The sequence below is a fragment of the Lethenteron reissneri genome, chromosome 42 (assembly GCF_015708825.2).
Source record: "Lethenteron reissneri isolate LAM-NWPU_2019-01 chromosome 42, ASM1570882v1, whole genome shotgun sequence".
NCBI lineage: Eukaryota > Metazoa > Chordata > Hyperoartia > Petromyzontiformes > Petromyzontidae > Lethenteron > Lethenteron reissneri.
In genome coordinates, this window is record NC_083820.1 from 12,575,909 (window position 1) to 12,864,266 (window position 288,358).

Consider the following 288,358-nt stretch of genomic DNA (forward strand, 5'->3'; position numbering starts at 1 on the left):
AGGCTGTCTCTCCCGCCGCTGCATTGTCGGCAGCGCGACGCGTCCTCTGCCGAGCTAGCACCTGTCGAGGGTGGGACCGGTTTCATTGTCACACTCACCTGGCAGGCCCATTGACATCACGAGCTGTGTGTGCGCACCAACGCGGGCACATCGACGGTTCTCGTGGCACTCCTGAAGCAGGAGCTTCCTGAATAAGAGACCTGAGACTCGTTTTGAGGCTTTCTCTGCACGAATCAACGTTGCTGGCATATCTGCTGCAGTGCGTTGTTTTACACTCGAGGCTGAGTACTCCCTCGACACGCTGTGTGTTCCTGGGCACGTGAATGTCTCTGTGACTGTTCCCCAGCTGTCTCGTGACGGTGACGCATCGTCTCAATCACACTTCGCAGCTTACTAAGCGCCCAGTTTGAAATCCCAGTCAAAGAAGGCAGTCCAGACACTTCAAGACTGCTCGCGAAACCCCTGCCTGGGATGTTTGGCAAATGTACTTTTGAGGGGGGCTTTTTTATTCGTGTCTTCTGGGAGGAAGCCAGAGTGCGGTGAGAAAACACATCCATCACAATTCGTCATGATAAATCTACTTCTGGATAGAGATCTCCTTCAAGCCGCTGCCATGTTTCGCCATCCTGCGATGTCACAATTCAACGCGGCACCTGCATGCAGACTAACCCACTCTCTGTGGGGGACGAGCTCGCGAATGCGTCCCGTTCCTTGGCGGCCACTGCATTCGCATTCTTGACCATCGGTCACCAAACCTTCTAGCCACGACTTGTCCTTCCCAGCCCCACGTACTTTACTTAACAGCTTGAACAATGACATAAACATGCGTGTGTCCACTCTCTCTCCGTCTGTCATTACAATTCCACGCCTGCCTCACCACACACTTCGTTGCGCACTTTCCGTGTCTCGGTAAACGCCGTGCTTTTTTGCGAGCTGTGTTTGACGCGTCTGAGAGGAGGGCACCACCGGCAGGCCCCGCGCCAGACTAGCGGAGATTGGTGCCGCGGCGGTAGCTGGCGGGGGTTGAAACGTGGCCCAAGCCCTCGGGAAGCAAATGGCAGCGACGCTCGAGTCTTGAGGGATCAGGTGCGCGCCGCACATTTGCTTACGGGCGCAAAGGTCGCGGTGTCATTTCAACAGCCTTGCATTTATCGTGCTGTGAATGGCAGTGTATGCACGGTGGTTATACGCACGCGAAAACGTATTTTTCTCCGTATTTGGACGTGGCTTTAAGAGATCTCAATACACGTGGCATTTACCGCCCCTGTGATTAATTACAGCGAAAGCTGAATATCACGCGCGTTTCGTGTTTTGTGTGAACGCACAAACACACACCGACATACAACAACAACAACCGCCATTCGCCACTAAGTGGCGGTGACGTCGCCACGGCGCTTGTGCCAGGCCATGTGCACCTTGAGGCCATGTGAAGTGTCGAACGCCCGCTGGCAGGAGGTCACGGGGCAGACCCAGATGCCAAGGGTCGACTGACCGAGATGACCGAGATGACTGGCTGATGCACCACCTGTGCCCTCTACTGTGCCAGAGTCACACACACACACACACCGACATACACAGTCGCACACACACACACCGACATACACAGAGTTGCACACACACACACACCGACATATACAGAGTCGCACACACACCGACATGCACAAAGTCGCACACACACACACCGACATACACAGAGTCGCACACACACCGACATGCACAAAGTCGCACACACACACACCGACATACACAGAGTCGCACACACACACACACCGACATACACAGAGTCGCACACACACCGACATGCACAGAGTCGCACACACACCGACATACACAGAGTCGCACACACACACACACACCGACATACACAGAGACGCACACACACACACACCGACATACACAGAGTCGCACACACACACACACCGACATACACAAAGTCGCACACACACCGACATACACAGAGTTGCACACACACCGACATACACAAAGTCGCTCACACACACACACCGACATACACAGATTCGCACACACACACACACCGACATACACAGATTCGCACACACACACACACCGACATACACAAAGTCGCACACACACCGACATACACAGAGTCGCACACACACCGACATACACAAAGTCGCACACACACACACCGACATACACAGAGTCGCACACACACACACACCGACATACACAGAGTCGCACACACACACACACCGACATACACAAAGTCGCACACACACCGACATACACAGAGTCGCACACACACCGACATACACAGAGTCGCACACACACACACACCGACATACACAAAGTCGCACACACACCGACATACACAGAGTCGCACACACACCGACATACACAGAGTCGCAGACACACACACACCGACATACACAGAGTCGCACACACACACACCGACATACACAAAGTCGCACACACACCGACATACACAGAGTCGCACACACACACACCGACATACACAGAGACGCACACACACCGACATACACAGAGTCGCACACACACCGACATACACAGAGTCGCACACACACACACCGACATACACAAAGTCGCACACACACCGACATACACAGAGTCGCACACACACACACACCGACATACACAGAGACGCACACACACCGACATACACAGAGTCGCACACACATCGACATGCACAAAGTCGCACACACACCGACATAGACAAAGTCGCACACACACCGACATACACAAAGTCGCACACACACACACCGACATACACAAAGTCGCACACACCGACATACACAAAGTCGCACACACACATCGACATGCACAAAGTCGCACACACACCGACATACACAGAGACGCAAACACATACACACGCACCAAAAAGAGTTGAAATCATTTCTCACTCTGATGAGAAAAATAGTCGGTGAATTATTTAAGACGCGCTAATGGTTTGCTTCTGAAATGAAATTATTGAGACGTTCACGTGTTCACATTTCTTGCTGAGAGCGTGGAAAATGCCCCCTCTCTGGGCGTGTAAATGCAAACAACGGCGGCAGCGTGGGCAGGCACAGCGAGACCGCGACACGGCACGCTGCTGGAGTCGGGCCTCCCCACCCGGGCTAAGCGAGCCGCTGGGGCTACGCGAGACACCTGTAGGGGGTACGAGAGGCATCTCTAGAGAAAATCCACGCGTGCGAGGGCGCAACGCTTTATCCCTGCACAGATGGAAACAGATGGTGATTAGTCCAGGTGCCACACTGCCGTCTCCTGGCGAGACAGCGTATAGCAAATTCTCCACGCCCAAGGGGAGGGAGTTTCACGACAATTGTGCGGTAATCCACCAACTGTCGCCTCCAGAATGCTGGTTTTTAAACGTGCATAGCCACAACCACACGTGTAAATGTAAACACGTGTGTACATTATAGTTCGTGTTGTTGTTGTTGATGTGGTTAATGAAACATAACGCGTGTATGCGCTGGTTGGGTTCGCGGACTGGTGCCCGGGCTGGAGGGCTATCCGAGCAGCACGGGCGAGGGGTCCGCTCCATCCCTCCCCGCCACCGCTGCCCCAACTCCTGCCCAGCACTTCTCTCTCTCTCTTCTCTCTCGCGTTGTCTCTCCGTCTCTCTCTCTCTTCTCTCGCTGCCCATGTCACTGCCGGGATCTCGTGGGAGAGCGCTTCTTCTCGCGTCTGTAATTGCTCGACATCAGCGTCGCACCGCGCCTCTAATCTGCCTCGCGGTGTCGCGTCCACGCTCCATCGCCTGGCCACGTGGAGCGCGGCGTGTCGACCGCAGCGAGGAGAGAGCCGACGCCGCCACTGCCACCGCCACGCGCCACCCCCACCGCGTGTCTCGGTGCATCACCCCCAACCCCTCCACAGGGAGCGGCTCTTCACATCGCACGGCTTCGGTGAGCACCGATTTGCTCCTCTCCATTGAAAGAAATCACGAGTCCCTTGAGGGTATTGCGCCGCCTCGTCTGCTCCCTCTCTGCTGTCTCCCTCTCTCTCGTGGACCCTCCCTGGGCCCGTGTCCCACGTCTGCTCCGCTCGGGAGGCCGAGTCCCTGGGTCGCAGGAGTCCTCGCCACGGAGTAGCGACTCGCGGCGCCTGCGCCCCCAGCAGCAGCGCCCACGGACTCGGCGACGCTGGCGCAGGGACGCGCTTGATGACTCAAGTGGCGGCGTGAAATGCAAAGAGAGAGAGAGCGAGAGAGGGAGGGAGAGGCGGAGCTGGTGGGATCCAAAGCTGAAAACTCCAGCCCCGTGTCAGCTCGGGCAGACAGAGGCGGCGCTGGGACGGGACGTGAACAGGGGCGGGTGGCAGATCAGCTCAGCAGCAGCAGCAGGAAGCGCCCCGCCACTCGTTGTGAGTGTTCGCTCGGAGGCTGCCGGAGTCTGCGGGCGAGGAAGCGAGAGCGAGGAGGCGTCAAGGCGACCCAGGCGGCACGGCCACGCAGCCTCACCCCCCTCCCCCCCCCCCGTGGCTCTCGCGCTTCGTGGTCCAGCGAAGTCGCGCGTCTCTCGCCGTGCAGGAGAACCTCGTGCTGAGTTGGCGATCGGAACCGGCTGACGATGAAGAGGCGCTTGCTGCTCCTGGCCGTTGTGTTGGCGCTCACTTCTGCGGGAGGTAAACAGGGCGGAATACATAATGTCATCAGCACCACCATCATCACCATCATCACCATCACCACCATCACCACCATCACCATCATCAGCACCACCATCATCACCATCATCACCATCATCACCATCACCACCATCACCATCATCAAAGTGTACGGACTCGAGGCGCACCTCGAGTCAATGCGTAATGCGCACACGGAAACTTGACGCGATATCGGAGCGTGGTGTTGCAGGCTCCGCAGCGTGACACTGACGCGCTTTTAAAGGGCTCGTGGGGGGGGGGGGGGGCACGAGGCAGTCGATGTTAAACAAACTTTTACTGCTTTACACACAGCCCACACACAGCCTACACACAGTCTACACACAGTCTACACACAGCCTACACACAGTCTACACACAGCCTACACACAGTCTACACACAGTCTACACACAGCCTACACACAGTCTACACACAGTCTACACACACAGCCTACACACAGTCTACACACAGCCTACACACAGCCTACACACAGTCTACACACAGTCTACACACAGCCTACACACAGCCTACACACAGCCCACACACAGCCTACACACAGTCTACACACAGTCTACACACAGCCTACACACAGTCTACACACACAGCCTACACACAGCCTACACACAGCCTACACACAGTCTACACACACAGCCTACACACACAGCCTACACACAGTCTACACACAGCCTACACACAGTCTACATACAGCCTACACACAGCCTACACACAGCCTACACACACAGCCTACACACAGCCTACACACAGCCCACACACAGCCTACACACAGCCTACACACACAGCCTACACAGACAGCCTACACACAGTCTACACACAGCCTACACACACAGCCCACACACAGCCTACACACAGCCCACACACACAGCCTACACACACAGCCTACACACAGCCTACACACACAGCCTACACACAGTCTACACACAGCCTACACACAGCCTACACACAGTCTACACACACAGCCTACACACACAGCCTACACACAGTCTACACACAGCCTACACACAGTCTACATACAGCCTACACACAGCCTACACACAGCCTACACACACAGCCTACACACAGCCTACACACAGCCCACACACAGCCTACACACAGCCTACACACACAGCCTACACACACAGCCTACACACAGTCTACACACAGCCTACACACACAGCCCACACACAGCCTACACACAGCCCACACACACAGCCTACACACACAGCCTACACACAGTCTACACACAGCCTACACACACAGCCTACACATAGTCTACACACAGCCTACACACACAGCCTACACACAGCCTACACACAGTCTACATACAGCTCACACACATCCTACACACACAGTCTACACACAGCCCACACACAGCCCACACACAGCCTACACACAGTCTACACACAGCCTACACACGTTCACCATGGGGAGTTCACGTTCACCATGGGGAGTTCACGTTCACCATGGGGAGTTCACGTTCACCATGGAGAGGTCACGTTCACCATGGGGGGTTCACGTTCACCATGGGGAGTTCACGTTCACCATGGGGGGTTCACGTTCACCATGGGGAGTTCACGTTCACCATGGAGAGGTCACGTTCACCATGGGGGGTTCACGTTCACCATGGGGAGTTCACGTTCACCATGGGGAGTTCACGTTCACCATGGGGAGTTCACGTTCACCATGGGGGGTTCACGTTCACCATGGGGAGTTCACGTTCACTATGGGGAGTTCACGTTCACCATGGGGAGTTCACGTTCACCATGGGGAGTTCACGTTCACCATGGGGAGTTCACGTTCACCAGGGGGAGTTCACGTTCACCAGAGGGAGTTCACGATCACCATGGGGGGTTCACGTTCACCATGGGGGGTTCACGTTCACCATGGGGGGTTCACGTTCACCATGGGGAGTTCACGTTCACTATGGGGAGTTCACGTTCACCATGGGGAGTTCACGATCACCATGGGGGGTTCACGTTCACCATGGGGAGTTCACGTTCACCATGGGGAGTTCACGTTCACCATGGGGAGTTCACGATCACCATGGGGGGTTCACGTTCACCATGGGGGGTTCACGTTCACCATGGGGGAGTTCACGTTCACCATGGGGGAGTTCACGTTCACCATGGAGAGGTCACGTTCACCATGGGGAGTTCACGATCACCATGGGGAGTTCACGTTCACCATGCGGAGTTCACGATCACCATGGGGGGTTCACGTTCACCATGGGGGGTTCACGTTCACCATGGGGGAGTTCACGTTCACCATGGGGGAGTTCACGTTCACCATGGAGAGGTCACGTTCACCATGGGGAGTTCACGATCACCATGGGGAGTTCACGTTCACCATGGGGAGTTCACGATCACCATGGGGGGTTCACGTTCACCATGGGGAGTTCACGATCACCCTCTCGTGTCCATGCGTGGTTTCGCGCACTGTAACAAGTCTTGTGGTGACACACTCAGGGCTTAGTTCATTGATCCGGAGTTTTGTTTCGTTATCCGCACCCGGCACACCGCATCTAGTATACAACTCGCTATTAACTGTGGCTACAGAGTCACGTGCCAGCTGCTATCGTTTAAATCTACCAGTGGAGAAAACAACATCAGCCCCCGGCTCCCATGCGGAGGGCTTTAGCGAAGGGGTGTTCTGGAGTCTCATCGGAGTCACGGTGGTGGTGGCAGCTTGGGAGGGGGTTAGGGTTCGGCCATCATCCAGCAATCGATTGACCATGGCTGATGATCACGATGAGGGTCGGGGGTGGGAATAAATGGGGGGGGGGGGGCGGCGAGGGTCATCCAGCAGCCCAGCCGAGCAGGCGCCGTGAGCACGCCACACGCAGGCGCCGTGAGCACGCCACACGCAGGCGCCGTGAGCACGCCACACGCAGGCGCGCCGCTGCTAATGAGTCGTCGGCTATTGATTGGGGGCGCGGGGGGGGGGGTGATGGACGATCTGCCGGCGAGCGGTCGAGCAGGGCGAGCCGCGGCCCCGCTGAGCGCCACCTCGGCGAGGTGGATGCGACTCGTGAGTTATCGCCGCTGCCACTCGCGATGATGAAGCGCAGGCGCGTGCCGCCGCTGTGCACACAGGACGCCTATTAACGACCGTGACTTGGAGAGTGACCGATGTAAACTGATGATGTTCTCGGAGGGCTCGAGAGCTGAAGTTTTGGCAGTAGAGGGGGGGGGGGGGCAGTGCTGAACTCGAGTCCGACTCTCGCACTTATCATTACTCCCCGGCTTCACCAAGCCGCACTGAGCAGCGTGGCGAGTGGAGTTAAATATCTCCCTGTTACTACCACAGTGTGCTGAGGTTAAATATCTCCCTGTTACTACCACAGTGTGCTGAGGTTAAATATCTCCCTGTTACTACCACAGAGTGTGCTGAGGTTAAATATCTCCCTGTTACTACCACACAGTGTGCTGAGGTTAAATATCTCCCTGTTACTACCACACATTGTGCTGAGGTTAAATATCTCCCTGTTACTACCACACAGTGTGCTGAGGTTAAATATCTCCCTGTTACTACCACACAGTGTGCTGAGGTTAAATATCTCCCTGTTACTACCACACAGTGTGCTGAGGTTAAATATCTCCCTGTTACTACCACACAGTGTGCTGAGGTTAAATATCTCCCTGTTACTACCACACAGTGTGCTGAGGTTAAATATCTCCCTGTTACTACCACACAGTGTGCTGAGGTTAAATATCTCCCTGTTACTACCACACAGTGTGCTGAGGTTAAATATCTCCCTGTTACTACCACACATTGTGCTGAGGTTAAATATCTCCCTGTTACTACCACACAGTGTGCTGAGGTTAATATCTCCCTGTTACTACCACACAGTGTGCTGAGGTTAAATATCTCCCTGTTACTACCACACAGTGTGCTGAGGTTAAATATCTCCCTGTTACTACCACACAGTGTGCTGAGGTTAAATATCTCCCTGTTACTACCACACATTGTGCTGAGGTTAAATATCTCCCTGTTACTACCACACAGTGTGCTGAGGTTAAATATCTCCCTGTTACTACCACACATTGTGCTGAGGTTAAATATCTCCCTGTTACTACCACACAGTGTGCTGAGGTTAAATATCTCCCTGTTACTACCACACATTGTGCTGAGGTTAAATATCTCCCTGTTACTACCACACAGTGTGCTGAGGTTAAATATCTCCCTGTTACTACCACACATTGTGCTGAGGTTAAATATCTCCCTGTTACTACCACATTGTGCTGAGGCCATCGTCCTGCAGTGTAGGTTGACAAAGGGCTGTACATGTGCGTCGCTGACTCGAAGCTTAACACTCGAAACGTCTGACAACAATTGTTTTCACAACCAGTAGAGCGTTCGGTTTCGCTCAGAGCGCAGGGTCGGTTCCCAGGCGCTGTGCATCTCCGACCCAAGTCTCTTGCTGGACCCGTCACGTTGATCACCACCAGCGGTGACCCAGCTCGGTGGCTTCCTGCTGAGTGTGACGCTAATGCCAAGAGAGAGAGAGTTGCTGGCGGAGTCGGCTATTGATCCACACACACACACGCACGTGCCACTACTGTTCTCACATATGTTGAGGATTTGGGCATTTCCAATGTATCCAGCACCCCGCATGTGTGTATGTTTCCAGCCTTAAATATAGGCGGGGAGCGGTGGCGCAGTGGTTACCGCGCTGCATAACAAACCGGGTGACCCGGGTTCGATTCACACTCACGGCCAACACCAGTGACGATCATCTTCATCGCTCCTGGGACTTCCCTAGGCCGACGCAGTCTCAAATGAGTACCTGGCGCGGTGTGTAAACATCGCTACTTGGGATGTAAAGGCGGCCTGGCATATTTCTGGACACCCACCCCCTTGTGTGCTGCGTGCCGGCCTTAATAGGTGCTCGCTAACAGCACTGGCCGCAACAGCCTGGCACAAGCCATACGAGGGATCTTTGTGTTTATTCACAACGCCGAGTGGAGCGCCGGACGGATACAACAGAGCCACGTGTCACTGCGGGGAGCACAGGTGGTGGCGCATCTCCACACCCGTCTTAGCACCTGGGGCTGCCCCGTGATCTCATGCACCCAGCCTGGCACTGCAGATAACCCATTGCACCCGGGTCTGCCTCGTGACCTTCTGTGCCAGCAGCGAGCCTTCCACACTTCAAGTGACGGCCTCAGAGTGCACCGAGCCTGACACAAGCGTCCTGAGCCTCAATGGTGAATGGTGACTGCTGATGTGTAGGAGAGTGTTTCTGTGCGTTACACGTCACTGGAATAGACACAAATCAAACATAAATACAACAGGTGTGTGTGTATGTGTACAGGGCAGTGGTGGCATAATGGAGAGTGTACACTATAGTTTAACGCAACAAACTATATTATGAGTGTACACAATACCTTGTTCTATCTGGGTTCAATGCCACCAGTAGCCATGTGGAATGTGAATCTGGATTTGGCTTCTTTTAGGTTCACTCAGACTGAAATGGGCACCTGCGTATGAAGCACGCACGCAAGCGTCATGCGCAATGATAATAATAATAAAACGTGTTTCATGTTTGGTCTTCACGCGACCATTCTTACAGCGCCAGGCTGCTGTTCCTCGCCGACAGTCTGCGGTCGTTCCACAGGAGGAGGAGGAGGGGCCCTTGTTGCGACTCTGTCATCCCGATTGAGTTCTTTTCGATGCCATCTTCAGAGTTGACTAAATCTGCATTGACATCTCAGTTCGACATCAGCTGCGGGCGCACGCGGCCACAGGGGCCCCATTCATCGCGGGGCGGCACTGAGTCTCCCAAGACGCACACACACAATGGTGTTTACAAGCGGCTCTCCCAAACATTGGCAGGAAATTTGTAGCGGTCCACAAGGTTGGTGTTGGGGGATGGGGGGCTTTTTTTTATTCGGAAGGTCAAATGTTTTGCTTTGTCCGCGAAACATCTAGAGGAGCAATCCGCGTTGCGCTTGTGTTTGTTCTGCTGGTCATGCACATTCTGTACAACAAAACAGCGTCGCGCCCGCCCAGCGTTTGTGCAAACACGGGCTCCCAACACGAAACGGAGCCCTGATGAATACGTTGTCAGACACGGTACACAAACATGGAGTTGACCTGAGCAGACGAGGATAGGTCCCACTGCGTACCCCTGTACGCACAAGCGCGTCGCCCACGTGCGGCCCATTCTTCGGGGGGAGGCGTGCGCGTTGCTAAAAGAAAGGCAGCGCGTTTTAGCCCAAACCCGTGACAGTCCCGGTGCGCTCATTTTTAAATCGTGTTGTTCGCTGATTTTAACCTCTAAACCTATAACCACATATCCAGCCGGGCGGCGCTGTGTTTCGAGCACGTGGTTTGCAATCATCGGATGGATCGGAGTTGAAATCGTGGTTAGCGGTTGGCACCGCCAGCCACCCCGGAATGGTCGTCAATGTAAATATAAAATAAAAGTTCTGCAGTAGTTTGTGGGCGAGCAGCAGCAGCAGCAGAGACTATTTGGTCAAACTGCCATCGAGTCGTGGAATCTCCACCACTGGCTCATTGCCGTAAAGAGGAGCGGAGCCGCGTTTACTCTCGCGAACTCCAATTCAATTACAGAGTGCACCCAATAAGTGGTTTCGTGCGGCACGTGGGCACGCGCGTCCCTGTAGCGAGTCCTGCTTCGCAAGAGAGGACTCGCTCCCCCCACCCTCGCCTCGTCTCGGACCTGGGCCCAGGGGACCGCGGGCGAGGAGGAGGAGACTTCGCGCGCGTCTCGCTCCTGCTCGTGCCACAGCAAAGCCCCGCGGCGCTCGCAGTGAATTGAATATTCCGTGGGCGTTGCGGGATTTGTTTGTTGCTTTTAGTTTGTTTTTGAAACCCTCCGTAAGGGTGCAGGGCGCGACTGTGAAGCTGTGGGCGCGCGTGCGACTCCCCCTACCCCAGCGGGCACTCATCGTGAACTCGGTGCCCGATTTCAGATGCGTCGCCTACAGGGGGAGGGGAGTCACACAAACAGTGACTGCACATCGCTCCCACTTGTGTGAATAGATGCGCTGCGTGCAGACCAAATGTATACTTCGTTTGCGACGCAGAGAGAGAGGGACGCACAGTCGGGTACATTAGAGGGGTAGGGCGAGGTGGTGAGAGGCATGGCTCAGCGAGAAAGGAAAGCAGGGAAGGAGTGATGGAAGGAGGGAGTCAATGAGGGGAGAAGGGAATGAGGCAGAAAGGAGGGAAGGAGTAATGGAGGGAGTAAGAGAATGAGGGAGGGAAGCAGGAAGCAGGGAGGGAGGGAGGGCTTAGTGGGCTCCGCTGCCCGGCCAAGCGATCCGACCTCCCCCTTCCTCGACGCCGCTGGGGGAATTTGTGAAACAGCCCGGGACGCGCTCCCACCCGCGCGCTCACTGGCACGCACGCGCCTCTCGGGAGGAGCGCGGGCGGTGTCCGGGAGATTGCAGCTTGCGATCGTCGTCATCATCATCATCATCATTAAGTTGTTACCTCAATTATTAGAAACAAACGCATCGCTTGAATGTGTGTCTTCTCTTCCTACGGCTCGTAGCCGGCGAGTCTCTGCTCGCGAATGAGCTGTGGGGCCGGTGGGCTGGCGTGGAGACGCGGTATTTCTACGCGCCGCGTTTGTTTTGACTGTTACTAATAAGTGTGAGGATTCTGGCAGCCCGCGGCCCTCACTTAAGAAGGGCGAGGGAGGGCGATGTTCATTATTTAAAATTCGTCGAGCAGCTTCTCCTGGAGGTCGTGTTACAGTTTGGCGCCTTGCCACCTGCACGCAGCCTGCCTACTCGCCGCCCGCCGCAACGAACGTCCCTTGAAAGCCGACGCGTCGCAATCGGCCCGCACCGACACGGGGTCAATTGCCAGTTAGCCGCCTGCCACCCGGCCAGCCGCTGTACACGACAGAGTCATTCCCTTGGCGAGGCGGGGACCTGGGACACGCTGCCACTCCGCGCGATTTCCTCTTACGGAGCGCAGCGCTTGAAACGCAATTAACGCGCTTCCACCCCTCGCACGCGGCCGCCGAGACGTCGCGTCCTCCGGGCGCCGGCGGTAATGAGCCGTCAGCGCGTCCCCGAAGCTGCCGGCCCGCGACCGCCGGGGAACGTGCCCGCGAGTGTCCGTGGAGAGGAGAGCGGGGCGAGCACGCGGGCCGCTCCCCGCGCGGAGCCCCCGGGGAGAGAGAGTGGCGACGAAGTCGCGTCGCTCGCCCTCACTCGGCTACCTTCATTCGCCCACGGAAGTCATGAACCACATACGCGCTTGTATGTATCCACGGTGGACTTCTTTCGCGCCGTACTTAGCCAAGCGTGCTAATCTGAGGTGCGGCTTCTGCCGGGGTTTGAGAGGAAAGTTTCAATTCAACGGCGCTCTCGTGGAGGCGAGGGTGGTAGAGAAGGGGAGGCGGGGGCGAGGGTGTGGGAAGCCCTGGAGTGAGATTTAATCGCTGCGTGTCTGACGGGAACGTTGCCTGACAGCATCCTCTGCAGCGTATCTTAATTAGCGAACCATCACACTGGTGGGGTTAACCCGGGGGTTCTCAAACTCCCTTCCTCGCAAGCAATTATTTTCCTCTTGAATTCATTTTTTTAACCAATTTCACACGCCTGATGATTGGCAAATACAAACGCATGCACCATGGTGGGTTGCGAGAAGGGCAATTTCACTGACATGTTACATCAGTGACAACAAATGGGTAGATCATCATTTTACAATCGTAAATTACGATGATTGTGTAGCCATTGTGGCGGTGAACACAACGCCATTATACCTGGGCTAGCCAGCTCACATCCTGTGTACTCTACCTGGGTAAGCCAGCTCACAACCCGTGTACTATACCTGGGTAAGCCAGCTCACATCCTGTGTACTCTACCTGGGTTAGCCAGCTCACAACCCGTGTACTCTACCTGGGTAAGCCAGCTCACAGCCCGTGTACTCTACCTGGGTTAGCCAGCTCACAGCCCGTGTACTCTACCTGGGTAAGCCAGCTCACAACCCGTGTACTATACCTGGGTAAGCCAGCTCACAGCCCGTGTACTCTACCTGGGTAAGCCAGCTCACAGCCCGTGTACTCTACCTGGGTAAGCCAGCTCACAGCCCGTGTACTCTACCTGGGTAAGCCAGCTCACAACCCGTGTACTAAACCTGGGTAAGCCAGCTCACATCCTGTGTACTCTACCTGGGTAAGCCAGCTCACAACCCGTGTACTCTACCTGGGTAAGCCAGCTCACAGCCCGTGTACTCTACCTGGGTAAGCCAGCTCACAACCCGTGTACTATACCTGGGTAAGCCAGCTCACAGCCCGTGTACTCTACCTGGGTTAGCCAGCTCACAGCCCGTGTACTCTACCTGGATAAGCCAGCTCACACGTCGTGTACTCTACCTGGGTAAGCCAGCTCACAGCCCGTGTACTCTACCAGGGTAAGCCAGCTCACAGCCCGTGTACTCTACCTGGGTAAGCCAGCTCACAGCCCGTGAACTCTACCTGGGTAAGCCAGCTCACAACCCGTGTACTCTACCTGGGTAAGCCACTCACAACCCGTGTACTCTACCTGGGTAAGCCAGCTCACAACCCGTGTACTCTACCTGGGTAAGCCAGCTCACAACCTGTGTACTCTACCTGGGTAAGCCAGCTCACAACCCGTGTACTCTACCTGGGTAAGCCAGCTCACAACCCGTGTACTATACCTGGGTAAGCCAGCTCACAACCTGTGTACTCTACCTGGGTAAGCCAGCTCACAACCCGTGTACTCTACCTGGGTAAGCCAGCTCACAGCCCGTGTACTCTACCTGGGTTAGCCAGCTCACAGCCCGTGTACTATACCTGGGTAAGCCAGCTCACAACCCGTGTACTCTACCTGGGTAAGCCAGCTCACAGCCCGTGTACTCTACCTGGGTTAGCCAGCTCACAGCCCGTGTACTCTACCTGGGTAAGCCAGCTCACAACCCGTGTACTCTACCTGGGTAAGCCAGCTCACAGCCCGTGTACTCTACCTGGGTTAGCCAGCTCACAGCCCGTGTACTCTACCTGGGTAAGCCAGCTCACAACCCGTGTACTATACCTGGGTAAGCCAGCTCACAGCCCGTGTACTCTACCTGGGTAAGCCAGCTCACAGCCCGTGTACTCTACCTGGGTAAGCCAGCTCACAGCCCGTGTACTCTACCTGGGTAAGCCAGCTCACAACCCGTGTACTATACCTGGGTTAGCCAGCTCACATCCTGTGTACTCTACCTGGGTAAGCCAGCTCACAACCCGTGTACTATACCTGGGTTAGCCAGCTCACATCCTGTGTACTCTACCTGGGTAAGCCAGCTCACAACCCGTGTACTCTACCTGGGTAAGCCAGCTCACAGCCCGTGTACTCTACCTGGGTAAGCCAGCTCACAACCCGTGTACTATACCTGGGTAAGCCCACCCGTTGACGACCTGGGTCACAGCCCGTGTACTCTACCTGGGTTAGCCAGCTCACAGCCCGTGTACTCTACCTGGGTAAGCCAGCTCACACGTCGTGTACTCTACCTGGGTAAGCCAGCTCACAGCCCGTGTACTCTACCTGGGTAAGCCAGCTCACAGCCCGTGTACTCTACCTGGGTAAGCCAGCTCACAGCCCGTGAACTCTACCTGGGTAAGCCAGCTCACAACCCGTGTACTCTACCTGGGTAAGCCAGCTCACAACCCGTGAACTCTACCTGGGTAAGCCAGCTCACAGCCCGTGAATTCTACCTGGGTAAGCCAGCTCACAGCCCGTGTACTCTACCTGGGTAAGCCAGCTCACAGCCCGTGTACTCTACCTGGGTAAGCCAGCTCACAACCCGTGTATTATACCTGGGTAAGCCAGCTCACAGCCCGTGTACTCTACCTGGGTTAGCCAGCTCACAGCCCGTGTACTCTACCTGGGTAAGCCAGCTCACACGTCGTGTACTCTACCTGGGTAAGCCAGCTCACAGCCCGTGAACTCTACCTGGGTAAGCCAGCTCACAACCCGTGTACTCTACCTGGGTAAGCCAGCTCACAACCCGTGAACTCTACCTGGGTAAGCCAGCTCACAGCCCGTGAACTCTACCTGGGTAAGCCAGCTAACAACCCGTGTACTCTACGTGGGTAAGCCAGCTCACAGCCCGTGAACTCTACCTGGGTAAGCCAGCTCACAACCCGTGTACTCTACCTGGGTAAGCCAGCTCACAGCCCGTGAACTCTACCTGGGTAAGCCAGCTCACAGCCCGTGTACTCTACCTGGGTAAGCCAGCTCACAGCCCGTGTACTCTACCTGGGTAAGCCAGCTCACAACCCGTGTACTCTACGTGGGTAAGCCAGCTCACAGCCCGTGTACTCTACCTGGGTAAGCAACTCACATCCCGTGAACTCTACCTGGGTAAGCCAGCTCACACGTCGTGTACTCTACCTGGGTAAGCCAGCTCACATCCCGTGTACTCTACCTGGGTAAGCAACTCACATCCCGTGAACTCTACCTGGGTAAGCCAGCTCACACGTCGTGTACTCTACCTGGGTAAGCCAGCTCACAGCCCGTGTACTCTACCTGGGTAAGCCAGCTCACATCCTGTGTACTCTACCTGGGTAAGCCAGCTCGCATCCCGTGTACTCTACCTGGGTAAGCCAGCTCACAGCCCGTGTACTTTACCTGGGTAAGCCAGCTCGCATCCCGTGTACTCTACCTGGGTAAGCCAGCTCACAGCCCGTGTACTTTACCTGGGTAAGCCAGCTCGCATCCCGTGTACTCTACCTGGGTAAGCCAGCTCACAGCCCGCGTACTTTACCTGGGTAAGCCAGCTCGCATCCCGTGTACTCTACCTGCTACCACTGATTGTGGAATTTGTCCAGGAGAGCCGCTGGCGCTTCCCTGCCTTCAGAATCATGGTCCAAGTGCGGCTGGTTAACTCCTCGTGTCGTGCAAAGGGCCCGTGTGGGCGTGATGAGAGGTGCCACCTGTACTAGTTTTCTCAAGATCGTCTTACAACTGCTGTCTTGGAAGATCTCTTTAAGTCTCCCGGGACATAAATAGCTCCGCTTTGTTTTTTTTATCAGTTGCTCGGTTGTGTAATGACGATGATGACGATGATGACGATAAGGCACCCACCGCTCGAGACGGGCTTGCGTCTCCCGCGTGAGCTTCTCACGCAGCGCCTCTGGAGCACAGCGCCCCCGACTTCGGCCGCGTGTGGCCCACACACTTTAGGGTTTACATTATCGCCCTTTCCACGCACGTTAATTTAATGTGAATCGTTTTAAAGAAACGCCAACGCTCCATTTCGGAAGCTAAATTTGCCACGTATAAATCCATGAAATGAGAAACGTACGCTTCTATAAGTGGGTCAATTAGCGCATGACGTGTGGGTCCCTCATCGCCTGCCGTGCGTTGAAGTCCCCAGATCGCAAGCGCCTTCACGCAGCAGTGGGGGGACATGGCGCCGATCTGACCGGGAATGGCTTTGGTCGGCGTTCGGTCGCCACGAGAAAGGCTGCCATCTTCCACCCCAAAAGTGGAATCATCACGGCTGATGGTGATGATGGTGATGATGGCACCCCAGAGGGACGATCAGTGGCGCGGTCCGACCGTGGCTCCACCCGGGCGGATTTGACGCGGGGGGGGGGGGGGGGGGGCGCAATCACGAAGCTAAGCAGGGAGGCAGCGCTGTTGATTGCAGCCTCAGGCAGCGAGACGGCCCATAAACAAGCTTCGTGACTTCGTTTCAGAGAAGCATGCAGGCATTGATTAAATAAATGTCGTTTATTTCAAATTTTTATTTTAATATATGATATAAAAGGAGACAATGCAGTCAGAGTGAAAGTTTCAACAATCGTGACATTTACAGCGTGCTAATTGTGAAGAAGAGTCGTGAAATGACTTAAAATTTCGCGCGGCTCGACGTGGTGTGATGTGGCCTGGGCGTGGTGGTGTGGCGTAGCGTGGCGTATTGCGGTGTGGCGTGGCCTGGTGTGGCGTGGCCTGGCATGACTCAGCTGATGTTGTGTTCTCAGTGTTTATTCCGAGTGCCAGGGATCCTGGGTGCGATGTGCACGCCGTGCCGGCCGAACAGTGCGGTAAACGCTGGCACTGTGGACGTGAGGTTTTACCCAGCGCAACTGTAGAGACAATTTGTACTAAACATTCTAACGCAGATTATTAAAATAATAACAATGACGGACATTATAATTTTGCAGACTCCAGGATCGTTTATGGCTGCATTTGCAAACCCTTAGACAATGCTCTGCGTGTGCAGCCACATCCTGTGACGGAAAAGGAAGCGGTATTGCGTAGGCACGCAGCTCGCGCACACACACACACGTGCTGTGTACGACACGACGAGCAAAGCCATTCAGACCCCAGGGCGAAGTGCTGTTCGCGAGCACCTATTGAGGTGGGCACGGTGCACGAGGCGCTGGTGTTGTCAGCACCGCACCCGGTTGCATTTATACAGTTTTTACACACGACTCCAAGTACACATTTTATGCTGAGTCAACATAGGAGAGGCCCAGAAAAGGTTTGGATGCTACGTGTGCTACTCATGTTATCCCTGGCTGAGAATAGAACTCAGGTGGCATCGCACTCATGTTGACGGTGCGCACACCACTCTGCCGCCGCTCCCCAGAGTGCGAGACACGAGCGAGGCATTGCCCCGCATATCTGCGTTGTGCGCCATGCTACGCGGGGTAAGTTCACGTATCGAGACCTAGACGCTCGCAGAAGCTTACATTTGATGATCTGTCGTGGGAAATACATAATAGACGATCGTCAGCAACGGCCACGGTCAATCCACGGCGAGTTGAAGGCCTCCCCGAGTCAGCGCCACCTTTCACGATCTTGCGATCAAAAATCCCACCCGGCACGAGCGCAACGTGCTGCTGTCATCTCCTCGCTCCGTCTCCTTGGTGGACGTCCCCTGCTCCCTGGCTGCGTCGTGACAGTCCACGCTGCACCCCGCGCGTTGCTCCGCATCGAGCCGCCGCGTCGCGAACGCAGTTTCACTTGGTGGGGGGAAGGGGGGTACGGAACCGTCCACTGCTGCCGTTCGGGCTTTCTCCGCTGTGCTGCTGTGGAGCTCTCCGATCCGAGTGTTCGGGTCGTGCCGCGCGTTGTTCCGCACACGATGTCCCATGTTCTGAGAGCTCCTGGAGCAAAATATTCGGTTCCTAAGAAAGTTCCCAGCACACGGAGTGAACCGTCGGACATCGTGCCGAACAATGCACGGCCCGACCCGTGATGAGTCCGGAGAGGACCCTCCGCTGAGCGTCGCCACTTTCCCGGCGTGCACTGCGCCTCGTCACTCCCCTGCTGGGGCAAAGCCTCCGAATGGTTCTATCATCATAACAACACAACATTTATGCTGCTGCAGTGTTGTTAATGGGAAAGTTTCCCTGAGCCGTGTAACAATTAAAAAATGTTCACGCTTATTTATTTAAGTGTCATGATGCTTCTGGCAGGAATTATCTCAACTTGTGGAGTAACGCGGATCCATGTATAATGAGATAACGTTTATATTGTGTCGTCTATACAAGAGTTACCGTGACGCCCTACAGAGACAGACGGACAGGGCAATCGCATTGACCTCATCAACCCTCTTTGAGAATCGTTAAATAGAATCAGCGTCACGCACGCAACGGCGACCCTGAACTGTGACAATGATTACAACCGCCGCAGACGTGAATCTTTGCATGCACACTATCTACAGAATGGTCCCTGCCGCAGCAACATGGACTTTCCGCTGCCTCGGTACCGCCGGGGTGAATGAGCTCCAGCTGATGGCGCTCTGATCGCTGGGCCGACTGCATCTCGGTGCTGTGACTCTAACCTGGCCCTCCGCGGGGATCGCACGATGTTCACGATGTTGTCACCCGCACGTGCCGCCTTGAACCAGAACCAACCCCAGCCACCGCTGAGGTGCGCCGCGAAACGCAGGGAGGGGGGCGAAGGGGACACGGCCCTGCGGAGGAGGGGGCATAGAAAACACGCGCGTGCAACACACCCGTATATCGCAAAGAAAATAAGCTCCATTTTTTAGCTCGCCGTTTTTACGGCGCTACGATATTCTGATTTATCGCTCGGCGGCCAAGCACCGGCGCGGAGCGCCTCTGGGAGGCTGGTTTGAAATATTACCATTGTTGATGTGCACACTCACCCAGCACTAACCCGCCCTGACCAGCGGGGTGAAGTATGGTCGAACAACTCCCACTACCCACGCGGTGTGGGGAGGCATGCCTGCGTAGCTTCTCGCACGAATACCACTGTTTATATTTCTATTTTTTTTATCATGTTTGCTGAGCTCGGCCTAAATGTTTCAAATGCCAAGCGGCCAGCATCACATAGCGCCCTTGAACATATAATCATGTTTCGTGTTTTTGAGTGAAGTTATTGTGATAAGATATTGGGTGGAAGAGACGACGGGAGAGAGGATTTCAAAGTGGAAGCAGTGCGAGGGAATAAGTGAGGTGACCTGCAGTATGGTGAGTGTGTGAGTTGCTGTGACCTGCAGTGTGGTGAGTGGGTGAGTGTGTTGTTGTGACCTGCAGTGTGGTGAGTGGGTGAGTGTGTTGTTGTGACCTGCAGTATGGTGAGTGGGTGAGTGTTGTTGTGACCTGCAGTGTGGTGAGTGGGTGAGTGTGTTGTTGTGACCTGCAGTGTGGTGAGTGGGTGAGTGTTGTTGTGACCTGCAGTGTGGTGAGTGGGTGAATTGTTGTGACCTGCAGTGTGGTGAGTGGGTGAGTGTGTTGTTGTGACCTGCAGTGTGGTGAGTGGGTGAGTTGTTGTGACCTGCAGTGTGGTGAGTGGGTGAGTGTGTTGTTGTGACCTGCAGTGTGGTGAGTGGGTGAGTTGTTGTGACCTGCAGTGTGGTGAGTGGGTGAGTTGTTGTGACCTGCAGTGTGGTGAGTGGGTGAGTGTGTTGTTGTGACCTGCAGTGTGGTGAGTGGGTGAGTTGTTGTGACCTGCAGTGTGGTGAGTGGGTGAGTTGTTGTGACCTGCAGTGTGGTGAGTGGGTGAGTTGTTGTGACCTGCAGTGTGGTGAGTGGGTGAGTTGTTGTGACCTGCAGTGTGGTGAGTGGGTGAGTGTGTTGTTGTGACCTGCAGTGTGGTGAGTGGGTGAGTTGTTGTGACCTGCAGTGTGGTGAGTGGGTGAGTTGTTGTGACCTGCAGTGTGGATGAAGCTAAACCGCCAATGTCCAGAGTCCTCAACACGGGAGGAGAAGTAAATGAGTGAACATCGTGGGAACATCATCCGTGACAGTAGCGATAGAAGAGTGACAAGGAGGCGACTGTGTGCTGACCGTCTGCGAGCGAGTGGCTGGAGTGAGTCCGTGAGTGCTGGAGCACCACTCGCCCTGGCTGCTGCTTCACGTTGAAATCTGTGAGGCGCAGTGAACCAGGAGCCGGGTGCTGCACCCAGATGTGACAGCAGCAGGAATCCAGCATTGATCAAATTTGTGCCGTGTATATTCATCCTCAACACGCCTGGAGGAATCAGTCTTCGTCGTGAACTCCGTGCCGACTTCATTCCTCCCCCGCCGCGAGTGTGGCCGCGTGCCTCTCACCCCGAGCATCCCCACGCGCGAAACCTTCTCGAGTAAGCACGGAGCACGTGCAGGTGTAGCTGTCACCTTGCAGGTGTAGCTGTCACCTTGCAGGTGTAGCTGTCACCTTGCAGGTGTAGCTGTCACCATGCAGGTGTAACTCTCTGCCACCGTCCGCCGTGGCATCGAACGCGGTCGCTGCTTCTCTCTCCGTGGTAGCTGCTTCTCTCTCCGTGGTAGCGGTGGGGGGCTGCCACAGTTTCGTTTTGCTTGACGACAGTGCAGGGGCGGTGCTCACTCCAACAAGTCCACTGGCTCGCCAGCACCGGCCAGCAGCAACATCACGGTCCTGCTATTTATAGAGATGATTATTCCCATCATTGTGACTTCTACAGCATCAGCCATGATCAGGGCACTGCTGCATGAAGGCCGCCTCGAGCTTGTCTCCATTGTTCACAGTCGTGCGATGTAACAATCCACCTTGCGGCCGCGCGCGAGCCGAGTTCATCACTCAACCGCGACGTCCTCTCGGGCGAGTTCCGTCCCCTGCCTGCCGCTCCGTTGTTCGTCTCGACCACCGTCCCTCCTCGCATCCCACCCACTCCACTCGACAATCAACATGTCACGTGCCCCTCTCTGTGTCTCTTCGTATCATCCCAAGTTTGCATCTCTCCTTACCCGCTTATTGATACATCTGAAATGTTCTGATTATTAATTATATTTCAGAATGGAAAACTCTCATTCAATTTTGGCAAAACTGTAATTGAGAGTTTTTATAAAATTTTCACATCCACAAATTTGCTCTTCGTTAAAACTCCACTCTGTGGGAAAGGGGGGGGGGATTTGGTGAGGGAATGAGTGGGGATGGAGTGGGGATTGGGTGAGTGGGGGATTGGGTGAGTGGGGGATTGGGTGAGTGGGGGATTGGGTGAGTGGGGGATTGGGTGAGTGGGGGATTGGGTGAGTGGGGGATTGAGTGAGGGGGTGAGTGGGGGATTGGGTGAGGGGGCGAGTGGGGGATTGGGGGAGGGGGTGAGTGGGGGATTGGGTGAGTGGGGGATTGAGTGAGGGGGTGAGTGGGGGATTGGGTGAGGGGGCGAGTGGGGGATTGGGGGAGGGGGTGAGTGGGGGATTGGGTGAGTGGGGGATTGGGTGAGGGGGTGAGTGGGGGATTGGGTGAGGGGGTGAGTGGGGGATTGGGTGAGGGGGTGAGTGGGGGATTGGGTGAGGGGGTGAGTGGGGGATTGGGTGAGGGGGTGAGTGGAGGATTGGGTGAGGGGGTGAGTAGGGGATTGGGTGAGGGGGTGAGTGGGGGATTGGGTGAGGGGGTGAGTGGGGGATTGGGTGAGGGGGTGAGTGGGGGATTGGGTGAGGGGGTGAGTGGGGGATTGGGGTGAGTGGGGGATTGGGTGAGTGGGGATTGGGCGAGTGGGGGATTGGGCGAGTGGGGGATTGGGCGAGTGGGGGATTGGGTGAGGGGGTGAGTGGGGGATTGGGTGAGGGGGTGAGTGGAGGGATTGGGTGAGGGGGTGAGTGGGGGATTGGGTGAGGGGGTGAGTGGGGGATTGGGTGAGGGGGTGAGTGGGGGATTGGGTGAGGGGGTGAGTGGGGGATTGGGTGAGGGGGTGAGTGGGGATTGGGTGAGGGGGTGAGTGGGGATTGGGTGAGGGGGTGAGTGGGGGATTGGGTGAGGGGGTGAGTGGGGGATTGGGTGAGGGGGTGAGTGGGGGATTGGGTGAGGGGGTGAGTGGGGGATTGGGTGAGTGGGGGATTGGGTGAGTGGGGGATTGGGCGAGTGGGGGATTGGGCGAGTGGGGGATTGGGCGAGTGGGGGATTGGGTGAGGGGGTGAGTGGGGGATTGGGTGAGGGGGTGAGTGGAGGATTGGGTGAGGGGGTGAGTGGGGAATTGGGTGAGGGGGTGAGTGGGGGATTGGGTGAGGGGGCGAGTGGGGGATTGATAGAGGGAGGGGCGCTCATTATGTGCGGTCACGTGGTGACAGCGCAGGACACTTGCCGGAGCACCGGCAAGTGTCGGTCGAGGTGCAGCCCTACGACGACTTGTTTACGCCGCTGCTGGCGGACAGGTCTCCACCCTGGGGATCTCTAGAGGGCCCCTTCACAGGGTATTTGGCCTACCCTTCCACGCAGGCCAGACGTCTTCGAAGAAGTGGGAGTACCCACACTTGTACCCCACCACACGCGCCTTGCCGATCTACTGACTGAGGTGAACCCATGTATAGTGCTGGGTTGTGTCGCCTTGAGAGATGGAACTGAACCAGTGCCCTCGGGAGTGCAAGTCCAGTGCGCTGCTCACCATGACACCAGGACGACATCCCTGCTCTACGTAATGAGCCCGCACCTGACGAGACGCACAGCCACTTTCACAAGGGGCAGCTGGAAGCGCAGGGTGTGAATTGGATCGTGCGGCGACGGGAGGGACGAGGGGCTGAGTGAACTCCGGATGAGATTTGAACCCAGGTTCTCCGCTGCTCCGCCAAACGAGCCGTGACACCGCGAACCCGTGCCACGCGCTCGACACCATTTTAATTCAATAAGACCCCATTCGATATGTTTACACTGGTAGGGCCAAAGAGAGTTCGCGTCCGTGCAGAGCCACGGCTAACGAGGGAACGCGGTGACCCTTCTGTGTCGCATTCACCTCCCGGCCTCCCCGCAGCGAGACGCGCGATGAGCCGGGCGCGCGATCTCTGAGCGTGGCGCAGAAGCCGACCGCCCGTGTCAGCGTCACCGAGGCGAGGGCTGGGTGCACGGGGAGGGTGCGAGGTTGGTGTGGGAGAGTGGGGGAGGGGAATGTCATGCGGAGTAATGGGTCTTGCATCCTCGGTGCATTTAACAGCTGATTGCTTGGCTGATTGAGAAAGTGCTGTTAGCAAGCACTTGATTGAAGTCATTAAAGGCATCCATATTAACCGCATCTCGACAATGATTTTTTTATTGAAGTATTTTGGGTTCATAAAAATTACGTTTAAAAGTTCAACCTTTTGTCGACTGTGAGTGGCAAGACCGATAAGAACATCCCAAATGAGTCATATTTATGGGATAGCGAACATTCACAAGATAAATTAAATGCAGACTTGGACTACACGTGTACATTTACATTTATATAAGTGTAACGTGGCTGTAATGGTACTGTCCAAAGTGACAGGATCTTCCCAGTTACTGAAGGCTCTGTTGAAATATCGGCGCTCTCTGTATCCTCACCTCTGGACCTTGCCGAGATGGAGGGAATTCTAAATGTTGTTCTTTTCTTCTGCTCACACTGACGGCCGGGCCGCAAGTCAGAAGCACCGTGTTTGTTGCGCAGTGGGCGACATGGGAGGGCAAAGGTGGCTTCCTAAGAAGCTCACGCTCAAGTGGAGAAGTTGAGTAGCCCCACAACACCACAGCCTTCAGTTGCACAACAACAGGTCCATTCTTGGCACTGGCAATTGGGAAAGAGAGGCGGAGAAGTGGATATAGATGTGGAATAGAGACAAACACAGACAGAGAGAGAGAGAAACTCAATTTGGGGTCGATGAACTTTTACAATTATTCCACAATGGACAACTCCCTGATGTGTTTTTGGGTGTACCACGTTTTGTTCGGCATACTGTCTGACGTTTCGCTGAACGTGCTTGGAGCTTCTTCAGGAACTATAATGGCTCCCTAGTACCGTGAAGAAAAACATCGGACATCGTGCCGACCGACACCCAACCCGAAACGACATCAGAGCGCCGAACAGCAGAGCCGTGAACACCACCGCAACAGTCGTGACGAACAGGGCTGACCTGTGAGCGACAGAGATCGATCCCGAGGCGTGAGCGGTGGCACCTCGCGGCGAGGCCCCGCGGCGCTGGCGACGCGCCCTTCCCCACGCCGCAGGCCGCCAGACGCGGCGCGTCCCGGGACCGCCGTGGGGAGCTGTCACTTTGTTTCCCTTGTTGAGCGTCACGTGGCGCGATGCGTATTGAAGCCGAATATTCTGACAAACGGCTGGGCCGCTGTCACAGTGATCAAAACCCGCTGGACCGTGCGGGTAATTTCCCTGGGCTGCGATCAGTGGGACGGCGCGCCCGATTGGTGGCCGTGTTTGCGCGCCCCGCCGATGTTCCGCGTTTGATGGCTCTTTCCCCCGCGGAGCTTTTTTTGTTTTTGCCAAATACATCGCCATTGATTGCGCCCTGATGGCGGCCCTAATGGAGGGAATAATCGACACATTTGCGGGCCGAACGGCCGCGGCAACGTCGGCCACTATTTGAGATATTTTTTTTTGCCGGTGGCTCTCTGCGTTTTCAGCCTCATTATGTAGCGCGCACCTCCCAGGGCTCGCATGTAATGATTGTAATGGCAGGGTAGGGCACACATACATTATCCTGATTTCCGCAGCACTGAACATAAATAGGCAGTCGATGGCACGTCGCTGCGCCGCGCTCGATGCGTTTAATCACCGCTCCTGACAAATGCTCATCCAGCCGTCGGGGCACCTCCCCCCCCCCCGGCAGCTGCGCGTCGGCGGGGAGACGCGGCCCGCCCGCCCGCCCGCCCGCCGCTCCGTTTCACCGCCGGCGGCCGAAGATGACGCGTCCCTTTGTTCAGGTCGCTCCACAAATCGGATTTGTTTGTTGTTGTTGGTTGTTGTTGTTGTTGGCGTCACCGTGGTTTAGAGCAAGGTCATAGTGCGACGCCTGCTGTGAAGGGAACGTCAATGACCCCTTGCTGTTACTTTCAGGAGAACTCGCATGGTGTTAAAGAATGAATGGTTATCAAACAATTGGTCTCTCTCTCTCCGTGTAAATGTTTTTTTTCCTTTGCCCATATGCACCTTCCCGACGAACATATTCACGATTATTTATTTTAAGCAGTCAAGCTCCGAAGCAGGTTAAACGTTGTGGGTCTCATCAGCGTGGTTGGGCCAGTTCAACAAATGCCCCTGGGTTGCCACATGCTACCTGTGCAGCACGATGGGTCGCTTCAACCACTTGGCCCCATCTCGATGCCGTTGGAAATCGACGGGAATCGCCACCTTCGCAAAGTTTCCTACCGCGGTTGAACGCGGCTGAGCGATGCGAGACGATGCCGGAGTGGGGAGCAGCTAATGAGCGGAGATGATGAGTCTCGAACGTTTGGGAATTAATATCGCTCAAGGCCGAATATCATCTAGCTTCACACTTACTGGCCCACAACAGTAAAGGGTTCCTCGGCATCGATTGCGGAGTCTCGGCATCAGCCGTGGGGAAGTGGACGACTTCATCAGGAACTAAATTGTGAGAATGAGGCGCTCGCTGCTGCGCTGCATGTCGGCTCAAGGGCGCAGCGCAGTGGATCGCGCGCGGCGCTTTCTGCGTTGACTCCGGGCGCAGCCTGCGCCACGGACAGTACCAGAGGCAGCTCGCGAGCGAATGACTTGGCGGATGAGCGCAGTGGCTCTCTGTGGAGCGGTGTGTAACGTGCGCGCGTGGTGTAAATGGCGCGTTGGTTCTAATTCGAGAGCGGATATACATTCGTTAGGGAGTCGCGCTCATAAATGTCCACATCGCGAGCTCTAAATCAACATAATAGCTCGCAGAGAGCGCAACATTAGCGTGACAATAAAGCGCCGCTCGTGGCAGCCTCCGCGAACATTCCACCAAAAACAAGGTGATCCCACAATCAGACGACTCAATTTATCGTCTTTTGCGTGATTAAAAAAAAATCCTCTCCACGCGCTACGTTGTAAATAAGCGATTTGTCTCTCTGCTAGGCATGGAGAGATTCTCACGGAGCGTGACTGAGAGTGGGCATTTATTTATTTCCTGTTCGTTGTTTCGCTTTAAATAAGGGCTACACGTTGAACAGCGCCGCGCTTTCCATGTAGACGCCACTGTCGGTGAGTTGTGAGCTATTAACGCGTGGAGTTGTGTGCCGCGTGCGAGGGGGCTCCGCAGGCTCTGTCGCAGATTAACATGCCGCGTGTGTGTGGACTGGGTGCGCGGTGCTGATCAAGACACTTGCCGGCAGCTGCTTGTTAAAATAAATCTCACATTTTCCCGCCGTCGATTGCCGCACTGCGCTTTATCAGCGGCGCGCGAATCGTGCCGCGATTTAGTGACGAGAGGCGGCCGCCGACACCGCCGATTAGCGCGGTCGGGTAGGTACGGTGCGAAAGAGATTCGACATTCATGCACACCGACACCATCTGCAGCGTCGTTAACAACATCGTCGTCGTTGACGCCATCAACGCCATCAACAGCATCATCATCATTTCTACCGTGATCAATAATACTATCAGCAGCAGCAGCACCAGCACGATGAACGATACCAGCACAATCTGTACTATCAACACTGCCAATGCCATCAAGCAAGTCGGTGACACCGTGCACAGCAATAGCGCCACCACGATTAACAACACCATCAACATCACACGTCCATTGACACCAACACCATCAACACCACCAGCAGCTACACAACTATCACCACCGCCAATTACCACTACCCATACCAACATCACTGTTACCACCACCACCGCCAGCGTCACCATCACGGTGAATACCAAAAACAGCAACACTACCACAGCCACCACGACAAACGCCACCACCAGCAGTCACCACAAGCCCACCACCGCCATGGACATTAATAACGATCACGCTTGCACGGCGCCTCGAGCAGCAAGTTGCAGTGTGCGAAACACCACCACGACCAACACCACCGTGATCAATGTACACACAACTCTCTCTACCGCCGCCACCACCACCATCCCCATCAACACCACCGCTGCCATTACCTCCACCACTCCCATCAACACCACCGCCAGTGAAGCTCAGCAGTCACCCAAAATAAGTGTGAACATTTTAAAGAGAGAAATGGTTTTTCTTTTTGTCGTTGCTCCATTGCCCATTTGCAAGTGTTCGCGGCGTGCCGCGTGCGGGACGATTGGCCGCTGAGATTCTCCGCCAGGCGCAACGCCCACGAGCACCGCCGCCGCTGCTTCCCTTCGGGCGCGGCTCCCTCTGTGAATGTCTGCGAAGCGCGCGAGCGGCTCGCGAGCGGAAGGCTGCATGTTCGAATCCTGCATGGGGGTCGGCCTCAGCTCATCTCTCCAGAATCGATCAAATGCATCACCGCTTTGTGGGGAAGTCAACAGCGGCCAGGGCTCGCGTTTCGCCCGCTCTGTCGGGATTCACGAAGCCGACAATATTGGCACGCTTGGAACAGCGACTCCACCATGAGTTTCGCTATCGCCGTGGCCATGAGTAGCCACGTGCCACCCACTCCAGTCGACCAGCAGCACGGAAATATTCAGTGATAAATGAATCCCTGGCCTTTGACCCTCTTCCTCCACCTACAGCCATTGCATGTGAATGGAATACATACTGAAGGGCACGAGCTATATACTTTATTACGCATGTATTCTTGGTTGTCTTAGCTTGAGAAAAATCTAGTTTCATTAATTAACATCGATGTGATTGACAATTACACTCACCACGTAGGCTGGAACAAATGCTACCATGGTCATTGTTGCTTGCTTATGAACAAAGGACGTCGTGTGTGACGGGCGACATTCCAGGCGGTTTCCCAGATTTGAGACGGATCTGCGTCCTGAGACCTGAGTCTATGTACATTTCAGCCTTCATCAATCCACTGCTGGATGAAGGCCTCCTCGAGCTGTCTCCGTCGTTGCTGCTCAATGCGAGTTGGTAAAGGGGGAGGGGTGATTGGTCGGGGGCAGGACCTGTTCCAGTAGCGCTCGCCACTGACGTTAGCCGGGTTCGTGCTGCAGGTCACGAGCCACAGCACAACCGTCTCCCTCTCTCTCCCTCGCCCCATTGGCCAATGCACGCGAGGTGGACACGCGCGCGTTGACCCGTTGTGAAAACGATGGTCACCTCCGTCCGCGGCCATAGACCTCGTCAGTGACAGCGCCGCCGCGGCTGCCTCGCTGCCGCCACCACGGGCGGAGTGGCCGCTGCGGGCTGCGGGAGGAGAGTCCCTGTCGCCTCGCGAGCCCTGCACGCACCGCCGCCCTCCTCTCTTAAAGCGGCGAGGTTTGACCCGTGACCTTACAGCGCGGAGCATGTAACCTCCTTGTGCTGCTGCTGTTGTTATTGCTGTTGTTGTTGCTGCTGTTGTTGCTGCTGTTGTTGTTGTTGCTGCTGCTGCTGTTGCTGTTGCTGCTGCTGTTGTTGTTGCTGCGAGGAAGCGCGTCTGCGCCCCCTCCCCGCTCGCGAGTGACTCACGACTCACGAGGCCGCTCTCGGCAACAACTTCTCTCTCTCTCGGCAACAACTTCTCTCTCTCTCTGTCGCCGCTTCCCGTCGATACCGCGCGGCGGAACGCAGCAGGCCACGCAGCTTCCCGGCCATTGTACCCCCCCCTTCCACCCCCACCCTCGGGCCCCCCCCTTCAACCCCCCCTTCCACCCCTTCCACCCCCACCTCCGGGCCCCCCCCTTCCACCCCCCCGGGCCCCCCCTTCCACCCCCTTCCACCCTCCCCTTCCACCCCCACCCCCGGGCCCCCCCCTTCCACCCCCCCTTCCACCCCCACCTCCGGGCCCCCCCCTTCCACCCCCCCTTCCACCCCCCTTCCACACCCCCATCCACCCCCACTCCCCGGCCCCCGACCCCCACCCCCCTCTGTGTAGATTCTGCTACGGGGGAATCGCGAGGGCGGCCGCCGTGGTTTCTGTTTTACGAGCCACGGCTCAAAGAGTTGGACACCAATTAAAGCGGAGAACTTGCACGCAGCGAGTTATTCTTGGCAGCGGTCGTCCCTGCGTGGAGCCGTGGCCTTGCCGTGCGATCTCTGTGATGGAGCCGGGTTCCCCCCTCCACTGGGTCCGGGACCTCGCCCTCCCAGCAGCAGCAGCAGCTCCACACAGCCAAGTCACCGTCATCTCCCCTGCCGCTCGAGCGAGCCGCATTGAGGCATTGGTCAGCGACTCCTGTTTGCAGGCCTGCAGAGTCGGACATTCCACATTCCGAGGGCACGGGCGAGTCTTTCCGTAGGACAATCGCCGTTTACGTGTCTGTAACGTGGCACCTATTTTATTGACCCCCGAGGGGTGATGGGTTCAGTCATTCCCTCGCCGGTTTTAAGTCGCAACCCTGAGATTACTACGATCCGCGCGATGTACCGCCGCCCCAGACAGAGGAAGTACAATGACGCCACGCTTGGGTACATGGCACGTGAATATACCTGCACCTGATGACTCTGTGCGGAAACAGCGGCCGTGTTTACCATCGAGAGAGGCAGCCAGTCGTCGGTAGAGTTCTTGAGCCGTCACCACACCTCACCGTCGCGTTTACAGGCAGCAGGACAATCGTACGAGTGTGAACCATTGCTAACGGCGGATCACAGAGCCGGGCTCGTGCCGCTGCAGACGCAGCAGAGATCCTCGAGTGTTGAGTCCATTGACGATGTCGCCACTTTCTCCTCGAACGCACCAAGTACTCACATCAGCTGGGGTGGCCGCGAGGGAGGGCAAGAAGGGAGGGTAGGAAACTCAACTATTATTGATCTTACCAGGTCAGGCCCACTGAGCGATACAGCTCTACATTTCAGAAACGACCTGGACACAAATTATAGCTCAACGAAGTGGCTCATCATGTGGGCATACATCGCAACAAAAAATCTAAACACACACACGTTGATTCTAAATGTGGAGGCAAACCGGGAGGGCCCGGAGAAAAATCCACGCGACCACGGGGAGAAAGACGCAAGCTCCAAATATACAGCAGCAGGTGTCAGGGTCGGGATTGGTCCCACGACCTCCTGAATACCAGGCGAGGTAGTTAACATTTCGCTGTATTGGTCCCACGACCTCCTGAATACCAGGCGAGGTAGTTAACATCTCGCTGTGTTAGTCCCACGACCTCCTGAATACCAGGCGAGGTAGTTAACATCTCGCTGTGTTAGTCCCACGACCTCCTGAATACCAGGCGAGGTAGTTAACATCTCGCTGTGTTGGGTCGTGGCTCCAGATTGAGGAAGCAGCAAAGTCCACCTCAGACTTTCCAGTCCCGGGTGACGTGTACAGGTGGAATCATGAATATATTTCCAATTATGTATCTCCCCTTATGAAGGGGTTTGGCCGGTGTGGAAGAGTAGGCCAAATGCCGTCTATCCAGGTGAAACCTCACTGAGTCTCAAGACTCCTTCTCAGAGAAGACTGGTCCACGTGGATGTTTGGCCACGCGAATGAGTGACGTTTGGGAGGAAATCAGCACCTGGAGAAACTCCGTGAACGTGAAGGGATAACGCAGAAATCTTTGCACAGATAGATTCAAGAATGCGTTGCTGCTCTGTCATCTCCTGAACACTTTGATCATTTAAGGCAGAGATGGTGGTGGTGATAATAATTTGCACTTAGAAATTATTATTTAGAAGTCTAAATTATTGAGATGAAGATGGAGCTCCTACGAGGCCAGTGTCCAGTTGCATTTGCCATCTAAAGTTAGTTTGATTGCGGTAACTTGTGCTGCTCTAAGTGGCAAGTGAAGGGATATCACGCTTTACTGTGTCTTACGCAATCGGGCACAGCTCTCCTGGGAAGCTGCGTGGGCCGCATGTGCCGTCTGTCTGGTGTAGGCGGTGCTGATGATGAAGCCACTGCCAGCGAATTGCAATTTCTCAGTGAATATCTCCATCAGTCTTGGGTTCGATGTGAGTCTGTGGGTCACCGTGTGATTCTGTGGGTCTCTATATAAGTCTCTAGGTCACTGTTTGAGTCTGTGAGTATCTGTGTAACTTTTGGGTCTCTGTGTGAGTCTTGGGTATATGTGTGAGTCTGTGGGTCATTGTATGAGCCTGTGGGCTTTTATGTAAATATTGGGTCTCTATGTGAGTCTGTGGGTCTCTATGTGAGTCTGTGGGTCTCTATGTGAGTCTGTGGGTCGCTATGTGAGTCTGTGGGTCTCTATGTGAGTCTGTGGGTCGCTATGTGAGTCTGTTGGTCTCTATGTGAGTCTGTGGGTCGCTATGTGAGTCTGTGGGTCTCTATGTGAGTCTGTGGGTCGCTATGTGAGTCTGTGGGTCTCTATTTAAGTCTGTGGCTCACCGTGTGAGTCTTTGAGTCTCTATGTGAGTCTGTGGGTCTCTATGTGAGTCTGTGGGTACTTTATCAATCCACTGCTGGACGAAGACCTCCCCACGTGGTGTCGGTCATGGAGCTTGCTTGACCATACTTCTCCACGAGTAGGTGAGGGCGAGGCAATGTCACTCGTCACTGATGTTAGCCGGGGCCGGGACGCGAACTCAGAAGCACTCACCGCCGTCTCACCGCTCCAGCCGAGTGAGGCGAATCCCGTCGGCAGTGCGGTGCTGGTTGATGAGGGATATGAATTTGACCGCATCTCAAGTGGGGGAAACGCGCACGTGTGGAGACTGAGAAGAAGGTTTATTGCGACCGTTGGCGAGGGTATAGATCGAGGCATCGAATGCTGTAGGCCAAATGAGGATTTGCGATGACATTCTGTTGGGAGCGTGTGCGTGTGAAGATGGTAGAGAGAGAGAGAAAGACGGAAGCAGATGGGGAAAGTCCTGAGCATTGATTCGACGAGAGGAAGGTTCTCATCAGCGCGGGAGACACCGGTGTGTTGGAGAGTAAACGGAGACCAGGGGGACTCCGTTTACTCTCCAACACACCGGTGTGCTGTACAAGTAACGAATTGCCATGCTTTGTTTTTTCGTGACAACCCTTACTAATTGGCTGTGTCGGATGGTGTCGGGTTTAACGAAACATTTATATTTACGCGATCTAACACCCCAAAACACAGTATTATGGGAACGGAGTTGTCGGTTGTTGGGCCGCAGGGATTATCACGGCTGGCTACGTACGGTGCGAAAGAAGTTCAACGTACAAGGGTGGGGAGGAGGAGGAGGAGGATGGGGGTTGCGGCTTTCCGTCGACTTCAGCGACGGTGCGACGGACAGAGGCCGCGGAGTGCGGCGAGTGACGACGTCTCGGGACTCGTCACCCTGCCGGAGTCCGCGGCTCGCACCGGGCGGGCGGGCGGCACAGGGGGAGCGTGTTATTTATTTATTAACACACATATTTATTTATTAACACACATATTTATTTATTAACACATATATTTATTTCTTATTCCCCTTTTTAACGGCTTCTGGGATCGGCACGTTTTATTGCGGCGCTCGAGCCCGAGACAATTTCATGTTGCTGCAGGGGGAATGCCGCGGGAGCGAGAGTAGTAAAACTGACGGAGAGCGCCGCTCCATTGATTTGGCCATTTTACCATTGACAGAGCACGGGGGACTACAGGAGGAGCCTCCCTGCACGTGCGTGCGTGTGTGCCCTTGGTGATGGTGGTGGTGGGATTGCAGGAGAGCCTCCATGTGTGAGCCCTTGATGATGGTGGTGGTGGGATTGCAGGAGAACCTGCGTGCGTGCCCTTGATGACGATGATGATGGGATTGCAGGAGAGCCTGCGTGCGTGCCCTTGATGATGATGATGGTGGTGGTGGGATTGCCGGAGAGCCTGCGTGCGTGCCCTTGATGATGGTGGTGGTGGTGGGATTGCCGGAGAGCCTCCATGTGCGTGTACCCTTGATGATGGTGGTGATGGTGGTGGTTGGATTGCAGGAGAGCCTGCGTGTGAGCCCTTGATGATGATGATGGGATTGCAGGAGAGCCTCCGTGCGTGTGCCCTTGATGATGATATGATGGGCGGGGCATACTGTCTGTGCATGTATGTGTGTGTGCGTGTGTGTGCACATGATGCACCAAATAGTGATGAGTGGAGTGGCGGCGCAGTAGTTAGCGCACTGCACCATGTAACCCGCTACCTGCGTTCGATTCCCAGCCATTGCCAATATCAGTGATGCATATCTGAAGCGGTCCTGGCCCTCCCCTGGGTCGACTCAGCCTGAGATGGGTACCTGGTGCAGTGTGTAAACATCAGCACTAGAAAGACAAAGGCGTCCAGGCGTGGTGCTCGCCATGCCACCCCCTTCGTGTGCTCTTCCGACCTCAATTGGTGCTTGCCCCACATTATATGCAGAAGCAAGTCAGGGTCTGTCCCTTGACTTCCTGCCAGCGGTGTTGGACACTTCACGTGGCCTTAACGTGCAAGTGGCCTGGCACGGGCACCGTGGCGGCGGTGTGAGATCAGGCCCGGCGGTCTCATTCTTGCCGTTGTACCACACGAGGCCGGGCCCCTGTTGCTCGTCAAGCCGTGAATTAAGACGATGCACACGTTTGTTTTGACTCGGGACCCAAAATATTTGGACGCGGTTTTGTCGATCGGGGTCGGTAAGTAAGTGGACCCTGTAGGCACCGGGCGTGGTTCACTCGGGGTGAGCGAGAAGTCGCTCGCCACAGATAGCAGAGCGGGGGATTCGAGAGAGCAAGAGAGCCGCACTGATGGGCGCGCGGTCTTCAGCGCCAGCGAATCCAACGTGCGCATGCACACGCAGTTGGGATGCGAACACCTGTGCAGGTGCGTGTGTGATGTGCAGAGCGGTGGGGCAGTGGTTAGCGCGAACCCGGCGACCCGAGTTCGATTCACGCTCGCGGCCAACACCAGTGACGAATAGTTGAGCCTTTCCTGAGCCTCACAAAGCCCGACGCAGCCTCAAATAAGTACCTGGTGCGGTCGGTATACGTCAGCACTGGGGATAGACATGGTGCTGTGGATCATAATTGCAATTGGATTCAACTTCTACCGGATCTTTCTCTTTACAGGTAAACTCGCGCTTCGGGGATGTTGTGCAATTGTGACCATGTCACGGTTATCGTGGTGACTCGTGTTTACGTTTTGTTGATTTCTCTCCAGAAGCCCTGAGCTTAATTATAAACTCCCCGGCGTCTCTCATCCACACTTCACAAGACTGCTTCCGACCGCAGCTGCCTGCTAAGCTTCTGCTATGAACAATTCGAATTTTGGCGAAAAATCATGGGCTGCCTAGTTTGTTTACGTTGTACAAACACAGAAGTCGTTGGCAGCGTTGCCAATGGGGTTCACTGACGCCGGCTTGTCCCAAACGGCGGCTCAGACCACCCAACTCGGTCCGCCGATTCACGCTCACTAAACTTCTCCGTTCAAATGCAAATGAGGTCGCTGCACGCGGTGCACATGCCTGCACAAGTGATGTCGGCAGCGCCGATTCAAAAGAACGCGGAGACCCTGTGTGCGTTCGTGTGTGGGTGCGCGTGTGTTGTGCCACGTGACAAAGTGGGGAGCGGTGGCGCAGCGGTTAGCACACCGCGCTACGAACCCAAGAACCAAATGTCGATTGCCGGCCACAAGACATCATCAGTAGTGATGATCTAAACCAGTTCTGTGCCTTTTTATAGGTCAACTCAGCCTTAAACGAGTACTTGGCATGGCGTCATCATCTTCACTAACCTGCTTCCGTTCTTCCCTTAAACCCCATCTCTTCCCCCGAGCCCGTCATCACCCTGCTGCTCCCTGCCTCCGCCCCCAGCTACGACCAGGCCTGCCCCGTCCCCCATCACCACCCCGATCACAACCCCATCCCCCATCATCACCCCAAACCCCTACTCCAACCACTCATTAACGACTCCCACATGTTCCCTTGTCACCATAGCTACACCGCTACTTTAATTAACCCCACTCATTATCGTAACCACTATTATCTTATGTATAGTTTTATAATTGTTGGAAGGCGCCTTCGCTATCTAAATCTAGACAGGATAAGAGAGGTGGCTGAGCGTGGTGCTGGCCACTCCCACAACACTGGTCATGTGTTTTGTTTTTCCTGTTCTTTTTGGCTGTTCAAGGCAGAGGCCTGCCCATGATTGAGAAATGAATACATTTTAAATAGGCCTTCAGATATGCTCGCTGGCAGCACTTTCCCCAACCGCCTGAGTGGGCGACACGGGGGGGGGGGTCTGTGTATTTTTGTCCCGCATGATGTAGATCGTAGACAGCGCCGATTCCAATTTCATAATAAGCAATTATCCCCGTGACGTGGGGCACGTACGGCAATCATCAGGCGCGTGCAGTGCGTAACGACTTGTATTTGAATGGGAGGGGATTGACAAGTGCGGAGCGGCTGCAGTGAGGTGGGGGGAGACACGCCGCGCTGCGCAGTCGGAGCCCTGAGCGGGGGGCTGCACGAGGTGCGAGCGACACGTGCGAGCGACACGTGCGCCTGCAGTTACTGTGACAACGATCTCCTACCACAGCTAATGGTTCATAATGGTGTCAGATTATAGCAGTGCTAATGACACGAGAGCGTGTTTTAATTAACCAAACGGCAGCAATCATCCAGGTGAGATTCCGCGGCTAATAATAGCAGCCACGACTCCCCATAGTCACGTATCCAGGGAAGCCTCGGTGAGGGGTTCCTGTTTTTTTGTCTTTTTGTGTTCGGGAGGAAACTGGGGTTTGTAAAAAAAAGTGTGGCTCCTCCCACCTCTGGCAAGATGTCAGTTTGCCCCGCGTGGAAGAGGAGACCAAAGACTCCAGAGAGGTTCTAGCGGAGGCCCATTGGCTTGAGAGAGAAATCGCTAGGGCTGCACCGTTAACGTGTTTAGCCTCGGCAGATGTTGTTTTGTGAGCGAGCGAGCGAGTCGTCGCGGGAGGCCTGTCTCGCCCTCGTCGTCTCGGGGTGAACGCCCCGCTAGTACCAGCGACAATCCGCGTCCTCTCGCTCGCTCGCTCGCACACACGCGCATTGTACCAGACTCACCCGGGGGCGCGCACGTGTGTGTAATAATAATACTTCGACGTCGTATATAGACGAAGCAGTATGTCTTTTTCCTCCCTTTGGTTTTTTTTAAAATGGTTTATTATCGATTTCCCTCTCCATTGTGTGTAATCCACGCCATACGTGTGCAGGAGAGTGATGGGCAATGCGGTGGTGGCAGGAGAGTCGTTATAAAAGGAAACGCGAGCGCGCACACCCGCGCGGTGGGGTGTCCCTGCGAGTCTCTGGGCGAGTACCGAGCCCCGAGCTGAGGGGCAGAACGTCGATCCAACTCGGCCGAGGTTCTGCATTTGAAGCCAGGTTTCACCCACGCGCGATGACACCGGGTTCTCAAGTCGAGCGAGCTGACGGCCTCGGCCAGGTCGCAGCACGCTACGGTGTTTGTCAGCACGCGTCTTAGAGAATTGTAGACCTTGACAGTGACCGCGACCGTTGTAAAGTATTGGACGTTGTGTTCATATCGTGACAAGCATGGGCCCGACACTATATCTGTCAATTATCAGCAGAGCAGGCATTTTAGAAGATCATTAAAATGTATATCGGCCGCTTGGTGCCCGATGGCCGCGGGGTCATTGGCTGCCACGATTCTCCCTGGGGGTCGTCGTCGTTGTTTGTGCTGCGACTCTGTGGGGCTGGGAGTCTGTGGGACTCTGTGGGGCTGGGAGTCTGTGGGACTCTGTGGGACTCTGTGGGACTCTGTGGGATTGTGGGGCTGGGACTCTGTGGGACTCTGTGGGGCTGGGACTCTGTGGGACTCTGTGGGACTCTATGGGGCTGGGTCTCTGTGGGGCTGGGACTCTGTGGGACTCTGTGGGGCTGGGACTCTGTGAGACTCTGTTGGGCTGGGACTCTGTGGGACTCTGTGGGACTCTGTGAGGCTGGGAGTCTGTGGGACTCTGTGGGGCTGGGACTCTCGTCCCCTCTCTCGAGTTGCCCCCCACGAGCCCCACTCCCCTCCTACCCGAATGCAGTTTTCTCTTTTTTCATTTTTGTAGCGTGCATTGAGATGCTCTGTGAACGGCGGCGGTTGTTATTGCGGTTATTATTGTTGTGGTGCTTGTTATGGTGGTTGTTATTGTTGGTGGTCCTGCAGAACCAGTGGCGGCATTTCCCCATTGCTATGTAGGGCACCCATTATTGACTTCTCCACTCGGTGAAACGTGTCCATCGTCCCGGGAGGAGGCTTCGAGCATCCCTCCCCTTCAACCCCCCCCCCCCCCCCAAGCGAGCCCTCCGCTGTGGCGCGGCTGTTCAAAACCCCGTGGCCCCGTTGGCAAGAGTAAAGCCATCGGTGGTGTGCCAGTGCCATTTTCCGAATACTCCACTTGGATCTTGCAACAAAGTCAACATCGGACAAGGTCAATCCACTGCTGGATGAAAGTAATTTCCTGTGCATACATTGAAATAGAAACTCTAAACAGCCAAATAAAGAGCTCTGTCTACATAATGACACATCATTCGAGTGGTATCATTTAGGAAACATGATCCATCTCAGCTGGTACGTGACAGAAGATAGGCTGATGAACTTTCTAATGAGTTGAGCCCCTTGAGGAGATGTCTCTTTGTCAATGCAAGTGGTCTCTCTGTCTTTGTCAAGGGAGGCCTGGTTCAATGAAGGCCACTGAACTGATGCACGCGAGATTCTAAATCACGGACATCAACCCCGCTTGGAGCTCCTCTCCCTGTAGTGGTGTGGATTTGAACAGTTCCTAAATTTCAACACGATGCGACAAATGAAGATTCAAGTAATTGTGTTTTAGCTGGGTGAGAATTCAAGAGACCAGCGTAGCCTCATTTGCAAGCATGATAAATCTGACGGCGTAGCCCCCACGTTTCATATCGAACCTGTCCCGAAACTTTATTTTTTATTTTGCCCACATGCAGTGCAGCAGTCTACACATTCACGTCATCGTACATGCACGCGAACACAATTAAACACCACGCAGCGGGCACGCAACGCAAACAAAGCAAAGCGGCGATGGCCGGCAGCGTAAGCAGCGTAAGTGAATGTCAGGGAATTAATTCACTTGAAGAGAGCGAGTGTGTCGAGAGAGAGAGAGAGTAGCGCTGGGAGAAAATACCCGCGGCATTAATGCGCCGATGCTCTGCCGCTCGTTACTCAACGCCTCCCCGCTCCGAGAAAATTGGATGCGCGGGGCTCCGCGTTGCGTGGCTCTTGATCTGTCCTCCGTCTCGCCGACTTTTGCGCTTAATCGGCCGGGGAGGCTCGGCCCCCCCCCTCCCGATCGTACCCCCTCCCTCCCTATCGTACCCCCTCCCTCCCTATCGTACCCCCCCCCCCCCAACCACCGCCCTCCCCATCCCTGGCTCCTCGGCTCCCCCGCCAGCGTCTGACATTTCCTGTCGAGTCGTTCCGCTGGGGTGCGGTGCCGGTTCAGGGAGCCGAGCTTGGGGCGGGGGGGGCGTTGCTCATAAATTGGAGCGAGGATGCTGATCCTGGAGATTTCAAAACTGGCATGGCGTGTGCGTGCGTGCGTACGTGCGCGTGTGTGTTCCCTGCCGCGTGCGAGCAGGGGGGGGGTGTGGCAGTAACTTGCCAGTCACATGAGCGCAGGGGCGGACTCGTGCCGTAAATCCAGCGGGATGGTAATTTAGACGTTATTAGGACACGGGCGGTTACCTAACAAGCCGCGTTATGCCATTATCCGCTTGGCTAATTAAATACGCGAGGTAGGATGGACTTAGCGAGCCTCTTGTGCCCCAATGTCCAGCGGTGCCTGAAAGGTTTTGTTCATTTTTAAAGTTGTGCTTTAGTGGTCGGGGTGCGTGCTTCGCCATCTGAATATCCGTCGTGGGTAAAATTGACGGCTACCACTTTGTGAGAAATCCGCAAAATATGTTCTATAGCTAGATTGAGCCCCTGCCATCAGATTGTGGAATATCCATCGCTTACAGGAGTTGATCACTTCCCTGTGCTTTGGTTGTAACATTGTGAATTCAGCCCGATCATGAAATATCGATCAGCTAATTACTATCACCAGATGTATCGACTATCGAGTGTCGGTAACGTGCTATTTTATTGCCTCTCCTCTGGCATAAGGGTCACGTGCTTGGGAGTGTGCGAGTGCTCATTTTGGGCAGTACTATGGTACCTGCACGCGAGAGCGACACTGGCGCCTATGACCATGATTAACGCGTGTTTCAGACACGTTTGTACAACCTTGAAGTGGCTGTTTACCTGGGCGCAATGTCAACCAATTATGGCTTCCGTAAAGCAGAGATATCTCATTTGTTACAATGTATTTGATATGGCAGCAATGCTCATACAATCTCACTGTGGTGTCGGACGTACCGAGACGAGCCGAGTTTTTCATCCACGCTGCGATGGGATGGTGCCTCCCACGTTCGTGCGTGCATGTCCAAACCATTGACGTGTTTCCTATAAGCAATCCATATTTTCTGAAACTCTAGATGAATACCGACTAAGTGACAACCCCAATATGTGTGACGCGGATGGTTGAGAATGTTTCGACTGTGGAGCTGCTTAATTCGTGGAACTGCCCCTCTCCTCTTCAAGAGAGGGGGACGCTGGCGCTGTGAGGCGGCACGGTGACCGGGCGAGTGTGAGAGATTGATGAGTGTGGGGCAGGGGTGCAGGAGGAGGAGAGGAGGAGTTTTAATGAGGAGCGTTGCGGTCGGTAACAGAGTGGTGGGGCTGGGGGGGGATAACGGAGGGGGTGAGGGGGTGTCCTACTTTATTATCGCAAAACTGTGGCCGGCTCATTCCAATTTCACAACGCGCATGCGCGGAGCGGCCGGGAATTTAAATTCTCGCCACAACAAGTTGCGTCGGCCTGGCGGGATCCGAGATGCGTGCGGAGTCGTCGCCGGTTCCATTCGATCTCCCGGTGCGGCAGTTGAAATATAGCTTCGGTCCGCCCAGCGATATCATTGGGGACATCGCGGTGAGTCGACCTACACGGCGTGTGATGTCCGGTCAAGTGCGCGTAGTCGCACCTCGTTTGGCCAGTGTGGAACAGTAGGCCAAATACCCTCGAGAGATGCTCTACAGAACTAACCTCGAAGTGGAAGTCCTTCCACCAACAGTGGCGTGAGCAAGCATTTACAGGGCTGCACTTTTACATTTACAATTAAAATGTGGACTTGTATAATGACTCCGCGTGGCCCCATCTCCAGATGCTGCACTGAAATGCGGGACGTACTGACGAGGCAGCCAGTCATCGGCAGAGGAGAAGAGAGCGTTCTTGAGCTGACAGCACGAGTGACTGGGGGAATAGAGTTCCAGACTGGGAAAAGCAGAGGGAAATGGGCAATCTCCCACTGTTGGTCTTGTGAAACTGTGTGCATAATTTAAGAGCAGGCATATTGAGTAAGTTAAGTCATGATGCACTTTGTGATGTGATTCATCCACAACACTTTGCTCTGGATATTTTCAATCAGGATTCGATAACAAATCGATATAAGTAGCTAAAGCATGTCATCCGCTAAACCAAGGTACAGCCATTTAACACGTCTTGGTATCCGCTTCTGTGCGCCACGTCTCTTACAGAAGGGGCCGAAGCGGCTCTGCGAAAGATTCCAGCAGATAGTCTGTCTCACGACGCGATTCGCATGAACTTGGAGGAAATTACAAAATAATAATAAGTGGTAATAATACATTTTTAATAAATCAGTGCCAGTAATTTAATATGCGCAGCCGTCACACGAAGATACGCGTTCGTCGTGCGCGGTGAATACTAACGCAGTTCCGAACGGCGTAATGCAGAGACGCGATGGAGGTCTCTTTTGAGGTGAGCGCTGTGGCCGAAAATGCTGCCTGCAGGAGATGCTGCCTCGGTTCGCACTAAATTGCCGGCTGCTCTTTTGAGGCTCGGATAGCGTTGGTGGCTCAGAAAAGCGTCCGTGCACCATCAAATCATTGTAATTTCTCCGGGCGAAGCCCACTTCTGTAATGGGTTCTGGTAAACAAGATATCGGTAAGCTGCAGAAATGTGACATTTCAGAAAAACCTCTTATCTGCTTACTGGACCTAATCTGTAATTTAAAACCTGCAATAGCGTGCACTTTTGAAAGTGTTGCTCACAGATAAAAGTGTTGCCTTGTGCGTGAAAGAATATTCTTGGCAGCACAATCTTTCCTTGCGTTGATAATAGTGCTCAAAAGAGTTGATCGTGAGCTAGAACAGTAGCAGCAGGCACGGACGTTTGGGGTTAATGTTATATATACGCGAGTCTGCGTGGTTTTTCCTCGCTCTGGTGCATTGCCTTCACTTTACAGAGAGCGTCCTTTATATTTTGGAACCAAGACCAATCTTGCGCCCGATGCATGCGGTTCGCCCGTCTCGCCGTGGCATTTCCTCAAGGCGAAGGTGCATGACCCGATCTTTACGGAATATTCTAAGGATTGTCGTCTTTTGTTGGACAGCGTGCCACAATAGCGGCCGCGGCGATATTGATGAGGTCTGCTCGGAACACGAGCGCCCCTCGCTCCCGCACCTCTTGGGCGCTCTCGGGAAAGACGGTGACATTTTTGTCTTTGGCAAAAAGCGCACACATATTAACGTGACATCTGGCGTTGAGGAAAAGCTGCTGCTTGGCGTCTCGATGTGTAAAATCAAGTGGCCGCAATGGAACAAGCCCCGCGTCGCTCATTCACTCGCTAGGAGAGCTGATACATCGGGAATAAGAGGGCTCGGAGGATAATACACCGCTCGCTGGCTTATAATTTTAAATTCCGTGTAAATTATTTGAAAAAGGAAAGCAAATCGACGGTCACCGTCCACCCGGTGTTGGAAGCAAGTCATGCGAGAGCGCGCGACAATGTCTAATCAAGTGTTTCTGCCACGCGTCATGTGCTCAGTATCACGAAGGGTGTCTGCTGGCTTACAGAGGTTTTGTTTGTTGAGAGAACAACTCGTGCAGTCCCTCCTCTTTTTAATATTGCATGGCCATTTTAGCGCGGTACATATGAGACATTATTAAATGTGATGGCAATAGCAGAATTAATTTGGCCCTGGAGCGACGAGGAGAGGTTGCACGAGGCACAGTTACATTAGCAGCCTTCATCCAAAGGTTTGGAGAGAGATTTAGAATCGCATCTGCTACGGATTGTGTCGGTGACTCATCATGGGGAGAGAGATCCTGCCATTGCTCGTCTTCACGATGTGCTTGGCAGCCCCATCACAATAGTTGCGAATCCATGTATTTGTCCGTGTGATGTTGAGACGTTTGGACACTGGCGTCACCTCCTGGGCGCGTGAGACACGGAGTGGTGAGCGACAGCACAGAGGGTTCGTGTGAGCAGCCCCGCTGGCTGCTCACCAGATAAAGGCCCCCCGCATAGCCCACGCAGACTATAAGGGCAAGTGCTGTTAATGAGCACCTATGAAAGCCAGTATGGCTCATGAGGGGGTGGTATTGTAGGCTTTATCATGCCCGACCGGCCGTCTTTGTCTTTCTCGTGGTGATGTTTACAAACTTCACCATGGACTCGTTGAAGGCTGAGTTGACTACAGGAAGCCTTGGACCGATTCAGATATTCACCACCGATGTCGGCCACGGGCAAGGATTCACTTTGGCCACCTGCTTTGTGGCGCAGTGCCACAACCACTGCACCACCGCTCCCCACCCAACCCACCATCTCGCGCCGCGAGCGGGCAGTGCAGCTCCCGTGGGGCGGTGACCTCAATCGAGAGCAGAGCCACGCTGACCCCAGCGCACGCGGAGCCGGCTGCACCTCGCCTCCCGTAGCGTTCGCTCGTGGCGAGCGCGGCGAGCACGGGTGAGCACGTCAGCCGAGGTCGATGCGACGACAGCCGTAGCTCGTCGGCTTCTCGGTCGTGCGGAACGCGGTGGCGCGGCAAGCCAGGGCAGCGTTGCCCCGTTTCCCTGTGTGGGCCAGAGCTAAATTATTATCGTTGTTATTATTATTGAGATTATAATAATCATTATTTGGATGTGGCAGGTTCTGTTTGCTCATGGACGTCCGGGTTGTGTCCCACAGGATCGAGTAGGTGCCGTATCACGGAGCCGTTCCCGGCGTGCGGCTTCGTGCAGGACAAGGACGATGACTTTGACTGGGAGCAGCTGAGTGGCGCGGAGGCGTCGCGACCTGGACTGCAGCCTCCTGCAGGTGGCCACACAGCAGCCAGCACAGCGCCACGCTCCGCACACTGCCCACAGCCGCACGCTCCACACAGCGCCACGCTCCGCACACTGCCCACAGCCGCACGCTCCACACAGCGCCACGCTCCGCACACTGCCCACAGCCGCACGCTCCACACAGCTACACACTGAGCACAGCCACCACAGCCACTCACTCAGTCACATCATAACTTATATTAAAACTGAAAATTATTTTGTCAAGTAGGAGAAGAGTAGAGGTCCAATGAACCTTGTGGGACACCGAAGCAAGGGGTTTCTGAGAGGGGAGACGTCTCTCTACCCCTGCTCACTCACTACAATCTCCACTCGCTCACGAGCAGGCTATTCACTGACCATTAGTATACAGGCTCGCTCGTCATCAGTATCTCCACTCGCCCACTACTCAACGTCAGCGTGCCAAGTCGCCACCAGCACATCCACTCACTCACCACCAATGCATGCTCCCGCTAACTGCCAGGAAACTCATCTCACTGTCAGCTCGCACTCCAGATCATCCGTCTCCTCGCCGCACTGCCGGCAAGTCCATTCTCTCCATCAGTAGGATGACCACTCGCCCTGTCGCTCATCTACCACCCAACCTGCCATCTCACCCAGCTTCAAGACCCATTTCTCGGCCTCCTACCTAACTACTTAATCCAGACTTTGGGATAATACTTTTCATATCAACATTTTCTTTTCAATTCATCTCCAGAGTGCCACCTGTTCTTTTTTCTTGCTGTCACATTTTTGGATCACCGTGGCTCTGGCAAACTGCTGCCGGCCACGATTGGGAGCAGACGAACGTGGCTGAAAACGAGAGGCGACGTCCTCGCGGCTCCGTTATGAGAAAGATTGATGGCACCGCCGCTGTGATATTGGCGGCGGCGGACAATTTGCATGCCGGCAGCCGTTGAAGAGACTGCCGGGTGTGGGGCGTGCGGCGTGTGGACGGCGTCGTGGGTGGTGTACGCGACGATCAGTTCACCGGCCGCCGTGTGAAGAATCGTGGTGACCCCAGACCGAGACCTTGCTGGAGTGGGGGGGGGGGGGGTTGGTGGGCGGCACGATGTGGTCAAGGAAAGGTTTCCTCCGGGCTTTCCGGCTTCCTCCCATTGCTAAAAAAAACCCGCACACAATGTAGCTGGGTATTGGTCAAACAACCCAATGCAAAAAAAAAAATACCTGCAAATTACTCCATTGTGATTACACACAGCAGTAACATTGCCTGCGACTGCAAAAACTTCACAGGACCCTCTTAAGTAAGTGTCTTGAGACTCGGTGAGGCCTTCCTGGGCAAACGTGCGTGATGATGATACTAATAACGGTGTTAGACTTTCAATAAATGTTAAACTCTAAACAGAACAAGCAACGGATACGATCATCTATTATCTGTCAAACATTTGGCTCGAGCGCTCACCCCATATGTAGATAACGAAAGGCCGTGACACCCATTGCCTCATCCAGAAGTGGGGCTGAGCCCTCGGCACGCCCGACGCTGCCGGGCTGCCGTGTCGATATCGGAGCGGTGAGATGCCCTTTGCTCTGCGACGTTCGCCGCACGACCTTGCACCCCCACGGATGCTTTACCGGTGCGGTTTCTACATCCGTGCCGTGTGACTGGGATCCCCGCTCTTTGGACTGGCGGTCGCTGCGGCGATGGGGAATGCTGGATCGTCGTCAATCACGAGACGGCGGCCGAGCTGCGGGCGCCGAGAGCGTGCGTTGAGGTTTCAAATTAAAACAAAAAAACACAAAACAAACATGGTGTGCTCTTCCCCGCAGTGCAGCTGTGCTGCCGTAATAATTAAGGGCCCATATGCTTCTCTGAATCTGTCATTGTCAAGAAATTAGCATAAGATATTAATTAGTCTGCTGTATTTTGCTAAGTGATTCATAGAGATGCAAGCTGCCGCTTGTCCACGCGCGATTCCTGTGGCACGTGATGGAGCATTTGTTAATAAATGATAACCCTAAAAATGTAATTTGTGAAAGTAATTGGCCTCATTACATGAAAAAAAACCCTCTTATACCTCATTAAATAGTTGAGCAATAGCATTTGCTTAAAGGATCGCATGCCAGATTATATTCCTACTTCACTACCATCCGAGCCATAAGTTGCTCACGATTCCACTTCTTTCCTTAATTAGGAATGCTGCCACCTTCTCTAATTACAACGAATTGACGTGGCATCGAAGGGACTCGCATCGACGTCGAGTCTACTGCTCCTTGAGAGGGCTCTCTTCTGCCGCAGACCCCTCACGATCTACACCAGAATCTACACCCCACCTCCCTCACGATCTACACCAGAATCTTCACCCCACCTCCCTCACGATCTACACCAGAATCTACACCCCACCTCCCTCGCGATCTACACCAGAATCTACACCCACCTCCCTCACGATCTACACCAGAATCTGCACCCACCTCCCTCACGATCTACACCAGAATCTGCACCCACCTCCCTCACGATCTACACCAGAATCTACACCCACCTCCCTCACGATCTACACCAGAATCTACACCCACCTCCCTCACGATCTACACCAGAATCTACACCCACCTCCCTCACGATCTACACCAGAATCTGCACCCCACCTCCCTCACGATCTACACCAGAATCTGCACCCACCTCCCTCACGATCTACACCAGAATCTGCACCCCACCTCCCTCACGATTTACACCAGAATCTGCACCCACCTCCCTCACGATCTACACCAGAATCTGCACCCACCTCCCTCACGATCTACACCAGAATCTGCACCCCACCTCCCTCACGATCTACACCAGAATCTGCACCCACCTCCCTCACGATCTACACCAGAATCTGCACCCCACCTCCCTCACGATCTACACCAGAATCTGCACCCACCTCCCTCACGATCTACACCAGAATCTACACCCCACCTCCCTCACGATCTACACCAGAATCTACACCCCACCTCCCTCACAATCTACACCAGAATCTACACCCACCTCCCTCACGATCTACACCAGAATCTACACCCCACCTCCCTCACGATCTACACCAGAATCTGCACCCACCTCCCTCACGATCTACACCAGAATCTGCACCCACCTCCCTCACGATCTACACCAGAATCTACACCCACCTCCCTCACGATCTACACCAGAATCTGCACCCACCTCCCTCACGATCTACACCAGAATCTACACCCACCTCCCTCACGATCTACACCAGAATCTACACCCACCTCCCTCACGATCTACACCAGAATCTGCACCCACCTCCCTCACGATCTACACCAGAATCTACACCCCACCTCCCTCGCGATCTACACCAGAATCTGCACCCACCTCCCTCACGATCTACACCAGAATCTGCACCCCACCTCCCTCACGATCTACACCAGAATCTACACCCACCTCCCTCGCGATCTACACCAGAATCTACACCCCACCTCCCTCACGATCTACACCAGAATTCGTAGTTCATCTCCCTGCAGCCCCCCGACTTGCGGGTATCACATCTCGCGACGAGGAGCCGCCGTCCGCCTCTTGTACCCGGGGGCACGTGTGGCACAGCGGCGCCGCGTCTGCACAGAGCGCTGTGTCGTCTGGGTGCTCGACGCTCTTGGGACAGCAAGAGAGGAAGGGCCACGGGTGCGCGGCTTCCTCCCCAGAGTGTTCCTCAAGTCAGACGAATGCCGAGCGCGCCGCTCCGCTAAACCTGGCGCGTTAACGAGTCGTCGCGGCCGGGGGGTGATGGACAATCAGGAGCCGTGGGGCCACGAGCCGCGTGGTCCCACGGGCCCCCTCCCTCAGCCTCCTAATGACGTCCTACCTGGCCCGGTGCTCTCATTAGAATAATTAATAACGGAAGGCGGCGCAACAAAAACAAGAGGCGAGAGTCGCTTGAGTCCGTGTGGGCTCTCGATGCCAACCTTCGCTTTACTCGGCGGCGTCAAGCAGCGACCGTTTGGCGATCTCTCGCGTGCCTCGAGTTCTTGTCATTCTCGTCATTGTCGCTGGGGGTTTTTGTTTTTGGTGGGGGGGGGGGTTGTATTTTTTACGCGGTTGTGATTTATGGCTCGCGTTAAAGCACAAACGCAATCGTCAATCCCGTAGCGCTTTTCCGGCGCAATGTGTTAGCGCTGCGAGATTTCACGGCTGCCACGCGGCTGACTGTGTGACGTGCGCGATTGATGCGGGACCCGGGATCTGGCGGCACTGACGGATGAGCGGCACCGCCGCTCGCGAGCGCGCCAGAGCGAGGCACGCGCATGCACGCGCACGCACGCGCACGCGCATCCGCCGCGACAAATTGAAGTGACCCTTCCCCTTCATTAGAAAAACACGGCGCTGGCTCCGTGCGTCCTTCTCAAACATCTCTTTTAAAAAGTTGAAGTGTGAGTGCCGCATGCGCCCCCTTGTTACAGCAAAACCCATCAGATGGTGGGGCTGGTACGAAATACATACATCGGAAAGCGTCGCTTCCCATTTTAATCGCAGGCCTGGCTGCTGGGCGCATCATGATGTTGCCTCTCATGTGAGTCACAGCCTGCGAATTCCTGCGAGAAGTTTCGGCAAATTATCGTGATATCTTTAACAAGAGAAATGTAACGGTCGTCTTGCATGGAGGTCGACAGATTCAACTTTACTTCAAAGTGAGACTAGGAGTAATAGAGCTGTAGCCGCAATGCTTAGTTTGGAATGAGACCTAAACTTTTTGCCTACTTGCCCATTGCGAATGAAGACCATTAGCTTTGCTCCGGTCTTCAAGATACATGTGGAGTGTTTTCATTTCATGCGGACAACTTCTTTTTCTTCTGTCACTTTCTATTGAACAGAAACTCGTCGCGTTCGACACCCCCGTGACTCCGTCGTGATGTTCCCGCTTGTGCTGCTTCGCTCGCTCTCCCTCTCCTAGCCTCTCCACTGCTAGCCTGTTTTCTCCCTCACTCTCTCAGCCTCTCCACTGCTAGCCTGTTCTCTCTCTCTCACTCTCCTAGCCTCTCCACTGATAGCCTGTTCTCTCTCTCTCTCTCTCCTAGCCTCTCTACTGCTAGCCTGCTCTCTCTCTCTCACTCTGCTAGCCTCTCCACTGCTAGCCTGTTCTCTCGTTCACTCTCCTAGCCTCTCCACTGCTAGCCTGTTCTCTCTCTCTCTCTCCTAGCCTCTCCACTGCTAGCCTGCTCTCTCTCTCACTCTGCTAGCCTCTCCACTGCTAGCCTGCTCTCTCTCTTTCCTAGCCTCTCTGCTGCTAGCCTGTTCTCTCTCTCTCCTAGCCTCTCCACTGCTCGCCTGTTCTCTCTCTCACTCTCCTAGCCTCTCCACTGCTAGCCTGTTCTCTCTCTCACTCTCCTAGCCTCTCCACTGCTAGCCTGCTCTCTCTCTTTCCTAGCCTCTCTGCTGCTAGCCTGTTCTCTCTCTCTCCTAGCCTCTCCACTGCTCGCCTGTTCTCTCTCTCACTCTCCTAGCCTCTCCACTGCTAGCCTGTTCTCTCTCTCACTCTCCTAGCCTCTCCACTGCTAGCCTGTTCTCTCCTCTCTCACTCTCCTAGCCTCTCCACTGCTAGCCTGTCTCTCTCCTCTAGCTCTCATGCTAGCTCTCCTAGCCTCTCCACTGCTAGCCTGCTCTCTCTCACTCTCTCACTCTCCTAGCCTATCCGCTGCTAGCCTGTTCTCTCTCTCTCACTCTCCTAGCCTCTCCACTGCTAGCCTGTTCTCTCTCTCTCTCTCCTAGCCTCTCCACTGCTAGCCTGTTCTCTCTCTCTCACTCTCCTAGCCTCTCCACTGCTAGCCTGCTCTCTCTCTCTCTCCTAGCCTCTCCACTGCTAGCCTATTCTCTCTCTCACTCTCCTAACCTCTCCACTGCTAGCCTGCTCTCTCTCTCACTCTCCTAGCCTCTCCACTGCTAGCCTGTTCTCTCTCACTCACTCTCTCAGCCTCTCCACTGCTAGCCTCCCACTATACACTCTGCTAGCTTCTCTACTGCTAGCCTCTCACTATACCCTCTGCTAGCTTCTCCACTACTGCCTCTCACTATACACTCTGCTAGCTTCTCCACTGCTAGCCTTCCACTATATACTCTGCTAGCTTCTCTACTGCTAGCTTCGCACGCTCACACTTAGGATTCCGCTAGCTTCTCTACCCTCGCCTGGGACTCCTCATGTGCTCCATCGTAGCCCCGGCAACAGTTGTTCAACGAGGAGCGGAAACGAGCAACAGGAAACGACTGAAAAAGTGACGGAAGCTGCATCGGTTATTTAATTCAAGTCGATTGGTTTTAATTTAGTCTTATCTCCACCACTCCACGTCCCTCATCTCAAGACTTCAAATGATCCTAAATGCCACTACGTCACCCCAATGCTCCGGTCTCTCCACTCCGTCCCTCCACTCCACTCAGCTCCTCACGCTCTCTGCTCCAGTCGGAGACCAGCCGGCAGTCGCACAATCTCCCCAGAGGCTGTAACCCCCCCACCCCCCCATCCACTCGCGCTCTCGACTCCCTGCCCGCCATTCGAGTCCACGCTCAATATCTCCCTGCTGCCATCTGCCTGTGACTACCTCTCTTTCTCCGTGACTGAGATGCGCCCGTGACATGTCACGTGGGTTGATATAAAGACGAAAGATAGAGGTGCAGCCCTGCAATTGCCTGCTTCTACCACTGCTGGTGGTCGACCTTGGACTGGAGGGAGCCCTAGAGAGCTGACCAGACATCTTGTTAAAATGTGGGAATTCTCGCCCTTCGCCCCACGGCACGTCAACTGCCTGCCGATCGACGAACTTTGCAATTGCGATGCATCGAGCTGACAACGATGAGGCGAGGTGAGTGCGTGCACCACGGCGACCCGCTCCCCCGTGCGCGGCTCGATCCCTGGGGCCCCGGCGACGTCTCTGCCTTGCGAGACGAGAGCGCCGCTCGCCGCGCACCTCGTCCGCCGCAGCACCGCAGGATGACGCCGCGACTCGCGCGCTCGCCCCCACCCGGAGGAGGCATCTGCCGCTATTCGCCCCCCCCCCCCCCCGCTGTCTTGTTCCCACCTCGAGGCGTGCCGGCAGGTTGGTTAAACACGCGCGTGCGGCAGGGGGCACGAATAAGTGCGCGCCCTAAACGGCGTTCCTTTGGTAGCGCTTGCCGGCGTGTGATGTGCCGTGCAGCATTTGTGTCACGCTGTCTCATTAGGGGGCCTCACTTTGACTTGCCATTTCCAGTCACGCTTGGAAAAAATATAAAAATAAAATAAATATTCCTGCGTGGAGTTATTTTTAATGCATCCCACCGACACCTTTTGTCGTCTCTCAGTGGGATCATTCGTGTTTTTCACTTTGATTTTAGAAGGAGGCTGCATTGACCGATAAACTTGTAGCAGAACGAGATCAGTAATTGGAGAAGGGAAAACAAAACTAAAGTTTAAATAATATCAAATCACAGGAAATGTGCAACGCGCGTACACAGTGCGGCGAAGCTGTGAACGCGGACGGGGTGATGGCTGTTGTTTCTGGAAGCCAGAGTTCGTTGAACAAAAACTGCAAACGATTTCTTTTCATTTCCTCTTCGTTACCAGACGCGGAAGCATAGAACAGTTCTCTTGAAAGAGTCTCAAAGGCCGAGCGAGAAGTTTCCACTTCCATCTCACCCCTGCCCAATGATCCGATAGAAATCCCTCATTTCGATCGGATCATTGGGGTGTATTAGTAATAAATCGGCATTTTGCGACCCCCACTGCCACTGTGTAGCATATTATTACGTGCCAGGGAATCTATGAGATGATAGGACAATAGTCTGAGTCCATAATTGGCGATAAGTAACGGAAAAGCAGTTACAAGTGACTCCGAATTGTGCGCAGTTGTGTATACAGGACACGACTTCCCTGAAGGCATCAACACCTTCAGCGAGCGCGATGCCGATCACACAACGCGGTTCGAATTCGACCCTCGATCGACGGCTGCACCATCGCCGCACACGCGTTGAATAAAAATCAAGGGACAAGTCCTTACTTACTAACAACTCCTCTATCATGTTTCATTGCTGGAGGGTTGCCCCCCCTTCCTGAAAATCCTGGCTCCGCCATTGCACCCGCGCGTGTGCAACAACGCCTCCCACAATGCATCGCTCTTTAGTGACCAACGACGAGTTGTAATCCGTGCACCGCGGAGGGTGGAGGGCAGGCAGCAGGAGGAGCAGCGCAGGACGCCTCTGACGGTGCGGCCCTTGGCTCCCCCGTGCCACCATCTGCCAGGCTGCGGCTCCGGCGTCTCCAGCGCGGGTGTTTAATTGACGCTCGAGGTGGTGAATCGTGACGCTCTGGGAGGCGGCATTGTGACGCTCCGCGCGGTTCTCTGATGTGACTGACGAGAATGCACAAAGCAATGGCAGTGCAGTGGCTCGACCTGCTGCTTCGAGGTAACCCGAATTGAGTGGGAAGCTCTCAAAAGTTAAACGCTAAATATTTCCAAGCGTCTCGCGCAATGCACACGTGTGCTGGCGTGTGTGTGCGAGACACTCGTGGTGTACGCATCTGCTGTGTGAAGGGGTGCTATGTAAGTGTTTGTCTCGGCTGCGATGGCATTGTCATGCGGCCGTCGATCAGCTTGAAGAGCTCCGCGGTACATTTGGAGGAACCGCTCTCGTTGTACGGAATACCTTCAGGAAAATGCCCAGGGCTCTCATTGCGAATTAAGCCAAATGCTCTCCCTTTTTAACCCGGGCGTAACTCCACACTCGCACGAAATGTGAATGCCAAGACTGCTAACAATAAAATGTTAAAGTGCTCCACGTTAATAAATGTGCTCATTTGGACGAGGTGAATATTTAGTGCTTGGGTAAGGGATAAACTGGCCTCCTTTGAACCAGGGCTTGCTTACATTTGCCACCAGCGTTATCCTGCGAAGGCGGGGAGGTTAATTGCCTATTATGCACTACATTACAGACTCTCATCAGATGATCAACACAGTGTAACCACGGAAGGCCAAGGACATTTATAACGATAGCAAGCCAATTTAGGGCAGGCTGACTAATTATCCCTTTCCGTGCGTGTGCATTCATTGTTCGCTAATGACGCTGCCTCAAAACTTCTCGTCCATCAACATCTCCTCTAAGACGCTGAAGCCTCGTGGCCTGACCTGGGGATTAGCCATGGCCCCTCCGTCGGATTTTTGGGGCAAGAGAGCTGGAAGCAATTGCGGGGTCATTTGTGAATCTGCCAAATGTTTCCCTTGCCCTCTCATGTATGGAACAAGGTTGCTTGCGGGGATTTCTGTGTTAGCTCCGTGATAGCCACTTCCACTGGACCGTTCTCCAAATGAGAAAAGTTGCGCTGCTCTGCGAGATTTCCGGACGGGTCCTTCCGCTCGTGACGTGATGCCGATAGCATAGTCGGGATGACGGTTAGGGGAAGCGATATGGATACATATATTTTTTTATATTTTCCAATGTCGCTCGAGTACAATTGGGCATTCACGAAATGCCCCCAGCTAAAGCAGTACGAGGCACACCAGAAACCAAAGTGAGACGGTGTGATGAGGAGGTCACGATTTGTCTCTCATTCACAGTTATTATGCACTGCTTGTGCAGTCTGCGTCATGACATGGGGCACATTTCCAATTTCAAACTATTTCAGTGAGATCCTGTGCCACTCTTTGTTCGAGAATTGTCCCTTAAAGTGCGATATCACAGAACCACTTTTGGTATCCTCTGACACTATGTAGTCTTTGAGAACTGAATATATTAAGTCCCTGAAGAAGCTTCCAGTATGTAAAGAAGAACGTTGGACATCGTGCAAACAACATGCGGTACAAGCTGGAGATGGCACATCATATGTCTGTACAGCACAACTGCGAAAACCCACACGGACTTTTGAAGTCACTTAGAGGCCTTTTTATCCAGGCTCGGGGGCTCTTCGCATGCCAATCAAACTAAACCGTTTAATCCTCAAAGCAGAAATTACCTGAATTAAGCAAAAAAACTACGATTGTTTAATGCATTCTCATGACCATGCCCAGACCATGAACTCCCATCGCATGAGATCCCAGCTTCATCACGAGTGCCTGAAAATCACGATTCGAATGCAGGATCTCGGCAGTGGCGACTGATAATATCATTATCTCTGACACAGCCATTATGAACTCCTACAGTCATCCGGCAAACTCCTTGATCGTATTCTTCCATCTTCTGGCACAGAGAGGGCTGGTCCACGCATTTGTATTCTCGCTGACTGACGGTGGCATGGCCTTGTTGATGGTGGCAGTGACGTGTTGACTGTGGCATGGCCTTTTTGACTGTGGCATTGACGTGTTGACTGTGGCAGTGACGTGTTGACTGTGGCAGTGACGTGTTGACTGTGGCATGGCCTTGTTGACTGTGGCATTGACGTGTTGACTGTGGCAGTGACGTGTTGACTGTGGCAGTGACGTGTTGACTGTGGCATGGCCTTTTTGACTGTGGCATTGACGTGTTGACTGTGGCAGTGACGTGTTGACTGTGGCAGTGACGTGTTGACTGTGGCAGTGACGTGTTGACTGTGGCTTGTTGACGGTGGCAGTGACGTGTTGACTGTGGCAGTGACGTGTTGACTGTGACTTGTTGACGGTGGCATGGCCTTGTTGACTGTGGCAGTGACGTGTTGACTGTGGCAGTGACGTGTTGACTGTGACTTGTTGACGGTGGCAGGGCCTTGTTGACAAGTCCCGAGTAGTAGCAGACTGCTGCAGATTGCGACAGCCAGGGCGCCGACTCGCACCCAACAGCAGTGAGCGCATCTCCTCTCACGTTCTCGCTTCCCTGTGTTGGCTTTATCCTGGTGCCCCCCAGTTGTGGAGCTCTCTGGATGTGGAGATCAAGCTCACAGGCAGTGTTGACTTATTTAAACCCTGTCTAAAAACTGATCTTTGAAAAAAAAGTTTTTCCTAATTAGTTTTATTCCTCTTTGGCTCTTAATATGCAACTCTGTTGTCTTTTTATTCTGAGAATCTGTCTTCTTCGCATGCTCGGCGCCATGAGACACAAGTAGGAACGGTGCCTTATAAGTGCAAATGATGATTCTCCTCGTGGTTTGTGAAGGTGCCGCCGCTTGTGGAGGCTGCGGCTGGGGCCTCTTGCGGTCCCATCGGCCACCGAGGGACTGCGCCAAGCAACAGCCCAGTCGCTCGGAAGCCGACACGGGCAGGGAGCCCGTTGCCTCGCCACAGCGTGGCCGATGGCTTGAGAGTCGGGATGTAAGGCGTGCGCACTTTGCTCTGCAAGGAGAGGAATGCGGTTTTGGCGTGAGGCTGATGGCGTGAGAAGTTAGCAAGCAACCAATCTTCAGTGAGTTTACCGAGCTACTAAATGGCATAGAAATGGTGGGATTCTCATGGACGTAATTCTGATCCGATGGTTCCCTACATTCTCCTGCCTATTTAAAATGTGACTTTTAATTTTTCCTCATGATTTGCCTCCCGCCGAGAGATATTCCGCGAGTGTTTGCCCACGTGGACTCGCGTTTGGGGTGTCCCAGAAACCGCCACCAGTGCCTGAATTCGGCATCAGCAGTCCGTCTCTTTTTCCATGAAGAAAATAAACAGGTTTGGTTCAATCGTTTTGGACAAATCATAACAAAGGCACACCTCATCCTCGAGGGGACATATTTTTTTCTCCTCACCTCATTGCACGGTGGGAAAGTGTTAACGTTAGAATGCTGTCAAATGTGCAATATGTAAGACGCACGTGCTAGATGGCGGAGGGCTTGGAGACAGACATCCGAGTCGTGTCCACGAGTCCGGTGACGACGAGGGGGAGACCTGAGCCCCGATGGTGGAACCCTGTGAGGTCACTTCTTGGACGTCTCTGCGTGTCGTCTGCGGGGGGGTCGGGCAGAGAGGGGGAACGCGGCGGCACCAACGGCTTTGGCTGCTGACATCTTGATCTTGAGGCGCCAAATCCATTTATTTTCTTCCACATCAAGAACCTCGAGAATGGCAGCCAGCGACACCGGGCCTCGAGGGCGAGCGAGTTGCGATCGAGGGCGGCCCGTGCCGTGCCCCGGCCGCGTGCCCCCCGTGCCCCCCGTGCCCTCCGTGCTGCAGTTTCCACAGATGCCGCTCGCGACCATGACCTTCAGCCGAGCGGGCAGAGGGGTGGGTGTAGTCGGCGGGTGCGCGGCCGCAGAGAAGGTTAATTGCATCATAGACATTCTTGTCCACAGGCCTCGCGTGCGAGGTGAAACACTTGTGTAGAGGACGCAGGGCATACACACACACACACACGTGTACACACACACACACGTGTACACACACACACACGTGTACACACGTGCACACACGTGCACACGCGTGCACACGCATGTGTACATACACACGCGTGCGATCGCGGCCGGTGTCGGTTCACTGTTGGCGCTCGCGAGGCGCCTTGGCTGCACGCCAGCGTCATTTGTCGTGCGTCGTGAGCTGGCGCGGTCTAAATGGCAGGTGCCGCTGCGCGCAGAGCAACCGGCGGCAAAGCCCGATTAGCGACGCCGCGCGAAATCCTCGGAAGTGAGCAACCCCCTTGCGAGATCCCCTCCTCGGCGACCACCCCGCTCTACCCGCCGTCAAGAAATGCAGTTGGTGCAGTCGCAGGCAATGCACGCTCGCGTGCGTGTGAGTGTACACTCAGCGTGCTCGCGTGCGAGTGAGTGTACACTCAGCGTGCTCGCGTGCGAGTGAGTGTACACTCAGCGTGCGTGTGAGTGTACACTCAGCGTGCTCGCGAGCGTGTGAGTGTACACTCAGCGTGCTCGCGTGCGTGTGAGTGTACACTCGGCGTGCTCGCGTGCGTGTGAGTGTACACTCAGCGTGCTCGCGTGCGTGTGAGTGTACACTCAGCGTGCTCGCGTGCGTGTGAGTGTACACTCAGCGTGCTCGCGAGCGTGTGAGTGTACACTCAGCGTGCTCGCGTGCGTGTGAGTGTACACTCAGCGTGCTCGCGTGCGTGTGAGTGTACACTCAGCGTGCTCGCGTGCGTGTGAGTGTACACTCACGTGCTCGCGTGCGTGTGAGTGTACACTCAGCGTGCTCGCGAGCGTGTGAGTGTACACTCAGCGTGCTCGCGTGCGAGTGAGTGTACACTCAGCGTGCTCGCGTGCGTGTGAGTGTACACTCAGCGTGCTCGCGTGCGTGTGAGTGTACACTCACGTGCTCGCGTGCGAGTGAGTGTACACTCAGCGTGCTCGCGTGCGTGTGAGTGTACACTCACGTGCTCGCGTGCGTGTGAGTGTACACTCAGCGTGCTCGCGTGCGTGTGAGTGTACACTCAGCGTGCTCGCGTGCGTGTGAGTGTACACTCACGTGCTCGCGTGCGTGTGAGTGTACACTCAGCGTGCTCGCGAGCGTGTGAGTGTACACTCAGCGTGCTCGCGAGCGTGTGAGTGTACACTCAGCGTGCTCGCGTGCGAGTGAGTGTACACTCAGCGTGCTCGCGTGCGTGTGAGTGTACACTCAGCGTGCTCGCGTGCGTGTGAGTGTACACTCACGTGCTCGCGTGCGTGTGAGTGTACACTCAGCGTGCTCGCGAGCGTGTGAGTGTACACTCAGCGTGCTCGCGAGCGTATTTGTGCATCGTAGGGGGGGGGGGGGGGGTCGATGCCACCGGAGTTTGCGCACTGCGCTACAAACTCGACTGCTTGCGTTCAATTCTCGGCCGTGAACCTGTTCAGAGCTTCCTGCAGGTGGACTCGGCCTTGAATAAGTATCTGGTACCACGTGTCTGTTTGTTTTAGCTTTGCGGAAACAAAGACGGCCGGCCACGGTCACACGAGCTGCGCCGCCTTTAATAGGCGCTCGCTAACAGCACTCGTCCCAACCGTGTGCTCAAGGCTTTACAGTGGGATGTTTGAGCTTGTACGTGTGTATAGGTGTACGTATGTGTAACTTTGTATTGTGTTTACGCGTTTCTAAGTGTGCGTGTGTGTGTGCTTCATTTCTGACGAAGCGGGCACCTATTGAGATCACGAGAGACTCTTGCCATGGAGACTTTTCAAATGATAGTACTCGAGCTCTCCTGCGGTGAAATTATTCCAAACAATAATAGCTGTGCCTCTCGTTTGCAAATCTCAACGATAAGTATGAATGGCAGAGGCATAATTGTCCTCGGAGCCGAGACTCAGTACAATAGTCTCGGCCAAATTTCGTTCAAATTTAAGTATTTCAATCACAGCTGGGTTTGTATTTTATTTTTCAGGATTTTTACATAATGTGTACGGATTTATTATTTTAAATACATACATATTAACTTTGCCATTTATCAGTGTTTAATGAGGTCTTTGTAGTTGGCTAAATTTGAAGTCTTTATAGTTCATGTAAATTAAGTTTCCAGTCTAAACGACGTTCTGAGCTGAAGTGGAACGTTGACAAATTCTCTGCTTCTCTCGACAACAGCCCCCCCCCTCCCCTCCCTCCTGCCCCCGTGACGTGCAGCCCGTCCACGCCCTGCGCGTCACGTACCTTGACATGTGGCCACAGGCTGTCTGGAGTCAACGTTATATCGCGTCTGTGTATAACTACGCATATTATAGAGGCAATGCAACACTACATTGTATCTCCATGTATACTTGTGCAGTGGACATGTGCTAGGTGAATTGTTACAACGCAGGATCGAGCAGGCCTTCATCTAGCAGTGGATTGACCATGTCTGATGGTGCTTTTGAAGATTATGATGCAGCCGCGTGGTTTTCAATGCCTTTGTCCTGCACCATTGCACAACAATGGTTGTCCTGTGGTCTGTCATAGCAATGTGGAATTTCCAGCACTGGCTCAGGGTGTGGATGAGCTTGGCTAAGTAATTTCTGTTGCACTGCAGTTTGTCTTACTTCCCAGGGCTCCCTGTTACATTCTTTTCACCTGGCGAAATGCATTGCATATGTTCAGCCATTTTGTCAATCTACTGCTGAATGAGGGCCTCTCCACGGTTTGGTGAAGTTAGAGAGCATAGAACTACGGTACAACCACGATGTTACCACACCGCCCTCTGATGCCCACAATGTAATCTTGTTTCATTGGCTGTGGTGCTTCAGGATTGAAAGTGACAATCGACATTGCACGTGGTCGCTCATCCAAGCACGGTGCAGGCTCGGCCCTGGTGAGCTTACAGATCTGACGATCTGGTGCATTCCTTGTGAAGGTGGGCATCGGCTGTTTAATAATTCACATCAAGAGATGGATTGATCGGTAATATGAAATAAATAAAAATCTCGGCAGCCGCTCGCTTGTCGAGGTCGCGCGCCCGGCGCTTCCGAGGATGTCGGCGAGGCCCCCCCCCCCCCCCCCAGTGGTGCGGAGCGGCCGCCAGCCGTCTCATTAGGCGTCGAGCGGCGGCTCACTCCTGCGTGACGGAAACCGTGCACGAAAAAACCCAGAGCCGACACGCGGTCATAATCAGCCACTTGTTATTAATTCTCAGGGGACACTCGCCAGCCAGCTAGCCAGCATGCTCCCCTGCTCCCCTGCTCGGCTGCTCGCTCGCTCGCTCGCCAAGCCACCCTCCCTCCCTCCGTCCGCGTTGGTCCCACAGTTCGTTTGTTCGTTCGCCTGCCCGCTCTGTCGCTCACCGCCCTCCCCGCTCGCTCGCTCGCTCCCACTCATCCTCCCTGCTGGGAATTGGCCACAACCTCTCCTCTAACGCACCGTGGATTGTGGCGAGGGTTGCGGTGGGTCAGGGCGATATGGAGGTCAGGGTTTTTACGGAGCGTTTTTTTTCCCTGCCCGTGAAAATAAGAATGCTTATGGGGACTCATTGTGGTGTGAAGAGGTCGCAGTCTTGGCATTGTTCCTTAATTCGACGTGGTACATTGTGACGGAGAGCAACAATGACCATCGTGGTCCTATGTAGAATAGCAGGTCCTGGGCAGTGGCGTGGCTATCTGTGGTCCCACAGGCCGCCGGAAGGGTCTATGAGCCCGGCTCTGAAGAGCGGGAAGTGGGAAAAAGGGGCTTGGGGGCAATACTTGTGTAGGACCCATGCCAATGATTCTACGCCATTGGTCCGAATAACTTCTAGAGGCACAGCGCACACACATCTCCACGTATTCTTTGGGTCTTTCGGTAAAGTCACATAAATAGGTACAAATTAATAAAAACTAAATATATTAAATAAACAAAAAACTACGACGTTTCGATCACAACACAAGCGATCGTCATCACCCCCTACCACCCTCCCCTCTTTCCTCCTGATGACGATCGCTTATGTTATGATCGAAACGTCGTAGTTTTTTTGTTTATTTTACATTTATAATTTTTTATTAATTTGACAATACCGAAAGACCCAAAGAATATGAATTCCTGCAGTCTCGAAAGCTTGAAGTCATTCCATCTCCATCTTTTGCTACACATCGGTAAGAATATTGAAAGTGATGAAGCAGACGTTTATTAAAAGGGATTGCGAGAACTTTTCATTGCCTGAACCCCCCCCCCCCAGCACGCCATCTTGTGCGAGGCTCGTCAGCCAACACGGAGTTTCACTTCGTCTAAGCAAGACGCGAAACACAAACCCTCGGCTTGTTCTAATGCCCCGAGTCATATTGTTTTTAGCTGAAGCAGCGGCTGTTTGTTTAGTCGTATATAAAATTAATGTCTTGTTTTATTGTAGCAGACCATTAAGGGAGGTCCATGCTAAAGCTGTGACGAACCCGATGTGGGCACGCATCTTTTGTGGAGAGAACGCAATGGCGCACCACCGCACCCCACCGCGTTCCTGTCTCCCGCGCTCTGCTCCCGGGATTGTGCCACGAAGCGCCACGCTTTGCTGCCGTGACGTTGTTTTCGTTTTCCGAACGCGCCGGGACGCGCCGTCGGAAGGCCACGCTGGGGCAGTCCTCGCTTCACGCCGAGATTCCACGTGAATCTCTCCTCGGAGAGCCTCGCCCGCAAAGCCGATGATGTATGCGGCCACTTAAGAGCTCGTTAGTCCGTAATTAGGCACGAGCCCGAATCCGAAGAAGGGGTCTCGTCACGCGGCGCTCGGACCGATGACCGGAGAGCGGTGGACGGTCTGCGGGCGCCGTCGCGTCTCACGGTGCAATAAATCTCCGCGCAACCACCAAAGAGCTCATCGAGAGAAGTGATTAGGTTTTGATGCGGGGGAGACGGCCAGATTTATTTCCATCACAAAGCGCATCTCCAGACCGTACATTAAGTGGCGGTTTTGGAGAGAGGAGAGAATGGAGTGTCCTGTTAACCACATGAGGCAAAGGCACCGCTTCCTATCTGTCAAGTGCACACACGCCGGAGTAATTACCTCTTGGATGAGCCTTGTCATACTGTTTTTAAAATGCTTTTATTTCGCACATAAAGGGCCCCTTTCTGGCACTTTCATCGCAGTAAAAGAAAAGTAAGTGCGATTGAAGAGCAATGCTGAATTGTAAATCTCTGAAAGAGAATAAAACACACCCATGAAATGTATTTTTAGCGGTCATAACAGTGACTGTTTTCGTTAAGCAAGGGGCGCTTTTAACAAACACAATTTAGAAATGCACAATTATTAACAAAAGCAGTCATCGCTGAGAATATGTGAAATGCGGCGTAATTGCAGTGTCGTACCATTTTGACACTGTTCTTAGCGGTGGCAATTTACCGTTTCTAATTACAGTGTGCCCAGCACGGCGCGTGCCGGGGGCTTGCCGCTGGGCAGGCGGCCGGCCGGGTTCTGTCGGCTCGGCGTTTAATCCACTGCTGTCCAAGCCGGCTTCTTTGCGCAGCACACTTACACCGGTTAATCCCAACCACGAGAGCCAGTTAATGGGTTTACCTGGCGTAATCTGGTGCTTACAAGAGAATGACAATTGATTTTGTTTAAGAAGGTCGTTCCAAGTAATGCCTAAAGTCAGACCGTGGGGTTTCTTTTTTTAGTTTTTGTCATGCGTCCCACTCTTGCAAAGTCAAACACTGCGAAGTGATTCGCACTCGCGGCCAGAGGAGCGCGGCCTCGTCTGTGGCACAATTAGGCGCGGCGAATAGCGAGTAGCTCTGCATGGATGGGGGGGGGGGGATGTAAAGCACAATGGCCTAGTAGTAGCGAGAGGCGGGGGTTGACTCCGTCAGGGTTGCTTTGTAAAATTCCGCCTACCTCTGTGCTGCTCGCGGAGGTCGCCGCGTTCTGCCTTCGCTCTCCTGCAAACTTTCACAAAAGAGATCAGCGATGTAATTTAGGTGCAATATGAACATTGTACTTTCAGCCTTCCACAAAATGAATTGTGTGGCATAACTAATTTGCAGAGGAAATTAGGAAGGTAAATCCCGCAGGATTTTAAACATCATTGCACCTAAATTAAAATTGCAGCATAACCGGTTAAAAAAAGATTTACATGCCCGTGTTAAATAAGCACTTAATGTGAGTATTTCTCGGCGATTGAACTGCCGGCACACCGTCCCTGAGAGCGCACGCTTGAGATTTTGAGCGAGCGTGCGACCTCGCAGCGCGACGTAAGGTCACGGCTTCTCCGTGCACTATCACCACTTTCTCCAGCCCTGCTCCGCTCAGCGTCCCCGCTCAGCGTCGCGCGGCACGGTCAGTGCCGGCTTGTGGGGACCGGGGACCATCCCCTGTCGTCGACCGGTGTGAGATTCGTGGCCGAGCAGCTTCGCCGGCACCCATAGCCAGCGGGCGGGCTCAACCCGATGGGGCTCATCGTGGCCCCCTAAGCACCCTTAGACGCCTTAGACATCATTTTCTGGGATGACCTGGGTTCGATTCCTGCTCGCGACCAACACAGCCTAAATGGTAAAACCTCTTTGAGCTGCGCTCAGCGAGAGAGCGCATGGTGGCAAAGCACGTGAGCGGCTGACATAATCGTGAACGCGTGCCCTGAGTGTGGCAGCCTGCTGCGTGCTCTGCTGGTGGCAACATTGCACGGTCTAATTTCGCAGAAGTCAAGTCGTCTCATGAGAACAATCTCAAGAAAAAGCAATAGATGTGGATCGGACAGATCCTTGGAGGCGTGTGCTCAATGAAGGACGTTCTGGAAGGGCGAGAGACGGGAAATGGGCCAGGAGGCAGGAAACGGGCGATGCCGCTTGAGGGGTGGGCACGCGGTGAAATGGGGAAGCAGAAGGACAGAGCTCGAGAGTGGACAGGATGGAGGCCACATGAGCCAAAGGCCCACCACTGGGTAAGGGACTCGAGGGATTTAACACCATGAGCCGTTTAAAGTCGGTTTTGATGCGGCTGGTACCATGCATGACCTTCCGACATCGTCTCTACGTGGCGTCGCGTCCTGTGCGTGAGGAGCGCGTGTGGGTCTGGGTGGAGAGCCGTAGTGTCGTGGTTTTTGCATTGCGGTACAAACCTGGTGGCCCCGGTTCGATGCCTGCTTACGGCCAACATTGGTGGCGAATATCGTAACTGGTCATGGCCCATTCATTGGATTGACTCTGGTCTGGGTACTTGGGGTGCAGTGTGAACACATCGGCATTGGAGAGAAAGAGGTGGGTGAGTATGGTGGTGCTGGCCACCCGCTCTCATGCGCCACGCCGACCTTCGAAGATGCTCACCAACAGCACTTGACCCACCAGCAGCCTGTGCGTCTATACTAAAGAATCTCTGGGCGTGTGCGTGCGTGTGTGCGTGCGTGTGTGCGTGCGTGTGTGCGTGCGTGTGTGCGTGCGTGTGTACGTGCGTGCACACAGGTTCATACCTCATGCTCGTCGACTCATCCGGCCGCGCCCCCGGAAGCCGTGCACGCCTGGCACTGCCGCCGCTCATGGAGAACGACACGCACTGCATCACATTCAGCTTCCGCATGGGCGGCGGTGACAGGAGAGGTGGGGACTCTGCTTCGTCGCCGTCATCGAGTAAAGACGACGGGGACGGAGCAGCTGGCGAGGCCGGCGAGCCGCCCCAGCTGAGCGCGTACGTGCGCGTCAACAACGAAGGCTTGGGCCACCCCGTGTGGAGTGCCGCCCGGGCCACCGCCGCGGCCAACCGCTGGGTGCGCACGGAACTCGCCGTCAGCGTCTTCTGGCCAAACACCTACCAGGTAGGCCCAAGCCGCCACAACGACACGGCGACCGCCGCCACCGCTCGCCCCCTCGAGCTGCGGCAACGGCGCCGCGACTCTTTTGTGCCGGGTCACGCAGGCGCTCGCCTGACCCCTCTCAGGCAGTCGGTCAGTCGGCTGACCGGCCGGTATGATCGGTGATTGCTGTGATCGGTGATTTCTGTGATTGCTGTTATCGGCTGGACCACGTGGGGGTGGGCAGTTGGGGATGACCTTCCAGGACACAAAGTTGAGAGGGACATGGAAAGTTTATGGGTATGAACAACTTTACGTGTTTTACACAATTTTACGGATGTGTTTATATGACGATAAAATTTCGGGTACTTTTTAAGACCGAAAACAGGAAGACTTCTTCACAACTCCTGAAAATTGCCTGAAGGAGCTGATTGTAAGCTACCAAATGTCATGAGTTTACTCTCCAACACACCGGTGTGCTAAAGTAGTAACTAATTGCCACGTTTTATTTACCTGACGAACCTTACTAATTGGCTGTGTCGGGTGGTGGCGGGTTAACGGCACATTTATATTGACATGATCTAACCCAAAAAAAAACATTATTACGGATAATGTTGGTCATGAAAGCCGACGTGTTTAAGATGACATTACATGGATGATTTCTGAAGTGAAGGCTCAATTGAGACCACGAGTCTGTCACGGAAGACTGAAGCTGGGTCTCGACGTAAAGCCCAATGTCCCCTTGCAGGAGCCGCTCCGGTGATAGTGATGTGACGATGTGTCTGGGAATTTTGTATCCTGTGCGCAACGCCTCACAGTGTCGCGCTGTGCGAGGGGGGTTCACCACACACGCCACTCATCCGATACCTACTGAGGAATGTCAGCACTCCAAGCCGAGTCAGGCCAAATTAAGTGAAAGGTGATTATAGCAGATCCATTTTTGCCGAGATATGACAACCTTTAACTCATCACGCGTGAGAAGCTATTTTGTTTGGATTACTGACCCATCGCATTGACATGGCCATTATGAGTCTCCATTATGAGTCTCAAGCCACGTCCATCGGCACAATTTTTGAAGTTAATTAAGCAAATGGTTGGGTATATGAATTTTCAAAAATGTGACTTTGTAAGCAATAACTGTGGGCGCTGCTTTCAGACGGATCGGATGTAAAATGAGAGCTGTGCAGGGGGCGATGCGGGTCGCTGGGAACGAGGCGTGAGAGCGTAGCGGGGTGAACGACGCTCCGCGGTTATTTTCAGTGTCGGCACCACTTCTGGCTCTGTTGCTCGATGCCCTTTCGTGCCCTCTGAACCGGCTCTGTTCAAATCAAAGCAAAAAATTACAATTTCACTGATGGCGGGGTTGTTGTTTTTTTTGTGCGCAATCAAAATAAGTGACTGCGCTGTGACAACAAAGTGAACCTTAAAATAAAATCTCTGAATTCAATAGAATAAATAAAACACATTTTTCTTCGCAATAATGGCTATAAATCTCGCCGTAATAACAACGAAGCAGAGAGAGTTTGGGAATGATGATGAAATAGAAGGGGGAAAAATGGAGGCTTAATTTGTCCTTGAAGAAAAAAATGTTTTGTGCAAAGCCATAAAATATTGCGGGACACTAAGCAGCATATAAAGGGACAAACCCCCGCCCCACAGCCGCACAGCCCCACAGCCAACCTCTCCACAGGCGGCGGCCGCCACCGCCGCCACCACCGGGAACCGCGCCACACTGATGAGCCTCATGCGAGCGGCGCTGATCCCTCGTCACATAACCACGGCGGGATTAGCCCCAACAATAGACAGCTGTTGCCTGCAGATACGATTTGCTGCCCCCTCTTCTCTCGCCCCTTCCCCGCCCCACCCCCACTCCCACGACCGGCGCGGTTGATGCACGAATACGTAAGGGGGTCGGGAGAAGCGGCGTCCACGTCCGTTGGCGTTGGGGACCGCCGCGCGGCCACACCGCTCATTGTTGTCCCGCTGCTCTCGTGCGGAAACCCAGCGTTTGGAACGTCCTCGTGTTTTCGTCTGTCTGTGCGTCGTCCGTCTTGTGCGTGTGTCTGGGGCATCGCGGCCGTCTCTGTCGCGCTGGCCGGCGGTGCGCGTCCCTCCTACTCCGCGACCACCACGGACAGCTCCTCGCCAGGCCGCGGGGCCGGGGTTCATTTTCCGCTCGCCCACGTCGCTGGCTCGCTGTTCGTTTGCCGAAAAATTCCGAAGCCGGCTCCCCTGCCGCTGCCCTCTAGAGCACGTGCTTTCAATCACTGCTTTATTTTGACGTGAGCAGTTTTTTTGGGGTGTCGTGGGGGTGTGGAGCGGTAGGAGAGAGTTACACGAGAACTTTGCATGGTTGTTTCCCACCCTTACTGGAGCCGAACGTCATTAGCAGAGTTCACATTTTAGTCTAAACTATCACCAATCGTGACTTGGCCCGGTCGCCAATGAAGTTTTCTGGGGATTAGATGTAACGCTCTCCATAGAGGAGCAGAGCTCTTGTGTCTGGGGTCACGAGTTAAAATATGAGCTTGGGCTGACTCAGCCTTTCATAATCATCATCATCATCGTAATCATCCTCATTGTAATCACCATTGTTATCCCTCTGGGGTCAGTAAATGAAGCAGCACCTGCACAGGATGCGTCAGTTGGTCACATGCCAACGGTGACCTGGATGGAGATTGCTTCCCATCGTAGGAACGTAACTATTCACCGCAAGACTACCGATAGAGATGAGAACCCGCCCACTGTCCATTTGAGCATTGGCACAATGGCACTCAAGTCCGAGGGACAAGAGGAAGACGGAGAATGAGACGGATTGATGCAAGAGAGAATGACTTTGAGCAATAGGGGGCAAGTGTGTCTGAAGCTGGAAAGCTGTCCAAGGAGAGACAAAGAAGCAGGCGCTAATTTGGCCCCATCATCACTCGCGAGTTGACATGAGGGAAAATAAGATGACAATCATCATTAGCCATGTTCAGTCCACTGCTGGATGAAGCCCTGCCCCCCAAGCCATCACCACCTCTCATTATCTTCCGATGTAATAATCTACCTAGCACCTGTACATGACCTGATTTCATCGCTCCACATTCTCAGTTGACGGCCTCTCAGACGTGTTCCCTTTGTATCTGCACCAGATGGAAATTACACCGGTACAGCCATGCAATAATTTCGAACTGCGTGGTCAAAGAAGATGTTAAAAAGTGTAGGGGTCAGAGGACATCCCTATCTTCATGACGGTCAATGATTGTGAGCAGAGGGTGAGGGACCCTAAAAGCATAAAGAATAACCCAGAGCCATGGCCTGTTGATGGTGTCATAGGCCTTGACCAGGTCAATAAAGCACGATGTAGGTCCTGTTGAAATTCCTTACACCTCTTCTGTACCAGATGGACAGAGAAAATATGAGGAAAATAGGACCACCCCAATCTGAAACAACCCTGGGGCTCCGCAAGCCTCTCCTTAACATTTCTGGCAAGGCGATGTTGAATAATCCTTGTCGGGACCTTTCCCGGCCTCACACTGAGGAGAAATATGCCCTGGGAGTAAAAAAAAAAGGGAACGACCAGGACTTCCTTCCAATCCTGCAGAATCCATCCTGTGGACCAGACGGATGTAATGATGTCACGAAGGGCATTCTGCAAACAAACGCCACCCTCCCCCAGCAGTTCACTTAAGAAGTAATCTCTGCTTGTTGCGGATACTTTCTCCAATTTTTAAGGCATTGCAGCCCCAGTAATACATACACGCATACACATGTGTAGTGTATTTCACGGAGACACACACTTGAACTTGGAGAAAACTCGTTTATTCGACAAACCCAACAGGGTAACTACATAACGTACAACAACAGTTAACTAGACCCCCAACAGGGTAACTACATAACCGGGTCAGGTCAGTAACATACTGCCTGACCCAAGATGCTGAACGTGACGACCGAAGACCAAAGATCGAGGAGACGTAGCACGGCAGGTTATTTCCAGCAGACAGCAGCGGTCGCTCTCGGGACCTCCGCTTCAAGCTCCCGAGCGTGGCCACGCCCCCTTCTGGATCTCACCAGAAGGTTCTCGACCGAGCACCACGTGTCCCTCAAGCCACCCTTTGTGCCCCCTCGCTACCCTCTGCCGGTCACGTGCCCTCTCGGGGTCACCCAGACTGTCACGTCCTCCGAACCATGCCCTCTGGGGCCCGCTTCCATGCCATAGCTACTCTGGTGCCAGACAGAGGCCCAAGACACACTCTTGTGACGGGAGCTGGCGCTAACGCCATCACGACTCCATTAACGTCACTTACACATGCACGCACGTGCAGTACGTCTGAGTGAATCGTCTGCGTGCTGACTGGGCCTCGTGTCGCGCGATCTTGAAGTCGCGCTGCTGCTGCTGCTGCTGCTGATGAGCAAGCGACGATGACAGGCCTATTTTAAGATAAAGCCAGTGGCTACGAGCGGCCTCTCCGCCCCCACCTCCGCGGCGACGGCTCGTGGATAATTAGCGATGCAGTCATGTGCATTTTCGCCGCGCCAATCGATGACCGTGCATCTCGGCCATTGTCGCTGCGTGGTTCAGCGTCAATGTTCCCCGATTTTATTTTAAACTTTTTTTTGCCTCTATCTCTCGCAGATTACCGTAGCTTATTGCGCGCTCGCGTTGCCTCATATTGATTCTGTTCCGCCCATTGTGATGTTGATCCGCGGCGCGATGTGTAATGAAATGTAGGAGCAATAACCTGGCGTATGTATGTGCGTGTGCGTGTGTCTGTTTGTATGTATGCGTGCTCGTGTACGTGAGTGTGTATTTGTGTGAATTCATGTGTGAGCACTTCATGTGTGTGTGTGTGTACGGATATGCGTGTGTGCACGGTGTTAATATGTGCCCACACTTGTGCGTGTGTGCACGTACGTGCATTCACATGTACACGTGTGTGCATGCACTCGTGTCCTCGTGCGTGTGATTGCGTGCATGCACGGGGCCACGTGCTCCTGCTTTGTGGTGTGAAGGTCGTGTTTGAGGCGGAGATCTCTGAACAGAAGGCGTCGTACGTGGCCATCGGAGAGGTCCACATTCACGAGTACTCGTGCAGTAAGTTCCTGCATCACCCCGCTCACGTTTTCCGGGACTCCGTGTTCTGTACACTGAGCAGTGCTCCTCTCCCCGCGCGGAAGGGCGGCCCCCCCGATCAAGGCCACTGGGCTCCGTGCCCCCCTCCACAGCTCCAAGAACACAACGAAGAAGGTCACGTGTCCACACACCTCTAGTCAACGCGGCAACGTAATGATAACGTTTCCCATTCAAATTATAGATTTCTCCCCACACGGTATCCATGCTGCAGCCTACGCCCCCCCGTGAGTCATGTAAGCCCCCCTCAATGGGGGAGCAGCGCACAGTTTGGGGACCGCTGATTTGAAGTGAAGGTGTAACGTACACCGGTGGGTGGTTCTGCCTCCACCTCGGCCACGCTCGTCCGAGAGGTTCTAAGAAGCAAAGGGGGGTCGCCATTACCTCGCAAGCCGGAGTTTAAACCCAGCGAGGCGGGTGTGCTGCTATACCGAGGTCGTAGTGACGAGGGTTATCTTCCAGACAAAGCTCGAGATTCATTTTCACACGTTCTGTCTCTCCAGCGTGACGTTTTATTACACGGGGGATTTTATTTTATGCTTTAAATTTATTTCGCATCATTAGATTATAGCGCTCTCATCGGCGGCTAGAGCAGAGATTCGTTTAAAATGTAGGACGCAATGGAGTCATAGATTGGGGTATTTGTCATCATCATGACGGTTATGATTTTGGGATGATGGGTTGATGATTACGGGATCATGACGATAATGAAGATGATTACTTTTCCATTCTTGATCGTTCCTCTCATCTGAACTGTTCAGATACCACTCTCTCGCTGCTGATGTTAGCCATGGGCGAGCACGAATCTCAGCGCATTGTGCTAACCGCTGTACCGCTGCTCCCCTACGCAACAGACGTAGCCTAGAATGTTTAATTAAATAACACAACCGCCAATTACATTTGCCATATGCCATTCCGTTGTGAAACATAATATCGGTGCCATGTTATTTTACCTCCCACGCACCACTCTTGCCTGGCACACTCCGGATTGATGGGCGCTTGACTGATATGAGCTGCTTTGTGTGCACGCTGCGCATGCCCCTTAATGTTGAATGCACGTAATTGGCGACCGCTGAACAGTAACTAATAAGATTTTGTCGAGGCTACACTTCAATTATTAATATTCTCCGAGTACCCATTCACAACCTTCTGAAATGCAAATGTAGTAATTAAGTTGATTAGACCCAACAGATTTCCCTATTAGCGCTGCGTTTATTGTTTGTTTGAAGCAGCTGATGCTTTATAAATTATACGTGTTTTTCGTTTAAAAGTGTGTTCGCTCGTGCTATTAAAGCGATGCGCTGTATAAATGGCTGCGTTTAATTGCTCTTTATGTTTAAGCAAAATGTACGGCGTGCGGGGCCTGCTCAGACAAGCGATATGATTACGGGCAAAAGTGTTCGTATCCGCAGCGCCTCTCCTCCCAACTAGACAGCCGTGATGAATAAAGGCAGCATAAAAGGTGTCGGAATAACAGCGGCAGCTGGAAATTAGTCTGCGCTGCTCGGACTCGGCAGGATTTAGGGCGGGAGCACACGCAATTAACTCCGGTGCGGGAGCAGGGCCGGCGGCCCGGGCCAGATAGGAGCAGCCTCGTGGTGCCATCTCGCCGCACCGGTTTATTGTACCGATCCGACACGAGAAGGGTCTCCTCCTGAAGCGTCGGCACCTGGAATTCGGTGCCCGCGCACGGTCGCCGCCGCGCTCGTTCAAGTTGGCGCCCTCGGAGTTGGTGCGAGAGTTTCCGTAGAAGCGGAGAGTGAGGGGGGGGAGAGGGGGGGAAAAAACATTGAAAGACATTTTTCTCTTTTTTAAAGATCAAGCTAACCTTATTCTACATCACTCGCAGGCAGCTCCATTATGCGTGGCATTAATGTAGATCAAAACGGAGCGTGCTCCGGTCCCGTCGGGCAGAGAGGTGCGGCTGAACACCGCCGCTTGAATCGTCTTCCCAAAGTTGCCGCGACTTGCAGCCAGAAGCAGCCGCAGCCCCGGGGAAGACTTCTTAGGGAGCTCGCTGATCAAAAAGCATTAATTAGTGATGCGGTCGTGTTCGCCGGGGCCGGCCGGCGTGATGTTTTATTTGTGGAACACGGAGCCCGGCAGCCAGCGGTGGTGTTCTTTAGCGAAGCTCCGTGCAAATTGGGTCTATGCGCCTGCTCGCTCTGTGGGAAATGAGGCGAGTGCTTCCCGTCTCCGCTGCTGCCTACCGCTGGCTCTTCTGCTCTCTCCGCGTTTTTTTCCCATCCTGATCGCTTCACGTCTCCTTGTCCACGAGTCTCAACTCGCGTCCTTTCATTTGTAATGTCAAGCATCGCTGCTCCCGTTAGCCTCGATTCATGAGCCGACCAGAGCCGCCTCCTCTCATTCCCCTCTCGCCAAGTGACCGGATCCTCCATGCCATTGTGTTGCTCCTGGCTTGGCAGTTTTGATCTGGAGAGAGAATTGTCGTTATTTTCTTCAGCCTCCCCCCCCCATTATTAACGCCTCCTGGCTGACACTCGTCCTTCTTTGTTGTGTATCTTGAGGAGACGCGGCTGTCAAATAGAAATCGGTCAATTGTTCCTGCCTGTCTGTAAGAGCAGACCCTGGAGGTCAGGTGTCGATTGAGCAGCAGATGAGGCAATGCAGAGGGTCGCTGCCATCACCACCATCGGCCATCATGACAAATTGACCTTGATGTGTGTCTGCATGGCTGTGCATGCGTGCGTGTCGTTTTTACATTAACATTTTGTTGTTGATGTTTTTTGCACATGATGCTACAATTACATCATGCTAATTTGTCCTGGACCTCTTCTCGGTTAACTCAGCATAAAATTTGCTCTTTGTGCAATGTGTGATCGCTCTGCTCACGCGGAGGACTTGGTCGACCAGACACTGACTGTTTCACCTCATCGCTTGCACCTTCAACCATGCTCTTTGTTGCTGGCCACTTGGCATTTTGGGTCATTCGTGCTTGAAATAAAATAGTCGCCCGGAATCATCCAATCTCGTCAGATCCCGCGAGCAAAGCAGGCCGGAGCCTACGCGTGGCTTCGATGGGCGGCCTCCGTGTGTCGGCGCAACCCCGTAGAACGACGCGAGACGGCGGATTGATTGTCACCCCTACCCCAGACGAGGTCCCGCACTTCCTGCCGCTCATGAGCATCGTGGAGGTGAACGCCGGACAGAACGCCAGCGTGCAGTGCTCCCTCGCAGGCAAGATGGAGGAGCCCGAGCAGATCTGGCTGCAGGTAACTCTGGCGCGCCGGGTCGTCTGAGGTCACGCACCTGCCCGGTGTGTCCCCGCCTCCGTGTCCCTGTGTGTGTGCGCGCGTGTCCCTTCGTCTCCGCAGTACAAACAGAGTGCGTGTGCCAGTATCCCTGGAAGCATCGTAAACCAACCGTTGCCTTGCTGCACAAACAACCCGTGCTTGCAGTCCCGCCCCAGAGCACAGGGCCCGCAAGCATCTGCTTATGTATAATAAAACGCCCATTAACATGCGGCGCAGGTACCAGTGTTCGTGGCTTTGTGTTTGTTATGAGAGTATATGTGAGTATAACACAGTGCTACGAGTTAGATTCCCACTCGCAGTCAAGGATGACAAATATGCGAACTGTTCCTGGGGCCTTCCCTAGGTCTACTGTGCCATAAATGAGTACCTCAGCAGTGGGGAGACAAAGGCGGCGACAGATGGTGCTGGACACTCACCCTTTCTGTGCTGTGACAGGCTTTGCATACAGCGCAAATAGCTGGTCATTAACAGCACGTGTCCCAGGCTATATGGGGCATTTCGTCTGCGTGTTTGTGGGTGCATAGCTGTTTGTGTACCGCTGATCATCCCACACGCACACAGTGCGGTCGATTTATTTTCATTTTTTTTTCACAAGTAGCGATAGAGCAGCAAAGATCAATATGACTGTGTTGCCACGTGTCTCTCTGATGGGGAACGTCGGATATCGTACCAAACAACGAGTGGCACAACCCTTGAACACGAGAGCAAGGAGCGAGAGACAAGCGCGCCGGGCTCCTGTGTCGCACCCAGCCAGGGTCACGCGGCGGCGGCGGTCGCAGGGTGATCCGCTGGCAGCAGACGCGGCCGAGGGGGGGGCACAAATGGGGGCGGGGGTAGGGGGTGGGGGGACTCCGCATGGCTCGCGTCCATGAGCCGACACCAGATGTCCGTGGCTGACATCGCGGCATTAAACCGGTCCCTGGCTGCGGCGGCGCCGGGCGCGGTGCCGCGCGGCCCTTCCCCTCGGTGGAGCGCCGTCTCTGCGGATTTGTGATTCTTCTAAGAAGGTTAAACGCATCGGCAGGGCTGCGCTCCAACATTGCGGAGCTCTCGGCGCATGCGACTAACCCTCGAGTTGGATGCGCTTCTGCGTCCGGATGTTGTCACACCTCAAATTGCAGCTTTTCCGCATGAGAGAATTTTCAATCTCGAGTGCGAATTTCATGGACAGCGAGCATAGTCTGTCGTTGAATACGGTCATCGTCGTTGTCATCCATTGTCTATCCACTGCTGGATGGAGGCCTTCCCGGGCCATCGCCACCCCCGACGGTGCCGTGCTGCTGCTACAGTCCATCTCACTCTTGCACGCGAACCGATTCGTCGCTCCGCCTCCGTGGTGGTCGTGCTCTTGGGCGCGTTCACTCCTTTGGCTGCCATTCCGTCACCAGTGTCGTCCATCGGTCACCATGATTTAATAACGTTCCTGAAACCTGATCTGTTGGCCGTTGGGGCCTCCATATGTAATGCTTCCCAGTGGCATTTCTGTATGGGGCAAGACCCCCTCACACCAGTACCCACTTATCTCACGTCTTATCAGCAAGGTGTAGTTAAAACAATGTAGTACACATAATTAGATCGCTGCTACATCCACTTCTTTGAAGCGGAGGCTACGGCACCATTCTCTTTGCACCAAATCGAGTATGATCTCGTTTTGTCTTTAAGTATTTGGAAGAAAAAAAACATTGACCAAAATCTAATGAATAATCTCACACATGAAGCTGTGCATAAGCCGGGGCAGCGAGCCTCAAACACGTGTCTGAGGAAATGGGCTTAAAAGTCCTAAAAACCGGTCGATGTTATTTTCTTTTAAAAATCTGAGGAGGCTGTCGCCCATTGACGAAGCACCTCCGGGTTGTGGGCAGCGACCTCGCGCCAACTCGACCCCGATTACTCACCCCCCCCCCCCCATCGATCCGATCCAAATCCATCTTCGCACTATTTTGCCAATGTACCTGTTTAATTTTAATTCAATAATAGTCGTCGTCGTCAGCCACGATCGATCTACTGCTGGACGAAGGCCTCTCCCAGGCGGTAGGCAACTCTCACCGCTGCGTGGTTCCTGAGCGACGTGTCTGTGCGACGTGTCTGTGCGACGTGTCTGCGACGTGTCTGTGCGACGTGTCTGTGCGACGTGTCTGTGCGATGCGCGCACGTCGCCCACGAGGAAGGCGCTCGCACGCCGAGCGGCCCGAGGTCCGCCGTGCTGGGGCGCCCCGGTCCGCCCTCTGGCGTCCAGAAGCGATGAACGTGCCGTGCCGTGTCCTCGAGCCGCGAGTCTCCGGCCTGGGGTGACCCTTTTTAGAGACGCTCCACGGACATAAGAGGGAGAAAGCGGAGAGTAGAAAACGTAGTTTGAATGAAACCCCCACCAGCGTCTCCCGACGACCTCGATACGGCTTGTAACGAGTTCAGCCCTCTCCTGGCACGCAATCATAGCCGTGGCTTCCACAATATCCAATCAACTGTTGAGAAGAAAGTAAAAGGCTTGCGATACATCATTAGGGTATCTATAAATGGGTCAAGCTGTACAATCAGATCAAAGCATTTTTAAAGCTAAGCTCACATATTGCACGGAAGTTACCATTTAATGGCTTTAGGGTTTTTCTACAAGTAAACGTTGGTTTTTGTAGGGTTCTTTAAGCGTTGTATCATCATCATCACCATCAGCCACGAGATATTTCCCCTGATGGATAAAGGCTTTCCCAAGCCATTGACAATCCTTGCACCTCCGACACAGCAGACAACCTCGTCGTGCCACCTCTCGTCTGTCTGCCACTTCATCGATAGTCTCGAGCAGCGGCTGTCGTCCCTGCTCGGAGCGAGGTGGGGGGGGTCCTGCCCCGCTCGACTCCCAATCTCTGACGTGACCGTGTGGTCCCGAATCCGAATGTTGATGTATACAGTAGATATACCTTAGATATACCCACCATCAACCTGATTACATGTTCCCTAAACCGTGTGTTCCTGTCTTGTGTTTATTGTTGGTTTTACAGACACCCCAACCTGCTGTCACTCACCTATTTATTTAATTATTTGTAATCCCGGTCCACCATTGATAATTGCCCAAGGTACACACACTCCGAGTACACACACTCCGAGTACACACACTCCGAGTACACACACTCCGAGTACACACACTCCGAGTACACACACTCCGAGGTACACTCCACTCCGAGGTACACTCCACTCCGAGGTACACTCCACTCCGAGGTACACTCCACTCCGAGGTACACACACTCCGAGGTACACACACTCCGCTGTGTGTTATTGTTGTGTCACTCTGACATATCTCCCATTGTTTCGTGAACTCGTTGTGCATGACCTTTGTTTTTCTCAGGATCCCGACTTTGCACCATCTCTATTAAGCTCTTAAGTCATTTCCTGTAGTTCGCATCCATCGGTTGTTTTCTAGACTGTGTCATCAGCTAAAACATAATTGTTCGGACATTGTGTTGTTTGCTGGACTGGCTGGCTGATTGTGGTCATCATTGTTTTTCCATTGAAGTCACTTGTTAAAGCCTACATTTTATAGATTTTTCCAGGTACTTTTCGCAAAATCAAAAAGTGTTTGGCCATTGACCTACGCTTTTATCCACGGGGATTACTGAGACGACGGGCATTGGGGTCACTGGCGAGGCCACGTCTGACAACGTGGCACCCGTCTCCCGGTAAACAACGTGCGCTGGACAACATTTCCTGCCATTGTGTGCATCTCCCAAACCACGACCCCCGCTGCCGTGAGCTGTATGAGGTTTTTCCACACTGTACCAGCAGCAAGCTGCCAAAAAGTAAAAATGACGAGGTGGATTTATATATTTTTTTCAGACATTTTTTCCCCTTGCCTTAACTTTGAGCTTCAGCTGCCATGAAAAGTCACAAAAATCTCCATGGTTGTGCCCGCTTGCCGGCTAAATATTAGCGAGCCTAAGCGATAGCGATCAAATTAAATGTCTCTACCAGGGGCCTTGTAGATGCGAGGGGTTAATCAGGCCCCGGGCCAACGGGTCCCTCCCGCTGGGCAGCCTCGTTGTTGCACTACAAGCGCTCTAATTCACCAATTTCCCGAGGCCGCTCCCTCGCGGCTTCAACTGCGCCGCTTGTCGCCGCCGCCGCCGCTGCAGGCTGAGGGAGCTGGATTAAACAAAATAAACAACGCCCGGATTGGGGACCTTGCAATGGGATGGCTGAAACACTTCCCCGTTGCCAGGTCAGAGGTTATACTCCTAGCTCTCGCATCGTCAATTATTTTAAAGCTATTTTTGTCCATGAGGTCATAACCTTCAGACTTGACAGGCTTTCCATGCTGTGTTTATTTTATAAAAGTTATTAAACATGCCTTCTCACAACCGCCTCTCAACGGACAATTTGACCTCTCACAGAGGTTGTGACTTCTCCTTGCCGCAAAGCTGTTTTGCAGTGTCCTCTTCGTAGTCTTTAAGGTTCATATAAGGTTAAGAACATCTGCGGGGAGCTGTGTTCAAGTAGCGTGTTTACGTGTTTACAGTTTTGTGCAGGGGACGGCAGCGTGAGCATTTCCAGTGTGGCCTCATGAAGCCCCGTGCACGGAACGACGCACACCACGTCGCCTGCCACTTTACGACGGACAAAATACACGCAGCGTGATAATGGGCTCTTCTCAAAACGTCTAATTCCAGCAAAACGATAATTTTGTGGAAAATTTGCCTTCACATTTTCCGCACGATGGTCTTCTTCTGTTTCTAATTGGCAAGGTTTTGATGGGTTTTTTTACAACCTAGCAACCCCTGTGAGGATGACGCACGCGTAGCGCCAGCTGTGGTCATGTGGCTCTTCCCCGCGCAGTAGAATTTACCCCCTGTCCCTTGCCCCGAATGGCGAATGCGGATGCGGAGTATTCAAACTCCCCCCACCACCACCCCCTCATCTGTCCGCCTACGCCACTCTCATCATTGAACCCTAAATGGTTGATTCGGTTTCTCGTTTACCCGCCCTTTTGTCCCTACATCTTGTTGTGGCCTTGGTTTTTGCCACAGCGAGCGAGGCACGATGGACGTCGTGGGCCCCTGCAGACCATGTCCTGCTTGTGGCATTCCGCAGAAAGTGTCCCCCTCCTGCTCCTCCTCCTTTTCGTGAGTGGGAACTTGATGTTTAATCGAAGAGGAATGTAAACAGATTTAAAACGTAAACACGGTCGAAACCCATGGCACTGACCGTGCCGTTGCCGCCTCTTTGAGAGAGAGAGACATTGACCCAGCACTGCAGCTCACGCCAAATGTTTCATGTTGTTCATTGTGCGCTCGCTGTGCGTTTGTAATGGCTTTCTCCGGAGTTGTTGATGCCAATGTTTCCACTGTTGTTGTGGTCATTGTTAGCTCACCATACTTGATGACGTTGCTGTTACAGCTATTGCTCCACTCGTTTGCAGAGGAAAGGAATCCATGGGAGGTGGCCGGGTGACTCACCACTAAGCCCGAGGTTCAACTCCAGGTCTCAGCTGCCTGTGATTGGCCAGAATCACCAGCCCAATCACCAATGACTGCGTAAAAAAACACACTCTTTAGGCAATTGATGATGCATTACTTCTCATTATTTATTGTTTATTTGTAGTTATTTTCACTCCATTAACACAAACAAAATATGGGCATAGAAATTGCACAAGTCATGAATAATGTATTGTCACGCGCGAGCATCCCGAGCGTGGGATTCGATTTTAATCGACGGATCGTTGCGCCGTAGCACGCGTCCTCGTCGCTGTCGGGCACCGCTGCGTGGCATGTCGGTGGGAGACGTGGTCCAAATGTGATGTTCAGCTTTAACTGAGCGTGGGGTTGTTTGAAAACCAGCGTTCAGCCGGGTCTTGTGAATGCTTTTCGTTTATGTTTGAATAAAATACATTTTGCTCAACTTACAGCATCTTCATCATGGCCAGCCGTTTACACCGTAAACCTTTTTGGCAACAGGGACCGGTTTTGTGGAAGACAATTTTTTCACGGGGGGGGGGGGGGGGTCATCATTGGGTCTTTTCCCTTTTCAAAGAAGCTCTCCAGCGACGTTTGTTTTTTACTCATTTTGGCGAGGGGGTTAGCGTGTGGGCTTAACCAACACTGTGACTGAGACAAGTGCGCAGTGCGGGAAAGAGGCACGGACGGAAGTGGTGAATAATAAAACAATGGGGCGGGCCACGTGCGGACTCACCGCTCCTCTCCTGTTGCTGCAGGCCACGGAGTGGTACCAGGCATCATCGTCACTGCCGATGTGTGCTATTTATTTTGAAACCCCCTCGGTTAGAGTCATCTGTCGCTAATTAAAAATGCATTGGATGCAACCGATAACCAAATGTTTTATTCATCAAAGTGTTGTCACTGCTTTTTGTTGTGCTGCTGCTGCTGTCACTTGTGTGTCTCTTGTGTGATTGTAACCCTTGTGTTTGTTTCTGTCACTGCTGCTCCTGCTGCTTGTACATTGGCCTCTGTCGCTGCTGCCGTTCCTCCTGCTGCTGCTGCCATGGGTTCGATTGCTCCCTCTGCTTGTGCTTCCGCTCGTGCCTCTCGCGCGCAACGGCCATTGCTGCCGCTGTTTCCTGTTCTGCTGCCGCCGGTTCTCAGAGGCAGCACGGCGAGGATGTGCCCGTGCCGGTGAGTGTGGCACGCTCGCGGCGCTTCACGGCGACGTTCGCGCTGCGCACGGCGAGCGGAGACCCCGACGACCGCATCCGCTGCGTCGCCAAGACGCGCGGGGGGTCAAGCGTCTCCAACCTCGTGCCCTTCCGTGTCAAAGGTGCAGCCGCAGAGGTCACGGTGATGATGATCCACTACACATCATCATCACGATCCACTACACACCATCGTCACGATCCACTACACACCATCGTCACGATCCACTACACACCATCATCACGATCCACTACACACCATCATCACGATCCACTACACACCATCGTCACGATCCACTACACACCATCGTCACGATCCACTACGCACCATCATCACGATCCACTACACACCATCGTCACGATCCACTACACACCATCATCACGACCCACTACACACCATCGTCACGATCCACTACGCACCATCATCACGACCCACTACACACCATCGTCACGATCCACTACACACCATCATCACGACCCACTACACACCATCGTCACGATCCACTACGCACCATCATCACGACCCACTACACACCATCGTCACGATCCACTACACACCATCATCACGATCCACTACGCACCATCATCACGATCCACTACACACCATCGTCACGATCCACTACACACCATCATCACGACCCACTACACACCATCGTCACGATCCACTACGCACCATCATCACGATCCACTACACACCATCGTCACGATCCACTACGCACCATCATCACGATCCACTACACACCATCGTCACGATCCACTACGCACCATCGTCACGATCCACTACACACCATCGTCACGATCCACTACACACCATCGTCACGATCCACTACACACCATCGTCACGATCCACTACGCACCATCGTCACGATCTACTACACACCATCATCACGATCCACTACACACCATCGTCACGATCCACTACACACCATCGTCACGATCCACTACGCACCATCATCACGATCCACTACACACCATCGTCACGATCCACTACACACCATCGTCACGATCCACTACGCACCATCATCACGATCCACTACACACCATCGTCACGATCCACTACACACCATCATCACGACCCACTACACACCATCGTCACGATCCACTACGCACCATCATCACGATCCACTACACACCATCGTCACGATCCACTACGCACCATCGTCACGATCCACTACACACCATCGTCACGATCCACTACACACCATCGTCACGATCCACTACACACCATCGTCACGATCCACTACGCACCATCGTCACGATCTACTACACACCATCATCACGATCCACTACACACCATCGTCACGATCCACTACACACCATCGTCACGATCCACTACGCACCATCATCACGATCTACTACACACCATCATCACGATCCACTACACACCATCGTCACGATCCACTACGCACCATCGTCACGATCCACTACACACCATCATCACGATCCACTACACACCATCGTCACGATCCACTACGCACCATCATCACGATCCACTACACACCATCATCACGATCCACTACGCACCATCATCACGATCCACTACGCACCATCGTCACGATCCACTACACACCATCATCACAATCCACTACGCACCATCGTCACGATCCACTACACACCATCATCACGATCCACTACGCACCATCATCACGATCCACTACGCACCATCGTCACGATGTTCGACCTCCTGGCATGGCAGTGGAGACGCTGGGGCACCCAGCAGAGCCAATGGGTTTGCAGCACCTCACCATCGGCAGCTTCTGCTGTTGCGGGGCAAGGCGTGTGTGGACCTCTGACAAGGCATCTAGCCAGAGTGGAAGAGTAGGCCAAATTACCCTCTGGATGGACTCTGGTGAACTCATATTCTTAGGTGTTTTCGGTAAAGTCACGTAGGTAAAACATCAAAATTAAACTCCGGTGAACTCCCTCCTGTGGAGGAGCCTTCCTCTGCAAGCTGAGGAAGCAATTGCAGGGATGCATCTTTACCTTTTACCTGTTTGAAATGTAAATCTCACACCTTCATGTAATTGACCATTTGTGTCTTATTACATTTCCTCCAGTAAATTGTAATTTGCATGCTTTTTGCTCATATCTGGACAATGCACATGGGGCGTGTGTCCATGTGAGTGGGTGGCCAAACGCCACGCACAGCTGCTCATGTCTCCCAGGTGCTGATGTTGACACATCGCACCTGGTGCTCGTATAACGCCGATTCGACCTAGGGGGGAGGCCCAGGATAAGTTCTGATACCACTTGCCACATTTAAGGTTATGTTATTTTGGAACAATGTTCTATTTAAAAAAATGTTAGTGTTTCTCACTCGTGAATGTGATATTTCACAGGAAAGGTTTTGAAAAGGAGATCCTTTGATATTGAGCGTCTGCCCTGTGTCTGAAGAAATCAACCACATGCTCCTCATTGGCTGTGAAACGCTCCTTATCTCACCGCACTTTAATTGTCGGATTATCTCGGTTTTCCCAGCCATGCAAAAGAGTTAATGTCGCCGCAGTAAAACACACACGAGTTACAAATCGGTTTGGGATTTGTTCATTAGCAGCGTGTTAATAAGGCCAGAGCGGGCTGACTGTGACAGATCGATGGCAATGCTGAGCTCGCTCGCTGGGTTAAAATGGTTTAGTCATCATCAGCCATGATTAATCCACTGCTGGATGATAACAAAAATTACAATCATTTATGCATCTTGTTCGCGCACAACGTGCGAGATTTCACTGGGAATCTCTTTAGGAACTGGACTCAGTTCAGCGTCTTCAGTGTGAGAACTCGGCTCCTGAATAGCTTCCAGTGCTATGGAGCAAAACGTCAGACATTGTGCCGAAAAATAGACGGTTCATTCCGACAACACATCGGAGAGCTTCGCGGCAGCGGAAAACCTGCGCAGCAGTAAATGGAATGATTATTATTCACACCGCGCGACAGTTTATTTTGTTTGCCTGCTTAGGGTGGCGGAGGGTTTTACAACAAAATTACGTCCAGATCACGACGCGGCCTAATCCAAATTCTGCTATATCGTTTGCGAAATGCACGCGTTAAACACCGATTCATCGCTCCATCATTTCCATCTCCGTGTCTCTCACCCGGCAGAGCCGCCTAGCCCCGTGGCGCCGCCTCTGCTGGTGCGCGTGGCGCCCACAACGCTGTGGATCAACCTGAACGTGAACTCCATCCGCGGCGAGGGCCCCGTGCTAGCCAAGGAGGTGGTGTGGCGTGCCACCAAGGGCAACTGGACCGAGGTGTACCCCGTGGCGGCACCCGTCTTCAAGCTGTGGCACCTGGACCCGGACACGGAGTACGAGATCCGGCTGCTGCTCACGCGGCCCGGGGAGGGCGGCACGGGGGCGCCGGGGCCGCCGCTCGTCACGCGCACGCGCTGTGCAGGTGAGACCGACGCCCCCACGACAGCGCCGGCGCTCGTGCTGCAACGTCGCGAGCCGTGGGGCCGAGGCTGAGAGGCTGCGGCCGAGGGAAAGGCCAGGGCCCTATCTTGTGGAGGCCGTGGTCAAGGCCGGCCGTGACGTGCAACTTCATTGCCTCGGTCGGCAAGATTTAGCCTTAAAGCGTCGGGTTGAAGCGCTGGGTTTTGGGAAATCCGTTGATCAACGTGGCCGGTTCCCTACAAGGTTCGCCCCTGGGAGCAGCACAGTTTAATACGCAGGTTCTTTGTATAGTGTATCATTCCTGTTCGAGGTCAAGGGTGACAGCTGAGGAAATGTCCTTGAGCCGGCCTTGTGACTGAGGACCCCTCCCTGGGCTCCGTAGCCAGGTGGCCACACGGCCGCAGTGCTCACGGCCAAACTTGGTGCAGAGGTTTAAAAGAGTAGGTGGCGAGCAACGCCTCAAATGAGCATGGTTGGTTGCGTACAGTGCGAAAGAAATGCAACTTACGTACATGCATCAAACTGCACTCTCGAAGTTGTACTAGGCACGCGTTGCCGCGTGTTGTGAATAGAGCAGGAATATTGTTGTAAGGGCTTGAGAAGGGCGACGGTGTGGGAGAACTCCACAGTGGAGCGCTGCGAGGGGAAGACGCAGAAAGGGCAGTGGTTCGACCTGCGGTGCGGTGGTTCGACGCAGAGTGGACGAGGTGGTCCGAGTCCACAACAACACGGGTGTGGAGCCTTTGTGTGCGTGTGTGTGCATATGGATGCTTTCGTCTGTTTGTACTTGTGGGAGTGTAGGGGGCAGGTGTGTGTGTGTGTAATGAGTCTCCCAGCCAGGGTGGCCCGGTGACTCATTGAGTATATTTGCACATGAGCGCACCTGTGCTGTGAGGCGGCCAGCTGTAGTCATTATCCCTTGGAGCTATTGTTGGGACAGCCTCTGCGTGTTTGTTATGTATGCCGGGTGTCGTAGTTTATTGCGTGCTGTTCGCGTTAAGTGCACGCTGTTTTTCAAGCAGACCCTCGGAAGGCTCGCAAATCTGGGTGCTGGGCCACAGCAGCCGTGCTGGCTTCTCCCAGCGTGGCAGGAGGGCGGCCCCATACACATTAAGGCGCCAGCTTCCCCGTCTCCAATTGCGCCACTATCTCCACAATAATCATCGACTCTTGAGGTTACACAACGTTCTGCTGCGTCGTGTCGGCACGTTTTAATGATATTATTTACGGATATCGTGGCAGCAAATCTCTTCTGCCCCTGCTCTCGCCAGCACGGGGCATCTCCGATCCCCCCCAAGTGGTTTGGAGTCACCGCGGATTATCTCTGTCGGTGAGATAAGCGGCAGCGTGGTGGCGTCCAGCCGGTGACGACACCGGGCAGTCACCACCGGGTAGTCACCACCCTGGCTCATGCAGGCCGAGTGGGGTGAGCGGAGGAGTGGACGAGGTAGGGTGAGTTGGTGAGTGGGGTGAGCGGAGGAGTGGGCGAGGTAGGGTGAGTTGGTGAGTGGGGTGAGCGGGTGAGCTGGGAGCTGTATAGTTGTGCAGGTGCCACCTACACACCTGGCAAATGGGGCCGTAGCTCCACAACCTAACAGACTCAGGTTGGAGGGGGCGAGTGAATAGAGGCAAGCCCTCCACCAACAATAGGATAATTTAGGGTGCATCGTGCTGTTAAATATAGTAGATTCTTGCAGTCACGATACATGCATTGAAGCGAGCATGTGAGGTTCAATGTTTTACTGTTTGTCATATTCTAGTGTGCGTGGGGCAGGTGTGGGTAGTGTTGCCACGATGGCCTTAATAGGTGCTCACTAATAACAGACATTTCCCCAACGACCTACGCACATGTATTTGTACACGCGTGTAACAGTGTATAGAGCACGCGGGAGTGTAGTTGTTAAGGAGTGGTGGCACAGTGGGTAGCACGCTGTGCTACGAACTCTAGGTCGACTCAGCCTTAGATGAGTACCTGATGCAATGTATCTAAACAACAGGATTGGGGAGACAAACACAGCCGGGCATGGTTCTGGCCACACCACACTTTTGTGCGCCATTTCTGTCTTAATAGGTGCTCGCTAACAACCCTTGCCCTAACAGTCCGTTAAAGGCTATGCAGGAGGTCTTTGTCTTTGTTGAGCACGCACCACCCCATGCGCAACAGCCCCTTTTGTTCGCAGGAAGTCGCTCGGTGCGACGACGTGAGGCTCACATGCTGGGTGGGAGCAAGCGAGGCGGGTGGGGTGGATGGTGGGGCGGAGTGGTGTGTGCAGTGTGTATTGGTGTGTGCAGAGTGTGTGTGTTTGTGCACGGTGGGGGATGCCGCTCGCATTCTCCCTTGGCTTGCGGATTCTTATCAAAGGAAACAGATGCGGAGTGAGTGGACGGGCGCAGAGCAGCTCGGCTACGACTGTAAATCTCGCCGTGGGAGCAGGCGAGTCAGTTGGGCGCGTACACACGTGTACCGGCGTGTGTGTGTGTGTGCGTGTGTGTGCGTGTGTGTACGCGTGTTTGTGCGTGATGCGTAGCGGTCCTGCCTCTCACCCTTCCCCTGCCAGCTGCGATTTGACGCTTGGGAATAATGAGCGCTGCCGTTTTTTCTCAGAAGTGAAAGCGTGCGAAAAGCAAAATAAGTTGTGTAACGTGCCAAGTAGTTTCCGCAACGAGCTTCACGGTGAATATTTAAGGTGTCAGAATTCGCATTTAGCACCTGGCACTGCTCGTATTCATGGCGTTTTTGTATCGGCGTTGTCTGGAGCACGTGTTTATATTTCTATATTGGTGTTGATAGAAGTTTAAAATGTATTGGCTGTGAGTAACTCGAATGGATTGGCCAGTTTGCCGTGGGGTCTATTTTCTTTGATGGCCGTGGTGTGTGCAGAGTGGCCGTGGGCTCTGCTTGCTCGAGGATCCCTTCGCTACGAGTCGAGGCGATTGCCAGGGGCCGATGCTTTGCATAAACGATCCGGAGCTGCCGGAGCAATGGTGCCAGGACGCGAGTGTTACCTGTAACTCCCTCCTCGTCCCCGGACGGCGTCTCACGGGAGCGGAGTGACCTCCGACCTTTGTCCTTTTGACATCCGAAGCAATCTCGTGGAAGTTATCACGGACGTGGGTCTTCAATGAAAATTTCATTACTGCCGGTCGGACGGCTGGGGAGATAACCGCGTGTTCAGGCACACAGATAAACGGGGGCTTATAAGGTTTTACGAAAAACAGGAAGTCGAGTCTGTACGGGCCTCTGCCGCATGTAGTCACACGAGAGATAGTGAGCCCCTGGACGCACCGCCGTTCAGTTTTTCCTTTAGAAAATCTAAAATTGTGTTTTTGAGTTGGGATATTGTGTGTACAAACAAACAAGGAAATGGGACATGTCATCGCCAGTGCTCGGCTCTCCCAGAAGACTGTGCAGAGAGATATTGGCAGTGTTGACGCGGGCGTCGCATCCCCGTGAATATTGAACCCACGCCGCTGCCGCCGCCGTGGGCGCCCGTTTGTGAGCACGACCGCCGCCACACCGTCTCCGTCCCCACCCATTTGTCAGGCGCTTCAAGATATTGACGTCCTTGACGCGTGTCACCGATGTTGTGAAAATTAGGCGGTGCATTTTAGAATTATCGTGTCTGTAAGGAACGACATGCGGAAAGGAAATCGGTGAAGACTGCATGCCTCGGCTTACTGCGTGGCAGGGATATAACGCATGCCAACACGTGGAGATTTTATACAATTAATCGTGTATGAAGCTCCCTGTCGGTCAACATTTCTGAATATGACTTCATATTGAGCAGGATTCATGCATTGGCTTACCTGCGGTGAAAATCCAATTTCTCTTTGGCATTTTTTTATATTTTAGTGGGAGCTGGAACCTTTCAAAATTATGCAGATATTTACTGAAAATAGTCACTTCCTTTAGTGGTGTGCGCTTGTGTACGTTTGTATGTAAACACACACGTTCACAAGTTCTTACTCGTGCCAAGGAGACAGATGTCTCGTGGTAGCAGGTAGGCTGTTGGGCCGTGTGGTGCTGCCGAGCTCTGGGGAAGGCCGCAGTGCGCCTGAGAGGACGGTGCGGTCATTGTGGTGACCACCACATGCAGGCCGTTCCGTCTCGTCACCCACACGCGGTGTGCAATCACCACGCTGCAGGTCACACCACTTCTCTTTACGCATCTTCTCTCGCGCTGCTCCACTTTGCAATTTCCCTCCCATCGTCTCTTTTTCCAAAGCTCTTAAAATAACATCGCTCAATTCAACAAATGTGTTGATAACTCTCGTGTATTACAACTTCGACAGTTGGTGGCTGCTTGGCGTTTTTGGCCTTTGGGCACCATGCCCAGGAACTGAGTTTCAAATAAACACAAACACGCGCACACAAACACGCGCACACACGCGCACACACGCACACAAACACGCGCACACTAACATGCGCGTGTAGGCGGCGTCAGGGTTTCGAGCACACCCCATGGCCGTGTTCGTAGAAATAAACCCGAAACAACTGGCGGATAATACGCATTGCCCAGGAACAAGCTCATTGTCTGCTACGAGGAAATGGGGGGGGGGGGGGAGCATGAGATGCTGTGTGCCCACAGATAAAGGGGATTACGGGGGGGGAGGGAGGGGGAGAGATAGCGCAGCACGGGGGAGGGAGGGGGTCCTTGTGAGCCCCCCGCTTCTCTCCGCCGCGAACTCCTCCGCGGCGCATTCCGACCCAGCGGCGTTGGTGTGAGGGGGCCAGGTGCCCCGGCGCGTCCAGGACAGGGGCCCGAGCTCCAAGCCTCGCTGGTGTGGAGGCTGCTCACTCCCCCTGCTCGTCGCCCCTCGACTAGTCGGCGCGAGCGCCTTCACGTCGCTCCTCCACCTGAAGCGCCGTGCGCCGGCTCGCCGCCCGTGAACTCTGCCACCGCTTGCTGCCGCCGGGCCGCTTCACGGAGGCCGCGGGCTCCGTGGACCCGGTGGCGGCGGCGGCAGCAGCAGCCGCAGCAGCCCCCACTCTTGACGGTCATCATCGTCACCATGAGAATTTCGAATTCGTGATGCGCACGGTTTTGTCGATCACTCTCAGCTCAGGGAGAAAGAGGGAGAGAGCGATTCGGAGTCGGAAGGCAGCCAGAGCAGACGGAAACTGGAGTACCTGGAAAAACCCCACTCGTGCGGAGGAAATAACACTCAAACCCCGTAACCGGCGCAAGAGATGGGTTGCAGATGGAATGAATCCACTTGCTGCACTGCCATCACACCCTGGAAAGCCAGGAGATGGGGACCCCGACGCGGTCGGCGATGGACGGAGTGTCAGGATTGCGTGTGCTTCACCAACCCTCGCTGCTGCCACCACAGGGCTGCGCTGCAGAGGCCACGTGCAGCATAGCCGCCGGTGCCATTTTCTCGCTGATGTCCCCACACCTTGCTGGGGCCTCCTCCTCGTCGCCTCCATCAGTCCACGCGTTTCCGAGTCGTCATCTAATGCTGCTGCCGCCTTATGCCAGCGTTGCCGTTGAATCTACTGGACCGCGATGTGAATTCAGATTCGCCGCACGTGGATTTGGCCTCGAATCGCTTTCTATTGTCGGGAGCCGGCGCTTGTCGGCACCGCGAGTCTGCCACCTCGTAAGTGGTGCGAGCGCTCAGTCTGCGGTCAGGAGCCTTCAAATGTGGCCTGGGCTGCTAGCAATTGCTGCCACAGCCGCACGCTAAAATGTATTTATTTCCTGGCACTCATTTATGTATTTACATCCCCACTGCTTGTTTTTGTCAGTGGCTGCTGTTGTCAAGGCAATTTGTATGAATGTGCCTGCTCGCAGGAGGGAGGAGTGTGGCATTAGGTGCTCGCTCACAGGGCTTGTGCCCACGCTGGCATCTCCCCTACTCGAGCAGCGCGGTGTTTGTTATCGACTAGGATGGCACAGGCGTCGCGGTCAAGATGGAGACCACCTCCGTGCTGCGCTCCGAGCCACTTGATTTCATTTGTTGAGAGATTGGCCGAGTGCGCTCGTTGGCGAGGATGTCTGCCGCGTTTCCGCGTGGCCCCCTGGACGTACAGAGTATTTTGCATGCCTCACTCACCCGTTTTTCCAATTTTCACGAGACTGCCCCATCACGGCCGTAATTGAGGTGGTTATGAGAGCTGCATGAGCAGCCACGGTGAGCCCGCAATCCCCGCTCTCATGCCCGAGTGGGGGACTCGGCTCGTTAAACCAGCTGCCTGGCTTTTCACGGTTGTGTTGCAAAACAAAAAGATGATTTCCTGCTCCAACAAGCAATTAGACGGTGCTCACCTAAGCCAGTGTGGTGGAAATTCCACATTCCTGTGAGTGGGGTGTCTGTCCATACGACAAACCGCGATTGACTTCCACGTAAAGTGGGAGTTGCTTTATCGATCCCTGAGGAATGATGGGCCGAGTCAACCCCCAGCCAGGATGTGCGAGCCGCTTGCTCCACTGCCAAGTCCCCGCCTGGCTCGACAGCTCTCCCGCTGAGCTCCAGCACGTGAGGCGAACGGACGGACATCATGCCCAACGCCTCGCGGTGCAAGGCGAAATCCATCGGAGAGTTCAACGCAATCGCCTGTCAACGCTTGTCTCAGTTTTGGCGCCTCTTGTGAAGGAGGACGCTGCTCACGAGTGAATGCCAGCAGAAATTACGAAGAACCTTTGTTCATTTTCTCCGAGTTTCATTCTCGTGGCTCTTCTGTTGTTCTCCCACACCAATTTTAATTGCCTCGTGTTTTTCATGATTGCGAAAATCAAAGGCTTGCCGCAAATTAGCGCGCACTTTATCAATATTTTAACATGAAGACCCTCGTGAAGGAGGATCACAGAGGTCCATGACAGGTTTCCACCCGCAGCATAGCGAGAAAAGAAGTGTGCATGATTGGTGTAAAAGCATTGCATTTGAGAGTCGTAATGGTAAACATTACCACTTTAACGACACCATATTTAGATGTTTATTTAATTTATTCTCAAACAAATAAAAAATACCTCCCCCCCCCCCCCCGGAAAGTCAGGACGAGTGACGCCGCCGCTTAGACGTGCAGACAACGGTGCCGGGGCGGTGCCGGGGCGGTGGGGCGCGGCAGTGGACCGGCGACGCGCCCCACCGCCGCCGCGTCTCCCGCCCACCAGATCTCGGTTGCACCGAGTGCGGCTTGCTGGCGTGTCCCACGGCTGGCACTGCCGGCTTCATTGACCGCGGCGGCTGCCAGCAGCGAACTCTGGGGAGCCGGAGTAAAACATGGAGGAAACAAACACGCGCAACGAACGTCCTCGCGCTTGCGCGTCGGTCGACGTGTCGGCGGTGATCGTTTGTCACGGAGGTTCGGGTCGACGCGAGCGTGCGCTGGCCGGGTTTCATTGGCTCCCATTCGCTTCGTCCACCGACACGCCTACGTTGTCAGCAGAGGGCAGAGCAGTAAAGTCCAATGTTGCACCGTACATCTGTGCTCCACGCTCTTCACCCCTTGGCACGTATCTACAATTATCACAGAGATGACTTGAACACATGCAGACATATCATCATCGTCACCAACTATGTTCACTGCTGGATGAAGGCCTTCCCAAGCCTTTGTCCTTTCCCGTGATCCCACGATGTATTAATCCAGCAGTCACGCAAGGACGAGGCTGATTTTCCTTCCACGTTATGGAATCATCGTCCGTGAGAACTTAAGCACTTCCACGTCTGGTATTAAGCCAGACCTTAAAATGTACAAGTTCTTCACTCATAGAGAAGTTTCACTCTAAGTGCGGTGTGTGCAGCTGGGTGACTTTGCATGACATGCATCCTATTGTCTTGCGAAAGTTTGTATGTACATATATATGTTGAACTTCTTTTGCATGGTGCATAGCCAACTGTGCTAATCGGAGGTATGGGGGAAGAACAAAAAACTATACACAAAAAATCAGCTGTAAAGAAATTAGTTTTCAATCTAAAACTAGTTGTCAATCTTTGATCTCTTCCATCAAATTCATCAACCATGATCAATCCACTGCTAGATGAAGGTCTTCCCAAGCCACTGCTCTCAGTCCTGCAGTTCAACAATCCATGCAGCAACCCGCACATGAACTGTTGACGTCTTCTTACTCTTTGACTGCCGCTCCGTTCTTACTCTTGACCATCGGCAATCATCTTTTAGAGCCATGCTGTACTCTGCCCAAGGCCACTCACATTTGCTTAAATGCTTGGATGATGTCATGATTCTGCATGTGTGTCATCTCATCCACGTCTTACACTTTCGGTCTCTCAGTGTAATTTAAACTTTTCAGTTTTTGTTCCATATTTTTTGTAACGACCACGTTGTTTTAGACAAGTTAATTAAACCAGGTGGCATGACCTTGAAAAGAACAAACTCGAATTTTGAGTGGCATCGTATTGCTGGTGGTATGCACAGATTGAAAACTTTCTTTTTTGACACGTTAGTCGTATGAAATCCGGATACAATCGTAGTAACGACGGCCCGCCCGCGTCGCTCCTCCAGATCCGAAGCACGCGCCGCAGGGCGTGCGCGTCGTGGACCTGCGCTCGCGGGAGCTGACGCTGCAGTGGGAGCCCCTGGGCTACAACGTCACGCGCTGCCAGAGCTTCAACATCACCGTGTGCTACCGCAGCTGGACGGGCGCCGCCCCGCCGCCGCCGCCGCCGCAACAACCGCCGCAACAACCGCCGGCGGCCAACGGCGCCTCCGCTTCCGGCGCCGCCGGCGCGGCCAACGAGAGCAGCTTGCCGGAGGTGTGCCGCGACGCCGGCAAGGCGGTGAGCGGCTTCGTGCTGTCGGGACTCCCGCCGCACCACAACCTGAGCCTGCAGGCCGTGCTGTACACGCCCGAGGGCCGCAAGGCAGGCGAGCGCATCTACACGCAGACCGACGAGGACGGTGAGTGGACGTGGCCGCGTGCGTTGTTCAACAACACTCGCAACGACGTGGAACTCGAGAGGCAGCCTGAGGCACGCCAGGCCCTGAACCTTTTCCCGTGAACACCAACTTGTAACCCTGAACCGTAAACCCAAATCTCTAACCACTGAAAAAGAACTATACAGCTCAGTGGGCCTTACCTGGGAAAATAAAATGTTTAAAATATTGTAATAGTTCTAAAACCCTAATCTTAATCCTTAACCTCTAAATCCTAATACCTAAACCCAACTCCTAACCTTATCCCTAAACACCAAACAAAACCCAAACCCTTAACCTTAATCATATCATCCTATTAAGTGATGTCCCTTAATATTTGATCAACTGAAACCAGAAGAAGCATTGTCATTGTATGAGGTAGATATAATAAAAATCAATGGGTACAGTAATCACTTACTAACAACAATGCTCTTTATTTATCCAGGACACCCTCACCGAGTCTCAAGACCTTTGTCAGGAGGGTCTCACATTGGAATGTTAGACCAGTTCCATTGATAGGTGTTTGGCATTTGTGAGGAATTCAGTGGCCGTGTAGTGCATAAGAAGTGACAGCTCTTAAGGTGGCGTACAAATAGATACAATAACGTATTGTTTTACTACCATCATCTAGCCACCTCATAGCCCAAGCGTACGATAAGAACTGACCAGGCTGAACCCTGCTGGGCTGCTGAGACCGGATAGCTTTGGGTGCCCGCGGGGTGTTTCAAGAGTCTTCTGCCTCGATGTCGGCGTTCAGGCGAGAGGTCGACGGGTCGAGGGGTCGGGTGGTCAGGCGGTCAGGCGGTCATCCTCTTTTAACATGCTTATCCCAGAGACTCAAAAGAGGACTGCCAAATAGATGTTAATGAACTTATCCGAATTGCTTGGACATGGCTCATTACCCAGTTTAGCAAAAGGGCATCTGCAGTCTACGGCAGGAGTCTGCAGGAAATGCGTTTTACAGAATGAATAAAGGGTTGAAATGGAGCTGGGGATTATGCCGCACAACTTTAAGAGATGTATTGCTCTGTCGGCTGAATCGCCATGGCACCGAATTTGGAAGGGTCAAATGATGCGTTTTTCCAAATGCGCTTTGGTATTTTACAATTTTTCGCTGTGTGGGATTATGAGGTCGCCCAATGTGCGACTTTGCGGGGAGATTTTGGGTAATCCGCATTAAATGTGGTTGGGCCCCCTCGCCCCCCCCTCCTCCCTCCCACCCCCCCAACACCCCCACGCATGGCAGGACGATCGCCGCGGCCGTGACCGCGTCCCGCGTTTCCATGGAGAAATTGGACTTGGGAATGGGGCTGCGGCTGTAACATGCAAGAGAAATGTTTGGCCGCAGATGGCAAGTGCGATTGCTAAAAGACACGGCGCGTGGAAGCGAGATCCAGAGCGACAGGGAAGCTGACACGGCAGTGCTAATTTCGGCGAAGGAGAGGAATTAACCGCAATGCAGCTGAGAAATAACGTGGGAGCAAAACGTGCGGACCGACGGACCGTGGCGTCCCTTCACGGGAGCCGCGTCGCCGCCGGGAGCTGTCCCCCGAGCAGTGTGAGTGCCCCACGGATGGCAGGGGGAGGGTGGTGGGACACCATGTGGGTGGCACTCACACCTTCCGTGAAGACGTGTTGTGAGGAGACCAAATGCCCACTCGAGGGGTTCTGTAGTGTCCCGCCGGGTGGGGATCCTTCTGCTAGCATGGACACGAACACGCAATTGCAGGGCTGCACTTGTGTGTTTTATATTTATTTATTTGTTTGCACCTCCCCCCCCTTACCCCTCCTCTTCCCCTCCTCCCCACTGCCGCTGCCTCCACCACCCCAGTGCCGGGCCCTATATCTGCGGTGGCCATCAGTGGCGTGGCCACGGAGGAGAGCATCTCGCTGCAGTGGCGAGAGCCGGAGGAGCCGAACGGGGCCATCACGCAGTACGAGGTGCGGCAGAGACGTCCGCGGCACCTGGCTGATACGTTGCATCATCGTCATTGTCGTCACGATCAGCATCATCACCGTCAATGCCTCTCCCTCTGTGATGTGTCCTTTCTCAAAGATGTCGCCAGTCATGGCCTTCCTTCCGTTTAGCTCTGTCTAGGATATTCACACAACAACTTTGCATCAGATTATACTCCCAGATGCATCCAATCATCACACTGCTGCTACTCTTAACGGGCTGTCTTCCCCGGCCTCTTGTCCACCATTGTCCAGTGGTAGAGCGAGCGGTTCACAATGGGAAGGTTCCGAGTTCAATTTCTGGATGGGAGCTCAGCTACTGCCACATATAACACAACGCTCATTAGGCATTCGAGTCGAGGATTGGAGTCAAATGGCTGAGTTTGCCTCTGGGTCGAGGTGAGTGAGGTTTGGGCTTGAGGACGTCAACTTGTGCCGATCGGGGATATGGGTTTGGATTGAGGGTCAGTGGTTGAGCAACGGTTCAGCCGATCTCCGCTTAAGACGCAGCAGGAGTTCAAGGCGAGATTTTCGGAATTCCTGACGCCCCCTCCCCCTCCGGCGAGAGCAAATATGAAGCTGCTTTATTCGTACCCCGCAGTTTTATTTCGTACACATTTTTAGCGACACTAACCTCGTGGGCGGTGGAATAACGGCACACTTCCTGGACGAACATTAATTGCCGTTTTATTGCACGGCCACAGTAATGAAAATTGCAGAAACGAAATGGAAATGTGGAGTGCGGTTGAGTGTGTTGCACTAACACGGTCATGATTATTAATGACGGTAATAACAGCTGCTCTTGTTTATTCATTCGTTGTGGATGTTCTGCTTTAATAATTGAGCATGACGAAGCTGCGGAGTAATCGGAGAGCTGCTGGGCTCGTGGTTTACAATGACTCTGAGGGAGTGACGGTGGGGGGGGGGGTGTCGGGTGACGGGGGGGCGTGGGTGTGGACTGGAGAGACGCGGCTCGCCAACGCGCTACGGGCAGAATCGTTTTAGGCAAAAGCATTTCTATTTTTCAGTTGCTGCTGGAATTGATTGCTGTAGAACTGATTCAGTCTGGCGCAATCTAGAATCGAATTAACGTTCTCCAGGAAGCCGGCTGTGAAGTCGCAAGGATGACCGGATTATCACTCCACCGGTTTGCCCAGGCATCAGGGTTTCATCCCTGCAACCGCTCAGTAGTTTTTTGCGCAGCAGTGTTATGTAAGCTTGCCGTCTGCTGCAAAGTGGTCGTTAAAATCCCTCTGCCATTGTTCTGACATCACTCAGCCCAGTGGGTTAGTGCTGGTGTCACGATCCTCGTGCGTAGATCACTCGGCTCCGCGTTGGAGAGACTCCTGCCCTCGAGGGGTTGATGATGAAAATAACAACTCGAATTTAAACTGTCCCTTGTTTCGTGAATGTGACAAATTTATGTTTTCATGCGTTCATGAGCCTGTTGGTTTAATCTACATGCAATCTATATGTCTCTATAATCGTTCCTACGTCTCTTACCAGGATATGCGAGGATGAAACCGATAACTGAAACGACCCAAGGAAAAACTTAAAACTCACTACCAGTGATGAGCGCGATGTGACGGCACGAGTGAGCAAACTGTTGAATGGTGGCCCCGGCAACAGAGTCAACAGTGACATTACTGAATTCATAATGAGTACATCCAAGCCTCCGTGTACGTGCGCAGTTAGGCGGCTGCGTGGCTCGAACCACGAACCTCTGCAACAAGCGACGAATGCGCGAGCTCTCGGCCGTGCCTCACCATCGGCCCTCATGAGTAGCAGGTGCATTGGGTGCCATCGGCGGCCGCTGACAGACCAGGACGTGGGGATCACTGCGCTAAGTGGGAGAGCGAACACGAGGGGCCAAAATGACGTTTCTTTGTTGGAGCACCCACCCCAGCGCCTCCCGAGCCCCAATCGTGTTGCAGAACATCCTGCGACTGCGATTGTTACCGATGCTGTTGTGATAGCCCTGGGTCTGCGCTTTGTGCTGCCCAATGCGCTGCAGCCCACGTTCCATAATCATTCCTCCTTTTTGTAAAGCTCCATTAAATGTTTATTTATTTATTTGTATATTGTTGTGTGTCCGTCCCCTTTCAAACGTGGCCACGTCTAGAAAATTGATTTCGTTTCCACGGAAAAAGCTATCATGGAGCAGAGCATGTTTTGATGGGTCTTTAAAAGCAGCGTGCCGTGCGGTACACCGACCGTAATAACCGCAGCCATTGTGTTAAAGAGGAATCGTCCGCTACTGCCGTGTGGAGAGGTCGAGGTTAAATAAAATAAAAAAATCTAATTTCCCCGATTTCTCTTTGTGCCATAAAATATGTTCTGAAAGAGAAAATTAGTTTTATATTTGCGGTATTTAATTCCACTCTGAAGTGAGAAACGGCTTTTCCATTAATAGAGAAATAGGTTTTGGTGAGATTACTGTTCATGTGCCCACAAATAAAAATGCACACAACACCGTACGCACGCGTGCGTGACCCGCACAGGCAGCACGCCGCTCCGTTGCCGTGCGGCCGATCGTGGCACAGCCGGTCACGGAGCACCGCCCCGTGCACCGAGATGGCAGCGTCTGGACTCGGGCGGTTCTAGGCACGAATACCGCACTTTTAGCGGACACCTATGAAGGCCATTCTGGCAGACCAGGTGGTGGTGTGGCCAAAAACCACGCTCAACCGCCTTTGTCTCTTCAGTGCCAATGTTGAATCAACCTAGCAGAGGCCCAAGACCTGTTCACTGATGTTCCGAGTACCCATATGTTGTAAGTGATGAGACGGCAACGGGCAGATAGTGTTGCCACACGGACCTCGTCAAAAAGTAACTTTAAGACCTAAGGTGGTCCACAGTGCCATAGTTTAGCCAGTGAATGAAATATAGTCGTCTGATACAGGATCCGTAACACAACACTCCTGGGATCACCTGAAAATCTGCATCCTGTCCTCATCCCAGATAGTTGCTGGATTTGTCGCTTTGCCAAAAAGTTTTTGCTGAAACATCCAACACTGAAAATCTCTGAGTTGGTAACGCTGGGAGAGGTTGACTCGCGCTTGGTGTGTCACTGCGCAGGTGTCGTACAGCGCCTTACACTCGCGCGACCCAGACTACGTGCTGGAGAGTGGGAGCGAGGTCGTGCTCAAGCCGTGGAGCGAGACGCGCCACCTCTTTGGCGGCCTGCGCCCTGGCACCACCTACTCCTTCTCGCTGCGTGCCAGCACCACCAAGGGCTTCGGCCTCGAGACCACCGTGCTGTTTACCACCAAGATCTCCGGTGAGCGCGCGTGCCGGCGTTTGGTCTTCGCCCCACAGATGAACGTTCACCTGCCAACGCTCGGCACTCGACTGTTCATTGACACATTTTTGGGGATGCGTCCTATGGTGTAGATTCAATTCTGTTGCCCACAACAGCAATTGGAATCGTGGTGCAAGGTTCCCACATTCCCCCAAGGCTGTCTACCCAGCAGTATAAATTTACCTTATGGTGGGACCCCGGGGTCCCGAATAAACGTAAGTCAAAATCGTAATTAATACATTTATTTTCCGTCCCACCGCACACATAAACGCCACAATCCACCTGGAATCAATCCTCTCGCTCGTCACTAAGCGCCCGTCGTTGCCGTAGTCTTAAACAAAACTTTTCAACTTTGATTAGCGCATCGTGTAGAGCTCGTCGAGAGGAACAGGTTGCCATATCGTTCGCCTCCAACAGACATACAATGATGTCACAACGCAGTTCACGCAAGAGCCGGGGACTTATGGGACCCCGGGGTCCCGCCATAAGGTTTAAATGGCACCATGCATAACTCAGCAGCTAAATCCTTCACCACCGACAAGTACACTATTCACCATTAATGATTCCCTCGCTCACCGTGAGCCCCCAGTGTTGGCTGCCCCTCGTGAAAACACACACACACACACGTGGGCTGTGTCTATACACTCGCCGCCATTTCAGAGCCGCACGCACGCTATTAAGATGCGCTGATCTATTCACTCCGCACTGCTCGCTGCAGACACCTCTACAGGGCCGTTAGTGCAGGCGATCGAGATCGCTCATTGCTGCCATCCCCAAATGAAACGCTCGCTTTCTGTCACTTCTCATTGACGGGGCCTCAGGTTCGTGGGCAGCGTTGTGAATTTTATGAAAATCTGACATCAAAATGTCTCAACACGGCTCGCGCATGCGTGCCCAAAACGCTGGAGCCGAGCGGCAGCCTCCCCGACAGCGGTGGGAATTACTGCGTGATGAGCAGCGCGCGCGCAGGGCACTGCTTCGTGTTTAATCATGCGATCGTCGCCCAGAACTCGGCGGAACGGCGTGTCGGTTGGCTAAACATTCTAAGTGGCACTCTTTAATATCAAAAATAGTAATTTGTGTTCTTGAATTTAGGAAAGTGCCTGTAATTTTTTTTAAGTAAACAAAACACCCTAAAAGGCACCGGTGGAGAGTTTGATTTCTTTTCCTGAATGCACTGGACACGTCTCACATTGCACATGGTGATGAACACATGACAACCGTTTCCACAATGGACCGTGAGAGATGGTGAGGGTTTTGGGAGGCCGTTATCCAGCCTGTAAATTCTTCATTTCAGCTGCTGATTATCATTGTGGTGATGATAATCATGTAGATTCATGTTCAGTTCTGAAGATAAATGTTTGGTTGGAGCAATATACAACTTGACGCTCGACCAGGAAACCCTTGGGTTGGCAGGCCTCTCCAGCGCTACCTAACCCTTGACCCTGTACCCCACGCCCCTCCGCCTCCTTCCCCGCACACCTCAAGCCCCACGACTTCCGCAGTACGAGAGCGACCCGCTGCTGGAGTACTCTGACACCACGGCCACCGTGATGCTCAAGCCTGCACAAGGCCGGGGCGCACCCATCAGGTGCATTCCCAGCATGCACTTCACCTGCCTAGGAAGGGGAGAGGCCCATTGTGTGTTTAGTGGTTGAGCTCGATTCAGTTGTTGAAGAAGCTCGCAGTGCGTGGAGTGAAACATTGCACGTTGTGCCCAACAAAACGCGGTACGACCTGTAAATAAAATCTAAACACATTCGGGCCGGGTGGCTCAGCGGTAGAGCGAGCAGCTCGCAATCGGAAGTTTACGAGTTCACATCCTGAATAGGGGTTGACTTGTCATCCCTCGCCGCCACCAGAGGAACATCGAATTTTTACTGCTGACTCAGGGCTGTGAACAGGAAATGAGCGCCAACACATCGATGCTGATTTGAGCAGGGGATCATTTTTCCTGTCATTCTAATGAAACACAGCTTACCAGCTTCCCGCACCATCCTCCACCCCTCCGGCTTCCCTCGTCTCTCTCGCTGAACCACCGTGTCCCCCACTGCCCCCCACAGCGTGTACCAGCTGGTGGTGCGTGAAGAGCCCCCCAAGAAGTCTCGCCGAGCGCCCGAGCACCCGGACTGCTTCCTGGAGCCCGTGTCGTTCCGCCAGGCGCGGGCGCGCCGCACCCCCTACTACGTCTCGGCAGAGCTGCTGCCCGAGAACCTGGCGGGCGGGCGGCGCTTCATCATTGGCGACAACCACACCTACCGTGGCTACTGGAACGCGCCCCTCGCCTCCTCGAAGGTCTACGCCATCTACTACCAGGCTCTGGCGCTGGGTGACGAGGTGAGCGAGCGGAGGGAGGACGGCCGGAGTTCGCCATACGTCTGCGTTTGCCTGCGCGCGTTTGTGTGCGGGGAGTGGGGGGGCATCAGTGGGGCAGCGGTTTGTGCACTGTGCCACATATGTGTGTTGAACTTCTTTCGCACCGTACATAGCCAACCGTGCTAATCGGAGGTGCAGGGGAAGGACAACAAACTAAACACAAGAAGGAGTTTTAAACAAATTAGTTTTCAACCTGGTGACCCAAGTTCGATTCCTGTTTGTGGCCAATACCAGTAACGATTATCTAAACTAGCCCAGGGCCACTCCTAGGTCGACTGAAGCTCAAATGAGTACCTGGTAAAATGTGTAAACATTGCCACTCGAGGGACATGTGTGTCGTGCTGGCCTTCGTAGGTGCTACTTTCGAACATCACCCCAACAGAGAAGTGGGTGTTGTTCAAAGCGTGATTCGCGCCTTCAGTTCGTACAATGTGTTGTTCATGGTTTCCACCTCTACTGCCTTTCGCAGGATTGTGCTGTCATGGAAAGTCTTGCCAGCAAGTTAATGCTTCTGGTTTTGGCCAGTTGCCTAATGATAATAATTATGATAGACCACAATGCTTTTAGGAATATCTCACAATACCTTGTAGTACTGTGAGAAATTCTTGTTCCCCATGATATGTCCCAGTTTTGTGTATCTCAGGGGTGGCAACCACACTTTGGCCGGAGAGCGCGAACCGACAGGTTTTTCCATCCCCTTGCCCGTCCCTCTCCCACCCCGACCTCGCTCGCTGTGTTCAGGCAGCTTTAATCTCAGGTTTTAAAATACCTTTTAAACAAATTAATTATTAATCCTGGTGGGGGAAAAGCATCCATTTCACGAAATTAAAAATGTAAACACCACAAGGACATCCGACCTGCAGTGTTGTTGATATAAAACAAAAATTAAACCTCTAGCAGATGGAATAAAAATGCTTCTATATATGAATGAGGCCTCCTTGGGAAAGCTGCTTGCTGTCTTCAGAGCTGTCCACAGGGCAAATCGGGGCGACCACCCAGGGCCCCCCGCCGCTTTAGGGGGCCCCGCGTTTCGACGTCACGGTTTCAGATGTAATTCTTCTGGTTTAGTTTGAAGGCGTCGGGGGGCCCACAGTGAGAATTGCCCAGCCCCTGTGGACGGCTCTGGTTGTCTTGGCTCAGGCTCACACCCAGGAGACCTCCGTGTCGCTCACTCATCGCTCGCGTCGTCGAAGTCAGAGCAGCCACTTCATAATGACCTGACGAGCGTAATTCGCGAGATGGGAATATCGGCGGTTCCATCAGGTTCCGTTGCGAGCGAAATAAAACAACTAAGATGAGAAAAAAAATTTTCCCCGACTGAAATTACATTGGCCCCTCTCACATTATCCTCGCGCCATTTCACAAAGTGACGACTTGAATGCCCATTACGAAAATGATGGCTGCCCCAAAGCTCGTATTGGTGCTGAAACCGTCTCTCTCCCTCGCTGCTATTCATAATAAATAAATAAATAAAGTGCATTTTGTAGCCGTTGGCTTTTTTCATTTCTGTAAAAAAAAAATGTCTTTGAGGGTTTGTGTTTATTGAAAATGTATTTATAGCTTATGAAGTAAATAATGATAATAACGTGAAACTTTCTGCATGTGTTTGCGTGTGTGTGTGCGCGTGTGTGCAGGAGTTGAAAATATCTTGTCTCATGCTGGCAAAGAGAGGTATGGGATACCGGTGTTTGAATATTCCATTATGTGTGATCACAGACAATTTTCTGCACATTTTCTCAAGGCTGTTTCCCGCTGCAGTTCTTGCGATGAAACCGAGATGCGGCCAGAGGCTTTCTCTCACTCTTTTGTTTATCATCACTTTCTTGGAAAATGCTGCATTGCAATTGTGATTGGTGTTCATCCGGTGGACTGTCCATCTGCAAATTTTATTAAGTAAAAAAATGGCTAAGAATCTACCGCTAGATAAACATGTAAAGATACAATCGTTTCACAAATATTTGAGGTGGCTGCAATGGGCGAGCGAACTCTTGAAACTAGGTTTTCTTTCTACCTGATGACGATTGCTTGTGTTGCAATCGAAACGTCGTATCGACACATTGACACATTCCTGCGGAGGGAGCTGGTAGGAACGTTGGGTTGCTCGGTCAATGGCCTGCAGGGTCAACGGCGGCGTGGTGTATTCCGCAAATATGCCCGACTGTGAGGGTGGGCAGAAGCCAGCGTGAGTAGGTTAAACGTTGAGTTTTATAAGGGCACCACGGGGTGACCAGCCCCTCCCCACCCTCTCCACCCAGCCCCACCCCTCCCATTTCTGCTTGTGTGTCTGTCTGTGTCTCCGTGTCTGTGTTTTGTCTCTCTCTTAAATTTAGTTCCACCTGATGACGGTTGCTTGTGTTGCAATCTAAACGTCGTATTATATTATTTAATTTATTTTCTTACTACGTGACTTTACCGAAAGAACCAAAGAGTAATTCCTGCAGTCATGAAAGCTTCAAATCAAGTTTGAACTCTTGAAAATTCACTTTTGCTTTGCCCACGATCAAAGCACCATTAATGCTTCCCAACCTGTTTAATCTCAAAAGCAAAGCGCAGTTGAACCCAGTTAACACTTGGATGGGTGACCACCGGGGCTTGCCAGGTGTTGTAGGTGTGCGGTTGCGAGGTGGCCAGCAGAACGCAGTGGTGAGCGTTAGCCCCACGAATGTGTGAGAAACTGGGTTTCTTTGCTTTCATGAGTGAAATCAGCCAAACATTCCAATGAGAGACACGGCTGATAAAGTCCCGAGACTCGGCACTTGAAAAGACAGATGAGAATGCTGGGAATGTCTCTGGCATTGAGGAGGAATGAAAAAGCTAAGACCCTTAGCAATGGATTACTAATGTTCTGGAGAATCTTAACGGAGGAGATATTTAGATATTTTGGGTTATCATTGAGAAGAGAGGGTAGATAAATTTGAAGGACAAGAGACTAATGGACACACAGAGACAAATAGACTTGCACAGAAACTCATACTCACACATAGATATACAAACATTCACAGAGACCCACAGACTCACACAGAGACCCATAGAGTATAAGGGCTAATAAAATACCACTGGAACAGGGTAGATGGAGCAGAGCGAGATTGAGGGTGAGATGGGAGGATGTGGTGTTTTGAGATAAAGGACAGTGGATGTGACGAGAGCATAGTTACAGAGTAGAAGCTAAAGGGGAGAGAATCATAATTGAGCATCTAACCTCCTCGCGCAGCAATGGAACTCTTGGCTTTGAGAAACAAAGTCCGAGTGAGGCTTTCCTGTACAAACGATTGGTATCATTATTATTTTAAATGTGCTGCATGTGCACCTATTGTTCTCTCTACATGCACCCTGTGATATCCTGACAGGCAATGGAATATACAAATACGGCCGAACACATGCTACGTGCATAAAGCCATAGAGTTGCATTTCATTTTAGACATCTATATCAATATCACAGCCACCATTAAAACTTTATTAAGGTGGCTTTAAACCACTTAAATATTTTATGGGGATAAGTCGAACACAGTGGCACGGTGCCAGTGTGGGTGATGTATCGGCCTGGTCATGACATGATGTTTTAAAGAGCTAATTTAAGTGCGCGTGAATGTTTTGAGAGTACGACTAGTCTGTGCGCATCTTGTACAACAGTAATTTATTTTTGCCATACAAATGGATGTTGATTAGCAGAGACGGCGTGCCCGGGTTGGGATCAAGCCGTCCTTATGCTGGCGAATCGGACAGTCAAATTATTTGCTCAAGGATATTGGATCATTTTGCTAAATCTACCTCCTGCTTGACCCATTTATAATTAATTTCATCAATCTCTCATGGGTTTTTTTTCATTCATATTAAAATGATTTAATCTGTCCAAGTCCAAGCGATGGTATGTCCAAATATGGGTTTTAAAATGGATAGGCTTAGCAGCATTACCAGACAATTAAATGGTCATTAGTGAGTGCGGCACAGCACTGTGACTTTGCGGGTTTATTCCCGATGCGTTTTTTTTTAATAAAGCCATCATTTTTTTTCACCCTCCCTGTTCTCGTTCTGCATGCACTTTTAATTAATCTGCACAAGGTTTAATGAGCAGCATAATCTGCCGTGGGGATCGCGTGGCGCTCGGTCGCGTGGCGCTCGTCAGACAGAAACCCACGCAGGGCCCGGTCCCCACTCCCTCCCCGGGACTCGGCTACGCAGCTCGCCACTCGAGGAGCTACACAAATAACGCGCACCGCGGCTCCCGGGGAGTTCCTCGGCCCAACGGCGCAAGGTGATCGGCCTGCACTTAAAGAAGTCGCAGCTTCATTTAACCATATTGGGGTAAATTGTGCTTAGTCTCTTTTTATGGATGACTCATTCGATTCCAAGTTTTTGAGTGGTTATCAAACGTCGGGTAAGGCGCCCACCGAATTCATACAAATTCTAAGCTACATTTGAAGTGCGTCGAACTCGCTAAATGACGCTGCGAGCTCTTGCGACGCGATGCCGGCGCAACGCTGCAAGCGGCGATGAAACGGTGTCCCAAGGGAGTGGGGGCGGGGGGCACGCGGGCACACAGCCCCTGAACCAGCAGAGCCCGTCACGGGCCTCTGACCACCTTTCTTGGCCTCTCTCCTAATGCCTCGAAGGTTCTCGTAAGGATGCCACTGGGCTAGCGTGAACGCGAGAGGTCCTATACATAGCCACAGCCCTTTCTCCTTTTACATTTCGGCCAACAATGAAAACCAAATGTGCTTCGCGTATACGAGCAGCGGCCACCCACTTTCCGTACGTCCATGTGAACAATAGGTCATGAGGTCCTTATTTTCCATATTTCCATATCAGTTTTAATGCATTCCACATTATCATCCAGTGTTGATTAGGGGATTCATTATTATTTTAGTGAGCACCACTACACCTTCCGTGGTCCAATTTTAAATAAATTATTTCAACACATTTCCTAATAAATCCAGCTGGAACGTTTATTAAAATTGCTGTGTACGGCAACGTTTTGCTCCTGTGCATTATTGTAGTTTACTGCCAAGCGATGTCATCATCGTTTGTAATGAGAGCATATAATGCCTTTGACAAGGGGTGACGACCATTTCCAGTGGTAATTTCCCATAAAGTGTTTGATCTGACAGCTGTGGCGCTCAGGAGGTGGTCCGTCTGTGTTTTTCAGAACCAACAAATGGAATGAACACAAAATGAGATGGTGTGACATTGCATTCACGGAAGGCAAAGCAACAAGGTGGCGGTGGCTCTGAACAATAGACCGTGGACAGTACTTATAGCCATGCCATGTGGCTCAGCGGTAGAGCGAGCGGCTCGCAAAAAGAAGGTTCTGAGTAAACATCCTGGGTGGGGGTTGACTCACCCCAATCAAAATGAGCACCGCTTTGTGGGAAAGTCAACAGAAGTTGTCCTTTGGAGAGACTTGCCCCTGCCATAGGAATGGCCACCACTGGCTCCAGGCTGTGTAAACAGGAGATGTAAACGATGTATCAATACTCATTTGAACAGGAAATCACTTTGACTTGAAAGTCGAGGTGACACAGTGGTTTTGCTGTGAATCTGGTTACCCGAGTTCCATTCCCAGCCATGGCTAACATCAGTGGCAAGAGGATATTCCAGTTGTGGATCCCACTTCTTCGGCAAACTCGCTATGACAAGCATGGAGAAGTATGCTGAGATATACACTGACACTGTGTAGAGGCTTTCATGCAGGAGGCAATTGGCCTAGGACCCTATATTGCTATTATAGTTTAACACGTAGGCTTTCGCGACCAATATTATCCATAAGAGATTTTTTGGGTTAGTTCACGTAAATATAAATGTGTCGCTAAACCTGCAACCACCCGACCACAGCCAACTAGTAAGGTTTGTCAAGTAGACAGAACATGCCAATCCCTTACTAGTACAGCACACCAGTGTGTGTTGGAGAGCAAACCCACAACATTCACAATTCGAGTACGACGTTTCGCCAGTAATTACAACTCGCATCATCAGGTGACAGCCAGATTTGTGGGGAAATCCGCCTGTTTCGTTCTTTATTAGTGGGACAAATGTGATGTCGTCGCCTGTGAGCCAGTTAGGTGCAAAGGCCAGGGCGGGCGCGGGGGCTAATGAATGCATATCAATTACAAAGGCATTACATTACCAGTTGGGTTATTCATTTGGTAATCAACATAAATTATGCATGCACATTGTGCTAGTACATCGTGCTTGTACATCCTGCCGCTTGTTGTGTGCACAAGAATCGCAGTAACTGTTGTGTGCTATCGACCAGGTATGATGACCTGTATTGGAATGCAGTTAAAGTGCGTGACTTGATTCGCTTCCAGGCAGTGCTAAGCCTATAGATATCCGAATGGTTAAAGTTCTTCAGATTTCTCTCTATTTCGATAGATTTTCTAATTAGTCTTGGCCAGTAACTAGTTTTGCACAGATTATCAAAACCACTTGAGTGTCCTTCTTGCCACGCGTATTACGCCATTGCCGACAGTTGTGTTTGGGAATATTTAATATTCATTTGGAGTTCTTTTAGTTGCATGCTGACCATTTGTCCTGTCTGACCAACATAGCATGTGCCACAAGAGCAATTAATCCGGTACACGCCTCCTGTTGATAATAATACATCTGTAGTAACAGATATTAGTTTTAGTATTTTATGTACCATGTCAAATCTGACTCGGATTGTTTTTTTACCAAATATCTGGCTAGTTCATCAGTTACTCCTGCAATGTACGGTATTTTAAGGGTTTACATTTATTGTTCAGTTTTGCTATGATCATTATTATTTTTCTTCTACTAAGAGGTTGTTTGTAGTGGGTAAGGAAGGTGTAATCCATGTGCTCTGTGCTTTGTGGTTTGCTGAATGCACTCGGGCACTCAGACACACAATGCTCTCGCTGAGAGGGTGACCCCCAGTGTGCGTGTGAGTGCGTGTTGCGTGTACGTGTGTGCACATGTGCACGTGTGCGTGTACATGAGTGTTTGTAGGTGCACATGGCCTGGCACAAGCGTCGTGGTGACGTCACCGCCACTTAGTGGCGAATGGCGGTTGTTGTTGTTGTGTACGTGTGTGTACGTGAGGTTGTTTTTTTTGCCGGACACACATGCGTGTACGTGTGTGTCCGGCAAAACAACCTCCTACCTTCTTGCGGTGCCGGACAGGCAACACTGTCGTGGACATTGCTGTGGGGGGAGGGTCAATGCCCATTGGCCTATCCCCTCATGGCGTCTGTGACCACCACAGTGGCTAAACGGGGGATCTGGACGAGTGCGAGGGGCTGGTAACCCCTCCAAGTTCAATGAATTACCACGAGACTACGATATAAACATACAAATGTAACAAATAAACTTGTGCTGGAGGCCCCGGGGGGACAGGCTTCTATGATGTCTCCTGGCCAAACCCCAATTGGCGGAGCCAGGAGATTGAATCTTCACCCTCGGGGCTCCTCCAGAAACAACGAAAAACCACTACGGGTGGCCACGTGGAATGTTCGAACGCTCACTGCGGATGAGAGGCTGCCACTCCTTTGTCGGGAGCTGGACCAGTACCGCCTGGATCTCTGTGGCATTCAGGAGGTCCGGTGGACCGGTTCTGGCTCCTGCCACCATGAAGGGTGGACAGTCCTCCACTCGGGGCAGGAGACTGCCAAACAACAGGGTGTGGCTCTTCTTCTGAACAAAAGAATGAAGGGGGCATGGGAGCGTGGCGGTGAGGTGTGGGAAGCTGTAAGCCCCAGGATACTTTGGGCTCGCCTTCCCATCAACGGGAGGCGAGGAGTCGTGGTCGTGGTTACATATGCCCCCACCGAAGACGAACATCCGTGGAGGGATGCAGGCAAAGCCGATGAGTCAGATGCCTTCTATGACCTCCTGTCACAGGTGCTGGCTAAAGTGGCCACTCGGGACAGTCATCTTGTTGGGTGACTTCAATGCCCGAGCCCATGGACTTGTAATTACCAACACGCTCTTCCGGCATCGGCGCATCCACACAACATCATGGATGCATGCCGGGTCCAAGCAAGAACATCTGCTGGACTACATAGTGACGGACCAGCGGATGCGAGCCCATGTCCTTGACACCAGAACCTACCGTGGAGCTGATCTGCCCTCTGACCATCGACTAGTCATCTGTAAGATGCGCCTGCCATTCTTCCACTCCAGTGGTGGGTGTACACCCAGGACCCCATTCCAACCAAAAGTGGCCTGGTCTCAGCTGATGAAAGTTTCAAGCGAGAATTTCATCATCGCTTGCAGCTGGGGTTGGCATCGTCCCCCACTCCTCCTGATGTCGAGGGTAAATGGGCGAGGTTTAGGACTGACTCGTGCAGCTGCAATGGCTGCTTTGGGTACGCGGTCCAGACCTCCCCAGAAACCCTGGCTGACAGAGGAGGTGTTCAGGTTAGTTGAGAAAAAGCGACAGGCCTACTCTCATCGGCTACAGCATCCCACGTCAGAGAATGAGGAGGTTTACCGCAGCCTTCGCTCAGAGGTTCGGAGACCCGTAAGGCGCTGCAAGGATGAGTGGTGGTCGCGGGTTGCTGAGGAGATGGAGTCTGCCTCAGTGGCCCGCGATCACAAATCACTATTTAACTCCATCAAAAAAGTAACCTGCAGCGCCACACCTATTACCATCATTAGGGGAAAAAACGGTGATCCAATCTCCGACCCCCAGGAACAGGTTTGCAGATTTGCTGAGCATTTCTGTGAGGTCCTGGGGGAGGGGAAATCTCTCAGCCAGGAAAACATCATGGCACAAAGTGGGGATAACCCTGCAGAGGCTGCGGTGCTTCAAATATTGGAAGAGGTCACCCCCTGTGAGTGGCTGGCTGAGGTGCCATCTGTTGAGGAAGTACTGAAGGCGATCCGGAGTCTGAGACCAGGAAAGGCACCGGGCAGAGATGATCTCCGAAGCGAAATGCTGAGGGAGGGTGGCGTTTGTGCACAGACTACCCTATATGACATCATAACAACAGTCTGCACCACTGGATGGGTTCCGCAGGATTGGAAGGATGCCCTGGTGGTCCCCCTCTTTAAGAAAGGGGACCGCACAGACTGTAACAACTACAGGGGCATTTCACTCCTCAGTGTGCCGGGAAAGGTCCTGGCAAGGATTATTCAACATCGCCTTGCTAGGCACGCTGAGGAGAGGCTTGCGGAACCCCAATGCGGTTTTAGGAAAGGGCGGTCCTGCACAGATGCCATATTTTCTGTCTGTCTGCTACAGCAGAGGTGTAGGGAATTCCAACAAGACCTACATCTCTGCTTTATTGACCTGGTCAAGGCCTATGGTACCATCAGTAGGCCTGGGCTCTGGGTTATTCTTCGTGCTTCCGGAGTCCCTGACCCTCTGCTCACGATCATTAAGGACCTTCATGATGGTGAGCGGGCCCAGGTAAAACTACGTGGCCGGGAGTCAGAGCCTTTCCCTGTACACCTTGGGGTGCGACAGGGATGTCCTCTGGCTCCCACATTATTTAACATCTATTTTGACCGCGTAGTTCGTGAAGCCTTCAATAGCTGTACCAGGGGAATTTCCATCTGGTACAGATATAATGGGAGGCTGATTGACGCCCGGGTGCGATCAAGGGATGGCTCCCTATTGGTCTACCACGTTATGTATGCCGATGATTTGGTAATAGCTGCTCATTCAGAAGACGAGTTGGAGACGCTGCTGCTGAGACTGGAGCGTGCCACTAAGAGGTGGGGCCTTACCATCAGCCCCACCAAAACTAAGCACCTGCCTGGGTATTTTGTACCATCGGACACTCCACCCCCATAACTTCCAATCGGTGATGGGGCAGTTGTGGAGAGAGTGGAGAGTTTCCCATACCTGGGCAGTGTGCTTATGACCGGCTCCAGTTTAACCGCAGAGGTCTCACTCCGAATCAGTCGAGCGGCAATATCTTTTCATCGGTTGCGTAACGCTGTGTGGAAGCTACCTGGTCTGTCGCTCCACACGAAGCTTCAGGTCTTCTCGGCCACGGTCATTTTCTCCCTTCTCTACACTTGCGAAACGTGGACCCCCCTAATGGAGCATCTTCGCTGGTTGGAAACATTTAGGCTGGCCTGCCTACGATCCATCCTGGGTTTAACCAGGCTGTATTGTGTGATGAGCTCACAAATCCTTGAAAGATCTGGGCAAAGTCCCATCGGTGAGCTCCTCCGGCAGGCAAAGCTGCGTTGGCTGGGTCATGTAGCCCGCATGCCCAGCCACCGCATGCCTAAACAGCTTTTGTTCGGCCAGATCGAGGGGGCTAAACGGGCGCGGCACAGGCTAAAGAAGAGATGGAGTGATGTGGTACAGGAGGACGTGGAGCTGAGTGGACTTGCCGATGACTGGTACCAGCGGTATTAAGATCGGCCTCTGTGGAGGAGGCTCGTGAAGGACGCTACTGGGCAGTTGGAGGCAGTCGCCCTCCAACAACAACGGAGGGCGGAGGAGCGACGCTCACAACAACGAGCGGAGCACCGGGTGGCTAAAGCACAGCAAGTTGGTACAGTAGGGGGCACAGGTGGTGCATCAGCCAGTCATCTCGGTCATCTCGGTCAGTCGACCCGTGGCAACTGGGTCTAACCCGTGACCTCCTGCCAGCGGGCGTTCGACACTTCACGTGGCCTCAAGGTGCACATGGCCTGGCACAAGTGTCGTGGTGACGTCACCGCCACTTAGTGGCGAATGGCGGTTGTTGTACGTGTGTGTGTACGTGTGTGTGTGTACGTGTGTGTGTGTACGTGTGTGTGTGGAGCACGGCGAGGCTGCTTTGAGGCACCGCGCGTGATGAACGCGGCGCTGGGGTCATGCGAGGCGAGCGGCGCCCGCCGACTGGTGGACACTTTCATTATTTATTTCCCTTTGTAATTAAAATTTAAAACTCTACATCCGCTACGGCAATGTTTCACACGTCCAGATGAACGTTGTTCACGACAGTTTGAGAGCATTGAGCCAGGAACGCTATTTGTTAAGCTTGACGTAATTCTTGCGCGTTTGCTAGGAGTTGGGTATTTAGATGTCGGTAGGTTTGTAGATATATATTGGTATTAAGTAGGCATTCTAACTTTATGTGAATGTTGGTAAGTAGGTGGGTAAGTTGGTTGTCATGTAGCCAGGTAGGGGAGTATGATGGCAAGTCGATGGGTAGCCGGTGTTGAAACGACTGATCGTCCACTGAGACAGTCATGCATGCGAATTCCATAAGTGTTGTGCTGTTACGTGGGTGTGTGTCACGGTGTGAGGGTGTGTGGGTGTGTGTCGCGGTGTGTGGGTGTGTGTCGCGGTGTGTGGGTGTGTGTCGCGGTGTGTGGGTGTGTGTCGCGGTGTGTGGGTGTGTGTCGCGGTGTGTGGGTGTGTGTCACGGTGTGAGGGTGTGTCGCGGTGTGTGGGTGTGTGTCGCGGTGTGTGGGTGTGTGTCGCGGTGTGTGGGTGTGTGTCGCGGTGTGTGGGTGTGTGTCGCGGTGTGTGGGTGTGTGTCGCGGTGTGTGGGTGTGTGTCGCGGTGTGTGGGTGTGTGTCGCGGTGTGTGGGTGTGTGTCGCGGTGTGTGGGTGTGTGTCGCGGTGTGTGGGTGTGTGTCGCGGTGTGTGGGTGTGTGTGGCGGTGTGTGGGTGTGTGTCGTGGTGTGTGGGTGTGTGTCGCGGTGTGAGGGTGTGTGTCGCGGTGTGAGGGTGTGTGTCGCGGTGTGTGGGTGCGTGTCGTGGTGTGTGGGGGTGTGTCGCGGTGTGTGGGTGTGTGTCACAGTGTGTGGGTGTGTGGGGGTGTGTCGCGGTGTCACGGTGTGTGGGTGTGTGTCGCGGTGTGTGGGTGTGTGTCACAGTGTGAAGGTGTGTGGGGGTGTGTCGCGGTGTGTGGGGGGTGTGGGGGGTGTGTTCCACGACAGCGCGCATTACCCATGGCCTGCAGCCGTGAGGCCTCGTCAGCGAAACCAGCCACCCAACCCGGCCACCTCAGCAAGTTTTACTCTGCGATTTGAAGATAATTAAAATGGGTCTGTGAAATTAAACGACACATTGCTTTAGTCACAGCTCCAATCCGCGGGCCCTGAGAAATACGATTTTTTTGTTTTAATTAGTTGCGATGCTGCTAAAGTAATGGAAACATGGGTGAGCTATTGTCCTCCCATATGGTGGCGTCCCCTACCTTGATAGTCATTCACTCACTCTGCTGGAACCTTTACATGTAAATGTTTGCGTGCACGTGAGTGTGCGTGTCTGTGTGTGTGCTATACGGGGGATCTTTGTCTTTGTGTATAAAATAGGTGCTCGCTAACATCTTCCATCTTCCACGCTCGTGTCCCTCTCACGCGGGGTCTGCTGGCCTTGCCAACCGTCTCCATCTCTCCTTTCGCTCCGTGGGCCGCCATGTCCGATCGCACCACATGCCCCCAATACATCTCCCTACGCCTTCCTCTTGATCTCTTTCTTTTCACTTGCATCACTTGCATCTTCTGACCCACATAATTTTCCTGTTGTGTCTCAACATAACGGAACCACACCAGCTTTTTATCTCTCATCTTCTCTGTCATTTCTACCACCTTGAGTCTTCCTCTCACTTCTTAATTTCTGACCCTGTCCTTCCTTGTTAAACCCAACATCCACCGCAACATCCTCATCTCTGTGACTACCATAGCGTGGTCCTCCCTCTTTCTCGTGCCCCAGGACGCGGCCCCATACAACAGCACCGACTTCACCACCGTCTTGTGCACTTTTTCTTTCAACCATCTGCCGGTCATTAAAGTCAGCTAACCCATGACGCCTGGGCCGGTCCTGTGACCAGCCCTTTGGCAATTTGCGTGGCCTCATAGTGCACTTAGCCTGACACGAGCGCTGACTGCTGCTGCCGCTGCCATTCAGGGGTGCACAAGCTGGAGGTGCCGAATGCGGAGGACGTGCCCAACGCAGAGCTGCACAGCGACCACACGATGCGTGTCGCGGGCGTTATCGCCGGCATCCTCGCCGTGCTCATCCTCCTCATGGGCGCCATCCTCTACATCAAGCGCCGGTGCCGAACACATTCCTCGCCCGCACGCTCGCACGCCCGCACGCCCCGCACGCCCGTTTGCTCGCTCACTTGCTTGCTCATTCACTCGCTCACTCACTCATCCTCTAATTTACTCATCTTCTCATCCATTCACTCAGCCACTCACTCATTCAGCCACTAAAGGACCCAATCATTCACTCACTGTCTCTAATTTACAAACACAGCTACTCATTCACTAAAAACGTCTCTCTCGTGCACTCACTCATGCACTCGCTCACCCACACTGACACACATGTTTACCCACACACCCGTGCACTATTTTTGCTCACACTTGTACACACACACGCCCGTGTACACTTGCGTACCACCCCCATGTGCGCTCCCCTCAGAGAGCCCTGCCCCGCATGAGTGCCCCCATGCGCATTACACTGAATCGGAAGGGGCTCTGTTGGCCCCCCTCAGACTCGATCGGGCCCCCCCCCCACCCAGGGTTCATTGATCCCCCCAGGAATCCACTGGGCCGGCTCGGCGTGAAATATCAAGACTGCCTCCCGTGCTACCTGCGTTCAATCGGACCGTGAATAGTCAGTTAATTTTTAATTGGCTGCATAATTGATAACATTATTAATAATCAATCAGCTCTTAATCCAGATCGTTATCGATCAGGCCATTATAAATTAGTTCAATTATCGGCGAATTATATATTTATTTAATTTATATATTCATACATTCCTCCTGCCGTCCCCCAGACAAATCCCGGCATGAGCGCTTGGCCAGCGATTGGTGCAGCCCCCCTTTGGGCACCGTGCTAACCACATGAACCCTGCGGGGTCACGGTGGCCACACGAGCGCCGATGTCGGCCAGTTGTCGCACTCGTGCCACGGCTCTCCGTGTGGTGTTTCGCGCGATCCTGCCGTGTGTTCTTCGGCACTATGCCTGACGTTTCGCTCCAAAATAATTTCCCGAAGGAGCAGAGTTCGGCTGGGTTGGTTGTATGACTGGTATGACCCACTGCCTGAGATTACCAGGTTCCGTAGGCTTGCGGCGCTATGAGATGGCAGAACAGCAAGGGGTCCTCAAATCCAATTATCTGCACATCTCGTGTCCGTGGTGGGTTTTCTCTGGGTATTTTAGCTTCCTCCCACACAAAGACAAACACTCGTTAGTGGAATTGGCCAATTGTCCCATTGCAGGACGCTTCTAAAATAGACAGTTTCTCTTAAAGCTCCCGGTGCATGATGCGAAACGTCGGACATCACATCAACCAACACAAGGCACCACCATTAAGCTCACCGGAGAGAGCCACGCGGCACATTACCGGCAGTGAGTGACCGGCTTGCATGTAGGGGGTGGCAGGGTGGTGCGCAGCAACACTCGTGCCTCACGGCTAGAAGGGCTTTGGTTCACATTATGACTCCAGTGTCTTCCTGTGCGGAGTTTCTATGTTCTTCCTCATGTTCTGCATGGGTTTCCTTCCATAGCTAAAAAAACATACAATGCAACTGGTTTTGGCCAAACATCCGCAGTACCCTCCTGATAAAGGGTCATCTGGGTTCAGTGTGGTTTTCCTGGTTAAATAAACAAGAGTCATAGAATGTACTTATCCCTCGAACAGCGGTTGGGTCTGCGATAGCCGGCCAGTGGGTGGCCCGCTGACGCACTGCTGCTGCACGAGGCCCTGGCGGCTGGCCGGGCCGTGCGGTCACGAGCACAGCTCATCACGTGCTCCGTGCGTGGCTGCCTGCCGGGGGGGCTGGGATGCCCCCCGCACGCTTAACGCGTTTAACGCGCGTCGCCTCCTTAGAGGTCTTACTCTCCATTTGCCCCTCATCTGTGCACTCGCCGGTGCTGCCTTGTCGAAGATAAGACGGTGGATCTTTGTAGATGTCAATGTTATATTTACACGTGTATAAATATCGACATGCTGAGGTTTTTTTTAAAAAAAATGCACTAACAAAATTGTGCAAGTCGAATTTTTCGTCAAGACATGTGGCTTTTATTCAAAATGGACAACATATTAAACAATCGCTCTTCTAGAATGAACTGCATTATGGGACAGTCAAAGCTGTGGTTATGTAAAATAAAACATATTTTTTAATAAGAAGTAAAACAAAATATTAGTTTTTAAACGTTATATGAATTTTTTTTCTCTGGCTGAATTATACATTGTTTTGGCCGCTATATCCTAAAACAAATCTCATTAACATAACAAATCACCTTCTTATGCTTGGCAGGAGGAGCTCCCATTCATACTCCTATTACTTGTAAGTAGCAATAAAGTCACATAACGTATCTGCTTAATTACCACCCGCGACACACGTGACCTCCTCACCCTCATCCATCCCTCCATCCTTCTCTCCGCGGGTCCCTCCATTCCACGCGGCTCCACCGCACGTACGCGACCGCCACTCTCCCTCTCCCGGGGAGCCTCTCCCGCACGGCTTTAACATTCCCTACGCATCTCCCTGTGGGGACGGTGTCGCTCGCTTGGCCCCGGCATTCCCACGCGTCTCAGTGGCTCCGTCTCCACGTCATCGCATTCCCCCGATACAGTCCGCCGCCCGCGTGGGCGTTGGCGAAGGGAATAATTCAAGTCGTAACGCGGCGTTTGTGTTTTTTATCTCGTCGTTGGAGCGGCTTCGTGCCCCGAGGGGCGAGGCCACCGGAGTGCCGCCCCAACGTAGCCGTTTAGCTCCGAGCATTCGTCTCCTTTCACGTTCGTTGCAAGATTTTTCTTACGTCTCATCGGAACTCGCACAGAGCAGCCCCTTCTTAGAGGACGGCCCACAAAAGTAATTTAACACATTACTGCGTCTGAAATTCCATCAAATGGCCTTTTTACCCACACACTACGGGACAGTATATTCCGCAGCAGATAAATGTTCGTCTCATAGTGACCAAACTGATATTTTTAATTTTCAGAGTGGGATTTTATCCAGATTAAACGAGAACGAAATAAGACGCGATGGGATTTGTTGTGCCGTGATTGGTGACTGGGCTGCCACGGCCATTTTGTTTAAAGGACTCCATCCCTCCAAGCGGCTCCGGTGCTGGTGCCAACTCACGCCACAGAGGCCTGTGAGCTCACAAAGCGAAAACAACGTTCTCAAGCATTGGGGAGTGGGGGGGAGATTTACTGTTTGTGTGCCCTAATTGTCATGTTAATGAGCACGACCAGGCAGAAAGGGCTGAGCATTAAAGATTCGGGTAGGCCTTTATTTGGGGCGTGGGGTTTCCGTGCGGCATGCAGCGTCGCCTGTGCCGCTGCGCGTTCGGTAGCGGCATCGTCTCGCACGCTTCCGTGCGTACACATGCACACACGCTCGTACGCACACGGACACGTACGTACGCACACAGACACACGCTCGTGCGCCCCACCGTGCGATCATTCATATGCAATTGTGTAGCGTTTGGTGATGGCTCATGTGGCGCTTGCTCTCACACGTGTAAGCTCACGTGGTGGGGAGGAGTGGTGGCGTAGTGGTTAGCGCGTTGATCTACCAACTCAGCAACCCGAATTCAATACCTGTGATATTTGAACTCGTCCGGGACCCTCTGGTTCACCAACCCACACTAATCAGCATGGTGAAGTGTGGTCAAGCAACCCGTTTAACTTTCACAGCGTGGGAAGACCTTCATCCAGCAGTGGATTCACTGGAAAGAGCCATAAACTGTTATTATTTCATACACATCATACAGTTACCCCACGAAGGCAAAGATCCTCTGTATAGCCAACACAGGCTAACAGGGCAAGTGCTGTTAGCGGGCACCTACGATGTCTGGCACGGTGCGCCATCATTACTCCTTCACACGCACACATTCACACGCGCGCGCACAGCCAGACACAATGACAGAACTGTGCCAGCACACGCGACGCACCGAGCGCACAGGAGACCGCAACCTCCCCCCCTTGTTTCATTTTGCTTTGCTTTGCTTTGGCCGCAGGAAGCTGGCGAAGAAGCGCAAGGAGAACGTGGAGCGCAGCAAGCAGGAGATGACGCAGATGGTGGTGAACACGATGGAGCGGAGCTTCCCCGAGCCGAGCCTCACGCTCATGGACGAGCCGGTCTCCTTCCTGGACACGCACAACGTCACCATGCAATGTGAGCGCAAGCGCCGCGCGTGGACGAGCGAGTGTCGCGCCACGCTGGCGGGCGGGAGAGTGGCCCGCGCCGTCTCGTCACTGCGGTCTCCGGCGGCTCCAGCGAGCATCCACGCGGAGTTCGTCTCCCATTTACGGTCCTGGGCCGGTGGTGGAAATTCCACATTCATATGACGAGTGTGAGTCCATCCATAGAACAACCACTGTTGACTTCCCCACAAAAGTGGTACTCATTTAATCAGCCACAGAGGGATGATGGGCTGAATCGACTGCTCCCCCCCCTCCCCCCCACCCAGGATGTGAACTCGCGACCTTCCAATTACGAGCCACTCACCGCACCACTGTGCCGCCTGGCCAGATCATTAGCAGAATAATAAACACTGCCCATGGTCCTGAGTGGTGTATTATTATTTTTTGTATTATATTTATTTCCCCGGGAAGACTTAGAGATTTCCCAGGAGAGCAGCAGCTGTCTCCAGAAGAGGAAAATACCGGGAAAAACAGGAGCGGGTGTCAAAGTTTAGCGAACCCAACGTGTGTTCTTCTTCCTGCACTGTGTCTGAGAGTAAGCGCGATATCTGGATATGAGACCAGTCACGGCGGGGGGCCGCAAAGGATCCATCGGTGCAGTCGTCAACTTGGCTGCACTAATTGTGTGCTGGAGGGGAATATTGTCACTGTGGCAACAATGTCGTGCTTCTAGTTGTAGCGTCGCGCTCAGTCACGTGGGACACTGCAGGGGGCCTCTTGCAGTGCCAGACGTGGCCGGGGTGCGTTGCCAATGTGTGAGACACCAAAGAATCTCGGAGACATTCTGTCACTCTGTAGAGATGGGTGTGGATGTGTAGTTTTTATGATGCTCTTTGGGAGCTGTGATTGCGTTAGCAGCCTAATTGACAGAATGATGTTGATATAATGAAATTTTTTATCACTTTTTATATACGGAATAATATGATTGTCAACTATGTAAAATTAAGTAATTCAAGTCATGCTTTTACTTGAAAATAACTGATATAACTGAAAGTTAATGAAACAGTGTTCTGTCATGGCATGTATTAGAGCAGCGCTCCCCAAGCTTTTTAGCACCAGGGACCGGTTTTGTGGAAGACAGTTTTTTCACGGACCAGGGGGGGGGGGGGTTCATCATTGGGTCTTTCCCCCCTTCCCTTTTCAAAGAAGCTCTCCAGCGACGTTTGTTTTTTTACTCATTTTGGCTACTAGGGGCTAGAGCTTGTGGGCTTACCAAAACTGTGACTGAGAACAAGTGCGCAGTGCGGGAATGAGTCGCGGATGGAAGTGGTGAATAATACAACAATGGGGGCAGGGGGCCACGCGTGGACTCGCCGCTCGCCTGCTGCTGCTGCTGCAGTGCGGCCCCGTTCCGAACAGGCCACGGAGCGGTCCGCGGCCCGGGCCTTGGGGACCCCCCCGCATTAGAGAAGACACGTCCGTGGGCTTGGGCAGGGCACATCGCCAGACGAGATGATGATGATGATGGCCGATGGGAAAAACTAACAATGAAGTGGCAGCCAAAGGGAGCTCACACACCCGAGAGGGCGTTCCCCCACAGAGATGGAGCATTTAAATCAGCTCTTTTGTAGGTGCTCAGTGGATTGTTACAACATCACAATACTGCGCGAGATCGCGACGGCTTGTGGAGATCTTCATCCAGCAATGGATTGATGATGGCTGATGATGACGAAAAGAGTGGAAGCAAAACACATCTGCGCACTTGAGTTGCCCGACCCTCAATCTAAATCCGGTTCAAGTGACCACTCGGAGAGACGTGGTGATGCTCACCCGGTGACCCATGACCCAAGATCTGGCTTCTACGGCACGGCACGGTCATGTAGCAGACGTCTCAATGATTCAAAGCCGAGCATCATCTCTCACAACTGTGGCTGTCGAGCCCGCCATTCAAAAATATTGTGGCTCATTTTCGGTCGCCTATCGTCTGGGCTGTGGATTCTGCAGTCTCTGGCCCTGGCGCAAGCTTCATCTGAAGTCAATTACCTGTTAATCATTATCCCATTGACTCTGCGTTTTAATTGCTAGTGGCCCTTTCCGCTGAACTGACAATAATTCACGTTTATTACATTCCGCATCACGCGGATTGGATATTGAGAACCGCGTTTCGCACGACGCTGCACTTTAACGACGCAACGCGAGCGAAACATTTACTCGGAGAAGGAGAGATGCGCTTGTCAGTGTGGCTTTGTGGTGCGGCGTGCAGGAGAGATGCTGCGTCTGTTTGAGTGAGGCTCCTCGCTCCGATATACGTTGCCCCCATCCAGCAATGGAGTGACAAAAGGGGGTTTCTATGTTCCCCCTTGGCACACGGCTACAATTAGCACAGAGACAACACGTACACCTGCGGCCATATCATCATCAGCTGTGATCAACCTGCTGCTGGATGGAGGCCTCCCTCAGTCAACGGCACCTGTCACGACCCCACGATATAATAAATGGACGGCGCTCCATGTGATTTGGTGGCGAGCGAGGAGAGGCCGTCTCTCCGCATTGTTATTCACCTTCCGCGGCTCGCGACTCGGTCGCTCACTGCTCAAGGGCTGGACGAGTGTTTGCGTCGAACCCATTCCCTCTGGCGCCCTCACCTCGTGCTGCCCTCCCTCGTGCTGCCCTCACCTCGTGCTGCCCTCACCTCGTGCTGCCCTCGTGTGCACCCTAGCAGATCGATTTCCTGGCCAATTATTATCGGTGCCGGTAAAAAAAAAATATCTTTAACGCGAAAGTCCGAAAGATCGCGCTGTAATTGCACGTGAAAGGTGGATACGGAGCTGGGATTAACCCCAATTCGCCAGCCCGCGCAACTACGTGACTTCATCAGCTCCGTTCCCGGTAACGAACGGCAATTACAATCAAAGTGCATTCGGCTTTGTTACTCCGTAACTTTGCATCAAAAGTTGGAGAGTTAAATTACACTTTATATAACTTTAGATTTTCACATCCAAGTCTCTTATTGGCCCCATCATTGTTCCCTGCGCGACTTCAATTAGGAATGTAATGATGAAAGGATTTCTGGTGGTGCTTAATTTTGAGTGCTTTACCCGGCCTACCTTGCGTTTAATAAACGGCTGCAAACTTAAACATGGACGTGAAGAAAATGGAATGTAAATCTGAATTGGGAAAATGACTCATGAGAATTAATTTGTTGTTATTCTTATTACTGATTTAGTTTTTAGCAAGAGCCAGACTGTTCCAGAGAGGCTCGGCATATTCTGTCCACGGATCTTTATTAAATGCCGTCCTGATATAAATAATCGCTTAATCAGTGCACAGGCGACCGCTCCAGGCTGAATCACGTCTCCCCGTGGCATGACCCGCGTGGTGAGAGCGAACACAGCGTGCCGACGCATGCCAACGAGACGGAGCGATGGAATCGGTTCAGTGCAGGTGCTGGGCAGCCGTTACATCGCAGGATCGTCAGAGGCGGTGGCAGCAGCGGCTCGGCCTTCATCCTGCAGTGGATTGAGCCTGGCCGATGACGACGATGACTCTATCTCTGGCGTGCGTTGCGCATTGCTCATTAGCGCGACTCTAAACTCTCCAGATTTCAGCGAGGGGAGGGATGGACGGATAAATCGTCGCCATATAGGGCAATTACCAACGTGCTAACCTCTGGGGGTTTTTGTAATATGTATGATAAAAAATAATAATTTGCTGTTTTATAATGGTAGCAAAAAAGATAATTTCCATTTGATAATTGTTGTTCTGGTCGAGGGAACAGGGACACGAGATTGGAAAGTTTTGCGCCGGCCCTGATATTTAATTACCGCTCTCGTAATGGGTTTGGCTAATCGAGTGCACGCTGCCGTCCACCAGCGCCCTGTGCAGGGCTCCTCCTCGCTCCCCCGTGAGAAATCCGCGTGCATTCACTCCACTTTACAAACTTTTGGACGTTTTATGACCTAATTTCGTGAAGCAGGCGAGATAAAAAAAATATTTGCTTAACGACGTAAGAATTCAGCAACAGCGCAGACGTTATTATCCGAAACCATTTGGAAACCCTAGCCGGCGTTTGTGAATTAACCTGACCACACCGCACGCATCCTTAGACGCGTATCAATGGGCCGGCAGTGTCTCTTTGGGAGGGGGGGGCGGTTGATTAAGATTCACTGGTGAAGCCTGAGATGGCCGGGCATCAAAGGTGGCTCTGTCATATCCACGAACATGAACTACTCTATAATACCATTCCGAATGGATACTCTGTCTCATGGCATGATGCCTATAGCATAATCAGGATAAAATTGGATAAAAACGACAAAGCAGCTTAATAGACCCCTGCATGATGCCCACGGACGAAAGCATCAAGGAGCAAAACTCAGGCACCGCAATGAGATAGAGGACATGACATTAATGCCGCGAGGCTGAATGCACCTGCATTAGGTTGGGCAGTATCACTTCACAAGCGCGGGGCTTCAGGCAATAATACGAGCGGGAAGTGTCTCAATCAATCCAAGATGTTTAATCGCCATAACGATGGTGAGACAGCTCAAATTTGGCACAGAGGGAGATTAGAAGGCAGCATCTCGCTCCAATGGTGGGCGCGGCGCGCTCGTGCCCGCTGGGTCACCGTGCTCGCTCGCGGCCGTGCCATGGTGACGCTGACCCCGTGCGTGTGTGCGTGTGTGTGTGCGTGCCTGTGTGTGTGCGTGTGTGCGTGCGTGTGTACGTGCGTGTGTGTGTGCGTGTGTGCGTGGTTTCCCTCCTTCCCTCTGTCCGCAGCGTTTTGCCCGTCTCCCACCAACGCGGTGCAGACGCACGGCACTCTGTGCCGCACCGCGCAACCGTACTTCATTCAAGGTTCGCCCTCCGCGCGCAAGCGTGCATAAGTGTGTGTGCGCGTGTGCACACGAATGTCAGCGAGTGCACGTCTGTCCAATGAGCGTATGCGCGAGCCTGCTTATGAACGAGTGCATGAACGCGCGTGCATACAAACGCGTGCGAGCGCGTCTGCGCGTGCAGGCGAGCGTGTGGGCCCACGTGGGTGTCGTGTGCGTGGGAGCGTGCGTACACGCACGCGTCCAGGTGCGCGCGTAGGCGTCTCCGTTTGCGCAGGGATCGATAGACGGCGGCTGTGCCGAGGGCGCCGTTTCGCTTTGTGGCGGGAGGCCCGCGGAGCGAGCAGCGAGAGCCGCATCCGCACCGCGTCCGGGGACCGTTATGAAGTGGTGCATTAGATGCACCACTTCACAATTCATTAAAGTTGCCCCCGTTAGCCAGAATATCATAACATTGGCAAATAATCTAGATTGCTACTGCCAGACTTCTAATCCACACCCATAAACAAGACCAGTTTGCCCTGGTATTCAAATCCCTTCACTGGCTCCCGATTCAATCCCTCATCAACTCTCGTCTATCTCCCTCACTATTCTCAGGAGCCCACCGCTGCCTGCCACTCGAATACTCTCCACGTGCTCTCTGCTCCAGTAACCGAGACCCTCTGCCAAAACTCTAACTCAACCCTTGCTCTGCTGCTGCTGCTGTTCCCAAGGTCTGCCCATCTGAGACCTCCTCCTGCCCTGGATTGAATCCTGGCTCACGCCGTTCCTCTTCTCCCGTGCGCGTGGCTTCCTCTCTCTCTCTGAGCGAAGTGTCTCTACACCTGCCCGTCTTCCCTAATGTTGCTTCAGTGCAACCCCTCGATCCCTACCGTATACAAATCGGTACGGCCAGACTTTCTGGACAGGGATGCCCACCCTATTTATTCGGTGTGGGTCTACTTTGGCAAGGGAGGCACCGTGAGTGTCTAGTGGGCACAGCTCGAAGTTGCAGCCCTGCGATTGATTGCTCGCTCCACTGCTGGCAGAAAGGCCTCCAGTGGAATGAGCTCTCGAGGGGATTCGGTAAACTCTGTGATGTTGATCAGACATGTTGGAAGAGGTAGGAGTACCCACATTTTGCCCCACCACACGTCGTGACCCATTCGTTCTGCTGGCGAGGGGGATTGAGAAACTTGCTCCATTGTTTCAAATGCCGTGAGATCCAATCAGACCAGCGACCGCTGAATTGCAAGTCCGGTGCGCCGATCACTACCAGGTCAAGGAAGATTTGTATTTTGCCCGACAGTAGTGACAAGGCTCACGACTCCAGCTATTAAAGCAACAATTCCACACACGCGTCATGATGCAGCGTCTTTAATCTGTTGTAGACTACAAAGAAATCACGGATGTCATCAGAGTTCGGCAGCGAAGCAAAGTTGAGCCTGGTTAGCACGTGGATGGAACACGATCTTTGTGGTGTTCTCCCCTCATACGTGGAGAAGCTGCCGGCATGTGGAGCGAAACGTCGGACATTGTGGTGCCACTGAGCAACACGCGGAACAAACCAAAAACACATCGGAGAGTGTTTTCGTTATTGTGAAGTCACATCCTGTGGAGTTTAGAGTCTGAATACATTGCTTCGTTGCTTGGGTAGAGGTGAGAGCGGTGCGTGGGAGCCACGTGACGGCTCTGATGTCACCGCTCGTCCTGGCGAGCAGCACGACGCCGCCCCGTCCACGCAACCTCCCTCTCCCGCTGGCTTTTCCTTTCACGGTTTTCTCACATTTTCCGTTGTTTTCTTGATTATTCATTCTTATTCTTCTCCCAACTGATTCTCCTTTTGCTTTCTGCCTCTCCCCCCCAACCCGTGTCCCCCCCACCTCCCTCCCACCCCCCCACTCCCCACCTCCCTTCCCGGACTCGTAACGGTCACTCCTCTGCGGCCTTTTGCACGGCAGTTCACGATGACTTGTTTGCATCCATTGAAGCCTTAGGTGAGAACCGACCGCTACGCGCACTTTGTTCCATGGCCGCGTGCGTGCGTCCACGTGTTTGTGTATGTGCACGTCAGTGTACTTGAGCGTGTGCGCACGCGTGCATGCGTGAGCCAGTGTGTGTGTGTGTGCATGAGTGTGCATGAGCAAGTGCGGAAGAATAGGTGTCGGTTTGTGGCACATTTGCACACTCCTGTGTAGATGTGATTGCGCGTGTGTGTAATAGGGAGCGACGGCGCAGTGGTTAATGCACCGCTCTACAAACTCGGCGATCCGAGTTTGATTTCTGCTCACAGTCGATATCCGTGGCACGTTTCCCCACTCGTGTGTAGATGTGCGCTCGTGTGTGCACATTTGTGAACACTCTGAACTACTGGCAGAGCCAGTGGACGGGGGGGGAGTGGCACGTGCCCCCCCCTATGATCCGATCGAAATCCCTAATTTCGATCGGATCATTGGGGTTTAATAGTAATACATCGCCATTTTGCGACCCCCACTGCCACTGTGTAGCATATTATTACGTGCCAGGGACTCTATGAGATGATAGGACAATAGTTGAGTCCATAATTGGCGATAAGTAACGGCAAAGCAGTTATAAATGACTCAGAATTGTGCGCAGTTGCATATACAGGACACAACTTTCCTGAAGGCATCAACACCTTCAGCGAGCGCGATGCCGATCACACAACGCGGTTCGAAATCGACCCTCGATCGACGGCTGCGCCATCGTCGCACACGCGTCGATTAAAAAGCAAGGGACAAGTCCTTATTTACTAACAACTCCTCTATCATTTTTCATTGCTGGAGGGGTTGCCCCCCCTACCTGAAAATCCTGGCTCTGCCATTGCTCTGAACCTCGCCTACTCCACATATATCGCTGGCCTTATCGCGCGTCGATTTGCGACGACGCACGGCTGCGATGAACGGTCGCTCCGCCATGGCGGCAAAGCACCTGCCATGCCAAGGATCTTCCATTGTCGCAGATTCAAAGCATCGGATACCGGAGAGCAGAGTGGATAGCGTGTTTGTACAACGCAGGGCAGGTGTAGGTCAGAAAGAAAAGATAGCGGAGCTTCAAGGCCAACGAAACAAGCACGGCCCTGTATTTGCACTCGCGTGCATTCGATGTGAACTCTTCGCAGCTCGAGTACGGATTGCACAATCGCGTCTGGGAGCCGCGAGCTCGCCCGCCCCACGTGGGCATTCCGCTCGTGAACTACGGCGAGACAGTCTTATGGATGGAATTATTTTATAGCTTTACAACTCTGACTAGCTTCACACTTGCTCACTGCACCACGATGCAGGCCTACCTGTATGCATATCCTGCGTGCGTACAATATCAGCGACAGATTGGCATCCAAACCTGGAAAGTGGGCATCCCCTGAGTCAACCCGGACTGAAATTAGTAACCTGTAAGGTATGGCCTTGAACATCGAATCTGAGAAGACAAAAGCAGTTTGTATGTGGCACTGGTAACATCACCCAGTCATGCTCCACTCATACAATAATAAACAATCACTAACAGCACGTGTCCCTATGTTCTCTGAGGTTCTACAAAGGAAGCTTTGTTTTTTGTGTCTGCTAGTGTGTGCGGGCTCAGAACTTAGCGCATTGTTCCAGGATGCCAGAAACCTGGCTTTGAGCCGTGGCCATTAAGAATGCCGGTGGCAAATTGTGTCAGAGCCTGTCCTGGATCTGCTGTATATCGGCGCAGCCGTCGAATGAGTGCCTAATGCAGTGTGTGAATATCAGCGCTTGAGTGAAAAATGTGGCAGGGGAATGCGCTGGTACCACCGCTCGCCCCTGCGGTGAAAAAGGCTGAACGAGGGCTCTTTATTTTGTGTCCGTGTGTGAACGCGTGCATACGCATACGCATACGCGCGTGTGCACGAGTTCAGACGAGAACCAGGCCGGCTTCAAGGATTCGGGGATCCTCCTGTCGTCGCCGAGCCAGCCCCGCGGCACCGGCAGCGTTAGCGGCACGCTCTCCCGGAGCCCCGCCGCCCCCCTCCGCCCCCCGCTGAGCGAGATCGAGCCAGGCGGCGGCGGAGGCGGAGGAGGAATCGGCGTCGGCGGCGGCGTCGTCCCGTCGCTGCCCGACCGCACCCTCCCACGGGGGCCGCCTCTGCCGGGGCGCGAGCCCCCGCCCCCGTACCCGTCGCCCACGTACCCCGGCGGCGTGCCGGCACGCCCCGCGATCCGCGTGGCCGACCTGCTGCAGCACATCGGGCAGATGAAGAGCACGGAGGGGTGCGGCTTCAAGGAGGAGTACGAGGTGCGTGCGCCCGCTCCACGACGCTACGCGGCCGTCTCCGCCGTGGGGGCTTGGCGCCATTCTGCCGGTTCGCTGCAGATGGTCTGGTGCTCGCCGCGGCATTCTCTTAGCAATGGGCCGCTGTGTACCTAGAATAACTTGTCTTTACTTTGTGCGTATAGCAAAGGGCAGCTTCCACACGCTTTACAACATTGCGTTCAATTTATCCACAATTATTACGTCATGATTAGGCTTGTTTACCAGGAAAGGCCTCACTCAAAATACTCTTGTCAGGAGGGTCATGCCAAGGTGGGGATGATGTGGCTGTGTGATTTGAATTGAGTAATTTTCAGGTATTTTTTAGCATTGGGATGTTTGGCCAATACCATTACAGCAGTTGCAAACAACTGATGATGCACAAATGGTGTACGACTGTGGTCATGCAGAACAGAACCATGGAATGTACAACGAGTCAATTCCTGATTCACTGATATGAAGGTGGAGGCATCACAGCAATGGCTCAACCACCTTAATAAAAAATTAAGGCGTTCGCTTTACGTCACATCAGCAATACCAAGAATAAAACAGAGCATGGTTGCTCCAGAAAGTCGATGGAGAGTCAATATCGAGAGTCGTTGTAGAGACCCCCATGATCGTCAATATATCGAATGGATAGTGTGCCAACATAGGCGATTGGGTCAATCAGGAGAGTATGTGTCGGGGATTGCTATCGAGTCAATAAAGAGATGCTCTTTATAGAGTCGCTGTAGAGAGTCCAAAGAGAAACGAGTCGATGCAGAGAGTTGACGGACACTTGACGTGTGTGCATCTGGGGAGTCCTGGTGAGGAGGGCTCTGTGCAGATCGACCTAGAGAGTCGGTCGTGTATAATTCCCATGGGAGAGGGTCCCTGGGTCTCCCAGTACATGCCAGCTCTCCGCGGCATCCCTGTGGTTGTTTTGAGCGCGGATTCAGGGGACTTGACCGGCGATTCGGCCGTGAGCCCCTAGCGTTGCAGCTCGGCGGCCGTTCCCGCTCTTCTGTTCGCACTTTTCCTGCGTGGAATTGGTCGTCCCGCAGTCCAGAATGGTTTTTGCGACGATCGAAGTCGCTGTGGACGTTGGCAGGAGAGGCTTTGCCGGTGAATTGTTATCGTGCGCATGACGGTTTCGCCTCCGGGAACATTTCGCGTTTGCGAGGTGAACGCCGGTTCCCAATGACGCATCGCGCCCGACCCGTGCGATCCCCGCTCGCTTGCGGAGTGTCTCCGTGTGACGTTACTCGTGGTTTCACCGTTGACGTGTTGCACTGCTCGCCTGCACGCGAGTGGTGACAGCCGCAGATCTTGGGAGGAGGCCGCGTGGCTCGGAGGTCAGAGACGCTGCTTCAACACAGCTGAGACCCTGGGTTTGAGTCCCAGCACCCGCTGCGATTAAATCGGGTTCCCAAGTGGAGGGAGATTATGGTCTCAGCCCGGTCTCCAATGACTGCTTAAAATAAACTTCACGTTATAATTTGGTGCTGCTATTAATTTTCCAGCTCTGAGAATAAAACTCATCCATTTGACCATCGTGAAACAAACACTGCTCTCACACGGCAAGGCAGATGGGAAAGTGATATTTCCTGTTGTGTGGACCAGGGGACACTCAGAGGTAACCCTGTGATATTCACTTCCGTGGGCCATTCTCCAATACGAAGATATCCAAATAGATAATTTGTGTCATTGCATGCTACCGATAGCACAATCTACATGACATTGGGCTAAAATGACGATTTTATTTAAAGTTTTGTCGGTGGGTTTGTTGATGTGCATGTACTTTTTCGTTCTTTATTTTGTGACTTTCGCGTTCGTCTGTTTGCGCCGCCCGCCGCTCCCTGACGCTGTCGCAGAGTTTCCTGGATGGGCAGTCGGCGCCCTGGCAAGTGGCCAAGAAGGACGAGAACCGCGGCAGGAACCGCTACGGGAACATCATCGCCTGTGCGTGCCACTCGCCGACGCACCGTCACCACCGCATCGGCGGCTTTTCATTAAAACATTTCAGCGAGCCGATCGGCAATCTCTCAAACAATAAATAAGGGGCCATTGCCTGGAACATTAGCTTATTATTAGGAGTGGAACGATGCATTGATTCTTCATTTAATATCGATCCTGAAGCTCATGATACATGCATCCAATCGCGTGTGTGAGAACCAGTGTTTTTCCATTCGTATTTGTCATCGTCGCCATTGTTGTCTATGTAATGGGTACACGTCGTTGTTGTTGTTGTTGTATATGTAATGGGTACACATCATCCACACGACCACAAGAGGTGCCACCATGCACCACCACAAAACAAATGGAATCGATTTTAGAATAGAACTGCACCCCTGAAGTTTTAATCCAGTGTTAGTCATTGTTGCCTGTGGTGAAACACTCTCAGCTTAATTTAATTCGCTGTGCACGTTTCTGTTTGTGCGTCTGTGTGTGTCTGTGTGTCTGTGTGTGTCTGTGTGTCTGTGTGTGAGCTATCAGGAGCGGTAGTGTAGCAGTTAACACGCTGCTTAACAGTCTGTTAAGGCTATATGGGGGATCTTTGTCTTCGTGTGTGAGCTGTAGGGTAGCAGTTAGCGCACTGCGCTACGAATCCGGCGACCCGAGCTTAATTCCCGCTCACGGCCAACACCAGTGACTATTATCTGAACCGGTCCTGCCCATCCCCTCGGCCGACTGGGTCCCACACGAGTAGTACCTAGTGTGGTGTTTAAACATCGCCACCGGGGAGACAAAGGTGGCGGCCGGGCCACCCACACCCCCGTCGTATGCTGTGCCCGCCTTCGTAGGTGCTCGCTAACAGCACCTTCCCCGGCAGCCCATGTGGCTCACGAGGAGGAGCCAGTGGTTGTTGTGTCCTCCCGGATCGAGCGGGCCCAGCCAGCCGCGCGGTGGCGCACAGCGCTGGTGGCCGCCCGCCCTCCGGGTGCTCCGCTAACGGGGGACGTTTGTCTTTGCGCGTGTGGATGCGATGCCAGACGACCACTCCAGGGTCGTGCTCGAGCCTCTGGAGGGGAAACCCGAGTCCGACTACATTAACGGCAACTACGTCGACGTGAGTAGCCCCGGCGGACGATGCGCCACGCGCTGGCCCGACCGTCGCTCATGCAGGACGACGGCCGTGCGTGTAATAAAAATAATAATTTAATAAATGCTATAAAAACGCTGCTCCATGATTTAGCAAAAGTCCATGGCGCTGTCGATTTTATTCTGCGCCCGTCTCGAGCTGCAGCTCGGCACCTCCATCTATAACATCTACAAGTTTCTCTCCCCCCGCGGGGTGATTCTTGTTCTCGTGACTTGACGCTCGCGGGAGCCGAGTCGCCTCCCGTCTGCAGAGCCCCCCCATCCCTTGCCTTCCCCCCCCCCCCATTCTTCCCCCCTATCCCCTCCCTCCCCCCCATCCCCCTCCCTCCCTCCCATCCCCCCCCCATCCCCCTCCCCCCATCACCGCTCCGGTGCAGCCACCACTCGCTCCCAGTCGACTAGTTCGTCCCGCTTGCTGCCCCATCCCATATGTAGCAACAAGGCCCACGCACCTAAAGAACAACTTTTTAATCCGCGATGACTCCTGCCGTGATGTGAGTCACAAATACGAACGCTGACGAATGAGGTAGAACCAAAGCTCTCTCGGGATTCCACTGAGATGCACGGCGAGCAGCAGCATGTGGATTATAGAACATGCGCAGGTCAACCGCAGAATCTTTGATCGTTAAGAAAAGCAAAGGGGGTTGGACAGATGCGTCACTAGAGGGGATGGTGCCCGAAGGGCGATAATAACGACAGAGTGGCAGCCAAGGAGGGAATGCGCCCAATAGTCCATCCTCTGCTGAGATGGAGCGATGATGAGTTGGGCTCCTGTGCAGGTTCAGGTTGGATTGCTACATGGCAGGACTGTGACGGATGGTGGCGACTTAAGAAGGCCTTCATCCAGCAGTCGATTGATCATGGCTGATGATGGATAATGAGAGATCCAGATTGTCCAGTGAGCTGGCATTTGTCAGTCAGTGTCCGCGATTTAACCAGGAGAGGGGATTACCCCACTGAGACCCACGGGCATCATTGCGTCTGTTTCAAGGGCAACCTGCGTTACATCGAACCATTTCAAATATGTAGGCGTTACAATGTTTTTATTTATTTAACTTGATACTAAATAAAACAATAATTAAGATAAACTAAATTATTAAGGATAAACAAAGAAAGTGAATTGCACTTTAAAAATGTAAAAGAAAATCGTGTAGGCAGCCACGGTAGTTCCCGAGATTAACGGCACTTTTATGTTACCACACGCACAAACCCTCACGCACACCACCCACACGGACACGCACACGCACACCACGCACACGTACACCACCCACACGCACAACCACACACACACACACCACCCACACGCACACACACACACGCACACCCACACACACGCCCACCCCACCCACACACACACGCACACCCACGCACACGCACACCCACACCACCTACACGCACACACCACCCGCACGCGCACACCACGCACACCACACGCACACCACCCACGCGCACACCACCCACGCGCACACCACCCACACGCGCACACCACACACACACGCACACCACACACACACGCACACCACCCACACGCACACCACACACACACGCACACCACCCACACGCGCACACCACCCACACCACGCGCACACCACCAACACACGCACACCACCAACACGCACACCACCCACACGCACACCACCCACACGCGCACACCACCCACACGCGCACACCACCCACACCACCCACACGCGCACGCGCCATGTGGGGGGAAGTCATCAAAGCGCCACATGAAAGGGAGGGGCGAGACGAGCGCCGTCACAACGGAGCCGAGAGGAGCAGCTCGGAGAGTCGTGGAGACGAGCGCTGGAGGCTGAGCGCTTGTGAGTGAGTGACAAGGGGGGGGGGGGGGTGATTCTGCACCTGACAGCTGGGCCTCGATTTGAGTGCCGAGTGAAGGGCTGCAGTCTGGCAAACAGCATCTCCGCGACCCTATTATCCTCTTCATGAGCAACGGGAAGTTCAATAATCGCGCCTCTCCTCGTGAAATTGGAGCCCATTGTGAGCGCGAGTTTGTTTGTGAGCGCAGTGGATCGCCAGAGCAGTGGATCGCCAGCGCGGTCCCAGCGACCCGGGCCTCGCTCCCCACCGCAGTGCGCAATGTTAGCGACAGCCGCCTTCTGACTCTGGCCTCGGCCACTTGCATTGAGTAGAGCCATATTCAATGCAAGCGGCCTATTTAATGCAAGTGGCCGAGGCCACGATAACACGTCATGAGTTTGTGTACCACTGCCGCTCGTAGATCAACTCGGCCTCAAATGATAAGATGATGTAATGGTACTATGAAGCAAAAGTGTGCAGGACACAACACCCCACCGCGTGTGCAACGCCACTCTTCATCGGGGCTTGCCTACAGTTCGCGCTTGCCGAGCGTATATGCCGCTAATCGTGACGTTTATGTTGTGCATTGTGTGTGTCTGTGCGTGTGCGTTGTGTGTGTGTTGAATTCCAGGGCTATCAGAAGCAGCGGCAATACATCGCCACGCAAGGTGAGGCACGGTGGTGGCGTGCGATGTGCCTGACCGCCACGCAATATGCACGCTCAGCGAAACGCTCGCGGTGGTTTGTCGACACACAACGCCAACGTTCGCCCCGCGCGTGGCCGCCCACAGGAATTCCAGCGCCACTGCGTTCCCCCAAGTTCCTCACTGCCGCCGTATCTATTGATCCCTCGCCACCGGCAGAGATGGGCAAGCGTCTAGATGGCGTGTAATTCAAACGTGTAATTCATGAGGTTTCTCGGCGGATTATAACATCGCGGGATCGTGAGAGGTGGTGGAGGCTCCGCTATTCAGCAGTGGAATCACTGATTATGATGATGGTGATGTTGATGACGATCTAAATTATCCACCCCAAAGTAGTTGACATATTTTATCTAAATCACACAACTCACAGTTAATCTGTGTCTACGTTACTTTGCTCCAGAAATGTGTAATATTAAAACATTTTGTTCATTTCTGCACCTACAGATAGCCACTGGGACCTAAATCTCGTGTGGCCTTAGTCCCGTGGCACCTAAGTCTCTCTACGTCTCGTGTGACTCAAGTCTCGGATGACCAAATTCCCTCTCCTTGGGCAATGCTGCACTCTGAGCCACTCTCAAGGCAGATTCCCCACACGGACACCGTGTATGGTTGTCTTAGACCTGAAGACTCGGGTTGGATTGCACTTTTATCTGGGTTTTTATTTATTTAATTTTATTCTCACTTTAATGTAATTTCTGGAAAGTCTGTCAATGCTTTTCAATTTTTTCTCATTCTTCAACAAAATTGAGTTCTGCTTCATCTCGGTGCCAGACACAGACGGTGTTGCGTCCGAGACCACGGCTCAAGTTTGTGTCTGGAAATATCTGCCATCCAAAATGACCTTTTTCTTCCCACTATTCGAGGAAAACAGTGTTGTTGTTGTGAAAATAGCTGCTTTGTTTGTGGCATTCTCTGAAAACGGGAGCAAATTATTGTTTTTTCCCACACGAGGCAGCTGTTTTTTTGCTGCAGAATTCGCCGAGATTGACTGTGAATGTGTCTGGGTTAAGTAGACGAAGCTTCATTATCTCATTTTCCATGAGGGTCCTCTCGGAATGTTTTCTGCCGAGGTCCTACGGTGCCTAGGCAAAACAGGAAGAGTGAAGAAGATGATCGGCTAAAGGCCGCCTTCCTGGCATTGTTTGGTCAAACAAAAGCCTTGCCGGCTGACGTCAGAAAACGGCCTTTTCAATCCGGCATGGGGAGCTGCTCCTTCTCCCAAGGCCTCCCGTTTCCGCCCGCGGCCGCTCACATTCATTTGCGAGGCTCTCTTTGTGTACACTTATGGGCAGTTGCACATTTTCATTTTTTGAATTCCACAACCCTTTTATTCCCATCCCTCTCTTTAACGATACTGTATCTCTTTCTCCCTCTAATGCACCGTTTTTTTCACGTTTCGCAAGACGATATTCCACATATTTTGTATTTTGCTTGGGGCGTTTGTGCAAACGCGTGAGAGCGCGCACGGAGACACTCGCCGCATTTTGCTGTCTGAGCCGCGAAATCCGTTTGTGCGAGAGAGCTAGGGGAGGCACGGACGCGCGAGTGTTGTGATTTATGATGCCGAAACAGAGCCGCAACACGTCCCATTTGCGTGGCACAGCGGTGGCCCTGAGCGTCGCCACCCCTCGCCGCTTCCCCGTCCCTCGACTCTTTGTTCAATTCGTGGTTCCGCGAGCGTGGCCGTGAATTGCAATGACGGTGAGGAGAGGTCGCGTGCTGCTCGTGTGGCACTGTTTTTTCTTCATTTGAAGTTTTCCCATAACTCTCGTATGATTGGCAGCTCTGAAAATTGAGCCTGCTACGTGCTTTTGGATTGCGGATTTCATTAATTAAATGAATTCAAAACAAACGAATAAATAATGACCTCGGTGCAAACTGCAATTAATTGGATTTGTTTTTATTAATTATATGACATTTACTTGTTACTTTTGAGACGGGTTAAAGCTGAAAGAAGACCGCCGACGACGGCTCGGGGGCCTGGGACGCGTCGCCCTCCGCTCCGCTGCCAACCGAGACGACGCCTCTTTTGTGCCGTTGACGACTTCTGTTAAATTCGTTCCGATGTCTCCATTATCAGAACCCGCTGATTTTCAAACAGTGTTTTTTTGGCTGATGAAATGTGATGGAAGCTGGCGGGATATATTGATTTATGTTGGGCACATTTTCCCTCCTCTGACGCTCCTCCGGTCAATGGGAGCTTTCATTAGACGCACGATAAAGACGGCCATCGCTCCCGCGCGGCTGATGAAAACCTGCGAAGCGTCAAGTCCATCAACCTTCCCCGCAGCCGATTACCCTTTAAAACGCGCGGCAATCAAACCCATTATGATTAAACACCGCGGCTCACGGCCAAAAATGTCAACTCGTCGCCTCGGCGTAAAACCGCACGGTTCAAAACATGTTTTTTTCCCTCTGTCGGCGCCCCTCGTTACATCTCCTAACCGTGACGGCGTCCGCAGCTCTGGCACACACCTCACCCTTGCCACTGTCGCGTGTGCCCTGCGTGTGCCCTGCGTGAGTCCGCGTGTCTGGGAGTGACTCGAATCTGTGCACCAGAAAAGGAGTGAAATGGCCTTTAAGGAACTGATACCTACAACACGTGAAATAAATAAACGTGCGGGCATGTCTCATGAGCAACACGTAAATAGAATTTCACATCTATCATCCTAAAATCCTTAACAGGTAATATTTTGTGTCCGGGATCCATGACAGTGTCAATATAATTATTCTGTGAAATTAACAGAGATCTCCTACTGCTCAAACGAGCATTGAGCCAGTGGTGGGAATTGCACATTCCCATGGCGAGGGGTGAGTCCACCCATAGAATAATAACTACTTTGAAATCCAGACAAACTGGTACGTATTTTATCGACCTGATAGGACGATTAGCCGTGTCAACTCCCAACCAGGATTTGAACTCACAGCTTTCAGATTGCGAGCCACTCGCTCTACCACTCTGCTATTTTATTTATGCATATTATTAACTGAATTCAATTTGCGACGTATAAATGTGTATTTATGGAAATTGAATGTTTATTGCTTCAGCTGTATGAATCGATATATCACAGGTTAAGTACATATATTTTCGGTTTAAGTGCATTTATTTTCGTAGCCCGTTATTGATATTTATTGACTAAAAGGTTAGGGTGCTTTTTGACTCAGTCAAGTGTGGAGCTCACAGTCTCGATTACCATGGTTACGTTGCGTGAACTTCACGCATTGATTCCTCCAGCCGTGTTGAGGACTCAGTCGACCAGACACTGATGATTTCACGTATGTTTGTATGTACGTGGAACTTCTTTCACACCCTACGTAGCCAACTGTGCTGATCGCTGCAGGTCACAAAACATTTATCTTTGTGCTTGTTCCCCTGCACTACTCCGCTTTGGAATTCTCTCCCGTTGTCTCTTGAGCAAAGCTGTATGGTCACATTGCTAATTTTTTTAAACACGTTAACTTTGATGGAATACAGCTCCAGTAATGCTGGGCCACTTGGCATTTCAGGCATTTGGGCCTGTGCTCGGCAACCGTGATAAAAATAAATAACCTGCAAAAAATCGACGGCCTCCCCACGTGCACATCTGCGACAAAGCACCGCTATAAACGTCGATACGGAGGCCCTGACCGACGTCCGCTGCTCCCCGGTCTGGCGCGACCCTCGCTGGCGTTAACCGGTCTCACTGGGGCCGATTTGCCCGGAATCATGATGGCGTGCGGTGAAAACCGATGGCTTTTTCTGAACCTTCCTGCCCCGTAATCGTCGACTCGTCTCGCCGCCTCCGCTAGGCCCCCTGCAGGAGACGGCGGTGGACTTTTGGAGGATGGTGTGGCAGGAGAAGTCGTCCAGCATCGTCATGGTCACGAATCTCGTGGAGGTCGGCAGGGTGAGCGCTCGCACTGTGCCCGGTTTCACGCTTCTCTCGTCGTCGCCATCAGCCATGATCCGTCCACCGCAAGACGAAGGCCTCTCTAAGCAAGCCCGTCTGCTTCTCTTGCCATCTCGTGATGCACGGATCTGTAGTGTGTGCTGATGTCATCGCTCCACCTCCGTGCCGGACGTCTCCACGGGCAAGTTCTCCAACTCGCTCGCCCCCTATGCCGTGCGTGAGCAGGTGAAGTGTTTCAAGTACTGGCCGGACGACACGCAGCTGCTCGGGGACATCGCCGTGACGCTGCTGCACACGGAGCTGCTCGCGGAGTACGTCATCCGCACGTTCTCCGTCAAGCGGGTGAGATGCTCGCACGCCGCACATGGCAGCGGTGCCGCTGCCATGGCCTTTTGGGATGGCTACATTCCCGCTCCCGATGAGTGAAACGGCACCGTGGCTACACGGCCAGCTCCTTTGAGCTGGTGGCTTTGGCAAGGCTGAGAGAGCATTGAACATGCAATGCGGTGGTCACACGACGTGCATGCAGGGCACGATCGGCGTGGTCACCTCCCTGTTATTTGCGAGCGCGCCCTGGCGCATTGGCAAATCTGATGCAGGCTGCACGCATTCTCCTTCTGCTGGTGTTGTGATGGGGTGCTCATCGTTTAGTGTTGGATCTCGATCTGCCACCTCCCGTGTTCTATCCACTGCTTGATGCATTGTTACAAGTCGGGGGTCACGACTCGTTTTGAATTGATTAAATGTTTCACATTTGTGCCATTTCATTTGTATTCTGTCTTCTATGTTTTTTTCAGTTATTCTGTCTTGTTTGTGCCATTAACCTGAAGGTCACATTTGCATATAATTTACATACATTTTAAGAACAATATATTGACATTTTAGTAAACATGATCATTGATTAATTATAAGTGATTTTAATGAGTATTCCACACTAGGTACATGATTGCCCACGTGTCTGTGTGTGTGTACCTGTGTGTCAGTGGGGAGTGGTAATGTAGAGGTTAGCGCGCTGCAGCCACGAACCCGGTGAGCAGAGTTCGATTCCCGCTCACGGCTAACACCAGTGAGGATTAACTCAAACCGGTCCTGGGCCTCACTTAGGTCGACTCAGTTTCAAATGAGTACCTAGTGCGATGTGTAACTATTTCCACTAGGGATACAAAGGCGGCCGGGCGTGATGCTGGCCACCCACCCCCTCGTGTGCCGTTCCGGCTTTAATAGGTGCTCGAGAACAACACTGGCCCCAACAGTCTGGTAAAGGTTATACGGGGGACATCAGCGTCACTTCGTGACGAACGGCAGCTGTTGCTTCGAGTGTGTTGTGTATGTATGTACATACATATTACACACGTTGCGAGCGCATACGTGTGTCTCTACACTCGCATCAGTGGGTGTTTTTTTCTGTTCTGCCCGCACGCGCTCTCGCTCTCTCGCACAACTGACTTACACAAGGTCTCCCTTGAACAGGAGACGTTTGTTGTCGCAGTGGGCCCTCACCTGGCCATAAACAACGGCCACCACGTCGATGAATCAATACGTCGTTACGTGCGTCGTAATGATGATAACGATAGCCTCCTTCACGCGGCCAGAACAGTCTCGCCGCGCGTTCCGGAGAGACGCGCTCTCGCGGGCGCGACACCCAGACAACCGGCCCCCATCGCCGAGCTAAGTCTAAGAGCCGCGACGTTCATCGTCGGCCCGCGGTCGATCCGCCGCTGTGTGAAGGCTGCCGCCGTTGCCGGTGCCTCTACACAATGGGTGCTGTCCGCATGGCATCAGCCAATGGGGGGGGGGGGGGGGGGGGGCTCCCCACGCGTGGGAATGCGTCGCGAGTCTCAAGGCTAATGAACTCAGAGACCAGTAAACTCACCCTCGCCCAACGTAGGAGCAATGGCGTCGCCACACACTTTCAATATCCGGATATATAATCATATATATAAAAAGTTACATATATATGGAAGAACTATATTTAGAGCAGGTGAGAGCTGATATATAATTAAGCTATTACATCTATAAAATGTGCTGCATTACATTTTGATATATAGCGCAGGTGTAAAATCAATGGAAAAGTGAAAAATGACAGCTTGAATATTTAATGCTCACGTGTGCAGCGCGTGTGTGTATGCGTGTGTACGGGTGTGGGGAGCGGTAGTGTAGTGGTTAGCATGCTGTGCTACGAACCTGGCGACCTGGGCTCCATTCCCGCTCACGGCCACTAACACCAGTGACGATTATTTGAACCGGTCCTGGGCCTCCCCTAGGTCGACTCAGCCTCAAATGAGTACCTGGTGCGGTGTGTAAACATCGTCACTGAGGAGACAAAGGAGGCCAGGCGTGGTGCTGCATTCATAGGTGCTCACGAACAACACTTGCCACAACAGTCTGTTACAGGCGAAACAGGAGATCTTTGTTTTTGTGTGTGTGCGTGCATGTGTGCGTGTTGTGGTGGGCCTGGTCCAGGCCACACTGCCCCTCCCCACCCCCGAGCACCACGCCGGCCTTAATGGGTACTGGCTAACAGCACTCGTCCCAACAGTTTGCCCAGTGCATGTAGAGGATGATCTTAGGTAATTGATTCTGGCATCCCATGCTCTTCATAGTAGCAGTCGTTTGGGATTCACATTCAACGCGCTCCACACGCGACAACCACCGCATAGCACTTGACGCCACCAAACAGTGCAATTTACAGCACGGAGCAACGTGCAATCATCCATCACCTAGAGAGAGGCTTTCTCTTCCAAAGAGAGCCATTCAGTCGCGGGAGAGTGCGAGTCCATGATATGTTTCTCTATGCGAGTCTATGGGTTTGTATATAAGGCTATGGTTACCTATGTGAGTGTGAGTGTCTATGTGAATCTGTGGGTCTCTGTGTGATTCCGTGCATGTCTGGGTGCCGTCTCCGTGTGTGCACAGAAGGGGTACTTCGACGCGCTCGAGGTGCGGCAGTTCCACTTCACGGGTTGGCCTGACCACGGCGTGCCGGCCTTCGCCACGGGCCTGCTGTCCTTTGTGCGACGCGTCAAGGCCTCCAACCCCCCCGAGGCCGGGCCCATCATCACACACTGCAGGTGCGGTGTGCCCCATGGCCAGCCACGGTCCCGCTCTGCCCAGCTCCCTGTGCCGCCCCACGTGTCAGCACAGCCACATTTCATTTGCAGATCGAGAGATTCACGCCTCCCTCTAGTAGTTGAGCGAAATAACTAAAATAAGTTCCAGCCATTCCCAATCCACTGTTGGATAAAGGCCTCCCAAAGCCATGTCGGTCATGTTTTTTTTTACCATTCTTCACCACTCCAGTTAGTGTGGGTTGGTAACTGAGCGTAACAGATTCTCAAAATCGGTACCCTCGCACGTGTCTCGGCGTTGGGTGTCATGTATGTGCGTTGCATGTGCTGTCCCCCCAACCCCTTGCCCTGTGGGGATAGTGCGGGTGCGGGTCGCACAGGCTGCTACGTGGTGATCGACGTCATGCTGGAGATGGCCGGGCGCGAGGGCGTCATCGACGTCTACAACTGCGTCCGCGAGCTGCGGCTACAGCGCGTCAACATGGTGCAGACCGAGGTGACGCGCGCCGCTCCTCCTCGTCGTCATACCAGATCGCCACTCACCCTGCTCCTCCAGATTCTCACTCATCTCAGATCCTCGCTCACACACTCCAATTTTCCCACTCAACCCACATCTCCATGTCTCTACAGCCCTGTGCCCCTTAGATCTCTACTTATCGCCATATCTCCATTCCCACAGAACCTTGCTGTTTTAGAATCCCACTTACCCCACATCTTTACTCTATCAGATTTGGGCTCTTTTGCATCTCAATTTCCCCAGAAAATCTTGCACATTTTGATTCCCACTTGTTCCAAATATCTACTCTGACTTCTTCCCTGAGATTCACACTCACTCTTGGCTCGCTACCCCCCCCCCTCTCCATGCAGGGTCCCACTGGTCCCTGCTCCCGCCAGGCTCCCTGCTTGCCCGGGTTCCCACTCGTGGCAAAGAAACGAGGATGAGCTGATAACAAACACTGTGTAACACTTTTTTTTTGTTCCTGGGTAGTAAGTGTTATTTCCTCATTGCTTATGCCTCAAAAGTACAGAAAATGGCTATTATTACTCACAAACTTTGCTTTTGTGACCACGACAGTGATATTGTGAAATTTACCTATTTTCAATGAGAAAACGGGCGAATTTGTGTGTTTTCGTTCACATAAATTCAGAAAATCCAACATATGAATCAAAATTAACATGTATTTATACTAAAGTAATACAAAAATGACTACAAAAGATTTAGAAGTGAATAGTTTTTCAAGATTTACGATTATACTGTAAATAACTTTAACGAATCAGCCCCCAAATGTAGTCTCCTAATCATGTTCTCGTTATACTGTCCTTGGTAGCGGCGTTCAAAGTCCAGTATATCCTGGTGGAAGCGCTCGCCTTGCTCCTCTGAGTACACCACCATGTTCTCCTTGAATTATTCAAGATGAGCATCAAGGATATGGACTTTGAGGGACATCCTACAGCCCATTGTGCCGTAGTTCTTCACCAGTCTCAACCAGCTCCACATAGTCTTCGACCTTGTGATTGCCCAGGAAGCCACGAACCACTGCGACAAAGCTGTCCCAAGCTGCTTTCTTATTACTAGTGAGCTTCTTGGGGAATTTATTGCACTCCAGAATATTCTTTATCTGTGGTCTGACGAAAACACTGGCTTTTTGACCTTTGCCTCAGACAGCTTGGGTAAGAAGTCTTGAAAGTACTTGAAGGCTACCGTCTCCTTATCTACAGCTCTGACAAATTGTTTCATAAGGCCCAATTTGATGTGCAGTGGTGGCATCCGCACCTTCCAGGGGTCCACCAGTGGCTCCCACTTGACGTTGTTCCTCCCCACAGAGAACTCGGTCCGCTGTGGCCAGTCCCGCCTATTGGTAGTGCGCCTTGGTGTCCCTGCTGTCCCAAAGGCAAAGATAGCAGTGAAACTTTGTAAAACTTTTATTATGTTTTATTTTTATTATTTTATTATTTCCCTTCTACGTGACTTTACCGAAAGAACCAAGAAGTTACTCCAAGTTTACTCAGCACTAAATCTCTCTGGAATGTTCTGTAAAATAGGTAAAATTCTAAATATCACTGTCCTGGTCACAAAAGCAAAATTTGTGGGGAATAATAGCCATTTTCGGTACTTTTGAGGCATAAGCAATGAGGAAATAACACTTACTACCCAGGAACAAAAATTTTTTTTACAGTGTTTGTTATCAGCTCATCCTCGTTTCTTTGCTCATTAATCTCTTCGAGTAACTCACTCGCCCCTCACACTCACACCCCACTCGACCTAACCAAATCTGCCCTGACTCTCGCACGCACACACACGCACGCACACACACGCATACACACGCACACGCACACGCACACACACGCATACACGCACACGCACGCACACACACGCACACACACACACGCACACACACGCATACACACGCACGCACACGCACGCACACGCACACACACGCGCACAAAGACAAAGAGTCTACCTCGGAGAGGCCAGGGCCGGTTCAGATGTTAGTCACTCATGTTGGCCCTGCGCAGGAATTGAGCTCTGCTCGCCGGGTTCGTCGAGCAGTACACTAATTGCTCTGCTGCTGCTCCACACTACATCTACTCATGCATTCACACACAAAGATAAAGATTCCCCGTATAGCCTCATCAGGCTATTGGGGCAAGTGCTGTTAGTGAGCACCTATGAGAAGGTGGGTGAGCAGCACCACGCCCGGCCGCCTTTGTCTCTCGAGTAGCAATGTTTACACACCATGCCAGGTATTCAGTTGAGTACCTGGCGTGGTGTTCTGGGCCCTCCCCTATGTCGACTCAGCCTCAAATTCACACACACTCTCTGTGGGTTGATAGAATTCTCAATTGTGTTTGTTGTCTTATTTTGTACGTTTGCACTGTGAGCCACAAACAGAGCGGCTGGTGCATTCATCATAAACAACTCGGATTTTTTTCGCAACTATTTTCTTAAAAAGAAAGAGGAGAGGATTGCGCTGGCGAGCGAGCAAGCGAGGGGGGTACATTGCAGGAGGTGAGGGCGGAGGGCTGAGGGGGACGCGAGAATGTGGCAGCATTAAAGAGAGAGAGAGGACAGAAGGGAGAGGGAGGTGACACCAGGAGAGGAGACGAGCGTGCGGTGTGGGGAGAGCGAGCGGGGAGGGAGGACGAGTGATGAGGCCGTGCAGGAGGCCGCTGCCTCCCCGCGTCGCGATGCACGAGTCGCGCTTAATTACGACGGCGGCGGCGGCGCAGAGTGTGGATGCTGCCGAACCCACGCGCAGCAGCTGCTGCTGATGGAATTAATTAGTTAATTAAAAGAGCGACATCGTGGCCAAGCGGTGCGTATCGTCCCCGCTCCGGTGCCGCACCCCACAGAGAGCGAGCGGCCCACCCCGCCGTGTGCGTCGGCCGTCCCAGCTGCCAGATCGGCTTCCTGTTTGTGTTGTTGTTGTCGAGAACAAGCCGGCCGTGCGACTCTGTCTCAAGAGGCTCACAGTGGCCAGGTCAGAGACACCGAGGTCGTGAGCTTGAATCTGGGTGGCTACCCGTGCTTCTCACGAGTATGGCGAGTTGGTGGTCGAAGCCAAGTTACAATAACCGCACACAAAGACATTTAATTAGATGTGTTGCTTCATCTGTCCCAACGCAAGTAAACATACACAATTATCATATCGGATGACTGCCATGCGGTTCGCCACTCGTTTTAGAAAGTTAGTTAATCAATACATGAGGTGAGAGCTTTATTTATCAAAGGGGGGTTCACTGGCGTTATGTGAGAACATGTTCTGGGTCTCCGGGATCAATCCCTCCCCGGATACATGGAAGCTCCGCTGGCTGCGGGAATCCCACGGTGACTTCCTAGCTCGCACCGTGCCCCTGCGCCGCTTGCCTCGTCCTCATGTAGCTGGTGGAGAAAATCAAACGAGAAAATTATCATCAGGGGACCTCCTTTGCCAGTACCAAAATATGAGAATAGGGTTTTCCCTTTTTCTGGCAACAAAGCAGATGTTAAGATGTTTAAACACCAAACTGAAACCTTTTTACAAAAAATCATGTCTGCATTAAACACAAAACTTGTGGTCATGATGCAAACACAAACATACTCTGATAATATATGCATTGTCTTTGAAACTGATTGGTCCGCACCAGAGACAGCTTTCTTTTGAGCCTCGTCTCAAAACGGTGGTCGACCAGAAGATAAAATAATCGTTTACCTTTCAGCGCTTGTTTTCGATGCACATGTGCCTTTCAAAAACCGAGGCAGAGCGGTGCTTTTTAGAGTTTTAACAGACCTTTAAATCGGTTTGAGCCTTTGGAGAAATGTTGATGTGGGACATGACAACTTTATCGATAGTTGTTTTACTGATGCTAAAACCGGCAAAGGTAGCAGCCCCGTGGCGTCTCTGAAGAGGTGGCTCCTTCATCTCGCACCGGCCTCAGCCATCCCCACGAAGCCACCCATCTGCTCACTCCGATCCCACGCCTCATTTGCCGCCGCGTAATTGAACAGGAAATGCTAATTGCTCGGGTAATGAATGTCAGACGGCGAGCGCACGGAGGCAGGGAGGACGAGCGAGCGGTGCTTGGGGGCGCGCGCTCGGATCGGGCTTGCATCGCTTCCTGGGAGTAAATGCAATTCAAGTTTTTTCACGTGACAAATTTACTAAAATAATGAGTTTTTAAAAAGTCCCACACTCATTACACGTGACTAACGGCCGTATGCTGCCTGCGGGAATCGGAGGCACTGTGGCGTGACTCCACATATCTTCGCCAAAAAATTGGAGGGGGAAAGAAGGCAGTTAAAATGACACGAGAGCGCTTTGCACACAAAGCGCCCCTTGCACCGTCGCGTGTGGATAAAAGTGGCCGAATAGAAGTGACTTCACAAGACGTTTGCACGATTTGCTCTTGCGAGGGCCGCTATCTGAAATAATCTCATCTTACACCGCTCGCTGTGAATATTCAATCGGAATTTGTATTCGTTGTCTATTTGTTTGACACCTTCAGCACCATAAACTCATAACTTGGAGGTTTCAGGAGTTGTCCACGATGCAGCAGAGCCACTCGTGCCACCGCGTGGGTTTTCGCCGTTGTGCTGCGTAGCTCTCCAACGCATTTGCAATTTGTACCGCATGGCGTTCGGTACGACGTCCGATGTTTCGCTGTACGTCCTTGGAGCTTCTTCAATTCAGTTATATTCCTGAAGAAGCTGGCAGCGAAGCCTCGGGCATCTTGCTGAACAACACTCAGTGAAACACGAAACTCAGCGGAGAAAAGCTTACTTTATTTCTCCGCGATGAAAAAAAAATCACTCGTGACAGCTGCTGCAACCGCGCCGCTGCGATTTGCATTAAAGAAGAGCATTCATCGCTGCATTTGCACGGCTCGTGGAGAGAAACGTCCGCTCCCAAAGCCCCTGTACCAGGTGCGGTAGATGCTGGAGTTAATTGCGAGACGAATGGCGGATTAGCGCGACGGGGGGCGAGGCGCCCACCTCGTGCCGACCGCAGCTGGTGCCCGTCGACCTCGGGGGGACCCCGGGGCAGTTCTCGGCACTCACGACAGCCACCCACGAACTTTTAAATTGACTTCGATCCCCCGAAGAAAAGTAATTCATTAAAGGAATCAAGAACTTCGAGCCTCTTCTGCCGAGTTTGTATTTGTTCCCATGATAAACGCGGCTGTTTGATAAAGAAAACAAAAGCACGAACGATTTGACTCTCCGGGACATTAAATTGGCACGGCTCCTCGGTGACGGCCGCCAGGGTCACTTAGCGCGCTGGCACGCGAGTAGTGAAGATTTTACACTCGGCCACCCAGGGAGCGGCTCCTGGTTTACAAAGCAAAATGAAATCCTGTCTCTCCTATAAGAGGCTGGCCGGATGGCTCAGAGGTCAGAAGTCTGGGGTCAGATCTGGGTTTCAGCCACCTGTGCTAAAGGTGGGCGGATGGCTTCAGGCTGGTCTCCAGTGACCACACACACACACCCCACCTGTCATGTGAAATTACGTCGTTCACTAAATCTGGCTTAATTCCAGCTCTGAGAATTACATTGTATGGTTTTATGGCCACGCCGCGAATATATTTACAGCAGGGCAAGTGGAATAGTGTGACGGCTGTGTAGTGTAGATAAGTGGTTGCGTGAGACCTGCCTCTCGCTGTGGCTGTGGCTACTAGTCCCACGCCAGCTAATCCGGCCTACCGACTACCCCGACAATATTCCGTGATAAATGAAGCCCGGTCGACCGTACGGTCGACCGGTGGTGCTCCTGTATAGGGGGTGGAGGGGCACGTGAGTTGGTGGGTGCGCCACCGTAGGGTGCGTCGTTGTTTGTGCGAGCGTGACGCGTGCTGTGACTGCCGGGCCGGGGAGCAGTGGTCCAGCGGCTTACGTGATACGCTACGATCACAGAAACTCGAAGTAAAATTTTAGGTCATGCTGAAAGCCTGCCCTGAGCCTCTTCTAGATCGAATCTGCTTAAACTGGGGTGGAAGTTCGTGGTTTACTGGAGCCGGAATTGCCACTTATAGTTTGCTCCACAGTCTTTATTTTGCTCTTTATCGCTTCCCAATAGGCACTCTCGAGCAGTGATTCACCGCCCTGGGGATTCGATTATTATGGTACAATTCGTATATTTCTCATTTTCATCGTCTCATTTGTTTTATCCATCACTTATGTGAGTGTCTGAATCGATCTTAATTGATTCATGAATCATTTCGCAGCGAGCTAGCACCGATATCTAACAGCGAGGGTCCTTGCCGCTAAACATCAGACACCGTATGCCGAAACCGGTCCTGCATTTGCCCTTGTTGACCCACAGCTGTGGAAATGACGCGCTCCATAACATGCACACGATGCTTGTGGTGGGAACATAGCTTTGTGCACTCTACTTTCCATCATCCGGTCGTTCCACGGTGAAGCCTCGTGACTTCCGCACGTCACGGCGCGGCCCTTTACGTCTCCGCAAAATCTTGGCCGCGTTGCCAGCGAACGTGAGCGTGGCTCTCTCCGCCTGTCTCCACCTTCCCCGGGTGCTCGGCTAATGAGGCTCAACCCAGTTTCCGCTCGACCATCAATAACCGTGCTCGCTCGCCGCCTCGCGCGTGCCGCTCGTCGGGCTCCTCCGTGGTATTTGCGCTGCCTTAGATTGGCTCCCAGAGCCCGAGGCGTCCGTGCTGAATCCTCAAAGACATTAACCGCAGCTGCCTAATGTTCAGGCTGTGTCCGCAAGCGCTCGGCCGTAAAAACAAAAAAACGCCTCGTGGACAACCGAGCCGCCTCCATTGCGTGGCGAGTTTTTATACGCTCCATTATTAATTCATTTATTATCCCAGTCACAAACATGGATTTGCGCCAGACTTATGATAAACGCAGCGTAGAGTGGCTGCGAGCACTCCACCACTGCACATTTCAAACAAGTTCGAGGCGTCTCATTGACCGTTAAGAGAAGTGAATGGGGCTTGAGTAGGACGCGTCATGGCAAGGAGGGCCATGGTCCGGTGGTCGAGACTAACGATGGAGCAGCAGCCAAAGGAGAGGAGTAATCCACGTGGCATGTGCTCGATGGATTGTGGCATGGCAGGCCCGTTATGAATGGGGATTGCCTGGGGAGGCCTTCATCCAGCAGTGGATCATGGCTGGCGATGACAAGAGTGACTGCAGACCAACATTCTCTCCTCTAACACTTAGATCTCCTTTCTGCAGCTGCATGAGATTATTATTATGATGCAGTTTCGCACACTTGTGATTCAGCGCGTTTTGATGCAAGGGTGGGTGGATCACATGCAGATTTATCAAACTCTCAAGCCAGCCGGACTACGTGGTGGCCGGGAGATGGCAGTTCACCAATGGTCGACTGTGAGCCCATCTGTGTGGACCTTTCAGAGTTATCCTTTCCGATGCTCGAGTTTGCTCTGAGTATACTCTGGCCTCCTCCCACATGCACAACAATCCTGCAGGGACTTCGAATGCAATTGGACGAACGTTGGGCTGAGAGGTGGCCAGTAGATCACAGCAGTGCCACGTATTAGTGACTCTATCTGTGTGGAGTTCTGAGTGCTATTCCCTCTTGAGCACGGGGTTTATCCGGGCATTCTGGTTTCTTCTCGCACGCCAACTTGCCCAACCATGACAATGCAAGGCCCTCCTGCTACAGCTCATTGAGCCTTTCCTCAGTGATTACTATGTATGCAATCTTAACTTGAAGCTGTCGTGACTGCAGGAATCCATATTCTCTGGTTCTTTCGGTAAAGTCACGTAGATAGAAAAAAATAATATAATAACACCACGTTGCAGTCGCAACACAAAGCGTCCGTCATCAGGTGAGAAAGCATGATCTGCTGCTGTGGCTTTATATTGGCACGGGAGGGGGGGAGGGGTTTTGGACGACGTGGTGACAGATGCTTGTGTTGCGACCGAAACAACGTGTTCTTGATAATTTTTTCTATCTACGTGACTTTACCGAAAGAACCAGAGAGTACTGTGTATGCCACTGTTATTAAAGTATGACATTATTATATGACTGCGTATGACATTATTCAATATTAAGGGTTATATGCAAACAAATTATTTTGCACAATGGATAAATCTTCCACGTGCAACACAGTTCTCCGGATCTCAGTCCCACAACACTCGCGTCGTCGAAGCCGAGGGCATTTAATATTCCATGCGATTGATTTATTTTATTCCTTTTGTTTTCATTTCAGTCGGCTTGCTTCCACCGTTGTTTATAGGCCTGGCCGCGAGCGGCATGGCGCTCTCCCCCACTGCGTCCATTACTGTCTTTATGGCCCCGTTTTTGTTTTCATCTTTATGGCCTGGACGCCCTCTGACCTTACCCTGCGCCTCTCAGGTGAGCGCCGATTTATGGGGATTCATGGCCCAGGAGTCCCCTGACCCCAACCTTGTGCTTCCTGTGCCCCCCATAATCAGAGTCGGATTAAGTTTTAGGGGACCCAGGGCTGCTATAGTTTTTTTTGGGGGGGCACTGTTTTTTCAATTTATTTTTGTATTGCTTTTAGTTTGTTGTCCTTCCGCACCTCCAATTAGCACAGTTGGCTACGTATGATGTGAAAGAAGCTCAACATACATACATACTACATATATCCTACATATATCCTATATACTACATATGTACGATGTCTTCCCTTGACTGTTTTACCACCACCCATACCCATTGCCTATCAGTTCTGGTTTTTAAATGTGATGTACGAACTATTAAGCTAAATCTAAGTTAAAATAACCAAAGTTATTAATTCTACATGTGACCGGTAGTAATACACACAGTGATGCTGCTATAGCTTTAGTAATTACTCAGATTTATCATAGTGCTACAGGATTGAGTTTGAACCATTCAAAAGCAGTCTATATATTTTTGGAGGCCATCAATATCCAATGCCCCAGCCTGCAGCCCCATGAATCCAAGCCTGCCCATGGTACAGAGTTCGAGTTTTGCCGATCTTCACATCATTACAGACTCACAATTTCACATCTCCCTCATTACAAATATGAGCAGGAATACCTCCTGAACAAGGAGTAAAATGCATGCATATGGATTTGGTAATGTTTTCCAATTGCGTGTTTGTTCTTGGTAGTATTCAATTAGCGAGATGATGTTTGGTACCATCGGAGCTGCACACCGAGATAATTCAACATGGCGTACTCCGTGTGACGCGTATTTTGTTTGTTGCGGTTGCACCCGACTTAAGAGCCGCATGGCTCACAGGGCTCTACCTAATAAATGAACTTGAACTTGACTCCGTGCGATGACATAATGTCTAATGATGTCGTGGAATGTGACGTCATTGCATTAGCCAACAAGTATTGTCCATTCTCACTCGGGTTTTATGGCCTGGAGTTTGGGAAACCCTTTGATCAAGTTGGCCAGTTTTCTGTCGAGCGAGTCCTTCATAGCGGCACGACTTAAAATTAAACCACCTTAGTTCATATCGGATGATCTTTCTGAGCATTATCATGACCCTCCGCTAGACAGTGAACTGAGGTGAAGCGTTGACACTTTCCACCCGAGTTGCAAATCGTTAAAACAATCCTGAGGCTGTCGCGGCTGTGCCTTTAACGGAACCGACACGTGTGCCGCCCCCCTCCCCACACCCCCACCCCGCCCCGGTACTCGCGCCATCACCACGGCAACAGGAGCAGTACGTCTTCATCCACGACGTGCTGCTCGAGGCCTGCCTGTGCGGCGACACGGCCATCCCCGCCGCCAGCTTCCGCTCGGCCTACCTGGAGCTGACTCGCCTCGACCCGCAGACGCACTCCACCCCGCTCAAGGAGGAGTTCATGGTGGGCGGCGCTCGCTCGCTCGCTCACTCACTCGCTCACTCGCTCGCTCACTCGCTCACTCACTCACTCGCTCGCTTGCCCGGCGCGGCCGCCTCCGTCTCGCGCCGTCATCCTTCTGAGGACCGGCAGTGTGTAGCACCCCTCCCCACCTCTCTCCGGCCTCCCCTGGTCTCACCGCGTTGTTACTCTGCCTTGGATCCGGCTTGGTAGACGCCGCTGTGTGGCTACGGTAGATTTGGCACCATGTGAGTGCGTGCTCCGGTCCTGTGTGTGACACTGTGGAGATCGGCAATCGTGTTGGCCCATTGAGTCCCCTGAGCAGAAACAATTTTTTGGGGCCGCCATTTTAATTAATAACATTCTTGTGAGATGACCAGAGATATAGGATAGAGATGTTGTAAGAGTGAAGATATGTAATCAAGAGATAGAGATGTTGTGATGTGAGCGTACAGAGATCCAGACAAGGGTTAGAAATGAGAGAGATTCATCAGCTTGTGACGTTCATTAGGATTTCGATTGAGCTCAGATTTGATGCACGTAACTTTTTCATGAATCTGGGGCCCCTATGAAGCCGTGAACTTTTGCTAACCCTGACCCCACCTAACCCTGACCCCACCTAACCCTTTCCCCACCTAACCCTGACCCCACCTAACCCTGACCCCACCTAACCCTGACCTTGCTCCACTTCCACCCTGACCCTTCCTGCCCCCCACCCCCGACTCCCCAACGTCGGTGCCTCCCTCTCGCCCTCCCCCAGACGCTGAACACCGTGACGCCGGCGCTGCGAGCCGAGGACTGCAGCATCGCCCTGCTGCCCCGGAACAGCAGCAAGAACCGCGTGAAGGAGGCGCTGCCCCCGGACCGCTGCCTGCCCTTCCTGCTCACGCTCGAGGGCGACAGCAGCAACTACATCAACGCCGCGCTGCTCGACGTGAGCCCTCCGCACCGTCCACCCGCTCGCTCTCTCAGCGGCACTATCATTTGCTCACTCACTCACTTACCTCCTCGCTGACTCACTAATCCATTCACGTACTCGCTTGATAGTTTTCTCATCCTCTCGCTCACTCACCCAATTGCTAACTCACTAACCCACCCACTTGCTCACTCACTAACTCACATACTACATTACATGCTCACTCACTCATCCTCTTACTTGCTCATTAAATAATTCGCTCGCTTGCCCACTCACCTACCTGCTCACTAATTATTCACTAACCCAGTCGCACACACGGTCACTGAGTTGCTCGTTTGCTTAGTCACTTAGTCGCATACCACTTGCTCGCTCGCTCACTCATTTGCTCCCAGACTCAATCAGTCATTCACTAACTTGGGTAGTCACTCGCTCAGATGCTCACCCATATGTATGCCAACGTCGCCAAACTTGTGACGCGTGAACCAAGAACCACTTCTCACAGGCATCATCACCATAAGTGATGTCATCTGCATCTCATTATTACAATATTATTTCTCCACAGCTGCCATGTGGCAGCTGATGAGAGATTCCCTTGATGAGTTGGTACGACCGTGAAGCTAATTCAGCCTCTTCTGATTGCTTATAACTTCTGTGTTTAAACAACCACATCGTCACTTGTTAGTCTCATGCCATATCACCAATTAACACAAAGTGGTACAATACACTGAGGTTGTTAGAACTGTATAATATATGCATGAATAATCTTGATGATGTCTTAAGTGACATCACCAAGCGATTGGGACTGAGGAGAAAATATCCTAAAACGTGCTGTGTAGTAAGCTACAGCATGGGAAGACAAAGGCGGCCGTGCTTGCGATGCGATGGCTACACTGCCCTTTAGTGTGCCGTGTTTAATAGGCGCTGGCTAACAGCAATGACCACAGCGGTGTTTGTCTCTCTCTTGCCACGACTTGTTCAGACCCTGTAGTTAGTGCCAGCCACATGGCGAGCAGCAGAACTTTGACAAAATATCTGCGGAGACAAAGAGCAGTGGGAACGAAGCCCCCGCTGGGGCACCGGGGCCTGGCGCTTCACAGCAGAGCCTGGATTTGCCCCCACTGCCCCCGCTGCCCCCGCTTTGCTGATAGGGTTGGGAGGAGATGGTCGTCTCGCGTGTATTAACGCTTCACCGTGCTAACTCCATTACCGTCGCTGTCTCCTCTGTTCCCTTAATCCCCACCGCTATCTCCATTGCCTCTTCCATTATTCTGTATCGCTCACCGTCATCTCTCTCTGTAAACTCACACCTGCCGTGTTATTCTGCCGCGATAACGAAACGCCGTTGAGCATTTCTTCGTCTCAAGCGACGGCCCCGCGCTACTGCGGGCCTCGTCATGAGTCGGCGTGAAGATCCGCAGCACAGGGTTGGGTTGCCACCTCTGAGCTACAATAAACCAGGACGCATCACACGGGGGAAGAGTATCTCACAATCACGGAAGAGGAGGGCTACAGGGAAGCGCATCGTCTCGAGTGGTGATGCATTGTTTTTACTCAAATGACAAAAACCGGGATAGATTTATGTCCCGGGAAGACTGACATACTTCCCGGTACAGTTTCCTTGAGAAAGTGGACAATCCTGGGAGTACCAGGATGGGTGGCAACCCTCCCGTAGCAGCGTGTAGCAAGAGCTTGCGATGAGAAACGTTCGACATGCGGCCTAACCCAGGACACCGGCCGTGCACGACAGGGAGCCGTTGTCGATTTGCGAGAATGTCGTGTGTGCGGGAGAGGCTGTGCCGCCGCATTTATTTTTTGCTTTATTTTTTAAGTCGCATTTTGTCGGTTCGCTATCTCGCTCGACTATGCATTTCTACGTTTCGCGAAATAATTCTGAGCCGGGTTGAGACGACATTGCAGGCGGTTAGTGAAGTCTCGCTGCTGCAACGCGAGAGCAGAAAGCCATCCTCTGAAGCGGCGTGAAGTAAAATCAAACTCTGCTACACGTCATTTTCGATAAATAAAAAATGTTTAAGTGGCACATTACATTAACGTCTTGGAACTGCTTCTGTTAATATGAGAGGGTGCTCCGGTCTCTCACCTCTGTCAGTCGGGCTCAGTGAAAGCTGTCCAGGTGGAGGTGTCATATTTTAATGGTCTGCTTTGCACTCCAAATCTGTCGCACTTTAACCAAAAAAATATCTTATTTTGGGTTGCGTTTGCTCATCTCCGCGCATGTACGGACCACGCGCGCTGCACTAAAGTTTCCCCTTCGCACTCCTCACACTACTCGTGAGGAGCGGTTGTTCCAAGGAAACCTCTAGAGTCGTGGTTCTGCAACCGCGGATGACCACGCACCAACAACGTATACTAGGAACATTAAAACGACTCCAAAACCATTGTAAAACGTTAATTTAAAAGTCATGAGAATGATTAACGTGCATTTTAATGTATTCATCTGAGTGTGAACCCCACTCGCATGACCAGTCGCCTGTCCAACCTCAATCCCCATTACTTTAAATACCGTTCGCGATCATCTCTATTATTATTTAATTGTAGCCGTGTAATAAAAGTTTGACTGAACTAACGCTGTGGCACACACGCGCACAACGTGGCAGGAGTTTGTATTCTGCGTGTTTGGTGAATGCGAGAGCCTCGCCTCTGGACTGCTGATGCAGAGAGACTCCATGAGGAGTGAAGCGCAGACTGAATATTCAACTTTGTCAACTCTTCTCACCCATCATGGGGGATCAGGCTCACCCACGCTCACCCACGCTCACCCACGCTCACCCGCCCTCACCCACGCTCACCCGCGCCTGATGTAACATTTCTTCAATCCATCGATTGTAATAGAGCTTCACACTTACAATACACGCAGCACAATTGTGCACACACCAATCAATATTCCAGATGCACAGTATAGTTTACACATCACCATGGGTGCCGTAGGTTTTCATGAGTTAATGTGCTGGAGTGAGATAAATGGTAACGGCACTGGACCGTGGGGGGAGGCAATGGCGTGCAGAGGCTTTCATCCAGCAGTGGATAGACAAGGGTTGATGATGATGATGAGGGCTCTAGTCTAGTATCTGTGGATTCCCATCAAAGCCGGTTCTGTAATCTACAACTCGTGAATCGTCGTTTCGTGACCACGAGTCACGAGGTCTCAACTCACATCGCTCGCTCCCAATGACCCCAAGAGGTCACATCTGTCCCACACTCTCCTGCCGCTCCTCTCTCATCGAATCTCTCTCTCTGACTCACAGAGCTACCATCGTCCGTCGGCCTTCATCGTGACCCAGCATCCTCTGCCCAACACCGTCAAGGACTTTTGGAGGCTGGTCTTCGACTACCACTGCACGTCGGTCATCATGCTCAACGAGATGCGACCGTCTGAGGTGCGAGGCCTCCTCTGCTACCCCGAAACCACCTCCGCTACCCTAACCTCACTCCTGCTGCCAATGTTTACAGAGAAATGGGTTGGTCGATCGCACGCAGATTTGTGAAAACTCCCCAGCCCGCTGTGCTGTGAAGTGGGCAAAAGAAGGCAGTGGAGTCGTGAGCCCGTCTGTGGGGTCGTGAACCCGTCTGTGGGGTCGTGAACCCGTCTGTGGGGTCGTGAACCCGTCTGTGGGGTCGTGAACCCGTCTGTGGGGTCGTAAACCCGTCTGTGGGGTCGTGAACCCGTCTGTGGGGTCGTGAATCTGTCTGTGGGGTCGTGAACCCGTCTGTGGGGTCGTGAATCTCTCTGTAGGCTCGTGAACCCCTCTGTGTGGACCTTTTGAGGGTTATGTGAGGGTTTTCTCCCGGCATACCGGTTTCCTGTTCATGAAAAATACTCGTTCAAAAAAGTTCCTTGGTTCTGTATCCCAATGCCGGACCCTTCACAAAAATACCAATGGCGTGTATTTGTTTCTCTCTGTGTTTCTCTCTTTGCCTCCGTCTTTCCCTTCCGTGTCTCTGTGTGAGTCTCTAATTTTATCTGTATTTATCTCCCTTTATGTCTATTTCCGTGCATCTCTCTCTATTTCTAAGGCCCCTCTTCATCCCCTCTACACAGGTGACCCCACTTTGTCTTGCAATGGTTCTCATCACATCGACTGAGTGTGCAGTCGCTCGGAGCGCTTGTCCCAGAGTCTGTAAGTAGTGGCTCTGCGTGTGTACGCGTGTGTCTGTCTCCATGTCCGTGTGCTTCTTTTGCTGCTGCAGACATGTCCACAGTACTGGCCCGAGGAGGGCTCGCTACAGTATGGAGCGGTACACGTGGAGACCCTGTCGTGCTGTCGTGATGGAGACATCATCTCTCGCATCTTCCGCATCCACAACATCTCCCGGGTTAGTTTCATTGCCGTCGAATTTCCCGTTTGGGGCGAGATTATTGGTTTCTTGTGACTTTCCTGATTGCGATGACATTTGGCGCAGGCTACGGAATTGATAGTGTGCAGGAGAAATGTTGCACGGGCAACATCAGCATCGTTTTGAAGTGACACACACAACAATACACAACATGGAAAAAATGCCTCGCTGAAACCGCTTTTACTTAGGCGTGGACACGTGTGGCCCAAGTCACCTGAGGGCACTTACTAGGTCAGAAGCCCTAAAGGGAAGCTAATGATTGGTCAAGGCAAGGTATAAATTGAGGCTCTTGAAATGGTTGATGGTTGTGGAAGAGCTCTAGCCGGTGAAATCGCAGCACCGAGCGGGATTCTGTAACACGGGGAGCTGCTCGTAGACTGTCTCCCTCACTCTGCGGTGGCTGTGGCCGGCTTGCCACAGCCCCTGGGAGCCACCCTAATTGTATAGAATGCATGAGTTGTATTTATAACCAGGCCAGGCCTCACTGCAACAAAAAGCTATTTTCCCGGAGAAAATAAATAATAAATAGGCACCGCGTGGCTTTTGACGGTTGTGCTGCACAGCTCTCCGATGCGTTGAGACACGTGTCGTTAGGCACCATGTCCGATAAATATCTTCGAGCACCATTACTGAAAAATATTTCCCGCTACACATTCCACACAAATCGTTATGGTACAAAGCTCTGCCTCCCTCCCCAGCTCTCAACCCACCCCTAGGGACCCCTGCTCGCCGTACTGCGATAACCTGGCCCCTCGCTGCACCTACTTGCGGGTGTCTCTCACACATGGCAACACTCTCCGTGATGCAAGTCAAATCAATTTATTTTTGGTTGACACTTGGTGCCTTTCTGGCAAGAATCTGCCACCCAAAGCACCATCAACCGCTGGATCGTAGCTCCGTCGTTTGCACGAGGGTCACGATGGTTGACGGAATAATCCATGGAAAGTGAGCGGTGCCCAGCAGACCGCGAGCGTAGCTTGGCACGATGCGGACTTATTCCGTATGCTTGTAATCGCTCCCCCAATGAATTTGTAATTTGACGATAGCTTTGATGGCTGCCGCCTTCATCTCCACATGTTTCCATCGCCCTTAGAACACTTCCATCGAAAGCCTTGCGGCGTGGTATTGTGTAATCCCTTCACTAAACGATAATCACCAGTGCTTTTTAAAATCGTTATTCGCTTTTAAAAAACATAATTTTCAAACGGGATGCGAGCGTTGGAACGGCCAACATTTTTTTTCTCGATTTACAGCGGGGGAAGTTGCCAAGACGGAGTAATTGGCACGGGCTCCTTGTGCTTTACGGCAATGAAAGCGACAGCTGACGTCAATTGATATCAACTTTTGACTGCACACGAGTTGAGCGGAGATTCTCAAGGGGCACCATTGCAAATCTTTAAACCCAGAAGCGAGGTTATTTCAATTTCCTATTCTTAAACAAAACACAAAGCTGGAGGATTTGGGCGAGCTGTGCACACGTGCGGAGTAGGCCACGTGGAGAGAGCAGTGCAGATGCTCGCAGGGGCTCACAGGTCACTACCCCGTGTGAGTCCCTGGGTGCCGGGGAGACCGATAGCTCAGAGGTTTTCACGAGCTGCTCTCCGCTGGTTTGTACCATGAATGGGGAATGAGCACGGGGGAGGCCGGGCAGCGCGGGGTGAGTGGACTTGGTGGGGGGAGGGGGGGGGCTCATCTCTCATCAGAGCGCTGAGCTGCCACTGCAGACAGTGCCCCAGCCTTGAACCACGTCGACGATGGCTTCTCAAGTGCAGTGAGACGATGGTCTCAGCCCAGTTACTGATGATTACACACAAACATTTGGATCTGCGCTTATCTTGGCTACATTCCACCTCTTGAGGATTACAATATCGGCTTGACCATCATGCGTCGAATGTCACTCAGTGGCCGAGCAGGTAGGAGAGTGCTGCCCACAGATGTGTAGACCAGCAATTACTTCAAGGGACCTCAGAGGTAGCTCTATGATATTCACTTCCATGGGCCATGCTCGAATACGAAAGGGTTGCACCGCTCTGGGAGAGGTGGCGAATGGACACACGCACACAGCCACACACATGAGCACGCACACGCGCGTGCACACGCGCGCACGCCACTAACGCGTCTGCCGTGCTCCTCGCCAGCCCCAGGACGGCCACCGGGAAGTGCAGCACCTGCAGTACCTGGGCTGGCCGTCGCACCGCGACGCGCCCGCCTCGCCGCTCTCCTTCCTGCGCGTGGCGGGGCGCGTGCGGCGCTGGCACGCGGAGCTCGCCGAGGAAGAGGGCCGCACGCTCGTGCACTGTCTGTGGGTGCCGCCAGCACATGCCGCCGCACACCGACCATGCGCACTCACGGCCTGCACTCACGCCGAGTCCACTCTCACCGTGCATACTCACCGTGCGTACTCACTGTGTATTCACGCTTACCATGTGTGTGTAGTCACTGTACTTTCATTCTTACCAAGGATACTTTCCGTGTATTCCTTCTTTCCATGTGTACTTACCGGGTGTGTTTACCATGTATTTGTTCTTACCCTGTGTACTTATTGTGTGCACTTAGTATGTACTCAACGTGAATACTTACCACGCGCTCTCACCGTACGTATTTAACAAGTCTATGTAGCAATCACTCCTACGACGTGCACTCACCATGAGTTCTTACCGTTGCCACCGTGGTGCTTGCGTTGCACTCGGAGCAGGGCGGGCGGAAAGTCCTCCCCCCCCCCCCCCCCCCCCCGCGCTGGGTCCGAGAGTCGCGACGAGCAGCGTTGGTGTCTCTCCCCGCAGGAGCGGGGGCGGCCGCAGCGGCACGTACTGCGCCGTGAGCGTGCTCTGTGACATGGTGAAGGGCCAGAGCGTCGTGGACGTGTTCACGGCCGTCAAGACGCTGCGCAACAACAAGCCCGACATGGTGGAGACGCTGGTGAGGCACTCGGCGCTCGGCCCCCAGCACGCTCCCTGGCGACGCCATCCGGAGTTCGTCGTCGCGCCGTTCCCGTGGGCCACCTCGCGCCCCGGCCGGACAGGATAAAAATAAGTCCGCCGCAGGTCTTGCGATCATCGCAACAGTTACGCCAGGCAGGAAGTATGGATAGAATTGCCCCGCCGTAGGAGTGTGGAATTTCCACCACTTGCTGAGGGCTGTAAACTGACAATAGTTTAGACTTTAAGTTGCATTACAGAAAAAGCACGTTTATTGGCTCGTAGAGCTAATGTGTTTAGCGCTTTGATTGTGTTTTATTATTTATTTGGTCTGGAAAAAGATACCTATTTTTGTAAATGGTCGAATTTTTTCTTAAAACCGCGTGAGCACTCGCAGCTCAGCATCTGTGAGAGCTTCTGCTTTATCTGGGTAGCGTCATCAATTACCAAACAATTCATAACATAGGTTTGGATGATATTGGTCACGAAAGCCTCCGCCAAACAACGAACCCGCGAATTCCGGATAAATATGTCGTGCCAATTAAATTCGCACTTGGTGTACAAGGTGTGGCTACACTGCCCACAAGTGCATCTGCTAATTTGCCATAAATGAGTACAGAAAGCAGTGGCGGCTCGTGACCTCTCCACTAGGTGGGGTTATTGTGGGTGACCTCTGAGAATATGTTGTTTTAATTAAGGAAAATGTCGCCATGTTATTCGCCTTCGCGTGAAAGTGATACAACTGTCTAATCTACCAACCGTCGGCATTTATAAACAATACGAAATAAAACAACAAAGCACTCAAATTCCGTCCCCGTGACCCTCAAGTCCACACTACACAACCCCTTTGACATTGCCAAAAACCTCGAGCGTAGCGTTGCGGTCATGAGCTGCTGCTGCACTTGCTGTGACTCAAGGGGAATCTCTCGCTCGGAGGACGCCTTCACAGCCGCCCCGACACCTCCACGAGGCACAAGTTGGACTGTGGAGTTGCAGCGGTTTCTAATGTGAACAACTTAAAATGTTATCCTCATTAGGCAATTCACGTTGAAAGAATCATTAGATTTAAAACTTTTAAACACAACAAAACAACGTATAGAAAAGTTGTTTTTATTATGATAAAAAGCATTTCTCATCTCCAGCTGCTTGGTAGGGCAGCGCCCCAACGCCCCTAGTGGACGAACCGCGCCTGACAGCAAGTGAACTCCATATTAGAGGTCTTTTGGGTTAAATCGCGTAAATTTACGCGTAAATTTACGCAATCTAACCCAAAAGACCTCTATTATGTATGATATTGTCTACAAAAGCCTACGTGTAAAACTACTGAATAATTGGTCATTAACTATCGGAGCTGTTGAGTGACAATATCGCTGCTGTTGCCGTTGCTGTTGCTCCTGCCACAATCGCTGCTGCTGTTGCTGCTGCTGTGTCCAGGATCAGTACAGATTCTGCTACTATGCAGCGGCAGAGTTCCTGGGGCAGTTCCCGTCGTAAAGATCCCCGCGTCACTCGACGTGGGCACGTGGCCCGCGGGACGGCGCCGCACGCACAGTGAACGCGGCGTTCCCACTCGCACAGCGGGCAAGACCAAACTGCGCCGCTACCGGCGTCCGCATCGTGCGTACAGGACAACCATGAAGGACGTCAGTGTTGCGCCGTACGGTCGCGTATGTTGCCCAACGCTAATACTGTGTGCGTGTGTGTTTGTGTGTATGTCGTGTGTGTGTGCGTGTGTCTTCCACGCACCTTCGGGGGAGGGTCATGGGCAGTCACGGGGTGCAGGGTCCACCGTGATGATAGGAGGCCTTGTTCTGCCGATGGCCTGAGCCGAAGCCGATCACTGCTCTGGCCGACAATGATCCGGGAATCAGCTGAGTGCTAGGTCAAGGCTGGGGACATTTAAACGTCGAGGTGACGCAAGTCAACATCGTTGGAAACGGCCTCGGTCAATGTTGCCTGGCTCTAGTGTCCAGACACTCGGGGCGGCGTGGTAAGATTTGGCGTAGAGCACACGGGACCGTTGTTTCCCTTGGCACTTCACGGCTCCGCTTGTGGTTCCGGCTGCGTCCACACCGGGAGTGAATGGCCACGGATGCCCTCGGCCGAGAGCGCTCATCACTCATCATTGCGGGCACGGGAACACAGGGGGCAGTGGGGGTACCTGGCCCCCCACCTCAATCACCCTCATGGCCCCCACCTCCTCCCTGGCTACTCGGCATGGGCCCCACGTGGCTACTTGACACTCACCAGCTGGCTGCCTGGTGGGGAGTGACGTGGCGTAGTGGTACCTTGTCAACAACAACAAGCTGCTTAACATCTTAAAATGGATGTCCGACGCCGCGTGGTGCATGTGTGGTGCGTGCGTGTTAAACTGCAGACGGCCCCTTTTCTCTGCGCTGCCGGTTGAAGTTCCATTGACGGCGACCTGACAGCCCATGCCGGTCTTGTGCCACCGCAATTCATTTCACTTCTACTCGTGGCCCACTCGGTCTTGTATATAAATAGTAAAATATAGCGAGAGAGAGAGAGACGCGGAGAGCTGAGGCTAAAAGTAAAAAAACTATTTTTCATCGCACAAGCAGCTTTTTAAATGAAACGATGAGGCCTGAATGAGATTGAGAAGGAGCCTGATGGATTCGATCAGGTCGTAATGATTATAAATTGTACACACTGCCAGACAATATCTTAGTGGATGCTTCACGTCCGCCATGAATCTCAGCTCTCCCTCCCCCCTCAGCCGCAACCGTCCCCTCCCCGCCCGCACTGCCATCTCCACATCGTGCTCTTTCTCCGTGGGAGTGAGATGGTGACTCGTGGGGTGATTGGGTTTATGGGTAACGCATCTCGTCTGGGATTAAGCCCATCGTGAATTAAGTCTACCATTCCTTGACTGGCCTCTGCCACGGTGACGTAGAATTTTTCACGACCGGACCAAGAAGGTCAACATTGTTGAGCTCCGCCCTCGTGTTATTTGCCGTGCCTGCAGGGCCCCGAGAATCCACGCTTGCGGTTTACCGCACAGCGGAGTCGAGGGTAAACACGACTGGCTTCAGCGAGCGACGCGGCTAAGCGGTGGGTCGATGAGGAAGGCTTGATTGGCGTGAGGGTTGAGGTCACGGTCGGGCTGTCACTTGACAGCTTATACGATGAGCTGTGCTTTAGTTTTGTTGGCCGTGACAGCGAAGGGCAGACCTTCACTAGTTAAGCCAGGCCCTGTGTATAATACATCTGTCATTTGGAACATTAGACCGAGAAGGTTGCGTTGCGTTTTTTAAATGTTCGACCATTTTTTTAAAGCAGGAATCTCGGACCAGTTCCATTTGCGAATGGTGCAGTATTACATTTGTTATGTTCATATATTAAAACGCATAAATTAGAAACGCAAACGAAGGAGTGCGCAACGCGAGGAGGCGTGCCCATCATGGGGCTCAGGAATCTGCGCCACGATCGGTGCCGAGTGGCGCCATCACGCCGGGCCCAGCGCCAGTCGCAAATTGGCGCTCTCTCTTTTAATTAAACGTGCGCCCATCTACATCGGCGCATTGATCGTACGTATGTATGTTGAACTTCTTTCGCACCGTACATAACCTAACCGCGATAATTGGAGATGCATTTAATGGCCGATGTAAATGGTCAATTACTGTCGGCAAAGATCTTCTTCAACAGAATGGCCCGACACGGGAGGTGGCGCTTTGCACAGCGTCGGACGGGAAGGAGTGGCGGGGCTGAGCTGCGTGCAGCCCCGCACAGCACTCGCCGCATGGGCCTAAGCACGGGCCTAAGCACGGGCGTGACGGTGTCTTGGTGTTCGCAGCTCACAGCTGACCACCTCGCACACCGTACAATCCGCTCGTCCATCCCAGGCCGGTCCGCACGGCCTCGGTTGTCTGCGGACGGGACGAGAGTCGCTATTATCGCGCACGCTGTGTTCCGGTTCTGCCGCGAAGATCTCCTACGGGTTTTCAGGTCGTGCCGCGTGTTGTTCGGCACGATATCCGACGTTTCGCTCCACGTGCTGGAAGCTCATTTTATTCAGTTCGGTTCACTTCCTAAATAAGCTCCCAGCACATGCATCTAAACGTCGGACACAATGCCGAACAATACGGGGAACCACTCGAAAACCACATCGGAGAGCTGCGATGCTCAGTCTCCGGCTTGGGAACCAAAAGCGGCCTCGATAGCGAGACCCCGCGTACAGCAGCAGCAGCGGCAGCAGCAGCAGCGGCAGCGGCAGCAGCAGTGCTGTGGCTCCGGCATGGGGAAGGAAGCGATGCGAGACATTGTGGAATCAACGGTATTGTCCGTGATGACCTCTTGACCTGACGTTAGCTCAAAGAGTGTATCCCTCAGACAAAATGTACCCATCAGATCATGAGTTCATGTTGGTGGACGCAACATTCCTTAAGCGCACGGCTATCACGAAGGCGGCGTGTGTCAGACGGACACAGGCTGCAGTCTAATTCCCAAGTGCGAGTCTTGCTGTTGCATTGTGGGGCTTGCTGCACGGTGATGGCGTGGGAGAGTTGTAGCTGTTTACACCTAATTCTCGCATGTGGCTTTAGCCGTCGCTTGGCGCACGGTGATCGGCAGTTGTGAACGCTGCCACGGGTCTTCGGCATCCAGTTTATCGTCAGACGACGCACGTGATTCAGCTGAGAACCGCGCCGCAGTAATTACGGGGAATCGAGCGGTCGAGCCCAAGCGAAGCGGATCATTCTGCCATTCAAACTTGACGGAGGCCCCGGGAGCGCAATTCCCTGCGGGCCTCTACAGCCCGAGGGAAGGAAGCACAGGAGCCGGAGGTGACGAGGAGCAGGGACCAAGGCGGCTCCAGCGGCCACCAGGAACGCGGCAACGGTCGAATTGAAGTGAACGGGGGGACACACAAGAGGGGCACCCCCCAAGACGGGGACGAGGCTGAGAGCAGACCTCGGGGTCACGCGTCGGCCGTGCCCACGAGGCTGTGTCTGGCAGAGAGGAGGAAGCGATGGCGACGTGTGGTGGCGTAGGTGGCGTTGATATCAACGACGACCCCTTTAACTAGAACCTCGGCGACTCCCCAGCAATGCCACGAAGTTACCTCTGAATGGGGGTTCACTGGGGTCCACTGGGGGTCTGCTGTTAATTAGGGTGCACGAGCCCCCCCTCCCCCCCGCCGCAGCTGCCGGGGGTATACGAGGAATGGACCAAAAGTATTCATCAGACTCTCTGATTTTTCGGAATAGCACCCATCCACACATACCGTCCACACACACGCCTCACAGCATACCACCCATCCACTCACACCTCTCGTGTTATTATAATTATCTGTTTACAGTATCCACAACGCAACTGTTATTTTCTGCCACAAATTTAAAACACCATTATACCTTGGCATGTCATCATCATCACCACTGGCTGTGATGTTCTCATCCTGACACCTTCCGATGTTAGTTTTTATTTTCCCCGTGGCTTCGGCTCTCCGATTTTACATTTACAGGTAAAAAAAAAAACACATTTTCACACCAACACAGCCACCTCCACGCGCCGACCTCGACGTGGCAGCGGCTCTGCGATCTTCCATTAACATGCGCATCTCTCACATTAACATGCTCATCTTTCACATTAACATGCTAATCTCTCACATTAACATGCTCATCTCTCACATTAACATGCTAATCTCTCACATTAACATGCTCATCTTTCACATTAACACGCGCATCTCTCACATTAACACGCGCATCTCTCTCCCACTAACATCTCTCACACTAACACGCTCATCTCTCACATTAACACGCTCATCTCTCACATGAACATGCGCATCTCTCCCATTAACACGCTCATCTCTCACACTAACACGCTCATCTCTCACATGAACATGCGCATCTCTCACACTAACACGCTCATCTCTCTCACTAACACGCTCATCTCTCTGACTAACACGCTCATATCTCCCATTAACACGCTCATCTCTCCCATTAACACGCTCATCTCTCACATTAACACGCTCATCTCTCCCACTAACATCGCTAGCCCCGCCTATGCCGTCGATGGCCCTTGGGCTGCACCCATGTTAACCCTTTAACAGTCTCATGCCTTCAGCAGCATCCCCCTCTTGATCTAGTATATAATTACAATCACTCCCCCCTTGAATCTTTGCACCTGATGAGTTAATGATGACGTCATCCTGCTGCTGCTCTATATAAGAACGGGAGACACAGGAGAGCCTCACCATTCTGGCGAATTGCCCGATGATGCTGGTTGTATATACCAGCGAAACGTCGTACTCAAATTGTGAATGTTGTTGCTTCAACACACCGGTGGGTTAAAGCAGTGAACTATTTGTCTTTGTCAACGTGACACATTTTTTACTGATTGGCCGTGTCGGGTGGTGGAGGGTTACGACACATTTATAAATAAACGCGATCTAAACCCAAAAATCGTTGATTATGAATAACATTGGTCGCGAAAGCCTACGTGTTAAACGAAAGCTTTAAGTCAAGATTGAATTTCAGTCACTTTCACCAAGCCGTGTGCAAGTGAACAGATTTGAGTTGAGGGTAACAAACGTGTTGGGCATTTGTCAATTCCACCACCTCGTAGACCCCCTGACCATAATAGGAGTTCGCAAACAACAGTGGTGGCTATTGAGGCTTTAGTTGCACGATGTGAGTGGGCGTGAGTGTGCCTTCAGTCACGTCTCAATCCTGGCTTCATTCCGTTGCACGTGTGACACGAGTCGAGTTCGTGTTGTTATTGCAGTCTTGTTATGATTGCTTTGAGCATATGTTGTGTCGATAACGGTCAGCGATGTTGTTTTGCGCGTAGTGGTTTATCCGACCGCCTTGTACATAGCGGCTTCTGTACAGCAACGCAGCACGCGTAACGCACTCGCGAGACAAAGCACCAACACGCAGTCAACACGCAGTCGTACAACACCGTCATGTACTCTCTCGGAAAATTGTGGGCAATGTAGGGTAAATAAATAATGCTTAACGTCTGCTTCAATCACTTCAAAAATAATGTTCATGTCAATCACGAATAATATTAGGTGGAGTGGCAGCCAAGAAATGGGATGTGTCCTCGAGGACGTCCACGGCAGAGATGGAGCGACGAGATCGGGCCACGTGCACGCGCTGGGGGCATTGTTACACCACGGGGTCGAGGGAGGTGGTGGGGGGCTTCGGGAGGCCTTCATCCAGCAGTGGATTGCCCACGACTGATGATGTAAATACCTACAGCTGGAGAGGCTTTCTGCTCAGCAACTCGTGTCCCACTAACGCACGAAGTGGTAACAGCAAAACAGTAATGGTTGGCTTAATGTGCTTTTAGGAGACACTGAATCCCTGAAATTTGTTGCAAATGTTAAAAAAATTAGAATTCCGCAGCAGTCATACGCGCCCGAGCAGTGTGCCACAATGGATATGGTGCATGACAGTGTTTTACAAGGCAAAGCCTGGAAGAAGTTTTGATTTTCCGAGTGTTATCGACAGGGTGTAGACTGCTTTTCAAACGCTGCTGGGCTGCCTCGTGCTGTAGGCAAGATCTCTCCACGGGCACCATGGAGCCATTCATTGCAGTCCAGCAACAATGTTGATCCAGAAGGACGATATGATCAATATAGTAATATATGATCAATAGCATCAGTGGCGGTCACGATCTCTCCACTGCTGGATGAAGGTCTCCCCAAGCCGCAAACATCTGTCATGGTCTTGCGAAGCAACAATTGATGTTGCGCCTGCACAAGCCAATTTGTTCGCTCCATCTCCACATAAAACGTACTCAGGGGGGAGGGGGAGTGTTTTAATTGCACTGAAGGTTTATGGATTCATATTGTACTTTGGCAGTAGAACAGACTTTGAGTTTGTGTTTTATTTTATCACATTGTGTTAGTTTTGTTCGTTCGCAGCCAGCTTTTGTTTAGGGTTAAGAAGTAGACGGAAAGTGATGGTTGCATCGTTAGGTCCGAAGCTTTTCGTGACTTTTGTATTCGTGGCTGTGAACGAGTTTAAAGGAAAGGAGGCGGAGTTGCGATGCGACACTGTAGAGAAGTGTTTGTTCTTTGGCCACATGGATTCCATTTTGAACCAATCTCCCGGATTTCTTCTTCACTTTTAACCCAAACCCCCATGTCGCCCCCTGACCCCAGCCCAACGCCTCGCCCATAGTCCCAGCTCCAACCCAACCCACGCCTTGGCTCTCGTCTCACCCTGTCCATAACCCGAGCCCAGCACCTCACCGTAGCCCAATCCATAATGGCCACCTTCATCCTAAACCAATCCCTAGCCCTCGCCTTGACAACAACCTTTCTCATGAATCCTATAATCTCATTAACTCAATCGCCTCATTAACCCTATAGGCTTATGCCCCTTACCCTACCCTCTGTGCTCCTACCACAATCCCTAATGCATACTCCTTGACCTAACCCTTAGCCTGAACACTTCATTTTACCCTAAACCCCCTCGTGATGAAGGGTATTGGACTATGAAGCGAGGACCACTTCGTGAAAGGCCAACAGTGGTCATCCTATGTAAAGACATGTCCTGTCATGGGAATGTGGAATCTCCACCATTGGCTCATTAGAACGTCGTATGTTTGACTCACACAGACATGTTTGCGGATATGCAAACATGTCTGGTGTGTGAACACCTCCAGCAAGGTGGTGGGCAGGCCGTGCACAAGTCGTACTACTGCACTGGGCACGGCGGAATCGCGACGTCGCCCTGCTCGCCAGCGTGCTGCCATGGGCTGGCACGGGTCGCAGTAGCAGCAGCAGCAGCGCCGCGCCTCACTTGCCAAAGAGACTTTGCTCGCCGCCCTGCAACTCGATTGTCCACCAAGCTTCCTGCTGTCATCATTCTCCACTGTAGTGCCAAACTGTGTTACCTATTTATTTGTGACATTAAAACCAAACGTACATTTGTTTACATCTGTGTGTGTGTGTGGGCCATCGTTGAGAACGCGGCTCCACGCTCAGCCGTGGCATGCGCCGTACATGGACAGAAATCATTTCAGTTCGGTTCCGAGAGAGAGACGGAGAGAGCTGTGCGCGGGCCCGGCTGGTAAGCACGCAGCACGCCGTTTCACATCCGAAGAGAAACATTTCGTTGTTTGAACAAAAACTTGGCCAGGCCCCTAGGCACCCCGTCGCCTCCCTCGCCCAACGATCCGAATCAAATCATAACGTTGGCTGCGAAACCTACGCGTTGAAAAACGTCGTGTTGTTAGTACGTACAGCACACTTGAACAACACATTGGTCAAATATCCGCATATTATCCTCCGATTAAAGAACGTCATGATGCTAAATGAGACTTTCTCGACGAATACATTACATCAATATTATTTGACTGCGATATCCCGTTCATTATTACAACTTGGTAACATCATCCCAACCCAACAGCTGATATCACCACTGGCAGTGACGCTTGTGCCAGGCTAGGTGCACTTTGAGGCCACATGAACGGTGAAGGCTCGGAGGATAGACCCAGATGTTGTGCGTTAACTGCCCCACGTGTTGCACCACCACCGCCTGGGTTCCCATCTCTAGAAACTCATCAGCACAGATGGCTGCCTCACTGCCACGTGGACACGCCGGCTCGTGCCGCGTGCACTTCATTGATTATTGAGAGACTCGGTGACGCTGCGAGCACAGGACGCGTGAGGCGGCAAAGCCTGACGGGACCCCACCGCACATTGCAGAGTCACACGTGAGCCAACCAACCCCTAGCGGTAGCCGCGAGTCACCCACGAGAAGGAGCTCCACACCTACCCCAGCCCAACTCGTCAGCCCGACCCTTGACCACAGCCGCTGAGTCAACCCAACATGAGTGGAGCTCTGCTCCTCCTCGCCCCGAGCCAACGAGCCAGCATATCCCACTGACCCCAACCCCCACGTCCTCGCCCAGCGCCGTTGAAATGTTTGGTTCAATCTCTAAACGTTCGGTTCAATATCTCAATGTTTGGTGGTTCTCCGCTCCCAGTCCGTGTTCGCTGCCGGGTTCGCCATCCGGCGAGTGGAGTTTGTGTCGTCGGCCGCGCTGCGCGTCAGGCCACGGGTCACGGAGCGCGGAGCCTCCTTTGTGCGCAGCGCCGCGTTCCGGCGCTCGATTTGGATCCGCGTCTCCCTCGCGAAGCCGTCTTCGTCTCCGTCTCCGTCGCCTGCCGCCTGCCGCCTGCCGGCCCCGAGCGCCGCGCTTCCCCCTCGGGCGGCGTCTGTGGCCGCGGCGCTGCCGAGGGCTCCCGGGGCTCGTGGGCCTCCTGCCCGTGGGCCACTTTGGGGAACGACGGCCCCGGCGCAGATGATGATTTTTATTTTGTGAACATTGCCTACGCCAGGCGCTTTCGGGAAACAAGAATTTGCTATTGTGACTGTAAACACTGCGCATGGTTTATATAAAACAAATTTGAGGTGATTCTCGGTGTTCTCGTGAGTTGTGAGTTAAACGCTCCTTGTGCTGCTGCTGCTAATGATGATTTGCTGGTGCCACATCACGACGATGCTGCTGCATGTGTGCCATGAAGATGGAATGATGATGATGATTGGCTGGTGTCGCATCACATTATGGACGGCGACGATAATGATGCTCCAAGATGATTATGATGCATTTATAAACCCTACAAATACAATTAAATATGTATTGGATAAGGATAATGATGATTCACTCGTGCCATATCAAGAGGATGATGATGAAGATACAGTACTGTATTTATTTTGCAGTCATTAGTGACCAAGCTAAGACCTTGAACGCACTGCACCCGAGAACCCAAAGTGATCACGGGTGATTGAAACCTGAATTATGAGACTATACACCCACCCTGCACACACCACACTACACCCAACTCTGTACACCCCACCCTGTACACCCCACCCTGTACGCCACCCTACACACACCACTCCATACACCCCACCCTACACACCACTCTGTCCACCCCACCCTACACACCACACTATACACCCTACACACACCACTCTGTACACCCCACCCTACACACACCACCCTACACACCCCACCCTACACACACCACCCTGTACACACCACTATGTACACCCCACCTTACACACCACTCTGTACACCCCACCCTACACACACCACTCTGTACACCCCACCCTACACACCCCACCCTGTACACCCCACCCTACACACACCACTCTGTACACCATCCATCATTGAATGACGTTGACGTGACCACAGCGCTTGTGCCAGGCTAGACACATTTTTAGATACACGTTCAGGCAGTCACGTGAAGTGTGAAATGTTCGCTGCTGGCAGGAGGTCACGGGATAGACCCCGGTTGCTGTGCGCTCACTGAGCTCACTGAGCTGACTGAGAGCACCCTGCACAGCTCGCTCGCCGCTCCGTCTCACATCGCTGCGCGACCTTCACCGCTGCGCCCGCCACGGATTCTCCCGCTCGCCCCCAAAGGCTCCTTTCCCTCCCCAACTCCACAGCTCCCTTGACCTCGCAGGCTCACCACACTCGTCCCCGTCACCGCGAACTCACACCTCCTACCCACCCACCAGCTCACCGCACGCACTCACCACGAACCAATTAATATTCTCTCGCATCCTTTGCTCGGTGCTGTTCCCACTTCTGCACTCGCCCAATCAACCGACACCCTTCGGCTGAGTCGACCTAGGGGAAGCCCACACCACGTTCGAATGTAAATGTCCACCGGTGTTGTGCATCACGACCTGTCGTGCCACCTCCTGCCAAGGTGCGCAGCGATCACGGAAGACCTCTCAAGGTAAGCAGAGCTGAGCCTCGTTAGCGCTTGGATGGAAGTCTGCCTTGGGAGTTCCAGGTAGCGTAGGCTTGGGCTGCCAGGTGATCAGGAGATGGCAGTCAGAGTAATGGATTCTTGAATCCATCTGTACGAGGTAGGCATGGGGGGTTTCCTAGGACAATGCTATTGCCTCCCGTAGAAATCCACTCCTGAATTTGCTAAACGTCCCCAATGCAACTTGCGTGGATAAATAAACAACATCATAAATAAACAACATGAATAATTATAAGAGTGGTTTTCCTCACGTAGACGTGACTTGAGATGCACACCTACACGGGCACATCAGCCATTAGCACGGTTAGCTACATAAGGTGCGAAATAAGTTCAACACACATTCATACATCGTCATCATTCGTCAGCGTTGTGGGCAATGGGCGCCCATCCAGTTTCGCGTGCCCACTGGCCACGCGAGAAATACAAACCACGTGCCGTTTTATCTTTTAATTATTGCGCTTGTGCCGACGGCATTCGAGAGGTGAAAACCAATCAATGGGTCCCAGAGCACGATCGGGAGAGCGAACGAGAGGGGGAATGGGAGAGAGCGCACATACACACACACTTTCTGAATTCAGAACTAAACTCTGCTGATAATATTTGGACATCCTCTTTAAAAATGTTTGTGGCTCAAAAGTAAGACTCGTCCTTCGCCGATGGAAGCCCCGGCGAGTCTCAAGGCTGGGTTTGCGAGAGGGTCCTGCTTCCGACGTTTGGCCAATTTCCTTTTCTTCTGGACGAATCCCACGCGTATGAGGAGATAATCGCCATGTGTGTGTGTGTGACGCAACGCAGTCATCAGCGTCGTTGGGGGCAACATGAGTAACACAGTAGATAAGCAGACAATACGTTTCTTTCATAAATCCGGCTCTCCGTGTAATGGCAATCTAATCATGTCCACTAGTAACGCGCCGCCGAACAATAGGCAGGTCCTGGGCCTCCACTAAGTCGACTCAGTCTCAAACAAGTACCCGATGCGATGTGTAAACAACGTGGCTAGGGAAACAAAGGGGGCCGGGCATGGTGCTGACCACCCACCCCCTCGTGTGCCGTGCCAGCCTTCATAGGTGCTACTCGCGGACAGCACTTGCCCCAACAGTCTGTTAAGGCTACACGGGGATCTTTGTTTTTGTGATGATGATGATGATGATGACGTAGCTGCTGCTGGTGATTGTGCTGCTCTAGCTGCTGCTGCTGCTGCTGAGGCTGAGGGTGCAGGGAGGTGGTGATGAGGGCCCGGGAGCACTCGCCTCTGGATCGATGGCAATGAGAAAGGAGGGGCGAGAGACGCCGGCACGCGCCCGTCGGCCCACATCGATCGCGCCGCCACCGACGGGAGTCCCTGGCCGCGCCGCATCTCAGCCGGACTCAACTTGGGTCCCGTGGGATCCTTGACTCTCCCTGACCCCCCCCCCGCACCCCCCGCTTCCCCCATTATCCCCACCCCTCTGCCAATCGACAGGCTCTCGCGATAGGGCTGGGATAAGACACCGATGTGTATTATAGATCGGAGCGCACGTGGACGGAGTGTGGGCGAGAAGATTGGTGCACGCGATGAGTTGGGTAGCGATGGGGTCGTGGGGTCTGGGCTGGAGGAATGAGGCGCCTTTCTCAGCCGGATTATTTTAGCCAAATATCAAAATGTATTTGTGGGGGAGCGGTGGCGCAATAGTTGGCGCACTGTGCTATGAACCGGGCAACATGAGTTCGGTTCCCGAGCACGACCAACATCAATGACGAGTTGTATCTGAACCTACCCTGGGCAACCCCCATTCGTCAACCCGCGCTGATCAATGTGGTAGAGCGTGGTCAAGCAATGCTCATGGGGAGACCTTCACCCAGCAGCAAGTTGAACTTCTTTCGCACCGTGCGTAGCCAACCATCAACAAGTAACCAGGCAAGAGCAGAGTTTCACTTTGGGTTCACAGTAAAGACAAAGATCACCAGTGTAGCTTTGACAGGCTGTAGGAACAAGTGCTGTTAACGAGCACTTGTGAAGGCCGACGCGACGTACGAAGGGGTGAGTGGCCAGCACCACGCCCGGCCGCTTTTGTCTCCCCAGTGGCGATGTTTACGCACCGCACCAGGTACTCATTGTAAGCTGAGTCGACCAGAAGCCATGCTGGTATATAGTCGTCACTGGTGTTCGCCGTGAACAGGACTTGAACCTGGACGACCGGGTTCGTAGCGCGCAGCGTCGTGTGGGTTTGCTCCACAAACATGAGGCGGTGCTCATTTGTTGCTCACAGCCCTGAGCCAGTGGTGGGAATTCCATGTTCCTATGGCGGGAACGATCCACCTTACATAAGCAGCAGCTATGGTCAATCTACCGCTGGATGAATGCCTCCCCAAGCTAGCATGAGCTTCTTTCGTCGCTCCATCTCCTTGGGGGACGTTTCGCGGATGCATTCAATTGCTGAGATACAACGCCCTCATTTTAGATAGCCCTGATAAATATAATTGCATTATAATCGTGAATCTTAATCTCTTCTCCTTTGGCATTTGATTATGCATTAACCATTGTGATCTTGTGTTAAATCTAATACAGTAATTATTCTCCCGGGTTCTCTGTATTCTGTTTATATATACACACACACACATTTATATGTATTTTTTATAGTAACTGCTAGAGGACGTTAACCGCTTTCTATGGACTATATTTTTTCACTCTGCAGGAGGCAAGTTACTTGGTTCACCGGTGACAGAAGTCGAAGACCCACGGTGCCAGTGGTTGTCAACGGGCTTGGAGCGGTGTGGAACTCGGGCTGGGTCAGCGCTGCAAGTCCGATCTATCATTTGTGGGGTGCACAAATACATTAAAATATATTTCTTATTATAAGCCTGGACTGTACTGCATATGTGCAAATCTCAGCTTTCTAGGCCTTCTCGAAAACTGCTAGAATTTGGATCACTCAGTCGCAGAGGTTTGTATATATATCAGCTACAGCATTGATCGTCTACTCGTTTGCATTGATGAGTTTCCCAGTGATTACTCGCAGTGTTTTTCGTTTTTATTTCACGCATTGCCCGCGGAGATCCTCACTGAGCTCATTCCGCGAGCAGATACGGCTGTGAACATGCGCTGAATTGTCGACGGTGATGGTGACGAATCACGCGCGGTACATTCACCAATCAAGGTAATTGCCTCGGCAGCCACGTGAAGAGGCGCTCTGGATCGGGGGCACCAGCTGGCTCTGTGAAGCCGAGGGTCTCTCTTGCTGGAGAGACAAAGGCTCGTGATGAGCTGGCGTCTGCTTACTTTGCAAATAGCACGTGTGCAACGGAAGCCACCTGCCTCTTGTACCGGCACCAGGGCCCCACATTGCTGCATGCATGGGCATCTTGAACGCAAGGGAGTTACGATTCCACTCATAAGAATAATCACATTGATGATGATAATGGTCCAGATGTGACGTGGGTCTCAGAACGAGGCGACAACACGAGCAGTCATAGGAGGCGGCGCTGCCATGTAGAGAGAATGAGTCGTGGCCCTGGTTCAGTCGCTGCGGCTCCTCCTGTCCTCCAACTACTCGATCCCTCGTGTCCGTGCGCACACTGCATCGTGATGCTGCGCGCTCCCTTCACTCGCCCGGCCACCGTGCCCAGTGTGAGTGGCGCCTGCGAGCGGCTTGGCGTGAAGAAGCCCCCTTCGACTATACCTCGCCACGCTGCGCAATACAGGTTAGTGAAAGCTGGGTGTATAGACGTCGGAGTATAGTGCAGTATAACAATTGATGTTGCTGCAATGCCCTCTGCTGATAACGTAGCCCCGCAGTAGGCTGTAACGCTCGTGTTGGTATGCGTGGTGGTGGTGGTCGCCCATTCAACACTCCCCAGGCTCAAGCCCGCTTAGCACCCGCGTTGTGACGAGGTGGGGTACACGCCGGGCGGGTGGGATGCTGCGTCTTTGTCTGTTTGTGCAATCGATGGCAATGGCACGAGTGAGTTCTTTTACGCGTAGATGTGCGCTCACAATGCCGCGAGTTGAATTTTTATCCCACCAGTCAATAGTAAGGAAATCCTACAACAATAGCCGTTGTTTGGAACAAATTCTTGTTCCTGTCATAGGAATTGGGAAATCCCAGCACTAGTTACTTTGGGAGCGCGAGACGAGCAGAGCCCCCGTGCCGGCTCTGACGACCGCCCCTTTGGTCTGCACTGTGGACACGCGCATTCTGGTCTGCGTCCTTTACAACACATTCATCTAGCGCCTTGACAATAATAACACGAATGGCATTTCCCAGAAAGGTCGACAACAACAACTTAGGCACGTGAGAGCGAAGACTTCATAACATGCTAGTCGGGGGCTGTGGGGGCTACTATTGATTGCTCTTCATCGGCACGGGGAATCATGCCCGATCCAAATCATCAACATCCATTCATAGATTTCGAGCTCAAGACACCGATACGGACATCGGCCACTTCGCCTCTTACCTTCATCCCTCCTCCCTCCTCTCCCATACACCAAATCCAGGGGAAGAGAGTGGCTGGCGAGAGGGGAGGGAGGGATGGAGGCTGTGGTGCCCTCTGCACCTGGAGCCTGTGCACCTTTGAGGCCGAGAGGCGCTCTGTGGACAATCTTGGCGCAGGCTCGAAACCTCCGCAACGAAGACTCCGCTATGAAACGGGCGGCTCACGTGCTGCTACTGGCTGTGGATTGTCGTGTGGCAGGAGCTCTTCGTGTCGGGGCTTAGCGAAGAGCGCTGCCGCGCGTTCACGACACGGCGACTGGCAACGGTCGACCGTCACGATGGGCGACCCGGGACATGACTTGTTCGACGGCTAACATCAGTGCCGAGTGATCACTGGTTCTGGGCACCTCTCTTCAGACCACACTGACCTGCGTGGTGAAGTATGGTCAAAACAACCAATATGACGGACACGGCATGGGGAAACCTTCGACCAGCAGTGTATCGATCGTGGCTGATCGTAAGAATGATGATGCTCATATTGGAAAGCATGCATGGCAGCAGACTGGTGTGGATGGCTCGCGGGGCAGCTGCCTCTGCACCACTTCTCCCGTGCAGTCCCGTACACGCTAGTACACACACACGCGCATTCACACTTCGATGGATTTGTTGATTTGCTAAGGAAAATTTAACCAATCTCCCCGCGTTGCGTCCCGCTGAGTAATTTGTAAGAAGGCCCGCGAACGCACAACGACTGATTGGCAATTTGTGCGGCGAGCAGCTTACACTGATGTATTGCGTTGGTCTGCGTTGCCACCATAAGTCGCCCCCTGGGTTTGGTACAGTCAGCCGTGCATGGCCTCGCTCTTAAAGTCGCTAGCGCAGCAGTGAATAAAATTGTTGCTGCTTCGACGATTACCCGAAGGTTGATGTTGACTCTGAATATAATATAGGAAGTAAAAGTCGAATTTCTTGCTGGAATGAGCATTGTGATGTGGCTGTGCGCGTGTTCCGTTTACAGGCCTGAGCCAGTGGTGGGAATTCCACGTTTCGATGGCAGGGGGAGAATCTAACCGTAGGACAACCACTGTTGACTTCCCCAAATGTTGTGGAACGTATTTGATCAACCCCGGAGGTATTATGGGGTGAGTCAACCCCCCAATCAGGATTTGAACTCGCGAATTTCCGATTGCGAGCCACTCGCTCCACTGCTGAAACGAGTCCAGTTGTCATCGCAACCCCAATAACACCGCGATATGAACGTGATTGTTTTTTTGCTGCAGCGAAGTCAAATTAACTATCTACTGTATTTGTTGTCGAGCAACTGGCAATTATGAAGGATTAGTGGTGGTGCTGGGCAATTGGGGACCCTAACGAGAGGTTATGGTTTCTGGGAAGCCCCTTTCAAATGATAAACGCTTGCGAGACGAGAGATGTGTAGACGAGAGGTAAGAGTGAGGCCTACGAGAGAAACGTGGACAGAGACGTGTAATGGGATAGGAGAAGAGAGAGCGGCAGATGAGATGAGATGTAGTGAGATGAGATGTAGTGAGATGAGAGAGAGCTGTGGACGAGTGTAAGAGATGTATTTATTATTAATGTTCATTCATTATATTAATTAGGATTTTAATTCGTGCTCATATTGGAGCATCCCTGTATCGTCATGAATCCGGTGCCCCTTGAGTATTTGCTTAATGTGCCCTCACCCAACTGTGTCCAATGTAATTGTCTCCATCAAATACCTGCACTTGTGTATGACCAAGTCCACTCCGCGTGTCGCCCTGGCCGTGGCGATCGCTGGTGAACTGGGAATATCGGATCGGCCTCGTTTTGCACGCAAACAAAATGGACTACCTTAGTACCTTAGTTTGTTGAACTGAACGACGGTGGAATGCTCACGTGATCCGATCAATATCGTCTGAGCAGTTGCTTTTCTAGGAATGCGATCACGAATCAATGTTGAATGAATTTAAATGCTGCAGGAATTACGATTCGATTCACATCGAGGATTTTACTTAAGCATTGCGTGGTACGGAGCGGTGGCACAATGGTTAGGGCGCTGTTCTTTGAACTCGGCTGAGTTTGATTCCCGATCACGGCTGACATCGGTGGCGAATGATCTCAACCGCTCATGTCCTCGCCTGCTTCACCAACCCACACTGACCAGCATGGTGAAGTATGGTTAAACTATCCCCCATAACCACAACGGTGTTGGGAGGCCCGCAGACAATATTCTATTGACCGTGGCTGATGGTGATGAAAGCGGATGTCTGTCAATGTGTTGGCGTGCGTGTGCGTGGTGCCGTGCTTGTGATGAATGCGCGCACACACCACGGTATGCGCATTTGTATTGACGCGCGTGTGTGGGCGCGTGTGTTTGAATGCCTACGACCGATTTGGCCTATGATCTAATCACTCAGCATGTGTCCGATATCGTCAGATCTCGGCAGCTTAGCAGATCTGAGCATGGAGAGTGCTTGGATGGGTGGACCACAATGCGTAACAGGTTGCTATAGGCTGCTGCGGGCCTACGTTGCGGGCAGTGCGGCACAATCGATTGTACCGTACTTGTAGGCCCCCACGTTTATGGACCAGTAGAGGGGTGGCGCAGTGGTTACCGGTGACCTGAACCCTCATTCTCGCTACGACGAACATCGGTGGTGAGCGGCCTGTGGACGGATCCTGGCCGACGCACCCCATCACCAATCTGCACTGACGGCGCCTGCTGCATGTCGCCAGCCTCGCGGCGCGGAGAGCCGGACGGGAGGCGTCATCCAGCAGGAGATTGACACGAGGGGCTGCGCGACTCGTGCCCCCACCCCGTGGGGCCTGCCTGCCGATGCCCCCCACCCCTGCCGTCCATTAACCCGCACGCTCCGCGACCCTAATTGCGTTCGCCTGATAATGGAAACGGCGCAGCGGCCGTTTTGACGCGGGTATCCGTAATCATCGCGTGGTAACTCGGTGCGTTATTACGCGTCCCGTTAGCGAGAGATTAAGATGGATGTCTGTGTCGTCAGCCCCCCCCCCTTCTCCTCCTTCCCCGACCGTCACTGTTGTTACTAGGAGCACCGAGTGTGCGTGTGTCCGCCCTCTTAGCCAGTAATCTCAACCCATAGCCCCTGGGTTTGTCCCGTGACCTCCTGCCAGAGATCCTTCGACATTTCACGTTGCCTCGAAGTGCACCTAGCCTGGCACACGCGCTGTTGTGACGTCACCGCCACTTGTTTTTTAACCTGACCACCCGACATCGATTCCCGGCAACGAAAACATTCCGTTCTGTATGTCTGAAGCGTTCTCGGAGTTCTCACTAGGTTGACTCAGACTGAAATGACCATCTGATGCGGTGCGTAAACATCATAGCAGGCGAGCCATACCACCCCCTCCAAGGTGTCACGTGTCGGCCTTCACAGATGCTGCGACTCGCTCATAGTGTGCACGGTTACACGGAGGAACGCTGTCTCTTGAATTGTGTCCATGTGCAACGCACCTGCAGGGCCAGCAGTCGGTGCATGTACGAGGCAGTACATCAAATAGGTTGGTGACCTGACGTTACTCTAGTACTCCCTCACTTGCAGGATTTGCCTCCGAGTACCTGCTTATTCAAATTGCTGTCTGAATAAGCAATTGGTCTAACGCCTCAAGCGGAATGGTCGTGCAGAGGCAGAGTGGAGGAGACTCGAGGGCGAGCGGGGACCCCGGGGTGATATTGGAGTGGAAGGGGAGCCCGGGCGGTGTGCGCGATGATGAATCGACATCGGCTTCTTCGCGTAATTCGTGCGCACGTCACATCCCGACTGAGCCCGTGATGTAATGAAATCACTCTCAAATTAAGGACGTCCAAGGGCAGACGCAGCGAACCCTGCGTTATTACAAACGCAAGCAACCCGTCCCATCCTGCCCCCCCCCTCGTCTCCCCGCACTGCTCCCCACGTGGATACCGCCCAGCAGCAAATAGGCGGCGGTGGCAATAAGTAAATAAATAAATGGCCCACGTCCCGCTCACCACGAACATTTTTACCCTACCAGGATTTGCAGCGCTCTGATGTGTCCACCATTTCATGAATGAAAGAGGCCTCCATTATTATGTGGATCGGAAACGTCGAATCCATCCGATTGGGCAGGGACCTCCTCGACAAATGTTTTCCAACGGCGTTCATTTTCTTCGCTTCTCCCGCGGCTCATCAGCGATAAGTGTGGCCTTTGCGCGTGGACGTGGAAGAGTGCGTTCCTTTGCCCTCCGCTATGATGGGGGCAGTTCCATAATTCCAGACAGTCCCATGACAGTCACTGTGAATGTGTTGGGTAATCTTTGGTATGGAGATGGCACGGCTCTTTCACCCTCGCGTCGTATGTCTACGGGACGTCTGACAAAACATGGCCAAGCTGCAGCGTGTACAACATTCTTTGGCACTTCAAGATCTCACCATGTTCGTCCGGTGCTCGCTGAGCTGCATTGGCTTCCAGTTGCCGAACGAAAACATTCTAAGGTCGCGCTTGTTACGCACAAAGTGTTTGCCACAAATGAACCACAACACTTTACTGATCTCGTCAAGGAGCAAAAACCATCACACGAACTCCGGTCATCCTCGCAGCGGCTTTTGGCTGTTCATCGAACAAAGACGGTCACTGCATCGCCCGCTTTCAGATGCGCTTCTGCGGCCGTCTGGAACCCTCTTCGTTGCGATACCAGGAAGCCACTGTAGCTATGCACTTTTAAATCAGCTATATGGAAAATCGTTTCGTTAGCACTCCTTTCTGTGTTGAGTGTGTTGTCCTTCCCCCACACCTCTGATTAGATCAACATGCACATATATAGAACCACATAGGACTGTAATTTAGTCACTGAGAGTAACACAACTTGAAACTCGAGTGCCTCGTATTTAGGATCGTCTCGACGAGATTCACCGTGCTGACCTCCCTCGTTGCGGGAGACAGGCGGAAGGAGGTGACGCATCAACGCTTCCCGATCGTGCTTTTGGGAAGCGTCGTGAGAAGAGTTCCGAGCAGAGCGCGGCGCCATCGGCAAACCCCGCGGAGGCGCAGAGCGCCTCGTGGTCTGCACCTGGGAACGACGCCCCCCGTCTCCCTTCCAACATCTCCCTCCTCCTCCCCCTCCACATGCCCTGGAGTGTGGCAGTCAATCTCACACGTCCTGCGCACCCTGTCGGCACAGCCACTACGTTAATTGCAGGCTGTGGGGGTCACAGACGTTGTTCCAATGCAGCCCCCCCCCCCCTGATAAACATCTTTCACGTCATGGACTTGATTCGCGGTCAATGTTTTTAACTTTCTGCCCTTTCCAAGTTGCATGCTAAGCACGCGCGGTGTCTCTCTGTGGTGTCTTAAGACGCGGTCGATTGTTGCTGTCAACATTGCGAGCGTTTGGGAGGAATTCGGAACACGAAGAGAAGCCGCACGCATCAGACGGGAGAACGTTCACAGGTCTTCCCGGATAGGTTCGCCAACCCACTTGCTGTACTGCCATCTCCTCGTCACCTCGCAGCCCAGCGGTGGCTTTGGGAGTACTGTATCACACATCTCTACGTGATCCACCAAGCCCGTCTGCACAGCGTCGGTTCCCTGGCGTGCACCGCCCACACCCGGCTGGTTGCGCAGGCCACTCGTCATCATCAGCCATCATCATTCCACTGCTGGATCAAGGTCTCACTTGCATGCGATTAAAATACAAATATAAAGATCACCCGTACAGCCTCAAGAGAGTTTGTGGGCAAGCGCTGATAGCGAGCACCAATGAGGGCTGCTGCAGTACCTGCCGGAGGAGCACTCTCCCCCCCCCCCCACTGCTCGCCTACTCCGTGCTCGCCGGAACGGCTCCCGTGCCAATTATTTCCAAATGCCAGCTGAGTAAAGGTTGGCAGCAGCGGCGAAGAGCTCACAACTGGCAGCCAAAAGTTGAAGGTGCTCGGAGAGGTGTGTGGGGAGGGGTGATGGTGGGGTGATTGGTGTGTGTTTGTGTGGAGAGGGGTGATGGTGTGTGTGGGGAGGGGTCATGGTGGGGTGATGGTGTGTGTGGGGAAGGGTTATTATGGGGTCATGGTGTGTGTATTTGGTGAGATGCTGGTAGCGGTGTGTGTGAAGAGGGGGTTATGGTTTGTGTTTTTGAGAGGTGATGATGTGCATGGCGGGTGGTATCGTCCACCAACCCTCTCGTGTACAGTGCCGGCCTTAATAGGTCCTCGCTAACAGCACTTGCCCCAACAGTCTGTTCAGGATATATGGGGGATATTTGTCTTTATCTTTGTATCGTGGGTGTTGGTGGTAGTTTATTTGATGGGTGGTGGTGGGGGGTGAGTGGATGTGAATGAACACTCTCACAGTGCACCTGCGCGCGCAGCTTCGTGTTGGTGGATGACACGGGCGAGGAAGCGCAAGCGATGTCCGCCACATTCGCGGCATTCCTTTAACTCGGAAGCCTTGCAGAGCCTCAAGACCCTTCGACAAGAGGGTCCTGCTTTGGTTGGGATGTTGAGCATGCGTGCGGCACGTGTTAAAGGACTGCTTCAGTTTGGGAGGAAAACGGAGTGCCCGAATAAATCCCATTGCGCTTGCGAAGGCAAAACGCGTGAAACGTCCACACAGATGGGTTGATGGACTCGCTTGCTGCTCCACTTCCGATGGCCAGAGAGTTGTCGTTTATTTATCCACTCAGGATTTCCTGCATAAATATATGGCACTAGCAGAAGTACCCGGCGTTGCCCGGGTGAAAAATATATTTCTTAATAACCTTACATATATGCACAGATGGGCTGCTACCCCTGCCCCCCCCCCCCCCAGCCACGATCTCCTCGGCCGCTGTGCAGTAATATGTACGGCCTATAGTGTGGTGGGGTGTCGAGGCCTAGTACCGTGCAGAGCCTCCGGCCTCGCCTAAATTGCCCACCCGGCTGAGGCTGGGTACTGGGGCCGTTACCCCCCGCGTTACAATAATACTGTCTAATCGCTATAATTTTATTATGTACCGACCCTATAATAGTAATTGCACACATTGGGGTGGGGGGGGGGAGTGAAGAGGACGTGAAACTTTGATGAATTTACCTCAGAGTCGCGTGTTAATGCGTGCGCATATTTTTAACGAGAATTAAAAATGGCGTCCACCCCGCAGCGAATGCGTCGCTACCCGTTGCCAGGAGCAACCGCCGTGGTAAACCAAACGGACCAATCGTGTCTCGCAAATCCCTCACATTTCGTCCAATGAAACTGCGTATGGTCCGGCGACACACAGACAGACAGACACACACACACAGACAGACAGACAGATTTGCGATTTTATATATATAGATGACTGTACATTACGAGGTGTTACGTTAAGATTATTGCGCTGTGCCGCAGGGCAGCGCAGTGGTGACACGCTCGCAACAAGACAGCAATTGGGTTCAATTCCTGACTCGGGCGCATTGTGGAGTTTGTGCTCCCAAATTTCTGCAAGGAATTCTTCTGGATCCTCCCACAGCTAAAAATAAACCCACAATGTAACTATTCGATTCGAAGCTTTCGTCACGTATTTGACAAAACTCCGCAATGTAAAAAAGTACCTGCGAATAATGTAATTGTTGCCTATGTACGGTAAAAAAGAAGTTCAACTGACAATTGGGATTACACTCGGCAGCAGCATCGAGTGTGACAGGACCCCTCCTGGATAAAAGTGGAGATTCGGTGAGGCTTTTCTGTGTTAACTTGCGGAATAACGATGGTAACAATAAACGCTTGGCCAGATGCATTTGTTATCAAATGTCGGGTCCATCGCACGTTTCGCGAAAAAGCGGCCGTCTCAATCCCCGAGGATCCAGCAAATCCCTCAGGCGGCGCTTTAAATGATGTTTCTTCAAGATGTGAATCTGGCTTCGTGTACTAATTTAAGGCTGAGTTTACCTAGGGGCATGACCACGACTGCTTCAGCTATCGCTCGCCACCGACCTTATAGCCCATGAGCCACAGAGATTGCTCGGTACCAACTTCGATGGTGAACACCGCTAACATTCACCACGGGGAGGGTCCGACGTGGCAGCAGCGCCGTGTCCACGCGGCGTCGGCGACACACTTCCTACTCCCATCGTTTCTATTCTGTACGCGTTTCACACCACCATTTCCAAGAATAATGTGCTCTCAAACATACTGCAATGCCATTCTCTTCATAGCATTTCCTCACATACAAATACCGCCTTTACGTTGTAACAAGACACATTTGTGATCTGGAGAAAAAAAAGACTCCAATAAAATAATTGGTAGCATTTGCCATCCTCGGTGGTCCCAATTACACAGGAACACGCCAGTGGCTCAAGGACCCTGAGCCGTGACGGGAAACCAAACTCAGGGAGCCGCGTTCGCAGCGCAGTGTACTAACCGCAGCGCCACCATTCAATTCAACCACCACGATACTCCTACCTCCTCCTCCTGCCCCTACCTCCTGCCCCTACCCCCTGCTCCTACCTCCTGCCCCTACCTCCACCCTCCCACGCACGCGCGCTAATTGGAAGGCGTTAAGCGGCGCTCCCCGTGGACTCGCGGCGCTGGGTCGCCCGGCCGCCGCCTCCTTCATCAGCGCTGGCCTCGGGGAGCGAGCGCCGCGCGCGCCACGGCGCTCGTTTTTTATTTATTTAGACCGTACATTCCAGCCATGTTCCCATGCTCTGATATAACACTACACATGGCATCCGGCCACCAGTAGTGCCAACAAGGAATAGTTGCCATAGTTGCCTGCGTTGTGGCATTTCCTAAACAATTGCAAGTAATGAATGCCGTGGGAATACAATTGACAGGGCACGTCCGGATGTGGCACCGATGATGCATCTTCCCACAGCTATAGTTGATGTGTGCCAATAGCACCATGCCAAACGATGAACATTCCATCGAGAACTCTCACTCAGGACAACAATGCCATCAAACTATTTTCGTAGTCCCTTCGGCAGGTCTCAATACAAGCTGCCCCGTGCTCTGACATGGCCGTTGTGAATTCCTGTCAATCGCCTTTGCTACCTCTTGTGCTCGAACAAATCTTACGTTTTTGCGGACACATTTTGGACTTGAAGCTAAACGACTTTAAAGAGCCGAGCTCGAGCACTGAATACATCTCGGGAACAAAAACCAAGCTCTGGGCATCATGGAAAAGCAAACTCATTGGGGCGGCGTTGGTGGCGTCTTCATGTCGCGTAACCACCAGCGCGCAAACGCCAGGTGCCAACTCACTCGGTGAGCGCTCACGTAGTCCATTTCCTTAACCATTCACGAACCCGCAGTCACCTGCGTGGTGAAGTATGGTCAAACAACCCCCATTACTGACACAGCGTGCGGAGGTCTTCACTCAGCAGTGGATTGACTAGAGGCCGTAGATTAAAATGGCTTTCATTTAATTTGACGGCTCTAACCCAGCAGTGGGAACCATGAATGCGACGTTCGTATGGCAGGGAAAAGTAATGTTCTCGGTGCACCGTTGTCTGCCGGTGTTTAATTGGGAAGCCTCGCGTGGCGCGGTGGTTGGAGCGCTGCGCAACCCAACGGCAGAGAATTCCACGCACCACAGATTCTGCATCGAGAGTCAGCTTGAGTTTAATTACTCAGGGCCAGGACAGGTCCCCTGTACGAGACGGTAATTGTGACAGACAGATTACATCTGCAAAGCCAGCGTGGAGTCTCATTGGTACCTGTTTCTATCGTGCGAGGATTATTTTGAACAAATGTTACACCGATGAGAACATCGGCGAAATGGAACCAATTTCACAACGTGCGGTCCGCGCACTTGTGATCCGACGCATTGGAGGCCAGGGTTGATGGATCGCATAGAGATTTGTGAAAATTCCAAACAAACTCGGGTTTGTGGCGATGAGGAGGTGTCAGTACAACAAGTGCAGTGGGTTTCTACACACGTCTGTGCGGACTTTTGAGTGGTATCGATTCCTCAAATGCTTGGCGATTCTCCAGATACTGCAATGAACAATGATTAACGGAACTGGTCCAACAACCCCATGCAGAATCCTCCAGAGAGAGGAGTGAGACGCATTAAGGTTTTCTTGGATAAATACACGTCAATTTAACTTAACAATTAACTTAACATGCCAATTTGACTTAACAATTAACTTGACATGTCAATTTAACTTAACAATCAACTTAACGTGTCAACTTAACTCGGCCCGTCAGTGTGGCATCCAGAGCAACATTTAGCTCTGATGCAGTTTGGTCAGAACGGTACAAATCAGAGGCGGGCGGGTGGCTCGGCATTGCTGAGATTCGGAGTTCAAATTTGGGCTTCAGCTGCCCAACCATAATCAGAGTAGGTCCCCCACGTGATCTCACCACAGGTCTCCCACGTGATCTCACCACAGGTCCCCCACGTGATCACGTCACAGGTCTCCCACGTGATCTCACTACAGGTCCCCCACGTGATCACACCACAGGTCTCCCACGTGATCTCACCACAGGTCCCCCACGTGATCTCACCACAGGTCCCCCACGTGATCTCACCACAGGTCTCCCACGTGATCTCACCACAGGTCCCCCACGTGATCACACCACAGGTCCCCCACGTGATCACACCACAGGTCTCCCACGTGATCTCACCACAGGTCCCCCACGTGATCTCACCACAGGTCTCCCACGTGATCTCACCACAGGTCCCCCACGTGATCTCACCACAGGTCCCCCACGTGATCACGTCACAGGTCTACCACGTGATCTCACCACAGGTCCCCCACGTGATCTCACCACAGGTCGCCCACGTGATCACACTACAGGTCCCCCACGTGATCACACTACAGGTCCCCCACGTGATCACACTACAGGTCCCCCACGTGATCTCACCACAGGTCCCCCACGTGATCACACTACAGGTCCCCCACGTGATCTCACCACAGGCCCCCCACGTGATTACGTCACAGGTCCCCCAGGTGTAGCTATTGTTGCAGAGGTAATTTTTTTATTCATTTGTGACTTAATTTGGCGACAATTCTAACTCTGAATGAGAGAGCTGTGTTTTGTTTCCGTGAGACGCAAGTGTATTACATCGCGTTGCGTAATAATTTACTTCTATCGGCGATCTTAAGCTGTCGGTACAAATCACGAGTCTCCCTCTCGGGTGGCACCAGAAAGTCACTTACTTAGCCTGGACCCGTTCACCAAAATAGTTCCGCGCGGTCATCTTCTAGGGTCGATCTCTGACACAAGATTGTGCACTGCTCGCTGCTCGATCAATTTGACAAAAAAGCAACAAAACGAACCCAGCGTTGCGAGAGCGCTCGGTGACCTCGCGAATTCTGCGCCGTGTGCGTCTGTCCGGCGTGATGCATTGAGCTGTCTGCACTGCGTCTCGCGTATAGATTAGTAAACAAATGGGGCAGACGATAAATGGCCGCTTGTGTTTAAAATGCGCGACTTGGCGAGGAGCGCAGTGGGAGGCGGCGGTGGGGAAGTGGCCGCGATCTTGCCGCGATCTTGCCGCGATCACGCGGTGCCGAGGCAACGCAGAACCAATGCTGAATGTATAGTGCGGAATGCTGTCCCAGGATATGTTTTGGCATGCCACATCCATCTCGAATTATTTTGTCCTCAGTATTATAGTAATATGGGGTACAATGATACTTGATTATCATGGTTAGGCGTAAGTGCCTTACGCCGAGAATCCCGACTACTTTGAGCCAGCCGAGTAACTTCTCGAGAGGGAGGCCAGATGGAAGACGAGCACGCACCACTGTTGAACCTCATCGCTAGCAATGGGACGTGTGTACTGTATGTGTGTTGAATTTCTTTCGTACCGTACGTAGCCAACCGTGCTAATCTGAGGTGCGGTTGCAGGACAACAAACAGATTGTCAAGGCGCAGTGGTGTCGGTGAGATGCGGCTGACCCCTCTCGTGATCTCGGTTCACAAACACATCGTGCGGAGCCGTGGAGCGCTACCAGTAATGCGCGGTAAAGCCGTCTCTGTAAGCAATGATCCACGGCATCGCATGATGTGCTTGTGCAAATAGAAGCGAAACTCCGCCGTCTCTCCACACGAACAGGAATACTTTTAGTTTGTCACCCTATTGGCTTCCCAGACCAATACTGTCAAGCATCATTGACTGGCTTCGATCCTCGAAGTCTCCCCAGCAGAGGCAGGCGTGTGAACAGGGGCAGGCGTGTGAACAGGTGCTGCTGTATGACCGGGTGCCATTGGCAAGAGCACTCCCTCTAAGCCGCGCACGCCGCGATGGGTCGTGCACGATGGGTCGGCGTCGCGCACGCAAACACGGGCGCCATAGGGAAGGTGGCTGCACCTCGTCCAGAGGAAGGACGCCATCGGTAACCCGCATCCTCCTCCGAGCCGTTCACGACTCAGACGGGCCGAGCAGTCGTGCTGCCACACGCCACATGCGCCGTTACAACCCTCTGCACAGCGCTCGCACGCCACTGTGTTCAAAGAGAAATCACCATCAGCCATGGTCAACCCACTGCTGGCTGAAGCCCCCCCCCCATCACCTCTCGCTACCTCCGATGTAATAATCGAGGCCGCACCTCCACGTGAACTGATCACCGCTCTTGTGCACGACCATCGGCCATGAACCCTCCCGCCCACGACGTGTCCTGCCCACACGCGCTTCCCTTAGCAGCGTCACTAACCTGCGATGAACCCGTTCTCTCGATGTAATTCCAAGAATGCATCTTTAAGACGCAACGCTTACGCTAATTGTGACATTAAATAAAGTGCTCCAAGTGTTGTGTGTATTTTAATCCAATTTGCATTTGCTGTGCTGCCAGAAACCGACGTGCTAATTGTAAGTCCGCGGCTAGATAATTGCATCGGCTTTTCAACACCAATCACGTAATTAAAACCCAATTCGTCGCATTATTTTTAATTTGCAACTATTACAGTGTGTGCACGGAGCTGGCGGTATTTTGTGTTGTGAGTTATGTCATTCGTAAGACGAAGTGACTTATAAACGTGTTCGGCGGCGTTCAACAGTTGTAGCAAACTTTTGGACAGAGCCAAGATTTATTTGTAATGTCCGTAATTAGTTTCGTGTCAATTCCCCGTCTGCGTCCCAGCACCAATTAGCGCGAAGCGGTGGCACCAGCGGCACGGCCCTCCCGTTCGATCTGCCCCCGTGCTCGCGACAAACCCGTGTTGGATTCCAGCCCAACTCTCTATCTCTCTCTGTCTGTCTGCTGGAGCGTCTTGTACTGTTTCCTGCTTTGACAGAAACACAAAGGTGGCTCTTGAGGCAAACGATAATTCTCACTTGAGCGCTGCCATATGTAACATTTGTGCTTGGAATTAGCAAACGTAATTAAATACCGACGTCGTTTCTGCATGCCACTGTTGCCTGCTTATGTTTGGTGTATTTTAAGCAGCCTATGTACGGTTGGCTGTGTATGTGAGGACGTGACTGTGTGTGTGTTTATGCTTGTGTGTGTGTGCTTGTATGTGAAAGAGTGTTTGTTCGGTCGACTGAGCACTTGTCCTAGATGTATAAGAGGCTATACGGGGGATCTCTGCGTTTGTGTGCTGTATATGTGTCTGTTCCTATTTTTGTGCGAATGTTTACGTGCCATGCGTTTCTGTGTGCGTTGTGTAGACGTTCTTTGTCTCTTGTATTATTGATGTTTCTGTGTGTCCATGTATTTCTCTGTGTGTGGCGTCTGCTTATGCATTATTGCTGTGTTTGCGTGTGTACGTGTGGGTGTAAATTAATAGGGAGGAGTAGTGAAGCGGTTAGCACGCTGCGCTATGAACCCGGCGACCCGAGTTCGATTTCCGCTCATGGCTACCAACGTCATTGACGATTATCTGAATCGGTCCTGGGCCTCCTCTAGGTCGACTCATCCTCAAATGCGTACCTGGTGCGGTGTGTAAACATCGCCACTCGGGAGATAAAGGCGGCCGGGTGTGGTGCTGGCCACACACCCCCTTATACTCTTAGGTTTGTTCCGGTAAAGACCTTCATAGGTGCTCGCAAACAGCACTTGCCCTAACAGTCTGTTAAGGCTATACGGGGGTTCTTTATCTTTTGTATATGAATGTACGTGCAGGTGGTACATCAGCCAATCATCGAGTTCACTAAATTCATGGCACCTGGGTCTGTCCCGTGATCTGCTGCCGACGAGTCTTCGACACTTCACGTGATAGCCTCAAGGTGCACCTAGCCTGGCACAAGCGCCGTGGTGGCGTGGCCACCACCTAGTGGAGAACGGCGGTAGTAGTTGCCGCCGCGTGTGAGTGCGCTCCAACTGCGCGCAGCGGCATCTCGATGCCTGTGGACGATGCCGCTTCTCTCCACGCACCTGCGGCCACAATGGGTCCCGCGGGGCTCGTCCATGGATTTAATTTAGCGACGGCCCCAGGCACTTGTCTCGACACCGACACCCCTCTATGGGTCTAGAGGGACCACCCAGCCCCCCCCCCCCTTCTCCTCCCCTAAGGCTGAGTGGGCTGATAGGAGATTGAGTGGGGAGGGGGGGGGGCTCGGTGTCGAGGTTCGATGGGAGATGGACATTGGGGGGACGAGAGAGGCTGCGTGCGGAGGGAGATCGTGGGGGAGGGCCGGGGTGGTCGGGTTCCCTGCTGTTCCCGGCGGGGCTCTCCGTGTCGACTGAATTAGTGGCAGTAATTAATGGTGGGGACGTGTTTTATGAGCTAATTAAACGTGGCGAGGAGAGGGGCGCCTGCGATCAGTCTGTCCCGCGACGCGTGGCGTCTGCGAGCAGCGCGCGTGGCACGCGCATTCCGCGTGCCACGGCCGCCACGATGAGCCGCGGTACATCACGTGGTGGGAGCTGCCACATTCTCTCCGTGATCCACCAACTCTTGCCTCCGCAGTGCGGTGGATCGGTAGGCTCGGCTTTGAAGTGGGGGAGTAATTAGGTTCGTACAAACACAGTGAGTCGGCTGCGGCCGGGCTATGCGTGCGGTAATCCTCGTGTCGTCTGTCTTCCCTTGCATGCGTGCGTTGGTTTTGGATTAGCATCGGAGTCTGAGCCTCCTGTGATCAAGCCGGCTGCTCCGAGGTAGTGAGTTGATCTCCAATGGCTGCATTGAATTTCATGTTGCACTTAAGCTGAATCCAGGCTCTGAAATGTGTGAGTATTGGTTTGACTGCCATGCGACAAACACCTCCAGCAGGGCATGCGGATAAGAGGCCATTGGAAGGAATTCAAAAGTAGTTATGTGCTATCATCTTCCAGAGGCCGTTCTCTGACACAGGGTGGTGCGCTGCTTTCTGCGAGAGCGTTTATTTCGCCGTCGTCATCACGTCAGTGGCACAGCTGGGATGCAATTGAGAGCAGAAAGCAATTAACACAAAACAGGAGGGATTTTCGCCGTATGTTTATGGTTTTGTGGCGGTTGTTTGACGCCTGTGGACAACCCCAACCACAGCCACCCTCAGTGTGAGCCGATACTTCTTCAAGACGTTCAGAAGTCGGAACACGATCCCTCACTCTTAATTACGTCGCAGTGGGATCATGGGAGATTTGCTTTGCGGGGAAAATGCAAATAGCAAAAGGAGACGTTTCCACGCGTCAGGTGTGTACAGCATGTCTATCAGAGCCTCCCATTAATGAGACGAGGGCCCTCAGAGATTAATTATCTCTCTCGCAAGGGAGGTGATGTAAAATCTAATCACGGCAACCAACGCAGATCATTGAACACAAACCATTATTCCTGGAACCGTAATTCCACTTGGCTCATGTGGCAAAACCTCACTCCCTCCCCTCCTCCAAAGTTGGGCCTACGATCCAGCGCTTTGGAGGCAAAGGTCGGTGGATCACGTAGAGATGTGAAACCTACAATGCAGCTGGATTTCAAGTAGTGGGAAGATCGCAGTACAGCAAGTGATATAGAGACTCGCCGAGGCTCTCCTGGCAAAGTAAATCAAGGGCAACGCAAGGAAGGGACGGTCGTTGAACTGTAAGAGCTGGAACTTTGCCCTGAGAGTATCCCTGCTCAAACTCGGACCGTACTCGTTTTAATTATTTATCAATGGAGGCAATTCTACATTCCAATGACGGGATCCAGATTTTCCAAAGTGCCGACCCCGGGTGGCTTCCCTCGTGGTGTGATTTACCCCGCAAGGATGATTGGTGGAGGGCCAACTCCGACAAGCGAACTGGAAGTGTAACCCTCGGCTCCCCTGCGTGTAAGTCGAGCGTGACCGCCTGGATCTCGCTTGAACGTCTTCGTACTGACGCAACGCCGCGTGCCAATAGCCATCCCTCGACGAACATCCATCGTGTGCTCGGTCGATGTGCGCGGTCAACCACACGGGGTCCCTTCAGCGGCTGGGTCCCTCCTTGCTCGCTGACTGAACATCAACAGGGACGCATCGCGTCACTCGCGCAGCTTCAGACGGCCCCGCACGCCCGGCCCAGTTGCGCTACCTGCGTGAGAGCTGTTTGCTCTTTGCGAGGCCCCGTCCTTGTGGAGTAATTAACGAGTTGGTCTGCTGCACAGATGATTTGCTTCCACCGCCGAGCCCCCGCGGCTCTGTGTTGACATTTAAGCATTTGACGGCCAATAATGTGCGATGCGAATGCCTCTCAATTATTAACGCGTGCATGTGAATTGATGTACATGATCTCTACGTATGTGTGTGCGCGCATGTGTCAACGTGTGTGTGTGTCTGCGAGTTGCATGGTAATCTGATCTGGTCATCCCTTGGGTTGACTCAAGGGATGACTTAAAATGAGGCGGCTTCCTGGCTCTGCGTGGTCAGATTGCCAAAATGTGACCCGGAATTTGCGCTGCTGCCCTTAACAGGTGCTCGCTGATAGCAATGCCATCCTCCTGTCGAACAAGAAGCGGGGTTTTTTTCTGACGACGACTTGACACCCAAGTCCAAAGACAACACACAGACAGATGAACACACGTGCTACTCCCACAACGATCTCGTGTAGCCTACAGCGCTTTCTGGGGCCGGCGCTGTTGGCGAGCGCCTCGTGAAGGCCAGGAAAGGGCGCGAGCGGCTGGTGTGGCCAGCCGCACAAATGGGCATCTGTGGGGTCGCTGCTCATGTTCGCACACGGCACCGTGCAACTCACTCAAGGCTGAGTCCAAGTCGGCGAGGCCCAAAATAGTTTCATGGAATAGATTTGAAGCTTTCGTGACTGCAATGATTCATACTCTTAGGGTTTTTCGGTAAAGTCACGTGGGTAAAAAATAAAATTAAAATTAATAAAAGTAAAATAAAAATCACGACGTTTCGGAGGCAACACAAGCTTCCGTCTTCAGGTGGAACCGTCACAGCACGATTGCTGTATCTTGATGGAATACATGAAATTGTCATCCTTCACCCGGAATCAAACCCAGGTCACCAGGATCACAACAAGGACAACAACTAATCTGACTGCAACTGAATGATATAAATTCTAGCGAAGTTCTACAAATGTAACTCCAGTGGCTTGGTTCATCATGCAGTGTGCTAACCATTGGGCCACCGTATTAGCCACGTGGTACATACTGGTGATGGGGGGGGGCAGCACACGTCGAGGGATGATGATCGGCGTGCAGGAATAACAACTGCATGGTAGCCCAAGCAGGAAAGCGACTAAGGGGGCATCCGCCGTGGAGATGGAGCGATGAGATCCGTTCATGCGCAAGAGCGAGAAGGATCGCAGCAGCATCTGACCGTGAGAGATGGCGACGGCGTGGGGCAGCCTTCATCCAGCAGCGGATCTGTGTGTACACACACATCCAGCAACGGATGTGTGTGTACACACACACGACACGAGCATGAGAATGCTGTCCCACACTCGGCATCGCTTCTGTCTCGACCCACAGCAAACGCGATGTCGTCGTCAGCAGCAACAGCGTCAGGAGGTGATGGACGGCGCGGGCAATTGGCCTGGCATTGATTTATTCCGCTCCTCTTGTCGCTTGGCAGCGTCGCCCGGACAAATCTGTCGCCCCGGGTCGAGTGACGGAGTGCGACTCGACTCGTGGGGTGGAGTCCGAGCGACTTCTCCCCGAGTCGCAGTCGCCCGCCACGTGGGGTCACGTGGGGTCACGCGAGGCGGTGCAGGCGAGCCGACTGGTCACAGCAGCCACGACCCTGGGCAACCCTGCAGCGTGACCTTTCGTAATGGGGCAAAGGGAAACTTGAAACAACGTTAAACGCGAGACAGATTCAGTAACGATGCGATCTGCGTGCGTCTATCTTTCTCTGTATATTAAATTAGTTGCCTCTCAGAATGTAAAAGGAGGGCTTGAACCTTCAGCAGGGTGGGGGCTTTGGGGGTGGGGGCTTTGGGGGTGGGGGCTCCCCAACCCGACGGCACGGGGCTGGTGGCCTCGGCTGACTCGCCGCCGTCTTCAGTAGACTCAAGGTCACGTGGCGGTGTTGCTGCAGCAGGCGAGGGCTCGAGGTGGAGAATTGGACGAATTTTCTTCGAGGCATCACCACCACCGCTCCCCATCGCAGCTCGAGTGTGACCAGGCATGCCGCAATGCTGCGCAACTCCCGCACAAAGCCCCCACTTGTTTAGCCCCCCCCCCACACCCCAAATTTGTTTTGTATCAGATTCTCTGTCGGTTTGTGCGTGGAATTATTAGTCCGCCTGGTTTTTTTTCTCCATTTTAATCTAATGCTGTCGGTCTCTCCACGTCCGTCTTTGTTTTTAATTTTCCCGTTTTTTCCTCGATACAACCTTCTCCATGTGTCTGTCTCCATTTTGTCACTCATCTCCGTTTCTGGCTTTCTCGTGTCAGTGTCTGCAATTATATGCATCTTTGTATCCAGGTGTAGCAGATAACTGTCAACACCCCACGGCCATAGGTAATGGTTCCCAATCCATACACAGCTCCTTCCTTCATCCACAGCTCTCTCCTTTGCATCCATAGCGCAGTCCTCGCTTCACTGCTGCCAACGGCCCCCTCTCCCATTACCTCCACCTCACTTCATCCTCCTCTCATCTCCAGCCACCAATGCCCTCTCTTCGCACCGACGGGTCACTCCTCGGCAATTCGGTGCAGGGATTGAATCGGCGTGTCGGGGTAGGGAGGACTCGTACATGTCTCTCCCTCCCTCCACATCTGTCTGCATCTGTGTTCATGTCTCTCCGTCTGTGCACATCCCAAATGCCCTTACCGACGGTCATACCTTCAGTGTTGATATTGCTCTGTGTGGGGTTTGGCCCCAGGTATAGAGACTGGGCGTAGACGCATCTCCCAATGGCACTGCAGTGTATTCAGCCGGTTTTACATGGCGAGCCGATAGGAGGGCCGTGAACGGCTCACAGAACGTTTCAAGTAAATAAACCACTTCCAGGTGAACTTTTACCCAAAACATTGAGAAATAAATCTCTTCCACCGCTTTGTCAATGTGCGGTTCCTTCCACTTCACACCCCTCGTGTGAACGCCAGGGCCCAGCTCCTGCGGCCCTTGCCGCATGTCTCGCGCCGCTTGCGTAAACTCATCGCACGCCGCGTACAGCGAAGGAACCGTTTTATTGACAGCAATGACATGACACGAGAAAAACAACGCGAGCAACTAAAGCCACCGTAGTGTGAAAAAAAAGCAACTTGAAAAATTGACAAATTTGCGAGTTTGTTGCCATCAGTAATAAGTTACACCGAAACTTATGTCCAGGAACAAGAATCTGAGAGGTGGGCTGGAGGTGTCTTGTAGAGTGACTGCCCCCATCACAGGAATGTGGAACTTCCTCCACTGGCCGAGGACTGACAACAGATTAGCACGGCGCCCCCCTCGCGACACTGGCTTTGAGGAGTGGGTGATTATGGGACTCGAAGGGTTGAGCGCTGATAAGAGGCATTTAGATGTTGAAGAAATAATATATTACCTGTGCTACCGGTGTCATGGAGATGAATAAATGTCCATTCGGAGCTCTCGCAGAGCAACGTAACGTCGCCCTGTCGGAAGGTGATGCCACAGCAATTTGTGAGGTCCCTTCCATTATCTCTCATCCCTAAGCTCTTTGGTGTCTCATCGCTCACAAGCTGATGGAACCCTCACAGCTGGAGTATTCCACATCAATTTAGAACCACGATTATTATTTTAACACCATCATCCACGACTCCCGAGAACCCAGTTTAATTATGGGCGGCTGAACCCCGATTCGAACGCAGGGTGTCAGCGGTGTCGCCCCAATGCTCCGACACAGCCATTATAAACGCCGAGCCATCTCGCACCCTCCACGAGCGAGGGATGCGAGCATCCGAGCTGCATCGGTTGGCTTGCCAGCAGAGAAGACCCTTTGCGGCCGCTCTCTTCCCAAGAGCGCTTTGATCTCCATGAATGCAGTGCCCAGTAGAGGGGCTTCTCAACAGCTCCCTCAAGCGGAGGCCCTTCCTCTTCTCAACTGGGTTAACAAAATGAACGTGACGTCCGCCAACAGTGCTGTGAACAAGCAATTGCAGGGCTGCACCCTGCCTAACGCAGCACCTTCCACATTCACCCTGGCAGCAGCAACCGGATGTCCTAAACACAACCCGCAGCTCGCCACGTAAACAACACGCAACTCGTCGGGACTGCGCCGCTCACCGCTTCACCACTCTTAACTTTATTCCATGGCTTTCGCAGACATTGGAGCCACCTAAGAAAGCAAAGCTCCAGCAGCATCAATTTTAGGCAAATAGATGCAATTGGAGCATTTTTCACCCAATATTTTCCAGGTTGATAAATCAGGCAGGTGGCATGGGACCGGCAGGCACAGCCACAACCACACCTGGGTGAGGTGCCAGGTGCGGAACTTACCCCATATAATTTGGGCCACAGGGTCTGAACTAGCGGGTTAAAATAATATAGTATTTTGACTCCAGGCATAATGTACTTGTATTGGCCACATAGAAAAATGTACCACTCATGATTTACTTTCTTGCTTAGTATTGACAAGTTCAACATCTGCTTTGGGCCCAAAAAAGACATCTATCCATACCGAGGAGTGACTGGACAAGCAGTCCTGCATTGGATTGGCTACCCGTGGGTACCCGTGGGTGCTCATGGGTACCCACGGGTAGCCAGATACCGCCAGGCGGACCGGAACCGAGTCGGTTTGACGGCATGCCGTCGGGGTGCGGGTCAGGCACAGCGTGGCCCCGTGACCCCGCAGCGTGACCCCGTGACCCCGCAGAGTGACCCCGTGACCCCCCAGCGTGACGACCGTGACCCGCCCCGAGCGACTTGGTCCTGGACGGGACCCAGGACTCCGCTCCATACCAACACAAGATTCGTAACATCGTCCCTGCGTCCGCTCGGACCGTTTGGGGTGCATGGTGGCGTGGGGTTTTTTTTCTCGCGATCGGATAATTGGCTAAACAATCGGCGTGTGCGATTACGATGGACATTGTCAAATAATCGTGGGCTCTGAACACGTCGCGTGGATGCCGCGTTGTACGGACACACGCACTGCGATTTGTAAAACATACAAACGTGCAGCAAAACTGCCTGACAGAAACGGCGATAGACAGTTTTTACAAAATGCATTGCAAAATGTCCCCATTTTTGCTATTTAACAATGTCCCGCTTATAGCTATTTAACAAGTACATGCAGCTCAGAAGAAAAGCATCTCGATTCCTCTGTCCGTGTGTAATGGAATGGCTATCGTACAGACGGAGCACGCATCCCTGTGTGTCGACGGGAAAATTACAAATCCCACTGACAATGACTTTATACAAACAGTAATGGCCATTTCAATATATGGAGATGAATTCATTCCCTTTGTTTCCCCTGAACGAGGCTGGAAAAGCAATAAAGGCGAAGGCATCTCCGTGCAACTGTACAGGGATTTCCTGCAAGCGATGCAGCAAGAAAGTATTTTAATGAAACGTCGAGGCAGCTGTTAAACTTGAGAAACGAAAACAGCTGCCAAATCACGGACGTCACAACGCCGCCGCGACGCAGACCGCCGGCGCCGCGGGAGGAGCGAAGCGCTCGATTGCCGCCAGCCTCGCCGCCCACACGCGTCAGCGCGGTCTGCTCCGACGCACGCGCACGTCGGCCACGTTTGACAATGGCCACAAAAAGTAAAAAAAACGACGAAATTCTAAACTCCACGGCGATAAAGCGACGAGGCAATTCAAAACTAGGGATTCGCCGCTAACGGGGATCGTCGGGAAGGTGCGGCTCCGTCCCCGCGGCGTGCGGAGACTGCCACCTGCTGCTGGATTCTCGCGTGGCGCCTCCAGCCGCAGACACAGCCACCGCCCCCCCCACCCCAAAACCACAATGCAGGTCAGGCAGCAGCAGCAGCGAAACAAGCAGTGCCGTGCTCCCTGACGGTACTTGCTGGTGAAGAGAAGCCGTCTCCCAGAGGATCCCCGGGAGCCCGTCGGTGTTGATGCTCGGCACCGGTTGCCCGGTCGAGGCCGTACCACGGAGTTTCTCTCTCTCCCCCCTCTCCCGTTTCCCTGGCCGGAACCACCACGCCCCCCCTTCAATTCTAACGCAGTTTATTTTCTTCTTCATGTTTGTACAGAGTCTTGAGATGTGACGAGATCCAATTGAATTGTATGGAAAGTGTAAACTGTTGTCGTGGCGCCGCTACGGAGACGAGCGTTGCGGTCGGCTTCCTGGGTCAGGGTGCGTCTGTGGCGAGGGGAAAGGAGGCTCCTGGAGGTGGTGCTGTGCCCTCCGCCCCCTCCCGTGGCAAAGGGGTCCCCGATTCGTGAGGGTCCAGAGGTCGGCGTTACGCGCTCGCCTTGGGCTTGATGACCCAGTCGGCGTGCGGGTTGGCCTCGTACAGGGCCCTCATGTGGGTCTCCGAGTCCAAGCAGCGGTCTCCTGTAGGGCAGGGGGGACACGGGAGATAAGGGATGGGGTACGGGGAGACGCGGCGGGGAGAGGGGTAAGAGAGTTTGGCGCGTGTCTGCGTGCCTCACCGGGGACATACACCATGGTGGAGTCACCGTTTCCCATCATGCCTCTGAAAGGCGGTAATTTACATTTAAATTAAGATTGTTTATTTGAAATGAACACCGTGAAAAATGACATTCCGAGCGCAATAACTCGTGCTTAAAGGGACTGTCGTAAAACACGATGACTTTCAAACACGTCGCCCTCAAGCCCCTCCACATCAACATTTCACTCCCACCACAAAACAGATGGCTCTCATCTTGTAGCTACACAGCTCTGCTACACATCCCTCACCGTCGGCCATGAGTTTAAATCTTCCTTCATGAGAAGAGGACACTTAAAGCGACTCGCAGGAGCACCCCGGTGATGCCACGATGGGGTGACTTCCATCACTTTCAATACAGAAACTGCAATGATATTACTAGAGGGTCAGTGAAAGTCCTTTAAAGGTTCATGGGACCCTTGTTGGTGGTATCAAATTGACAAGTATAGGCTTTACCCTTTCAAGGTGTTATTCAAACACCAAATAGAAACCTTTTGCGAGGCATCAAATCTGCATTAACCGCACGCGCCTGTGGTAAAACATGCAAACAAAGACACCTTGAAAATGTAGGTATTGTCTTTGCAACCGATCGTCCTTCACCAGAGAAAGCCTTCTGCAATTGCTTGGTCGTGACACTGCTACTGGAAGGATGGTCCACTCGAGGGAGCAGGACAGTCCTCGCGACATGGTGTTTGGCCTACTCTTATCACGATATGAGAAAGCTGCCCATTTGTTGGATGGACCGTTTTGGAAGAGGCTCACCGATGTTGCCGCCCATCTCGTGCAGACAATATTCCTGGTGCTCCACGATTTTTCCCCCCTCGCTGTGGGCAAAACACAGTTGGCATCTCTTACATCACCGCACCACGGCACCTCGGCACCACGCCACCACAGCGGAGCCACAAGCGGTGAGGCAGCAGCCAAAGCAGGACTGGCACTCGGCAAGCGAAATTAATGTCCCACGGTCACTCAAGGTCAAAAGTTCATCACTACCTTCCTTCTGCTAGACCCCACAGGTTTTGCACATGCGACATGCAACCTCCAAAGTCCGCTCTCAGGAGGACAAATTGACGAGCCAAGTTGACAGGAACGGGTACCAATATTAGCATCATAATAAAATCGTAGTATAATTTGGGAGAAGACCAAACAGCAACCGAGGCGAGGAGACGCTAACGAACAATGGCACCTCCCTGCACCCCCGACTCCCATGGGCCTCTCCTCCCCTCCCCGCCCCCCATGGGCAGGCGAGGCGGAGGCGTCGCCGCACCTGTCGGCGAAGAAGCGCGCGACGAGGTCCCCGGCTCGCACGCCCTCGTCGAGCTGCACGGCCATGGGCAGCTTGGAGAGGAGTGGCGGCGCCGCCACGCGAATCGTGTACGACAGCGGCTCCACCTGCACGCACACAGACAAAGACCCCCCCCCCCAACCCCGTAGCCTTAGCGCACCGTCGAGGCGAGTGCTGTTAGCGAGCAGCAACTGTGAAGGCCGGCGCGGCAGACGAGGGGGTGGGTGGCCAGCACCACACCCGGCCGCCTTTGTCTCCCAATTGGCGATGTTTATGCCCGAGGGGAGCCCCAGAACCGGTCAGATATTCGTCACCAATGTTGGCCGCGAGCGGGAATCGAACTCGGGTCGCTGGGTTCCTAAGCACAGCGTGCTAACCGGTGTGTGTACCCACATGTACACACACACATCACTGCATGCACATAGCATATAGTGCATGCAGCATGCACGTGAAATTGTGTTTTTTCTCTGATTTACATTTGCTTAATCCTGGTCCCTTTAGTTCCTACCTGGTTCAACAAAATACACTTAGCTTGAACACCGTACTCACACAGCATACACGGTGTGTGTGTATAGCAGCCAGTGTGAACGGACACTCAAAGCATGCGCACAGTATAGCACACACATATAGCATTTATGCATGCACATAGCGCACACACACTCAGCATGCTCACTCTCAGTGTGCAAAGCACACCAAGCGCACACAGTATAATATGCATTGCATGTGCATAGCAGACATAGGAAAATGCGCAAAACACACACATGTACACGTAGCAACACAGTGTAGCACGCCCAGGCTGATGCACATACATCAGTGCAGAGCGAGCGTACACGACACCACAACAACGCACACCCATACACCATCAGAAGCCCACACGCGCTGTGCGATTAGCTGCGGCCCAGAGCCAGCAGGCAGCTGTGCGTGCTGAGGAAGTCCGTTTACTTATTTGGAAACGGGAGTCGCTGTTTTGTCTCAAACCATTGGGAGCAAGACGCATTGGTCAAGGCAATTTTCTAAAAACGCGTTTGGAGAGCAACTCTGCTTTCATGGTCACGTTTCAAAAGTCAGCACACAGTTCCCTCGTCATTTTAAAATACTTTGTACACACGCAACGTTCCACAGCCGGCCTGCTCCACACAAAACAACAACAGTTACCCTGCCATCAAACAGCGCGAATGGGAGGGGGGGCAGATACAACGGGCGGGGGGGGGGGAGGTGCCGGGTGGCGTGCCGCGGGAAGCGATGGGTTCGTTATTTTTAATGGCCTCACCTCGCGCCTCTCCGGCTTCTTGTCCTTGTCGATGCGGGCGATGCGCAGGAATCTCCTCACGCCGCGCTCCTTCTGAGGCTGCCGCTTGTTGGCATCGTTGAGCTCCCGCACTTGCCTCAGCAGGAACGGCGGAATCTGCGAGCGCACGACATAGCTGGTTCGCCGTGCGTGCGGGGACGAGCGAGGCTCGCGCTCATTAAGGGCGGCGCGGCACACGAGCGGGTGGCGACGACTAGGGCTGCCATCTGTCCTCGTTTTCTTCTTACTGACGAACAATATTAATAAGTAGAGTCCCCTTCATGTATCCATGTCGCCTGTAAAAAAATAAACCCCGGCAGCGCACCACCTCGGCAGCATTGTTTCAAGAAAGCAAACTCTGGACTGGTTTTGATATACAGCGTCTCATCAACAGTGTCAGGCTCACTTGTTGAGGAGATAGCTGCTGTCGTTGAAAATCTGCCTTCGAAGAACATTAAAGCTCCCGTGTTTTGCCGGTTGAGCGCCCGTAAAGAGAAGGATTCAATACTACGATGAATCCACACGCAGCTCTCTGCTTTTCTGACAACGTAAGATATTCTCCTTCCCACGACGCGCCGCAATTCGTAGCCCAAAGGTGGCGAATGTTTTAAAAATTGCGGTTCCTTTCCAAGTTCGACTCAACCTTAAATTGGTACGTAGTGCAATGGTTACAAACATCAGCAACGGGGAGGTAAAGGCAGCCGAAAATGCACGAGCGTACCACGCGCCGGTGCGTTAAGGTCCACGCACGCGGCGGCACCGATCCCCGCGGCGAGCGTGTCAACGAGGGTGCTTACGATCCAGAGCTTGCGCTGATCCTTGACGAGCATGCGCACGAGCCCCGCGTACGCCGCTGCGAACTGGCGGTTGAGCGGCTGCAGCAGCGCGCTGCCCGACGACATGAAGAGGTTGGGCGCCATGATGAGAGACACGTTCCACAGGTCCATGCGCGTCGCCGTGCTCGCCTCGGACACCTTCAGCAGCAGCTCCAGGATGGCCTGCAGGACAGGCGGTGGCAGCAGCCTCCCATTAGTTTGATTGCAATCAATTCTCCCGTTTAGGCAGTGATTGGAATTCCACATTCCAATATAAAAGTGTCTCGATAAAACAACCACTGTTGATCGTCCCAAAAAGTGGTATCCATTTTATCGACCCCAGATGGATCATGGGCCGAGTCAAACCCCCCCCCCCCCAATCCAGGATTTGAATCTCGACCTGCCAATTGCGAGCCGCTCACCTCTACCGCTGAGCCACCCTGCCAGATTGTAATCTTGCTTTGCCGATTATCGATTTTGAATACTCAACGAAAAATGTCTCGAATGTTCTCACGTGTGCTGCTGGATGGAAGGTAATGGGCGTCGTTTGGCATAATCAGCTGCGTTATTCTGGGCGTGGCTTGTAGGGGGTTTCCTACCTTCGGGAGGCAGGATATGGGGGCGCCAGCAGAGTCTTAAAGGGCCCGAGTATTCGACCACAAGAAAGTAGTTGATATTCTATGGTTCTTTCGGTAGATAGAAAAAAAAATCTAAAATAAAGTGATCTAAAAATATTACGACGTTTTGACCGCAACACAAGCGGTCGTCATCAGGAATAGGGAGGTTAGCCTCTGAAGGTTTAGAGATGGGCGGGGCAGCTAATGTTAATGTAGGAGAAAGCCCCGACACAGGCAGTAGGTCTACACCAATCAAAGCATTGCACCTCGCTCCACACACCCACACTGCTAACGGTGGATGTTGACAAGAAAACACAAATCAAGTCATGACCCAAAGTGGTTGATGACATCTTTCCAATGATTGCTGAGCTTACAACCATCCTCTCGGTTGAAATTGTGTCTGTGCCTGTAAATTTGGATGGCTTAATGAACAAATCTTTGTTGATAGCCAGTGGGCTTGCAAAGTACCATCGTCTTAGAGAAATGAAATTCGTGTGAGCCAGCCGCATTAAAATAATGATCAGCCACGGCAGAAGTATTGGTCCTACTGTGTTTCCAATCTGCCCACGGACACGGTCCGAGACATGTCGCTTAGTTTCCCCAATGTAACTACTGCCGCAGACACAGCTTAGTTTGGAGACGCCGGGATATTGCATGTCAGGGAAGACATCCTTCACAGATGGGATCAGATCACGAATTTTATGTACTGTGTTAAATTGGACCTGGATCTTGTGTTTGTTCATGATTTTGGAAATATTTTTGGTTACCCCTGCTATGTTATGGCAAGGTGATGGTTTTGATTGGATCCTCAGATGGCTCCCTCCTCACGGTTGGAGTGATGGCTTTGCGGATTGTGTAGTCAGAGTATCCATTCGCCTTGAGAGCTTGGTGTATGTGTTTGAGTTCACTGGTTAGGTCTTCATGGTCGGAGATACATTGAGCTCTATGGTGCAGCGTTTTGATGAGGGAATTCTTCTGGGATGGGTGGTGGTGGGAATCGGGATTTAGGTAGGCATCAGTATGGGTTACTTTCCTGTAGATAGAATGGCTCATTGAACCATCACGTCTCTTTTTGATTAGGACATCCAAGAAAGGTAGCATGCCATCCTTTTCTACCTCCATGGTGAATTTGATGGCTGGGTGTATGTGGTTGAGGAATTGGTTCAGAGTCGGTCGGCCATGTGGCCAGATGACAAACGTGTCATCCACGTGCCTCTTACACAAGGACGGGCGTAGAGTGGATGCCTGGATGGCGTCCATCTCAAATTTTTCCATGAAAATCTTGGCTACATCCGGAGATAAGGGAGAACCCATTGGGGTGCCTTCAGTTTGTTTGTCGAATGTTCCATTCCAGGTGACGTGTGTATTGGTGAGGCAGTGTCTCACCATGGCGAGTACATCAGCATTCAGTCCTTGTTGGAACAAATATTTAATTATTGCAATGGTTTCGGGCACAGGAACTTTGGTGAACAAAGAAACTAAATCGAAACTACGGAGCAAAAATAACCTGGGGACAGTGAGATATCTTTAATTGACGATACCAGGTGAGCTGAGTTAAGTACAGCTGAGGTGGTCTTATCAGTGAATGGCTGCAAGTTCTCAGACAGATATCGGGCCAATTTGTAGCTGGGTGAGCCAATGGTGGAGACGATGGGACGAAGGGGTGTGCCTTCTTCATGGATTGTTGGCAAGCCATATAATCTGGGTGGTCTAGCAGCAGAAGGTTTTAAGGAGAACCGTTTGGTCTGTTCAATTAATGAAGCTGAATCAGTGATGATACTGTTAGTTTTTGTAACGAGGCTGTTGGTGGGATCTCTTTTAATGTTTGTGTAGCTACCATCATTAAGTAGGTCCAGAATTTTGTTATTGTACGTGTTTGTCCATGATGACCGTGGCATTACCCTTGTCGGCTGAGAGGATGACAATATCATCCCTCTTTATTAATTTATATAACTCAAAACGCTCATCCTTACTGATGTTGCCGACTGGTATCTTAGTGCTTTTGAGGGTTTCAGCGATTTCAGATCTGTCGATTCCAATTGTCATGTCGATTTAAAAATCCACTTGCGTCCATTACCCAGATCACTCTTGCAAATTACTGTCTTGGTGTCTCGAGTTCTCACCGGTTAAAAAAAAAAAAAAACTTGACTTGACTAACTTTAAAATGTGCCCTTGAACCATTGTGTTTTAGCAGCAAACTTGACTGGTTTTGACTTCTATGACTGTCCTCAGCAGGTGTGACCAGTCAAACGCTGCTCGGTTGCCGGTGTCATAGGGAGGGGGGCATGCATTGCTCTCAGTGGCACGGCGAATTGGAGAGTGCTGCCCCCCGGCGACTGAACCCGAGATCACTTGAAGGGAACTCGGGGGAGCTCTGCGATATCCGTTCACGAGCGCCATTTCCCAACACGAAGCGTTGCCCCGCTCCGCGAGAGGTGCGACGGATCGTTGGTCGCACGGCACCGGCGGCGCGATCGGTAGCGAAGGCTTCACCCGACCGATCGGGCCCTCGGCCAGGACCGCAATGCAGACCGCGGGAGAGCGGCCGTCGGCCGTGACGGATGGCAAAACGCTCACCTTGAGCACGTCTCGGTTTGCTGCGGGCAGCAGGATGATGAGCAGGTTGAGAGCTCGGATTCTTTGCTTTCGAATTTCAATTTCTGTAAAATGAAGGGGATAAAAAAGTAAGAAGAAAAAAGACCCGCCGCGGTTATTGGACGAGGAGCCGAAGTGCGGCACTGACGATCGGCGCCGCGGTGCGAGGGCATGGCCCTTTCCTGGGCCCCGTTCAACCAAAACCCACACCCCACGTGGAGACTTCCCAAGAGGCCGGCTATAAAAGATGCACATTCCTCAAAAAGAGCTGTCGGTCGAGATGCCGATTTAACTTTTTTATGCAGCAGTTGATTTCCTATCTCGATTTCAATATTTTTATTAATGTCTCTGCTTTAGAGTAAGAGACAATAAACTGTAACACATTGCTGTAATAACAGTAATGTAAGATTACGTGCCAAATCATCTCGCTCGGCGAGTGATGGAGTCAGCCCGCTTGTAGCCTGACGAGACGCGGGGGAAAGAGAACCCCTCCAAAATTACGACTGCCCCACAGCAACGACACACAACGTCTGGAGCACGAACAATGAATGAGAATTTCTCCGTGTGTGTGTGTGTGCATGTGTGCTGATATGCTCAGCATTTCTGTGAGGTCTTGAAAAACATCATGGGGCAAATTGGGGATGACCCTGCTGAGGATGCGGTGCCTCAAATATTATAAGAAGTAGTCACCGCCTGTGAGTGGCTGGCTGAATTGCCATCTGCTGAGGAATTACTGAAGGCGATTCCAGAGTCTGAAACCAGGAAAAGCACCGGGTAGAGATGATCTCCCCAGCTTAATGTTGAGGGAGGGTGGCGTTTGTGCACAGACTGCCCTACATGACATCATAAAAACAGTCTGGACCACTGGACGGGTTCCGCAGGATTGGAAGGATGCTCTGGTGGTCCCCCTTTTTAATAAGGGGGACCGCACAGACTAACAACTACAGGCGCATCTCAACCCTCAGTGTGCCAGGAAAAATCCTGACAAGGATTGTTCAACATCGCCTTGCCAGGAACGCTGAGGAGAGGCTCGCGAAGCCCCAATGCGGTTTCAGGAAAGGGCAGTCCTGCATAAATGCCATATTTTATGTCTGTCTGCTACAGCAGAAGTGTAGGGAATTCTAACAAGACCTACATCTCTGCTTTATTGACCTGGTCAAGGCCTATGATACCATGAGTAGGCCTGAGCTCTGGGTTGTTCTTCGTGCTTTCGGAGTCCCTGACTCTCTATTCAAACATTAAGGACCTTCATGATGGTGAGCGGGTAAAACTACGGGGCCGGGAGTCGAAGCCAATCCCTGTTCACCTTAGGGTGCGACAAGGATGTCCTCTGGCTCCCACATTATTTAACATCTATTTCAACCACGTAGTTCGTGAAGCCCTCGATGGCTGTACCGGAGGAATATCCATCTGGTACAAATACAATGGGAAGCTGATCGATGCCCGGTGCGGTCAAGGGATGGCTCCCCATTGGTCAACCATGTTATGTATTCCGATGATCTGGTGACTGCTGCTCACTCAGAGGAGGAGTTAGAGGCGCTGCTGCTGAACCTGGAGCGTGCCACTAAGAGGTGGGGCCTTACCATCAGCCCCACCAAAATTAAGCACCTTGGGTATGTTGTACCATCAGACACTCCACCTCACAACTCCCAATTGGTGATGGGGCAGTTGCGGAGAGTGGGCAGTTTCCCCCATACTTGGGCAGTGTGCTCATGACCGGCTTCGGTTTAACAGTAGAGGTCTCACTTCGAATAAGTCGAGCGGCATTATCTTTTTATTGGCTGCGTAACGCTGTGTAGAAAGCTATCTGGTCTGTCGCTCCACACTAAACTTCAGGTCTTCTCGGCCACCGTCATGCCCTCCCTTCTCTACGCTTGCGAAATGTGGAACCCCCTAATGGAACATCTTCGCCGGTTAGAAATATTTAGGCTGGCCTGCCTACGATCCATCCTGGGTTTAACCAGGCTGGATTGTGTGAGGAGCTCACAAATCCCTGAAAGATCTGGACAAAGTTCCATCGGTGAGCTCCGGCAGGCAAGGCTGCGGTTGGCTGGGTCATGTAGCCCGCATGCCCAGCCACCGCATGCCTAAACAGATTTTGTTCGGCCGGATAGAGGGGGCTAAACGGGCACGGCATGGGCTAGAGAAGAGATGGAGTGATGTGGTACAAGAGGACGTGGAGCTGAGTGGACTTGCCAATGACTGGGACCAGCGGTGTCAAGATCGGCCTCTGTGCAGGAGGCTCGTGAAAGACGCTGCTGGGCAGTTGGAGGCAGTCGTCGTCCAACAACAACGGAGGGCGGAGGAGCGACGCTCACAACAACGAGCAGAGCGCCTGGCGGCTAAAACACAGCAAGGCGGCACAGTAGGGGGCACAGGTGGTGCATCGGCCAGTCATCTCAGTCAGTCGACCCATGGCACCTGGGTCTGCCCCATGACCTCCTGCTGGCGGGCGTTCGACACTTCACGTGGCCTCAACGTGCACATAGCCTGGCACAATCACTGTGGTGACATCACCGTTACTTAGTGGCGAATGGCGGTTGTTGCATGTTCGTGTGCGAGTTTGTTTGTGCGCCTGTGCACGATTGTACTCCCGTGTGTGCAATCGCGCGAGCGCACTTGTGTCTGTGCGCACAACTGCCCGTCGGTGCGTGCGCGCGTACTCTCCACGCTGGTGAAGGCGGTGAGGTACTCGGCGGTGAGCAGCGGCGCCGGCAGCTCGCGGATGAAGAGCTTGAGGAGGCTGGCTGCGTCGTGTGGCCTCACGTCGTCCCAGGTGACGGCGCCGTCATAGAATCCGGCCTCCAGCTCCTGCCGCAGACTCTGAGCATAGGGAGAGGAACAGGAGCGACCGGCGGCGAGCGAGAAGGTGAGGGAGGAGGTGAGGGGGGAGGTGAGGGGGGAGGCAAGGGAGGAAGGCGAGGCAGCGGACGCAGCTGAACGATCGCCGCGAGGGGCCGTTCACCCGGGCAGCATAGCAACCATCTTGATTTGAAGCTTTCGTAACTGCAGGAATCCATACTCTCTTGTTCTTTCGGTAAAGTCACGTAGATAGAAAAAATAGCAACTCCTCAGTTCGATTGGCTCAGACTTCACTCGACTTTCACTTGACCACGTGGCTCAGGGACTCCAATTAGTCGGTGCTGGGCCGACTTCCACGGCAATCGGCTCTGGCTACGGCCGATCTGCTTCTGGCAGTGCGATCCCCAGTTTCAGACCATCTTCTCTGATGTTATAGAGACATTTTGTTATCCCTGAACACCCTCTGATCGTTGTCCTCTGGACGAGGTCTAAGATGTCCCTTTTTAAACCCATAATTGTTGGAACTTGAACACTCAGATACAATACCGGATTAATGACTACGACGACCATGATGATGGCAATGATAGGAATGGATGATGAATATTACTATCATTATACTACATCGTGGACAGAGATGGCGATGACAATGAATACGATGATCATCATCGTGAAATGACAACAATGACCACTGCAGAATGACAATGCGAAGGACGATGCATCCTGACCGCGAAGCTGCATATGATGTCGCGGTGTTGGATGACGATGATGGTTGACGATGGATCGGGCTCCTCGATGGGGGCGATGCTACGTGCACCACGCCCGTCGCCTGCGGGCCACGCTACCTTAATACGCGACGATGATCCGGGGATCCTGAAGATGCCCTCCGTGTCCAGCCCCGTCTGCTCCAGGTGCGTCAACAGCTGCACGGGGACACACACGAGAGCCGGTGGGGGTGACCGCGGTGAGCCGCATGAGTGTGTGCGTACGTGCGTACGTGCGTGCTCGGTGTAATGAGTCGATGAGAGGCTCCGGAATAAAACCGCTCACAATTTTTCCTCCAAATCTTAATTCAGATCGTCATATCACTGTCGTATCATATGACAAGCCGTTGTTTAGAGAATGGGGGCCACAGAAGTGTACCTGGTAGAACTACTCCTCAAGATGCCTTCAAGTGTTCTCTCGTCCACACAGCAGAGGGCAGCAATTTCACCCGCTCGGCACATGAGAATAACGTACACTGCGCGTAAGATTTGAATCACCGAAATAGAATTGTCAGATTAAATGAATAACACATTTTATTGTGATGGGATTTTCCGGGTGCAGTCATTGGTAACTGGGCTGAGACCACCAACTACTATACTACACTTGAGAACTCTGTTTAATCACAGGCAGCAAAACCTGGATTTGAACCCAGCGGTGCCGGCTCAGCGATCCGACCTCTCCAAGACTCCCAGCCACTTCTGAGAGCCACTCACCTCTTGAAGAAAGAGCGGCACTTTGACACCCGGCGAAATTTTCTGGTCCTGCTCCAGCAGAGTGCTCAAAGGAACCCCAAAGAGCCGCGAATCTGCCACCGGTTGAGAAACGGGAGAGAGGCGATGGGCAGAGTGCGCACCAGGGCAACGGTGTGCCAGCTTTGACGTTCTACGCCACCAAACCCCAGCTCCTTCCGACCTCGTCCGCGGGGTCCAGGCCACGCGGCATCGCAGCGACGGCTCTTTAATAACAACTCGGGCGAGCCTGTAACGTCGCAGCCGAGACATTTCAGGTCGAGAAAGGCAAAATTCCATCATCTCGCCGTGTGTGAAATTGCTTCGTTGAGGGCAGGCGCCAGGATGGTTTGAGAGGTTGGCAGACCGGCGCGGGGGTTGCGGAAGCGGCCCCGACAATGCAGACGCCGTTACCGCAAACGATCGGCACGGGCGCCAAGGGGGACGTTTTGGTTTTATTGCAATCACCAAATACCAGCCCGCAGACGCCGCATGGCAGCGAATGACGCAGAGCGAGGTCAGAAGGCCTCCTCCAGGAAAAGGGACGTTGGGATAAGTTTCACGGTTGCCGAGCGGAGAGATGAACAACAGGAACAAGAGAAATGTCGTGTCCCTGAGGCCTTGCATTTGAAGCCTGGCACGGATAACAGCAGTCAGTCTTGTAGATCGTGTCTCTGGCAAGCATGGGGCTATCAACGGGTGAATGTCAAGAGAAAAACGACCGTGGTTTGAAAGGTAAATTTAAGGCCTAAAATTGAGACCACTGCCGGTGGAACAGCCTCCACTCGAGGGTATCTGGTCTCCTTGGTTGGAAGAGATGGGCATCCTCCACAGTTAACCCCACCACGTGCGACCCGGTGGACTCCCATGGTGCTGTGCCCATGCTCACTGCGAGGTTGGCACAGGTGGCAGGAGCGGAGATTCAAGAAACTTGTGCCGCTGTTTAAAGCCGCAGTGCCGGAAAGTTGCAATTAACCGTCGCCCCTCTACGGCACGTCCGGTATGCCGATTACCACAACACCTCTGCTCGAGCAGCTCACCTCATTTCTCGGGTGAACGTCAACAGTGGTTACTGCTCTGGACATTCCTCAATGTGCGGCGACCAGTATTCTACCGATATATTTCGTGCCGTCACCGGTAACAACTCTCGTGTTCACTGTCACCGCCATATTCGGAGCGTTAAGAGAGTGACAGGGAAGTGAGCGGAGAGGCGTCCGGGCACGGGGGCGTGGGGTGAGCACCTTTGGCGCGCACTTTGACGGGCCTGTTGCGCGTGAAGTCGATGTGCAGCGCATCGAAGAAGGCGGCGAGCTCGATAAGCGCCACGCGGTGCACCTTGCGCATGTCCTCGGGAGACAGGTCTCCGATGCGCGTCACGCCCAGCTGGTGCTGCAGCAGCGTCGCCGCCGTCACCGCCGGCGCCGTCGCCGCCGCCGCCTGCAAGGGGAGATGGCGAGCGGCGTCACGAGGCCCCGGCGAGTGGTCGTGCGCGCCACTGCATCCATCGTAGTAGCTGCTCTCGTCTTGTGGCGACACCTTGGCTGCAGGTCCCACGCTGCCCAGCAGCGTGGCCGCGTCACTTCAGGGATTTTAGTGCGGCTACGTCGCGATGCGAGGCAGTGCGACATCCATGACAACGGTGCTACAACGTGCGGTACATCACGAGAAACCTCAAACCCAGTGGCGACACTTGGGGTCTTCGCACGTGAGGCGCTCACAAGTGACGCCATCACATCTATCCCTGTATTTCAGGAACGAAAAAGGAGGATTTCTCCATAAATCTGGCTGTCACCTGATGCTAGTTGTAATTACTGGTGAAACGTCGTACTCGGATTGTAAATGTTGTGGATTTAAATTTTGACTTCAAGCTTTCGTGACTGCAGGAATTCATATTCTTTGGGTTTTTTGGTAAAGCCACGTAGATAGATAGATACTTGGCTTTACCGAAAGACCCAAAGAATGTTGCGGATTTACTCTCCAACACACCGGTGTGCTGTACTAGTAACGAATTGGCACGTTCTGTTAACGTGACAAACCTTACTAATTGTCTGTGTCGGGTGGTGGCGGGTTTAACGACACATTTATATTCATGCGATCTAACCCAAAAAATGTGTATTATAGACTTGGGGTCTGTTCGGCAATGTTTCAGCGGGAATCAAATTGGCGATCCTTAATTTTAAAATCGTGGGCAGAATGAAAAATGCCACCACCAGACGTCGCCAGCGCTATCTAACTTCTGCTAAATCCGGCAGCTGCTGTACAGTCGACACATGACTTTTAGGATTTAATCTAACATTCTCCCCTTGGTCACGGAACTCAAGGAAACCGCTCCAAAGTCATCAAGCACATGCGCATCGCCACATTTGTGTTGCTCACACCTACAACATGGAACGTTGGACTTCCAAACCCCACACACGGCGGGCACAGGGAAGACTCGTGGTGGACTCACGTTCGGTGTGGTGGCAGCGGCGGCGTCGCCCCGGTGTTTGTGCCGCCCCTGCGATGCCTCCTCCGAGTAGGGCACGTCACAGATGATGTCTGTCTCCGACACCACCGAGTTGCGTGACCGTTCCCTCTGCAGCGCCGCCGCTGCTGCCGCCGAGTCTGGTACGAGACAACCACAATCATCAAACGGCTCCTACACTTTTCTTTTTACCGGCTTGATTTAACATTGCGTACGCATTCACCGATGCTGTATTAAGTTGGACCACGTCGGCCGTTACCTGCAATTTACGAAATTTCTTCAGAAGCGCCACCGACGCCAGCAGTTATAACCGTTATTATAGAGTTCTACTCTCTTACTCCGTAGTTTCTCGAGCTGTCCGTCCTCCTCCTCATGGGTTGGTTAACTTTACACCCAATGCCGACGTGACGGGTTAGCTCCGATCCAAATTATCTCCGTGTGCCCGGGGAAGCTGGCGGGCGGAGCAGAGCGTCGCGGCCGCTTGCCGGCTCGTGCGAACGACGGAGCGAGCACAACGCAGGACGCGCGATCACTCACCGTCGTCCGACAGCTCGTCCTGCGAGCTGGGCTGCATGCAGCTCATTCCCATCCCGTCCGTGTCCTGCCCGACAACAGAGAAAAGACAGCGTCGCCTACGATTCGCGAGAACCCAACTCCACATCGCACCGAGACCCAGGAGCCGCCGAGGGTGACACATTTAAAATCAACACACGCTGAGTATTTGGCTGCTATAAATTTCCACATGATAAACTACTTCATTGAGCTATCCTTTGTAGGCAGGCTGCTTCTGAAGGAGCTATATAGCTCAGTGGGCCTTACCTGGTAAAATAAAAAGTTTAGTTTCTGTTTTATTTTGGGGCAACACTCGTGTCTGTTGGCTCAAGTCTGGGACTGGAGTTCGTTACTGTCGCCACTCGGGGGCGGTGTCATCACGGCGAGTGAGCAAGGAAGGGGAGCAAAGGGAGACGGGGATCTGGGCATCGAAGGGTGTGCAACAGGTCGCTCCCCCAACTACCAACGGCTTCCACGCCCCTGCGTCCCTTGCACTTCTTAAGCTTTCATTTCTACCACTCAAGGGCCCCGAGCCTGCAGTGGAAATTCTGCATTCCTACAGCGAGCGCAAGTGCTTCCACGTGACAATCACAAATTATGTTTTCACAAAGTGGTACTAATTTGATCGACTCCGGGAAAAGATGACGATGCATTGAGTCAACCTTTGAAAACCTTCAGATTGTGGCCCAAGCACACAAGGCTTTTTGATCTTAGTTCTTCGATTTCATATTGGACTTTGTGTAAGCGCACGAGTACCATTGCTGCTGCTGCTGCCTATCGGTGAACAGGAAACGGCCCCTGCCATTGCCAGCGGTCGATTCGAGTTGGAGGCCTATCCAATTTAAAATCCCACTTCAAATTCTTAAAAGCCACTTAATTTATTTTTAATGACGGTGTGTGTGCATTTCAAATATTCCTATCCCGAAACCTTTGGGCAAATATCCCAAAGCAGAATCCTACTTTGTGTGGCTCCTGGTAAAGTTTTTTTTATTTTATGATTTACTTTCATCTGGAAGGGGCCGCGAGATGTTTATTATGCATTTTACATTATTTATTCCTCCCAGTCTTTTTTTTTTTTACGACGGCACCTCGTCTCTCCGGGCTGCGAGCCACGATAATTTACTGCGCCATTAGAGGAAGCGGCGTGCGTGGCTTGAGGAGATAAGCGGTGCCGAGCGAGCGGTGAGAGCGAGCGGGGAGAGCGAGCGGTGAGAGCGAGCGAATGGCAGGCGGCTCGTGTGGCGCGTTCGTCTGGAAGCTCCAAACCAACAAATCACCTCAGGCGATGGGAACCGTTCGTTTGGTGGAGACCAGGCCCAGAAAAAGCCTTGTGGGGTTGTCACATGGACAGGTTGAGAAGCCACGAACCAGAAGTTCCGACGGTTACGAGACCACCAGCACCGATTTGTGCAAAGTCCTAGACCAGGGAAGTACGACGGGCACGTTGGCCGAGTGAACGCGACTATGTCAAGCCCCAAACTTGGATAATGCCCACGTCAACAAGGAACTATAATGTTTAAAGCTCCACGCAAATGGATTCAAGAAGCCATTTCTGTACTGCCATTTCCTGATCGCCGTACAGCCCAAGCCTACAGCCCCTGGAATTCCCAGCCCATCTAATTGCGTTATTAACTTGGCTCAACCTGCAGGTAAGAGGCCATCAACAGGATGAGCTCACGAGTGGCTTGGCAAATCCCCACCACGTGGCGAGCGTTCTCGGCGAGCGTTCCGTCACGCGAGTAGCAAGGCAGCGTCGTGTGCACGAGCCGCACAGAGCACGGCCACTGCGCTGCACCCCGTGACACCATCTCGGTAATCGGCGATCAAGCTCAATCTCGTTACTTTGCCGTTTTCCCAAGTGACAAATCGACAGAATTTGTGAGAGGAGGATGCGATGTCGATTTAGGAGTCGTTCCAGGTGAGTGAAGATTCTTTACGAGTTCCCGAGGGGTAGTGCCAGGTAAACTGTTGAGTGACATCACGCCGGGCCCCAGCTCCTCTCGGATTGGGGGGCCAGCAGAGCTGTGGTGTGGGAGAAGCCACCATCACAGTGATTCACCGCTGAGGAGGAGAGAAAACTTGGAGGACAAAGGGACATTTGTTGATGCAGTGCCCACGCCAGCACTCCCCTAGCACCGGCCCGAATGACGCGATGCCAAGTAGGCATCACGGGTCCTGTGTCCGTTCACCACGTTTAACGCCCGTTCTCGCCGAGCGAAGTATATGGACGGTCTTTCCGACCGCATCGAAATACTTGTTGGGAGTTCGTTTGGCGACACCACACTGTCCGGACATCTGAAGAGCTGGCGAGGGATCGGGCACCACCAGCAAGGTTGCGGTTTGTCCGCGGCGACGCCGCGCTGCTCACCACATTGCTGCCGAAGATGTCGCGCACGTCGCGCACCGTCTGCTTGTTCTTGCGCCGCATCGTCTGCGTGTACGTGTTGATGCGGCGGATGGCGGCGGCTGCCTGGGTGCGCGTGAGCGTCGCGAGCAGCGCCTCGGCGTCCAGCGCCCGCTCCTCTTCCGCGGCGGCGGCAGCGCCGCCATCGTCGGCGCAGCCCCCAGGGCCCTCGGCCACGGCCCCCCCCGCCTGCTGCTGCTGCTGCTGCACGACGAGCGTAGAAAGGCCCGTCTCGTGCAACCAGTCCGCCTGCTGCTCCTCCTCTGTGAGAGACGCGCACACGCGAGGGGCAGGGAGAGAGGGGGGAGGCACACACATTCACGTGAGAAGGTGTGTGGGAGTGGTGGTGCAGCGGTTGGCACGCCGCACGGCTTTGTTACACAAACTCCAGCTGGGAGCACTGGTGGCGCATCTGCCAGTCATCTCAAACTACCTGCGAGCGGTTTACACTTCAAATGGCCTCAAGCTGCACCTAGCCGGCTGTAGTTGTGTTTACAGGTGCATGTTATGTGTTCGCTAACAGAACTTCCCCTTAAAGTGCATGAAGCCTCTATGGTATCTTTGTGTTTGTGACAACACGAAATTGCGCCTCGGCATCTCCGACACGGCCACAGTGGTACCCACGCTGCAGCGGGCCGCCTCACCGTCCGCGGGTTTGATGAGGGCCTCGTCGTTGCCCCGGCTCTCCTTGATGTCGTGGACCTCGGTCCAAAAGTCTCGCTCCGAGAGCTCATCCAGCGAGTCCTGGGAGCTCGAACGGTCGAAGGAGGGACGCACGGGCGACGCGGAGCGCCGGGAGGCCGGAGTCATCGCGTCCCTGGTCACCACCCAGGAGAGGGGTGGCGGACCGGACAAGGTGAGTTGACATTGTTTGTAAACAGTCTCCGATTTCTTCTGTAACGTGGATGTTTTCACTCCGATTTATATTTGCTTAATTGTTGTGCTTAATTTAATGTTTTTTTATATATTTTTGGTAATTTTGGAGACCCAGGCCACTCTTGCAGGGGTACAATCCACGTGAACGAGAGGACTGATGAAAGGAGCAACGCAAAAGGGATTGCCAACCACGCGGTTGGCATCCGGCATGTGGAACAATTCCCCACTTTCCATTCTTATGCTCACAAGCGCGGTGCAAGCTCGCTACCACCTGTCCTCTGGTGTCACTGCAACATGGAACTCCATTGCTGCTTTATTCGCTGCCTGTGAGTGACCGCCTCCCTAAAATTAAACACGTCCACTAATTCTGTGCAGCTTCTCGAGATGCGTTCCAGTTTAGCCACCGTGTGTCTGGCGGCAATGCAAGGACACAATGCGGTCTGCCTTAACACACTGATTGGGCAAGTGCTGTTAACGAGCACCGATGTTAGCGAGCAGTATAAAGACAAAGATCCCCCGTATAGCCTTAACACACTGATGGGGAAAGTGCTGTTAGCGAGCACCTATGAAGGTCGGCACGGCGCTTTCGGGGGTGGGTGGTGGCCAGTACCACCACACGCACAAAGGCGATGTACACGTGTTGACACGTACAACAACAACCGCCATTCGCCACTAAGTGGTGGTGACGTCAGCACGGCGCTTGTGCCAGGTTATGTGCACGTTGAGGCCACATGCATGCACACAGGCGCCGTGCACACTGGCACACATAAACAATGTGTGCAGTACTGTAACTGTTCTAACTTGAACTGAAACCGTTATCAACTGAACATGATTAGATCAACATTTCACACAACTGGCCTCCCTGCCTACTGCTCTCAATGCAATTCTTACCTGAACCGTTAGCTAACTCTATAGGCAATAACATCTGGAACTTCACCAGCATTGGTTCAAGCGACCCTGACTGCGGATCAGACACTGAATATCGAAACCCACCCAGAGTATTGAATTAATGCTGCTGAAATGCACTTCCAAAAAGCCTTGTAGGCGATGGGAGGTGAAAAAAACCGCATCTCTTTTTGCACTGAGGAACACGTGCGAGAAAGAACACGAAGTGTCTGCATATTTGTTCTGGGCTATTGATCACGTCGGAGTGTTTGTCAAGGACAAATAAAGTGTAATGGAGGCGCAAGGACATATTAAGGCTTCCCTGATATTATCCTGACCACACGCAAATGATTACTGGAAATTATTGAGCATTTAGGAGTTATAAAATGCTCACTTATGATGCTCCTTTTAAGTAGGGTGCTGTGGGGGTGAGGGCATGATGAGGATGTTGAAAGTGGATGAGCTCTTGGTTATTTCCGGCCAGCACTTCCCCCCTTACTGTCAGTTTTTAATTATTTTACACGGAACATGCCACGTGAATCGCGTTCATGACCAGACGCGATTCGTCAAGTTATGTCGATGAAGCTAAATAAGCAGACAAGTCGCCTCCTTCCCACGTTTGTCTCTCAACATACATTTGTTTTAAATACCCGCCACCTCCCACCAGCCACCACACAGCCCTGTGGAAGTGGATCTTCTCAGCAGCAGTGGCTTTGGTGAAATTCAACTCGTCGTCACCGGTGTCACAACGTTCAGTGTCTCGGAATAGATCACCGATTAAAACTGCGGCTTTCAAAAGTGTTGATTTTTATCCCCAGGGCATCCCTCGTGCGCGTCTCAAGCCAAGATGGCAAATCATACAACACGAGGAACACGAGGGCCACGGTCCAGGTGTGGTTGTAATGTTTTTGTCCAATTTATGGGCAAAACAGTGCCGATGTCTCCAACAAGAACTCACTGGCCGCCGCTCGTCACCGTCTCTCCCCTGCGCCACTGCCAGGGACGGCTCGAGGCCACTCGCAACCGACGCCTTCACACGACAGCGGAAGAGTTACATCTGACACGGAGTCGTCGAAGCGCGGCCCCCCAAACCCCAGGGCCCGGGGTAGTCACCCCAATTAAAAGGTGGCGCCGCGCCAGCGAGATATTGACGACCTCGCCCGGTGTGCAGGAGGTCGTGGGCTTGACCCCCACGCCTGCTGCTGCTGCTGTAGCTGTATATTTCTGCGTGTTCTCCTCGTGGCCTTCCGGGGTTTCCCTCCACATTTAGAAACACCCGTTTAGAGTATTTGGCTGCTACTCATTTCTACGTTATAAGCCACTTTGTGGAGCTATTATTTGTGACCAGGTATCTTCTGAAAAGCGCTATATAGCTCAGTGGGCCTTACCTTGTAAAAAATTTAGTTAAATTCGCCGTACCCTATGGATGGCTCTGATCAACACAGTTATGACACGAAAACAATGACTCCCAGGGGGTGCGGGAATACACGTGGCTGGTTGTTTCAGCCGTCCCGGTGTGAGACCCGGACCCCAGCCACGTCTCCATTTGAATTACACCGCAAGCGTGTATCGTGTACAACACCTGAAGCCGTAGCTACAGGCTCAAACATTCGCACCCAGCACCATCTGAGTTGGTGCTCACGCTGCGCCGTGACGGGAATATAGTTAGCAGTGAGCGGTGTTATGAGAGGTCGATTTGATTCTCTTCAGCAGTAATGGCCAACGAGCTCCTTGGCTCTTGTCACGGGCGTCTTGCGAATGTATCGATGTTGTACAGTTGAGATCTTCGTGACCGGCAATGGCGAGCACCCCACGGGCTGGTGGCTTCAGCACCAACAACCGCTTGGCAGGCGAGCACATCGGGTTGGCTGGCGAGACGGGTTGGTGAACACGGGGAGCGACAAATGAACGCACAAGCAGAGGAACGATTAACACGTCACCACCTTTGTCAACCTAGTGCTAGGTGAACGCCTCTCCACGCCGTGTGTTGGTGGGGGTCATACTTCACCACGCTGGTCAGTGCGGGTTCGCGATGGCTGGGGAAGCCAGGCCCCAGTCACCGGTTTAAACATCACCAGCCACTGAGATTTAGCCGTGGCCGAGAATCGAATACGGGAGCGCAGTTGCATGGAAAGCCACCGCCCACCACACACGAATATCGCAAATGGACACACCGGTAGAGGACGGGGGCGGGGGAGGCAGGAGGGTACGTGGAGACACAGGAGGGTACGTGGAGACACAGAAGGGGACAGGGAGACACAGGCGGGTACGTGGAGACACAGGGGGGTACGTGGAGACACAGAAGGGGACAGGGAGACACAGAAGGGTACGTGGAGACACAGGCGGGTACGTGGAGACACAGGCGGGTACGTGGAGACACAGGCGGGTACGTGGAGACACAGGCGGGTACGTGGAGACACAGGAGGGTACAGGGAGACACAGAAGGGTACGTGGAGACACAGGGGGGTACGTGGAGACACAGGGGGGTACGTGGAGACACAGGAGGGTACGTGGAGACACAGAAGGGTACGTGGAGACACAGAAGGGTACGTGGAGACACAGGAGGGTACAGGGAGACACAGGAGGGTACGTGGAGACACAGGGGGTACGTGGAGACACAGGAGGGTACGTGGAGACACAGCGGGGTACGTGGAGACACAGGGGGTACGTGGAGACACAGGAGGGTACGTGGAGACACAGGAGGGTACGTGGAGACACAGGCGGGTACGTGGAGACACAGGCGGGTACGTGGAGACACAGGCGGGTACGTGGAGACACAGGAGGGTACAGGGAGACAGGAGGGTACAGGGAGACACAGAAGGGTACGTGGAGACACAGGAGGGTACGTGGAGACAAAGGAGGGTACGTGGAGACACAGGAGGGTACAGGGAGACACAGGAGGGTACGTGGAGACACAGGAGGGTACGTGGAGACACAGGAGGGTACGTGGAGACACAGGAGGGTACGTGGAGACACAGCGGGGTACGTGGAGACACAGGAGGGTACGTGGAGACACAGGAGGGTACGTGGAGACACAGGAGGGTACGTGGAGACACAGGAGGGTACGTGGAGACACAGGAGGGTACGTGGAGACACAGGAGGGTACGTGGAGACACAGGAGGGTACGTGGAGACACAGGCGGGTACGTGGAGACACAGGCGGGTACGTGGAGACACAGGAGGGTACAGGGAGACACAGAAGGGTACGTGGAGACACAGGGGGGTACGTGGAGACACAGGAGGGTACGTGGAGACACAGGAGGGTACGTGGAGACACAGGAGGGTACAGGGAGACACAGGAGGGTACGTGGAGACACAGGAGGGTACGTGGAGACACAGGGGGTACGTGGAGACACAGGAGGGTACGTGGAGACACAGCGGGGTACGTGGAGACACAGGAGGGTACGTGGAGACACAGGGGGTACGTGGAGACACAGGAGGGTACGTGGAGACACAGGAGGGTACGTGGAGACACAGGAGGGTACGTGGAGACACAGGAGGGTACGTGGAGACACAGGAGGGTACGTGGAGACACAGAGGGTACGTGGAGACACAGGGGGGTACGTGGAGACACAGAGGGTACGTGGAGACACAGGAGGGTACGTGGAGACACAGGGGGGTACGTGGAGACACAGAGGGTACGTGGAGACACAGGAGGGTACGTGGAGACACAGGAGGGTACGTGGAGACACAGCGGGGTACCTGGTTTCGGCGGCCGAGTCGGGCGCGTCGCGCACGTGGTAGGATTTGAGCACCACGAGACTCGGGGCTGCGGGGGTCTCCATCCCACGGGTCCCGCGTCTCTCTCCGTCTCTCTGTGCGCTCTCGCGTTGTTGTTGTTGATGTTGTTGATGCTTGTGAGTTGGTCTGTGTGTGTACTTCAGTGCTCGTCACTTCGTGCGTACCGTCGTATTTGTACTCTTGACTCGTGTGTGAGTGTGTGAGTGAGTGTGTGTGTGAGTAAGTGTGTGCGAGTGTGTGTCCCAGGTCGCGTACAGTTGGCGATCGTGACTCTGCGGGTATCTCCACTCTCGTGGTGTCTCTGCCTCGGTGTCTCTTTCTATCTGTCTCTGTCTCTCTCTCTCTCTGTCTGTCTCTCTGTCTGTCTGTCTCGGTGTCTCTCTCTCTCTGTCTGTCTCTCTGTCTGTCTCGATGTCTCTGTCTGCCACTCGCTGTCTGTGCTCCGCGTGTCTCCTCTCGCCCCCTCGACGCTCGACTTTATAGCGGTGACGTGACGATGACGCAGCCCGTCCGAGCTGCCGGTCACGCGGAGACGGCCACGCCGCCTCCCCCACCTCCACCTGGCCCCTCCCCCACCCCCACCTGGCCCCTCCCCCACCTCCACCTGGCCCCTCCCCCACCCCCACCTGACTCCTCCCCCACCTCCACCTGGCTCCTCCCCCACCTCCACCTGGCTCCTCCCCCACCTCCACCTGCCGCCTCCCCCACCTCCACCTGCCGACTCGCACGGGGCCCTGGGGGGGGGGGGGGGGTGAATGAGTCTCGGCTGTGGTCTGGGTCAGGCGTCGTGCGTGGTTATTTGTGTCGCGATGAGAGGGAGAGAGAGGTGCCAGGGTCGGTAACACGGCCAATGCGACACAATAACAACGAGGTTATTATTTTCACGGTTGCTACGCACGGGTACAAACGCCCAAAAAAGCAAGACGGCCAGCAACACCCAGCACTATCAAAGTTATAACACATCGGGCGTGAACGCGTTTCTTGTACAGTATTGAGCAAAGTGATTATAACAACTTTGGGGACCACGATTACAGGCAATTCCAAAGTGGGAGAGTGCGATGAGCAGTGGTGAGTGGGAGAGTGTGTTGTAAACTGCGGTGTGGTGAGTGAGTGAGTGAGTTGCTGTAGCCCGGTTAATGCACGCTCATTGTCCGGGCTATTTGTTCGGGAACGCATTCCTCTCGCTCCAATCCACGACTCTTCGCATGGCTTGCTCACTGTTCTTAATTGTAAGTTGGCAACAGCATCATCATCAACAGCAGCCATCATCCATCCAATGCTGGATGGAGTCCCGCGTGCGATGTGCCAGGCTGAGTTCGGGTGGTACAGACTTGACTATTAAACAACTTTTATTGCCGCCAGCAGCAACAGCACTGGAGGCGATTTCGATTCGAAATACACCGTCACCAGCAAACAAATGAAATATAAACGCTACAAATCCACGCGCTATGGCGCTAAAAGCACCGCGCACAACACAAAATAAAAGCCACGTGGTGGTGGTCATCGCGCATGCCACGGTGACGATCGAGCGCTTCAGAAGGTGAACACGAGGGTGCCGTGCACGCTGCTACAGAGAGGGGCTTTTCCGGCTCCCCAGCGTTCGAAGAAGACGTGCACATCATCGACATGTGTGTGGTATGTGTGCTCCAGCCGGAGCCGCGCCTTAAGCAGGCTTTTGAACACTGGAAGCACAGAGCAGTCATCGGGTGGTACGAGAGAGTGGCAGCAGCAGCAGGCTGCGTGGAACCACGGCGGTGGTGTTGAGAAAGCGACACGAGAGGGAGTCAACAAATACAAAACACCCAACCACATCATCACAGCCTCATGATGACCACCCAAGTACAGGGCACATTCTGTTTAATTGAATGAAACAAATTTAATCTGGCGATAATTTTACTGATTAATATAATAAATGAATCGATGATGCGTTTTTATGTATGTTGTATAATTGCAGTATATCCAATGAATGAAAGAGGTCTGAGAGGACATCCACCGCAGAGATTGAGCGATGAAATTGGCTCGCGTGCGTAGATGTTACATTGTTGAGAGATGGCGAACGCTTGTGGAAGTCTTCATGCAGTAGTAGGTTGAGTATGGCTACTGATGACCGTGATTATAGCCGAGCGATCCAGCAGCTATTGTTTTTGGCAGGTGGATACATCATTTGCTGCTCTGCGTTACACAGCGAGTGTTGGGGTATGTAGCTGTCGGTGATTGCGTGCGTGGCACTGCTAATCGAGTGACTTGTGCGTGGTTGGGTAATGAAGTGAGAGTGTGGATGGTGGTGGCTGTGACTTGCTGTGTGTGTGTCTCTGTGACTTGCTGTGTGTGTGACTTGCTGTGTGTGTCTGTGTGTGTGTCTCTCTAGTTATGGAGGAGCATTATGAGCAGGCTTACGTTGTACTATAGTGGTAGTGCCATACGCCCATAACCCTGCTGCCAAACCAGCATAGCGGCGTTCCACACAGGCGACTCGGAAGACGTCCGGTGAGGAACGAGGCCGTGAGGAGTCCGAACAGTTGGCGGTGTCTCTGCAAGGTGATGGCGGTGGTGACGCGAGGCGAGGCTGCGTTGCACTCACGAGGGTCAAAGTTCCACGTGAAGCTATTTCTGAAGCGGCCAAACAACGGCACGAGACCTCGCCCCGCCAGGTCCTGTGGTTGTACTCAATCACTCGCACACGTACCCACACACTTGTACAAGCGTACACAGTCACACGTACCCACACACTTTCAAAGACAAAGTCCTCCCTATAGCCTTCGACTGCAGGTGCAAGTGCTGTTAGCGAGCACCTCATGAAGGCCGCCACTGTGGCACACGAGGGGGTGGGTCGCCAGCAACACGCCGGCCGCCTGTTTTCCTAATGTTGACACACCGCATCAGGGATTCGGCTGAGACTGAGTCGACCTATCCGTCACGTACACTCACATAGTCTAAACATACACGGGCCCACACACACACTCAACACAAAGGCGCCCCCTGTGAACTTGACAGACTGTCGTGCTAAGTGTTGCTGGCGAACAGCACCGATGAAGGCCGTCACTGTGGCACACTAGGGGTTGAGTGGCCAGCACCACGCACATGCGGTGTTTACTGAACTCGTTCCACGTGAAGCGGAGTGTTCCGATTGGGATGAGGGACGCAAACTCCACCACGCAGGACACACGGGGACTCGCCTCTCTTGGTCTAAATCAGCGCTCTCTATTTCACTGCGCGTCGTGTTTATCAATCATCAGGCATGCGAAGCGTGTAACGACTTAATGAATATTTGAACAGACAGCAATGGGAGACCCAAAGCCTTCGAAATCTCAGGCCTCCTAAATCGAGCCGCTTCTGCACGCATTACCAAACATCTCAACACATCTGTCAACAACACAGTGACCTTAAAAAGGAAAAGTATATAGTTGACGATTCAGAAAATGGCCCTTCGTCACAGCACATAGAGAGGTCATGATGCTTCATCTCTTCTCCTGGGTCTCCCATGATGGATCCCACCTCTCTACCCTTCCACCGGCCTTCAGCTACATAAGATCATATATTTGAGGTGGCTCGGAAATAAGAGGGCTAAGGTGACATCATTGAGATCGTGGGTTTAAAATGAAGTTTCAGCCGCCTGTGATCAAACCGGGTTCTCAAATGGAGTGAGTTTATGGTTTCAGCCCGTCATCGTTATGTAAAATTTGGTTCTGCACTTAATTGCCTATATTCCATCTCGAAGAATAAAAAATGTCAGTTTTACTCAGGAGACGAACATTTCTATCGGTGGCAGAGCGAGTGGGGGCGTGAAGGGATCTCAGAGGTAGCTCTGCAATATCTTCTTCTGTGGGCCTTTATTCTTATAAGGGGGTTGTGCTGCTGAGCGAAATTTAATTATGAATTCATTGGCCCATGACATGCTGCCCACAACATGAGGATCAAATTGGAGAACCGTTTCAACATGTTTTACACGGCATAACATACTCTATACAGTATGTAGGGATACACCCTCTGATCTGGTATCGGAGATGTAATAAACAGCCCTTGTCACAAAGGGTTCCAGCGTGGCCGTGACGTCGCAGCAACTTGGGAGCAGAGGGCGACTGTCCCACTCGAGGGGGTTAAAGGTCGTGGTGCTGCGATTTGAGTGTTTCTGCCGTTAAACTCTTTCCCCTTGCAGCCAGCACATGGTAGTACAGCAGTAGATTACTTTATCTATGACTCAGCTGTAAGTGGTATCATCCCCTCGAATGCGTGTAGGGGTTTTGTCCAGATTTCCTCTACCCCAATCCAACCTCCCATGAATGAAATTGGACAAACCTCCCAATGCAGGAGAATCCTCCCTGAGGTTTCACTTGAAGAATCAATTGGGCTTAGTTGATTTACATCATCAAGCGTTCATTAGGCGATGTGAATGCCAAAAACGAAACCAGCCAGATATTGAGAAGGCGACAGGTAGCAGTGGGCTGAAACAGAGGGCAGTTTGGGGCACGGCAAACTTGTCGACCACATTCAAGCCTCAGGTTTATTCTGTTTCCCGAGGTGAGAACTCACAAAGCAGGATGTGTCTCCTGCGCAAGAGTAACCCGGTCACCAAAATCACGGCAGTGAAATAATGCACAGCAATGCAGCAAAATGACATCAAAACACACCCAGCTGCGATACAATAGAAATCGAAAATATTGTACTGCCATCCATCAATATGATGGTAAATACCTTTCTTGCAACGAAGATTGGCTCTGAAATGGTACGTTTAAACCGTTCATATTACAATTGCGTTACAGAAACATGACATTTACGGTGGTTATTGCACTGCAATCAGACGTGTAATCAGACAAAGATATTTGTTAAAAGCTTTAGTATATAATCGCGGGCCCTACCCATAATCTTCACCAACTCGCCAAGCAGACGCGAGTACCAGCCCGATCCCCAATCTTACACAACATGCTGTGGCATCACGTTTTGAAACGTGGACACTGACAAAATTTAACAAAAGCTGAAAAGTGTGCATGGAAGCATGGAGAGGTACATGCTGGGCATTGCACCGAGTAACTAAAAGTGGAACTCATGGATTAGGCAACATTTACAAATTAAACCCTTCGAGTTGACTGTCATCAAGAGTAACTGAGCTTGAGGAGATGAGAAAGTATCAAACAAGATGCAAACACGCGTAAAAAGCACTCGCAATTTGCGTATTATGTAAAAGCAATCAGCAGCTCCTGAATAACTCAATTGTCGGCCCTCGTGTCTTAGGCCATCGTTCACATTTTAGCAAATGTGAACGCGTGACACGTCTATTTATGTTGTGTTGGGTGTCTCGTGGTGTACAGCTTTGACTGGTGAGCGAGTCAGTCAGTGGACGCACAAGTGCGAGGGTGGATGCGTGGGCGGGCTAATGGGTGAGTGGGCGAGCGAGTGTGTTGCGAGTGCGTGTCCAGATGAGTTATTGAGTAACTTGGTGCGTTTGGGAGTAAGTGTGCAGGTGAGTGAGTGCACAGGTGAGTGTGGGGAGTGGTAGTGTAGCGGTTAGCGCGCTGCGCTATAAACCCGGCGACACGGGTTCGATTTCCGCTTACGGCCAACACCAGTGACGATTATCTGAACCGGTCCCGGGCCTCCCCTAGGTCGACTGAGCCTCAAATGAGTACCTGGTGCGGTGTGTAAACATTGCCACTAGGGAGACAAAGGCGGTCGGGCGTGGTGCTGGCCACCCACCCCTCGTGTACCGTTCCGGCCTTCATAGGTGCTCGCTAACAGCACTTGCCCCTACAGTCTGTTAAGGCTATATGGGGGGTCTTTGTACAGGTGAGTGAGCGAGTGTGCAGGTGAGTGAGCGAGTGTACAGGTGAGTGAGTGAGCGAGTGTACAGGTGAGTGAGCGAGTGTACAGGTGAGTGTACAGGTGAGTGAGTGAGTGTATTTACCGGTGAGCCAGCGACCCAGTGAGTGAGTGAGCGAGTGAGGGAGCGAGTGCAAACTTACGATGTTGACGCCCAATCTCGTGAGCACGGGCTCCAGGTGTCAATAGCTGTCGCTCGCTGCCGGACAATGTCCAGCCGTGTTTGCGCCTCCGATCTCTCGGTCGCTATGGAACCTCCTCGGCTGAGACGATCAACGACAAATGCGAGCTGGGCAGCTTCGGGGGGAGTGGAGGAGGGGGCAGCGGCCCGGGTTCTCTTGAGAAATGAAACGGCGCTCTGAGTGTCGCGTTACGAGTTTGCTGAAAGATGACACTTGCAGCAGCGCGCCGTGACGCCCGCGCGCTCTCCCCGCTCTCACTCAGCCCCCCCACCACTCTCCCTCTTCCACTGCTCTCTCCTAGCTCCCTCACTCTCCCACGCTCTCTCTCCCACTGCTCTCTCTCCTCCCTCACTCTCCCACTGCTCTCTCTGCTCCCTCACTCTCCCTCTCCCACTGCTCTCTCTCCCTAAACTCTGCTCTCTCTCTCTCTCCCTTCGCTCTCTCCTTATCTCCCGTCTCGTGTTCTTATCGTCTTCCCTCACACGCACTCTCCTCTCCCCCCGCTCTCTCTTTTACTCTCCCTTCCTTTCTCCCTCCCCCCGTTCTCTCTCTGTGTGTGTGCACACTGTACACCCGACTTTTAACAACCGCTGCACACAAATCACACAGCAGCAGATGTCTGAACGTCCCTGGACAAGAGGCCTGCCCCCGCTCAGACGGAGCCATGAAATCAATTCCCGTGCAGGTGCTAAGTGGATTAATCCATCGCAGGATCGTGTAATATGGCGGAAACTTTGGGGAGCCCTTCGTCCAGCAGTGAATGGACCATGGCTGATCATTAGACACAACTACGGGGATCTTCCTCCGTAATTTTACGATAATTATTACCGCAAGTTCCCAATGCGGGAAATGAAAACACCCGCACCTCCTGTAAGATTCCTCTGCAAAGTGAGTAGCAGCAAGCGGGCACTGAGACCGCGTAACGCGGGGTGCGGGGTAGAGAGATCTCCTGGTGGAGTACAGAGTGGGCAAGCAGCGTGGGGTCTGCGTGATGGGGAGAGCGCTACAAATCCGGCAAACCGGGTTTGATTCCCACTCACGGCCAACACCAGCGACGATTATCTGAACCAGTCCTGGGCCTCCCCTAGTTCAACTCAGCCTCAAATGAGTACCTAGTGCGGTGTGCAAACATCGCCACTCGGGAGACAAAGGCGGCCGGGCATGGTGTTGGCCACCCAGCCCCTCGTGTGCCGTGCCGGCTTTCAGAGGTCCTTGCTAAAGGCACTTGCCCCTACAGTCTGGTAAGGCTATACGGGGGGTCTTTGTATTTTCTTTTTGCTATATATGTGTGTGGGGAGGTGGAGCGGTGGTTCTCTTACTGCTCTCCTAACCTCGCTATTTGGGTTATATTCTCGGTCACAGCTTATAAGTGGACAGTGGTGGGTGATATCTAAACCAATCCTGTGTCTCATCTAGGTCGACTGAGTCCTAAGTGAGTACCTGGTGCGGCCTGTAAACATGCGCACTGGGGAGGCGGCAACGGGGTGTGGTTCTGGCTGCACCCCCCTCTTCTCGGCATGAATAGGCGCCCCCCCCCCCCACGTCACTCGCCGCCCACCAAACTGGAGACGACTAGGAGGAGGAGGCCTCTGTGTGGGTGGGTGGAGGGAGGATGGAGGCTGAGCCGGTATATCCGGCCCAGTCTGCTCTCAAACCCACGCACAAGGACTCGCCATGGCGACGTGCTGTTGTGGAACAGCTGGCCAGCCGAGTGGCGTCTTCCCCACAATACTTACCGCTCACTCACTCCTCCTGTCAATTCATCATTCAGTCCACTGTATATGTTTAAATGTGTGTTATTTAGAAAGCTAATATTGTAGAACTCCATTCTTTCTCTCCACGTGTGAATATACATTTTATCCGTTTTATTATTCAGTGACGCCACGTTTTCTATGAAGAGGAATTAAACTGCACTACAAATTACACTCAATAACAGAGCAACGCAATACGTACACATGTAACCACAAGTCAATTATAAAAACAATCGGACTCTTATGACCACACGAAGCAATTCCACGAAAGCACACATTAAAAAAAATCTGTTTTCTTGGAAAATGTGCGTAATCATTAACATATGAAAGTAGCCAGATCCACTTTACTAAGAGAAAGGAGAATAACCCTCGCTCTGCCAGTTGGTGATGTCACGGCGGATATGTGTGTTGAACTTCTTTCGCACCTTACCTAGCCAACCATGCTAATCGGAGGTGCAGGGGAAAGACAAACTAAACACACACAGAGACAAGCAGAGTCAGATGAGGTGGTCTCGATCTCCGAGTTCACTTGCTGCTGAAATCTCACGGCAGCTTTGAGCGAAACGTCATCGTGCCTCTTCATAGAATTCTGTCGTGGGAAGCGCGAAGCCGCCAGTGAGGAGGAGGAGCTGTTGTCAGTCAGTATTTGATCGATGCAGTGACATGGTATAAACAGTGATATCATTGTGAACGTGAACATATTGTCGGGCGGTGTAGGGTGAACAAAAAATTGGTATAAACACCACTACGTGGCCTCACCAAAAAACTAATTCAGATCAACATATTATGAACTTTATTCCAGTTCTTCTGAAAAATGTGCCGAGGCGCAATAGTGAGCAGTTATCACACTGCGCGAGGAACCCGGCTCCCTGAGTTCGATTCCCAGCCGCGCCGAACATGGCTCGAAGGGCAGCACGCCCAGCTGGGCACAAGGCTGTGCCCTGTGCCCGTGATGCCGCACGGTCACCTCTCACGCAAGCGGACAGGGCGTGTAGTCAACTTGGATTGCAGCAACTCCGTCAATGCTGCGCCTTGTCTGCCTGTGGCGAGCGGCGGCAAGGTGGCCGCTGCCCCCATTGCCCATTCAGTCGCTGCCGTAGTCTGCAGGAACTACCCAAAGGGAGCTTCTCCCGAAGGCAGCGGCCACCAAGGACGTTGTCCCCCTACAACAGCCGTCCTCTCGAGCGGGTGTTTGCAATGCGCGGCCCCACAAAGGTGTTTGAAATTCATGATCTGCTCTCATTAATGAGAGGGTTCTCTGTGCTACGAGTCAATAGGCGGCAATGGCCGTTTGTGCCGGTGAGGTTGAACCGGAGCCAGGAAATGCGATGTTTTCATAACAGACTGTGCGAGGGAGGGAGGGAGACGGGGCGGGTCGGGGTTTATTAATTCATGGATGAAGGGTGTCATTTGTTTCTGTTCCTTCAACTCATTTCCTCGCGTGCCACGTGCCGAGTTGTGCGGCTTCTTGAACGAACTTCACATGCGTCGTGTCAGTGACTTACCAAGGAAAGTCTCACCGAGTCGCACGACTCTCTTGTAAGGAGAGTCCTGCCACACGTTATGATGTTTGGTCAATTCCTTTGTAAATTCCAGCGTCTTTTCCTTTGTGTGGAAGGAAACCGGGGGGGGGGGGGAGAAACCCCATAGACGGGCACAAGAACCCGCTTGCTGTGCTGTCATCTCCTGGCCACCTCGGTTTGAGAGTTTCATAAAGTTGCAAACATCCCGACGGGATCCACCAAACCCTGCCTCCGCAGTGCTGAATCACACCGTCTTTGTCTTTCTATTGCTGATTTTGACATATACATTCGGTACACATTTTAATCTGAGCCGACCTAGAGGAGGGTCAATACGGCTTTCCCATGCCGTGTGCTGACCATGCTATGCTACATGAGGGGTGGGGAACCTTTTTCTTACCGAGGGCCAAACTCATTTTTAAACATTGAGTGGGCCACACGCTGTTAACACGCGCGCACCACAGACTCGCATGTCACACTGCAGTGGCGAGGCTAAAGTTATAAACACGGTATGGTTGCCGATGCAAGCTTATTCCCCTCTAGCACCCGATTAGTGCGCATAAGACGCTTGCAGTGACGGATAAGAACTGGTCGGGGACCGTGTAGACGCGGCAGGCCTCGTGTGACCACACACGCCCTGCGAGGCGAAGCCGCGAGTTGCTCGTCCGGAATTTCAGGGACAGATTTAGTTTGAAGTGGGGCCCATCGTTATTAATTAAATCCATCCCCTTCAATCTTTTTCCAAAAGCTCCATTATGATTCATCTTTGTTATTCCGGGTTGGGAATATAAATGTGATGTGCGAAATGCAAATATAAATTAAGGTTAAAACAACAACAAAAATGTTACTTCGGCAGATAGCCGGAAGTAAAGAAGTAATATTTAATACAGTGATGCTTTGGCTTTAGTTACCAAGCTGCACTGGGATTAATCACAGTGGCACAGTGTTAAGTTTAAACCAAAATAAATCCTTATATATTCTGTGTAATTTGGAGGGCCCTCAGAATCCGATAATCCGACCATGATGTAGCATTCTAGATTTGAAGCTTTCGTGACTGCAAGGATTCATACTCTTTGGTTTTCTACCAAAGAGCATGATGTAGCACTCAGCACGACAATCAGCCCTGAGTGAACATCCTCGCTATATCCAAGGCTCTCCCGTTAATAACGAGTTAAACAGTTTTTCACGTTAATGTGAAAAATGAGCATGTTCAGGCACTGTAAGTGATGCGAGTGCACGTCCCATTGCTCGTGATGGTCCTGCCCTCCAATGTTCACATCTCCTTGGAGCCTCTGTCCCAGCGGCGGAAGGACCCTTTCCCCCTATAGGTCCCGTGGTCCTTGTCTCGGTGGCTGCTGTGTGTGACCTGCAGGCCCTGCATGTATTGAGAGGAAATCTGCCTCGCGTCTCCGTCTGCTCTCCCTCTGCCACGGCTCCGGGCAAAGGTGCGCAGTGCGGTCGGGGCAAAGGTGAGGGGCGATGACGTCATAGGCATGGCGCGCTCCGACGTGAGTGAGCGCTGCTGCTTTTCATCTTTTAAGAGCCATTCACACCTGCGCGTAGATGTGTACCGGGCAGTATAGAGATGTTAGGCGATTGTGTAAACAGCACTTGCCCCTGCAGTCTGGATGTAGGTTCGTGTGTCAGTTGACACTGAAGACAGCACTTTGTGGTCCATGAGCCAGTCATCCCCCGCACCTCCGATTGGCATGGTTGGTTACGTACGGTGCGAAAGAAGTTCAACATACATGCAGTTAACCCACACACCTGGTTCTGTCCCATGACCACCTGCGAGCGAGCTTTCCACACTTCGCGTAACGGCCTCAAAGTGCACCTCACCTGAATCTCCCCTTGGACGACTCAGCCAAAAATGTGTAAACATCAGCACTGGGAATACGAAGGAGGATGGGCGTGGTGATGGCCACCCACCCCTTCGTGTGCCGTGCAGGCCTTCATGGGCGCTCGCTCACAGTAGTTGCCCCAATAATCTGTCAAAGGAAATACGGGGGCTCTTTATCTTTGTTTTTGTACGTGTGTATTATGATCCAAAGTCTCCTTTGATAAAAGTGACTCTTGTTCTCAATGGGCTCTCGCGTGCTTGTTAAAGATTGAATGTGTACGTGCATGTGTGTGCATGCGACTGTCCATGTGTATGTAGACAGACGGTTCTTTGCGTGTTACGATTTCATTCATCACCGTGATGCACATCTCTCAGAGTCAAAGTGACTTTATGCTCAAATGAGCATTGAGGCAGTGATCATCTCCTCTTTAGAGCCCTGAACCTGTGGTGTAAATTTCACTTTCCTACTGTGCGGGTGAGTCTACTTTGAAGACAACCACTTGCGTTCCCCACAAAGCGGCATTCCCCAAAGCGGCGCATCGAGGCCGTGCTGACGAGGGGCAGAGTCAACCCCCAGCCACGATTTGAATTCGCGACCTTGTGATGACGAACCGCTCGCTCTACCGCTGAGCTACTTGGCCGGACATCACATTTACAGCAGTGACAACTGGTATCTGAACTTGGCCTGAGCCTTTATTGGATGAACACAACTACAATTCAGTGTCACTGGAGTGACAAAGGCGGCCAAGCTACTGTGGTTCTAACCACACCACCAGTTCTCACGAGTGAATTGCTGCCTTTAAAAGACACTCGCCAACTGCGCTCGCTTCACTGCCTGTGTGGTTAAACCGAAGGTCGTGGTCAACGTTTTGTGCTGCCTGCCCCTAACCGCGCGCTTCTGTAACCCTTGCGCACTAAATACCTCAACGTGACACTAAAACAGCGGCCGCGACCTCGATCCGCAATAAAACTCGCACAGAGAGGAGGACAAGGATTTCAAAGTATAAATAACTTTTATTTTAAAATATATCTACAAAAGCACCTTGTATGTACAGGGTATAACGATTTGAAGGAAATTCACTGCAGAACACGCGAGGCTATTAGCACGGTTGTGTGCATTGCGTTAGAGTGCGCCCCAGCGCTGAAGCGGAGGTCTCCAGCCCCCTTGCGTGTGTAGGAGTGTTGGATTGTAATAAAGAAGTTACCTCTACAAGTGTCTCCAGCCCCCTTGCGTCTCTGCTCTTCACGCCACTCGTTTCATATCACCCACGAATGATGCGATTCACAAGGGCAGCAGTCAGCGTTCTGAGAACAGCCTGTGCATTGACGTTCGTGATACATCATAACTTCATATTCTTGGGTCTTTCGGTAAAGTCACGTAGATAGGTTCAAAGAAAATAACAAAAAACCACAACGCAAGCAATCGTCCTGATGACGATTGCTTACATTGCGATCGAAACTTCGTAGTTTTTTGGTTATTTTAAAAATATTTTCTTTGAACCTATCTACGTGACTTTACCGAGAGACCCAAGAATATGAATTCCTGCAGTCACGAAAGCTTTAAGGTGGCCGAGTGCTTCGGAGGTTACAATGATCTGTGGCATCACCGAGACCCAGGGTTCGAATTTGGATTTCAGCCGCGAGTTTAATGGTCTTAGCTCGGTCACTAGGCCACACAAGTACAGTATACTCCATTTGACTTTGCACTTAATTCGGCGTATTTCAGGTGTTATCACTGAATATTTCAGATTGATTTTCAAGCAGCGAACCACAGGTCAAAGAATACTCTTTGCCGGGCCCACGCAGAGGCGTGCCCCGAGTGTCGATGAAAAGGGCCCGATTAAAGTGATGTCAGAAGTAGTTCTGTAACATCATCTTCCGGTTTCGCTCTTTCACACAAGGTGGTGCAGTGCTTTCGGACAAATGTTCTCAGGATGTTTTGACCGCTTATAATAATCGTGCTCACACTGCACCAGGATGTCAACAAACTGAGTTAGATTCCTGACCGTCCACAACATGAGTGACAAGTGATATGTGATCCGGCCCTGGGCCTCCCCTAGGTCTACTCAACCCTAAATAAACAATGCAGTGTGGAAACATCAGCACGGAGATACAAAAGTGGCTGGGCAACCGCGTACTATGGAGCTAACATTGATCAGTCTCTGTAAACACTGTTCAAATGCCTCCATTATTCATGTACGTCCTTATAATAACCCTTTACATATTCCACTCATAATGGTCATGACCTCCGAGTAGTTTTTTAAATGGTTTATTCACGAAAAAGTAATATTTAATAAAATATCTCAAGCATTAAATCCAGACATGTGCTGTATAATTGGAGAGGACCACCACGCGTTAATCCGACCGCGATGTAGCGCTCAGCGCGGCACTGAACACCCTGAGTGGACATCCTCACCATATCCACAGCTCTCCCCTTAATAATGAGTTAAATAGTTTTCCACGTATAGCTATCCGTCACGTTAATATGAAAAATGAGCATGTTCAAACACTGTAAGTAATGCGAGTGCACGTCCCATTGCTCGTGAAGGTCCTTCCCCTCAATGTTCACATCTCCTTGGGGCCTCTATCCCAGCGGCGGCCCGGAATCCCCGAGAAACCCTCTCCCCTGAGTGCCCGCGTCCCTGTGACCCCCCGACTCCGCATCTCAATCTCCCGGTGACTTCATCGCCCTGTGTCCCCTTGGTCCCATTTCCCTCTCTCTGCATTATGTCCGAGTCTCCTTGGCTCCCATCTCGCCATGTTCTCCGTGTCCCCGTTCTCTCCGCCCTCACACCCTGTCCTCGATGATGGGGATGGCGGGCAGCTCTCGGCACACGATCAGCGCCATCAGCTGCCCCGACGTGGCCATGAGCACCAGGCCGCAGCCTATGGCACAACCAGACGCACCTGGGTGAGGGGACACCTGACGGCATCTCAACTCACAAAGAGCAGGAGGCACTCACCACCAGCACCATCAGCTCACACCACCAGCACCATCAGCTCACACCACCAGCACCATCAGCTCACACCACCAGCACCATCATCTCACACCACCAGCATCTCTCCATCAGCACCATCATCTCACCCTACCTGCACCGGCATCTCATGTCACAAACATCACTGACATCTCACCATGAGTATCGGCATCTCACCAGTGAGGATCCGCACAGTGGCAGTCATTATCACAGCAGTGCTCTGAGCACCAGCAGTGGAGAGTGAGCACAGCGTGAAGGAGGGGACTGGGTGAAGCACCGCTCGCTCGTGTCTGGAAACAGAGCCGGCTGGGCCTAGCAACACCACTGCGCATATACAGCACAAACACCTGCGGTGGCTCAGTTTTGTTGAACGAGCCCGACACATGGAGTATACTGAAGGCCCACTCGGACAAGACGCAGGCTTTCCAGATGCAATACTGTTCGGACGTTGTCAGACATACGCCCGTCGGAACGCCACCTCACGCTGCCCCCAGCCTATGTTGCTACCGAACGACGCGACACGACACCTGGCAGTGGCTGCAAACGGCTCCCCTTGTCGACCCAGAACCCAACCAGCTGCTCATGCTGTGGTTAGTCGAAATACACCCTCGAGCCTAGACGTGGATGGAGGGCGCTACGACCGCGTGCTGGCCACGTGTGCCAGCAGTGCACGAGAGAGTGGAGCACGAGAGATGAGTCTCGTGTTAGGAATAGTGCCAGGGATAGGGATGGCGCTCGGGGCTAAATGGGGCACCGCGGTGGCGAGATGTTAACTCTCTCGCCTGGTATGCAGGAGGTCATGGGTTCGATCCTGACCCTGATGCCTCTATATTTGGGGTCTGTATGTTCTCCCGGTGGTCGCGAGGAATTTTATCCGGGTTCTCTAGTTTTCCCTCCATATTTAGATAACATGTGTTTAGAGTCTTTGACTGCTATAAATTCCCACGTGATTAACCACTTTTGATGAGCTATCATTTGTGGTCAGACCGCTTCTGAAAAAGAGCTATGTAGCTCAGTGGGCCTTACCTGGTAAAAATATAAATAGTTGAGGCTAGTCTGTTAGGGCTGAGGATTATCTGGTTGGAGTTTAATTGGCACACGTGCTCCGCCCCCATACCCCACACCCACCAGTACCAAGTATTGCTCCGATTTTTACTTTCGGTCCTCTCATTGTGTTCACGTGACCACAACCACACACTAGTCAGTGACCACAACCACAGCAGGATACTTCAAGTTTATTTTTTTAAACTAGGTGAGTGCTCAGGAGACCAGGAGAGTCTCATTCACAATAGTGGCCTGGGTCACTAAAATAACAAGCAATGAGATAAAAACAAGTAGTGTACAACAATTAAGTAAGGCGAAATCAAAGAGCAAACTACACTTGGGAAGGTGGACATTATTTGGTGATGCTGGGTTGGCATTGGTGCACGATAACATGAATGCACGAATTAATTAAATTCAAATGTTGTGGGGGTCTCGTATCCACATCTGTCATTCAAGTCACAGATATCCACATGGACAGAAGCAGCGGCACGTGGTTCTAGCGCCGTCTGCTGGTGAAGGCTCCTGCACAATTTGATATCGTTGCCCTAACTTCACCACATCACCGTAGTTTCCCCTTGTATGGCCACACAGCATCGTAGACGAGCGTGTGGAGTTTGTCGTGGTTGTGCTTGTGCATCATCACCAACGCAGAATCACTCAAATGTTTACTCCCTCGATAATAACGACACCCGAAGTGCCAATGTAACGGCCGTCAGATTCACAATGACTGAGATACAGGAGTACAAACAATAATAGTTGCAATGCACTCGAGGTTACACGGCGCGTTTACATGTCACCGCATCTCAAGACGCTGGAAGTGATTCCACTGTACTCACCGATCGCTGCCCACCAATGCCAGACCAGCGGGAAACTGAGCGAGACTGCAATGAATGATACATAGAAAGGGAAGGTGTGGGATACATTTATGTTTTATTAGGAACAATAATAGCCACGCTCATCAAAACTTCGTTCAAACTTTTCGGCGGCCAAGGGGGAGACTTAAGGGCAGACGGTAGGAGGCTGTCCGGGCAGTGGGTGGAGGTCTCTGCGTGTCGACTGCGCAGCAGCAGCAGCCACCAGCAGCAGCAGCCAGCAGCAGCCACCAGCAGCCACCAGCAGCAGCAGCAGCAGCAGCCACCACCAGCAGCAGCAGCAGCCACCAGCAGCAGCCACCAGCAGCAGCAGCAGCAGCCACCAGCAGCAGCAGCTGCAGCCACCACCAGCAGCAGCAGCAACCACCAGCAGCCACCACCAGCAGCAGCAGCCACTGGCAGCCACCAGCAGCAGCAGCAGCAGCCACCAGCAGCAGCAGCCACTGGCAGCCACCACCAGCAGCAGCAGCCACCACCAGCAGCAGCTGCAGCCACCACCAGCAGCAGCAGCAGCCACCACCAGCAGCCACCACCAGCAGCAGCAGCCACTGGCAGCCACCAGCAGCAGCAGCAGCCACCAGCAGCAGCTGCAGCCACCAGCAGCAGCAGCCACCACCAGCAGCAGCCACCAGCAGCAACAGCCACTGGCATCCACCAGCAGCAGCAGCAGCCACCAGCAGCAACAGCCACTGGCAGCAACCAGCACCAGCAGCAGCCACCAGCAGCAGCAGCCACTGGCAGCCACCAGCAGCAGCAGCAGCAGCAACCAGCAGCAGCACCAGCAGCAGCTGCAGCCAGCAGCAGCAGCCACCAGCAGCAGCCACCAGCAGCAGCTGCAGCAGCTGCGGTGGCATCAGAATCTGTATTTAGACTGCAGCAGGAGTAACCCGGTGAGCTATGAAGCTCTTTTTCACATACGTCCAGTATGGGCGGCATCAACGGCTTTGGCCACGATCTTGATCTAGAATAATCGATAACGATGCCCTTCATCAAGGGAAGTCTCACCGAGTCTCAAGTCCGACATGAAAATGTGTGGCCAATTCCATGAACGAGTGTGTGGCTAAGTGTGGGAGGAAACCAGATATACATACGAGGGGGTAACTAACACTCAACGCTCTGCACAGGCAGATTTAAGAATTAATTGATGTACTGCCATCTCATGGTCTCCTCGCAGCCAAGGCCTAAAACACGTAGGATTCCCACCTCAGTACTAACCAGGCTCAAACCTGCTTAGCTTCTGAAATGTGACGAGATCGGTGCATTCAGGGAGGTTTGGTCGTTGTTGTCGTGGCGAAGTGAGTGTGCACGGGTACAGCTATGGGACACGCGGAACCATTTCTCACAATACATGGAATATCTGTTGATTGTGCGTGATGTACAGTATGATGTGATATATTGCATTATTCCATACAAATAACATTCACGCACATCTACTAAGTTGTGCGTCCTGAGCTGTCTGGCAAGTTTCAGCTTCATTACTGGGGAAAAAATAAGTCGCAAATGTGGCCATAGCCCTAAACAAAGAAGGGGTAGAAATCCTCTTTTCCTAAACTTGTTGAAGGTTTTTTTTACTTAATGACTTTGAACTCTTTAAAGGTACATCATGGGACCTCCTTTGCCAGTACCAAAATATACTAATAGGGATTTTCCCCTTTTTTCTGGCAACAAAACTGATACCTTTTGCAAGGAATCATGCTTACATTAACCACAATACTTGCAGTCAAATGCAAAAAAAAAACAATACTCTGATAATTTATGCATTGTCTTTGAAACTGATTGGTCTACACCAGAGACAGCTTTCTTTAGAGCCTCGTCTCATATGGTGTTCGACCAGATGACCACCAGCAGCCACCAGCAGCAGCAGCAGCGCCTTTTGGCGTCATCTGGTCGAACACCATATGAGACGAGGCTCTAAAGAAAGCTGTCTCTGGTGTGGACCAATCAGTTTCAAAGACAATGCATAAATTATCAGAGTATTGTTTTTTTGCATTTGACTGCAAGTATTGTGGTTAATGTAAGCATGATTCCTTGCAAAAGGTATCAGTTTTGTTGCCAGAAAAAAGGGGAAAATCCCTATTAGTATGTTTAAAGGTATTTTTTTCTGTGCCAACTTGTGTTGCAGGACAATGCTGTTTCTGTGTGAGAGTTGGTTCACGCTTGTCCGGTGTTTCCGTTTCCCCCGTGACGCGGTCGTCACTTCTCGGATCCCTGTTCTCTCCACTGCTGGATGTCGCTGTTGTCGTCCTACTCTCCTGCTTCTACTAATAACCTTGCATTTACCTTGGAATCTTAAGGAAGCAAGCCTTTGGCGACTGTACACCCACGGTGTATAAAGCAGCAGGGCTGTGCGGTGGGCAGTAGAGGGCAGTGCAGCGCCACCCATTGCTGCAAGCTTCTCGCCCAGACTGCCAAGTGCGTGCTGCCCACCAGCACGAATCCGCAAACACCAGCGTGGTGATGGTCAAATAACCCCCATGACCCACACGGCGTGAGGATTTGGCAAAATGTTCGACTTCGGGATGCGTCTGGTTGTCTCCTTCTGAACGACATCTCCTCGCCCAGTCTCCCCACTGCACTGCGGAACTTCTCCAGATCCCGGTCGCGTCTCCTCCTCTGTGGTGCTCGTAGCGATACCCTCACACACAGAGGTGGTGGTGATGCCGATGTTGGTGGTGATGTAGATCATGTGGATGCTTGTTGGTGGTGGTGATGATGTGGATGATGGTGATGATGTGGATGGTGTTGATGATGTAAATGACGTGGATGATAGTGGTGATGATGTGTATGATGGTGATTATGGTTGTGATTATATGTTTGAGATAGTGATTTGTGGTGGTCGTGATGGTGGCGATGTGGATGTCGGTGATGAGGTGGATGATGGTGGTGGTGCTCCCAGCGCTCCACTCACCGATGCAGGTGGTGATGATGTGGACGACAGTCACGGAGACGGCGTAGTCCCAGAGCCAGCCCCGCACGACGATGGCAAAGAGGAGTCCACTCAGCAGGAAGGTCACCTCCGTGGAGATGAGGATTGCTGACGCAAGCACACATTCGCAAAACGGTGAAGAACTCTCCTAGAGGAACTCAGCCTCACATTAATTAGTGCAGGGTGAACAGCAGAGCCGGGTCGACAAAGATGGCAGAAGGCAGTCCTGGCCACGTTACCCCATCGGCTTTTGAGTCTACCTTATGCATTACTGGCCAACATCGCGTTAACACATTGTGTTAAATGCAATCACTTCCGTCGGATTTCGTCAGGGTTGAGCCTGGTAAGTACTTAGATGAGAGATTACCTGGGGATACCAGGTGTTGTAGGCTTGAATTGCAAGGTGGCCTAGAAATGCTCATACAGCAATGCATTGTTGAATCTATCTGTTTGGAGCTTGGGGTGTCGTCACCCCCTGATATGAATGCGTTTTGTCTGGGTCCTCCAGGTTCCTCCCACATGAAGCCAGCACTCATTCATGGCACTGACCAAACATCCTAATGAAGTAGCGATATGAAACACATTCCTGCGGAGGGAGCTGGTAGAAACGTTGGGTTGTTCGGTCAATGGCCAGGGTCAACGGCGGCGTGGTGTATTCCGCAATTATGCCCGACTGTGAGGGTGGGCACAAGCCGGCTTGAGTAGGCTAAACGTGGAATTTTATAAGGGCACCACGGGGTGACCAGCCCCTCCCCACCCCTCCCACCCCCCACCCATCCCCACCCTCCCCACCCAGCCGCTCCCCACCCTCCCCTCCCCTCTCCACCCAGCCCCACCCTTCCCATTTTTGGATGCACGACGGACGGACACAATAACCACCTGTGGGCTGGTGTAACCTGGAGGTTCCTACCAGTAAAAAGTATTGAGAGTCGGTGTTGTTTTCCTATATACATAAAACACGAGGGGCATTAACCGTGCACACAAACACTCCTCGTCAGTGTGACATCTCAAGCGTCTGAACTGGGAGTCTCACCTATGTAGGAGGGCTTTAGCGAAGGAGGCTCGTTGAAATCGAAGGGCATGAGACCATCAAACTTATCCATCCTGCAGGGTGGACCATCAGGGATACGATAAAAGTGGACACCACATTTGTTTATTAAACTATTTCTCCTGGAAATTCACTCCGAACGGAACATTACACAGTATGCATTTATAAAGTGAATATCACACCCGGTCAAAACCAGTGTACATCAAACCTCGATGGTGGTATCGTGTAAGACACATGAACTAATTCATGAACTATATCCATTATCAGATGACAGCTCATTGACAATAACTGTCTCTTTTACTCATTAATTCGTTCATTCACGTCCTTTATTTATAACGAGGTCACGGCCCGCTGACACTTACCGTCTCTTCTATGGGCTCATTCATTCATGACATTTTCATAACCAGGTGAGAGGACATTAGGAATGAGCATGTGTTTTTCAAGCAACTTAGTAAGCGTGTGATCAAGGATGAAAAACAACAGTTATATTACAACCTTTAGTGAGATTATTTATTCGTAATAACGGTGGAACGTGTGTGTGTGTGTGCGCACGTGTGGGGAGCGGCAGCGCAACTGTTAGCACGCTCACAGCGAACACTGGTGAATCGGTCCTGCGCCTCCCCTGGGTCGACTTAGCCTGAAATTAGTATCTGGTGCGATGTGTACACATCGCCACTCGGGAGACAAAGGCGGCCGGGCGTGGTGCTGGCCACCCACAACCTCGTGTGTCGTTCCAGCCTTCATAGGTGCTCGCTAACAGCACTTGCCCCAACAGTCTATTAAGCCTATACGGGGTGTCTTTGTGCGCGTGTGTGGATGAGAGGATTTACCTGAAGACTCCGAGGCACAGGCTGGACACGGTGTAGAAGGCCGAGTAGAAGATGAAGAGACACGTGACAAGTTTGAGCAAAATGGTCTGCAACACAGCCACAAGCAGCAGCAGCAGCACAACGGGCGGGTGATGATGGCGAATAACTGCTTGGGTAGACGATCAGAATGACAGACGGATTGTGTGCAGGGTTTCATTTCTCAGTCAATATTTCCAGGGGCGCGGGGAGACTGGAAAAGTAGCCACAGCCATAGCGCATCGTCTACTGGATGTGGTGTGCCGGATGCGAACCGGCTGACATGAAGCCATGCTTATTGGAGATGATGATGGTTGTAAAGTTCACAGCCCTCTATCAACCCCCTGGTGGACGAAGGCCTCCCCACGGCCGTGATGGTCGTGGGGGTTGTTTGTCCCTACATCACCGCGATGGTCAGTGGAGCAGCTTCGTGAAGAGGGACGGGGGAGCGAGACCCAGAACCCTTTCAGATATCAATCGCCACTGATGCCAGCCATGGAAAATAGTCAAACTCTGATCGCCTGTTTCATAGCGTAGTGCGCTAACCGTTCTGCCACCTCTCCGTCCGATTATACAATGAATACACGAGCGAGGAATAGAACACAGTCGTGACGATATCGATAACTGCGATGACACGACAACGCATCTAATGCAAGACCGACTGACACGGTACTCGAACACATTCACAACACAGCAACCATCACTGTGGTAGCCTGCTGTCTGTACGACCGCTGGTGCAACTCATCCGTCAGCAGCAGCAGCAGTACCGTGGTGCTGGGAGCAGCGCTGAATCTCACAGCTGCCATGGCTCTTGCCTCGCAAAATCCTCTAACACCTCTTAGGTTGACCCATATACAGTCTAGGGAGGCTGTACGGACGGGCGTATATCCGATTGGAACGGTAGGTCACGTCAGCGGGCAAATTCGGTGCGTTAGCACGCTGATTTATAATAATTCGTCGATAGACTCACTCGATGGCAGTGTCGTAACACGCAAAATTAAATACATGTGTTTTGCGCTGTAGTGTTTGATGTATGCGAATGTTTAGTGTTGTGATGTGGGGAAATTTGCGTTCCAGGAGTTTTATTCGCTCACGTTTACACGCGACTATGATGTAATAACCTCGTTAGCAGCAACGCATTGAGGGCGCTCAAGGGTTGTGAGTGGAAGGGGGGGGGTTACATAGGAGGTCGAACCACGCCTAGCCGCCTTTGTCTCCCAAGTGCTGATTTCTATCGTTAATTCACCTGCTTCTCATTCAAGGTTCAGTTGACCTAGGAGAGGCCCAGACACTACTTACCCACTGATCGGATAAATGTCATCGCCAGGAATAGAACTGCTTTGTATTTGGAAGCGTGTCAATGCGTGAATGAACAAGACGGCGCTACGTCTACACACACAATATACATCCCCGTGGAGCTATATCGACTGCTGTATGTACGTTGAACTTCTATCGCACCGTACGTAGCTAACCGTGATAATCCGAAGTGTGGGGGAAGGACAAGAAACGAAACAAAAAGCAATTGTTTTAGCGAACACCTATTAAGGACAAGGGGGTTATGTTGAATAACCCTGATTTGACTTTGTCACCCCAGTGGTGATGTTTACACACCATACTAGGTTCATATTTAAGGATGAGTGGACTAGGCCCAGGTCGGCTTCAGACTCCCTTTTCCACGGGTGTCGTATGTCATGGTCAGCTATCGAACTCATTAATTAATTGAACGCTGCTCGCCAAGGAGACTAATCGAGCCAATTCAAGGCAATGTCTGCATGCTGAAGATTCGAGCGCGTGGGACATTGACTCAAGGTTCGAGTGCATGGTACATTGACTCAAGATTCGAGTGCGTGGTACATTGACTCAAGATTCGAGTGCGTGGTACATTGACTCAAGGTTCGAGTGCATGGTACATTGACTCAAGATTCGAGTGCGTGGTACATTGACTCAAGGTTCTAGTGCGTGGTACATTGACTCAAATTTCGAGTGCGTGGGACATTACTCAAGGTTTGAATGCGTGGGACATTGACTGAAGGTTTGAATGCGTGCTACATTGACTCAAGGTTCTAGTGCATGGGATATTGACTCAAGGTTCGAGTGCGTGGGACATTGACTCAAATTTCGAGTGCGTGGGACGTTGATTCCCCACGGCTATCGCGGTTGATATCGGCAATTGTCACCGTCATAGTCGGGGCAGTACATTTCTCATCCAGGAAACCCCCACCCTCGGACCCTCCCCCCACGCCATCTAGTCCTGTATCTTTGTGTGTTTGTTTTAACGTTTTACCATCCAAACGCCAATGTGCAATACTTCTACATTGAACCTAAAACCGCATCTTTTTAGGGGGATTGCAGTCTGGAGCAGAAAAAAAGGTTAATTTAAGTTTTTAGTTTTCGCTCTGGAAAAATAGCAGTTAAAACCGGTTCTTCGCTTCGGGTTTCGGTTCAATGCGCCGGAGCTTATTTAGTCCTCGCAGCGAATTCTAAAGAAGACTTAAAACGTTCGTGACTGCAGGAATTCATATTATTGGTTCTTTCGGTAAAGTAACCAAAGAGTATGGATTCTTGCAGTCACGAAAACTTAAAATCTAGAAAGTAACGTGACTTTACCGAAAGAACCAAGAAAATGAATTCTAAAGAATTCGTTGCCATCAAGCAAGACGTTCCGGCTGCTGACCCACATCAACTCAACACCGGTCATGATCTGATGGAAGGCCTCCCCAAGCCGGCGCCATCAAGACGCTGCTGCGACGTAGTTAACACTCCACACCTGCACACGAACTGATTTCATGGCTCCAACTCCTCGGTGGTCCTGTTCTCGAAAGCGTTCCATTCCTCGGATGCCACTCCGACCATCGTCCATCATCCCTTCCAGCGGCGTGGCACTGTATATAAAACGTGAAGTGATCATGCGTTGGCAGTCAACACTTCAAAGGAAAGTATGGCCCAAACTTGATTTGAAGCTTTCGTGACTGCAGGAATTACTCTTTGGTTCTTTCGGTAAAGTCACGTAAAAAAAATTTGTAATAATATAATACGACGTTTAGATTGCAACACAAGCAACCGTCATCAGGTGGAACTAAATTTGAGAGAGAGACACAATTTGAGAGAGAGAGGCACACAACAGACACACAGAGACCCAATGCCTCTGTGTTGAGGCCTTAAATAGAGAGAGGGGGGCAGAGAGAGAGAGAGGTGGGTCTGCTGGAGCAGCTGCTGGAGCAGAGAAATTAGCGTGTCAATGAAAGACCCAACAAGACTGGTACATTTTAGAGAGTTGCGTGGAAATTCACCCCGAAGCGACCGGGAGAGAAAGAGCGAATGGACCTATGCGAGCCTGGTGAATTTTAGAGAGAGAGGAATAGGTAGTTTGAGTTGTCTTTCTCTGCTTGTATGTCTGTCTGTGTGTCTCTGTTGTGTCTCTCTGTGTGTCTCTGTGTTGTCTTTCTCTGCTTGTGTGTCTGTCTGTGTGTCTGTGTTGTGTCTCTCTCTGTGTGTCTCTGCTTGTGTGTCTGTCTGTGTCTCTGTTGTGTGTCTCTCTGTGTGTCTCTGTGTTGTCTCTCTCTGCTTGTGTGTCTGTCTGTGTCTCCGTGTCTGTGTTTTGTCTCTCTCAAATTTAGTTCTACCTGATGACGGTTGCTTGTGTTGCAATCGAAACGTCGTATTCTATTACTTAATTTATTTTGTTTCTACGTGACTTTACCGAAATATCCAAAGAGAAAGTATGGCCCTTACAGGACATTATTATATCTCTTGAGCCAGGCGCTGTGGCGTACGCGTGTGGCCCTGAGCTTTAGGGACAATGGTTGGTGGACCACACAGAGATCCGTGAAACTCACAAATCTGCTTGTATTGCTTCTAGATTTGAAGCTTTCGTGACTGCAATGATTCATATTCTTATGTTTTTTTCGGTAAAGTAACTTACGTGACTTTACCGAAAAAACCTAAGAATATGCTTGTATTGCGTGGTTATAAAATAAAATAGCAAGTGGATTTGGTGAAGCCGTGTGTAGCCGCCGTAGTTGTTGTTAGCCCCTCGTATGTGGTGGGCTTTCTTTGCCTATTCCGGCCTCCCACACAAATTATCCACCGTGACTGCAGAATCCTCCTGAACAGGAGTCTTGGGACTGAGTCTTTCCAGGGACAAATCAATGACATCATTGTTATTTGCTAATCACCTTTTGCACGCACAGCGACATTTTTTCTCTCGATCCACTGCTGGATGAGGGCCTTCCCCAGGCTGCCACGTGCTCTGGCCAAGGCCGGGAGCATAGACGTACATAGAAGTGCGGTACAACCGCGCTGCCCACTGCGAGCGCGGCACGGCAGCTCGCTCCGGCGCGCGTTGCATAACACGCGTGACGTCACATCCTCTACACTTTGTTAAATTATTTCAGGGTAATACAGTTTGTGTTTCGCGTTAGATTTGTAAACAACTTTAGGGAATATTCACGATCCTGCACGGAGAGCGACAGCTTCAGCTGCAGGTGAGTTCCCGTGTCGGCATGAACGCGTGCCGCGCCGGGAGATCGCGCGCCTCACTGCCCCGACTGGTTTCGCGATTTGTGCCGCCCCACGACGCGCGCCCGCCGGAGCTCGGCCAGACGCCAAGCTCCGGTGCTACATTGACAATGACGGCGTGCCGCTGGTCACATCATCATCATCATCAATAATAATAATGATGGTGGTGCTGGTGGTGGTGATGGTATCTGTGCAGCAGTTGTCGCGTGAGCAGCAATACCGGATGCCCGTCGCAGGAATTGAACTGTTGTGAGCAAACCGGTTAGAATTGCGTGGCGGGCTTTGCAGTGCGATAATTGTTGCACAACTCCAGACGGTGAATGAGAGAGAATTAGCGATGTGAGAGTGGTGGCGGTGGGACGCGTCGTGAGGGAACCCGTGCCTGGTGCGCTGCATGTGAAGGTTGCGAGTTTGCTGATGTCTCTCAGGAGGCGACTGAACAACGCTCGCGAGAAGGGGGTGCGCTGGGGGTGTTTTAGTTTAGGGGTGAAGAGGTGGATAGGGGGGCGGTGTAGAGGTGGATAGGGGGGCGGTGTAGAGGTGGATAGGGGGGCGGTGTAGAGGTGAGAGGCGATTGGGAGGCAGCGCGCATTGTGGAGGGAGACCTCCTGAGCGCAGCAGAAACGTGACGAGAGCAGCACGGGGAGGGGGGGGGGTCTGGGGAGCGAAGAAAGGGGACGAGGAGAACGAGGGGGGGGGGCTCAGTGATGAGGAGCAATGGGCGCGGGGGGGGGCAGAGATAAGTAAAGGGGGGGGGGGAGATGAAGAGGTGGGGGGGCTGTGGGGGATGAGTGGCGGGGGGGGTTCTCTGTTCGCGCATGCGCAGAGGCCTCGCGAGGCCCATGCCGCTGCTGCCGGGAGGAGGAACCCGACCGGGTAAGAGACAGAGCGCAGGGAGGAGGTGGAGGTGGTGGACACTGGGGTGTTGGTGGTGGAGGTGTTGGTGGTGGACACTCGGTGGTGAACCCGCGAGATGACCCCGGACAGCAGCCACGGCGACACTCACTCACACAGCAGCAGCAGCACTAACAGCGAATGAAGTAAAGGGAATAGCTGAGCTTGCATGCGGAGTGCGTGCGTCCTGTGTGCGTCTTGTGTGCCGGCCTTAATAGGTGCTCGCTAACACAACCTGCCTTCACCAGCCTGCAGGGCTATACGGGGATCTTTGTCTTTGTGGTGTTGTTGTTCTAGTTTCTGTCTCTCCGCTATTCGCACTCTCGTCGCCTAAGTTGGAGGCGGTGGTCAGGCCCTGTTTGCTTCATTTCACACGCACTTACTTTTGTTTTTCCCTTTATTCAAGGAGGAGGAGAAGGAGGTGTATTTTGATACACACGAACACAAAATCAATATATTGCTGTTGCAATTGACGTAAAATTAGCGGTTGTAATAATTAAGGAAATATTTTAAAAACCATTCCCAGCGACATGGTCGAGGCGCGCTGCGAGCAGCGCCGCCACTTGGGGGGGAGTCGCGCCCCCCAATCTCAGCGGCCCTCTGGGGACGTCTTCATCATCTTCGTGCCCTTGTTAGAGTTGCCTGCTGGCATGTTTGTCTAAGTTAGTTTGTACAATTTAGTTTTGTCCAATTAATTTTTGTCTAATTTAGTTTTGTACAATTTAGTTTTGTCCAATTTTGTGTTTTTCCTTTGAGGCAAAACCCGACAATGCAAAGCCAAATTCCCTCATCCTGTGTTCTTTGGAATTTGGCTTTGCATTGTCGGGTTTTGCCTCAGTCATGGATGCCCCCCACATTTTAACCAATAATGTGTTGTTAATGTTGGACCAAGGTGGAGTTTGTGAAATGGAGATTGCGATTGATTCGAGTTGAGGATTTATAGTGACAATTATAAATATATATCCGTAGAGAAGCAGGGTTAGCATCAGTAACAGGTTACTTTGATGATATTCATATTCTTAGGTTTTTTTCCGTAAAGTCACGTAGGTAAAACATTTAATTTTAATGGTTTACCTACGTGACTTTACCGAAAAAACCTAAGAATATGAATCCTTGCAGTCACGAAAGCTTCAAATCTACTAATACTTTGATGATGTTGGTGGCCTTGCGTGTCCACGTCCAGCCATCAGCATCATCATTCATCAGCCTCATCATCAGCAGCATCAGCCTCATCATCAGCATCATCAGATGTAGCAACAACAAAAACTAAAATAAAAAGCCAGAGGGAAAGGGCAAAGACAAAAAAAGCCCTCAAACACACCGGCTAAACAAAATGTGTCGGAGAGAGCTGGAGAACGGGGGAAGCAGGAGATGGTGGGCAGGTGCGAGACGCGAGAGGCGCTGAGGGAGGTGAGGAGCTGAGGGAGGTGAGGGAGCTGAGGAGCTGAGGAGCTGAGGGAGCTGAGGGAGCTGAGGGAGCTGAGGGAGGTGAGGAGCTGAGGGAGCTGAGGGAGCTGAGGGAGCTGAGGAGCTGAGGGAGCTGAGGGAGGTGAGGAGCTGAGGGAGGTGAGGAGCTGAGGGAGCTGAGGAGCTGAGGGAGCTGAGGGAGCTGAGGAGCTGAGGGAGGTGAGGAGCTGAGGGAGCTGAGGGAAGCGAAGAGCTGAGGGAGCTGAGGGAGGTGAGGAGCTGAGGGAGCTGAGTGAGCTGAGGAGCTGAGGGAGGTGAGGAGCTGAGGGAGCTGAGGAGCTGAGGGAGCTGAGGGAGGTGAGGAGCTGAGGGAGCTGAGGAGCTGAGGAGCTGAGGAGCTGAGGAGCTGAGGAGCTGAGGGAGGTGAGGAGCTGAGGGAGGTGAGGAGCTGAGGGAGGTGAGGAGCTGAGGGAGCTGAGGGAGCTGAGGAGCTGAGGGAGCTGAGGGAGGTGAGGAGCTGAGGGAGCTGAGGAGCTGAGGAGCTGAGGAGCTGAGGGAGCTGAGGAGCTGAGGAGCTGAGGGAGGTGAGGAGCTGAGGGAGCTGAGGAGCTGAGGGAGGTGAGGAGCTGAGGGAGCTGAGGAGCTGAGGGAGGTGAGGAGCTGAGGGAGCTGAGGAGCTGAGGAGCTGAGGGAGCTGAGGAGCTGAGGGAGGTGAGGAGCTGAGGGAGGTGAGGAGCTGAGGGAGCTGAGGGAGGTGAGGAGCTGAGGGAGCTGAGGGAGGTGAGGAGCTGAGGGAGGTGAGGAGCTGAGGGAGCTGAGGAGCTGAGGGAGCTGAGGGAGGTGAGGAGCTGAGGGAGCTGAGGAGCTGAGGAGCTGAGGGAGCTGAGGAGCTGAGGAGCTGAGGGAGCTGAGGGAGGTGAGGAGCTGAGGGAGCTGAGGGAGCTGAGGAGCTGAGGGAGGTGAGGAGCTGAGGGAGGTGAGGAGCTGAGGGAGCTGAGGGAGGTGAGGAGCTGAGGGAGCTGAGGGAGGTGAGGAGCTGAGGGAGCTGAGGAGCTGAGGGAGCTGAGGAGCTGAGGGAGCTGAGGGAGCTGAGGGAGCTGAGGGAGCTGAGGGAGCTGAGGGAGGTGAGGAGCTGAGGGAGCTGAGGGAGCTGAGGGAGGTGAGGAGCTGAGGGGGCTGAGGAGCTGAGGGAGGTGAGGAGCTGAGGGAGCTGAGGAGCTGAGGGAGCTGAGGGAGGTGAGGAGCTGAGGGAGCTGAGGAGCTGAGGAGCTGAGGGAGCTGAGGAGCTGAGGAGCTGAGGGAGCTGAGGGAGGTGAGGAGCTGAGGGAGCTGAGGGAGGTGAGGAGCTGAGGGAGCTGAGGGAGCTGAGTGAGCTGAGGAGCTGAGGGAGGTGAGGAGCTGAGGGAGCTGAGGAGCTGAGGGAGCTGAGGGAGGTGAGGAGCTGAGGGAGCTGAGGAGCTGAGGAGCTGAGGGAGCTGAGGGAGGTGAGGAGCTGAGGGAGCTGAGGAGCTGAGGAGCTGAGGGAGCTGAGGAGCTGAGGGAGCTGAGGAGCTGAGGGAGCTGAGGGAGGTGAGGAGCTGAGGGAGCTGAGGAGCTGAGGAGCTGAGGGAGCTGAGGAGCTGAGGGAGCTGAGGGAGCTGAGGGAGGTGAGGAGCTGAGGGAGGTGAGGAGCTGAGGGAGCTGAGGGAGCTGAGGAGCTGAGGGAGGTGAGGAGCTGAGGGAGGTGAGGAGCTGAGGAGCTGAGGAGCTGAGGGAGCTGAGGGAGGTGAGGAGCTGAGGGAGGTGAGGAGCTGAGGGAGCTGAGGGAGCTGAGGAGCTGAGGGAGGTGAGGAGCTGAGGGAGGTGAGGAGCTGAGGGAGGTGAGGAGCTGAGGGAGCTGAGGGAGGTGAGGAGCTGAGGGAGCTGAGGGAGGTGAGGAGCTGAGGGAGCTGAGGGAGCTGAGGAGCTGAGGGAGGTGAGGAGCTGAGGGAGCTGAGGAGCTGAGGGAGCTGAGGGAGGTGAGGAGCTGAGGGAGCTGAGGGAAGCGAAGAGCTGAGGGAGCTGAGGGAGCTGAGGGAGGTGAGGAGCTGAGTGAGCTGAGGAGCTGAGGGAGCTGAGGGAGGCGAAGAGCAAAACGCGCTCAGGAATCCCTCCACGACTCGCGCAGCGGCGGCGAGCTCCGCCATTTTGTCCTGGAGGCCCCCACCCCCCATCCCCCACTCCCCCCCCCCCGCTGGCGGCGCGCGTCTTAGTGCCGCCCCCATCCCAGCAGCGTGCGCTGTGTGTGCTGTGTGTGTAAGTGTGTGTGCTGTGCGTGTGCTGTGTAAGTGTGTGTGCTGTGCGTGTAAGTGTGTACTGTGTGTAAGTGTGTGTGCTGTGTAAGTGTGTGTGTGTACTGTGTACGTGCGTGTGTGTGTGCTGTGTGTGTGTAAGTGCGTGCTGTGTAAGTGTGTGTGTGCTGTGCAAGTGCGTGTGTGTGTGCTGTGTAAGTGTGTGTGTGCTGTGTAAGTGTGTGTGCTGTGTAAGTGTGCTGTGCAAGTGTGTGTGCTGTGTAAGTGTGTGTGCTGTGTAAGTGTGTGTGCTGTGTAAGTGTGTGTGCTGTGTGTGTAATGTGCGTGTGCTGTGTAAGTGTGTTCTATGTGTGCTGTGTAAGTGTGTGTGCTGTGTGTGCTGTGTAAGTGTATGCAAGTGTGTGTGTGCTGTGTAAGTGTGTGTGTGTAAGTGCGTGCTGTGTAAGTGTGTGTGCTGTGTAAGTGTGTGTGCTGTGTGTGCTGTGTAAGTGTATGCAAGTGTGTGTGTGTGCTGTGTAAGTGTGTGTGTGTGTGTAAGTGCGTGCTGTGTAAGTGTGCGCTGTGTAAGTGTGTGTGTGTAAGTGCGTGTGTGTGTGCTGTGTAAGTGCGCGCTGTGTAAGTGTGTGCGCTGGGTCTGTGTAAGTGTGTGTGGGGAGCGGTAGCGTGTTGCAGTTGTCATCGCACAGCGTTCGGAACCCGGCGACCCGAGTTCGATTCCCGCTCACGGCCATCACAAACATTAGTGACAATGATCTGGAGCGGTGTGTGAACATCGCCACTTGGGAGACAAAGGCGACCGGGAGTGGTGTGGCCACCCGCACTTCGTGTGCCGAGTATGCCTTAATAAATTGCTCACTAGCAGCACTTGCCCAAAGTCTAGACTTTACGGGGGATATTGGTCTTTGCTGGGAAAATCACCAAACGCGTTAAACAAAGACAATAGCAGCAGCCGGCTGCACGCGTTTGATTTGATTTGTGTTCTATTTGATTTGTGTTTTGTCGCACCGAGGTGGTCAGTCGCGGCGGTGCTCTTACAATACTGTCTTGAAAAGTGTTCCACAGGGGGTCCCATTGCCAGTGTGTGTGTGTGGTGACACACACACACACTGCTTGGTGACACACACACACTGCTTGGTGACATACACACACTGCTTGGTGACACACACACTGCTTGACACACACACACTGATTGGTGACACACACACACTGCTTGGTGACATACACACACTGCTTGGTGACACACACTGCTTGACACACACACTACTTGGTGACACACACACACTGCTTGATGACACACACACTGCTTGACACACACACTGGTGACACACACACTGCTTGACACACACACACTACTTGGTGACACACACTGGTGACACACACACACACTGCTTGACACACAAACACTACTTGGTGACACACACACTACTTGGTGACACACACACACACTGGGTGCGCACACGAACACGTGCCGCCGCGTGCGGTTGCATGCGAGGCGCGTCACGGCATTGCGTGAGTGCGTGGGGTTTGAGTTGTGTGGGTCACGATGTGTCTTGAGTCTCTATGGGTCCGTGGGGTTTGAGTTGTGTGGGTCACGATGTCTCTGAGTCCGTGGGGTTTTGAGTTGTGTGGGTGACGATGTGTCTTTAGTCTCTTTGAGTCCGTGGGGTTTTGAGTTGTGTGGGTGACGATGTCTCTTGAGTCTCTATGAGTGCGCGCTTATGTGAGTAGCGGAGTGTACAATCATGTTGGGGAGTGTGCGAGTCTTATGAGTGGGTGTCGGTCCAGTATGTGCCTGAGAGCAAGTGTGAGAGTGTGTATCTATGGGTTTCTGTACACCGTGTAAGTACTCTATCAAGTATCCGTATGTGCATACTGTATACGTGAGTACATAACACGTGTGCCTGTGTGTATACTGTATCACTGCATGTGGCAGTATATGCGTGCCTGTGTGTATATTGTATTTGCGTGTCTGTGTGTTCATATAGCTGTGTGCACGAGTGTGTGTGTGTTGTAATGCTGCTCCAGTCCTCGGCGCGGTTACTGGTGGTGGTGGTGACGGCGCAGAGAGAAAAGGCCCCTGAATATCCGGCTCGAATACTTCTCTTTTCCCTGCGTCTTGTCGCCCCCATTGTTTAAAGCGAAGCAGGCGCTGTAACACATGCGGCACGTACACGTGTGTACACTTAAACACGCAACACTTACACACTTAAACACGCAACACTAAACACACGCGCGCTGTATGCCCCCCCCCCCCTCCGGTCGTCAAGTCGTCGAGCTGTTCGCCGGCATTTACCACAAGGACGTCGTCGTCGTAAGTTGTTTCATTTCGTTATAATTCTGCGTGGGCTTCGAGTCGACAGCCGCGGGTGTGTGGTCATTCGTGTGGCGAGCAAATGTCTCATTGTGTATTTGTTAATGGTTAAACACGCCGGGGTCGCGTTTGTTTAATCCAAATTGATGCTGTAACAAAGTGCGTGGGAATTTAATTTGTCAGACAAAAAAAATAAGCAGCGGCAATTTATTTCATTTTATTACTGTACCTATTGTAGGCTCGTTTTAACGAAGCGCAGGTTAGTGTGTGTGAACATGTATTTTATAATAAATACACGTTTTTTCACGAGACCCTGGCACCGTGCCGAGGGCACGAGGAGGCATGTGGGCAGCTGGGGGGGGGGGTGAGGAGCGTGCGCGTCTGTGCTGGAGGTGCTGCTGCTGGGGCGCCGCCACTAAGATGGGCGCTGCTGGGGTTTTATTCCCATTGCCACCCAATTCGCGTGTCGCTCACGGACCCAGCGTCCTCCCCTCTTTGGCAAAACTATCGCAAAAGTGGATCCATCATCATACCACGGCCAAAATGGCTTCCGCCAGCGCTGGCCGCTGCCGAATGGAGGAGCTCCATGGGAGACCATGGGGGACCCATGGGCAGCAGCAGCAGCAGCTTTGCGAGTCGTCTGTGCTCTGCAGGCGGATGATGTCTCCTCTGCGCCTCTCGCTGCCCACATTCAATACACAACTGCAGCAGCTCCGGGCAACTTTGTGCAGATTCCATAACTTCACACACCGTTGCCCCGTCTCACCAGAACAACAAAAACTCGTTTGCAATCCCCTCGGGTTCCGTTTACATCTTCAGGGCTGATGCGTTTGATGATGTGTTTGGCCCGGTGTGCACTGCTTTAATATTTATTGTAATATTTTAGAAAAGTAATGTTGAGGCACTTGGTTTTTTGTTTTACCTCCAGTTACAATGAGTTGACCATTGTTTTTGTCGCATGTTTTTTTCTTTCATCTTTTTAAATTGCATCAATGCTTGTTTTTCATGGAAAAATATTCATCTTATTTAGAAATTAACACTTATTTAACCGTGATTTTGAGTAAAGCAGAGTGTTTTTTGGTGTTGAGATTTTCCTTGTCACTTTAATATTTTTTTTTCACAGCAATACTCAGCTTAATGTATTTTATACCAGTGACTTGAGTGTCTACCTACCGAGGCAATACAATCGCCTCGTGTGCGGCTGATAGGTGAATTGTTACACCGTACGATCGCAGCAGGTGGCAGCACCTTGGAGAGGCCTCCATGTAGCAGTGGGTTGACCATGGCTGATGGCTATGCTGAACAATTGTCCCTTTCTTTGGCAGGGCGTCGCAGAAGAACGGCTCGCACATCACAATGGAATCGGCCCCGGAGAAACCACATGCAGATGAGATTACACCCACTGGTGAGGGCTCGGAGTGTCCTTTGCACATTCAGCATCAGCAGTCACAGCCACAGGGAGCAGTCGTGATGTGGGCTCTTACACGTTTACGCATTGTTTTTTTTACCTTGGGATTTTCTTTGTCATTTATGCTTTGTGTTTATGTTTGTGTAGCTACATTTACTTGTTTGTGGTCAGGTAGACACTTGAGTCACTAGCTAAGAATTTAACCAGTGTGTGGAACAATATATTATTTAATTTGTCCTCATATATGGGTTAATCTGCCAGCTGGATAACATTTTTCCACAGATAATGGAGATGCAACTTTATTGTATCCTGTGAGTGGCATGCTACAATATATCGATTTATCAATTAAAATAAAAGTGTTACGCTTATGTTGACACGTAGTGTAACACAATGTTGTTGTTTGTGTTGACCTATTTAGCATGGACAGGACACTGAGTCAATTAAGTTATGCAAAACTGTTCACACCACCTTTTAAGTTAATTTTGAGGCACAAGCGAAATGTTTGGCTGGACAAGGTAAAGCATTGTATTTTTAAAGATCATTGACACATTTATTGTTTTCTTTGTTTCATATTCTTTACAATGGCAGTTTTTACTTTAGACTTTGGCCAAACTGCACCTCTCTTAGCTTAGATGCTCTCCTTGTGTTTTACCTTAATGCCTTGTTTTTTAGGCAAGAGGGCAGGACAGGGGTCAGGCGTAGGCCTCTGCTTTATTAATGATGAAAGGCAAGTACCATCAGGGACTACAATGCATCTGTAATATGCAGCTGTTCTGCAAAATATAAGCAACGCTAGTTCCATTGCTTCATATTAAATGTTACGCAATATTTAAAAATTGTAACTCGGTTACGTGCACAAACATACCATTTCACTTCAATTTTATGCTCACGATACTTGCACAAAGCTCTGTGCACAAGAATTGATAACTTATTTGGAAAATTTTAATTGAAGTTTCCGCAGCCTTGATTACAATTCACATGTGACGAGTCACACGTGCAGTTATACTGGAACAAATTTGAAATATGAACTTGTTTTTACAAGTTCAAGCAAGCCTGAATACTGATGAGACATTATGTTGAAATTGGTCTAGAATTTGCTTGTACTAAATCAATGCTACTGAAATTATACACTCCCAGAAGGACATGGGGCCAATGGGTTGTGTAAAGAATAATGTTTTTTTTTTTATGTGGAGAGAGATATTTGAAGGAGACAGCCTTATCTCTTTTGTTTTTACCGTTTTGTTCACTCTATTAGCCTAAATGTAACATTGTAGAATAATTTGCATACAACTTTTATTAATTTTAAGTACATTACTCCATTCTGACACACCCATGATGTGATGCATATCTGTTAACCGACGCATCATTACATGCCCAGTAGCAACAGCGCTGTGTGGTGGTCACATGTGCTGGTTTCATGCCGCAGATGCAGCCTCGTCCAAGGAGGTGCAGGTGAAGCTGGAGGCAGAGGAAGGTGCCCTGCCTGACAGTTCTCTCGGCAGTGATGGGGCAGTGCCAAGCCACCCGGACTTCGACGTGGTGGGAGCCATGGACTGGAGGGACGGTATCGGCACGTTGCCAGGCAGCACGCTCCGCGTGAGTCACCGGCAACCCACTCGCAAGCACGACCGCCGACGGAGTTTGGGTTGGCCGGTCAATCACGCACACTAATTGAAAAAAGCTGCAAATTGGAGGCATTAGAAATTTGTAGATTTGTTAGAATTAATGTATGATTCTTGTCATAATTTGTATGCACTCTTTCAGAGGCAACGATGGACGTTGACATATGAGCATTGTGTTGTTTGTTCTTGCATTTGTGAATTCACACGCACCACCATTGAAGGCAAAAAGTATAATACGTATAATTGATATTGATATAGCTTCCAAATACACACTCATATCAAGACACTGAGCAGAAAAAGTGGACACATGTTTTACATGTATATAGAAAGAGCGTTATAGGCAGATGAAAGAGAAAGGTCTTACAATCGAGTTAAATGGCAGCAGAGAGTTGATCACGGTGTTCTGAGGGAAGAGAGCACCTCCAATTAGCATGTTTGCCTACGTACGATGCGAAAGATGTTCAACATATATACATACATAAAGAAACAAGGCAGAATGAGCAACCTGTCACTGAGCAAAGGTTTTATGGAGTCTTGGATGGAAAGCCTTGGCTGCTGAAGCTGAGTGTGTGTAGACGGGAAGAGTGAGATGATGGTAGAGTTGGGCAGAGGTGAGTCCAAGGAGGATCTTGAATATGCTGAGTGTGATCTTGAAGTTGATCCAGGATTGGACTCAGCTGGTGGAGGCATTGGAGTAATGTGGTCTCGTTGGTTATAAAAGGATGTTCTCTGTGTCCCCTTTCTGTAATATTTGTTCCTCGGACATTGACCTAATTACTTAAAATTTCGAAAAAAATAGATTTTTGGTTTATCAATCTAAACAATGGAAAGCACTCTCCACTTCATGCCTTTCAGCAACTCTTCTTGCCACGTCTGTGTGTGTAAATTAGCTCAAGCCTCTGATAAACCACGTGACTTCTGTGTGGCCACCCCTCGCCTGAATCCCTCCCTGCCGCCCCCTTTAAAAACAGACACCGCTCCATGCAGCAGCGTAGACGCCCTATGTCGCCTCTTCCTATCTTATTTCCTGATGCTTGGCTCTTGATTTTCAATTCCTTTTTAATCCTTTTCCTCTTATTTCTCATGCTTTCTTTCCTCCCTTTTTCTGTTCATTTTAATTTTTGCATTCAAAGGCTATACACCCCTTCCCATGGTGGGCCACAGGTAAAAAGTTGGGAGTGATTTTTTTAATTTAATCTGAAGACTTTATTTTTTTATCTCACATTTAATAAGTTGTATAGTCATAGTTTTAAACATTTGGAGTCTCAAGGACATAACATTGTTTCCCTCATTGTTTATCTTTAATTTCATTAATGTAGTTTTAAAGTGTTTGTACTTATTTTCAAATTGTAAAGCAGTCTGGTAGATCGAGTCCTCAATTTATATGCAGCATTTGTTCAGATTTTCACCTCTTTCTGTAATTACAGTGCTCTTCTAATGTTCCTTAGTGTGGTGGCCTTCACCTTGTGTCCATCGTCTACCCTCTATAACTGGAGGATGTATGCACAGTAATCGTGCTGGTTCAGAGAGTCTGTTTCTCTATCAAGCGTTCTGCGCCTGCATCGCTGTGAACGTAGCAGCGTTCCCTGGTGCGACACGGCTCTGCCAACGTAGTCCCAGAACCGCGTGCAATTGCGCGCGCGTGCCTTTGTACTCGCCAGACATGCTGGGGCACCGCGCTCCGCTTGCCGAGTAAATGACACGTGACCCATTGTGCCTGATGTGTGCCCGGCGGTTGTCGCGACCCACGTGCCATTTATCTCCCATTGCCCAGCATTTTTGTGAAATTGACAGTTTGTAGCCACCACTTGCGCCAGCCGGTTGTCCCAACTCGACGCTGTCACCCTTTGCCCTAAATGTGGCGTTCAAGCTGGCTGACATGTCCATAGCTGTGCTAAAATAAATGGCAGCGTATTTTGGTCATCCCTTTGTACAACTTGGAAACACCTTGCATTGCTGAAGGGACAAAACAGGCTGCCGGATTTATTTATTGATGTTTTTCACTGTCTTGTGCGTGTCAGTTATGTTATTGGTCTACAAAAATGTCAGTGCAACACAAAGTCGAGTTGTGTGCAATATTGGTACATTGCAGAATTAAGGTGGTATTTTATTATATACAGGAGACCTATATTCTTGGTTCTTTCGGTAAAGTCACGTAGAAGGGAAATAATAAAATAATACAAATATATATTTTTTTGTTGTTTTCTATTTTTATTATTTTATTACTTCCCTTCTATGTAACTTTACCGAAAGAACCAAGAATATGAATCCCTGCAGTCACGAAAGCTTTAAATCAAAATACAGGAGACCGTTGAATATCATGGGGGTTACGTTCTTGGAAAGTTCCGCGAAAGTCAAAACCGCAAATATTCAATACTTAGCCTTACATAAGTAAGACACATTATACATTGAAATAACTACTATACTGTATGCCAAAAAAACTGAATATTTTAAATAAAAATGTAAAAACCTAATACAAAAAACATTCCTAGACAATAAATAGTATTCTAAGTACTGTTCTTCCCGGTGATGATGATGATCCAAAGCGGATGTGTTGTGTGGTTTTCCGCGAGTGGAGGAGCGGTATTGCTTCGGTTAGTGTGCTGCACTACGAACCCAGCGACCCGAGTTCGATTCCCACTCATGCCCAACAACAATGACCATTATCTAAATCGGTCCTGGGTCATGCCCTAGGTACCTGGTGTGTTGTTTAAACATTGCCACTGGGGAGACAAAGGCGGCCGGTCTGTTGATAAGTTATGAGTTTTTTTTCTAAGTAGAGTTTCTTTTAGCATTGCAAAGTATCATTTGTTTTTCTGACACTTGAGCACTGCGCTCCCTGCTTGCATAATCCTCACTTACAATATTGATGCTGCAAGAACACCCTGATTCACCATCCTTGGCCTTTAAGTCCTCAAACAAACCTGGTGCCTTTGCCTGGATCACCAGTAAACTGAGAGGAATATGGGGCTGATGTTGATCAATCCACACTGATAACATGCGCTCCATATATCCTGCTGCAAAGCAGCATAACGATTCTAATTTGTATTCTTTGGGTCTTTCGGTAAAACCACGTAGATAGAAATATAATAATAAAAGAATATAAAATATTTTTCCCTGCCTCAGCAGCTCTCCCGCTATATTTTTTCACCTGATGGCGATTGCTTGTGTTGAAACGTCGTGATATTTTTTAATTTTTCTATCTAAGTGGCTTTACCGAAAGACCCAAAGAATATGAATTCCTGCAGTCACGAAAGCTTAGTCAAGATTCTAATTTGGTTTACAAAGTGATCACCTTCCTTCACATCACGGCACTTGAAACAGTAGGATCAGTGATAAATTACCTCTCCATATGAAAACAAAAACAGTCCACAAACTGAGGTGAGGGTGCTCCGCCGCTCACTCTATCATTCCGCTCACCTGTGCAGCCCAAGAAAGCGTGAGAACTCTCGCACTACGTTCTGGCTGCTTAGAGATACACCGGGCCGGTAGGGGGCATTGCCTAGCAACGTACGTGCTGCGCAGCCGCCTCGCTCTCCGCCGTGGAAAGTAGTTACCCACGGCAGCGACGTTGTAGCGACACCACACGACGTTAGATGCATATGTGGGTAGTGATTCATCCGCGACTTTGTAGCTAAATAATGTTAAACCGGCCGACGTTATAAGCGAAGAGTCACTGTATAAGGGACACTTTTTCACTCTTGCAAGATTTCATATTCCTATTATTTCCAAATGTAAAATTTGAGCCACATTTTTCAATGCAGTCTTAAAATAAGTTACAATCCTGTTTTGTTCCAATGCTATCTGTTTTAAATAAGCGCCACTGGCCAAACCTCACCTGGTATTATTCTGTATTCAAATATCAGGCAGCATTTGTGAACGGTAATGACAATGGGAGATTATTTCCAGTTGATGCACAGCAGGCACTTTGCGTTGCCCTTGCGATTGTGTTGAAAAATGCATAATTTGAAAGTTTAAATTATCATTCTGTGTTATTATTCTTCAATTGTGTGCTCGCGCATGTGCTCGTGTCGTCATGTGATTCAGTTCCGTATTAACGAGTTTGGCACGCTGGAGATCGTCTCTCCCGAGGAGTCTGCGGCCATGGAGGGCTCGTGGAACGCAGGCCAAGGCGGTGAGCACTGCAAGCACTCATCTGTTACCGGGGTCTCATTGTCGCCCGATTTCCACACGTAGTTACGTGCGTGGGTGCGTCGTTGTGGGAGGATAATTTTTCTACTAGGTATAAATTTCTGGGTTTATTGACGTTAAATTGAGCCAGGTGGCGCAGGAGTTAGAATACTCGTCTCCCAACTGAGGGTCAACAGTATGATTTATTTACGGTCAATAAAATGAGGACCACTTTGCGAGAAGTTACCGGTGGTTGCTCTATGGATTCACTCGCCTTGCTATAGGAATGTGGAAGTTCCACCACTATCTGAGGGCTGTGAGTGGGAGATTAGCAGTGCAGTTGTGTTCGTTTGACCAGGAAGTCACTTTCACTTTCGTGTCTCACTGGGTTTTACCGTGGCTCCCTGTGCCGGTGCCAGGTCCTCCAGGCGAGGGCGTCGGTCGACCGAAGGAGGAGCCGCCGGGCGGCGCGGACGAGCTGCCAAGTATGGAGGGTATCTGCTGCTGCGAGCAGTGTGGGCACTACGGTACTGCTGAAGAGTTCTTCCAGGAAGGACGCTTCTGTAGCGACAAGTGCGCACGCATCTTCACTACAGAGAAGTACGCGCCCTCGGACCCCCCGCCCTTCTACCTAACCCCGTCACCCGCCTCTTCGGTGTAATAGTTAGCACACTGGACTTTCAAACCAAAATTCGTCAGTTTAATTTGAGCTTCACAGTATTATAGCAAGTAAAATTAAGTTTTAAACAACAAAAAGTATGCACCCGTGGAAATAGAGACCACACTGAACAAAAACAATTATTCGCGACAGGTGTAACGATTCCTCAGCATCATCAAACATGATCTTGTGCTGAATGAAGGCCTTGCCTTTCCATCGCTATCTCTCGCTGTGTTGGGACTTGGTAATGCATCTTGCACCTACCTACAAGTTCATTGCTCCATCGACGGACATCCTCCCGCACGCATTCCACGTCTTAGCTGCCACCGCGTCCTTATTTGTTTCCATGGGTCATCCCTGCTAGAGGCTTAAGAAGGTATTTCATCCAGTAGTGGATTGATTAGGGCCGATGATGAGTTGAATTGACTTGAAGCTGATTTGAAGTTTGGATGAGTGTGGTTGCTGTCGTTCACCAGTAGTGGATCTTTGTTCGTTTGGCAGCTCTAAGAATTCATGCTCTGACTTAATTCTGCAAGTTTTGGTTGCTGCTGTCACTCCACAATCCGATACATTTTCACCACTGGGGGTTACAATTCATGAATTATTGAATGTTTTGGTGCATGTGGAATCTATGGTGTTATCAATCTATAGAATCTATAATTGTATAAACATAAATAAATTAAAAATAATCGATGTTATGCGCAATTTGTTGCATGTTTTATGAGCATAAGAATCAATTTTAATCAATTATTAAATCCTTATAATTTATCCACAAGCATGTAACTTTGGACACGATGACATGCTGATTTTTTTTTTTTTTAATATAAACATCAATCTATGAACACAAAAGCAATTGATACTTGGGCAGATAACCATCTTCTCGCTGAGGGTGTCACAGACACTACATTACACCCTTTCCCTGTTGCATCTTCGTACAGGGAGTCGGGATGACTGGCTAGGTTGTAGTGGGCCGACCCTATGATCTAATATTCGATCCATGATCGTCCACTTTACAAAATATTGTTATGATTTGTTGTGATTATATTTGCTAATGTTATATTTTTTAATATTTAAAAATTTATGACAGTATGTATTATATTTTGCGACAATTAATATCATAAATCAATAACTACTATCCATCTATATGTTTGTCATCGCTGTAGTAAACAAATTATGTTAGTGATGCTTCAAATCAAAATCTCAAAATCTTTATTTAGATGGGAGGAATCTAATGAGCTTATGAAGCTCTTTTTCACCGATGTCCAGTAGAGGCGCGTCAGCAATTTGACACTGGTGCTCGAGGACAAATAACACAAATCTCAACACGTTCGTCAATAAGTCTGTGGTGTAAAAAACATATGTTAATATGCAAAGTTTTTGCCATTGAGCCTTCTTCATAGCACGATAGTATTTCATTTGATTATTTAGATAGGTATTGTATTTGCAGTATGTGCGATTTGGCCACAGTGAGTAGTCTGATTTACACGTGAGGGCGTCAGGTGCGGTGATGGAGCTGTGCCGATGTGCGGTGCCCTCGCGCACCTCCCCTTTTAATCTTCCTGTGCCCCTAATCCTCTTAACTGGCACATGGAGTGGCTCTCAGAGCGGCCCTGTTGCTCAAACCCACGAGGAATGCCAACCGCGAACAAGGGAAACCCCACGTCTTGCGCGGTGGTGATGTTTGTGGTATGGTGCCAACGGGCGATGGCTCACTCATGCTTTAGAGTTGTGTCAGATTGCCTAAGGCAGCATAGATTTGTCTGTCTACAACAGCGATGGGAAATCATTTCCTGACCGAGGGCTGAATATTTCAAATACCTTGGTCTACAAATTAACATGATAACCTTTGCATTATCCAATTCTAATGCAAAAAGTACATGTTGACCTAATATAAAGAGGCCGTTGCAGTTTACAGAAGTGAGTACGTGCAGCGCTAACATTTTAAACATTGTTGCTAAGTCAAAATATTCCCCTCTAGTACCGATTAGTGTGGCAAGGATGCTTGCAGTAATAGATAAATATCGTTTTCGGACCGTTTGCCAGTGGTGGTCCTCGTGTGACCTTATGCGGGGCCGTAGGTTTCCCACCCCTGGTCTAGAATATAAGAGCTCGTTGAGTGTTTGCATTGCGTCTTTAACGTCGCACGTGAGAGAGGGAATGTGATAATATTTCTGGGTGTATTTTGGTCTTGAGAGCAGGGTGTTATGTGCCTTATTTAACATGTGTAGGCCAGGGCAGGTAAGCAGCGTCGACACCAGAGCCTCGGACGCCAAGAAACGCGGGCGGAAGCTGAGCCTGAACACGCGAGCCGACCCCGAGCAGATGTCAAATGGCGACGATCGCCTGGTAAAAATCACACCCGTCTCCATGCCGGGCAACACTTGTACAGGACCCTATTTCTATAGCTCCCACAGTTATCTGCATCTGTCAATGTTTGCTGCTTCCTGTATGTCTGTTTGTCTCAGTGTCTGTCTCTCCATGTCTTTGTGTCATTGTTCGTTCGTTTCTCAATCCGCTTGTCCTTGTTAGGGTTGCGGCGGCAGCATGTTAGTAGACTAGCTCTTCCTGGTGAGTTCCCAGGCCAGCTGAGAGACATAGTCTCGCCAGCGTGTCCTGGGCCGGCCCCGGGGTCTTCGTCCAGTGGGACGTGCCCGGTAGAGTTCCAGGGGGGGCATCCTTACAAGGTGCCCGAACAACCCTCAACTTGCTCCTCTTGATCCAAAGGAGCAGCGGCTCGACTCTGAGCCTCTCCTGGATTACCAAGCGCCTCACCCGATCACGGAAAGTGAGCCCAGAAACCCTGCGGAGAAACCTCATTTCGGCCCCTTGTATCCGCGATCTCATCCTTTCAGTCATTACCAAAAGCTCATGACCATAGGATAGGGTGGGAATGTAGATCGACCTGTAAACCGAGAGCTTTGGTCGAGAGCTCAGCTCCCGCTTCACGACCAAGGAACGGTACAGTGCCCGCAACACTGCAGATGCCACATCGATCCGCCGGCTGATCTCCCGCTCCCACTTACCATCGCTCGCGAAAGAGACTCTGAGGTATTTAAACTTCTCCACTAAGGGCAGCTGTTCCCCCCTCACCTGGAGAAAACATGACCTCAAGATTTGGAGGTGCTGATCCTCATCCCAGCTGCTTCACACTCGGCATCAGAAGGTTCAAGTACACGCTGGAGATCACTGACTGACGAGGCAAAGAGGACAACGTCATCTGCAAAAGCAGCGACGCCACCTCCATGCTCTCCATACCTGGGGCTGCGCCTTGATAGCCTGTCCATGAAAATCACAAACAGGATTAGAGACAAGACTCGCCCTTAGCGGAGTCCAACACCCACAGTGAACGACTTTGATTTAACACCAAGAATATGGACACAGCTCTCACTCTGCGAATAGAGGAACTGGATATCGCACAAAAGCGGCACCGGTACAGCATACTCCCACAGCACCTCCCACAAGACATTGCGGGGAACACGGTTATATGCCTTCTTCAAGTCTACAAAGCAGAGGTAGACTGGAGATGCATACTTTCATGACCCCTCATATATCTGTGAGAGGGAAAAGAGCTGGTCCATTGTTCTAACATCATGATGAAATCCGCAATATTCCTCCTGAATCTGAGGCTCGACTACGGGGCGGAGCCTCCTCTCGAGCACTCCGACATAGGCTTTACCTGGGACGCTGAGGAGTGCGATCCCTCTGTAGTTGGAGCACACCCTCTGGTCCTCTTTTTTAATAATGGGAACCACGACCCCGGTTTGCCAGTCCAGAGGTACTGTACCCACCTTCCATGCAAAATTGAAGAGGCTTATTAACCACGACACTCCTATACTGTCCTGCGCTTTCAACAACTCTGGGCAAATCTCGTCCACCCCAGCAACTTTGCCGCTATGAAGTTCCCTTGACCACCACAGTAACTTCAGCAATCGTGATGGATCTGACCTCCCCAACTGTTTCCAGGGCTGCCTCCTGAAAGAAGGGCATGTCCACAGGGTTGAGGAGCTCCTCAAAGTGTCCCTTCCACCTCTCGACTATCTCCCTAGTTGAGGTCAATGTTTCGCCACCCTTACTGAAAACAGCCTGAGCCACGTTCCGTCAACCCCTCCTAAGGCATTGTATGGTTTGCTGGAACATCTTTGAGGCTGCTCGGTAGTTCCTCTCCATGGCCTCTCCAAACGCCTCTCACGCCCCCGGGGCTTTCGCTTCAGCGACTGCTGCAGCTGCCGCCCTCTTGGCAAACCGGTACCTCTCAATCGAGTCGGGAGACGTTTTTCCGAGTAGAGCTCGGAAAGCCTCCTTCTTCAACTTGACAGCTTCCCTCACCGCTGGTGTCCACCAGCGGGTCCTCGGTTTGCCACCATGACAGACACTGACTGCCTTCAGGCCATGGCTTTTCACAGCTGCATCCACAATCGTGATCGTGAACATCATCCACTTGGATTCAATGTCCACGACCACCCCTGAAGTGCAGGATAAGTTTTTCCAGAGGTGGAAGTTGAAATCTTTTATGCACTGGGTCTTCCGCCAGACGTTCACAGAAAACCCGCACTATTCGTTGGGGCCTTCCACGTCATCTGGTCGGTGCCCCATGCATCGCATCCAACTTACCACCAGGTGGTGATCAGTTGACAGCTCTGCCTCTCTCTTCACCCGAGTGTCGAGAACATACGGCCTTAGGTCCGATGATACAACTGTAATAATGGTCGTGGAAGCGACTTCTGGAATCCGGTCTTTATTTGTCTTTCGTTCACAACACTTCTGTCTTACCCCTTCACGCTGCTAGCAGACAGCGTGAGAGGGAGAGAGAGAGACACGCGCGGCCACGTGGCAGCCTGGACCCCGCTCCAGCGTGGCCTCACCTTCCGTTCGTTCCAGATCTGACCACGTGTTGTCCGTCTCCACCCCTTTTAATACCCGGGTCACGTGGTACCTTTCCACCTATCCTGGTTAACCTCCATGGAATCTTCTAGACTCCATCGTACGATCCCAGGACCGCGCCCCTGACTCGTCCCCCCATTAGCTGTGGCTAAAGCCAGCAGAACCAATCCTCTACTTACAAATGTCACCTTCCCGTTACGTCAGGGCCACGCCCCTAGACTTCCCCCCATTGGCTATGGGCCAGGACCGGTAGAGCCAATCATCGTAACGAGGTGTGATCCATCAACCACCCGGATATATCCTCACATTACACAACTATGAAGTCAATCATTGACCTTCGGCCCAAGGTGCTCTGGCACCAAGTACACTTATAAAGCATCCTTGTGTTTGAACATGGTGTTTGTTATTAACTTGCACAGAATTCCAATAACATCTCACGATTTGGGATCAGATCGGGGGGGGGGGCATTCCTCCCAATCATGCCTCTCCAGGTATCTCCATCGTTTCCCACGTGAGCATTGAAGTCGCCCAGTCAGACTACGGAGGCGGAACTCTGTCAAGCACTGCGCCCACTGTCTCCAAGAAGGCCGAATACTCTAAACTGCTGTTTGGTGCATAAGCACAGACAACAGTCAGAGCTTCCCCTCCTGAGACGCGAAGTCTCATTGAGGCGACCCTCTCATCCACTGGGACAATCTCCAGCTGAACAGCACTCAGTCGGGGGCTTGTGAGTATCCCCACACCCGCCTGGGGCCTCTTACCAGTGGTTACTCCGCAATAGGAGAGAGACCACCCGCGATCGAGAAGTTTTATTCCAGTGACAATGCTGTGCGTGGAGGTGAGACCATCTATATCTAGTCTGTACCTTTTCACCTCCTCCACCAGCTCTGGCTGCTCCCCCCCCCCCCAGTGACATGGCATTCCACATCCCACTAGCGAGTGTCCATCGCCAAGGTCTAATCCGTCTGAGGCTATCCCTCTCCCTGCCATACTGGCATCGCACCCCCACCCCTCCCTCTTCATCCTGTGGATGGTGGGCCCACAGGGTGGTCTTTGTGTCTGTTTCTGTCAAGGCCTCTTGCCATGTGTATATTTTTTTGTTTCTCTGTCTCTTCATGGTTGGCTCATTCTGTGCCTTTTCAGTATGTTTGTGTCTTTAGACAGCTCTCACTAGCAATCTGTAGTGACGTACTGAAAACATATATGTGTCACGACATATATATATAGGACTTTCCCACACCTCCGATTAACACTGTTGGCTACGTACAGTGCAATATATATACTGTACATAGGAACACACAAATGTAAGCACAATCTTCTATTTAAAAGCAGAAAGCTCTGGGTAGACAACATCTCTCAGCTTGGTTGTGTTTGCTGCAGGAGAAGCGGGGAGACCTCAAGATGAAGATCAAAGTCCCCAGCCCTGTGGAGGCACCAATCAAACTGCGCCGTCACTCTGAGGGTAACGACCTAAATCCCGTGCCTCCCTCCAAACCCTGCCCCTCCCCCCCACCATACAGATTTATTTGTGGTACAGTTGTGTGCTCCTACAAATGCCCTTGCATTGTTTAGAGATGTAACTTGTATGGATGACAGAGTTTTAAAATTAAACATGAATATTAAATAGGCCACCATATAAAAAATACTTGTGCCAGAACTGGGCCTTATGGTGGACAGGGCAGCAGATTACCCCTATAATCTTCTTAGGCCCATTTGTGGTCTGGCTGTTGTGAGGTTTGACAGGTGGATTTTGGGTACTTGAAGTTCTGGACGAATTCACTGACCATGCATTTTACATTTTTCTGCCATCACATGATTTATGTAACGTTACATTTTACACGGAAGTGATACAAAATAGGAGCTATTACTTTTAGGGAAAGTATAGTAACATGGGATGAAGTGGTGGCACAGTGGTTCACACACTTTCCTACAAACTCCGTGACATCAGTTTGATTCCTGGCTATAGCTAACACCACTGACAATTTATATCTGTATTGATCTTGGACCCGCATGGCGAAGTATGGTCAGATACCCCCATGACCAATACGTTGTGTCTACAACATTGGGACGTCTCTGTTGCAGCCACTTTCCTTTTAGCCACTTATCCTGTCCAAGTCCGCTTGGTGTTCTTAACACTCAATCGGATGTCAACGACTTGCGCTTGTTCTTTTCGCAATGTTATGCATAACGCTATTGTACAACATTCAATACAGCCTTCACCCAGCAGTGGACGTGTAAGGCAACATCCACGTCTCTGCTGCGCGGGTGGCCTACGGTCATGTGGGCGAGCGACGGCGTTTGCGTGTCCCTGTTGCAGCGGCATCGACCACCAAGAAGCGTGCGTGGACGTGGATGCTGTACCTGGAGGAGGACAAGGGCGTCGCAGCTCCCGTGCGTCTTTTCAGAGAGGTGCGTTCCGGCCACCGATGGAGGGGGGTGTCATTGTTGCCCTGGTCAGTTGTACAAAGCAACACGTAGTGCTTTTTGTATTTAGTTTGTTGTCCTTCCCCTCACCTCTGATGATGGTTGGTTACGCACGGGGCGAAAGAGGTTCAACATACATTCGTATGCACACCAGCTGAAAACAAGGAAAGTTAATCACTGGCGCGTGTGGATTCTGTAACGCTTTGCAACACGCACTTGTTGTCGGAACTATTCAATGAGCGATGATAACATTCCAAGCCGCACAGTGAGATTACGCGACATACAATAGCACACGGCCTAAATGTGTGTCGATAATAAAACTTCTAATTAGTTCTGCTTTTTAGTTATGGCCCCTTGTTTCTCGTTAGTCGATACAGTTTGTACCACTTGTTGGGAAGTCAACAGTGGTTGTCCTGTGGATAAACTCACCCTTGACATACGAATGAGGAATTTCCACCGCTGGCTTTGGGCTCTCAACAAAAGTAAAGCACTTCCCCCCATGGCTGGTTTGAGCAAAAGAGGGCTTTTCACTCAACTCCGGCGCAGTGTTATAACCTGTCTGTGTGTGCGTGTGTCTATGTATGCGACTGCGTGCGTCCGTGTGCATCTGTGTGTGTTTGTCCCGCTCCAGTCTCAGTCGTTCCCCCAGAGCCGGAACGGGTTCAAGGTGGGGATGCGGCTCGAAGGCATCGACCCGAAGCATCCGTCCCTGGTGTGCGTGCTCTCCGTGGCCGAGGTGCGTTGCTGTGTATGCGCATGCGATCGTTCATTGGTACGTGCATCATTGGTTTATCGCGTTAATTGATTTTTGGTTTAATCTACGTCATAATGTGGCCATATGTGTCATAAGACCCTCCACCACCTGACATAGCTAAGCAACTTGCGTTGTTACGTGTGCTTACGTGTGTGCACGTTCATCATGCCAATTAATTATCGCTGTTTTAGCTCGCCGGTAAGTTGAAGAACTATTTTCACAACCAAACTGAGGAATTGAATATGCGAGGTTTAATTTAAAACTGTGTCAAGCATCATCGGAACAAGATCCAGGAAGTTGGAATAAAATCCAGGAAGTCAAATAATGACATGGTCTAACCCAAAACAATATTATGAATTGTAGCATTGGCTGCGACAAACCTACTTGTTCCATAATGCCCTCAGTGGCTCTGACAGAGAGCAGAGCTACATGAGAACATAGCTTTATCTTAACCAGAGCCTCAAGCATTTTCAAAGCACATTTATCTCTCCGAGGCATCGTGTATGTGTGTGTGTGGAAGGTGTGTGGCTACAGAGTAAGACTCCACTTTGACGGATACTCCGAGTGCTATGACTTCTGGGTGAACGCCGACTCGCCCGACATCCACCCCGTGGGCTGGTGCGAGAAGACCAACCACAAACTACAGCCACCCAAAGGTGCTCGCACAAAAAAGACAAAGATCACCTGTGTAGTTTTTTTCTTTTTTTGATAAGAGCCCATTATAAAATTCGAGCGATAGAGGAAAGGGGTACAGTTATTCCACGGACGACAAGCCCGGGCCAGGTGTCCACGTGGTAAGGGGAGGGAAGAGGGGTAACGATTTGGAACGTGGTGTTTTTAGGAGAGAGAAAGGAGAGCGAAGGTGGGGGGGGGGGGAATAATATCCTCTAAACAGAACTGCAAAATAACATACATGCCCTGGGTGAACTTGTCATTATTATGGGACCCTTGGGCAAATCCTTCGCAAGTTTTGTCAACAGACAAAAAAATTTGTTTATAGGTAAGATTGATTAAAATGAAAAAATAAAAATGCTGGCAATTATTCATAAAGCATGTGGCACATACTGCACACTTTTATTAAACTACCAGTGATATGAGCATTCGTTATTTTAACTACTGTTGCGATTTAGAGTTATGTCATGGTGCTTGTACGTATGAATGCTGGAGTGTCTACATGCGTATGTACATACGTGTGTGCGTGCAGTACAACACAATGGAAAGATCTTTGTTTACGCCTCTACTTCAACGAGCTTCTTCTTGCTCTTGCTGCTCGTTCTGCAGAATGATGTCCTCTAGCCGTCCTATGTAGCACCACAGAATTATTCCTGTAAACTGAGGCAAGAGGAAGCCCATGTGCTAAGCACATGTGGAAATGTTCTTGTGGTGATAGTTCTGTTTATTTCTGGCCGCTTGACCTTCTGGGCCTTTGGGCCTGTGATGAACAACTGTGTTTAAAATCCAAAATATTAAACAAATCTGATCAGCTCCCTACCGCATGACAAAGGAAGCCTTGCCTCAGTGGCTGAAGGGGGATTCCATTGCCCCCAACGTGAGCGACAGGTCACAAGGAAGAGGAGTTTGCGTGGCCGGCATACCTGAAGACTGTCAAGGCACAGGCGGCGCCGCGGCAGCTCTTCAAGAATCAGAACACGGTGGGTGCTCCTCTCACCCAGGTGTATAGACTCGCACAGAGACCCTCAGGCTCACAATGTGTCCCGCCGTGTGCCACAGACACATTTGGGTGATTCATGTTGATTTTTGCAATAGGTGAAACGGCTTGGCGTTAGCATGTTAGCCACTTGTTGCAGAGGTTAACGATTCGAATCCAGTGGCCACCCTGAATTATACTGCGGGTGTATTAAATGCAAAAATAAGTGCCATCTGCTTCACAGTGAATGTTAAAAGATCCCGCGCTGGCATCGTTCAAATTAGCAAAGTGAAAAAAAATACCCGCATATTTCTTAATTGGAATTATACGTAGCAATGATCGCCCTTAGTGTGAAATCCTTCCAGCACCTTCCTGAAAAAGAGTCATGAGACTCAGTGAGGCTTTCCTGGGTACACAATCATAAATTACACGATCTGCGGTGTGACTGTTGGGATTCAGCCGTGTTTAATGTGGGGGAGGAACCCTGTGGTGCAGACCGTGACCCCGATGGGGTTCCGCGTGGGCATGAAGCTCGAGGCCGTCGACAAGAAGAATCCGGCGCTCGTGTGCGTCGCCACCATCACCGACGTCGTTGATAGCCGCTTCCTCGTGCACTTCGACACGTGGGATGACTCCTACGACTACTGGTGAGTGCCGTGCCACGCCACTCCTATACAACGTGAAGCGACAACACTCCACTTGAGAGTGTACAGCCACGTGTCTGTGTCCCCGCTTATAACCGTGCCTCTGTCTTTTATTGTGTCTGTGTCCCCGCATTCCATCATATCTTCCTGTCGACTGCATGTGATTATGTCTTTGTGTGGCCATGTCTCCCTGTCTCCACTTGTGGCCATGTCCCCGCGTCTGACCGTGTCCCCTCTTGCGATGCAGGTGCGACTCTAGCAGCCCGTACATCCACCCCGTGGGCTGGTGTCAGGAGCATGGCCGCCCCCTCACCCCCCCACAGAGTCAGTCCCTGCACCACAATACCACATGTCCACCACAATACTTCGCGTCCTTCACTATCACCGCGTGTCCACCAGAAACAGCCCAGGAAAAGTCCTAGGAACAACCTAGGAATCGCTAGATTCCCAGTCTGCCCTCTGTCCCCACACACAGTGGGTGAATACAGTGTGAGGTCACTTTTGGTCACATTTATAAACAACATAAATCTACAATATATTGCATATGAGCAAATTAGTCTCCGAGGGCTTATCTCTTCCGAATCCATCTCAAAGTGTTTTCTTAGTCCTTGGGCATGGGCATGATGGTCCAGATGTTAAATAAAAGTGTATCTGGACAAAGTTTAATGTTGGCATGTGGAGGGTTGGACTTTACACAGGCCAGGTGGCTCAGCGGCAGGACAGGTGGCTCGCAATCAGAAGGTTGCATATTAATTTCCTGATTAGGGGTTGACTCAGCTCATCGTGCCTCCAGGTTCGATACAATTTGTACCACTTCATGGGGCTGTTAATAGTGTTTTTTTATGGAATGTCCACAACTGTCTCAAGGCTGTAAGCATGAGATGTGCAATTGCCTCAATGCTCATTTGAGCTGGAAATCACTTAAGGATTATTTTAGTCAATATATATTCAGTAAAGATGCATATTAATTTTTACATTAGATTGTTACACTTACACTTAGTCGACTGAGTTGTTTCAGTCTGCAAGTGACGTCACACCCTGCGGCTTCATCGGTGACCCCATGTCATCTGGTTCTGGGGTCAGCTTGGCTCTCAGTCGGTAAGGCACTTGGAGGAACGTTATCGTGGCCAGGTTCTGGAACCGATTACGATTATATTCAGCCAGACCAAGTTGCCGTGGAAACACGGGCAGGCCAGCTTGGCCTCGAGCCAGCACGGCTCCAGAATGGTTGTTGGTAGTCATGGAAACACGGCATCATGGCGCATCGTTTGTGAAACAACAAATTCAATGCACGTGTACGCTGCCAGAGCTCCGTACGCTCCCAAGTGCAGCACGCTGCATCGCGATCCATCAGTAATTTATAGCTTCACTTATTGATGTGCGTCTCACTAAAATTGTACTCCTTTACCTTCATTACTCGTTTTCCATTCAACTTTTTATAGTTTTTTTAATTGACAACAAGCAGTGATTAATGTACCTCAGCGCAAAATGAATCAAGGTTAATGGGTGGTCGGTGTCTCTCGAATGTAAGCGTGTGTTATAGCCTGGCGTTCCGCACAATCCTCCACTTTGCGCTCGTTTTGCTCGGCAGAGTGATTTGACACGATGGCCGTCACGCGACGGTGATGTCTGATTTTACAAACGAGCGAAGCAGATTGCGGGGCGGGTTGTCGTGCTGCCCTGTCGCTGTGAAACCCTGATAGAGTGCCATTCAGCAGCATTGTCAATTTTCCTTCCACCGCTAACAAAATAAAATAATACGCCCCTCTGAAAACGTACACAACCACATTAACCTCCGACGCACGCCGCCTGTGCCATGCACAACGGTGACGGCACTGGCTGATGGATGATCTCTTACCATTCCTTCCATCCATTGCAGCTTACAGCGAAGGGAAAAAGTTCTCCTGGGAGAAATACCTGGAGGAGAATGGAGCGCAAGCTGCTCCTGCACGCGCCTTCAAGCAGGTGCGTGCGCCTGGCCGCTCTCCCATCCAGTTCCCATGTGCAGACCACAGGCCCAGCAGGAGGGCCCCTGATAGGTGCCCCTTCATCCATGGGCCCCATACACAGGTACCCCATGCCAGCATCACTGAGCCCGCAGTGGTGGTCTTCAAAGTGAAAGCGTGTCTGCTCAAGCTCGTGTGTGGCAACGCTCAATACCACCGGCGGTGTTATGCCATTGTTGGAAATTCTACATTACTATGGCAGAGGTCAGTCACTTTAACTATGTTGAGGAAGTGCCAATAACAGTTGAATAAAAAGGATAATAACACTCATTCCTCATGTGTGCTTCATGAGTGTTTCGATTTTAGTCTGTGTGCGTGTGCACGCGTGGATGTGATGCTTGTGTGCTTGTGCATGAGTGCATGCACGTATGTGGGCATGTGAATGTGCGCATACGTGTCTTTGAATGGAATGTGTATGCAAACCTGCATGTGTGTCCGTGTATGCTTGCACTGTGCTTACATATGTGTGCACGTGCATGTCTGTCTGTATGTGTGTGTGTGCGTGTCGGTGTGTGTGTCAGTGTGTGTGTGTGCACGTGCCGGTGTGTGTGTGTACGTGTCGGTGTGTGTTTGTGCGCACGTTTCTTTAGCGGCCCATGCACGGCTTCCAGCCAGGGATGCGTCTTGAGGCCGTGGACCGGAGGAACCCAACTCTGGTTTGCGTCGCGACCATCGCCAACTGCGATGACCATCGCATTAAGGTGGGATCAGCAACGCAGACCGTGTCTCTGCCAGCACCGCCACTTACGTCACAGCCATTACCATCAGCAGTAATATAACAGCACCTTATTTGCATACATTTTAAAAATTTTATAGATCCTTACACTTGAAATTGAATGCACATACATCTTGACTTTAAGCTTTCGTGACTGCAGGAATTCATATTCTTTGGGTCTTTCTGTAAAGCCACGCAGATAGAAAAATAAGAAAAATAATAATAATAATAATATCACGACATTCGTGATATTGTTATTATTTTTATAATTTTTTTATAATTTTTTCTATCTTTACCGAAAGACCCAAAGAATATGAATGCACATATTCTGAGCATAAGAGTTGAGTTTAACCCATGAGTCCTTACAGAATAAACGTGGCCGTCACCACCACCGCCATGTTCACTACCACTGCCACCATCACCATGACTACCACCACCACCATCATGCTTCCACCACCTCTCCTTCTCTCCTTGAGTGCTGTGCTTGGATTTCTGTGCAGGAGGCAGGAGACCCCTGCTGGGCGTTTGTGTCAGTATAGTCGCCTTCCACTGCGAGTGCAAATATGTTTCTGGGTGGGTGTAAGCTCACTGCATTTTCAGAAAATTCCATTACATTCTGGGGCTTTTGTTTAAAAACTGTGGGCGTGATGCCGCCGTGTGTGTAATCTGGCAATGCGGATGCGTGGTTGAAAGACCACGAACTTGCTTCAGACACTCACCTGCAGGGTGTGCTGCCTTGCGTGCTTGGAGTGTAATAGGTAAAGGTGCAGCCTTGCAATTGCTGCTGGATGAACGGCCTCTGCTAGGGGAAGCTCTAGAAGGTATTTGGTCTACTCTTACACGCAGACCAGACTTGTAAGAGATGGCGTACCAAAACTTTATCCCACCACACATGACTTGTTGATCGCCTGTGGTGTACCTATTTATGCTACTGGATGGAGAGAGGCGGGGAGTGTTCAAGAAACTGGCGCTGTTGTTTCAACTGCTGCACTGAAAGGTGGAATCTAAATGGCAAGTCCCGTGTGCGAACCATAATACCAGGGCAACTCCATGAATGTTTCAGAAAAAAAACGCTTATATTAAATCAAATGACAACCGCAAATCCTGACAATTAATCGAATCACCTTACAGGCGATTCGTGTGTGACTACCTGCCGACATATGACCACATCCTATTGTGCATATCGTCACTGTTCTGCTGGCAGCCTATGGCCAAATCTCTCCAAATCAGGCAGAATGCGCCCGATCTCGTCAGCCCTTGGAATCAAAGCCGAGTTTAGCCTGGGTGGTACTTGGATGATAACCACGGTGCACAGCCAGTGGTTTATTGACTGCGGCACTACGAGGTGCAAAGTCCATTGTTGTGCAGTGCTCCTGCATCTGTGCTCCCCGCATTCACCGACTCATACTGACCAGCAGAGTGGCATTGGTTGAATAACGAGTGGAGATGGAGCATTGAGATCAGCTTGTGCGCAGGAGTGCAGTGGATCGTGGCATCGAAAGACCACTACAAACGGCGATGGCAGGTTCAGGCCCTCATCCAGCAGTGGATTGACCGAGGGCCATACATGTGTAATGACCGAGGCAACAGACCACTTATCTAAAACAAGCGTACGTGCAAACAGACAGTCAGGAAGTCAACCAAGTCCTCGATTGGTGCAGAGAGGCTTCCAGAGTGATTGGTCGGGAGGCAAGGTTCAAAAGGATTGAAGGAGAGATTTTGAATGTAAAAGGCAGGAAGCGAGGGTGGACGGTAGGGGCGACGGTTGACAACCATTAAGAGGAGGAGGATGAGGATTGGATTATAGAAGTGGGGTGAGCGAAGCTTCCAGAAAGGGGGATCGAGGGGTATAAGAGCGGAGAGTACAAGGGGAGGGGACGAGTTTCAAGCATCAAGAACGAAGCCCGGGCCTATTGTTGGTGCTGTGCTCGAATAAAAGGCTCCGAACAGCAACGTGTGCTGTTGTCACAATAACTAGGTTCACTTTGACGGCTGGAGCCCCGAATACAACTACTGGCTGGACGCAGACTGCCCTGACATCCACCCTGTGGGCTGGTGCGAGAAGACGGGACACCCCCTGCAGCTGCCCGTCAGTGAGTATCCCCCGCTCTCTTTTGTCTGCGCACGTGCCGGCTTGTGTGTCGTGCTGGCCATAGTGAACCGTTTTGTGGTCCGGCAACTCGGAGTTAGATGGGCAAGGTTGGTGGTTCTGTTCTCATCATCCCATCTTGAGTGAGAGATGCCCTGCAAGACTGAGCACAGCGACTATGTTGCTGACATTGTCTGTGCAGATTTCTGAGTGCCGTTGCGTAATTTGTGTGGTTTTCTCCAGGAACTCTCATTTTTATCCAACGTCATAAATTACTCATTCAGGAACTTGATAAATGTTGTAAGCCTACGTGTTAAACAAATGTTGTAAGCTTGACCCTTGATTATGCATTGACATTTGTAATTATATTCATATTCTATGGTTCTTTCGGTAAAGTCACGTGGATAGAAAATAAAATAATAAAAATAAAATATGCAACAAATATATAAAAACTCATGACGTTTCGATCGCAACACAATAGGTCGTCATCAGGCGGAGAGAAAAAAGGGGGGCAAGCCTCTAACTGAAACTGCTTATAAAGGTCTAAAATGGGCGCAAGAGCAGTGGAGCAGCATGAATGGACGAGCTAAAGTTGTGAGTGGGCGGGGCACAAGAGTCGTGGTGCCGTGCTCGTTTGGCGTAGTCCAAGTGTGCCAGCAGCATGGGCGGGGCAGCAAATGTTAATGTAGGAGAAGACAAAGGGGGAGAGAGAAGGGAGAGAGAAGGGGCAGAGGTAGGGGAGAGAGGGGGGGGGGTAGAGATAGGGGAGAGAGAGGGGGGTAGAGATTGGGGGGAAAGAAGGGGGGTAGAGATAGGAGGAGAGAGAGGGGGGGGTGTAGCTATTTCTTTTTTCTATCTACGTGGCTTTACCGACAGAACCATAGAATATGAATTCCTGCAGTCACGAAAGTTTTAAGTCAAAATTTACTTGTAATTATGTCATATTCAGAGTATTACAATACAATTTAAATATATTGCATATCAAAATGCAACATCTCAAGGTGATAAACAGAAGTATGGGGAACAAGTGATGGGGAAATGTGACTGGGAGGGAGAGCAGAGAGGTGAAGAGAGGCCACAATCAGGTTGGCAGAGGAGATATTGAATCAAGCGAGGCAGTTATAGGCCGAGAAATTAGATAGCGGTAGGGAGTTCCATAGCGTAGGGGCAGCAGATGAGAAGGAGCCACCTCCCATTCGCAGAGTTGATCTCGTATGTCCACAGGCGGCCTTTCTGGCTGGGACAGGGAGGAGAGGAGACAAGTATTTTCCTTGCTGCTCTACTGTAAAATATGGATGACAAAGGATTGTACACATCTCCCCCTTCCACGCTCTCCAAATTCCACCTTCCCACGGCTGCCGTACCTTGCCCCTCCTAGGTTCCGTGGAGCTCGTGTCGAGCCCAGGCCCTGGAGGTTGCCCCACGCCGGGCTGCAAAGGCATTGGTCACATTAAGGGAGCGAAGTACACGAGGCACCACAGGTGGGCTCGCTTCTCAAGCCAAATGCCGCACGTCGCTCGTTCGCCGGCAGTCAGTCACCTCCTTATTGCTCTTTTACTGCTACTACCTTGGCTACTTTTACTGTGAACTTCACTCATTGATTTTTTTCATCTGTATTAAATACTCGGACTTTTAGTCTGACTGTTTCATCTCATCCAAGGCTACGTATTTTAATTCAGAACACACGTTTGTTGTGTTTCACCTGCATCCATAGGCACCCAGTTATCTCTATGGTTACAGTCAATGACAATTTCAAAGTTAAGTTCAAATCCTGGCTGGAGTTTGACTCGGCCCTTTACCGCTCCAGTATTGATAAAATGAGTACCACTGTCGGAAATTGTCAGTGGCCTTCATTGTGCCCAAGCACCGCCCAGATCGATTCAGAATCCTTTTCAGTACTGTTGTTTGAAGACGTGATTGAGGTTCTTCCCAGTGCCGTTGTTTTATCTGCGTCGCACTGGGCTTTGCCTGCACCGTGCTTCACGTCCCGTGCTTGCAGCGCTTTTGGCTGTCCCTACTCGGAGCTGAACATCAACAAAGAGACGTCGCTGCAGGATCGGCTGGGGGGCGGTAGTACGAGCAGTGGTGGGGAGCGCTTCCCCGGCCCCGTGGGTCCCCCACGTCCCCGCCGTCTCGACTCCACGGGTTCCAACGGCTCCACCGATGGCACCCGGTACCACCAAGTGGCTCACATGCTCGCTTGTGCACTCGCTCACATGGTTGTTCGCACTCGCAAAGACAAACACACTGCTGTCGCTGTACAAACTGCTGGGACAAGTGCTGTGGTGTGGCCAGAACCATCCCCAGCTGCCGAGAGAGTTATGGGTGATTGAAAGACATGGGTTAGATCAGCTCAATAACAATGGTAGTCGGCTGCCAAACCATGCAGCCCATAGAATTGTAATCACCAATCCACCGAACCACTGCACATACGCTCACGCGCATACACAAAGATTCCCCATATAGCTGACCAGACTGTTTGGGTAAGTTCTGTTTGTGAGTTCCTACAAAGGCCATCAAGGCACATGAGGGCATGGTGTGGCTAGAACCTCACATGGCCGCCTTTGTCTCCCCAATGCTGATGTTTACAAACGACACTAAGTACTCATTAAGGTTGAATCGACTTAGAACCATTTCAGATAATTGTCACTGCTGTTAATTGTGGCTGGAAAAGTCACTGAGGTAGCCTGGTTCATAGCACAGTGCTTACACACAAAGACATGCTCACACGCATGCTTGGATGTTAACAACACAGCGTGCGCAGATGGTAGGATGATGATGATGCGTGAATAGTTAAAAACTTTGGTACAAAATGAAGGTGGCCGAGTAGCCCTTGGGAATTCATCATGTCCATGTCAGAGACCCCGAGTCAACACAGGTGAAATGCTGAGTTGTAATCCGGGTATTTGCCCCCCATGTCGTGAGTTGATGGTCTGAACCCAGTCAGCTATGCCTGCACAATCTCCATCATATTAATTTTAGTTTTTCAGTTAAATTGGCAAATTTCATCTGTGAGGACTAAAAATGTCAGATGGACATTTGACGCAACTCAATGGCACTAACAGGTTCTTCAGGCTCTTATGCTTCTTAAGTAAAATTTGTTTTTTTTCTTCTTGGTTCTTTCGGTAAAGTCACGTAGAAGGGAAGTAATAAAATAATAAAAATAAAACATAATAAAACAATTCTCACGACGTTTCGGCCACAACGCAAGCAGCCGTCCTCAGGTGAAGAATGAGACAATGCCAAGCTAGGAGCTTATATATAAGCTGCGTTGGAGGTGGAAGAAAGAGCGCCTTAACAAAAGAATGTGCATATGAAGAGGAATTTAGCATATACATGGAAAATGCGTAGGAGGTGGGCGGGGGGGTTTCAAAGTCATATTATGCCCATGCATTATGCAGGATCAACAGCACCAAGGGGGGGTGCAGGGATTAGCAGTAACAAAGGAAAGGAATGTTAATGATATGTAGCTGCAGTTACTCAACAACCACGTAGAAAACTAAAGTATAAACTACGTGGTTGTTGAGTAACTGCAGCTACATATCATTAACATTCCTTTCCTTTGTTACTGCTAATCCCTGCACCCCCCCTTGGTGCTGTTGATCCTGCATAATGCATGGGCATAATATGACTTTGAAACCCCCCCGCCCACCTCCTACGCATTTTCCATGTATATGCTAAATTCCTCTTCATATGCACATTCTTTTGTTAAGGCGCTCTTTCTTCCACCTCCAACGCAGCTTATATATAAGCTCCTAGCTTGGCATTGTCTCATTCTTCACCTGAGGACGGCTGCTTGCGTTGTGGCCGAAACGTCGTGAGAATTGTTTTATTGTTTTATTTTTATTATTTTATTACTTCCCTTCTACGTGACTTTACCGAAAGAACCAAGAAGATGAATCCCTGCAGTCACGAAAGCTTTAAATCGAAATAAAATTTGTTTTCTTTGTATTTCCCTCCAGCTATATCTAACCAGGTATCGCAATGGTCACAGTACTTTGCGCACAATCTGTAATGCTCTTTATTTATCTAGGAAAACCTCACTGAGTCTCAAGACTCTTTCTCAGGAGAGCTCTGTATTGTTTCAGTGTGAAATTTCATCTGAGTATTTCGTTTGGGAGGAAACTGCGGTAGTATCTGTGTGTGTTTCTGTGTGGACAGCGATGCCACCGTGGTTAGCACTCTGCACTACGAACCTAAATAGCTGGATTACATTTCTGGCCATAGTTTGCATCAGTGGCAATTGGTGTCTAAACGTGTCCTGGGCCTCTCTCCTAGCTTAACTCAGTCTTGAATGCATATCCATTACTGTGTGTTAATGTCACCAGTGGAGAGACAAAAGTGGGCGGGTGTGATTCCGGACACACGACCTTGTGCTCCATGCTGTTGTTGGTGCTAACAGCAGTCTCTCTCGCTATGTGGGGGACCTTTGTGTGTGAGCTTAGCGAGCGGCAGGGCAGTGGTTTCTCACCCTGCGCTACCACCACCGGTTTCCTGGATTAAATTCCTGGCCGTGGTGCACGGCGCCGCATTTACACAAGCGGCTGATGCACGCGTCTACGTTCTCACTTGAAGCAGCCCGGCGAGTGGCGTAGACATTCCCGGGACGGGCAGGGGCGGCCTCGGCGCCGAGCCGGACCCCGACGACCCCGGGGCCCCGTCGGAGCCGCCCTCCCCGCCGTCCCCCGAAGACGACGCTGCCTCACCCCTGTCCAAGAAGGCGTCGCTGATGTCGCCCTCAAGGGGGCGCAAGCCCAAGCTCTACGGCAGGTGAGCGGGCTGCGTTCTCTTCGGCTGATTGCTCGCGTGCGGCATGTGGCGGTCACAGCCGACTCGGGCGACTGATGATCCGAGTCATCATTCGAGCGGACAGTGGTTCACCTGCTCATACTCTTGTGGTTCACCTGCACCACTGATGGAGCATACCCTGAGGAGCATCGCACAGATGTTCCCGGCGGAACGCAGATCAGGCGAGCAGTACAAATGCAACTGAACAATCAAGAGAGACAGTAAAGATGAGATGATACAAATGAGACGTAACAGAATGTATCGCTTGTGTCCACATTTGTGATGCACCTCGAGGGATACCCCCAGTACCTAAGTGATGCTCACAGGTATCGCACTTCCGCCGCATTACGATACTCATCACGGTCTGCAATTCAAATCGGTTGTATCGGCCACGCTTTCTCAAGTTTTCACTGGTCACATCATCATCGTCATCTTCACGCCGATCTCTTAATTTGTGTATTCTATAGTGGGCACGACGCGTAAGGTAGATTTTTAATAAATGCATGTGCACGTCCTCACACGTGAATTCCTACGAGTTGCAGCGTGAGTGTGAACAAACACAAGGTATGGATGCCGCGATGCAAAAACCACCGCCGATGGGGCAGCGTTATCCAAGGCTAGTTCGTGGCCAGCTCCCACGTCCCCGGTTTGCCTGGCGTGTAATTGGCTGCTTTTTTGCCGCAAGGTTTGCTTGCAGGAACGGCCGTGCAGTCTGGCGCAAGCTGTACCACGGTGGTCTGGGGGGTGTTTTTTCAGCTAAGCAAATTCTGTCTTCGCTTCCTCCCAAATTCCTACGCCCCATTTGTATGTATGTATGTGGAACTGAATGACATGTTCTTAACTCGTATTTGTTACGTTTGACATTGAGTTTTAACGTTACGTGGCAATTCCAGCCGATGGAGAGTGAGAGTGACTAGCGAGATGCAATTTAAGATAATTGTGCTGGAAAGTGAGAGCTGGGCCAGTGAGTGGAGTATTTTGCGGAGACACCTTGGTTTTTACTATGGTGGCCTTTTCGTCTCTGCATCCCTCGCTTCCCCTGGATTCGAGTCCGGCGGGAGAGCTCCTGACAGGGATAACGGCCGAGATCACCCCTCTGGCGTGTGGGGGTGTAGTGGGCATTACTTCGCTCCCTCATAATACATTCTTAGCTTGATGTTGGGGCACTTAATTAACCGCTTCCTTTAAAGCTTTCGTGACTGCAGGGATTCATATTCTTGGTTCTTTCGACCGCAACACAAGCGGTCATCATCAGGTGATGATGATTGCTTGTGTTGCAGTCGAAACGTCGTGAGAATTTTATTGTTTTATATTTTTATTATTTTATTATTTCCCTTCTACGTGACTTTACCGAAAGAACCAAGACTATAACCTTTTCATGTTTGTGTTTGGCTCCTACGGTTTAGCAGGTTGCACTTTCCGTTATCAATGATACATTGCATATATATTAAGTTAATACAGGGTTAATTAACCTGTAATCTTAATTCCGGCTGTTCTTTCCACGGGCAAATGGGTTTTTAATATTCCCCATAAGAATGACGCGGTGATGCACAGTGCAGCGGATGGAAAATGTATCGTCAGACCACCCGTGGTTTTACGATCCTGATTGTGGACGTTTAAATAATAATTATAATTTATTATGGAAGAGCTCGCTCGCTTAACAATTAGAGTGCTCCTAGCGATTGTGCTCTGTCAACTTTTTTTTACTGCTGCGGGAGAACGTCGCTAATGAGCTAATAAACGAGCGAGCGGTGGTTATTTCGCAGGGTTGGCCGTCCGCCAAAATACTTGAAGCTCAAGCGTGAGCAGGAACTGGCACAGCAGCGTGAAGCCAAAGGTAGCACCACCACTACCACCACCGCCAGTTGACTCTGTAAACCTACAGTTCATCTGTAGCTCATGGTGTGTTCGCGTGCCAGGTGTGTCTATGTGCAGGTGTATCTCTGTGCCAGGTGTCTCTTTGTGCCATGTGTGTATATGTGCCAGGCGTGCCATGTGTGTGTGCTAGGTGTGTCATGGCAAAGTAGAGGGCACACGTGGTGCATCTGCCAGCCATCTCAGTAAACCCATGGCACCTGGGTCTGTCCCGTGACCTCCTGTCAGCGGGCATTCGACACTTCATGTGGCCTTAAAATGTACATAGCCTGGCACAAGCAGTGGTGATTTCGTGGCGAATGGCGGCTGTTATTTATCTCTGCTAGGTTTATCACGTGTCATTTGAAACTGAAATATTTTATTTTTAAGCAAAGCTGGGGTACAAAGTCAAACACAGTAATTTTTTGTGGTTAAATCGCGTAAATATAAATGTGTCGTTAAACCCGCCACCATCAGAAACAGCCAATTAGTAAGGTTTGTCACCTAAACAGAACATACCAATTCGTTACTAGTACAGCACACCGGTGTGTTGGAGAGCAAATCCAGTACTCCGATCATAAATGTTGTGGACTTGCTCTCCCTGTGTCTGGTGGTGGCATGTTTAACGTTACATTTATATTCACGCGATCTAACCCAAAACAATCTATGTTATGGATGATATTGGTCGCGAAAGCCTGCGTGTTTAAAGCAAGTAAACATGTAAATAAAGGGACTAAAGGTAACGTTGCGTGTATCTTGAGGGGCTTGAACAGAGGAAAGAGATGTTCAACGTAGGTGGATGCCAGATTGTTGCGGGATGAGAAGTGTCATGGATGAATGCAATTTACCACAATCTTGTTTTTTGCCATCTTATAACCACAGAGCTTGTGGCCAGGCTTCGGTTACGTGGTGGTTTATGTCGAATATAAGCGGAGCAGATGAACTAGAACCCATATCTTATAGAAAGGTCCCTTGCCTATAAACATCAGGTGATTCACCAACATCAGGTGATTCACCAGCATTGGTTGAAGCACACCCAACTCTGCTGATGAGACCCTGAATGTCGAAACTGGTCCAGAATTTGATTGCGTTGATCCAATGCTGTTGATAAGATGCACTCCCAGAAGGCCTTGCAGCTGATATGATGTGTGGAGGCAAAAACATGAGAAGGGAGGCATTATCACGTGATGAATATTCTCGACAATGACACTTCGAGATTGTTGTGTTGGATTAACTTAAACACAGGTCATTAGTACCTGCTTTGAAAACATCGACACCAGTGCATGTATACAAGTACAGCCCATCTTGGTCTTGTGAGTTCTCATGTGGTTAAAAAAAAACTTGCGTTTGATTGTCAATATTGAGTGTGAAATTAAGCCCTGTCTCTAAGTGTGCATTATGCTCGGTGTATCTGTTTCTGTCTGTGTGGTAGAGGCACGTCCATGTGCGTCTGTGTGCCGGTACATGCGTGGCTTGTACGCTCGGTGCTGTCTATCCTCGTGTGAGTTATGTCTGTGTGTCTTGCGGGCTTTGTCTGTGCATCCATTGTGGACGAGGAATATCTCTGCAGGATGTTACAAGTGTCCACGTGTGCGTGTGCAGAGCGAGAGGAGCACTGTCTGCAGCAGACACTGCACCAGTCCGTCTTCATGTCGGCGCTCTCGGCGCATCCGGCGCGCGAGCTGCCGCTCGTCTGGCAGCAGCACGGCAAGCTGCTGCCAGAGGTGGCGGGGCTCACGGCGAGCCGCGTGGCGTCCTGGGGCACGGAAGAGGTGGCGACGACGATGCACGCGATAAACAGCCGCACTAATCTCTACCGCACCCCACTGAGCCACCGCACGGCACCGCACAGGCCTCATGCAAAACAACATGACAACTCACTGCTCAACTACTTGGGCAAGTAACGATGCATCAGCTCAATTATTAAAATTGGTTAATCTCCCGATATACATACATAGGAAGTTAAGTGATCTAATATTTACCGTGTATGCAAATTAACTGCTAATGTTACGATTAGGATATTAGCAATCGAGAATTCAAATTAGATGGGAAAAAACGAAAATTTAATCAAATGAGGCGGCGTGCTTGGCACAATATGATCGAGTTGAATTTCCGCACTGATAGTTTCTTCCGTCGTCGCTTGCCGATTAAGAACCACGCTATGGACTTCTTACACATCTCACACCGCACTCCTGGAACATGACATACCACAATGATCGGGGTTCAGAGGGAACTAAGCCCACAATCATCTAGGCAAGAAAAAGATTTGAGGTAATGTCAAAAGCAAGCAAACACGACAAGAAACTGACCGGAATAGATGGCCAACGTTCGGTAATCTGACCACAAAAACACATCGCTTCTAGCGTGTGGGCTTAGTTCAACATCAAACACATTACTGACGAGTACGCCATCCATGCACACAATGGTGGTATCGCTGCAATCAATACAGCATCTACTGCCGCCTTGGATTGGTTGAAGGACTTTAACATTCAACTATGACATTTATATAAACTGTTTCTTACATGGCTTACGAAAGAAGAAGTTCACTTCTGGCCGCAGATAGAGCCTAACCGCTGCCAGTTTTGTGGTTTCTCTCGGGAACTTTCACTGCACAACCCACCGCCCACCTCCCTCCCCACCCCCTTGATGACGCTTTCACCGTCCTCGCTCTGTCAGGTGGCAAGCTTCATCAAGACGCTGCCTGGATGCCAGGAGCAGGCACGCATGTTTCACGAGCAGGTTAGTAGCTGCGTCGCTCTGCGCCAGGAAATCTAAGCACCCACGCCGTTGCGTTCCTCCGGCCGAGAGCCTGGCCTATCAGGGAAGTGGCCTTCACGAATTCGGCCACATATTTGTGCTGTGTCAGGCCAGTAATGAATAACCTTTATTCCTACATTAATCAATAACGTGAGCATCAGTAAAACTGGAGTAAAAAAACTTGCGTTCTCCGCACTTATCTTCGGTGCCCCTTGCAGCTCTGCGCCGTGGCTGGCCTCTGCAATCACCGATGTACAATCGATATCACATGAACGCACCCAGTACCAGACTCGGTATGTCTGTGTGATTCACGGGCAGTGCAAACTACAACAAACTCCCAGCAGCGCACGTGCATGTGATTTGTTTTTCGCGCGCGCCGTGCTTGTGACAGCAAATTGACGGGCAGGCGCTGCTGCTGCTCAACCAGACGGATCTAGTGAGGATCATGAGCATCAAGTTGGGCCCGGCGCTCAAGATCTACAACTCCATCCTCATGTTCAAGAACTCGGACACCTGCGCTTAACGACCTCATCCTCTGCCTCCTCGGTCCACCCAGCCCAGAGCATGGCGTTACCACTTGGAACAAAACACTCGCCCCCCAAACCCACCCTACGGCACGCTCGCTCGCTCACGTGGGCCGAACACAGAATTATACGCTCGCCGCCTATCGGAGTCACTGGATTCACCGAAGCTACCGGAGCCCACGGAACTTGATTCGCCGGGATTTTGGTGACATTTGGCCCAATGCCGAGAGGCCAAGCGTGACTGCTCGTGGGAATAATTTGGAACAAGCCAAGGAGACAGTGGAGACCGAGTGAAGAGAAGGGAGAGCGTTGTCGAGTTGTCGAGGGTGCTACACATCAAGACGTTTGCATCAAACTTGTTTACAAGAGCATACATCCTCTATGCTGGTTTTCACCGTATGCAGAATGAAATCGGTGACTGGTTTTGCCGTGAGCGAGCGTGTGTGTGCGTGTGTACAGCATTGCCCATAACGGATAGGAGGTCGCGTGCACGATGCATCTGTACAGTTTTCAGCAATAATGTATAGCTGAGGTGTTTTGCTTTTAGATTTTTCGAGAATCTGTTTAATTTCATTTTAAGTCGGTCGTATCCTTTACTAGTATTCCATTATCACAATATGCAAACCGCCTAAGTGTACAAATGCTAGTTTCCCTGTTTGCCGGTATTTCACAATGTACAAGTTGGGCCTTTGGGAAGTGGAATCGGCCTTGCTGCGATTGTTACGTGCGACGTTTGAGATTTGTACAACAAAAACGAATTACAATTCATAGCTTTTGCACTTCTAAGTATTGTACAGTTAAGAGGTTTCCAACCTTTCTAGGATTGCACACCTTTCTTTATAGGTGCTCTGAGAATCATCTTGGGACCCCTTATTTATCCTTTGGTGACCCTGTTCCCGAGTATGATCTGTGTTCCCCTCGGGTTCCACCAACCTCTGCTTGAGAATCCCTGCATTGATGACAGCAACGTTGGTGTCCGCATTATGCGTCGCTAACGATGATTCCAGTTCACTCATTAAAATTGATTATGCTCGTGGTACAAGAATAAAATCATGTGTCTCAGAATTATTTTCAGTTCTTGTGGTAATAGGGTCACATGACCTCTGCAGCCAATAGGGGGTGCTGCACTTACGTCAACAAATCGTTCCTCGCCCTCTTCTCCCGATTCGTGCACCAGAATTTGACGATTCATGGAAATGCGGGGTGTGGGTTGGTTTGCATCGTTATGCACATGGGTGCCGCGGTGTTCTTGAATTATGCGACTAAATGAGCATGAGGCCTGGTTCGGTGGAGGAAGCTGGTGGGGTGGGGGGGGGGGTGACCCTGGGGAGCCGAGCTCGTGGCTCCCTGCTCATCATTTTATTTCTTTATTTAATGTAAATCGCTGCCCTTTGCAAATGGTATTACGGCAGAAATATAAACCCGTCCCGTGTTCGCGTATCGCCTCCAGGTGCGTTTTCACCGGCCGCTGCCACTGCTGCTGCACGGATTACAAATCTACCTAAACAAAACACGACAAAGGTCACCGTGCTTGACCATTTGCTTCCCTGCCTATGCTCTCCCCAAATTATTTTCAGTCTCCCATTTACCCATCACAACTTTCCTGGCTTCCGGTTGACTGCACCCGTTGTCTTTTCAAATCCCTTACACTCGCCTTCAATTCTCTCCATGGCCTTGCTCCCCTCCTCATCTCGCCTCCATCATCTCTTTTTATGTCCCCTCTCTTCGTTCACCATCTTCTCTGTTTCTCTGTCCCTCCTGTTACTTGGCCACTGGTGCTGGTGAGACAAAGGTGGCCGTTTTCGATCTTTCTCACTCTTTGCACCCCTCCACTGGAATCAACTTCCCCTGCACATTAAGCAGTCCCCCTCCTTCACCTCATTTGATTCCTCTCGTAATGTTCACCTTTTCTTTTATTACCAATTCCTCCGCTCACCCCTCCACTCCTGTGCCCTTTTGTGACCCCTATATCCCCTCTGTTACCGTCACTCATTCCATGGCCCTTGCACGTCCACAACATCTAAATCACTCATTTTCTTACAGCTTTTTAACGATGTATATCGGCTTGAGCTAAGATGCTCGATAAATATAAAATAAGATAATTCACATTCGCTGTTGGAATTTGCGCATAAAACTGATGCTAGTGGGGTCTCGGAACAGACAGGGTGTTGTTTTCACGTGTTCTCTGCTACTCGCAGGGAACAAGATCCACCTCCGCTTTTGTGGTGGGCCCACAATACTCGGGGGGGGGGGGGGCTCTCACTTGTGGGCCAAATTTCATCCAGTGTTAGGGTCTGTGTTGACCGATGGCAGCCAATGCTGGGTCAATGAAATCCACTTACCGGTAGTGATGTATATTGAGCCATTGTAGTGCAGTGAATGCGTCTTGACCAAAATCGACCGTCGCTGGCCCAACACTGGCCCTGGTGCGGTCGCTGTGTCGACGTGGTGGATCCCGCTGGTGCGCGCGGGAGTCGCGGGCTGTGTGCCTGCTTTCGCGACCCTCCGAGCCTCTTAATCAAAACCCTCTCGTATACATGGTGCTAAGGAGCGCGACGGACGGTTGTATAGGCGACGTGGCGGTTGTGACCTGGTGGTGGATCTGTCTTTGCATTAAATAACGATGATGGCAAGTGTTGGTTTACGTGTGGGTTATGCTCCCGATAGATTTTTTCTTAAATTCTCTTGTGATTTTGTAACAAAAGAGCAGACAGAATAGTAACAATAACTTGAAAACTGGATTATTTTCAAAGATATACAGTCCATGGGTTCACAGTTTGTGTTTCAAACCATGTTTATTTCATTAAAACCGTTTGAAAAATGAATTAGATGAAAAATGATACCTCCTTTACCATGTATCACACTTATCATTAGAGTAAATGTGCACACGTTCCTGTTAGTTTTTCAATAAATTAATTTATGATGTAGTAAATGAAATGAAGGACATCTTCATCAAGAGCCACATCTCTTATCTGAAATAAAAAATCATGGCAAATGTATATTTTTCTTATCTCTAGACATCTGCATACAATTCCTCCACTACCGTAGTGTTTTTGTTGTACAATCGTGCTGTTGTGGATTGTGTTGTAGTCATAACTACCATCAGCATTATCAGGCAATTATAATCCAATTATACTTTGAGACTCATCGTCCTGAGACATTTTCATTCCACTGCTGAATGGTCCTGTGATGTCACGTTTCATCTCCTGCCTCATAGCTGATCTCACTGCTCCATCTCCAAGGTGGTTGTGCTCGTGGGCGTCTTCTCGACTTTGGCTCCCATTCCATCCCCAGCCTCGTCCATCGGCCATCGTGTGATGTATCCTGCCCAAGCCACGTGACAGCCTGAACCCAGTCGTGCCCAAGCCACGTGACAGCCTTAACCCAGTCCTGCCCATGCCACGTGACAGCTTTAACCCAGTCCTGCCCAAGCCACGTGACAGCCTTAACCCAATCCTGCCCAAGCCACGTGACAGCCTAAACCAGTCTACACAACAAAGGCTCATTCCTAGCAGCGTGCTTCAGCCGCACCGAACCTCACAATAATAATATCCAGGTGCCTGCCTTGGCTCCTCCCACCCTCAATCAGTATATATTCAAGGACTGTTTTCTTGGAATTTCTCTTACTTGATGCAGCAATCGTGCTGTGACAGTTCCACCTGAAGACGGAAGCTTGTGTTGCCTCGGAAACGTGATTTTTATTTTTATTTTACTTGTATTAATTTTAATTTTTTTACCTATGTGACTTTACCGAAAAAACCTAAGAATATGAATCCTTGCAGTCACGAAAGCTTCAAATCTAGAGTTTTTAATGTTAATGAAAAAATATATCATTTGAAAAATGTTGCGAGAATCTTACACATTAGTCATTGGTGAAATAAATATTTTTGTAGGATGGTACACAGGGGAAAGAGCCATGAAGTTCGCTATCCCAAGAATTTGGCGGGAACCCACTGACCACTCAAGCAACTGCTACTTCTGCATGGTGGACCCTTCCAAACGTCGGACTGGCAAGAATGCACCTGCTATCACGTACCTTCATCCATCGCCCCGGTGCCACACTGCCATGAGCTCCCCGTACCCACTCCTCCGGAGAGAGAGCAGCTGTTTTTAGAAGAGAGCAGCAAGTCAGAGAGCGAGGAAGACAGATCCAGACGACAATTTCAGAGGTGAAGTTGAGATATACCTATACTACCCCAATCAAAAAGAGCTCAGCGACTTGATCAGAGATCTTGGTCTCACCAAGTCCAATGCCGAGCTTTTGACGTCTAGGCTCAAGCAGTAGAACATGTTGGATAAAAGTGTGCAAGTCACAGATCAGAGGAAGCGCCACCAACTTTTTTGCAGCTTCTTCACCCGTCAAGATGGGCTCTGTTTCTGCCACAATGTGATCAGTCTGTTCGATGCAATCGGAATCGCCTGTAACCAGAATGAGTGGCGCCTCTTCATTGACAGCTCATCCAGGAGCCTCAAAGCCGTGCTGCTCCATAATAGTAACAAGTTCCCCTGGCTCACTCGGTGCACCTCAAAGAGGATTACAACAGCATCAAGACCTTGCTGGACGCCTTGAAATATGATGAGTACGGCTGGGAAGTCATCGGAGACTTCAAAATGGTGGCATTCCTGATGGATCTCCAAGGCGGTTTTACCAAGTTTCCCTGTTATCTTTGCCTTTGGGACAGCAGGGACACCAAGGCGCACTACCACAGGCAGGACTGGCCGCAACGGACCAAGCTCTCTGTGGGGAGGAACAACGTCAAGTGGGAGCCACTGGTGGACCCCCCGAAGGTGCTGATGCCACCACTGCACATCAAAATGGGCCTTATTAAAAATTTGTCAGAGCTGTAGATAAGGAGTCAGCAGCCTTCAAGTACCTTCAAGACTTATACCCTAAGCTGTCTGAGGCAAAGGGCAAAGCCAATGTCTTCATTGGACCACAAATAAAGAAGATCCTGGAGTGCAATGAATTCCCAAAGAAGCTCACTATTAAGGAGAAATCGGCTTGGAACAGCTTTGTCGCAGTGGTTCGTGGCTTCCTGGGCAATCACAAGGTCGAAGACTATGTGGAGCTGGTTGAGACTGGTGAAGAACTACGGCACAATGGGCTGTAGGATGTCCCTTCAAAGTCCATATCCTTGATGCTCATCTTGAATAATTCAAGGAGAACATGGGAGCGTACTCGGAGGAGCAAGGCGAGCACTTCCACCAGGATATACTGGACTTTGAACGCCACTACCAAGGACAATATAACGAGAACATGATAGGAGACTACATTTGGGGGCTGATTCGTGAAATTGATTTACAGTAAAAACTTTCATGACTGCAGGAATTCTTGTGCTTGTATTGCGATCGAAACGTCGTGGATTTTTTGCTTTTAATTTAGATTTTTGTTTTATATCTACGTGACTTTACCGAAAGAACCAAGAATATGATTTACAGTATAATCGTAAATCTCGAAAACGACTCACTTCTAAATATTTTGTAGTTTATTACTTTAGCATACATACTATAATCACCCAGGAATGGCTGTCCTTAACGCTCGTGACGTCACTCCACCAACCAGTCACCCCTCATTAATATTCATGAGCAGGTGACGTCCTCCAAATGGACGCCCCCCCCCCCCCCCGCCATTATTATTAGCTACTATAATGAGCCAAGAATGTCTGTGTGCAACGCTCGAGACGTCACTCCACGTCGACCAGCCCCCCTCATTAATAATCATGAACAGGTTACGTCCCTACACATCGAACAGTCCCCCTCATTAATAATCATAAGGTGACGTCCTCCAAATGGACCCCCCCCCCATTCATAATTATTAGCGGCTGACGTCATTTCACACCCGAGAAAGCTGTCTCGGGTGTGGACCAATCAACTTCAAGGACTGCATATCATTACCATTATCAGAGTTTTTTTCTTTTTGTGTGCATTTTGACTGCTTGTGTTGTGGTTATTGCAAACATGATGCCTTGTATAAAGGTGTCAGTTTTGTACCAGTTGAAAGGGTAAAAACCTACTACTATCAGACGTATTTTTTTCTGGGTAAACAAGAGCAGCACGAATGTTTTCCTGTGTGGATCTCTCATGCATTCAACACTTTATGTCAATGCTGCTCTATTTATTTTTCCACCGTCTTTTGACAAAAACTGTGGGCGATGGGATGCACACAACGCGTGTCCCCTCTGCCTGCCCTGTTCCGCTCGCCAGCCCTTTCCAGTCAAGGTTGTATGTTTGTAAAATTGACATCTCTTATCACAGCTAGCAGCGTGTGTCTTCACAGATACATGCCTCCATAATAACGTGTCTAGCTCACACTGGCACATATGTGCGTCTGTGTGTGTGTGCATGACGGGAGGCATACACTCTGGGGAGCGGTAGTGTTGCAGTTTGCTCGCTGTGCTACGAAACCAGCGACGCGAGTTCGATCCCCGCTCACAGCCTCAACTGAGTACCTAGTGCGTTGTGTAAGCATTTTCGCTAGAGATACAAAGGCGGCCCAGCGTTGTGCTGGCCAACCCCCCC

At 52.0% G+C, this 288,358-nt stretch overlaps 4 protein-coding genes across 8 annotated transcripts; 2 read left to right on the forward strand and 2 right to left on the reverse strand.

Annotated features, from left to right (window-relative positions):
* Positions 1 to 3,597: 3,597 nt before the first annotated feature.
* Positions 3,598 to 164,806, forward strand: LOC133353037 (receptor-type tyrosine-protein phosphatase mu-like). 3 transcript variants are annotated; one of them, XM_061569116.1, is made up of 33 exons: positions 3,598 to 4,608; positions 43,772 to 43,900; positions 63,508 to 63,857; positions 68,829 to 68,910; positions 72,061 to 72,179; positions 78,806 to 78,977; positions 81,952 to 82,245; positions 90,712 to 91,107; positions 92,954 to 93,063; positions 96,157 to 96,358; positions 97,868 to 97,970; positions 98,443 to 98,716; positions 100,390 to 100,426; positions 111,576 to 111,723; positions 113,938 to 113,967; positions 115,649 to 115,806; positions 120,552 to 120,629; positions 122,548 to 122,583; positions 124,482 to 124,858; positions 126,727 to 126,814; positions 127,846 to 127,922; positions 130,404 to 130,440; positions 134,266 to 134,363; positions 134,592 to 134,708; positions 137,283 to 137,437; positions 137,795 to 137,930; positions 147,567 to 147,716; positions 148,474 to 148,647; positions 151,893 to 152,024; positions 152,836 to 152,961; positions 155,121 to 155,284; positions 155,766 to 155,901; positions 157,335 to 164,806. In XM_061569116.1, exons 1-33 carry the CDS (start codon positions 4,554 to 4,556, stop codon positions 157,392 to 157,394), a joined length of 4,800 nt encoding a protein of 1,599 aa, XP_061425100.1. In that variant the 5' UTR covers positions 3,598 to 4,553; the 3' UTR covers positions 157,395 to 164,806. The 3 variants fall into 3 exon arrangements, with proteins under 3 accessions (XP_061425100.1, XP_061425102.1, XP_061425101.1); XM_061569118.1 differs by lacking the exon at positions 122,548 to 122,583; XM_061569117.1 differs by lacking the exon at positions 113,938 to 113,967.
* Positions 164,807 to 191,479: 26,673 nt separating this feature from the next.
* On the reverse strand, positions 191,480 to 217,296 carry LOC133352934 (rho GTPase-activating protein 18-like). Of its 2 annotated transcripts, none has more exons than XM_061568937.1 (15): positions 216,681 to 217,296; positions 211,863 to 212,035; positions 211,183 to 211,481; positions 208,800 to 208,863; positions 208,248 to 208,402; positions 207,040 to 207,235; positions 205,784 to 205,875; positions 205,151 to 205,228; positions 204,170 to 204,329; positions 201,489 to 201,571; positions 198,277 to 198,477; positions 197,462 to 197,596; positions 196,174 to 196,298; positions 195,669 to 195,730; positions 191,480 to 194,791 (listed from the first exon to the last, which is right to left on the reverse strand). In XM_061568937.1, the coding sequence occupies exons 1-15, from the start codon at positions 216,761 to 216,763 to the stop codon at positions 194,697 to 194,699; spliced, it is 2,001 nt and encodes a 666-aa protein (XP_061424921.1). In that variant the 5' UTR covers positions 216,764 to 217,296; the 3' UTR covers positions 191,480 to 194,696. The 2 variants fall into 2 exon arrangements, with proteins under 2 accessions (XP_061424921.1, XP_061424922.1); XM_061568938.1 differs by having other exon boundaries at positions 211,863 to 214,847.
* A 13,318-nt stretch (positions 217,297 to 230,614) lies between these two features.
* Positions 230,615 to 238,344, reverse strand: TMEM244 (transmembrane protein 244). The gene is made up of 6 exons (XM_061568936.1): positions 238,304 to 238,344; positions 237,522 to 237,607; positions 236,677 to 236,747; positions 235,622 to 235,751; positions 235,201 to 235,352; positions 230,615 to 230,712 (listed from the first exon to the last, which is right to left on the reverse strand). Exons 1-6 carry the CDS (start codon positions 238,340 to 238,342, stop codon positions 230,615 to 230,617), a joined length of 576 nt encoding a protein of 191 aa, XP_061424920.1. The 5' UTR covers positions 238,343 to 238,344.
* Positions 238,345 to 242,858: 4,514 nt separating this feature from the next.
* On the forward strand, positions 242,859 to 284,664 carry L3MBTL3 (L3MBTL histone methyl-lysine binding protein 3). Of its 2 annotated transcripts, none has more exons than XM_061569214.1 (23): positions 242,859 to 242,930; positions 250,262 to 250,341; positions 251,771 to 251,940; positions 256,014 to 256,101; positions 256,517 to 256,697; positions 258,984 to 259,101; positions 263,017 to 263,098; positions 263,954 to 264,045; positions 264,692 to 264,796; positions 265,335 to 265,470; positions 266,375 to 266,466; positions 266,958 to 267,109; positions 267,354 to 267,430; positions 268,986 to 269,071; positions 269,703 to 269,813; positions 271,806 to 271,920; positions 273,295 to 273,397; positions 273,916 to 274,089; positions 276,492 to 276,686; positions 278,471 to 278,541; positions 280,161 to 280,330; positions 281,235 to 281,297; positions 281,707 to 284,664. In XM_061569214.1, exons 2-23 carry the CDS (start codon positions 250,293 to 250,295, stop codon positions 281,836 to 281,838), a joined length of 2,562 nt encoding a protein of 853 aa, XP_061425198.1. In that variant the 5' UTR covers positions 242,859 to 242,930; positions 250,262 to 250,292; the 3' UTR covers positions 281,839 to 284,664. The 2 variants fall into 2 exon arrangements, with proteins under 2 accessions (XP_061425198.1, XP_061425199.1); XM_061569215.1 differs by having other exon boundaries at positions 276,495 to 276,686.
* Positions 284,665 to 288,358: the final 3,694 nt, after the last annotated feature.

Excerpts from the sequence above, each read along its gene's own strand:
- LOC133353037 (XM_061569116.1), top strand. The coding sequence starts at position 4,554 with ATGAAGAGGCGCTTGCTGCTCCTGGCCGTTGTGTTGGCGCTCACTTCT. Across the intron at positions 91,108-92,953 it reads CACGCAGACCGACGAGGACG|TGCCGGGCCCTATATCTGCG; the intron begins GTGAGTGGACGT and ends CCACCACCCCAG. Across the intron at positions 97,971-98,442 it reads GGCCGGGGCGCACCCATCAG|CGTGTACCAGCTGGTGGTGC; the intron begins GTGCATTCCCAG and ends TGCCCCCCACAG.
- LOC133352934 (XM_061568937.1), bottom strand. The coding sequence starts at position 216,763 with ATGGAGACCCCCGCAGCCCCGAGTCTCGTGGTGCTCAAATCCTACCAC. Across the intron at positions 208,403-208,799 it reads GGACGAGCTGTCGGACGACG|ACTCGGCGGCAGCAGCGGCG; the intron begins GTGAGTGATCGC and ends GTCTCGTACCAG. Across the intron at positions 201,572-204,169 it reads CGCCTTCACCAGCGTGGAGA|AAATTGAAATTCGAAAGCAA; the intron begins GTACGCGCGCAC and ends TTCATTTTACAG.
- TMEM244 (XM_061568936.1), bottom strand. The coding sequence starts at position 238,342 with ATGGCAGCTGTGAGATTCAGCGCTGCTCCCAGCACCACG. Across the intron at positions 237,608-238,303 it reads GCGCTGCTCCCAGCACCACG|ACCATTTTGCTCAAACTTGT; the intron begins GTACTGCTGCTG and ends GCTGTGTTGCAG. Across the intron at positions 236,748-237,521 it reads CTGTGCCTCGGAGTCTTCAG|GATGGATAAGTTTGATGGTC; the intron begins GTAAATCCTCTC and ends TCCACCCTGCAG.
- L3MBTL3 (XM_061569214.1), top strand. The coding sequence starts at position 250,293 with ATGGAATCGGCCCCGGAGAAACCACATGCAGATGAGATTACACCCACT. Across the intron at positions 271,921-273,294 it reads CCCCCTGCAGCTGCCCGTCA|GTTCCGTGGAGCTCGTGTCG; the intron begins GTGAGTATCCCC and ends TGCCCCTCCTAG. Across the intron at positions 273,398-273,915 it reads AAGTACACGAGGCACCACAG|CGCTTTTGGCTGTCCCTACT; the intron begins GTGGGCTCGCTT and ends CCGTGCTTGCAG.